The 207,500-nt window shown below is 45.4% G+C and overlaps 1 protein-coding gene across 1 annotated transcript; it reads right to left on the bottom strand.

Annotated features, from left to right (window-relative positions):
* Positions 1-29,617: 29,617 nt before the first annotated feature.
* Positions 29,618-140,522, bottom strand: LOC119463849 (galanin receptor type 1). Its single transcript, XM_037724668.1, has 5 exons — positions 139,987-140,522; positions 66,238-66,447; positions 65,178-65,328; positions 31,666-31,949; positions 29,618-30,074 (listed from the first exon to the last, which is right to left on the bottom strand). Exons 1-5 carry the CDS (start codon positions 140,520-140,522, stop codon positions 29,618-29,620), a joined length of 1,638 nt encoding a protein of 545 aa, XP_037580596.1.
* Between the last annotated feature and the right edge of the window lie 66,978 nt (positions 140,523-207,500).

Genomic DNA, 207,500 nt, shown 5'->3' with positions numbered 1-207,500 from the left:
CACATTGCGTGTTAGATTGAATGCGTCATTGGGCAAGTGGCTCGTACATTTAGCGCGCGTTCATTATTTTCTAACATTTCTTTCAAAGAAGGCTCGCGAGTAAGCTATCTTATTATTTTCATTTTGAAATGGGAACTGGTGATTCCTTGCGACGATGTTGTCTTCCTACATTTGGGCTTTGGCCAGCCTTTATCAGTCTCCACTGTCCAGATGGAAATGAACTCCTTAAGGCTTACACTGCATATGCTTATTTTTATGTTAAACGGACGTTGTGTCTGTTTAAATATGGTTAACTGACGAATTCAGAACATGCGTGGAAGTATGGTTAGATGCATTTTTGGCATGATAAATCGCAGTGTAGTGTACGATACGTGAAACAAGCTCACTAAAGAACTTTGTAAGTATTTACATTGAAGCACATGCTCTGTTCGCGTAACTGAAACTGAACAATAGTAAAATAATATGCGCTGACTATAACTCCAGGGCTTAGCGCCAGGTTTGCGAAAAAAAACGTGCTGAAATTGTGTGACCAATGGCCTTGATTCTACAGGTAATATTGATCGGAACTGCGCTTTTACAGAAACCCGTTTTTATTCATCGCATTATTTCTTGTTGATTCGGCACACCTGTGACCACTTCTACTAGATGAGCCTACTTCGTGAAATATTGAAGAGAATGCTTTAGCTCGGGAAAGAAATAAGTAGTTTATTGATTAGAAAATATAGAGAGGTCGGCCGGAAAATGGAGCTCCTGTTTAATTAGATGGGAATATAGAAATCGCTTTTCACGGCTACCGTGACATTAAACATTTCTTGCATAAGTGAAAAAGTGAACATGTAGTGACTGTAGGAAGCAGTATGTTTATTAAGGCTGAAAAAAGAATCGTGAGAATCGGAACAGTTAGATAACCTCGACTGTCAAAGTTGGAGCTGTAACTCAGTAATTGAAAACGATATCACCATTCTCTTAACTACACCTCAGAAAACATCCGTAGCATACAACTTTCATAGAATAAAGACCGCTCAGAAATTGGCTGCTAAAATTTTGGTATATACTGCGAGTATGACAAAACAATCACAAGCATTGTAAAAACATCGAATATGCTGATCACACTTGTCGACTGTATATGATATAACAGTGTAAGTTTACAGAACTAGCATATCTTTAGTGCAGAGTTACCGCTTCAAATGTGCTGGGTAACAACTGTGCTATCTATTGAATTAGGCAATGAAGCAACAAACGCTGAGAAAATACCCTTACTGGAACAAATACAAGCCTTGAGGCACATAATCCCTTTAATAAAGGGAACAGCTTCTGGAACCATACTGCTGTTAGCTTAAATTGGTAAATTCGATTGTTTCCGTACGATTTTTTAGGTAAACTAGACTATTGATTGACCTGCCGCGTATGATCAGAGGCTACGGTGTTCTTCTCTTTAGCATGTGTTCATGGGTTCGAATCCAGGCCACGGCGGTCGCATCGCGATTGAGGTAAAGATTCTGAAAAAAAAAAACTAAAGTAGCGTCATTCGTGTAAGTGTGCAGCACCTCCTCTCTCCTGCGTTTTGTAGATTGTAAATCAAGTTAGTTGAGGTGCGAAGCCCATGAAGCATGGCCCTTCGCCGGAAAGGTCGGCTTGTGCAATTATCCCGCTAGGGCACACGATAGCGGTGCGGTTCGGAGCGGTGTAGTGGGAGAGGTTCGAGAGAAGGAAAAATGCGGAAAGTTAACGTTGAGCACAACAGTGGAATGTATGTAGAAGCAAAGGGCGTGATTTTTGTGGTGCCTGAAAGTGTAAAACTATGTCAATATGTTAAATATGTTAATAAGTCAATAAACAGAAGTGCTCGCAGTGTGTTTAGAAGCATCACATAAATCCCCTCAAAAAGAAACCAATTTTTTTCAGGGTCTTTAAACGGAGTAGTTTAAGCCGATGGTGCGGTTACTTCTTCAGCATTTTAGGGTTACATCATGCCACGGAAGTGCTTCATGGAATTTTAACTCAGCAAAATGCTTATACTGGCAAAAACCACCCTCGCAAGCAAGCAGGGCAAAACCCGAGTTTTTTTGCATGCAGACGCACTAAGCGTTGACGCTTCTGAAGGCAGCGCCAGTGCCCTGGAAATGGACATCCGGGCAAACTCGGCGGCGCTGAGAAATCGCACGGTTTCAAGCGTGACGCACTATGTTTTATCACGCGAGCAATTATATGGACCGCCCTCGGCGAATGCCCGGCGTCACTCGCTTTTAACGCTATAGCGTTAGGGGCCCCGTGTAGCAGAAAATGCGTCGTCGGCTGCGGCGTTGGCGTTAAAGGACGCGAGGGACGCACGCTCATCGGAGTCTGGCGGAAATAACGCGCGTCATGCCGAACCACAATGCATTAAGCGTCTCTTCCACCTTTACCGACCATAATAGAGAGCGGCCCTACGCGCGAAAGGCCGTGGTGCGGGAGGGAGGGAGGGAGGGAGGGAGGGAGGGGAGGCGTTAGTGAACGCAAATTTAATTTCTCGAAGTGAAATCCGTCAGCAAAATCGTAAAGTACGACTTAACGACAACCTACAGGAGTGATAGCGCCATCGGATAGTAATTTGAATATACGTTAGCTCAAAAACTGTTGCTGGAGCCTGATAAGCAGCCACGGATCTTTGAATGCTATCGCCTCCCCACTCTTAAATGCGAAGCTTAAGCGTCCTCAAATTCTGATGGTGTTTGGCTGTACTTGATGTCTAGGAAGCATTAAGGGGAATGCTGAAAACCGAGCCTTTCTAAATTTTGGACTCGTGCGCACCTCGGGGCAACAGCAAACAATTAATAATATAATAAAAAAAGGTCCTAGCGCCTTCACATTTTGATATGAGATGGCTTAAATTGAAAAATCTTTTCCCAACAATGCATTTGTGCTTAAAAGTGAAGCCGACTTTAAGGGGATCAGTGTAAGCTTGGTATTTGAAAGCTGGCTTTCCCACTTTGTCTGTTGCAGTCAAGCCTACTCATAAAGAAAAATGTGATGCGAGCGGAAGCCCGATAACGCTATCGCGTTCCACTCGTAAAGGCGAAGCTTAAGCGTCCTCAAAATTTTTGCGTTGTTTCCTTGATGCGACGCAGCACGCGCACCTAGGCAACGATGGACGCCGTAGACGCAGCTCCCGCGCTAGCGAGCGCCTGTGTCATGCAGTGCTTTTTTTTCATATGTGATATCGGCAGCGCCATCGGTAAATAGACGACGCGCTCTACTCCGGCGCCATCTCGTAGCCATCGTGGCTACAGCGCCCGTCTTGCGCGGCACTACGACTCTTCTTCTCACGCTTTCGCCATAATCTCCTCATCCACTTTCCTCCTCATGGCTCCGCTGCACCCTCCTTCCTCACTTTCCCCCTCATGCTCTCTTCGCTATCACCGTTTTTCATCCCCGCTGCGCTCCGCGTTCGCTCTTTCATCCTTCGCTGTGCTCGTTCGCTCGGTTACAAGGGACGCCGAGGGACGCTGACGCCGACGCTCACCACAGGAGCTGCGCTCTAAATAAACAGCACAATGAGGACACCTGCAAGCCCCAAGAAGAAGCTTTAGATCGGAGCCAACTACAATTTGGCCCACTCAAGTTCAGATCCAACGGACAAACGCTCTCATGACAGAACCGGTAAAGCAGTTTGAATACGCTTTTTTTTGCATTTGCGAGAGCTAGGTATAGTACTGAAGCATATGTATGCAGCAGATGTTTTATCTAGGCGCTTTTCTTACTTCTCGCAAAAATGGACGAACATAGATAAGTCTTGTAAAATTCGAAGCAGAAAACTTAGGAAGCCGCAAATCTTGACCAAGAGCACATATCACAGTTCTGTAAACTGCATCTGTTAAGTAATCGCCATCGAAAAACTTGTTACATGAGTTTACAGCTGACGTAAACTTGTTACAGTGCTTACAAATATTTTTCAAAAGCCCTAATCTCAACAAGGCAAAGCTTTACTTACAAATTAGCGCTAAATTTGAGAGCTTTATATAATATACCAGATTTGTACGCTATACTGGTTCTGTTAGATGCAGCTTGCTTAAAATTGTTGGCATAAATAGAACACCTGCACCTTACAGCCACGACAACACAGCAGTTTTATTTTATTGCATGAAACATCATCAACATTGGTGCAGTGGTAGCAGAGTAAAACGATTTCTCCGTTGCCACATACTTATAGAGCTCCCGATCTGAAGCTTCCTCTTCATCAAGAATCTCACGTTTTCTATTGGCTGATGATTGCATGTGCTTGACCGGGCTTCTTTTTATGTATGTATTGGACTGTTTTGTTTCTTATAGTGATGCGTATTTCGTACGTCATTGCAGACGAATGGGCAACCAAGCACGCCCTGTCTATTAAGGCTGTCTGGCTTATCTTTTCGTCGAATGATCATCGGAACCAACATGACTGCATAATAAAAGCACGCAAGCACATCGTTAGCCTAACGATTGAGTTGCTTGTCAGGTGGCTTAGTAGCCGGTTCGAGTAAACACCGAGAGCTTTCGCGTCCTTTGGTCATAGCGCGTGGAGCTGCAACCTGTCGTGCTAGCAGCAAGGCTTTCTTGGAAGAAGGCTGTCGCCACAGGCAAATTGCAAATTCCTTCTTCAAAACACACAGATTCCGCGAAAATTCGCTCATTAGACAACCAATAAAAAATGTCAATGACGCTGACCTGTACTACGAAAGGAAAGCTTATGTGCTAGTGTCTCCAGAAAGCAATCTCCATTAGGCATATTTGAAACGTAACTTAATCCTTTTGAGTCGTCTTCGTTAGGCTCGGTCTTCAACCTCAACTTTACTCCTCGCCACATGGAGGAGAAAAAGGTTTGCCTGCAACCACCCCTGGGTATTGAACTCTTGTCGCGGCGGCAAAGTGAAGTTGGAAGTCGGACGTCTTCATCGCCGTACGATCACATAATTGTTTGGCCTCTCTCTTGCCTTTTAATAAACTGCACAAAGTGAAATAAACTATTATCTAATAAGCGAGCATTGCATCTATACCCATAATGGTAGATGCAATGAAGCAATGATAATGTAATCACCTGATATGCGTACTATAACGCTCACAGGGCCACACACTACACCGCACAATCAAGGTTGATTCTAAAACAGCCTGTTTATACTTTAGGGCGTACTTTAAAAATACACTTTTCTCTAGAAGGTTGGCAAGAACAAACACCTCAGCAATAGGTGACATTACTGTTTTGTCTTCAGCATTATGCGTCTTTTTTTTTTTGATGAGCAGACCTCTTGGTGGTGGGTTCCTAAGTATATATGTATAGAGACTTGTCCGGACTACTTCCCTCGTGTGTAATGAGCAACCATCCTATAGTTACTGGACTGTGATTTTTGTGCTGGCGCCCATAGGTAATACAATCTTTGATCGCTTTTGCTCATGCGTGTTCACTTGAGTAACGAATTTGGCAATTCGAGATAGGAGGCTCTGACGTAGCCTAGCTTCTGTATCTTATGAAACAAAAGATAATGGATACCTCTTTGGTTTAAAGTCACATTGATGGCAAACATTTTATTAAGTGGACAGCCATTTGAGCAAAATTGCATTACGAAATTATAGGTTGGGCAGTACGGTCTACCACACGCGTTTTTGCCGAATTGTGGATTCTCATGAGAAAGACATAACAAGACAAACGGTGTACCGTCCTGTTAAGTTAGCAACGTGTATCGCACTGTGTTGGAATTGATGCTGAAGTCTTTCTTCAGAGTTCGCTGATGGATATCCCAAAAGAGGATGACGTCTTTGCAGCTATAATAAAACAACAAAAATACGTACTTCATTATTTCTGCGGGGTTTCCTGCGCAACGTAGATTCTAATAGATGCATTTATGTGATAGTCCACGGTAAGCAGGACCAACGCGGACGAAGGCGCCCTTGTTAGTACCGCAAGCACAAAGTTGTTCCTGAGAAGCCTGCGGTGTACGCTCTCAAAACGTGCCGCTGTATCAGACAATTAATCAGTCAAGAGCTTGAAGAATCAGGCATATCAGCCGACCTTCTACATTTTACAACCATCGAAATGCGCCCGCCACAGCAGAAATACGAGATCGAGTCCTTTTGCTTATGTGGGGCTACCATAAGAACATTGGTCTTATCTTCACAGGTGTTCGGCAGTGCAGTGGGTCCCGCCCATAAACAGAGGAAGCCTCTCGCCATACGTAACAAACAGCGAATGGAGTCCAGTTCTTGCTGGAGGGGGATCAAACACCGTCGGTCACATACCTGCTATTTCATGAACTTCGTGCCAGATCGCCTAATCTTGCCAGGAGTCAAGTCCACTATTGCACATGGTGTCTCGCGACGTCAGCGTCACCGCGGTGTGGTAATCACTGACTTCTGGGCGCGAAATCGCTCGGCCTAGTACCCTCCTTCCAGTGCCTAAAATTCGCCCGACCCGGAGTCATCAACGGCGGGAATGCCCTGCCTTTGTAATTCCCCACAGGGCGCGCCGTATATTGCAGTCGGCGGTGTCTTCTCTCCGAAATCTCCTCTGACGACGCCTCATGGAGTTTTTTGAGAGGCGATTCTTGTGCATTAGACAAGCAGTCCTTGTGTGTCAGGTTTTATGGCTTCTGCGGTGTCTCAAATTGAGCGACGCCCCGATTTAATGAGCGTATGACAAAGAAAACAAACCATGAAAGGGCGATGTTTCTGTAGAGCGAGAGATGTCTGCCGTAACATTACGTGCCTTATTTAGAATGTGACTTAGAATTTCTCGAGTTTCCTGGAAACCTGACCTTACCGGGTTCCGTTTCACAAACACGGCCCTTGTTCAACCACTTCGCAAGAGCCCTGGCTGCCGGTGATTTCTTTTCGCTTTACCCAGCAGACAATGGTAATGAAATTGAATAGGAATATCAGGGCCTAGCTTAGGTCTAGCCATGCAGTTCTAGGCTAAGTGTGCACCAGTGAAGATTACCTGCGGTCAATACCAGATATATTGTTATCTGATTTCTTAAAACATAAAAAGAAACTTGAGCTGCCTAGGTAAGGTACCTTTTTTGAAGGATATGAATTTAGGAGAAACAAAATCTAGCTATAACGTAGCATGGCTAAATATATGCGTATGCGACAGCTAATTGGAATGATATAACAGTAATGCGTCGACCACTGCACGTTCGTGCTTCAGGGCGACCTTGCACACTCTCATTTATCAAAGTGACACTTGTACACCTCACACCTATTTGGCAATTTCATGTACACTGTGACGCGATTCTATATGCTCAGCATACCTGGAGCTTTCATTTAGATACCACCAAAGTTGGTGAAGTCTGCCTATAATGATCATCATTATGGTAATAACTAGGCCACAATCGCATGCGCAATTTTTCGGGCCAAAGTCGCTCTTCGAACCATCAGGTGCATGCGTCACGAGTCAGTTTCTCGCATTATTTCCTCGTGAGTGTTTTGAGATGCTGTGACAAACTGCTTTCGGAATCGGCCCACATTTTTTTGTCAGATGGATACCATCAAAATGTGTGTGGTGCGCCTATCATTCTATCGCAATAAAAAGAACGAGCAGTGGTTGTCCACGGGAACGTCGTTGCACTCAGCAGCAGGGTTGACCACCTACCATCGAGTGCAACAAGTGAACGTGGAAATGACGGAGCAGGCCTGATATTTCTTGTTTAAAAATATGCACCGAGCCAAGATGGACTCTGCGCGCATGGTCAGGAAACTAAGAAGCAATACGAAGGCAAAACAAGACAGGTAGTGTATAGCAACGACTATGGAAAAAATAAGCAGACGCCATCGTCGATGATTGTTAGTGTAAGGGAATCACTGTGTAAGGGCCCGAACGAACGAACGTACGAACGAGCGAGCAACAGTCCCCTCCCCCCCCCCTCCTCGCAACTCAGTAGCCCGATAGTACGCTCCCTCTTCTCCGATGTCATCTGGTAATGAACGAGTAAGCGACAGCCTACACTCGCCCTCCCTCCCGGCCCTCTCGGCAAGTCACTTGCCCGATTGCACGCGCCGTTTCCATCGCCCCGCCATGACCAATGAGCGAGCAAGATAGTCAGCGACAATGCCCCTCTACTTCTTTACGCCCCAACCCGCAACTCGGTTTCATGAGATTTCATTTGTAATGGTCCACTCCCGCCCCTCCCACTTCTTCCCCTACCCATATTCGCCACTCGGTTGCTCGAGAGTACACGCCCTTTCGCTCGGTGCGTTTGGACCTTCTCTCGCCCAAGCCCTGCCACTGTCCTCCAACCACTGCGTGCCTTCCAGGTAGACGCTTGACAGAGCAAAAAAAAAAAAAAAAAAAAGTGCCCGCCTAAAATAACATGCCAGAGTGATGAGAAATAATGAATAGTTCTAATTTCCCCGGTGAAGTTGATACGATGGTTACGCGCCGAGTATTGCATTTGTGAACGGGGAGTGAACGTTCATAAGGCACCATGGTTTCGGCTTAGTCAGCGAGAACCCCATTTCCTGATGCATGTCTAATGTTGTCACGTATAAAGACTTGAGATGGTCCAGTCCGCATTTCCTTGGGTGCAGTCACGTTCGTTTTGAGCCTTAACACGGTGCCCATGGTGGAATGTGTTACAACGTTGCATGGACATACGAAAATTTTGATATCTAAACCCCGTTCCACTTGCTGGTATTTAATGAACCAATGTTTCGAATGTCGCCGCCGAGCAGTCTTGGAAACCCTTGAACTACTGAAAACTTGCTACAGCTCATGCTTAACTCAATTGTACATGCTGTCAAAACGCACAAACGTCTCCAATCCACAGACCCGCCAGCGCCGAAAGGTAGGTTAGGGCAGGACTATGGGCAAGAACAAAAGAAAATTACGACAGTACTCTTTTCACGATGACTGTCGATGGTATTGCGAAAAACATTTGAGCAATGTAGCGAAATATGATATTCCTGAAGTCACGTTTATTTAACATGCGTAGTGGTGATTATGAGACCTTCGGTGCTTTGTCCATATGCCGCATACTCCGATATCGTCCCACTTTACTAAGGCACTCGTTTGCCAAGGTGGCGCATGAGCATGGGAGCATGACGACGACTGTATGACGCCAACGCAGCAACGAAGGAACGACGAAGAAAGATGTCGATCGAACGACATGGCGACATGACGGCATGACAACAAGGAGATGTCGTTGTTAAAATTAGGACGATAGTATTACGACAACAACGTAACGACGACAACATGAAGACACTGAGTTGACGGCGAGTATATGACGACGAGGTGTGACGAAAAACGACGATGGCACGACCAAGACGGCGGTATGTCAACGAATACATGATAGCGTTTGTGTGATAATGATCGACGCATTGGCGACGATGACATGACAACGGCGGCATAATCATGACTGAATGACGACAGCCTGATTAAAAGAGAATGGGGAACAAGGAATGACGCCGATGGATAGACTAAAGTCGTACGACGACAATGACACGACCACAATGGGACGACGATACTGAAGTGATGACAACGGCGGAGCGGCAGCGTGACGACGGTGTCATGGCGACTACTGTTTGACGACGATGGCGCGATGATGACAAAATGACGAGGGTCGGACGACAAAGCTGCCGTGACGATGACTCAACGACCATGACGGCATCCCGAGCGCGAACACATTACCTAGTGGCCGAAGCTATTAGACAACTTGGACCACTAGGCTGGCATAGAAGGCGTGACGATCACGGCACGACGAGAGTAAGATATCACGAAGCTGGAAGGACGGCACTGGAATGACCACGACGCATCACGACCAGGTGATGCGTCTCGACGGGTGACCCGGTGATGGCATACCTGATGGCCTAGGCAAGTAGACAACTTGGGCCACTGGGTCGGCGTAATAGACTAGATAGGTAGATAGATAGATGGATAGCTAGATAGATAGATAGATAGATAGATAGATAGATAGATAGATAGATAGATAGATAGATAGATAGATAGATAGATAGGCTCAAAAGTGCTGCAGTATGCACAGAATTCCATTCGCATTAAAATGCAGCAAGTTCGAATATATCCTTCCTATACCCAAACACAGGTCAATGACATCAATTGGTTCTTAAAATAAATCGGTTTTCTTTACCAAATGCTATGTTACAAATGTGAAACGCCCGTTTTGTTTTCGTTTATATTGCACCGGTTACACGCTGGAAGCAGCATTTCCATGAAGCTGAAGAAACCATCCGTTTCTTCATGACCCTTGCCTAAAAAAATCGGTTTTATTGCGCTAAAGATAGATATGAAAATATATCGGCTCGTGGTAGGTTGTCGTGTTGGTGATGCATCCTGAGCTTTCGTGCCAACTCACTGTATTCAAAATTCACTTCATCGGCGCTTTTGTTCGTTTGTGACTTAACAACCCTTTTCACTTCCCTTCACTTTTATTTCCTTAAAGACCCCTCACTGGGGCTGTTACATAAGGGTGGGGTTTAGAAATCTTGATGGTTCTATTTAGTTGCCACAAGTGTTCAATGAAGAATGTTAGTATTAAGCTTATCAGCAAAGGTCAATGAACAAGTGATTTCGGCGATGTGACGGCGCAGGCCATTCTAGTCAGTCGATGATCGACAAAAGAAAGGTGCAGAGAATGTTGTAGTATGGCTGCGTCGAAGTGTTACTTGCAAGTGGTGCTCTGTACGCAGGGATTGGCGAGGGGGGGGGGGGGGGGCAACGCATACGGTGCGTGATGAAGCGGGCTGTAATAAAACATATGAAAAAGGATTAACGAATCAATACGATGCCGGGATGATAGCGTGTTTAAGGCAGACCGTGATTTTAGTAGTGATACGCTGGTGTTTAAGAATACGATGAATGAATGAACCTTGCCACATGATTCTGAATTCTTCCGAGGGCATTGATAAGGTAGGTTTGATGTGGCGACCAGATGGGGGGTGCGTATTCAACGTTCGGACGTACGAGTGTCTTGAATGCTAGTAGTTTAACGTGATGCGGTGCATGACACAGATGCTGTTTTAGGAATCCCAGTGTTCGGTTAGCGGAAGCAGTAAGTCGCGTTACATGAGCAGTCCAGACTAAGTCGTATGAAAGGGTGACGCCGAGGTATTAAATTGTGTCCACTTTTTCTAAGGTCACTTTTAACCAAATTGGGCAGAACTTTCTCTAGTCCCGACGGCAATAAGGCCTTTAACCAACTACGCTACAATTTCTTCCACAATTTCATATTCATTCATATACAGGATGAATATTGTTACACGTGCTCATGACAGTCAAGACGATGGTACTTCTCATGGAGCGATAAAGACGACAATGATGGTGGTGTAACTGAAAGTTCGAGATGTCCCGAAGCTTGTGCTCTCTGTGCAAAGTAGGTTTACGATAGCCAAACAGGTAGGGCTGTGTAAATACTCCCCGTGACCGTATACTATGCATTCGTTGCTGAGTAAATTTTCAAATGAATTAGAAACGAGCTTCTCAACTTGTTACCCATGGATATTGGGGATACATGAAATTGTTACATCGATGCATTACATTGCATTTCTCTTGCAAGTAATTCTTACCCCTATAAATGAAGAGGCAATAGTTTCATGATAACTGTTTGTAGAATAACAAATGGTAGTAAAACGAAAAAGTGTTGTTTTTAATATACGACCACTCTAGAGAACATCTACGCAGATTAATAACAAGCCCTTGCTTTATGTACACACTCGGTCTTGGCGAAATCTGTTTTCCACATCTCCACTGTTTGGGTTAACTAAACCCTCCCAAAGCGAACAAATGCGCCTTCTTTCGAGCTTTCGCTCGAACAGCCCCGTTTGAAATGCCACCACAGCGTTTGCCATGGTTCGTCTGACATCGCCCTTAGCTATTACTCATAAAGCACTGAAATATACATGAGCTGTGCAGATTGCGGAGTTAGATTATGGCGTGCATGCTACGTTTTATTTCCGCCTTTTCAAAGCACAACAAACGTTTTTCTAAGACGTTCTCTGTAGAAGTAAACAAGAAGTGGGAAACCCATGTACAACAAAATAACCTGATGGGTTTGATACGGGAGTTGCTATTAATACTGAGGTGGTCGTGACTGATGTTTACTTAACTCTGGAACGAAAAACGCACCGAAATTTCCTTAGTAATGCAGTGCCTTTGGGAAGTGAATAATATCTCTACTATTTATTCAGGACATAAAAGCGACGCAGGAAATTTATTCAGCAGGAACTGCAGGTCATCTTTCAGTTATACAACTTGTTAGCTTCATATTGTTCACTATACCTCGGGATTGTCGATATGTTCTTGTTTCCTTATTTTAAACAATACGAAACAAACAAAAATGATCAAATAAGAACACTTCCAAAGCGGATCTAGCTTCTGCAAAATGGCCTTGCTTCGAGCGAATATGAAACGTTATCACAAGCGCAGACTTCTCTTCTGAGGGCAATCCCCTCATCGGTGGTGTACTCTCGTCAGCTCCATGTCGCTGACACGCCGGTTATAAACTTTCATGTGGTGCCGTTGACACGCACCACCAGAGGAGACATTAAACGAACTTTTCTTTTGCATTGAGATGAAGTTTAAGTTTTCCAGTGGTCCCAGTGTCATATGCGTTCCAACCAACCTAGGCCATCTTCTTTCAAAACTGCCTGGTGTTAGCTTTTGCTTATTCCGTAAAGTAATTAGAATAATGTATTCCGTGTTTAGGTAGCTTTAGCTCCAGTCCGGCTCTGAATTTTAAGTGAAGCTTCATAGGCTCACTTGTGTCGGAGTCGGAATAGGCGTACGCGGTATCATCATCAGCATTGGCTCGAGCGTCGTCGTCTTATTCTGCAGCTGGCTCGTTGGCACCCTCGGGTTGCGCTCGTGGTCGTTCTCGACACAGTGGAACAATGCAAATTAGGCAACTAACTGTTTATTGGGCGTGAGCAAAGTGAGTAGCACTCAGCTCATTGGCACCGTCGGGCACACTCGTGCATCGCTGAATTGTGATCCGTCTGCTCTGGCGATCAGACCCGTCAGCTAATGATACACGGCTCAGTGAACCTTTCAGCGTAATCGCTCATTCTCGCGTAGGTCTTTAGAATGTACTCCAGTATTCGCGTGGCTCACACAATTCGATTACACAAGGCTCGGCGACAGCATAGGCAACAGATAGTACCGTCGACAACATTCGTGAAACTTTTGATACAGAAAGGAGCGTCTCGCGCTGAACGATAACCTTTACCATCTGGTAGCCGGTGAAATGCGTTCACCGCATGAAGGTAAACAAGCATTCGTGTCGATGCATACGCTACGTTTCGTCACTGAGTGCGCAGTGTCCTGTCAGTGTTTGAGGAACCCGGATGTTGCGTTTGCAGCCTTAAAGGCTTGCTCGGACCAACTCCTCGACAACTTGCTTCCATGCAGAAAAAAAATGCCTTAGCTCTGGACTGATCGTCCTGGCTCAAAAACAATAAAAGTGCCGCATAAAAAAATCCTCTCGTTTACTATTTGCTGACGCTGTTTCAATAGGGCCTATTTTAGGCAAACAGATGAATTCTATCAATATGTTGCTCCCTGGAAAACTTTTGTTAGCGGTACAAGTATTTTTGTACAATGGCCGAACATCAGTAAATTAAGAGAGTAAGAACTAAGCACTACGTTTCCAGTCCAGTTTTCCCACAGCGAATACGTAAATTCTAAACTATTATATTTGACGTGGAAGGAGGTCGAGGACTGTGTATTAATTTGTGGTCGTCGGGAAATCAGGACTGTGTGGCGAGCTTTGTAAAATAACATTTGTGTTGTATTCGCATATTTTAAAGCGGTGCATAGCTTAGATTAAGGTTGTTGATATATTAGAGAATATTAGCCATGACGGCGAGGCGCATTAGTACGAAACCTTATCATAGTTGATTCCGTGAATGCTAAGTGAAACGACATCTGAGCTATAGTGTCGTTAGACGGAAACTCTTAAGGTGAAAGCTTCTTCTAGATCCCACTTATTAATTAAATGCTTTCGCACTTGTCATCCCTATTGAAATACATGTTAAATCTGGAAAAATTCTGTTTAGAAATTTTATGTGAAAAAGTAAGGCACTTCTAAAAAATACCAATGCTTATTTTAGAGCTAAAACCCTAAGTTTATAAGGCAACAGTGGCGCATCTAAGAAAATTATTAGTGTACTGAAATGGTGAACTTAGTAATTTCACAACTCGGGCATAAAAATCAGATAAAGCCATTATATCCCATACGTCAATGGGGGCGTCCAGAGGAAACAAAATCTGTGTTTCCTGCCTGCCTATAAGTAACATGAATAATATGTGATGGGGAGATTCGCGAGGCTTAGGTAAATGCACAAAACCTTCTACAAAACCACATATTGCTCTATATTTATTAGTTTTAAGCCAGTTTCATGCGCTGAGAATTTAGGCTGCCCCTTTCCAAGCCTGCAATGTTTTGTAAATGTTAACATCGCATTGCTATTTTACATGTACCTCCGCGTCGATTCCAATTTTCGCCTTAGCGAGCACTAATGGAAGACTCAGTTATTTCTCACGTAGGCTTATTCTGTCTGCTTTGGTGGACACTATGTAAGGACAAACTAGAAACTCTTATCGTGATTTTCTTTTTGTGTTTGAACGTGTTACTATATCAAAACAAGAATTCAGCAGGCAAGCCACACGGGTGTGTGTGGCGATATGCGTTGTTGGTTCGCCACCCTCTCTGCATGTACAGAGCTCACATGCATGTACAATGCTCATACTTGCGTTTTCAACGTTTCGGCGTATTTTTGTTTCGTACACTTCGGTCAGAGTCCACGTAACATTTAGTGACCATATTCTAAGCGATGTAGCATATAACTCAGGAGTAATTGCACATATTAAGTGTTCCACCTTAAATATATTGCACCAATATTAAGGCCTAGAGCTGTTCTTGGGCACTTTCAGAAATAAATGAAATGAAATGAAAGATTTACTGTCGCGTTTCATTCCGGGAGCACTGTACGTATTGGCATAGTTGAGCACCTCGGAATATCAATAACCGTACATGCACGAATTAGCCGACGGCAAAGTGTCACCTCAACTTGTGCACCTGCATTCATGCAAGAAATAACAAACCATATTTCAGAATAAAAAAAAGTACGGAATATATTTTCACATTCAATATTTGCGCTATTCTATTTTTTGGAAGTGATGTAATTATGTACCCATATCGTTCACATGTGATGTATTTAAAGCTTCGCTTATACTCTGTGATTCCTAACTAATGTATAATAATTAGATGTACTCCCACCCTTTATGTAATGCAATTGTAGGGCTTTTAAGGTAATAAAATGAAAATGAAAAATCGGCGCATTTGCAAGTGTGAAATCTCAAGGCAATCGCAGCAAGTGCAACATGCTTTACACGTTCTTGTGGTTGAAGTTCACAGGCTCCTGCGTCTTTCTTGAGTAGGAGGTTTTTATTGGGTGCAGTGATTGTTTTTTTTGTAGCAGGTAATATTTTGTTCGCATCGAGCATACAGCGTGATTCATTTTTTTTTCAGCTGAACACCTGAAGATGCGGAAGATAAGTAATGCGCATCTGTTATTAGCCGTGTAAGTAACACGGCCGATCGCATTATACGCGTAGCTCACAGAACAGAATCACTAATTGCCCTTTCTAATTATTCAGCTTGGCCGCATGTCGCAATTGCGAAATTGCAGTGGCACAGCCAAGTAACGTCTACTTCCCAGAGATGAGAATACTACCAGAACGTTCGGGCGATCCGTACTTAAGATGTGCTCACCAATGCATTGGTGGACCAGTTAACAGTTTCCAAAAAGCGTCCATCTGGCAGTCCTGGTCTTCTCGTGCAGGCAGTTCGACGTCTTCCAGAAACCCATTTAAAGCGGCCTAATGCAGATGTCGTAGTTATTAAAGAGGATAGCCATAATGCATTTGATTTGCCTGCAAATTAGGGGGGAGGGCAGAACAAGAAAAAAAGGTAAGAAATCCGCACAAACACAACAGTGTTCACCGTGCCTTTGTAAGCGGTCGCAGAACCTAGTCATCTTTAGAAAGTGCAGCAGTGTCTTTCTCCATGGATGATGATCGAGTACACGATCCTAACATATATTAGTCGATGAGCACATTGTCGGCCTGCTCTGTAGAGCTATATATACCTTCTAACGACTAAATGAAATACCGGTGTTACCCGGGCACATTACACCACGCTAAAATCTGATCGGGATCGAATTTTTTTGTTGCAATGAATAATGATTGCATCTACACGGTCCGACAAATCTGATCTTGTAGGGTGATCTCTAGCGCATTAGCTATCGGCTAAGGGAGGCCAACCAACTCGACGAATTTTTCCAATATGCATAAAAACTATCGTGCAGAGGCCAGCCTAAACCCTACAGGCCGAGAAGCTCGATTGTGATGCCTGTAATGCGACTGAGTAGATAGATGCGGATCTATAAAAGTTGCGATCGAAAGGGCCCATGAGACACCGAGATAAAGGGCTTGATGTTTGACTTGCGAAATAGGGCCCATCAGGGAATGGTCAGGATCCCGTTCATAGAAACAACAGACACTAGCAAAGCAATAAAGTGTGCCCGTGAAAGTCGGAGCGGAAGTTAGTGCCAACTCCAACCAGTTTTCATCGCTTCCGAACATAGTGTTATGGTATCTCCATCGCAATCGAGCAAAGGCCCGTATCCGCAACCATAAATCCGAGGGCGCCAACAACCCACCTTTTTTTCGGCGGGAATTTCGTTTGCGAATGTGAATTGTTGCCAATTTCCTCGTTTGTTCGTATTTTCTCCACGGGTCGATCGTCTGGTTGCGTTCACTTTTGTTGTTCTTAGTCTGTTTGCTAAGGCCTACGCCATAGCGCAGTACCTAGAGTGACCGTATACATGAGTATAGCCTCGCTAAATTCGTGCACTGCTGCAGAAGCTGTCGTACAGAACGCCAGCTAATAAGAAAGCCGAAACGAAAGCGCTGGTCTCAAGTGGAAGTGGTTTCATGTTGCGTTCTACATTGCCTCACCTGTTCCATCTCGAGATTGGCTGACCGAAGTGTCGTCGCATTCAGCGTAATTGTTAAAGTACGACTAACCAGAAACAATTATTTGCCAACAACTTTCCAGTTTCTTTTTTGCCGTAAAGTAGCTTTATTATTGCAGTCCGTACTGACACGCTTTTTTTTTTTTTTTGTCCCGGGATCGGTTGAGTCTGTACTGTTCTTTTTTTTTTTATCCGAGTGCACGTGCTCTGGTTAATCCTGCACCATTATTAGATTACGAACAACCTATTCGTTTCTCGTTCGTAAGACTGGCCTGCTATTGCACTCTCTAATGGATGTCCTTGTCATTGGGTGAGTGGTGACATGCTACCATTCAGCCAATTCATTGGCGGTAGCCAATAGTACCGGCTACCGCCAATTATACGCCCTGACTATTTCTCAAGTCCATTCGCTCACGAAACTGTCCTACGATTTTGCTATGCAGTGCCTCTCTTGTGGCCCCGTTTTATTTTGGCTGAAGCGCATCTCATCGAGTCATAAAACTTTATTGCGTGCTAAGAGCCTAGCACTTGCCTCGCTCGTGACACTCTTTAAAGGATAGAATCTGCACTGGCGGGCTTGTCATTAGTGTTTCTTGACTCGCAGAGGGCATGCTTTAAGCCTAAGCATCGCGATTATTAGGTACCAACAAGTTATGACTTTCTGCACTGGTAAGATCACTTCACGATTGTGTTCTGCACTGGTTTCGAGATATTGCAGTCTTTCCTGATTGCCAATATAAAAATGTCCCACCAATTATAACCGATTATTTGTTTTTATTTAATTATTTGTCAGCTCGTTTATGTACGATTAGTTACCGGTTCCGCTCTGAACTCAACGTCGTATTGCGTCGACGTCGAATCAAGTATCAGTGACTTATTCATCTTGATATCAAAGGATCAAAATAAATCTTGTTCGAAGATAAATCCCGCATGCTAGTTGGTGGTTTCGCTGATGGGGACTGTACTTTTTGTATTTTAAGCTATTTTTTATTCAATTTCGGAATTTACTTTTCTTTATATGAAGCGCAAGCCTCTTATACATTGTAGGTACAGGCTGAGGTCCTATTATTTTTCTTCTTTTATTCACTATACCAAACGTCATGTTGGCTTTCGTAACTGGCCATCGGCAATGGCCAATATTAAATCATTTTTGTGTGCCGTACCCCAGGCTCTTCCCTCTTTAAATTGGTTGAGAAAATCTCTTCCCCGCACAGCACTGCACAGATTTCATTCGAGCGAGTGTAGATGGAAGGATGTCTATGAGCGTGCCTCGGGGATTTTCTGCGTCTGCTGGTGTGTTTGTAGTGCATGCACTGATCCGCGTGTGTTGATAGCAGCGCACGTCATCGCGTGCGAGCCGGTTTTCTTTTTGCTCAAGGGGGCGTCAGTGTTCCTCGACGCGGAGGAGAGCGAGTTGTTTTGTTTGCTCGTGCTTAGAAATCAGAACACCTAACTTTACGGCCTCTCCCCAGATCCTCGGACTAAATCCTCCGCATGCGATGGAGCGGCGAAGCTGCGGAAACGACAAGGCGTCGCAACTGTACCGAAACGGAACAGACACCCGAGGAGGCGAACTCTTTCAGAAAGGTCTTTTCACGGACTTCGCGTTTCTGTTCGGCAAAGAAGTTGGCGTCTTCATCCAGGTCCTTGGTAAAGCTCGGGGCGCGATAAGGACAAGACGGGCAAAGCTCGAACCCTTTCACGCGAAGACTGACACTACAGGCTCTTCCGGCATCACGCTTTCCTCCAAAGAGCAAAAGAAGAAAAATTCGTCGGCCGTTCTACTCCGTGAAGATGGTTAACCAGCGAAGCCGGAATGCGTGGCCCCGGTGTTTATCATTGGGTTAATCCCGAAGGTTCATTGAAGTATTTCTCAATTATGAGGTTACGCGCATGTTCGGCTGCGACGGAGAGAACGACGTCACTGACGCTATGCCCCCAGTCGGCCGTTGTCGCTTACGTTCGGTGTCTCGAGTTTGCTCGGCGGCGTGGTTTGCAGCATTCGCCCGCCATTGATGTTTGCGATTCTTTCGAAATTAACTGGCTTCAAATTTAAATCTGTCCGTTACGCAATACAACGAATGGCTCATACCCCTTAAGCAATGGCTCCTCCTTGAATGGCTCATACCCCCGTAAACGCGGCCATCCCATTACGACCACAGAAGAGAAGTGAAATTCTACGCTGGAATGATGAGCGGCAACGCAGCCAGTTGTGGAAGACGACGACGACGACGAACGCGGGAGCAATGGCACAATCGCAAGCCGAGGGGGACCAATGAGCCAGCTGCGGAAGAAGGCGACGACACTCGAGCCATTGCTGATGATGATAGTTTTCTGTACACAGGCGATTTGGCCTATCCATATACGATTTCGCCTTGGCATATAAAGCTTCGCTTTAAAAAATTTCTTGTAAACATGAGCCATCATTCTTCTTAACTCGGCGTGAGTTACCAAAATTCTCCCTCCCTATTTGATACACTTCGACTGTAGTAATCTTAGCTGAACCATTGGACATTAAGTGGGAGATTAGAGACTGTACAGCAAAACACCATCAGAGTAAACCATCGTGTATTTGGGCACATGTCTGTAGTCTTGAGCGAATGGTATAGTAGCCCCAATCAAATGCTACGGCACACAGATTTGCTTTGCACACTAGCAAACTTGGGCTCACATTACGAAGATTTTTGTTCTCAAGTGCTTTGTTTGATTGGCCAGTAGTCGTCACTAATTATGAGTGATTGAACGCCTTTACTAACTTCCTGATATATGTTCACTATCGCAATCGGCTGTGCTGTTACGAACAGTTGTAGAATAATATTGTTTTATGGCTGTAAATTTCTGCCCCTATTCGGCCATCAATTAATATAAAGCAAACGCTTAAAAAACATGAATTACACTACATGAATGAAAGCGCCATTATTCGCGCAAGATAATAATGCACAATCTATACGCTCCTATTATTCTTCCACGTGGCTGTTCAGTTCAAAATTGTTCCACTGGCTAAGTGGGAGTTACGTAGAACTAATGTCCTTGACCGTTAGGTCTTTGTTCGGTCACGCTTCTTGGCACTGTTGCTTTAGCATTCTGAATGCAGTTCCAGGTAAGTTTCACTAAGTAAAGGTAGCATCTTAATCTTGTACACAGGTTCTACCATATAAGTAACATACTTGCGAGAATGTTCAACTTACTTAGTGGAACCATAGCCTCATATATTTTTCAATGCCAGCCCAGGGAAGCCACAACCGGGGGTCATTATAAGAGGGCGTCACTTTCCCATTAGTTGGTCAGAGTTTATGGGGGCATGGTTAGGGTCGTGTCAAATATCTTTTCTGGCACTTGATGCAACCTGATGAAAAAGATAATAGGGCTAATCGGGCACGTAGCGGAAGCTGCGCCTAGCTAAAGTTGTCCGTGCTGTACCAACAGCAGACATACAATGACGGAATAGCGTGCAACCACAGTGGACCAATGGCTCCCATACTTTGCGGGGCGGCCAAGCAGACATAGAAAAATGTAGAAGGCTATGATGGAACTTACTTATAAGAAGGTAATGAGGATCCACTTAGTTGAACTTCTGTATGCTTCTGTTCATACATTGCATACACTGTGGAGGCTACGCAAGTATTGCGGCCATAGATGTCTCATTTTGCGCGGTTTGAAGCGCAATTCTCGATCAGCAACGTTTCTTACCAAATAACTACGTCATATATTCAAGCTGCTTCTGGGCGGAAGTTTGCGTCTTCACACAATAGTTTGGCATACTTTTGCTTCTAGTAGGTGGCTAACTATGTTTTGGCCACGACGTAAGCGATGTGCCGACGCTGCTGGACGCAGGAACATGCTACTCCACTCGTATTGTGGTAAATAGGTTTAGATCAGCGACGCCTTTTATTTAATAAATACGTCATGTATTGCAATGTAGAATGGGTAGATATAGTTTAGTTCAAATTACACGACGAGTACCTATGTTTCTTTAATGTGTGACGCACAACCTTTTCATCGCGCATGCTAGCAGTGAGAAAAGCCTTAGTATATCCTTGCCTCCTTTGTATGAACGAAGTACAGAAAGAGCTTAAACTGTTCTAATTACGAAAGTTATGCGGAACGAGACTAAGGGCGTTTAATGTAGGTAGAGCACCATAAGCGAGGGCAGTCGGAGAGACGGCGACACACGATCTATAGTCACCGACTAGGTTTCCTCTGCTTTGGCACCCATTATTATTGGTGTCATAAACAATCAGTAATCTTCTCTACGCCATATATGGCCTGCTCCATAGGCTTATCAGTCGTAAGTTCAAGAATATAAACCGACGTTTGTTTTCCAGCCCATACCTTCTTCTCACTTTCTCGTAACGTTACGTCTATCACTTTTCTATTCCTGCACAGCAATTATGAGCTGTATACAATGTGCTGAACACAGAGAGACCTTCATTTCCCTGTAGACATTAAAAAAATTCGCTTACTGCTGGCTTTTGTTTTTGCTCAAATTTCACTCCAAAATTGGTATTGTTCCCTGCATTGTTGAATATAGCACTCGGTGCAGTTGATGGTGCCTGTAGTGTAAAAAAAAAAAAATCGAATTTGCCTTCATATGCCCCCGCCCCTTCACCCTCTCATGAGTGATTGTCAAAATGGTGGCTATAGCGTTGACTTGACACTTCTAGCATTTACAGAACGTCAGAGCACAGCTTTCAATATCCGTTATCAATATACTCTCGGGGGGCAATTTGTGGACATCAAGAAAGGCGAAAAGGAAATTCGAATTCGTTCAAATTGTGTGAAGTGTTATGTTGAACGGTTCGGACCATAAGTGTGATCTTTACACCACACCTTAGCAAGATCAAAGGAGAGGTATGCACGAAGTATAGATATTTAAGTTTTTTTTTCAGGGAAACATTATATGGCTGTAGCTCCGTCAGTCACGAATTGTGATTGAGTCTTCTTAAGGCAAACAAATGTATATACTTGTCTAGAAAAACGGCGCAAACGTGGCACAAGTTTGTGACCTGCAGCATGAATACTGAGGTCCCCTCGAGGCCACTCTTCATAATTACAAAATGTACTCGATTTCGGCAACCTCTTACGCATATCTTGTGTGCTATACCGTGAAAAGAACTGAAATGTTTTCCACAAGCAAAAGCACAAGTTGTTACTGAGGTGAGAGCTTTACTATGCAAGAAAGAACGCAAATTACGTCGAGTGCTACAGAGCAAATCCTCCAACTTTTCATGAAAAATGGTAGTGCACCACTTAAGTTACCTTTGTCTTGCATTACTATTTGTAGGAAAGGGACATGCCTTTTTCTGCTTAGCTGTGTTATGTTTAGCTTGACCGTCATGTTCATTTATTTTTCTTGTCGTCACTAGTGAGAACTTTGAATATTATGTCGCCTCTCCATATAGAAAGAAAGTGACTGGCAAGGGTAGGTGTGGGATCGTTCATGCGTACACAGGCTATGTGTGGCCGCGCCGAGGCTTTTGACTTCAGGGTCACGGCGCTCGGATCCATGGAGATTAGTAGAGGCTGCGCAGAAGGAGGTGCAGTAACTACAAAAATAAAATCTAGTACCGTGTGTACGATGCAGTGAGCAGGAGCCCACTAGTGGACGCGTGTTCTTCAATAACACCAGGCAGAGCACGGCGCAGTCACAGAAGTTTGAAAAGAAGCAGCACCTGTGAGGCTAAAAATTAGCCTAAACGTGTCCCTATGACAGGATTTTGCTTGGAAAAGTATTTGTGTTTATCGGTGGATTGTAACTTCAGTGGTCCGGAAAAGACAACAAACACTGCTTTCGGGCTAGATGGTACGAACTCAGGGCTATTGGCCGTAGGGAATAGCATCAGCTGGAAGCTGTAGTGTTGTGTGTATAGATAATTTTGTGACCCGACCGGACTGGCCGGAATTCTATCAATTTCATAATTATTCTACAGTACTAGGCGATGAGCAAGCCGATATTAAAGCGAAATTTGAACACACCAAGAGCGTCTGTATACGTATGGGTTTTCACGAACTGATGTTACCACCCTTTCACATTTGGTGGCGATGGCCTTGGGCAAGATGGGGTGGATCCCAATCGTCGCCACGACCACTGCGTAGACTGGACACAGGTGTGAGATTTAAGTTTCGTCTTAGGATTCGACTACGTTAGATGACACTGATACGTCGACTGATACTTGGTGTGCCATATATACACGGGAATACATGAAAAAAAAATGGGCATGAAGATAACCATGACTGTTGCGCCTGTTTTACTGCAGAGACTGTTCACCATAGGCTCTGCATGACGTCACAGTACGCGACCGAGTGCACCAATTTTCTGGCAACTGTGGTTTCTCTAGACTCCCGGCCTCTTCATGAGGAAACATTAATCGTAGCCCAAGAAGGTGCTAAGAATGGGCTACGAGTGCTAGATTACATATATTGACAGCTAGTAATTGCTTTCTTTTTACACACCTAGTCATCCGCCATGATTATACACCAGTATTAGTACTGTTTTTGTTGTCATTTTTGTTAGCTATTTAAAAAGTTATCTGGAATTCTCTTTTTATTGCGACAGCAATTATATGGACACTCCAAAGCAGATTTCTGCCGTCGGCGTCGCCGTCGCCGTCGCCATGAGGTTCCGTATGACGTCAATGGAGATGAAATCGTCGCCGCGCGCCGCCGAACGCTGTATGTGCGAGTGAAAGGGGGCGAGGGACGCGCGCTTTCACGGGGAGTGAACGCAAGGCGTAGAACAAACGCGTGTTCTGCGCCGCGCTCCCTGAAATGCTGCAGAATTAAGCGTCTCTTTCCTCCTTTACAATCACCATATATGTAGAGCAAACGCGACTTCTTCAGACACGCGAAAGCCCGTGGGGGGGGGGGGGGGGGGGGGGGAGAGGGAAGGGAGGCGACGTTTAGCTGCGGCACAAAATGCCTATTTATATAAAAACGTTGTGAGGCGAGAAGGTGGCAAAGACTTCCGACGCTGCTCGACGAGTGTCCCGTTCTGATCTCGTAGAAAACCTCCGAGCCGCCCCCAGAGGCTCCTGCAACAGTCAAAAACGCCGCGCGCGTTTTCTGCGAACGCGGACAAAACGCCGACGGCGTCGACAACAGTTCTGTGTGTTGCCGGTGCTGCTGCATGTCCAAGTTTGTACAGCTGATAAAACTACTATCCTTATTCCCTATAGCTCTCTACAAATTTGCTATCGCAATTGATGCTTCGCCTTTCGGGTGAAACTGCGACAACTTTTTTGAGCAATTCATAATTTTTTCTTGTGTTCTCATTAAAAAAGGAAGGATGATCCATCTGTTTAATTGGGTGCACATTATCGCACTTTGGCCGACCTTTTTTTGGGGGGAGGAGGGGGGGGAGGAGGGGGGGGCTTTAATATTTTTTTGTGTTTTTGATGCGTAGCTTATAGAAAAGTGACGTTGCATACCGTTCATATTTTTCCTCTTTGCGAAGTACACCGGATATACTTGTTTTGATTGTTTTTATTTTGTTAATAAACGACCATTTTTTTTCACGCGTGTTGTCACTTCTCCGGTCTTATAGACAATGCTGTTTCTTCACAATGTCATACAGGGAGTCTTCAGCCAGGCTCCCAGATGCCCTTGACACCACGCCATCTACATTACAATGTCAGCCAGCTGATGTGCCTGTGAGTTATGCCTCTATGCAACACCCCTGATGAGATATACCCCGATAAATGTAATGTACTACGTTTTAATTATTTCAGGATTCGTAATCATTCGGTGGCACGCCGTTAGGACAACCATATGAGCCTTGACTACCTGTTCTCCCACTGCAATTAATGACCACTACACATTTGATTGAAGGGTTTTCAAACAGTAATGTAAGCGTCATTTTGTATAAAACAGCACGTTTTATTATTTCAACAGAAAATAATCTCTGATAACTCTTAAACAACAGCATAAAAAGTTTATACAGAACCGTTTTCGCATGCTTTAACGAGCACATATGAAGATACGTGACATTGAATTACGGAAAACACACTATACGTGTACAATAAAAGACACTTCACAATGTGGTATGGAAATATTTCTCCTGGGTCACACTGGGAATCATTTGACTGAACGGGAAGTTGTGTTTTAATTTATCGTAATCTTGTGTTTAACAACCAGACTCCCGCGCGCCTGCATATTTAGAGCAAGATCACTTATTTTTCACCCTAGTCGTGGTCTGTAGGTACACCCTACGCGGTGACTGCGGGTTAATCAAGAGTCAATAAACGACCTCAATGCTATGACCATGCCATGACAAACGAACGGCATGGTCTAGAGGCAAACATGTGAGACAGAAGGCTAAGCGCTATCTCCTCACTTGTTATACCAGTACCGCCAGTTCCCACTGCCCCCGACAAAGGATGTATAATACCTGCAGTGGTGCAAGTTCTTGTTTATAGCACGTGAACTATCAGCACTGAAACACCCGTGCAAAATCGCGTTTTATGTAATATCTCTTTGTCTATCACACAGTGTCGGTTTTATCAAGTATGCTATATTAAGATTTTCAACCACATGGGATGTTCCTGACGCAACTTGGGCGCCTCTTTGCGACCTTGGGGCGTCTGTCTTACGTAGCGGGACAAGTGTCCGCAATCGACGCGGACGTCTGAAACTTGTTGTTACGATCAACGCAAGTACACTATGCTTCCCAGCTTAACCATAGAGTTACAGTGTTGTTATTATTCCGCATAAAAGGAACCGTCTGACGCTAAGAGACGACCTGCTGAAACTTGTTACACGTATCTCCTATGTGGTTAATTACCGCTTCATAGCCATATGAAACATTGCTAAAACCGGTGTAGGCAGGATGTCTCATCCCATAACAAAGATAACATGTGCACAGAAGCGCGTTAACATGTTTTGTACATATTCGTTCGCCATTTAGACTCTCCACAATGAGTGGTCGATATTCTACCTGAATAATATCTCTAAAGTTTCCGGCTTGATTACTTCATTATTGAGCAGTTTTTGCTTGTAATTCTCCAGATGGTCTTGTTCGTTCGCAAAACAGGGAGCTTGAAAAACTAGCACCTGTATACAAAGTCAGCGAAGCTCAGAAAGTGGTGTGGTTCACAATGCTGGTTAGTGACATTTTGTCATGTTAAAATTGAAGTTGTCAATGATCTTCAGCGAATTCCCTCTACAACACTGGCTGCTTATTTTTTTAGAAATTCCACTTTATTAATATCTAAGATTCACAAAAGAGAATGTACTTTGGGATTGTGTAGGTATTTTTGTATTATAGTGTTTCCCAGAGAGTTACGCATAATGTTCTGTCACAAACTATTGGCAGAAGAGTATGTAGAAGATTTGGGCGTATAGATTTCACTTCACCGAGCCTCACACGTCGGTGGCCGATCACTTCAATACATTGTGCGCAATAGAAAAGAAAACATTTGAAAGCTGTTCAAATAACGACTGCCGTAAACAACTAAACATGATTCTCAATGTTTGCTACTTTTGTTAAAGTTCGTGTGAATAAAAGCCTCTCTTGCAACACTTTTTTATCCCAGTGGGGTACCAAGAAATCAAGGAATTAACAAAAACCTTGTGTTCCCTTTCATATTGGGAAACATGTGCATGTGGTTCACGTAAGATGTATAACAGTACATGGTCGTCTTTACTGTTTTGTTGACCTACCATCTATCCGATAAATCCACTACACCTGCGACATTGTTAACCCCCACATAAGCCAATTCATTGAAGAAAGGCAAAATTTTCAAACACCCTTCATGTGTTTCTACCAAATTCTTTGTAGAATTCGCATCATGCCCTAAATGGCAAGTGACTTGCCGTATGTTGAACACCCTTCTCTAATTTACGCTTTGCCTTCAACAGCACTGCGCTTACTATAACAATCAAAGTAATTTTTGTACACAGTGGTTTATACGCAGTGTTCTTCATGCTAACTTTGTAAGAATAGACAAAGAGCTACAATGTAAGCACAAAGCGCATGCTGATAACTTCCTTTGCAGTCGTACGTATATTGTAGAATATTAAACCTAATTTGGGAGCTCTTGTAATAAGTGATATTAAAACTTCAGCATGCCTAGTGTCTCAAATGATATAGTTCATTGGAATAGAGAGGAAACTAACGGAAAAGTTTAACTGTACTGGTAACTTGAGTTAAGCATGGGACCGACAGTCACTCGCGCCAAGTGATTGCCAATAGTACATTCGTTTTTATGCGTTCGCTGTGATGCACACATCCTCTAGATATAATCAAAGGCACACAAAAGGGGCAAAAAGTGTAGAACATATCGTAAACACGTATATTGAAATGTATGGTGGCCCATACAGATGGTCGCTCAGCTCATTTTTAGATCACCGCCATCAAGAAATAGAACAGCCACCTATACATTCAGGCACGCAGTATTCAATATATTCAACACAATATCATTCAGCACCTTATATTCATAGTACAGCAATACTGCCAGTCACCCTTATCACTAAGACGCTTCATAAACGAGGCCTTGAGCAGTGCTTGCAGGGAGAACATAGTTTTTTTTTACCACACTGTTTTTGATGGTGCTTATAAACAGGCGTTGCACAGTTGCCATGTACAGCTATGTTCGGATGGTTCAAAACATTGCCCTTCCAGCTACCACCGCAGCTTATCGCGCCAAACAAACCAGCGTCCAGGAGACAATGGCGTTGTTGTTCTTTAAGGACTCTTACAGTTGCTTTGTAAGGCTATCTCGTCTGATTATATCACAAGGACGGAATCATTTTTTACTTTCTTTTGAATGAACTAACTAGGCGCACAACCCTTCTTAGCGTAATGAATTTTTCCATATTCACATTATGCCGTGAACTTCGGCATGTTCTCGGTGACTTCTTAACAGACACTGCTTAGTTACTTCAGCTTACTATTTTTGACCCTTGCAATACATGCCTGCATCAAACCAATACTCCTCCTCAAATAGTTTGTAAGAAACCGCTTTCTCAGAACTAGATTGTGTTCTTGAGAGGAGGGCGTTTTTTCTAAGAAACCGCAGTCACTTTGTTTCTCCCAGTTCTAGTGTATATTCTCCAGCACTATTACCTTTGTATTTCTGTGTTCTACAACACTGAACAAAAACTTCGATCGCGGTAATTTTCGGGTTTAGGCTCCTTGACGCTTTTATGTACCCTGCAACGAAGAAAGAATTGTTCCTTGGAAGATACACTTTGTGCTGTCTGACAGTACTTCTACAGAACACGATATCGGTCTCTTCTTCCCATATGGCCAAGCTCTTACTCCCGTTTTCATGCCGGTTAGCATGCCCCCAAACATTAACTTCTGAACAAGCTCCCTTCTTTTGGTCTAGACTATTTCTCGCTTTTGAAGCAAAGCGCCTCTCCCTTTTTGAAGGAAGCTTGAAAGAAGCTCCGGCCACTTGCAATCATAACTCCATCTCAGACCTCCATTTCCATCGAAAATGAGTTTTTAACTACAACCTTAAAGACGACTTCACTGTGCACAATATTTCCAGCTCTATCAGCAGAGCACTACTCTATGTGCCATGTAAGTTGCAAAATATCCGTGTTGATCGCTTCTATAAGCTTTTCGCCTACTTTACCATCCCTATGCAGACCAGCACGGCAGTTATCATATGCAAGCCGGCAAAAGCCTGTCTCCCATTCGAGAGGTTCCCTTTATATACAGGCTTTGATGATGTCCAGCCCAAAGGTGAGCTCACGAGGTTCGCGGGCTCTCCAGTGTCGGGGCACAAATTCTAAAGTTAAGTAGTAAAGAAAATTACTGCTTTCACAGGCATCATAGCCTTTGGTTTCGGTATCACCACCGTACGTAACACAAGGCTGAACGAAGCACGCAACGCCACACCCAACCCCGTGAAGTCTCATGAACACACATCGAAGGAGCGTAGTATTTGCACATTTAAATTATAGTGTCGTTGTACATACACTATTATTTTCAATGCACACTTCGCTCCCTTAGGTAATACTTGTCAACACATTGTTTTGAGGACATCGCCGTCAAAGGCTGCCGATGACCTGACCTTCCTAAAGTATTGCTGCCAGCTAGAGACAGGGCAGTCGCGCGCAATTTCACGTTCGCCGTGTATAGTTCTTGCAAAACACACGGTATCATGTAACAGAGGTGCCAGTAGCCTGACAAGGGTAGCGATATGGGCTTGCTGCGGCTGTGTGTCCACCCTGCCTTCTTTTTTGTCCTCTTGTTTCTCTGCTTTTAACTTCCCTTCAGTCAATATCCTGATGCCAGGTTGCACCATGCATGACCCAGCAATAACTACTCACTCGTAAACACACCTCCTTGGACATCACAGCTACTCAGAAGGGTATCTGAACACACTTTGATCACTCAACTTTCGAAGCGATGATGGTTTAAAAACCTGTTCCACAGCCTGAATACTTCATCTTCTTTCAGCAGTGCATATTCGCCTGCTAATATATCGTCTTTGTACACTGTTCTAACGCATGCAACAAGATTCGGCGACTTGTATGTCGGGACCCCAAACTCGGCCTTCAGGTTCGCTGACTTTTGCCACAGTCGACAGATCTCTCCAGGGAGGCCCTCGAGCAAGCCCTTCTCGGGGACTAAGGTCTAGATGTCTTAAGGCCGCTGGATGAATTCCGAGCATCACTGGGTGATGCCTCGTCGCTTGGATATCACTCCCGGTTCGAAATCTGGCACTCTCCTGGCAACGGAGGGCAGGCTTCCGTTCTCGGAACAGCAGCCGTTGTGTCGAGTCAGCACCGAGTCGCTGAGGGCCCGGCGATGCTGCTCGGGGAGAGTGTCGTCCTTGGCATCCTTGGCATCCTTGGCAGATATGGCAGCCGCGAGGGAAAAAGGTCCGGTATCCATGATGGTGGCCGCACCTCTCGTGTTGCCGCTGCTGCTGGCGAGTCTAGCCTGCTTCGCGTTCCTCAACGCCGCCGCCGCCGCCACTCGATGCTGCGGGTGAGCCCCCGGGAGTGCCGAGTGGGGCAGGCTGTCGCTCTGCGACCCACTGGACGCAGTCGACAACAGGCTGGTGCCGTTCGCCAGCCGATGGAGGCGAAGCCGGAACGACGATGAATAGGCGGGAACCACAGGCCTGCGAGCATGACCGGAAGAAAAAAAAAGGAAAAGAGTATAGCAAAGAAAAACAAGTTGTTCTCGCACCGATACACCGATAGGAAAGGTGATAACAAAGAGTGACAAACAGGCGGGCGCCTAAATGACAGCCACGATAACGTACACGGACTCTCAATACAAGACGGAGGGCCAACATAGCCCCTTATGCAACTTCGTGTGGTACAAGATCCAATTTTCAGCCGAGCGAAATTCGTACGCAATAATCATCATGCGAAGAGCAAAAAAAAAAGCGATATTTTCTAAGCGTACGCAGTTCGCAGGAAATGCCCCACGCCCCTGCAATCTGCTTGACAAGGAGTCAAAGTGCTTAGTTTGTCGTCTGAGCAGGTGACAAAATGGTGGGCTTTGGCTATCAATATCATTCTTTGTAGGTTGCTATTTCCTACCACGCTTTGCCAAAATGGACGGCCTCTACATCCTCATCGCGTGCAAATGAATGTTTCATTTCAAACAAAAGTGGTTAATGAGTCCCGTGTCCCATATTTTTGTCATATTGCAAAATGTTCTTACTAATGATGTACCAACAGGTTCAGTTTTCAACCCTTCAACCAAAGCCAAGACAAACGATGCAGCTGCTAAATTCTACTCGTGTTTTTCACAGCCTCAGCTACTAACAGCACCTCAAGCGACAACCTCTTTGAACTGCCAAGCTTCATTTTTTCTTTAACTTTTCCCTTCCTTCAACTTTTTTCGTTAGCAGGGAAGCTTCCTTTCTGTGTAAGCCATATGGATTTCTTTTGTAGCCCTGTGGTCGGGCGGTGACGGCGGAGAAATAAGGCTGTGTAACAATAGCGGAAATAAAGAAATGCTCACAGAACCTGTTCAAGCTTCATGTATGCATTCACTAATGCATGCGCGTGTCCATGTGCGTTTGTGTATGTCGTTTTTCATTCGCTGCATGGGCTTTCGGGTGTGCGTGTTTCTAAATGCTTGTAGCACACTCAGTGCCGGTTTTGCCGGGGAGCGCTTTGAAGGCAAGAACCGAGTAAGGCACACAGTTAAACGCACAGGAGTGCTCCCGTGTGTTTGTTGATGTGCCCCACTTTGTCCTCGCTTAGCAAGACGCCTGCTCTTTTTTTAGACTTATAGAGTTTTGCGTGTTCAAGAACAACTCGGAGTTAAGGGCACGATTCTTGGTAAACATCAGAGCTGCGGAGGTTAGACGCATATCTGCTTGATGAACTACCGGGTTAAGGGTACATCTTCATGATCAACCCGGTATTACTTGCACATGCACCGGATAAACTACAAAGCTATTGAGATTAGGTGGGCATGTGCCTGATTCAATGCACACATTCGATGTGCTTGATCCACTTAAATGTTAGGTGCAGGTGTGGCGCCGTGCCGAGACTCATGATGCTTAGACTTTAGTAATGCATTAGGTTCCGCTACAAATGTCACGAAATGAGAACGTATTGCAAATTTGAATGAACGAATCAGACACTGTTATTGGCTAACGCATAACTACTGTTTGCGAGCTACAGATTGTTCTCTAAACAGATGATAGAAAACTGCGCGCAAGCGAACAATGGGCGGTGCAGCTCACTGGCCTTGCGGTGGGCGGCCACCTGGTTCCTGACTGGCAGCTTCCGATGCAGGCAACCGGATACAAGATGCGCCGGAAGCCGCCGCGGAAGCGCCTGCTCATGGCCGCGTAGATGAATGGGTTGACACAAGAGTTGATGAAAGCAAGCAGGTTGATGCTGAGCATGGTAAAGAAGTAGTTCTGCTTCTCCAGGTAGTTGGTGCCAAACTGGGTCCACATTGACACCAGGAAGTATGGCGTCCAGGACAGGGCGAACGCCGCGGCCACGACCATCACCATCTTGGCGACCTGCGAGGACAAGAAATTCGGTGTGTTGAAGTTTAATGATAGCACGCAATATTTGCTGGGCCATTATCATCAGCCTCATTTGATGTCCACTTCCGGCAGAAGTCCTCTCCCAGCAGTCTCCAATAAACCCTAGCTTGCGCAAACTGGCACCACTTTACGTTTGCGAATTTTCTAATTTCACCACACCACCAATTATTCTGCTGTCACCAACACATTCTGTAACTATAATATACCAACGACTACCTGCCCTTGGCAGCACATAGGTTGCCCAGGTTCATTTTTTTCTCTTAGTGTCTACTAGAACATCGACTACCCTGTCATATCCACGCCGCTGTTTTCCTGCGTCTTCAAGTTACGCCTGCAAAATTTCGGTAGATCACTCGTTGCGTGGTCCTTAACCTCTTCACAATACTGAAGCCAAAGCTTCAACGGCGACTCAACAGTTTTCACCTTGAGAGCTAGAGGTCAAACCACAAGAGAGCGTTAAGGCGCGTTTATAGTCCATCGGCAAGCGGGCGAGCGTCATCAGACGGAGGACGCGTCGGAGCGCATTGGCCGCGCGTCCGGTTACGTTGGCGGCGCCAGTACGTCAAATCATCGGTCGAACTATAGCCTCTGTTGTTCTTGCCAATGTGACATAACGTGTGCGCGCGTTCACGCTACGTCGGATTAATTTACGCCTTTACGGAGCCCTGAAAGGAGACATTGCCGCCGTTGCCCGAGTAGAGTTGGGCCCGGCTGCGAGTTGCAACCAAGTCTCACTACTTTACTGATCACCGCAGTGTCTTCATAGGCATAAAAAAAGATGAATAAACACTGTATTCATTGAAAACACGTCTGTATATCATTGCGAAACCATACCTCGGCTACAGCTCGACAATGGGCCTAGCCAGGGCAGTGAAGCTTTCGCTATCAACCAGGGTTAACAGAAGCTAAACCACAGCAAATTTTTTTTGTTAAGCTCCAATTTTCTTCCTTAAATTACAGCATCGGTACACTGCAATGATTGTGCGCTTTTTTTCAAGGATAGCAGGAATATATTGTTTTATACAACACGATAATCAACATGCCTTCCGACTTTTAGCATACAGCATACTAAACTTTCGCTAAACGGTCTCCTACGGGTAGTTCTCGAAACCAAACAGCATTCCCTGGTACTCATGCTCTCACACCGAGATGCTCTTTCTTTTCTCGTTCTTCAGGCCGCGGGAACTGCATAGCCAGAAGCATTCGCTCATTTCTTTTCAATGAAATTTTATGTGCCCCTGTTCTCGACGAGTTTTTGGCTTTTACTTGATATTTATTACAATACGCATTCGTTGTTGCTGATGCTCGAATGCTTTTGAATGTTCATTGTTTTCAGTCATTCGTGAGGTATTGTGTCAATGAACAAAATAACAAGTGAGCACGCAGTAAACTGATTTTTGGGATAGAAAACACTTAATATGCTAAAATGCACTACTCAATCCGCCGTGGTGATTTAATACAAAGTGTTTTGCGGTCAAGGGTGGTCATTGCATTATTCATCGTATATTGTCTGCTCATGCAGTCTTTACAATATAACGTCAAACTGCTCTGCATGCCCGCTACTACGCTGTCACGGGCTCAGAGAAGTTTGGGGAGCTTCCCCCAACGGGAATAAGCTACATGCGCCATTAAGTAGCATCAGTGAGCATATTATCTAAAAAAATGTGATGTTTACCATAACATAGTACTGTAACTAAGCGTTATTAGTGCTGTTTCGTATCAGTTCTTTCTAAAAATCACATATTGTGAGCACAGCTTGCAGGCAAATTTATCGCATTGATGTTTTGATTCTTAAGCCTGCCTTTTTGTTTTATTGCAGCCTTTTAGCGTTTGATTATTGTATTGAATACTGGCCCAAACTCAACTAAAGTTCATCGGAAAATGGCAGCTTGAAGTGATCAACTGTAGCGAAAAAAAAATACCGCTGCAGCCAACGTTTCGACTAGGGTATTCCTCTGCGACGGGGTTTGTGTTATCATTACGGTGCTTCTTACTATGTTTTGTATTGGCGTTCTCATCCCTCACCTGCTTAATGTGCAGTTGGCGCATTTGCAAATAAATTCTTACGCGAAAGCCAGCGAAGAAGCGGCGTAGTGTTGAAGCGAGTGACTCGAAACACGATAGGGCACGATGGGGCATGAATTTAACATGTTTCGAACGACGATGTAGGCGGTAGTCAAGGAGAAGGGTGAATACGCACCGCGTTTCGAAGATACGTGCAAGGTAGGATGCTTCAGGCATCTTTCAATCGAAGCACAAGTTTCTCATAGCCGACTACAACACTGTGAAGCAACAACCATCCTATTTGTGCTCTGCTGAGCGCAAATGACGAAGTTTCGCTGGGCTGACGCTTGAACGAGCTTACGCTATTAGTTCGCGAAGCGCACACTAGATAGGTCGTCCCGGAGTGCCTTAAGCAAAAGAAATAGGTCAGGAATTTACTTGAGATAATAAGCGGAAATATTGGGGATTGGGGGTGAACACTGATAAGCGACACGCAACTACGCAAAGAATGCGTCGAACGTTTTCTACGATCAGCGCGGTGAATCGAGCGTAAACATGACGGCGCCCTGGCAATGTGCCCCGACAGTACCAGAGTTGACTTTAAAAAAAAGTTGAACCCGAGCTTGTAAGTGTGAACACAGGACAACGTTCGTGCTGTCTCCTTCCTATCTTGTCCGTGTTTTTAGCGCTGTTTTCTTCGACGGACCAGAGTTGAGAGTTTGCTTACATTTTTATTTATAGTACGACACCAACCAACGTTTTGTATCCGCCTGACACAGTCTCGGGCTTATAAAGTTGAGATAGCCGCATAACGTAAAACGTGAGTGAGCAAGTGTTTAGCTGAGCGAACAGTGCATAATTCATAACTCAGCGCACGTAATCAAATTATTTGACGCAGAACTCACTGCGTTGATATTTGAAAACTGAAAACTGATAACTACGCCGAAATTTTCGGGGAAATAAGCAAGCAAATTAACTATGCGGTTTAAAGTACACTGCATGGTGCTTCCTGTAGCATTCATAAATGTGATTTTGAGCAAAATGATGTATTACACATTGCAAGTTGCTCAACGCCAATTTTCTGTGGATGCATGTGTTGATTGGCCTTTGTAGACCCCAGCAGCGCAGCCTGTTGACACCAGCATGTTATCAAAGCAGCCGCCTTTGTCATCTGAAGTGCGACTACTTTGCGACAAAAGCAACGCCGTCTTGATCGGTTAAAGCATGGGCCCGTTGTGGCCTTCAAAACACTAGCACACACGGGTGGAATCCCAGAGTCTCTGTGAGGAGAAAATTTTTTCCTTGCCATTCACACAATGGCTGGCTCATACAGCACGGCAGTGCCTATTGCCTTTGAAATTCATCACACACTGCACTATTTCCAAGGTATCTGTGGATGGAGCGAAAATACGCACTCTTTATCAAGCGTCCCAGCTTCGTAATAGTCCAACAGATGTATCTTTCAAAGTGCACGATGCATGTGCGAGATACATGGTGCTTCTTAGTTGGAGCGCAGTTACATAATTACAAAGATGTACATTTAAGCATCTCCGTTGGATGATCACTCCTCCAGGAGACAACACGTTTTCTTTTTCTTTAGGTTACAATCTGAAACCGTTCTTCTCACAGCGTGGTTGAAGAAATGCGGTTATTTTGTGCCATGGTTTACAAACTGCAATTTGCATCCACGTGCGGAAATAGTGGATCTCCGTTTAGCACATGTATAAATGCCGTATTCTTCTAGGACATGGTCCAGAAAACGCTTCAGTAAGATTTAGATATTACATCGTAAACATACCATTTTCTATCTTTTAGAAGTTCATGTGACCCATCGTATTACGTGTTTATGTGAGTAGTCCTGAACAGCCTTTGGCGCCGTAGAATGGGGGACAGGCATGCTGAAACATCGAAAAAGACACCATCGTTCTTTCGAAAATCTGCTATTTGTTCGCAGTGTGTACGCGTATGCAGCTCGAAAACTACGGGCGAATTTGATATCTTTATCCGAGGCCCGCATTTTCTAGGATTTCTTTTGGATGCATCTATTTAGCTTTGCCTTCAAGTTTTTAAGGCTGTGTTCTTTCTAGAGTGTTTTACTCCCATGTAATATTAAAAAAATAGGATGAAAGAGCAGCGGTTAGTGTAGCCTGTTGTCCGCTGCACGTTTCTATTCGATTCTATTCCAATTTTATTGGCACCGCTCAGTCCAATTTTAAAGCGAAGCTTGCAACATGTACGTGGAATCTTCATAGCTTTTTCTTCGTTCTGTGGCGAAGGTTATGCCGAAAGTCAGTGGGTCGCCTGTATCGAAGATATCGACTCACATTTCCTAATTCATTTAATATGTTATTGCAGCAGAAGCTAAATGGACACTTCAGGGAAATTTTCGCCGTCACCATGGTGTTCCGGATATACATGTATTAGTATAGGAATATTTCAATAAGTAGCACAAATCAGAATGTCCAGTGGCGGGGATCGAACAAAGGACATCTAGCCCTGAACTTCTAACCTTTAAGCCAGAGACGCTTGCCACAGCAGCCGGAATAAAACATCTTTAAGAATTTCTCGCATGCAAGGAATCTTTCGTAGCTGTCAGGGCGATGTAACTTCTGCCCAGCTGGAGTTGCCTTGCGCGCTGCCTCGCGTCAATATAAAGAACCCGCGCAAGCTGTCACACAGTTCGAGGAGTTGTTGCCCATTCAACAAATTGATCATACCCACTATGGCTAATTGGCCTAGAAATGCGTGATAGGTGGAGACGTTGTTGTTATGTGTGTTACGTGTGTTACATTGATGTTACGTGTGTTCAAAACTAATACGGAGCCTACTGTGGCGTCTCGAATAGCCCCAGTGTTGCGAGAGAGGTTAAACATGAATCAGTCAATCGGCTTATTGACGATGACAGCTGTCGGGATGCCAGACATAGCCAATGGGTTTGAAAAAGAATTTTTTGAGAAATAAACACACAAACTAACTATCTGGTTGCAAATACACTACATGGTGCATCGTGTAATATTCGTAAGTGGGATGTTGAGCAAGATGTTGTATTACTAAAGGTTCCCAACGCCAAATCGCTGTGGATGCACGTGCTAATTTGCCTTAGTAGATCTAAGCAGCATAGCCTCTTCATTATAACATAACTCCGGTCGAACATGCGCAGAAGGTCGATGGGCCAAGATAGAACACTAAAACATATTCTGAATTTTTGTAATCACCTCCCTCAACACGTTGTTCTTATAACTAACTCCACCCGTTTTCGAAATAGACTAACCTATTATGGCGACAGCAATTACATGGACACTCAAGGCGAATTTCTGCCGTCTGCGTCGCCGTGAGGTTCTGTATAAAGTCGATGGGCGACAAAATCGTCGCCGCGCGCCGTGTGCTGTATGTGCGAGTCAAACCGTGTGAGGGTGAGCCGGTGATCGCGGCTCAATCTCGCCCACGAAAGGGAGGAAAGCGGAAAGGAAGTGCGCCGTCTTCCTGTCGCGCGCAAGACTCCGGGAGGAGGGTGGCGCGTTCTACTCCGGGCGACCTGGGAGGCCAGGGCGTCCGCGCGCGTCCGCCCGGGCCACTGTATCCTAAAAGCCATCTGCTACGGGGTCAGCGTCCACCGCGCGCTGTGCTTTCGCAGCTTAGTTCGCGTTGATGCGAGAGGCGGAACGAAGGTCATTTGGCTCGCTGCTGCGACAATGCTCCCTCACTTTAGCGTTTTGACAGCGAGTTTCTGCGGTCACCGAGTGAGATGTGTTTAGGTTTGCTTGTGCGAGCGTGACACCACTGCTTGTTAATTTAGTTAGTTTGCCTATGTTTATAGCTTATACGACCGCTAAAAATTACTATCGTTACTTCGTATAGCTTTCCACTAATTTTCTGTCGCAATCGATGCTTCGCCTGTCGGGCAAACCTGAGACTTTTTTTTCTCTTTGTGCGGAGTAATTTATGCTTTTTTTTTCATTTTCTACTTGCGTTCTTGTGCTCAACTATTTCAGTAATTTTTATATTTGTTTAGTTGTTTTCAACTACATTCCCTTATCTTGTTCTTGCATTTCGCCCACGCCTGCTCCCCTATGTAATGTGGTTAATCCCTACGGGTAATAATAAATGATGTGAAATAAAATAATGGGGAACAAAAAATAAGCCCCTGAGTGCTGAAATTCATATACGCAGTCCGATTTCGGAAGAACGGAAAACTCGTCACACACACTTTCAAGGCAAACTCTCAATCCCAACATGACGATTTATGTATATATAGTACGTTTTCAGTTATACGTAGTCAAAATGTCAAAATTCTTAATGGTTCAAAATTTAGATATTGCATTTTGAACTCACACGTTCTGGTTCATTGAAGGTGCACTTGTTCATCTGGTGCATGATTAGTCAAGTTGAAGGACAGCAATACAATAGCACTATTCACCGCTTTACTTGCGCCGGAAGAAATCGGCCTTTTGAGAAAATTGTGACGGCAACAAGAAAGCAGTACTTCAAAAGCTTCCGCTGAATTAGAGCTAATATAAACACTTGTCTGTGATGAAATTAAACTGCGGACCACTCATGACATTTTCAAAACTTCTGTCAAAGTAGCTCTCAGGGACCTTCCGCCACGACAAACATTTCAATTTCTGTCACAATTCTTGCTATAGTGTTGTCCTTTTTCTCACAAGCGTAAACAACGCGATCTCAGGTCCTTAAACGGACCTCAGTATTTTGAAAAGTATTGGAACACAATCGGTTCGAAAAGGCTTTAAAACTATATTGTGGTGTTTGTGTTTCTACCTCAAACAATATTAAGCCACTCAACGCCACATTCCATTCTGAATCAGCCACTTTAAACAATGAGGACAGATCAAGGTACAAAGCGAGCGTTTCGAGAACCGGGAGTATGTAATTTTTTTCTATTTGTTACAATATTGGGAATGTTGGCAAAAATATGTTGTCTTCTCCAGAACGGTAAATTGTAATAAGGTTGATAAAATAGTCAGAAATATTGTGAGCCATTAGAGTTAATTGCTAGCACAAGCGAGGCAGCCATTTGCCATAATAATAAAAACACTACCCAGAAAAAAAGGAAAATCTAGCAGTTTCGTATTGTCTGCATTACGGCCTATAGAGACAGTCACTTGCAAATTGAAAAGAAAGATATATGAATAATTTACCGGAACTTTGGCAATTCCACATGATACCCATCGTGAGGCATCATCAGTCAAGTGTTTACACGCAATAGTAAAATCACAATAACCTGACGCAGAAAGAATAACACTTTGTAACCTTGCTGGACACTGTCTTCCTTCAAAATGGCAAATATAATAAGTGTTTAATGCGCTATGCATGAGATAATGAAAATCAAATGTTACATAATAGAATGTTCGTTTCAAACGGCCTTGCAAAGGCATTGAAAGTTATAGTTTTCTCTCCGAGACAAGCGATACTAGAAAAATTGCTTCGTCAATAAATGTTTATGGTTACGTTCTAAAAATAATTGTATTGCTATAGTTGGCGCTTTACTTTGAGGGAATAATTTTTTTTGCGGTTTAAGGATAAAGTCCACGTAAGTAAAAAGTCACCGTTTCGCCCGAAAGGCGAAGCATCGATTTCGTCAGAAATTAGTAGACAGGTATACGAATAAGGATAGTAGTTTTATCGGCAGTACAAACTCGCAAACATTCGCTTACTAACTAAATTAACAAGCATGGTGTAAACGCGCACAGGCAAACATGAACACGCCACACTCGATGACCGCGGAGACTCACTCTCAAAACTCTCGCATGCAGAAGCGCCGCATCAGCAGCGAGCGAATTGACCTTCGTGCTGCCTCTCGCTTCAACGCAAACTGAGCGGCGAGAACGCAGCACGCCACAGAGGTATGAGTAGTTGCCGCACCTAGGCTCTGCCCACAACGCAAATCGCTTTCAAGGTAGGGTGCACGAGGCCGCGCAATACGCAGTTGCTGCCAGAGTACAACGCCACCCCCTCCCTCCCCCCGGTGGCTTGCGGGTGACAAAAGATGACGCGTTTTCTCATGCTTTCCTCTCTTGCGTGCGCGAGATTGAGCCGCGATCGTCAGCTCCCCTCGCACGCTTTCACTCGCACAACAGGATACGGTGCGTCGGTGACGGTGTTATCGCCCTTGGACTTTACACGGAACCTCACGGCGACGGCAGAAATGCACCTGGAGTGTCGATATAATTCCTATCGTAATAAAAAATGCCGACAGATCCCACGCCCTGTGGGAATCGATGTTATGCGAAGCAGTGTGCGGGGAGCCTACCAAGTTAACGAAACGACCATGAGAGCACCAAGACGTAGGCGGCTCTTTCATGACCTACATGACACGCATGCCACGACATATATGTCATGAGTCCCCGGGAGTCCCTTTAGCAACGCCTAGGAGACCTTAAAGCGGAAGCCTTAGTCATGCTCATGACTATGACTTCAACCATTGACCTTTAGCCTTTTCCTTCCCTTGGTACCACATCCAAACCCATTCCACTGGTTTTTGAGTGTTAACTTTTTTTTTTGCTGAGTGATCGTCATCTTTGCATGAGTCATCCACATGACTATGACTTCTACCATTATCCTTTAGTGTTTCCTTCACTTAGTACCCACGTCACAACCCATTTCAGTGGTTCTTGAGTGTTAATCTTTATTTGCAGAGTCATTTTCATTTTTGCTGAGTCATGCACATGACGATGACTTCTGCCACTATCCTTTAGTGTTTCCTTCACTTAGTACCCACGTCAGAACCCATTTGAGTGGTTTTTCAGTGGTAATCTTTTTTCGCTGAGTTATTGTCATTTTATGCGGCTGTTTTATGACCTACATGACACGCATGTCATGACCTGTCATTTATCTTCGTCATACACTGCTGTCATACTGTGCCAGTTTTGGCAAATGTCAAGTTTACGATATGATCATGGGAGCACCAAGACGTAGGCGGCTAGATAGATAGATAAATAGATAGATAGATAGATAGATAGATAGATAGATAGATAGATAGATAGATAGATAGATAGATAGATAGATAGATAGATAGATAGATAGATAGATAGATAGATAGATAGAAAGTGGCAAATGTTCGCCAAGAAATGCTTCGCATTTAAAAATTCAGAGCCCTTCCACAACTGTGAAGATGGACATCAGTGAAGCTTTGACAATGGTGGGTCTGCTCTAGAGAATATTCCCCCTACGATGAGAATGGGTGTATCGTCGTTGGGCATCACCCAAACGAACATATATATCACGAACGTTTCGGTTGAGAAGCTCGCGTTGGAACCTGGCCGTCGCACCGGGGATGTTGGCGCTAGCATTGCTGAGGCGTGCACCACCGTTGTCGGGTTCCTGGAGGGCAAAAACACGCTGATGGTTGGCCTCAACATCGCCTTCTCGGTGTAGGCGGCTCTTCACTGAAGTTTGGCCTCAACATCGCGCTCTCTCAACTCGGAGTGTGCGGCTCTTCGTTGACGATTCGCCTGAGGCTCGGAAACCCTCCCGCTAGAATCGTCATGTCGACAACGAGCCCTTTCCCGAGCGCGTTCGCGGCGGCGTCGCTCAAACGCGTTATGACACGTCGACAGTTGCTCATACATGGCTCACACTCCCATAAGCTCACACTCCCACCCCACTCCCCCGGCCCATTACAGCCACAGAAGACAAGTGAAATTTTACGCTGGAATGATTAGCGGCAACGCAGCGAACTGTGGAAGGAGACGACGACGACGCACGCGGGAGCAGTGGCACGAGCGCAAGCCGAGAACGAGCACGAGCACAAACTGAGGGCGACGATGACGTACGTGGGAGCAGTGGCACGAGCGCGTGCCGAGCACGAGCCCGCGCGCTAAACGAAGGGCGCCAATGAGCCAGCTGTGGAAGAAGACGACGGCGCTGGAGCCAGTGTTGATGATGATAGTTTTTTTTACACGCGCACACGATCCGGGGAAACTAGCTCTTAACAGCTTTGCTGTGAACTTCATGACACAATGGTACAACCAGTTTGAATAAAAAATGTCACAGTTTCGCCCTAAGGGCGAAGCAATGAATGCGATAGCAACACAGCAATGTCATACGAAGTAAGGTGAGCGGCTTTGGTAGCAATATGAATTGTAGTAAACATGCGCTGAATAAGTAAGCAGGTGTGCTGCGGCGTAAGTAGACCGACATGAAGAGATACTCGATGACCACAAGAAGGCGCGTGTGAAACGGTGGTGTTGATAAGAAGCGCTTCCCGTGGGCAGCGCGCGTGCGGAGGGACACACCTGTAGCGCTGCACTGCCGATCCGGGCAGCATTACATGTGTAGCGTGCGTTGGAAAATGTGGCCCGACTATTACTAACTGAATGAACAGGTAAGCAGCAGTGGTTTCCGTACGAAGCTCCACCGGACGGCATCAGCTGAAAGGATTACAAGCATGTGTCATTTTCGTATGTAGACATTACAGGAATACTGGGTGTAGAGGCGAAACGTGCGAAAGTGGTGAATGGGCGGCATTGGGAACGAAAGCAATTCGCTTCTACATACATGGCGTAGAAAATATCCAACTCATTCCAATACCATAAAATATGAAAACATCCGATTTCCAAGCATTCCCGGGCCTTATTCCCTGCACTTTAACAGCACAAATACACAGGCGACTGCGCGTTTCCAAAGGAACTTGCATCAGCCGACGGGATGGTACGCTGCATGCAGAGACGGCCACAGCAGAAGCTCCCAGCTAGATGATGCTAGGCACTCTCAGAATGCCATCTACTCGAACTCATGACAAATGCGTGGGTGCACAGCCTGTTTTCAGTCGTTCAGAAGAAGTAATTTATCAGTTACAAGTTCCTGGTTCTTGAGCTCCTCGGCGTTATCTTTTGAGCGTTCTGCCTGCGCAAGCAACACACTATCCTGTTATCACTCTTGGCATTCACTCGTCGCGTTTCTGACAAGTGCGTGAGTATTGAAAGAATGTATATGTGGTTGCGAGGCCATAAAAAGTGCCACAAACTTGCCCCACTAAGGTTCATTACTTGCCGAACTAACTTTGTCACTGCTGCCGAGCTGGTTCTCGCTAAGTGCGTCACAGCGTGCTGTGCGGCCAGCGTGCCCGAAAAGTACCCCAAGAAGTAGCGAAATTGCTTTCAGTAATGTTGGGCGTCAGGGAAAGCGCCACAAACTAGTCCTAGTGTAATGTGCAGTACACGCGAAACTAAGTGCGCACCACTACCGAGCTGGTCCTCGCTAACTGCGTCACAGAGCCCTGTGCGGCCAGCGTTCCTCAAGAGTACTGAAATAAATTACAATAATGTTGGGGCCCATAGAACGCATCCGAAACATGTCCCAGTACGATCCATGAACTCAAATTAACTGCCTCGGGATGGCCGAGTTCTTTTTCGCTAAGTGCGCCACGAGTCTCAGTTCCGTGCCGTGAGCCTAAATGTGTCACAGACTGTCAAAAGAGATTTCTCACCTTGCCGTAGTCCATCATTGCAATGGTACCGTGTCGATGTGCAGAAGCAACGCAAGAATAAGTCGAGAGCCCAAGAAACCAGGCTACATTAATTGAGAAAAAAGGCCGGTAGATCCCACGTACTGTGGGAATCGATGTTATGCGAAGCAGTGTGCGGGGAGCCTACCACGTTAACGAAATGACCATGAGAGCACCAAGACGTAGGCGGCTCCTTCATGAACAATATGACACACATGTGATGAGATTCATGTCATGAGTCTTCAGGAGTCCATTTAGCTACACCTAAGAGACCTTAAGGCGAAAGCCTTAGTGATGCTCATTACTATGACTTCGACCATCAACCTTTAGTTTCTTCCGTCACATAGTGCCACATCTGAGCCCATTCTATTGGTTGTTGAGTGTTAATCTCTTTTCCCCGAGTAATTTTCATTTTTGCTGACTCATGCTCATGACTATGACTTCTACCACCATCCTTGAGTGTTTTCTTCACTTAGTACCCACGTCCGAGGCTATTTCAGGGGTTTTTGAGTGTTAATCTTTTTTCGCTGAATCATTGTTATTTTTGCTCAGTCATGGCCATGACTATTACTTCAACCATCGTCTTTTAGTGTTTCGTTCACTTAATACCCATGTCAGAACCAATTTCAGTGGCTTTTGAGTGCTAATATATTTTCGCTTAGTCATTGTTATTTTTGCTCGGTAATGGTCATGACTTTGACTTCTATCATCATCCTTTTAGTGTTTTCTTCACTTAGTACACACGTCAGAGCCCATTTCAGTGGGTTTAACTTTTAATCTTTTCGCTTCGTCATTGTCATGGCCTACATGACATGCATGTTATGACATTTATGTCATGACCTATCACTTATGTTCCTCGTACACTCCTGTCATACTATGCCAATTTTGGTACCTACCAAGTTAACGAAACTACCATGACAGCACCAAGACGTAGACAGCTGTTTCATGGCCTACATGACATGCATGTCATGACATTCATGTCACGACATATAATTTATGTTCCTCGTATACTCTTTTCATAGTATGCGAATTTTGGTACGTACCAAGTTTACGAAACGCCCATAAGAGCACAAAGATATAGGCGGCTAGATTGATTGATAGATAGATAGATAGATAGATAGATAGATAGATAGATAGATAGATAGATAGATAGATAGATAGATGGATAGATAGATACTGTCAAAGTAGCAAATGTCCGCCAAGAAATGCTTCGCATTTAAAACTTTATTTCGACAGAAGACGTTACAAACACCGAGTCACAATGATGGCACAATTGCCCTAGGACAACATTTACAAAGTACGGAGCACTGCATACATGGCACGTTTTCGTAGAATTGTCCGAGTCCTCAGGCACATACAAACTAATTCTCGCACTATATAAAATGATGTTGAATATAGGCTCAAGGGAAGTTTTTTAGACAAAATATTCTTGAAAATACATATTTCGGTTGCAAGAAGTCCTTGTGCGGACTGTCAATGGAGCGTAGTGTTTGCGGGCGCTGTTAACATACGACTCTCCGAAAATCCACCATGCTGCTCTGGTTTGTCAGCAAGCTTTTTCTACATTCCAGTAAGTATTAAGAGAAACTGTAGCATGAATATCTACCGAAAAAAATCTTTTTTAGCTTCCTTCATGTTGTTTAAGCAAACATCTCACAAATAAAGAAACATATGCCTGAAATTAGGTTGTTACTATCTTTGCTCTTGATGAATAGCGCGAAATGTTGACGAGGTTTATTAGAGGTGAGCTTTCTTTTTCAAGGAGGAAAAAATGGCCGCGTATCTGCGTGCTTCGCTGCAAATGTCGTCGAAAGACGATAGTCTTCTGCCGGCCGTACTACATGAGTGCTGGTCTGATCCGCGGCCACCCGTGATGCTGTTCTCGTACCATTACCGTCCTGGCATGATAAATGCAATGGAGGTTTGTTTGAACAGATTTCATTTTACCGCATTATCACTGCTGGCATGCCATGTGTTCGTACCTCCACGATATGTCAACAGTGTTTCGGTCGCGTGTGGTATACTGTATAGCATGATAGTTTGCAAAGAAGAACCATTTGTGAGACATGAATGTATTTTATTGCGTGGAAGGGTCAATGGCTGTGCGCATGTACTACTGGTGCGCCGAAGTAGACGCCTTCCCGTCTCCGGTGACGCCAGGGTGTGAGGCACGATCACGTTCCACAGTGGCACTGGTACCACTAGCACACTGAGTGTCACCATGACATCCCTCGTCGTCCGACGCATTGGCAACCAAGCAGAGCAGAGGTCTGTGTACGCTGAAGTAGGAGGCGTACTTCAGTACTTCCACGTTCTTTAGCCCGCGTTGGAAGACGTGGTCGAGAGCCGTTCCAAACCGGGTTGTAGGCACTTCGCTTTCGCTTGCCAAGCTCCTTGCGCTAGCCGCTGGGCTCGTTGCTCGGACGTTTCCTGGGCACGCTTGAGACGACGAGCGTCGGCACGCCGGCGCTTCTCCGCTGCAATTAGGTCGTCGGTCTTTTCCCTGCGTTGTCTGGGCATGTCTTGTAGAGTGGGTTGTATTTCATCAAGCGGCCATTTATGTTTTGCCCTGCCTCAGACAGCGCTTCCTTTATGTTGAATCGGCCGCATCTGGCTGGCATTGATAAAATTAGAGGAGGCGCTGCGTGAGACATGGACGCCATCTGGCAATACATCGGGAAACATGAGCTTGTGCTGAGGGTTTCCTTCTCCATGGCAGAGGGCGCTCGTCGGCGCGCAGTCGGGGCAACACGAGCTTGTGCAGAGGGTTCCCTCCCTTCGTGGCAGACGTCGTTCGTCAGCGCGCATAGCATGGCATTTTCAGCGCAGCTTAAGAAACTAGGGTCTTTAGAGTTACGTATCTATGTATTTTCTATTAAAGGATCACACCTCCTAATACTTACCTAGTTATTGTTGCGCCTCAGATATGCGTAATATTTACTTTTTGATTGATAACGTTCACAAGTATGAACAGCCGTACCAGTTTAAGTAGTGTGGGCGGTAAGCAAGTGGTCCAACTTTGTCCGGGTGGCTGAATCGGGTGACAGACAGACAAACAGAAAGACAGACAGACAGACAGACAGACCAAATTTTCAGCGTTTAAGTTCCCCAAGAAAGACTATCGTCTTTAAAAAGGCCAGTAGATCGCACGCACTGTGGGAATCAATGTTATGCGAAGCAGCCTACCAAGTTAACGAATCGACCATGAGAGCACCGAGACGTAGGCGGCTCCTTCATTAACTATATGACACACATGTGATGACATTCATGTCGAGAGTCTTCAGGAGTCCATTTAGCTATACCTAAGAGACCTTAAGGCGAAAGCCTTAGTCATGCTCAAGAATATGACTTCGACCATCAACCTTTAGTGTTTCCTTCACTTAGTACCCGCATCCGAAACTATTTCAGTGGTTTTTGAGTGTTAATCTTTTTCGCTGAGTCATTTTCATTTATTCTGAGTCATGCTCATGACTATGATTTCTAGCAGCATCATTGTGTGTTTTCTTCCCTTAGGGCCCACGTCCGAACCGATTCCAGTGGTTTTTGAGCATAAATCTTTTTTTGCTGAGTCATTGTCATTTTGCTGAGTCATGCTCATGACTATGACTTCTACCAGTATCCTTTAGTGTTTGCTTGCCTTAGTACTCGCGTCCGAACCCATTCCAGTGTTTTTTGAGTGCTATACTTTTTTTGCTGAGTCATTGTCATTTTTGCTGGGTCATGCTCATGACTATGATTTCTACCATCGTCCTTTAGTGTTCCCTTCACTTAGTACCCACGTCCGAACCCATTCCAGTGGTTTTTGAGTGTTAATCTTTTTTCGCTGAGTCATTGTTATTTTTGCTGAGTCATGCTCATGACTATTACTTCTACCAGCATCCTGTAGTACTTCCTTCACGTAGTACCAAGGTCCGAACCCATTTCAGTGGTTTTTGAGTGTTAATCTTTTTCGCTGAGTCATTGTCACTTATGCTGAGTCATGCTCATGACAATGATTTCTAGCAGCATCCTTTAGTGTTTGCTTCCCTTAGTACCCACGTCTGAACCCATTACAGTGTTTTTGAGTCCTATACTTCTTTCGCTGAGTCATTTTCATTTTTGGTGAGTTATGTTCATGACTATGATTTCTACCATCGTCGTTTAGTGTTCCCTTCACTTAGTGCCCATGTCCTAACCCATTCCAGTGGTTTTTGAGTGGTAATATTATTTTGCTGAGTCATTGTCATTTTTGCTGAGTCATGATCATGGCTATTACTTCTCCCAGCATCCTGTAGTGTTTCCTTCACTTAGTACCCACGTAAGAACCCATTTCAGTGGCTTTTGAGCGTTAATCTATTTTCGCTGAGTCATTGTCATTTTCGCTCGGTAATGGTAATGACCATGACTTCTATCATCATCCTCTAGAGTTTTCTTCACTTAGTACGCACGTCAGAGCCCATTTCAGTGGGCTTAACTTTTAATCTTTTCGCTTGGTCATTATCATGACCTACATGACATGCATGATATGACATTTATGTCATGACCTATCACTTATGTTCGTCGTACAATCCTGTCATACTATGCCAATTTTGGTACCTACCAAGTCAACGAAACTACCATGAGAGCACCAAGACGTAGGCGGCTGTTTCATGACCTACACGACACGCATGTCATGACATTCATGTCACGACATATAATTTATGTTCCTCGTATACTCTTTTCATAGTATGCCAATTTTGGTACATACCAACTTTACGAAACGCCCATGAGAGCACAAAGATGTAGGCGGCTAGATAGATAGATAGATAGATAGATAGATAGATAGATAGATAGATAGATAGATAGATAGATAGATAGATAGATAGATACTGTCAAAGTAGCAAATGTGAGCCAAGAAATGCTTCGCATTTAAAAAGTCGCAGTTTCACCTGAAAGGCGAAGCATCAATTGCGATAGCAAATTTGTAGAGAGCTATACGGAGTAATGATATTAGCTTTATCAGCTGTATAAACTTGGACATGCAGCAGCACCGGCAACACGCAGAACTGTTGTCGACGCCGTCGGCGTTTTGCCTGCGTTCGCTCAAAATGCGTGCGGCGTTGCTGACTGTTGCCGGAGCCTCTGATATAAATAGGCACTTGGTGCCGCAGCTAAACGTCGCCTCCCTTCCCTCCCCCTCCCTCCCCCACGGCCTCTCGCGCGTCGGAAGAAGGTGCGTTTGCTCTACATATATGGTGATTGTAATGGTGGAAAGAGACGCCTATTTCTGCAGCCCTTAAGGGAGCACGGCGCAGAACGCGCGTTTGTTCTCCGCCGTGCGTTCATTCCCCGTGAAAGCGCGCGCCCCTCGCGCCCTTTCACTCGCACATACAGCGTTCACGCGCGGCTGGTTGTTGGCGCTGAGCCGTGCTCCCTCAAGGGCTGCAGAAGATAGCGCCAACCTTTCCCTTTCCCTCAAGAACCACTTATCATCATCATCATCGGCTGGATTGTTGGCCTATAATGTAGTGCTTTGAAGTCGATGTCTGCAAATTAATTTGCGCCACGCGCTCCTCAATGGTCCGTTATCGGAGGTACACGCTACGAAGAAACGTCGCCAGTTACAGCATCACACCTTAGCGACGGGAACCATCTTGCGCAGCGGTGTAAGGGACCTTCTCCGACGCGCGCACCGGCCGAGCACAGCAGTGCAGCCGCGATATATAAGTGGTTCTTGAGGGAAAGGGAAAGGGTTGGCTGCAGAAGATAGCGCCAACCTTTCCCTTTCCCTCAAGAACCACTTATATATCGCGGCTGCGAAAGAGCGAGAGAGTTCGCAAGGGTGTCTGCGCAGACGCAAGTGCGTCTGCGAGAAAAGTTCACTTTCCCCGCGTTCGCAGCGAGCAGGCGTCGTAGCCTGCTCGCTGCGACGCCTGCTCGCAGCGTCGCAGCGAGCAGGCGTCTCTTAAAGGCGCAACACTTTTCTCATAATACAAAATTTTTATTCCCACAAATATTTGATGAGTATTTTTTATATAAGCACATGCATGGTTGTTATTGCTGTTGTGAAAGTAAATAAATAGTTATTCAATGGCGCTAAATCAGGCAGAACGATGCATACCCTGGTGGTAAACCATGCTTCAATCTCAAAGTCATACAAACTTTATGGAATGTATTATGCATTATATGAAACACAACAGAAATAAAATTAATTTTTGCACGAAAATGTTTTAATACAGCTTCGTTTACTGCGCCGCATGCAAACGCCACCAGTTTCAAGACAGAAGTCAATCCGAAGCCTGTACTTCCCATCATTCCCATGTAGGTTGAGGCGACGTTCAGGAGAACCCCCGTAGACACTAGCGCCACTTTTCCCTCTAGGTTTTTTTATTTAGAAACTCTATGGTTGGCGCTATCTTCTGCAGCCAACCTTTCCCTTTCCCTCAAGAACCACTTATATATCGCGGCTGGACTGCTGTGCTCGGCCGGTGCGCGCGTCGGAGAAGGTCCCTTACACCGCTGCGCAAGATGGTTCCCGTCGCTAAGGTGTCATGCTGTAACTGGCGACGTTTCTTCGTAGCGTGTACCTCCGATAACGGACCATTGAGGAGCGCGTGGCGCAAATTAATTTGCAGACATCGACTTCAAAGCACTACATTATAGGCCAACTACACGTCCTATGGAGCTATATAAAAAAAAGTAGGTGAGGTTTAAGTCTAGTAAACTTAGTTATCACGAGCGAAAGGTCTATTTGGCTTGTTTTTCAAAGATTATATGTACAGCATTTCACTAATGCACGCTTCCGCGCTTTGTACGCTTCTCTATAAAGTGCTATTTTGTCGTCCGTTTGCTTCGGAGTTGCAGCAGCCAACTTTGCCTTTGCTTGAGCACGACCGCTGGATAAAAAAAAAGGTGCGGCCTGCCGCGTGCATCGAAAACGGTGTGATCCGCCGCGGCGCCACACGCCGGGGGCTGTTGTCTGGCATCGGCATAGCAAATGCGTCAGGAACGCGCTTGGAGCGCCGTCACGCTTGCAAGCCGACGCGTTCCATCCCCGTCAGCTAGCGCCGTTCGACCCAGCCAAGCGGCCGACAATGCAACTACGGCCGTTCGCTCGCATAGCAACGCGCCCGACGCGGCAGGCCGTACCCTTTTTTTTATCCAGCGGCCGTGGCTTGAGATTTCGCAGCTGCCGTCTACCTATATCTACTAGATGATTCGATTCAGCCTGTCGCTTGCGCTGAAGCGCACGCACAGACGGCGCCGCCGGCGCGCCATCCATGGCGAGACTGAGTGACCAAGCGCCGGCGAAGCCGCCATTAAACCCTTGCCTTGTCACGTAGCACCACAGCGGCGAAGATCCGAGCAAGCGCAGCTGCGACGCCTCTCCGCAGCGGATCAAGTCGTGTGACGTCACACCTGCCACACTTCCGCTCTTGCGGCTCGCGCTCCGGCAGCTCAAGGTCATTGTGGCGCTACGATTGACCTTGCAAGACATGGCGTAGTAGAGCTTTCGCTCTAAAATAAGGACCAATCCCGAATTCAGTGCAATCTAACATAGTGTCACAATGCGCTCGCTTGCGCGGAGTGTGTAGATAAATAGCTGGTACGTCAAGGTATTGCGATATTGGGTGCATAACAATAAGCGGCGATTTTTCGTAACATTTTCAGTCTTCTGTCTTTGAAATGAGGAAGCGGCGTGCGCAGAGTGCCCTCGAGGTGACACACGTACATTATGCCGATATTTTATTCTTTGCACCTTTCACGCTATCTTTGTTCACTGATTGCCGCCGTCGAGCGAACTCAGGCCAGCGCAAAACTCTAGGCTTCCTCTATAGCACCCTAGATCTTTCTTTAACACACGAAGCTGTTTAAGCCAGCCGTAATTTGCGGTGCGTAGCAAGACACTACCAAGAAAAAATAGAAAATAAACTTTCTTGCCGAGGCGGGCTTCAAGCCCACGTACCCCCGGTCCCAAGACGAGCGTCGTAACCACAAGGCTATACAGCCACGCCTGCAGAGCGTGCATTGATGCGAACCATATGATTGCGCTCGAGCGTCGTCGTCTTCGTGCACAGCTGGCGCGTTCATGCGCTCGTGCTCTGTGAGGCGAAGAGGTTTTGCGCGCTATGAGAGTGAGAGAGAGACGCATTCATGGAGCGCGTCTCTTGGAACGCGGTGTCGGTGTTGCAAGCTGCTCTATGCAACGCGCAGTGAAGGCCGTCCGAGACGCGCGAAAAGAAATTGTCATCATCAGGAGTAATAAGATGAAAAGTTCTTGCGCACTTCCGGAAAATGCTGGGCTATGATCGTCCAGCTTCGCTGTTCCAAGCATGCGCGGCCGAGTGCAATTTGTCGTCGTAGTCTTAACTTTGTGAGCTAAATGGATAGATCATAGGCAAAATACATGACACACGTTTGCATTGGCAGCCGTGCCTCTGTCGCGGCAAACGACGAACAAATTACACTGATAAAAATGTTCGACCGAAGTGCGTAAAGCCTTACAAAAAAAAAAAAAATGTGAAGAGCGGTCGATTTGGTCCGCGCAGTGATTTGATTGCACGTCTCAAATGACGGAAGCGTCACTCAAGTAGGCCCACAATACAGCCTTTACAGCCACTCTTTTCGTTAGTTTAAACCATCAATGAAGTCGCACATTCAGATAGAACAAAAAGATTGTGGTGCGTTTTCATAGCACGCATAAAATAACAGAAACCACGGTAGGGTTTCGCTATATATAGCCCATTACAATGTCAGCTCCATCTCGTCCACTCATTTCTCTGGAAACCATTGGCACTCCCCTTGATAATGCACGTGCTGACATAGGCTTACGCGATGACTAAACGCATATGCGCGGAGTGGCTATACTGCAACGCTTGCACACACACCACACACACACACACACCACACGCACACGCACACGCACACGCACACACACACGCACGCACGCACGCACGCACGCACACGCACGCACACGCCCGCACACACACACACACACCAACACACACACACACCCACACACACACCCCACGCACACGCCCACGCACACACACCACGCACGCACGCACGCACGCACGCACCACGCACGCAACACAACACACAACAACACCACCACACAACACACACACAACACACAGCACGCCACGCACACACACACACACACACCACACACACACGCACGCCACAAACACACACCAGCACGCACGCACGCACGCACGCACACGCACGCACACACAACACCACACACACCACACACACACACACACACACACACACCACGCACCACACACACGCCACACACACACACACGCACGCACGCCCCAACACACACAACCACACCACACACACACGCACGCACACCCACACACACAACACACACCGTACACACACACACCCAACCACACACACACGCACACGCACCACACACACACGCACGCACGCACGCACGCACGCACCACGCACGCACACACACCCACACACCACACCACACACACACACACACACCAAACCACACACCACGCACGCACGCACACACACACACACAACACACACACCGCACGCACAAACACACACGCACGCACGCAACGCACGCACGCACACGCACGCACACACCCACACACACACACACACACACACACACACACACACACAACACGCACACACACACGCACACGCACACACACACACGCACGCCACGCACGCCACGCACCGCCACACGCACGCACACACACACACACACACCACACACAACACACCCACACACCCACACAAACACACGCACACGCACACGCACACGCACAACCACACACACACACACACACACACACACACACACACACACACACACACACGCACGCACGCACACACACACACACACACCACACACACGCACGCACGCACGCACACGCACACCACAACACACACGCACGCAACGCACATGCGCGCGATCTTCCATAACTCTTTTATAACTTTACGCGACAGCTCACGAATACGTAATAACTCGACACCCACATTACGCAATCGTGCCCGCGAGGCGCTTGCAACACTCTGTAGAGAAAGGGCGCATAAACTATACGAGCGATGCTGGAAGACGAAACGGATAGTGCGCTTACAGAGAGCCAGTGATCTTCAGCGAGAATGCTTAGTAATGCAAGCACACAGAGCAAAAAAAAGTGCTCGAAGTTGCTTAGTACGCCGAAGCACCTTTGTAACACAAGCGTTCTCGTCTTCTTGATGCAACGCTAACATAAAAAAAAATCAATTTGATGGGTTTTCCGTGCCAGAACCACGATTTGATTACGCGACACGCCGTAGTGAGGGACTCCGGAATAATTTAGACCACCTAGAATCTTTAACGTGCATCCACTGCTCAGTACAGGAGCATTTTTTTTTTTGTATTTCACCCTGATCGAAATGCGGTCGCCGCGGCCGGGACTCGATCCCGCGCCCACGGGCTTAGTTGCGCAATGACACAGCCACTACGCCACCACAGTGTGTGCAACGCTAACACAAGGACCCCCATAACGCTAGGAAAGTGTTCAAAGCAAGACTTTCGTGTTCCCGAGTGGTGCAGCAGCTGCTGCAATAACCGTATTTATTTACTCATTCGCATATCGTACCTTCGTTTTCTTGTAGCTTGTTTGCTTTATATGTTTTCCCAGGCAACGACACTTCTACAAGATCAAGTAACTCATGTTCGGGCCATAGTTTCATTATACATATATGAAGATCTAGTGCCGACATGCAAAATTTGTACAGCTCTAGGCAGCTATACATGACGCCACAAAATAATTAATTAGCTACTCACCAGTATTACTTCCTTCATTGAGTATGTTAGGCTTTAATTGAAAGAACAATAATCGCAGTAGAGACTGCGTTTAACTCAGAAAGAGGTGAAGTTGGAATGGCAGCGGTAACCATCTATATAACAGTGGCAGCAAGAACACCGCTTAAATAGCGTTACCCGCCCTGGTTGCTTAGTGGTTATGGTGTTGGGCTGCTGAGCACGAGGTCGCAGGATCGAATCCCGGCCACGGCGGCAGTGTTTTGATGGCGGCGAAACGCGTAAACACCCGTGTACTTAGATTTACGTGCACGTTAAAAAACCTCAGGTGGTCCAAGTTATACCGGAGTCCTCCACTACGGCGTGCCTCATAATCAGATCGTGGTTATGCCACGTAAAACCCCATAATTTATTTTTAATAGCGTTAGTTAGGATTTGCACGACCTGCCTCGTTTTTAGGAAGTATGTCACCTATTTTTTTTTTCAAGGAGTCACGTTTCGTGCCAGAACTGAGTACCCCGTGTAAGCGCATTTATTAACCAAGAAAAAAAAACGCGTCACAGCCGGTGTAATAGAGATTAAAAAATTATGGGGTTTTACTTGCCACAACCATGATCTGATTATGAGGCACACCGCACTGGGGGACACCGGAAATTTGGACCACCTGGGGTTCTTTAACGTGCAGCTAAACATAAGTACACGATTAAGTATTTCTGCGTGGGATTCTGAGGACGTTTGTGTTATTATTATTACGCAAGACTAAAAAAAAAAAAACAGTCTCACGCATGAGCGCGGCACACAGCCAGTCGGCGCGCTTTTTGTCGGTCTTTTCTGACTTTGCATTTGCGTCCAGAATGGCGCAATAGATATGCGCAATACGCACTCTCCAGCTGATTTTACATCATTAATGCGTGGATGCATATATGCACATTTGGTCCGTAAAAGTGGTGTTATAAATTTGATAACTCAGTCGGTTTGGTGCCTATCAACCAATATATTACATATATATCCTCGTGACTGCCCTTGTAGAACACATTGCACATTGCCTTCTACATTTATTTTATAAATTCCATCGGAAGTGATTACGCAAACGATTCATTCTGGGTATGAAGTACGGTGCATGTGTAAATGTAAAGAAGTGGTTTACTCAAGTACTTGTCATCTGCTTTCGAGGAATTTGACACCCAATCAACCGAGACCTTTGTGTCGTCCCAGACGGCCGAAAGCAGCCTTGAGTTGTGTTTCGAAATCACTGAGATTACGTAAAAATACCGGAAGTGGCAGCAACATGGCAATGTACTACACGTTGTTCCAGATTCGTGTCTGCGTTTAAGCAATTAAATGCAGTTGTTACCGTAGCAAACATGATGAGCTGATGGAAATAGAGATTTTTTTCACGTACGTGAAGACGCAGCTTTTTGCATCTAACAGTGGTATTCAAATTTAAAATTGTTTTTTTTTTCAAGTTCAAACATTCCAGTACACAATGAAAACCATATTGAAGAGCGATTATATCCAATGTCGGCGTTCAAGCCTGAGAAATATATATATATATATATATATATATATATATATACCCACACAAGCACAAGCACATCTGCGCGCGCAAGATAACTTGTGTACTCCTGCGCACAAAACGAAACACACAAACATTCCTTGCGTGCTCGTACTACTAGCAAAATATCACTGAATGAATTGATTTCGTCCACCGATGGTCACGTGGCAGTTATAAAAGCTTCCAATGTGTTCAACGAGCAAAGGGGGGTAGCTCATGCTCTGAGATTACGAGAACGAATCGGAGTTGGGTAGGTGATGCAGTGCGTAGAGTAGATAACTGGTGGCCTATCAGAGTACTGTCTCAAAGTCGCGTGTCAAGGTTCCGAACAGAAGGGAAGTGCTGTCATGAATGGCAGAGAAGTAGGTGGTACGATGAAAACGGAAAATTTGCCGGTATAGGATGCAGTCAGCTTATTCAAGACAGAGACAATTCGATATCACTCGTAGATGCATTCTTGAACTGGAGTATGCATCAGATAGGTGGTAAAAGTCCCGATTAGTTGATCTTGGTTTATTCGGAGTTTATTTATTAATGTGTTGTACTTTCAGACTTCCATAACGCATTTCTTTCTTTGTTTCTACTTCTAGTGATTTTCGACAAAAAAGTTTTTTATTACAACACATGTTCTTCGTGCATTATTATAAATGCTCCTCGTGTTAATCTCTTGAAATGCATCCAGGATAAGAAAAATGTAGACATACAGCTAAGTTCGAACAAGTGCAATCGCATACGCCGGTGTGAAATATGGCTCTATGTAAGGCTGCACAGCGTGGATAAATATTTTACGACCAACGAGCTTGTTTTCTCGTCGGAATACATAAACTTTTAGGGCCTCGTAAAGCCCGTTTCGACAGATCTCGTCGCTACACGAGAGATGGATGGATCCTATGAGCGCCCCTTTGAAATAGGGCGGTGGGTTGCGCCACCAAGCTCTGTTCCTTGTTTTGCCTAATCTCCGACGTATATTTGCTGGTTCTATTTGTTTGTGTGATGTGTCTGTGTTGTTGCGGGTATTTGTTTTAATACTGCGCAGAATTTCATATTTCTAAGTTCGTATTACTGCCTCTCTGCTGCGAACACTCTCTAGAGGGTTGAGAACCTATATTTACACAGGTTTAGAAGTGAGAGCACTTGCATTTTCGAGAGATCTTATCTTTTGCACACGGCACTTAGAAACTCTTGACGAGGCGCCGCTGTGGCCCAGTGGCTGCCGCCCTGTGCTGCTGAACACGAGGCCACGGGTTCAACCCAGGCCACTGCGGCCGCGTTCTAATATGGATGGAATGCAAAGGGCTTGCGTACTGCGTTTATCGTGCACATTATTGTTATCGTGCCCAGGAGGTGAAAAGTAACACAGCGTCCTCCACTACGGAGTCGCTCATAATCCACAGTTCAATTCCTGGGCGTTCAATCCCGGGATCTGAACTCTAATAGCGAGCCTAGTTGCATACACATTATTTGGAAACCAATATCGCACCGTGCTTTTTAGTTGCGTTTTCTTATCCATAATATTACCAGCTATAAACAGAAGCGATTCCAGAAAGTGAGGTAAATGTTTGCAGTAAAATTGCGCCCCATGACAATTTACTTTTTTTTTAGCATAGGATACTAAAAAGAACGGTGCTGCGCGCTTCTTTGTGGCTATTGTTAAAAATCAAATGATTTTGAGCTCTGTGGTCACTCTTTGCTTGCGCTGGACAATCACTACGCCTTAAGCATGAATCGAAAAAGCGAGTTATATAAAGAAAAATACAGAAATGGACCCAAAAGTTATAGGGTAGGCTGTATCGGAGAAGAAGCCACCGTAGGGTTCGGTAAATGCGTTGTGCGTACTGCCGAGGGTGAATGGGCAATAGGCACCCTGAAGTGCAGTTTGCATGTGACCTCTGTGCCATCTGCAAGTGAAACTCGGTCGTAGCTACAGGAAATTTGTCAATAGGCACCTTGAGCTGAAGCTTTTCAGAATGGTCAGCAGCGCCAGAACACACGGCCTAACAAACGGTGGAAGCAAAACGGCAGAGGCATTCGCCGTCACCCTTTCGGTCGCTTATCACGACGCACTTCAGTCTGAGTTGTGAAAATGTCCAAGTGTGCATATTTTGCATATGACTCCACATGTTTTCGATCGATATCAGAAGCGCGAAAAATTGGGAGCTTGACAGTGAACCGTTGCCTGTACTTTTTGTGGGTAGCAAGGAATCGAGGGTCAGCGAGAGAATTCGAAGCAATTGGTTTAGAGCCACTTTTCAGACGCCATTGCCTCGCGTGAACCCTGATTAGTCCAAGCAAATTCGCTCCATTGCCCTAAAGCTAGCCGTAAGGCAGCTTTGCCTCAGCGTGACAGTACCAACGGCGGTGCACCCTTTACAGGGGCATAATGCAATGCGAATAAATTTTACTATACTGGCGTGAATTACGTCCATACCGCGGACTTTACCTACTCTGAGACTATTTTCGCTTTAGCAATTATATGGACACTTCAACCGGATTTCTGCCGTCGGCGTCGCCGTCGCCGTGAGGTTCCGTATAGATAAAATCTTCGCCGCGCGCCGTACGCCCGAGCGGAAGCGTGTGGGGACGCGCGTTATCACGGAGAGCGAACGCACTCAATCTCCCACGCGCAAGCAAGGAAGCGGGAAGCCAGCGCCGGAGGAAGCAGGGGGGGGGGGGAGGGCACTTCTACTCTGCCAACAACCGCGCTCGTCGCTCGCCCGCACCATCTCTTATCTCTCCCACGCGCAAGCAAGGAAGCGGGAAGCCAGCGCCAGAGGGAGCAGGGGGGGGGGTGGAGGGCACTTCTACTCTGCCAACCGCGCTCGTCGCTCGCCCGCACCGTCTCTTATCTCTCCCACGCGCAAGCAAGGAAGTGGGAAGCCAGCGCCAGAGGGAGCGGGGGGGGGCGCACTTCTACTCTGCCAACAACCGCACTCGTCGCTCGCCCGCACCGTCTCTTATCTCCACACGGCTCTGACCTTTATGCACTGTGCATTCGCCGCTCATTTTCTGTTGAAGCGATAGACCGCACGTACCTTCGCCCGCTGCAGCGTATGCGCTTGCTGCCAGCGTTTTGACAGTCGTTGTCTGCAGCCATTCAGTGTGATCTATTCATGTTTGTGCGCGCTCACACCACACTTGTTCATTCAGTTAGCAATAGTCGGGCCACATTTTCCAACGCACGCTACACATGTAATGCTGCCCGGAGCGGCAGTGCAGCGCTACAGGTGTGTCCCTTCGCACGCGCTGCCCACGGGAAGCGCTTCTCATCAACACCACCGTTTCACACGCGCCTTTTCGTGGTCATCGAGTCTCTCTTCATGTCGGTCTACTTACGCCGCAGCACACCTGCTTACTTAACCAACTCATGTTTACTACAACTCATATTGCTACCATTTTTCGTTGATACCTACATTTTGATATCTCTTGTGACTGGCTGCGACATTTAGTAGGCACGAAAGGGCCTTTTTTTCTTGCAAGTGGTTACAAGTTATCCAGATTCAAGATACGACCAACCCGTGTGAAGTCAGTTAAGAAGACATTGTCTTCAAAATGGGTTACAAAGGAAAAAAAGCACATAAATTTTTTGCCGCGTCATAGACCAGTCCGGCTCGTAGTAGAGGTTAACTAGGTTCTCTCAAATTGAGAGAGAGAGAGAGAGAGAGTGCGGCGGAGCTACAATTTCTCCTACTGTCTTTGAACTCACTGCATAAATTTTGGGGACAGGTCTCACTCATACATACATACATACATACATACATACATACATACATACATACATACATACATACATACATACATACATACATACATACATACATACATACATACATGCATACATACATACATACATACATACATACATACATACATACATACATACACACCGACACATGTGTGCCTAAAATATAGATTCCACTCGTAGCCTGGAATTTAAGTGTAACGAATGTTAAATATGAGCCCCAAAACGCTAAGCATACTGTATTAAAAACCAGTTGCAGTACTTCATATGCGCTCATTACACTCGAAAAAGTGGAACTCATGAGATGGCGTTAGCAATACTGCCTTCATTAGCAAGGTCGCCAAAAATATACAAAACTGACAGAAAGCATTTGCCAACTGTGCTCTTCAAAACAAGACACCTTACTTTCACAACTAATGCAGATGCCTCGCTTATCGTGCATAACTAGTTAGCTTCATAATTACGCCGACTAACGTGAACTGGCGCCAGTCATGTTTTTTCATGCGAGATAGTTTCAATACTTGCTCAAGGAAGCGGCGTTCCATATCTGCTTTATTATACGTATTGCCAATCTCTGCTGTGCACGCTGCGCGAACTTTCTTGCGCCTATTATGACACTTCACTAGCAACGAAATTTAATGTATTCTTTCTCCCAGTATCTAGGTAACCATCTATATAAAGTGTATTCGAAGCTCCAGTGTCACTTCCCTGTAATATGTCTCCGGACGCTAAGCTGTATAGGATTATCCACGCGATTGCCTTTTTGCTTGAGCCAAGATTATAAGGGATTTGTTCGGTACGCTTTTGAGAAATGGAAATAGCAGTGCTAATTAAGAGCCGGTCACACTAAGTCGGTTCGACTTCTCCCACTCAAAACTTAAAAGACAGACAGAGGGGGGGAAACGCAGCATATGTTTTCCACGTTAGATAAAATGCAGAATAAATTCCAGGCTTTGAACGTACGCTCCCCATAAACACACACAAAAAAGCACCCGAGCCAATGATGGAATGCCGCTGATGCCTTTGAAATTTTAACTCAAGGAAGCAAAATGCAAACTTTAACGAGAAAGGATTTTCAAAAAGTCAAAACAAAACGTGCGTAACTGAAGTCGTACCATGCAGCATTTTTCAATTCGCTTACTTCAAGCATTTTTTTCGTAGCAGAAGGCAATCTTGAAACAGCGTCTGCAGAACGCTGAGGAAACACGTGCTTGTTCACGGACGCTTCAGCAGAGAAACACGGGTAATAAATTCATCGAGCGCATTCCCCGTGCTCATTCGGGGTATTACAAACGGTAAAGCCAATCAATTTTATCTGCGAACGTACACGAATGGGCCACGCAAAGCCGTATGGAAGCTGGCTTTGTATTACTTATGCAGGCCAGCATTATCAGCCGCCTCACCACCAGATTAATCACGTCCGCTGCAAGTTAAATGCATTTGTGACTCCCAGCTTTATTCTGAATATTCATCGACGTCCTAGAGATATACCTGTGATGATATGGCACAAGTCATTATCATTTCATTTGAGCACCGATAGATATATGAAAATGGACTCGAAATAAAGTTGAAGCATTTAAGATTCCGAAAAATTATACAAATAGCATAGGTTTATTTCCGATGCTTCTCGAACATAAAATCAGAAGACTTCTAAAATGTGCTGGTTTGGAAAGGATACATTTAAACGTCGACTAAAGTTTGTCTTAAGATGTTTAATCCACCGTCGTCTGGAATATGGTGACGTCAAGAAAAAAATATTCTGACGCCAAATAAGAATGTGGCACGACAAGAGCCCATGACATGGGGGTGACACATAATTTGGAACAAAGGTACGAACCTATTTATTTTTTTGATCAGTGGTCATCGTGACGATGGGCACGCACACATATTCTCGTATAACCTCTGTTATTAAATGCATCCGTCACGTAAGGCAATGAATGGTTCATACCCCCTTGAGCAATGGCTCATACCCCGAAAACGCGACCTCCCCATTACGACGACAAAAGACAAATGAAATTCTACGCTAGAATCGTGAGCGGCAATGGAGCCAGCTGCAGAAGTAGACGACGACGCTTGAGTAATTGCTGATGATAATTTTTTTGTTGATGGACAAGAAAAATGCACAGCACCCCAGCCATAAACAGCTTCGCTGTAGAATTCCTTCGCCGATGTGTACGAATCTGAAAACTTACATATCATAAACAGTGACACTGTATGGGCGAGTGCTCACAACCTTCAGAAGTACAAGATGGTCTATTTGCTGGCTCACAGCCTGGATCAAACGCAGCACCAGTTGCTACTGCGTTCAAGCATGGTAATGCATGACAGCTTCCACGGCAACACGATCACGTCGGCTTTCAAGGCCTCAGCCATAGAAACCCATCGCTGAACTCGGACGTGGGACTTTGTTAACGGGACGGGGAAAATGGAAACTACGGATAACTGGTTTAAAAAATACGCGCATACAGTTGTATACTAGCACAAGATTTATGCGAGGGAAGAACTTAAATTTTCCAATCATTGATCATTACGTCTCGAAGCAAATGCGGTATTCCCGTCACATTTTACGTTTTACATTTACGTTTGATATGAGCCATGCTAACGCAAAGAAACAGTACCGTAAATATCTTGCCCAGCTTCGCTGTAATAATCAATTAGCGCTATGGGTAGCAGGTAGAGGCTTTGTACGAACGGATGTAGCTGATGTATTATGACGTCACGACGCCTTCACCTCCAGGGTGCTCAAAGTGAAACTTTTCCTTAAAAGCAGCAGTAACTTATTTAGTGTGCTCTGCGGCTAGTCATTAGTTTTTTTTTATTTTCGTAGGTAGAGAATGCTCATATATTCGGCCTAATCTTATGCTACGAAATAAAGGTAAAAAATGTTATGTAAGTACAGCTTTAGGTCATAAGAAGCTTCACTTCTGGAAATCCAGCTACCAGTGAATGATTTCAAATCAGCGCGTGCTTTCCCTCTATCTCTCTCCCAGAATTTCCCTAGTGTTCTCATGTCCTTTTTTAAATGTATCAGTATTTCTATGGTTACCCAATGAGAAAACTTCCGCGGGTCCGTCCTTCGCTTAAGACGATCGCTTTCAAAATAAAGCCATCAGCAATGTTTTCGCCAGCTGTTGAAGAAGACGACGACAAACTTGTGAGCCGTGGCACGAGCGCGCCTCTGCGACCACGTGACGTGTCCAATGAGGCACGCACTAAGCAAACCTTTAGTAAGCTAGAACTGTGAAGCAGCCGTGGCTTCGAATCGGAACGTCATCGGGGCACCTGGGGCCGCCACCTGCAGTAGTTTGCTTGCTTGATCAGTTCACGTGCGCCGCCTTCTGCAGCAGTTCGTGTGGCCGCAGGGTTGTCGCATTTACCGTAACGGCGCCAATACGACCGCAACCACTGGCAGTGCTAGGATTACCAGCAGTGTTCAGTGTGAGCACTCAACACCACGTCGCTACTACGACATGCTCACGCATCATTCCGATAACTCCCTGAGGGGATTCTACGTAACTGTTTAGCTATTTCTCAAGCTTCTTAATTGTCATATGTGTTGCTGCTTCATAGATCAGGGCTGATAGGATGCGCGGGTAGCATGCATTTCTCTTCAAGGATAGCGAAAGCAAGAAATCAAAGACAGATCATACAGCAGATAAAATTGTTGTCTGCACTCTGTGTGGGTAGCAGGGAATCAAGGCTCAGCGAGAGAATTGAAGCCACGAGTTCAAAATAATTTTTGTTGCTGTGCCAGAATTCATTTTGGCCTCCAACAAGAATGCCACGGTGCATACGCGCATAGAAAAGTGTAGTAAAACTCAACAAGTCTACTTTAGTGATAACAAAACGTACGTTTTGATAACAAACGTACGTAGGTTTCAGTAGACCCAAATTATAATAACTGTCATGGGAATAGCGTTGTCTGAACTGTTTGTGGGCAGCAGAGAACCAAGGGTCAGAGATAGAATTAAAGCAATGACTTAAAGATAGGTCTTGTTTCTATGCCGCATTTCATTTTGTTCGAAGGTGCCACGATGCATATGCGCCATTAAGAATATACGAAAACTCTACTCGGCCTGCTCTACAGGTAACAAGGCGTGCGTTTTGATAACCACCATGCGTAGGTTTGAGTAGAACCGTATCAACCGTGTCACAGAAAATCCAATATCGGTGTTGGCGCCGGCGTCAGCGGAGGGGTCCTTGAGCTAAAAATTTCCATGCAATTTTAGGTATATGTATATGCCATGCCTTGCTATGTGACATGCGGTATATGCGGGTTATTTTGCCACATCATTCTATCACTAAGGTTGCTGATACCTTGTCTTAGATTCTTTACAAAGTTATTCCTCGGAATTTTGAGAATGACAGTGCACAAACAGATGTCATGAAGCTAAACACCGACAGCCCATGTCTTTCATGTTAGATCTTCTCAGACTGATATATTAAAAGCGTGAAAAACACCAGAAACCTGAAAATGATGTAACGTCTTTGGGCGCGGCTGTTCACTACCTCTTGGAACGGCCTACGCAAGAGGACGTGTTTCTGACAAAATGCTTGTCTTCGTGCACAGCGTTCGCCGCCAGCGTTTCCCAGTAAACATTACCCCTACATATGCTGCAGTTGCCGGGATGCGTGAGAAGCACTCAGGAGTCTTTGAATGCGAGGAGGAAAGCGGAGTGGAAGGTGCGGCTAGCGCAACCAGGAGGCGGAAAGTGGAGGAGGTTATGGCAAAAGGGTGAGGGGAAAAGCGGAGTGCCGGCGGTGATCACACCAGGCAAGCAGCCAGCGCAGAAACAAAGTGCTGGCGTGGGCGATGGACTCACTGCGCATGCGCTACATCGCCTGCGGCGCCACCGCCGCTAGAGATGGCGCCTTCTAGGGTTCACGCCATGGGGGAACGAAAATATAGGAGGGAGCATACCGGAACGCGATTGTCGCCGACTGTGGTGGCCCAACACGTGATGAAAACGTCAGAGCACGGAGGATACGTCAGAGCGAGCGGTAAGTTTTAGTACTCCCAGTTGATTTTTTTTTTTTGCCGTACACATTCGAAACTAATTGAAACTCTTCAAATCATGGAGGAAAGAAACAAAACATGCTTCAAATGAACAAAAACAAAACCAAGAAAAAAAACAAAGAAAAATCTTGTCTTTCCTGCATGTGAGCAACTGCCGGCGAGTGCGCACCGAATGAAAACTACTGGTATCCAAACGTCTCGGCAAATCTTGATTCTCCGTGCTCTCCACGCAAGAGGTCACGTTTTGGGCCACCACTGCTGGCTACACGAAGCGTTCGCTTGTTAAGGCTGGCTGCGTGACATAATGCTCCCTCCTATATTTTTATTCCTCCATGGGTCAAGCTTTCTTTCTGAACAATAAGCTATGCAGCCATTGGAAATGCTGTTCTGCCACTGCAGCTAAACAAGCTGCCCGAGCCAGAGGCTCAATGCCTCCACCCTGTCGTTCAGAATCAAATTCTTTGCCATAATTTATCGCGAATTCAAAACACCTAAAATTCTGCGCTCAAAATTCGTAGTAGGGAGTATCGTAATCGTCGGTGAATGTTTTGCAACACCTACTGTTAGGGACCTTTGCCATGCACACAGATCTTAAGTCCTAGCTTTCCCCCTTGGTTTCCAGGAAATAACACTATCACCCATTCAGGCAATATCAATCAGTGGATCAAAGCAGAGGCGTCACCTTTCTGCGATTGGCCTCCTGTCGGCGCAGGCTTCCTTGCCTGGTGAGAGCAATGCCCTTGAGCAGACAGCGAGCGATGCGGGCGCACGTCCAGCCTATGAACGCCAGTGGCAGCAGGTACATCAGCACGAACAGGCTCGTGTAGTAGCCCCTGCATTGTGGTCGAGGCGACCGTTCATTTAAATGGACAGTTTCATTTAAACCTGAGTGTCTTCGCGTTTTCGTGGTTGTGGTGTCCGCGTTCGGGCGGGTTTGCCTTGGAAGATTGAACCTAACACGGGGGGTCACGCGGCGCACTTTCTATCGCGATACAGCCCGATCCGGATCAAGTTTCTTCGCGTGATTGGCTCCTTTGCGCAAGCTGCATGAGGGAACCAATCGCAGTCGAGAATTTCTATGCGGATCGGCCTTCATCACGATCGAAAGTCGTTGTGTGACACCGGTGTGGTATCTCATTGGCCTGGAAACACTTAAATTTTGTAAAATTGCAGGAATATTTTTTTGCATGGGAACTGCAAAACTTTGGGCTCTTTATGGTTTTCTTAATTGTACCTTCTATTATCCGCAACATTTCGCACATAATTATTATCCTAGAGGAGAGGAGTAGCCAGCACAATCTGCAGCCGCCAACAACTGTTTATATACAGTTATAAATGATTGCCCAATCATGGCACAAATTAGAATTTTTATATCAGCTACCTATTTACGTGCACTTTATAGAGTAGTATTGCATAACAAGGTTTTTCGCACTACAGGTTTTTGGCGTTCAGGCATTTATTTTGCGTTGTTGCACTTGGAAAACCGAGAAGGGGACTCGCGCGAAGTGTTTCATTCGTGGTTCTAAATTCACCCGCGGTTGTGGATCTCCTCTCAAGTGAAAGCAAATGGCCGACGAGTTCGCGTGCTAGCCGGGCCTCCAATAAAAGTTATTTCACTCACTCACTCACAGTAGATTACGACGTGGCGATCGTAAACAGTTCCGCGTTAGTGTTACCACTTTGGCACGAGATGCTTCAGTTTGCTGTAAATTGGTAGCGCAGGTGGTGCCAGCCACGCTCACCTCCTAAAGCTTGGCTCGAGCGTGATGAGGCAGCTTCGCCTCGAGATGCTGCCGTATTGTGACCACAGAGTGTCGGACTCTGCTCTCGCCGGCTGCAGGAACGGCGACGCCAGCAGACACGGGGCTGCCCAGACTCCCAGCAAGATACGCTTGGCGCGGGCCTTGCTCTGCTGGGCTCGAGATACGAGAGGATGCACGATGGCCAGATACCTGCGCATCATGCCAGGAACAGATCTCACCGATACGAACCATCCATGTGGTGAGAGAACGGGCTATTGCGCGAATCTTATGAACACTCAATCACTCAGACGTTAACACACACATTTATTGCAATTGTATTTTTTTGCGTGTACCCACCGACCATCCTTGTATGGAAGCAAACAGCTGGCCTTTCGAGTCAAGGAGTGAAGTGAGAGAAGATCAAGGAGAGATAGGGAAAATGCTAGACTGCAATACATGCACGTAGTAAAAATGTACGGACACTTAAATAACAGTAACAACTTACAGTTGTTAGTGGGTGAAATCGCCACCCCTTTTCAAAGGGGATACATACATACATACATACATACATACATACATACATACATACATACACACATACATACATACATACATACATACATACATACATACATACATACATACATACATACATACATACATACATACATACATACATACATACATACATACATACATACTGTAATATGTATTTTTCTACTTCGAACTCTTTTTCTCAAAAAAGAAGCTCACAAAAGCTACTCGAATCACGCCTATACAGAACAATGATCTGCTTAGCCGACAGAATCTGCAATAAATTGATACCAAATAAAAGGTTAAATAACCTGCTTACATTAATTACCTTCCGAGTTAGACACTTTAGGGCACATTTTTGTGTAGTACATGTAGTTAGGTTATGTAGTGAATGGATTGCTTTCATTTTTTTGTTGCAAGTAATGTGCGCTTGGGCAAATATTCTGTAGAGACGCGATGCAGGTAACTTTCCTGTGTTTTATTGCGATAGCAATTATATGGACACTTCAACGGGATTTTTGCCGTCGGCGTCGTCGTCGCCGTCGCCGTCAGGTTCCGTATAGATTCCAAGGGCGATAAAATCGTCGCCGCGCGCCATACGAGTAAAAGCGCGCGGGGGACGCGCGCTATCACGGAGAGCCAACGCACGGCGGAAAGCAAGCGCGATTGTCGCCCAAAAGGCCGTGGGGGTATGGGGGGAGAGAGGCGGGGCGACGCTGTGCTACGGCATCAAATGCTTATTTTGCAACCCAGCGCAAGGAGAAGTGGCAACGCAATCTCCCACGCGAAAGCAAAAAAAAAAAAAAAAGCGCGGAGGCAGCGCGGGAGGGACGGGGGGTACAGCTTCAACTCTGCCAACAAATACGCTTGCACTGGCTGTGGTGCCGTCGCCCGCACCGTCTCTTTATCTCCACCACGGCCGGGCTCGACTGGCGCGCGCACTCGCTTCGTAAGAAGCGAGCGAGCGCGCGCGCCAGTCGAGCCCGGCCGTGTCTCCACACGGCTCTGACCTTTATCCGCTGTCCATTCTCCGCTCAGTTTCCGTTGAAGCGATAGACCGCACGATTCTTCGCCCGCTGCAGCGGCCGCGCCAGCGTTTTGACAGTCGTTGTCTGCGGTCATTCAGTGTGATCTATTCATGTTTGCTTGTGCGCGATGACACCACGCTTGTCAATTCAGTTAGAAAGCGAATGTGTCCAAGTTTATGCGGCTGATAAAACTACTCTACTATCCCTACTCCGAATAGCTCTCTACCAATTTGCTATCGCAATTGATGCTTCGCCTTTCGGGCGAAACTGCGACATTTTTTTTAATGTTCGAAGTAAAAAAAAAAAAAGACGCACTGTAGTAAATCCACACTTGCATAATACCAGTGGCGTATCCGGGGGAGGGGGGAAGGGCAGACAGGGCACGTTCCCATTCAACCAAAATGTTTGCGCCAATATGCAGTCTCCCCCTTCCCCCCCCACCCCCCCACCCCCCGTCTTTTTGGGGCCTAAGGGTTGCCTCCACCCGGAAAATTTGTAGCTGCACGAAAAAAAAAATACTTTTTTAAGGTAGCTGAGTGCTGGTTGTGGGTTAAGCGTCCATCGTCGAAAGTATTTTTTGCTCGTTTGTCATGACGTCCCCAAACATGCCATCAATCTTTAAAACTAGTTTACCCTTGCGCATTACATCTTTTTTTCTGCACACGATTGGAAATCTCCGTCTCCCGCTGCTAAAAAAAAGAGCGGAAATGTCCATGATTAATGTTGATCAAGTCTGCTGACCAGTTAGTATGAATTCTCATACGTTATTAATACTAAACTAAACGTAAGCTAATAAGTTTGCAAGTGAAAGAAGCATCAGGCATGTACCTCCGACAAAGGATATAAAATCAGCAAGACAGGCGCAACTACACATTTACTTTAATTTCTGCTAAGGATACTTTGGCTTCGCACACAAAATTGCCCTCGTTAGAAATATATTCGCATAGCTTTCTGTGGAGGTTTCAATGCCTTTACGCGCGAAAGTCTCCTCGCTCAACATGTAATTATTTGACTTTCTGTCGACATACTGTTGCTTAAGTTGCCCACGCAAATGTCCTCGTTTAATAAACGTTGCGTACATGCATGGAGGCGCCCATGCGAACGCATCCATGCAAGCATGTGGATTATATGCTTCTGAAAGACTTTCTCACTCGTGACGTTTTCTATTTTCTTACACTGAACCCTAGAGGACGCGTCGTGTCTTCTTTAGGTTCTTTAACTAAAACTTACTTGTATCTGCGAATCAGCCAACTGAGCAGGTACTCTTTCAATGGCCTTTTTAATGGCTCTGGTTGTCTGTCCCAGAAACGCTTCTGAGCCTATGTTGTATTTCTTGAATCAGACAAAAACAAATCTGTGTTGAATCCTATCTTTCTTTTCTTCCGCGAGAACGCAGCGAAATAAAAACAAAACAAGCAATAAACATATTTACTATGCGTCTTATGCGAATGAACTTAACGACTCGTTTGTGGAAAACGAATTCAGTCACGCCTGCAATGTACCAGATTGAGTAAGGTTCTGATAATCATCACTTTCTAAGCATAAAAGCTACTGGAAAATGACACTAGAAGCGAAACATAGTGAAACAAGTTATCATAGGATTCGCGCGGGAAATATTGCCGAGAACGTCTCATGGAAATTATGTTTGAATAAATGCGAACGTCTGGTGGGAGATTACTGATTCATGGAATACCTCTCTCGGGTAATAACATTAGGCTGCTATATTTCTACGTGTGTGTGCGTCGCTTTAAATTTCGCAATTTATTTCTAGATTCTCCGACATATTCTCAAGTCCAATTCATTTCCGACACCCTTAAACGGGTCCGAACATTTCGCTCGTGATCAACCCAACAACCCACTCATGCAGACATTGAAGAATATGGCATTTGAAATCAGGGAAAGCAACCTTTAAACTCCTTGAACAGAACGACGGATTAGATTTGAAAGAACGTTCAATCTCAGAGGGTTTTGCTGCAACAAAAGTGTTCTCAGGTTTCAGAGTATCAATCGGGTTACTTTCAAAGAGCGAGGTTGTATAGATAGCCGCCCATGCGGTATCAGTATTGAGGTATTGATCTGTCGTCACCGCGATTTTGTCACTTCGATGAGTGCGTCCGTGTAGAGAGTGACTTAGTGTCCCCACTTTCTTCATCGAAACTGAAAGCCCAACTTTTCGCGACAGTGCACACACGTATAAAAGAAGTCGCGCTGCTCTCCTGTCTTCGATCCACATCACCGAGCGCTACTACAACTCGCATAGCTCAATAGCTTGCAGCTGAGAGACATGTGTGTGACAGGAGGCGACAAAGAGTGGCGGAGAGTAAGAAATAACAATGTTTCCTCCATGCTTAAAATATTTACAGCCCAGAGCAAACCATTTCCTCGTCCGACAGCGTCAGTGCCTGATCGAGAATCGTGGAACACATCAAACATGTCGAAATTTAAATCTGCTATTGCTTAACCAAAACTTTCTAGCACGGATTCCAAGAATCTAGATGGGACACATAAAAATATGTTACATCAGCCGTCGACTGATGAGTAGGCTTTCGGTTACCAGTTTATGATTTATGGTTTAGGTGAGAGAAAACTTGCAATGCTGCTTGTAGCTCCGTTGGCTACAGGCCGTCTTGGCGAAACGTCATATTGATTGATCAGTTTGATTTCCATTCTAAAGAAAGGGGCGAGCTCTGGGAGACGCTGTAATAATGTAGAGTCCTCCAGAATAATACGAATTCCTTTAGCTTTTTTTAAACATGCTCGGAAACCTCAACGCAGGAGAGCTCTTGTATACCAATACAAAGCAAATGTAGTCACCACGTCGTTTATCGAACGTTCTACTCTTGCTCATACGGAGAATGTCTTCTCATTTAGTCACCGCGCCAAGTATGCATAGTAATTTTAACGCATAGTCACTTACCCGTAAATGATACTTCGCATCGATATCTTTGATTCAAGAAAATTTTCGTTTTCGAGGTCCATGCACCAAGGTTATAATCTAGTAATGCTGTCCAGAACAAATTCCGGAACTTTATTCCGAAGCTGTAGAAGCAGGGAGTATGTTAAGACGTCATAATAACTATGTTTCATTTGTTCGTGAAGTGCATGTGGCTTACTTAGTCAATGGCCGGGGATAATAAAGTAGTGGCCTGTATTGAAGGCTACGTTCGACTTGTGTAACAAAGATGATCAAGCCAACATCAAACAAGTCGACTGCTCGAAATACGTTCGCTGACCTGTAATTTTAGCCTCCGCAATAGGATTCCAGGAGCAATATACGAAACACGCGTGAGATTCGAAGCCTCAATTCTTGAAGCTCTTCTTGGCTGAGATCAAAGAGAGCTAGAAGAGACACTCGAGCAAACGTCGCACTCTCTCTCTCTCTCTGTCATGTTGTGATAACAGAGCCCTTTGATGTAAGGCATCTACAAGTGTTATGTCCCTTGGGATTGGCTCTGTCGCCGTAAAGTACACAACCCCGATATCGAGGCTTCAAGGTTAACCGCACCGTGAACTGGAGATCATTGCAATTCGAGGGATCGTAGCTGTGAGGTAAGTTATAGGATGGAATGGTACATCACGTTTAAGCAACATATCGTTTCGTGCATTCATCGGGTACTTGGAGCTCGATGCAGGCCTCCATCTATAACGCATAACTAAATCGCTCATGCTACGTTCTGACTGCATTGTGCTTCATTACTTAATTTTACCAACTGGAAAATGAAAAATCGCTTTGCCTAACTGTAATTTGTTCGCAAGTGGAGGTAATTTACTTGTGATGTCCTCTATGTTTACAGCCTGTGCGTCGACATTCGTGGAGACCGTTCTTGCTTAAGATCAAAGAATATTTGAATTGACGTTTTTCTTTTTTTTTTGCTTTTATAGTCGCGCAACGTTGCTCGCATGGTGCTCGGAAACAAGTATTTTGAATTTAGTGAAAAAGTGTTGTACTTTTTGAAAAGAGAGTTTGCCTCAGGAATTACCTAATTAATCCTAAAATGTCTGTTTCCCCTTTTACAAGATTTGATGCTATTTACCTTATTAATTTATTTCCATACTCCCATGAAACCAGGCTGTTGTACGAAGGAAAGGGGAATAAAGGTATTCTTAAGTAGGGTACAAAGCAATCGCTTAATTAACAATTAACAAATGGCCTGATGAATAAAAGGTTCGAGGCACTTTTTGTCTGTCATAGCGGGGATGGAGCTGAATAGGCGGCTCCATCGATGCTAGTTGTCAGGCTGAAGAAATATCTTCAAGCGGTAGTTCGGCAAGACGCCCCAAAAACATTAAATTTATTATCCAAACGCAATGATACGTTGGAAGATAAGCTATAAGAAAATTTTTAGAAAGGCATCATTGTGATTATTATTCATACTGTTTTTCTTCATGGTAAGAACCACGAGACTAATATGTCCGCGAAAGGATGCACGCCTCTTCCATCAATCCCCAGTTGTAATGCAACTATCACTCTTAGCCTACTTCCCCCATTTTGACGTGCTGTCTCCTATCTATCCCCTAAAACGTCACTCGCACTCGCAAATAAAAAAGAATATGCATATCCCACTGATAAAAGTGAGAACACGGGCTGCTCTAGCTGACATAAAAAATGACTCGCCATCCTGGCAAGAAGAAAGTGGATCTCCAGCGAAGCTGTAGCAAAACCACCACTACAACTGCTGAGGGGGGTATGCAATGCTTTGTTATAGGTTCAGATGCTTGTTTTGAGGTTGTTCTTTATTGAAACGTATGGTGTTCTGTGTGTTGTATGGGTGATTGCAATTAATGTATGCACTGTTCGCTCCAATTTGCTGAGCACTTGTAGCCTCAGCGTTACGGGGGTATCAGCCATTGCATTTTATTTTTGCTTGCTTGCGGGCATTTGACTCATTGCATACGGGGGTGTATATGAGCCAGTGCATTCTTGCTTGCTCACGGGGGTATAAGCCATTGCTGATGACGATAGATGATTGTTGTGAGCTTGTTATTTATTGAAACGTACGCTGTTCTGTACGTTGTATACGCGATTCTAATGAATATATGCATGGTTCGCTTCAGTTTGCTGAGTGCTTGTAGCCTCTGAATTATGAGAGGGAAGAGCCATTGCATTTTTGCTTGATTAGGGGGGTATGAGCCATTGCTGATGATGATAATTTTTGTTCACAGACAGGACGCGAGAAATGCCGACCACAGAAAGGCTAACAGCTTCGCTGTAATAAAAATTATAACCTTAGGTCTGAAACAGATCTCAATGCAATCGTGACGTAGTTCGTTCGAAGTCAGATATGCAATATCCTGAGCATTCAGTACCAGCGGGATAAACTAGTTGCGATTAAGAGGCTGAACTTAGTAAAGCTTTCTTTGTGAAATCCAGTAAGCCGAAGCAATAAAGATCTGAGAGCGTCCCTTACAGATACGGTGTGTCGTGTTGCGTCCTCAAAACGGCAAGGGCATTTTTGGGGTGTTTTTCACGAAGCGACCGCATCACCAGCGCCCACATAGACGACGGAGCCCGGCGCTAACAAGTGACAGGAAACAAACAAGCTCCCTTCGAGGTGACAGGAACGACCGCATTCTGTGGAAGCGATAACGACTGTCAAGTCCAGGCTCCTCAAATTGCTACAAGCTAACCATTGCGAAGTTGCTACAAGAAGCCAACTTCGACGACTTCCGTGCAAACCGTTTGGGTCCCTGTCTCCCGATTTTCTCGTCATTGCATCGTAGGCGGGTTCGTAGGTTGGAAATCAGAGGCGGAGTCCGGTGGAATGGTGCGAAATAAAGGGTGGCATTTTTCTTACAGTTTGACCACTCCAATTGGCCTACACAAGGTCATCAAGTTCTCTCATCTAGTTACCTAGAGAAAACGACTGCCTAAAAGCGGACATTTTTAGTGAAGCAGAGTGTGTGCTCAGACATGTAATGTGTTCAGACATATAATGTACTCCGACATGGAGTGTGCTTCATATCCGTGGAGCCATTTGCGAGTTGTAAATATGTAAATAATACCAATTCGTCTCCTTCAACCTCCCGCCCTCATCTCCTCACCAACAAGCAACTCATGGTGATCAAGGCGGACGACGGCATGGGCCCGCTCAGTCAGATTAGTGCGACACCTGGATATAGCACAGGCTAGCTAACATCTTTTAAGTGCTCCGGCGGCGTTGCTAAGCGACCCTCTTAGTGACGCCCAACTCCGAACCACGAACCCCCGAACCACATCACAGCAGTCCATTCACAGTGCTTGAATGCTAGCAGTATTAACGTCGAGAGCGGTCGAGACATGGGTTCTGTGGGAATCTTTCTCTCTTGCGTCAATTCATACCAGTGTTTACATGATTGAAGGTACTTTCTTTTTTTTCACTGTAGTAGAAAAATTCCCGCGGCAAAAAGCTGCCTTGAATGAGCTTGACGTGGCTCGCGGCCTGTTTACAAAATTACAGCAGGGAATAGAAAATTCCATGCAGTTTTCACGTACATCATAAATCGGCACGCAGTAGACACGCAGCATTCGAATTGATAGAAATGGGACGAACTTGTCAAATAATGGTTTTTACATAACTTTTCTAACATTAAAATAAAGCATAGGGCTACAACACACTGCGAAACGAAAACAACACTATAGCAAGAACAGAAAAAAAAGCAAAGAACACTAAAATACGGAACAGTTATAGCAAAGTGCAGTCAACCGCAAAAGTTTACGGGAAGCAGAATCACTGAAAGTGGTGAATATTCGAGTTGTTTGTGACTATAGCCAGTAAAACATTTCAACAGTACGTTCACAAAAATGAAATTAATAAAGAAATAAAAACTTGACTCGCATTTGAGCACACCACAAGTTCAGAAAAGTTGCTGCAATACAGTCTTTTTGTTTAGATTCATATTTTCTGTGAACCAGTTCTTTGTGTTAAGTATGTTAGGAACCAATAAAAGCAACATTTGGGATACATGCGTTGTATGAAGTCGAGGTAGCTTCCATTTCTCGTTAAGACTAATGTTTGTATTAGTGCGCGTGAGGACGTTACCGATGAAAGTTCAACTATAAACGTAGCTCGATGTAGCCTGAAACTATTCAGCACACGGCCTAGGCTCAGGCCTCAATCCGCTGGTCTAAATAAAGTTGTTTCACTTACACACTCACGAAGTATTGTAAAGGTATGTAACTGATGGATTGGATATATTTTATATTTTATAAACTGTGGTTTGATATGAGCTAGGTTCTTGGAGAAGAAGCTATTCGTATAGCTCTTTTTTTGTAGAAGAAACAGTTGGTTTAGGGACATATCTATACACAAACGATGCTTATTTTATATTTGAATGTGCAAAACATATCGAGAACGATCTACATAACCAATAGGAAATACATCTTGCGGAAAATTCTTCAGCACTAGGAGGAAGACAAAGTAGAAAATTGGAAGTGTACTTGAATCCAAGACACTTATGGCTTCATTGAGAAGTTGTACCGACCGCGCTAGTATATGTGAGCCATTGATCCTGCATTTAATTTGGTTAAAATCACACTTGTGACACCACTCAAGCCCGAGAACTTGCATCGGTCAGCCTCCGCTACACGTGCGGTCAAAAGAAATCTAGTCGCGTGCCACACATCTTTGTCATTTCCTGTTCCTGCTCTAAGCCAACATGTTTTGAGGCAACAACAACAAATGACGCTTGCTGCGTGCTTAGTGTTGTCCAAAGACATCTTGCTACAAGGTTCGTACTCAACATCAGAACTCAGCAAAAAAATAAATATTCTGATAAGTTGCCTCTTGGCAACATTGGCCAATGAAGGGTTAATAATTAGATGAGCCCATCTCGCAATTGTTCATTAAGTTTTGCGGTTCAGCGGTGTCAAAACTGATGCAAATTTTATTTTGTTTATGTTTAAAAAATGTGTTGAGCAACGTAGTGATACTGCCATGTCGTTCCTTACAGGGTAGCCCGTTTGTGATGTCAAGTCTGAACTCCTGTCATGCTAACTTCAAGAAGCATGATATAATACACGAAAAGGTGCACGGTATGTGTCACCGTAAAAGTTGTAATGCGTCAGACACACCAAAAATGACAAAATTACCAGAGTCGTTGACACGCGCTAGGGGCGTGATGTGGTTCCCTGTTATTGGTGAACCAGCTAGTCATATGTGCGTAATAAACACTTGTGGCAGACGCATAATATGCCCAATTATATGGTGCATTCCAAGTAGTCAGAATCAGTGCATCATCAAGTCGCAATAGTTCTCGGATGACCAGTGATAGGAGGCAGCGAATTGGTGTGGGTCTCTATGAATAATTGTCAAATGCCCTGTTGTCAAAATCCTATATTTAAAACTACACGGTCGCTCATGCAGAGCCTCGGGACCTTTAACTTCCTTTTCTTTCTTTCTGTCCTTTTTTCTGTTGTCTGATGCTCTTGAGTTTCTGGCAAGGCCTCTGTCTCTAATATACAGCGATTGCTGGTCTCAGCTCTTTCAACGCTCTGTCATGGCAAACAGTTTCGGGGCAGCGCTCTTTCAGTGTCAATATGTGACGTCGATGTCGTCGTCAAGGTGATTGATCGCTGTTCGGGCGTTTCTTATCGTGCCCACATTCTTGTTCGCGCATGGTCCCGCCAAGAACTCACTACCCCTTTATGCACCGTCTTTGTATGTAATTGCGTGCAGCCTCGCAAAAGTTAAAGCATCCACGGTGGCTCAGAGCTCTAAAGCACTGTTATTCGAATGGTGGTGGGGAACCGGAAATCATGGTCACTTTGAATAGTGGAAGTACCAGCGCTTTTGTTCTGGCAACCGTTAAAAACTTGAAACTGCTAGAGTTTGTTGTGTCTATCCATCTGTCCAACGCAACGGTTGCGCGGGTTGCTATGTCCTTCGTCACTTCGTCACTATGTCGCTGTCATCGTTAGGCGACCACTTTCTGCTCGTTATATGCACACAACAAGACGCGCCGTTCGGCTAGTTGGCTAATAATGTGGAATGGAATGAATTAAAAGTACTAAAAACATGGGCACGACAGACAACAACATAAGCATCCACTAACAAATGAGGTGGTTCAGAAAAAATGTGAGAGGAGTATAGTCATGTTCAGCCCACGTGCGAAAACAAACGACAACAGGGCTGCTTCTCTTCTTTCGCCGTGATCACAAATGTGTGGGACCCATGGGGGCCGTCTCCAGCGCGCTTCTGTGACTCCCGGCGCAACCGTTTGGAAAAGGGCACCGCCGCACGTGCAGGACGTCGCCAACACACCGACACCAGCTTGAGGTGCAGCTGCGTCCCTCGAACGCATAGTAAGCAGAGAGCCACTCAATCGACTGGGGGCCTGGTGGAGCTCTTGGTGGGCAGCGCTCAATCTTCCTGCGAGACTGAGTTCCATTAGCATGACAGCTAATTGCCAGTGCAAGCGGCGGTGACGTCGAAGAATTTTATTCTGATATATGGGGGCCGACATCGTTCCCCGGACGCATCACTCAAACGACCCGCTGCTCTCGATATGACACGCTTGCTGAGAGTGGTCTACCCTGGTTAGGTGACAATCTTCTGCTGACTTCCCTCTGGTTGCCTGCGCACCTGAAGGTCGCTGGCCGGTATTCTTGCTGTATTATATACGTCATGTATAAAAAAAAGCACATTACTGCAAGTACTTCTGTGAATGTTAACTTTTTTGTGTGTCACTTCAAAAGTAATCATTTACCGTTTCAACGTTGTGACATTCCTGCTCTTGCTGTATTTTTTTTTGCATCTTGCCACAAGCATGTGTAATAAATATGTTGCCATGTTCTGTCTGTTGTTCCCGGGGAGGTGGGAACATTGAAGCTGCGTTTATCCTGACATACACACTCTTATGCACATTAGTGTACTTATGGGGTCAATAAACTGCTATCTATCTATCTATCTATCTATCTATCTATCTATCTATCTATCTATCTATCTATCTATCTATCTATCTATCTATCTATCTATTACTATCTGTCGATCTATCTATCTGTCTATCTAGCTTAGTAGGCGGCTGCACCTTCCAGCTACCTGCGGCGCGTACTTTTCAGGCCGAGGTCAGGAAGGGGACCAGGTGTGTTTCCGGGAAGCCAGTCGCTTTAGAAACTTTAGGCTCTAAGAAACCCTTGGGGATTTGGACGCAGATTGGTTCGGTGTACCAGTGCGCAAGGTTTTGGCTACCGGCGGGGGCGCCGTACTGTCACTTGGCCACCACGGTCCAGTACCGTCGCCTTCGCAGAGTGAGGGGCAGTGTGGGGACCACCTCCGTGACCAGTGACATCGAAGCTAGTGATGGAAGCATAAGAGGACGACGAATGTGCGAGCGGTGCTTGGCTCGACACTGCCACGCCACCTAGCAGACCAGACGATCGTCTGGTTGACCTTCACACTTTCCTTTATATACGAAATGAAGTCTGTTTACAAGAGCAGTACCAGATAATGCAGCTCTGCAGAAGCGTACGCCTCCCCTCATACAATTCAGGCCCGGTATTATGTTGCAACTCAAATTATTATCCGCTAAACACAATACAAACTAAACAAGAAGATAGCGGGCTTTTTTAACGAATTTTGTAAGGTTTTATTGCAATAACAAGGGGCAGGCTTACGCTTTCGATTTCCGCTGCTTGGATTCAGCCTAGTTTTTCCCGAACTGAAACGCTGAACATTGGTGCAGTTTACTTCTAGAACCTGAATATGACAAAAATTAAGATGGTCCGTGGCATACTCTGTCACATTAGCTTACTCTTTGTTGAGGGAAAGAAAACATTGGCGCTTGTTTTTTTTGGTAGCTCGCGCTTGTCGACTGCGGCTGCACTCCCTATCCCTTTCACAACATTGCACGGTACATGTCAGATGACCCAATGCATCGACTGAAGTGAAGCGGATCTACCTCAGTAGTGTAAACGATGGCGATAAAGAAAACAAAGCTTTGAAAGAGCCAAGGAGCACTATACTCCCTGCCGTATTGATTTTTACCTCTCTTCCTTCACCCCGTTATTCTTCCCTCATCTATGGACAGAATGTTCTCGTTGGTAAGATCAACGAGGTCTATTGAAGGCCCCGCCCGACAATTCACTCCATCATGGACGCTGCTAACCTCCTCATCTTACTTTCATAGCTTCTTTGTGAAGGGGCAGTGCCTCATATGAGAACGCATTTTGTTCTTTTTGTGCGGACCTTTTCTGGCGTCGCTTTTGTTCGTGGGCAGACGGCAGACAAACAAGTCGAATGATAGTTTTCTGGTACAAGAGAGATAGATAAAAAGTAAATAAAGGAAAAAAGCAAAAAAAAATGCTCGAACCTCGATCATATTACACACTCTATACAGGCTGTTGGCCTTGGAAGCATAAAAAAATTATCACCATGCCCGCGGACTGTATTAGTTCGTTCATGGCTTTTATGACTATCATGGCTTGACGCAAACGGTACCGCGATGGCAATAGAGATGGGTTGTCTCATACTATTATCATAAAGGCTCACGCCTGCACCATACAAGCGAAGCTTAACAATGGTGTTCGAAAGCGTAATTTGTTGGGCGTGTAACTATGAAAGGGTGAAATGGACATGAAAGCAAATGGTCCAAGTCTGCTAGCTCAACGGTATTGAATCTGACGGGTGCTGCAACGGCAGACTACTAACCTCGTTCGACATAGGTTCGCCGAAGTAGCTGAACCGCATTTCAAAAATATTCCCACATAAGTTTCCGTATATAAGTGGTACATCTTAATCTCGTACCAGATAAGTTCCATGGACTAAGTGGGACATATTTGCGAAATTGTTCCGCTTAGTGGATATTATATGGAGCGAGAAAACGAGTGCGTGAACGCCGTATGCGCATAGAGCAGGAGCGAGGCACTGAGCGTGCATATTTTACAACATAGAAGATTGAAGTTTTGCGGCTGCTGAAGTCAACACAGAAAAAAAAAACATGTTCTTTCGCACTGATCATCCGAGGGAACACCAGTGTTGTTTTTCAAGTACTTGACTGCATTTACCGCTGGTCATTTGGAATACATTCCTACTAGAGATTGAGGCAATGTTACTTCACTTAGAAATGAATTTGCCACAACTGATACCACGTGTCAAAAATGCTGGTTTTTGTGGGTTGGGCCACACATTTCCTGTGCTTTAGATGACCATTTTAAAGTATCAGACTTGTCGCACATTGGGCTTTTTTAGGTGAAGATAATTTGTGAGTCAGGACATCTTTCTTGGCGTCGTTGGCACCTGCTTCTGATCGTATTTCAGCGATTCTCTCTCTCGTCAGGTGTTGCATCCACCTTATTTCTCATAACCCATTCGTAGAAGCACCGACATTGAGCGATTGTTGGGGATGTGTGAAAGCGCCCATAGCTTCGCACCACACTAACAACATCGTCTAAACAAGTGATCCACTGTACACTGCAAATGATTTAAACGGTAGCTTGGATATGCATTGCGCTGCCCGTTGACTACTGAAGCTTGATTCACCCGACGGATAAAATTCCGCGAATGAGCGTGACGTGGTTGAGCCACACTGAATGGCGCCGCCCGGATATTATCTGCCGCATCTTTACGTGCGACGTGACAGGGTGACACTGACCAAATCTTTGTCAACGGAGTTTCGTCCATCGTGTGAGTCCGTGTTATAAGGGCATCGAGCCAGAAATACGGGTGTGCATCTCTGAGATAATGACTATATATTACAGCAACAAAGTAAATATCACAAGTTTCTGTGGATTTTCGTGATGGACTGAAATGTGGTTAGGTGAAGCAGTGACATTATAAAATTCGCACCTACTTACAGAATATAGTTAGGCCAGAATTACGCTAATTGGTGTGTTATAGGAGAGAGAGAGAGAGAAGTTTAATGATGGAAATGCAGAGAGGTCGGCCTGAGGTAAATTCCTCTAGCCAGCTACTCGGCGTTGGGGAAGGGGAAGAGGGAAAGAAAGAGGGAAAAAAGAGGCGCATGATGGGTGACGATGACGAGAGAAGGAGGATGTAAAACATATGGCAAGCAATTTGGCATGCTCAAAGCCTACAGTCCAGGCCCGTACTTTTTAAAAAGTTCAGTAGCGGCTGGATGGCCTTGAAACTCGAATGTGTTATAGGAGCTTTTCGCTGTAACTGCCGCTAAAACTGATCATGGCGAGATGGTGACTGTAATTATGCTTCTCACCGTAAGAGAGCATTGACAGTCACATACGATTGGGCCAATATGCATTATCGTTTTGTCACAAGTTGGCATGCATCAGTTAGAAAGATTGTTCTCTTATCCAAAGAGAAAATGCCTAGAAAAAACTGCGTTTGCTATAAGTCATACTTCATCCTTGCGAAGAACGTTCAGCTTTCAAAATATCGAAAAAGGTTGTTGAGATTTTCTCGTTAAACTTTTTTTTATATTCAGGCACAGACTAATATTTGTATGGTGGTTACCTCACACAGAAAAGTACCTACCAGTCGAAACTTGTTTGAATGAGCTTGTATTACTGGCTGTGTGATATATTTGACATATTGACACGTGTACTTGTTTATCTTTCACCGGTGACCGACTTTCACCGGCTAACAAATGTTGAACGCTGACTCTAGGTGCAGGACGCGCCTGCATGTATCGGCAGTTTCTCGAACGTTATCGATGCTTCTATCCGCTGTCTGTTGTAATTGACGCTTATGTAATCTGATTGTATGAGCGACCCGAATGGTCTAGTACTTTCTAGAAGACGCGCGGGCACCAGGGATTACTCTGGAACCTTCGATTACTCATGTATAAAAGCCGACGCGTTTCGCCGCTGATCAGATTTTCGATGACCGCCGACTGTGTTCACCGCTATCGTTTTGCTTCGTGTGTAACCTGTTTTGTGGGCGCAAGTTCGCCCAGTAAAAAGTTAGTTTCGTCATTCACAGTTTTGGGACTGTTTTCTTCACCTTCTTCTTCACGTGACAATATACTAAAATGATCAGTGACATCTTTTCTGCCTTCCTATTTTCCCCCCTATTAGAACCGTCATCATCCTTGCTACATGGCTGCTATATATTTGTCCTATATCGCGAGCAGCTGCATATTTGCAAAGATTAAATTGCTCAACGACTCCCGTTGCCTGATACAAGCATTAGGGCTGCCTTCAAGCCACATCAAGCAGCCTTTCTGTGCTGCGTCCTTTATCACCGCTTGTGCTGTGTGACTGAAATGAAGCTCGGTTTCAACACGGCTGAAACTACAACCTCCGAAATCAAGAACCACGCAAAATTTCTCTATGCTAGAGCAACGCGCATCACTGTGCATAGGTGGAACGCAAGTTCCTCGATACGAATAATCGCGGACTTGCGTTTTGTGGCTTCAAACTAGAGTCACCGTCAGAAACACTGCCTCTTGTTCGGAATCGCCTTAACTTAGCTTCGAGGAACGCTTTGCATTTCTGCAGCAACCTTAGCTCCAATCGATCGTCCAACCGTGCTTGCCCTCCTTTGTGTCACTGATAGAGCAGGCTACGACAGGAGTTCATAAAAAATTAAGAAGAACGCTGCCTTTGTAAACAAGCTATTGCTACCGAAAATAGCATTGAGCCGGCAGAAGTAGATAGCATTGACCGGGCAGGAGTAAGTCGTATAGCATCGGAGCGTTTTAAACACCAAACAAGTCAGCCTACATGGAATAGTCGTTTCCATCAGCGAAAAGGACAACTTACTGAAAGCATTAGGGAAAGAAGAAGCAGCGGGGCATGAGCAGGAAAGGCTCTTAGCGACGGCGTCTCTGGAAATCCGGTGCTGCGCGGTGCCTGTTGGCTGATTTGTTTACATGCCTCCAAGTCATCCTTGAATGCGCATCCTCGGTGCATTACCGCTTAGTGTCCGCTGGCACTAACGCCCGCCATTGCAATCTGTTTATCTCGGGCATTTTTGTTGCGTGAATACAACATCAACGCAACAGCCACCGCTTCACGGAGTTTGCCCCAAGCACAAGGTTCCCTGTGAAAGTTACTTGAGCGAAATACCGCGAGGAAGTAGTTCTACCTTCATAGGAATGATGGATGGTGCAAGGGTTCTTCTATGTTTTAGGCGGGCTTTTATTAAAAGCATATGCTGCAGCGTTTTTGATCGTTATGTGCAGCTCAGCAGTGTTGCGTGTTAGTTGCACCGCTTTTCGTTAGCGCAGTCGTATGTTTTATGGGAAAAATTGCTTCATTTTACGTGTAACTCGAACGGAATAAATAAATCGCGACACGCCGAAGCATGCCCTACGGTTAAATTCATATGATTGTTGGGTGGTGAAGATCACCACGGGTGACCATTTTAGATATCTTAACCAGCTTTTTTTCTTTTTGCTAATGTTCAAATAATGTTATCATGACAAAAATTAGAGGGTAAAACAGGCACATCTTTGCATTGCATACTGAACAGACAATATTAGGTTAAATATTAAACCTGAGGTCGCTCGAAGCCAGAGATACAAAGTTTAGACAAATCCAATAAATGCTCATCATTGAAAAACTGATTGAAGTGTTTTATTGACGGCGCTCACAGACCACTGGCACCAGATTTCCCCCTAATAATTTTTAGCTTGAAACAATATAGCATGGTGCGAAAATCCACACCCGGTGATGGTTTCTTCTGAATAGCAGCAACAAATATTGAAAGCTATGCTTGTTTCTAACTGCATGGGCCCGAAGTAATTTCAGAGCCAGAAACACGTGATACACGCTGCGTTATGTACACCACATATTGAGCGAACTATAGAATTTCCTTCTAAAATGACTTCCCTCAAATGTTTCTTTTTTTTTCATGCTGTCAAGTTGATGCTTCTAAATTGCGAAGCATATATTGTTTTCTAAACACAGCAAGGCAACACCGCAGGCAAGGTATCCGCTCACGTGCGAAAGTATTGCGAATCATTGCACTAATGACGATATATGTTGTTTGAATGTGATTCACTTGTAAAGTGACCGCGCTCTTTGAAGCCCCAGGAAGATAAATTAGAGAAATCCTGGAACCATTCACATGATTCCTCTGCTGGCTGAACTGACATACCTGCAGCTCCAGCAAGCACTAGCGTCAAAATTTCCTCTCTGTATTTCTTTTGTCCAAAACGTTTGGAGCCAGCATGTCGCATAGTTTGTCGGATGTAGCATCAATTGAGTCAGCCGTCATATAGAGCTTTGCAAGCGTCGAACAAGCGAGGTGCCTGCGACGTGGTCAATATGGAGCGGTAACCGCGGCTGTAAACAGCGCGCAAACTGAGCTCTTGTTACGTGCCATGTTAGAACGCACGTTTGGTGCTTAGCCAAGCAAAGTAGAGCGAGTTGAAGAAATTATCCGTGGGGAACAATGTGCGTGCATTTGACATCTTTGTGCACCCTTAACCAACGTAAAACTATGCAAAACGGGCAGATGCGCGACGTATGGTTCAGGACAAACCGTCCTTGTTCATCGTTCAAAAGCGTCAGTGTTTTCAGATGCTTCTAAAAAAGCAGCGAACTGAGAGAAATGTGAAACGCTAGCTTCTTTCTTTGCTACATTCTTGAAGTTTGAAGTTGTAATGTAATAGAATGGTGAATTCGAGCTGTCTTCGGCATCCTAGAGCCTGTGCCACAGTTCGCTCGCCACCAGTATTGCCATGAAATCCTGGCACAAAATGAAATTTGAATGACTCTGCAGCTGTCAAACTGACGTGTGTGGAAGCCACTCAGACCTTACGCTGACGCTGGGATTCTGACTAATTATCACTGTCTTTTATATGTACATAAAAATTTCCCCATGTCTGTGTCTCAATGTCAATTACTTGACTCAATGTCAATTAGAATATCGGCTATCCCCGTTTGCTCTCTGATCCAGACAGCTCTCTTCCTGTCTCTTATTGTTAGGCCTATCTTTACGCCTAAGGTATCTTCTTTCTGGGGTTTTACGTGCCGAAACCAGTTCTGATTATGAGGCACGCCGCAGTGGAGGGCTCCGGATTAATTTTTACTTCCTGGTGTTCTTTAATGTGCACTACAACGCAAGCCTAACGTTAACAGACAGGAAGAGAGCGGTGAGGATCAGAGAACAAACGGGGATAGCCGATATTCTAGTTGACATTAAGCGTAAAAAATGGAGCTGGGCCGGCCATGTAATGCGTAGGAATGGATAACCGGTGGACCATTAGAGTTACAGAATGGATACCAAGAGAAGGGAAGCGCAGTCAACGATGGCAGAAAACTAGGTGGGGTGATGAAGTTAGGAAATTTGCAGGTGCAAGTTGGAATCAGCTTGCGCAAGACAGGGGTAATTTGAGATCACAGGGAGAGGCCTTCGTCCTGCAGTGGCGATAAATATATGCTGATGGTGATGATGATGATGACAACGGAAGCACACGGGCGTTTTAGCATTTCGCCTCAACCGAAATGCGGCCGCCGCGGCCAGGATTCGATCCCACGACCTCGTGCTCAGCAGCGCAACGCCTTGGCTAACATAGCCACCGCGGCGGGTGGCTCATATGTGAGTCAATATTAAAACCCATAAGACATCTTATGTTAGTCAATACTAAAACCCATCGAAATAAGTCTCGTCTTGCCGGTTACAACAAACCAAGCCTACCATGTTTCTGCTCAGCAAGATGAGATCTTGAAATATAAAACTATGCATAGTCCGCTCTCATATATTTATAACTTTATAGCCCACGCACTATATCCGAAAAATACGATCAATGTGTGCCCAGAAAAAAAGAAAATTGAGCTGAGGATTGTAGAGGGCTAAATAGACCGATGAACGAAGATACCAGTAATTCCTGAAGAAAAAAGATAGTGGTTATTATGTAGAAAAGGAGAAGAAGGGGATAATGATGATGATGATATGATGATGATGATGACGAAAAGAATTCAATGTTATTCATTAGGATCATTACGCTGACGATGATGACGTCGAATATAATGAGTATGGCGGTGATAGCACCGCGGAGTCCCTGACGTTGACGAGGACGACGATGATTGTGATGAAACTGCACGATAGGCGAAAGGGTCCCGTCGGGAAATATGCGAACCCACAGAATCGTTGAATGTTATTTTACTCGCCTTTGTTTTTTTCTACTTCGTCATGTTTTCGTTTAGTTTTATGTAACTATGTAACGGGCAAACAAAAACCCATGACGACCACATGGCGCCGGTGGCGCCCCTACGGGTCACACTCGCAGCTCAAATGCCAGATAAAATAAGTCGGTCACGGCGTGAAAACTGCAATTTGTGAGAATAAAGAAAAAAAAAACTGGTTTGGAAGTGGCACATATCGGCATGCAAAAAATCAAGTACCAAAAATAAAAGACAGATGTGAGAGTGGACAGACATTATATAACGATGGCAGTTTCACTCGACCTAGTTTGGCCACTTCGAAACGCTGCATTTGCATAAGCCACTTGCCTCTATAGTACATTTTTTTCGAAAATTGAAAAAAAAGGAAACGAACACACTGAGCAAATACGCTGCTTAATTTATTTTTTGTTCAATATTTTTTGCAGTACCTACACGTATTTAATTCTCATTGTAACCTCGTTTCCTCGCTGTTTGACCATTAGGAGTTCAAGCATCCGGAAGCAGGCCTTCCGCTAGGCACATTAAGCCACCAGACTCTCTCGTGGACGTTATTTTAGGGTTGTGCTTGTGTGTGTGTTTGTATGCGCGATGAAGCTGGTCGTCATTGATGCGGCCATCATGGAAAGCACGGCTGGAGTTGCAACTTCTGACGGCTAACGTGCGCCCGAGGGTGCCACTCCGGGAAATCACCGGCTCGGGGACCACCGAGATAAAAGACATTAAGGGTACACGTCGTCACGCACTTGATGTTTTGCATTGCCCCGGTGACAGCTTTCACCCAGTTGATGTTGTTATCAATCTCGCTTCACTGAGGCATGCTCGCTGCGTCAGATTACGTAACCTCTTTTCGTCACGAACGCTGTGCGAAAACTAATACGCCTCATGAGGAATTGTTCTTCGTTAAGTTAGTGTGGTCTACTGAACGCACCTTCAATCCCTTCTGGATTAAATCTCTTTATAGAAGTGTAAATTTTTAATTACATCAGTAATGACCTCCGGCCGTGGTCACCCTGTTTCTTTGAGAAACGGCAATAGCGAGGTTGGCATCCACAAATTTCAGCCCGTCCCGAACCTGGTTCTAGCTAAGAAGGTCGGTGGCTGATTCGACATGTTGGAGTCTGCCCTAGCTGAGAACTTCATTATCATTCACGGAGACCGAATGAAAACCATCAGCATTGGCCAGCGCACGCAAGCACATAACATACAACATAAATATAGACACGTTCATTGTCCGCTCAACTCAAAGCAGTCTATACACCACGCTGCGGTATGCACATAGCTGTTCAGCTGGAACGCATCGCTCACGTCAGCAGAGGAAGCCAGAACGCTGCCCTAGCACCATCAGACTAAATTAATTAATTAAATTATGAGGTTTTACGTGCCAAAACCACGCTATGATTATGAGGCACGCCGTAGTGGGGGACTCCGGAAATTTGGACCACCTGGGGTTCTTTAACGTGCACCTAAATTTAAGTACACGGGTGTTTTCGAATTTCGCCCCCATCGAAATGCGGCAGCCGTGGCCGGGATTCGATCCCGCGACGTCTTGTTCAGCAGCCCAACACCATAGCCACTGAGCAACCACGGCGGGTTGGCACCATCAGACCAACGCCGCTCTAAGTGACCGCTCTAAATGGCCGTCGCCGCTCTAAATCAGACCCGACTTAGCGAAGCATCACGACGCTGACACTTTGCCGCGTAGCTTTTGACGCCAAACGCACTTACCGACTCTGGAGGATTTTCGAACCATCCAGGTGCGCGCCGCGCATGCGCAGTCGATAGCAGGACAGCACGGTAGCTCCAACGCCAAGGGCCACGGCGCAAATGCGCCTAAGACATTCGTGTAATGGCTGTCGCAATAAAAGTCCGAAGAATTTTTTTTTCAACTGCAGTAGCATTACGAGTGTCAGAATGGGAATAAAATGTATGTGTGTGAGATGTTGGAAGCCGGTCACGGGGTAGAGGAGGTATAGAGAGAATATTGGAGATCTTAAGCTTAGAAGAGTCTATACATGTATATATATAGTGCAACTGACGCTGGTTGGCTCCGCACCACCGTCAGACGCACTTTCACTCCTCGAAGAGACAGAAAGTGTGTCACGTGAGCTGCTGAACAACACTTTGCAATGCTCTTAACATGGTTTAAACACAATTCGTAATGCTGACCAATCGCACTCAGATTTACCGCTGATTTGCCAAAGAATATTTTTACTGTCCTGCTACCAGTGCATTGTCACTATCATGCACTAAATATCATTTCCTCAATAAATAAAATTTGGAACAGAATGTTACCTCGATACCTTAACCAAGGTACTCAGTCATCAGGTAACAAAGCGTGTAGGTGTGTAGTGTGGAATACACGAGACTTCAAGTCATCGATCTAACGAGGCATCAAAAGAGCGTGTCATCCTGCGAGGCACAGTCAAGGTCCTGTTTCAAGCTACGCCAGCTGCGTTCGTTTCGGTATACGGGCAATCGATACGTCTCGGCTGAGGCTTTTGACTGCACTTCGTGGCTTCTTGCATGGTATGACGGATGACAGGAGAGCAGCGTTAGGTGTAACCTAGTTGGGAAACACGGCGTTCCCTTTTTTTAGCATCGATCAATATGTCTTTTTTACCTGTCCGGTGAAAGGCGAGAAGATTATACGTTCTGCGGTGTCTACATTGCGAAATACCACTTTTCAAGCCAAAGCTTGGCTCCTATACTCTCAGCTATACCGTGGCTTGCAAAGCGTAATTTTGGTAGCTATTTATAAAATATTGACGGTAACTATCAAGGCACCTTACTGAGTTACTGCCTGTGTTGTAAACAGTCATATGCAGCACGGAATTTACGAAAAAAAATATATTTTCTTCCGACTGCTTCTTTCAGCCTGGATATACCAGGTGTTTGAGCGAACACTTTAAAAATTGTTTTTAATTGCCTGTGGCTGACAGCACAATTCTACTTCATAAACTGGCCTACTCGAAGAGGCGGACATTACTTGCACAAAAATATGAAATGCATAATTGACTGGCTAATAAAAATTCGCTAATTAAGATTTTCGCTGATTACCTTATGGCCCGGCCCATATTGCAATTTACAAATTCTAGAAGTGCAGTTCGCAAGGCGGATCCACTTGGGACGAATTCTCGAAATGACACATGTTTCGAGATAATAATTCCCTAACTTTGCGTAAAAATGCATTGGCGTTCCAGTTACTTCTGTGCTTCAATGCATGGAACGATGTTTTGTTTTAAGAAAGTAAGTTGAACACCAATACAATTATCCTCAGAGTTCGGGAATTAATATCTCACAACTTGTGTCACCCTGCAATTAGTTCCAAGTGGATCCGCCATTCGAACTCCACGTCTATAATTTGTAAATTGCAATATGGGTCACAAGGCAAATTGTTCAGACCATCATTAGCAAAATTTTATTCATTTGTTGATTATGCATTTCCAATTTGTTGTGCAATAACGTGCGCTTCTTTGAGTAGACCAATTTATGAAATAGAATTGTGCTATCTGCCTCAGGCAACCTTTAAAAATTTTTGAAAGTGGTTGCTGAAACACCTGGTATAGGCATGTCCCAGCTATCATGCATCACGTTTTTTTTTTTTTTTTAAAGAAGGCGGATGATTCATGCGCGAAGATAACCAAGTGCTTATTGTTCACAGTCGAGTAGGGTAGCCACCAGTAGTATTTTCGTTGATGTCACTCACTTTATTAAATATTTTCAATTATCTAATGTTTTAATTACTGCCCTGAATATGGTGCAACTTCGCTCCTCGATGAGTCGGGACGTGTGTCGAGTTGGCTCTTGCAGTGTGGTGAACGTGGGTTAAATCGTAGATCTGGGACCTGAAAGAGGTCCGACGTAATGCTAACGCCGTTTTGTCGCACTTGCCCCTAAGTTGCGGTTGAATTTTTATGCTCTAAGTGAGATTATATAAAGTAGAAAGTTTGTTTTCATTACATGTTATCCCTTCCTATATGCGCATCAATCTTTCAGCCGTCTCTTTCTAGTCTCCGCAGACAGTTTCATTTGCGTTTACCCAACTATCAAGAAAGATCCAACACCTCGGCCAGGCCCAATGTTTCCCCATCAATGGCCGATTGAGAATCTTACATCCTGACGTAATATCTAACCTCCACAGCAATGTGGATGAGAGCGCCGCCTATCGACTTATGTGGTCATTACACTTCAGTGACGCTTCATGGAGAACCCTTAGCTGAAATTTTTCAATCAGGCACCCTCGGCATCTGTTCGAAAGCACCGGAATGAAGTTCTGGTTAACAAGCAACTCATCGACATAGGAGCCACTAATAAGCGTTACAGTAACGTGTAGTGTTCAGCTGAAAAGTGACGTTGGACTCCACGCCATTCAGTCCAGGGCAGATCTTAGAGTCGAAGCCCGTTCTTGATTACGCAGTTTACACGTTTACACAAGCTCCGCACCAGCGCTCCTGCTTCCTCTCCCCCTTTCCATGTTTGCATTCAAAGACCCACGAACCCATGCGCACTCTCAAACAAACAAACAAAATGACTCGCCATCCCGGCCCTACGAAAGTCGATGTCCAGCGAAGCTGTGGAAAAACACAACTACAACAGCTGAGAGGGGTATTTATAAATACGTAATCGTTATAGGGCCAATGAAGCGAAAAATCCGGCGTTAACATCCGATGGCACCAAATCCCATGTGACTAAGTGGTAACGTCAGGTTTGACAAGATGATGAAACGTGATTACTTCGTAACCTCAAACGTCACGTGATGACGTCATCACACCAAAGGCCGTGTGGTGACATCATCACGTCAAACGTTACGTTACGTGATAACGGCATGGTCACGATGACGTCACCAAGTCAAACGTGACGTCACGCGATGACGTCTTCGTCAAGTGATGATGTCACCTGATTAGGTCATGCGATGCCTCTTGGAAGAAGCAGCAAACTGTGCGCGTCACGCTTATTTGCACTGTCTACGCCATGGGCCCACATTTTTGTGTGAGCTCCGAAAGATCCCGACCACCCAGAGGCTAACAGCTGCGCTGTAAAACATACTCGCACACAGAACCAGAAACACATGCGCGCATGAACACAGTATAGCACACATTACACTACACCAGCCTTTATTTCCGCTATTTATTTATTTATTTATTTCCATATTTTACTGCAAGGCATTGATGCAAGGCACTGCAGAAAGGAAGCTATTCGTAATGTCGGGCATTATGCTGCGATGAAAGAAGTCTTACGAAGACGTGTCCCCCCAAAAATTACGCTTTCTTTCTAAAAAAAAACAGAATCCTCCGAGTAGCGGAGGCTGCTGTTTATGCTTTTGCATATTTCAACACGACCTCAGCGTGCCTGCACTTATTGATGTCACTTTAGTGATGCTTGTCAGCCATACGCGTTCTTCCTCGACGTGCAATTACCTGCAACAAAGCCGCAATTTGTCGCCCCGTCACTGTCGAAGTTGTTCGCTCTCGCGAGTTGCAGCCCACCATCAGTAGCCCGTCGCCTTCGTAAATTGTACGTTCAGCAAGTGAAAAGAAAAGAAAGCTTACCTAAAGACACGTGGTCTTGCGTCACAACTTCCCACGTAAAGATCGGTGCTACTACGTATTGTGCGTGCGAAATAACGAACTCCTAACAATGGCTTTCGCGAACAGAACAGACGATGCCAATATGCTCGGTTGAAGGAAACGAGTTCCGAGGAAAAATAAGAACGGCAGTTTGCAAGTCTTATTCTTCGCAGAAACCCACTAACGAGCAAACCAGGTGCGCACTCACCTCTAAACGCCCAAGGTGGCATGTGCCGTGCTTACCTGATTAAAGTACAAAGCTCTTGTGCAAGAGCCGCGGCACGCTGGAGCGAATTGAATTACAGCGCAATGGCACGCTCACTCTTAAGGCGCAGTTAGCGACCCGCGCACCCCAGCAACAATACTGCTCGACCGACGGAAAGCTTACCGAGCTTTTTTTGTAGATGATTCAAGAAAGCCATGTAGGCAAGTGTGAGGCGCGTATCAGTGGTCGGCTTCGTGGCTAGTGTTTTATAGAAAATCTAAATAGAAACGATTCTGTAAACGTTGCTTTCACCATGAGGGCCAAACTTCCAAGTAACGAGGGCCAAACTTCCATTCCTTAGATTTTACGAAGAAGCTGCAGGGCCGTTACGTCAGTATGAAGTCACAAAGTTTAGTCTGTTTTTTTTTCTATTTTTCTTTATTCGAGCCAAGTGGTGGGCTCAGTTGAAGCTCTCAAAACTGCCTAGGTTGAGTATTCGGCTCACTTAGAATACAGTATAGCCCACCGGTCCCTTCCAACTTCACCGGTAAAATATTTTACTAGGCCTAAGCAGATGCGTGACGTCATGGCGTGCTGCTTCATGGCGTCAAAGCGCGCTGCTGGGGTATGTTAATGCAACGTCGCCACTCGTCGTTCGTTGTCGCGTCGTATCAGCCTTACCAAGGCTCCTGTCGGGATTTAAGAGCAGTTGCAGAAGGTTGCATTACTAAAACAGGTAATCCTTTCTTTGTTTCCCTTTAGTGTCAGACAATCGAATTAACAACTTGTGGGCGACTAACGTGAAACCGTGCCTCTTCGGGCGCTTCAACGAATCCAGGTATGCAACCGTGAGCCACATACTGCGTCTTCTTCAGTCTTTCAAGTTAGAGAAACCTGTACGTCTGCGTTCGTAGAATTACGTGTGCTTTGTCTTATTTGTTTTTGTTTTCTGAAAAGCTAGACGCATCTGACGCTGCGATTTATTCCGTAATCTCTGTTTACCCTCTAAAGACTTGATTTCATGCTTGTCTTTAGAGTGTAAACAGGGATTACGGAATAAATTGCAGCTCTAAAGACTTGATTTCATGCTTGGGCCACAACGGTCGCATTTAGACGGGGGCGAAATGCGAAAACACCGGTGTACTAGATTTAGGTGCACTGTTAAAGAACCCCAGGTGGTCCAAATTTCCGGAGTCCCCCACTACGGCGTGCCTCATAATCAGAACTGGTTTTGGCACGTAAAACCCCATAATTTAATTTTTTTAATTTTTTGATTTCATGCTTGCTTCGCCCTTCGTGCTCATTTGTTACGTGAATTTCTACCACGTAGTATCTACGTTGTGTTCTTCGATACCTCCTGGGAGTTGCCGTAAGGAGTTGGCAGAAGTGCAACACTTATGTTTCTCTCTTTATCATCGTTCTTTTATTTTTCCATATCTCTTGTCGCAGGTGGTTGCATGTAAAGAGCGATGTCTCAATTCAAAGCCGATTTCAGTAGACGAGGGCAGCGTTCTCGGGATCGCTTTTAGCTGCAAAATTGTCACGCAAACTTGTCAGAGTGCGTTTTTTTTTGTGTGTCTGTCTTCCAATCTGTGTGCGTGCTTGTATGTGTACGTGTGTTCTCGTATGTATTGTGTGTAAGTTTGTGTTATTGAGTGTGTGTTTGGTGTGCGTGCTTTGTGCATCTGTGTGTATGTTTTGGGGTTTTATAGTGTGTGGCAGAGTTTGTGTTGGTTGCTGTTTTGTTCGCGCGTCTTTGTGCGTATGTGTGTGTTTGTACGTGTGTGCTTGCATGCGTGCGTTTGCATGTTTGTGTATTGGTGTGTTTGTGTGCTTGAGCATGTTATACATCGGTATGTGCGCGCTTTTGTATATGCGATAAAGAGAGAAAGAATCAAATACCCCCCCCCCCCCCCCTTAATTTGCAACTGCTGCTCACACCCGCCGCGGTTGCTTAGTGGCTAAGATGTTGGGCTGCTAAGCACGAGGTCGCGCGATTTTGGATTTGGATTTCGCCCCCATCGAAATCCAAGAACGGCCGTGTGTTGTCAAAATTAAGGGGGTCAAACTAATACGACCAGGCGGTCAAAATTAATACGGAGTCTCCGACGACGGCATGCCTCACAATAAAATCGTGGTTTTGACACGTAAAATCTCTAAATCTAATTTTTAACTGCTGCTCAGAGTTTAAACTGCAAAGGAAATGCAGGGTGTTTCACTTAGCTTGGGCCAAACTTTAAAAATATGCAAGTACTACGTAGCTGGACTGAACCAAGGTAATGTTGTGTGCCGTCGATTATAGATACTCAGATTATTATTTGCATCGAAAAGTAAGATATACTTGAAATGGATGAAAAAACAACTGGCCGCAGGTGGCGAACAATCCCACGTCTTCGCATTACGCCATTGAGCTACCGCGGCGCTATATATATACAGGGTGTTTCAGCGAACACTTTCAATAATTCTTAAAGGTTGCCTGTAGCAGATAGCACAATTCTAGTTCATGATCTGGTCTACTCGAGGAGGCGGACACTACTTGCACAAGAAATTGAAATGCATAATTGAATAATTAACATAAGTTCAGTCATTAAGTTTTTAACTAATTACTTGATGGCCCATATTGCAATTAACAAATTGTAGCCGTGGAGGGGAACGAATTCTCGGGTGACACCAGTTTCGAGATATTAATTCCCGAACTTTGCGGAGAAATGCATTGGCGTATCAGTTAGGTTCTTAACAAAACGTTGCTTTTTGCATTGAAGCACAAAATTAACTGGGACGCCAATGCGTTTCTCCTCAAAGTTCGGGAATTAATATCTCGAAACTGGTGTCATCCTGAGAATTAAGTCTAAGTGGATCCGCCCTGCGAACTCCACGGCTGCAATTTGTAACGCTTGCAGTTTCTTTCTCTCTATCTGAACGGAATCTACAAAAGCTGTGTCGTGTGCAGATGAATGCAGACATGTGTCTGCAGGAAGTATCGAGGGTGACTGAGTGATTTATTGCGATGACACTGGAAACGTTGGCAAGATCTGTGTCGCCGACTTCTCACCAAACAATATATTGACCTGCGTGAATTGAATGAAGTTCCTAGCCTTCGTTGGGCAAGAACATCGCGGTGTAGAACATTACGGGTCACATTTGACGCCATGCTTCTCACACTCTGTCTTCGGGAAATTGCTCGATACATTTCTCTTCTTTTCCCCCTAATTCTCTCGCTTTCTATCTATATATCATCTAGATATTTCTTTTATGGTTCTTCGGCGCTCATTATTGAAAAGACTCGTGCGTTCCTACCCGCTCTCCGCGCATAGTTCCGTCCAGACGACAGGCGCTTACGTCACGTGCCATCTGGGTAACTGACATATTTCCCATACGTGACATCGACCCATACCTTCCCGTCATCCACTAAGACGGTAGAGTGGGCACAAATAGCGTTTCGCGGTGCTTCTCTTGACGGATGAGAAACGCTAGAATGACAGTTCCGCTATGGCCATGACAGAGCCAGTGGAACGTCCAACGGCTCTGTGTATAGAAATGAAAATGATATTGAACAGTTTCATACGGCTCTTTCTGCGAATGTAGCTACGTTTACTGCGTTTTCTGGTCCCGGTTCTACTTTGCCGCACCGTCCGTCCAGACAAGGTCAATTCCAGCAAGTAGGGACAAGAATATTAATTTCCATAGACGTTCCTTGATATACGAGGACAAATAGAGATTACAGATTTCCTGGAAACTCGGGACGGAACTTGGGGCGCGATTAGAGCCACGGAGGCCCAGTAGAAATTGACATGAATCTCGTTCCGATGACATTACTCGCATCGGGAAGTGTGGCTTGCGTGTCTTGCACGTAAAGAACACTTGCAAGCTATACATTTTTTCGCTTATTGCCTGCTTTAAGCCGTGTAAATTAAGGGACTGGATCAACGTCATCACTGCCTTTTTGCGCTTCAGGGGTTGGAATTCAGTTTTCTTGAAATTATTCTCAATTGCGTTGCTATATAGCCTTTTTTATGTATAACATTTTTTGTCAGCTTGTAGCGCAGTCAAGCCATTGCCCTTGAGAAAAGCGGTTGCATTCTAGAATAGCGGATGAGTTGTTGCAGTACTCAAATCCTGCGCCGCAAACTATCCACCCCGTCAAATGTGGTCAAAACCCTCACTCAATCTTTGGACTAGATAGATAGATAGATAGATAGATAGATAGATAGATAGATAGATAGATAGATAGATAGATAGATAGATAGATAGATAGATAGATAGATAGATAGATAGATAGATAGATAGATAGATAGATAGATAGATAGATAGATAGATAGATAGATAGATAGATAGATAGATAGATAGATAGATAGATAGATAGATCCACCCGTTTGAACACTGGACTGAAAATGTCATCGTCGTGGTAACATTGATCACCTGACAGAGACATAGGTACGTACGATTGCACAAAACGCAGTCGCTGATGACAACACAACCAATGTTTCTCTCGCTAGCACTCGTTAAGTACCTGTCTAGAACCGAACAATAGGCATGGCGTAAGCACGGCGTCTAACAGCGGCGTCTAATCATGGCGTGGTCGTCACCATCGTCTTCGTGCTATATGGTCAAACACACTGCTCGCGTCAGACTTAGATGCTTGCGTTACACCAACACGTTTGTCTGCTGGTAACGCTTTGGGTAACTCAATATGATGCTGATTACCCATCTACGTACAAGTGAAGTGCTTCGCATAACATCGATTCGCTCACTACGTGGGACGCGTATAAATTTTCTTCCCCGACAAACAACCCACAGGTATAATGTATTTTATGCTCTTGTAATATAAATTTTGTTAAACCTGTTTCAGTTGTGTTGAATATATATTCGTGTATGTAAGTCCCGCGTGTAACTTCCGCATGTGTGCGCTACCCAACGCCTGCGCTCCGGCCGTCAATATCTGCGTCTCACAGGAAGACGTTGACTTGTTTGCACTGGGTATTCGAGAAGGACCCAGCGCCTTTCAACGCAAACATGACGGTCCGGCGGCGAGCTTATTGAAGTCTCGCTATATTTGGAGCATGTCGGCAACATTCTCGTCAATGCATGGCTGCTATATGTCTATAGCAGATACACACTTCGCAGAACTATTGAATGGGCACTTGTATAGCACGATGTTGATGAATACGCAATTTTGCTTATTTAACGATGAAGCATGTAGTCTCACATACTATATTCCCACATGCCAATAGGATCTAGAGAATCTGTCTTATAATCGATCTCATTCAACGAGAAATGGTGGGTAAGACAAAAAAAAAAGAACACAGACGATTTTGCTCTCGTTCATGTCTAGCCGCTTTCCCACGCAGGAAAAGTTTCCACAGAATACGTGCCCGCTGACGTCACATTGCCAAATGAATGCGAGGGATTTCCCTGCGCGGCGATTGAACCGAATGTAGCGGGTCCGAAACCCCGAGGGTTCCCTAATATGAATGAGCGTTGGCGTACAGAGCACGCAAGCACTATCCGAGGGATTCTTGTTGCCTCAGTGTTTTGCACAATCGTCCATCTGTATCTGTGTATCTCTTTCATCTGTAGCTGGAAACGGTCGAGGAATCGCGAGAAGAAACAAGTTCTGAGAGAGGTACGGGGGTGATCGCACTAGTCGCATGGTGATAGCGTCGGGACAGTTTGAGACAGAATGCAATGAACGCCCCCAATCGATGTATACGCCGGGTACGGGATTCCTAATTGCCGTTGCTGCGTTTCCTGTATGCGCGCCCGCTCGCACGCACACACACGCACGCACACACACACACACACACACACACACACACACACACACACACACACACACACACACACACACACACACACACACACACACACACACACACACACACACACACACACACACACACACACACACACACACACACACACACACACACACACACACACACACACACACACACACACACACACGCACGCACGCACGCACGCACGCACGCACGCACGCACGCACGCACGCACGCACACACACACACACACACACACACACACACACACACACACACACACACACACACACACAAGCGCTTGCACGTGCGCGCTCGCTCACTCACTCGCACGCACGCATAGTGACGACGCCGTCTCGCCTCAACATCCAACCCTATCGCCAAACCATGCAAGACGGCAGAAGACGCTGCTTCGCAGCCTTCGTCTCGCACTCAAGAGTTTCTTCCGCGGCTCAGATTTCCCGATTTTACTTCCTTTCTCGCTAACGTCAGCCTCGCTTGTCGTCTGCTGCCCATCCTTCAAAACTGGGGGGAAAACAACCCAGGAAAGGATCAACTGACAGCCAGTGCAGTGGTCATTAGGACATCAGCAGTCCGCAGAGGAGCGCACAATGAAGGCTCATTGTTCCATAAAGATGAAGGCCAGCGTCTTGTCTGTCCCGCAGCCTGGTGGTGTAGTCCGGCAAACCGGAATCCTATCCTAGAGTGGACGGTTCTGGGTAAGCTCCATTAGAGCTTGGAATTGGGATAAAAAAGAAAAAAACTGTCTCTCCGCTCTTTCGTGTGCATCCTTCGCGCGCAATTCTCTGTACACTCGTCTGCTTAACCACTGTCTTGCGTGGTTGTTCAGTAGGCACACCCACACAAAGCAAACAAAGGTAGCGGACACGAATTTACATACGAGTGTTTGTTCTGTATAAAGAAAAATGTTTGCACCTAGCGCAATGGGACTGAACGTTAAAAGTTTTTGTCAGCAAAAATTGCCAAGTAAATAGAGAGTTTACGATATTAGCAAACACACGTCTGAATCCAACTGCAAGCCAACTTAGCTGATCAGTCAGGATTATAATACACAAAATATTTCGCCCTGTGGCCTACAACTACACCTGCTATAATATGACACGTGTATGAGGTTACTCTTTTAGGTCATCGTCGTCGTCGTCGTCATCATCATCATCATCATCATCAGCCTATATTTATGTCCACTTCAGTACGAAGGCCTCACTCCGTGATCTCCTATCACCCTCTGTCTAGCGCTAGCTGATTCCAACTTCGGTAAGAGAGCTAAAAACGAAAAGGCAGAGAGGTCAACCGAGGTTGCGCCGGGTTGTTTTTAACGAACTTTTCTTCAAATGGTATTGAACATAGGGAGCGATTCGGCTTAAGTAAACGTATGCAGATGTAGCTGATTGAAAGTAAACATTAATAAACATCTTGCTATTAATAAGCATTATAGGCTGACGGCATCCTCTTCGCCCACGAGCGCAACTCGAAGGCAACGCAGTGTAACACAGCGTCTCAACGTGTTAGAACGCGAGAAATTGGTACGCGTGATGCTGCTGCCAGACGTTTCAAAAAGCGACTTTGGCAGGAGAGAAGCATTCGTGTGATCGTGGCCTGTTGGTTAGACCAGAGGTGTCCAAACTACGCCCAGCGGGCTGGATCAGGCCCGCGGTGGACACCCGACTGGCCCGCACCCGGTGGCAGTCCTTGCGAACAGGGCCGGTTGGCAGACTGTTTGTCATCGCAAATAATTTCTTTCCCGCAAAGTCCCGGCTGCGCTTCCACCGAAGAGCGTGGCTACCCTACAAATTCATCGCTCAAGGAGTATGCGACGTTTCGATTGGTCGGTCCCGACCACTGCGTCAGAAGACATGCCGAATCTTTCTCGACTTGAACCAGTCAGACGGGACCCGCAGAGCTTTGGCCAGGTTTACGTGCGCGAAAATACCGCATGTAAATAGCTGTGCAGTATAAACAGCACGTTAAGGACCGCACAAAGAGCGATGGAACGAAAAATGTTAGGCCTAACGCTAAGAGACCGGAAGAGAGCGGTGTAAATCAAAGAGCAAACGGGGATAGCCGATATTCTAATGGACATTAAGAGAGAAAAATGGAGCTGGGCAGGCCATGTAATGCGTAGGATGGATAACAGGTGGACCATTAGGGTTACAGAATGGATACCAAGAGAAGGGAAGCACCGTCTAGGAAAGCAGAAAACTAGGTGGGGGGATGAAGTTAGGAAACTTGAGGCGCAAGTTGGAATCACCTAGCGCAAGACAGGGTAATTGGAGATCGCAGGGAGAGGCCTTCGTCCTGCAGTGGACATAAATATAGGCTGATGACGATGATGATGATAAACTTCTATTCTTCAGTCTATAGCATGCTTAGCGCGGTAACACAGGAAGAAACCTTTAAAGAACTAGATAAGACTGTGCTTGCGTACAGCTTGTAGTCAGGCAAACTAAAATGTCACAATTGATAGAAAAATATTAGCGTAGCGCACTGGAGGCGTAATGCTAAAGAGACAGCGGAGCTGATGGACGCCTAATTAGTCCTGGCTTTTCGGCTAGGCTAAGCACTACCATGTCATCCACATCATTTGTCGGAATTTATTGATTATTTATCTCTTAGCTATTGTTTCGCCATCGACTGGCTACCGCAAGGTATTGGCCACGTATTTGGGCCAGGCTAAGCACTACCAAGTCATCCCCAGCATTTCCCGGAATTTATTGGTTGATTATCGATTAGGTTATCGATGACTGACTAAGCTTAAGTAGTCCGAACCATGCTTACCTAGACTTAGCCAGGTTCAGCATCGCTAGTTCCCAGGGTGTATGCCATTGCGCTTGGACCCTTTCTGCACTACCGCCAGGATCGGCCCACATTTACAGCTTTTCTTCTTCTTTCTGGGGTTTTACGTGCCAAAACCAGTTCTGATTATAAGGCACGCCGTAGTGGAGGGCTCTAGATTAATTTTGACCACGTGGGGTTCTTTAACGTGCACTACAACGCAAGGACACGGGCGTTTTTGCATTTCGCCTCCATCGACTATGCGGCCGCCGCGGCCGGCATTCGAGCCCGCGATCTCGTGCTCCGCAGCCTTAGCTGACTGAGCCACCGCGGCGGGTATTTACTGCTTTTAAGCGAAGCTTTATATGCACAGGTGTTTCGGTGGTGGTGGTGGTGGTGTCACGCTGAAAAGTGGGCCGATCCTATCGATAGTGCAGAAAGGGTCCAAGCTCAATGGCACATACCAGGGACAAGAAAGAGAGAAAGGAAGAAAGACTGAGAGAAAGAGAAAGAAAGAGAGGAAGAGATAAAGAAGAGAGAAAGAAAGAAAGAAAAAGAAAAAGAGAAAAGAGAGAGAGAGACATAAATAGAGAGACCAAGAGAGAGAGAGAGAAAGAAAGAGAGGTAGAGAGAGAGCGCGACATGTCGTAAACTTTACGTTACCCTGACGAAGGCAAGATACACGCACGACAAGCTTCGCTTACCCCCATTTTCTCGACAAGGGAAGGACTGGTGATTTTTGCGATCGACGATCACGGCTTTACGGATAGCTTAAACAGCTTCGCAGTTAAAAATATTAAGAAGAATTAAGCAAAAAGCCAATCAATAGCTCACGCACACAAGCCTATTCCTAAACGACGACAGAGGAGAAGAGACTGGCTTCGTGCTTCTGCTAAGCTTCGACCGATTGCTATGCTCTGAGAGGCCCGGTCCTCCCGGAACGCCGAACCAAGGAGCTTATGATGGCGCGTGCCAAACAACGCGGTGGTTCTGGGGAATGCGCAGCGCAATCCGTGGTGATGTATGACAAGACGCTGAGAGAGCGCCTTTCATGTCGAACGCGTCTCCGTGGAGGGATTATTGTCGCGATCGGGCGTGGCGGCAGCATAGCCGGCCGCCAGGAGTCTTTCTTTATATCTACATACGTGACTGCCAGTCCGCAAGTGCGTTGGGATGTTACGTGTGTACACAATTGACAGCGGCCTCACCAAGTGCGGGATCGCGACCTATGCGCTAGGACAGCAAGGATATCAAAAACAGTTGTGAAGCAAACCGGTCTTTAATACGTCGTGAACCACCCGTCGTGAACGACTCATCGTGAACTCCGCACTGAGAATTCTGAATCCCGAACTCTCGCGAGCTTTGATACAATGTGGCGCTGAATTCGAATTGTTTGTTGTTATTTTTCGTATTTGATCATGTCCAGCGAGCAAGAAGTAACATGAAGAAAATTCGACACTGTGGTGAGACTTCGGAGTACCTTATTTCCTATCACTTGGAATCCCTTGCATTTAAACATCCGATTTTGTTGTGACGCAGAGCTATTTATTTCTTCTCTTCTCCTTTATTCGTTGCACGCAGTAAAACGCAGTGCAGGTTTGTCTCACAGTTTGTCTCTTATTCCTTACCCTGAAGAAGTAAGAGTGGAGGACTAGTCAACGTGTAAGACGGGAACATTGGTGGGTACCAATTAGGTACAAACATGACGACACGACAACAGACGACACAAAAAAAAAAACTGTATCAAATACACTTTCATAACTTGCAATGTGAAACTCTCGTGCCAGATATTTCAGTGCGCAGCAGGTTATTTGAGTTAGTACGCCATTTTCAACCGCGCAGTGTTATTCTACGGCTTTTGACCTATTCCAACGTTCCGGCCTCAAATTTCCAGTGATGATCAAGTTTTTCTTGGCCTTAAAGTACAAAATATTTTGAGTGGAGTACACTTTCGTAAGAATTCTCGTGACATTTCTCTAGACGACATTGACCTCACGCTCTCTAAAAAAAAGGGGGAACGAAACAAATGTCGTACTGAATCATCCACCATGTGGAAGTGGGATCCTACCGACTAAGTGGTGGGAAGAAAGATGTGTTTACAATATTCGAAGATGCAAGGAAGAACCGGGAAGACAAATGGATCTCTCTCGCTTCAACCGTGAACCTTATTAGAGCATTCGCCATTCAGCAGCCGTGAAATCCCAACCCACGCTCCTCCATTAAGACATAAAAAAGTTGCAAAAGAAACTTAGCATAAATGACCGCGATGGTATGGATGGACCTTTCCACAAACGGGTCGGCATAGAGTCGGCTTTCACCCGAAAACAATAAACCAACATACACACAAAAAAAAGCACTGTCACCCCCAAATCTATTGCGACGCAGGCATGGAGCAAGATTTTGTTTAGCCGTTTAACCGTGCGTAACCTAAAGCAGGAACTTGTCTTGGCTTCTTCTTTTTCTTTTTTGTGTTCTTCCGAGCCACTCCAAGGTATTTCAAGCCTCCTGATCTCTTGCCGAAGGAATGGAGTGCTTTTCTTCCATGACACTTTTCCTCGACACTGCGTACCTTTAAATTCCTAAGAAAGCTGAGAAACATTGCCTTAGTTTGCTTTGCTGTAGCGACCCCAATCCTAACTGGACGCATTACGTCACCGTCTCTTTCCAATCTGCCCTGTTGTGCAACAAAACAAATTAAAAATAAGTAAACAAATAAATAGGGCATTGCAGTGAGGGAAAGATGGATACAAGGAATGATTTTGGCACTATTTCTCCAACCGAGTATCTTTCTCTGAAAAACTCGTCGTGCTTCAACCATTAAAAGACTAAATTATCGTGTCTATGTGAGTGCTAGTGTGTGCGCGTACGTGTTTACGTTAATGCGTGCACGTGTGCACGCGCGCGCGCGCGCGCGCGTGTGTGTGTGTGTGTGTGTGTGTGTGTGTGTGTGTGTGTGTGTGTGTGTGTGTGTGTGTGTGTGTGTGTGTGTGTGTGTGTGTGTGTGTGTGTGTGTGTGTGTGTGTGTGTGTGTGTGTGTGTGTGTGTGTGTGCGTGTGTGCGTGCGTGCGTGCGTGCGTGCGTGTGTGTGTGTGTGTGTGTGTGTGTGTGTGTGTGTGTGTGTGTGTGTGTGTGTGTGTGTGTGTGTGTGTGTGTGTGTGTGTGTGTGTGTGTGTGTGTGTGTGTGTGTGTGTGCGGGCGTGCGTGCGTGCGGGCGTGCCACGCCTGTCGCGAGGCTAACCAATCCGCATACAATTCCTCTGTCTCAAACTCACTAATGGCACGTTCGAGTCGCCGCTTTCTAGCGCTCTAGAGCGCTCTCGCGGTGCGGTTTGCATTCGACGGGTCAAAATCGGACGCTCGAAACACATTTGTCTGGTTTATTCAAAGAACCGCGCTGAATGCAGTACTGGGCGCAGTACGTTGAGAGCGCATCTCATGCTCCAGCTTGGAGCGCGACCGAGATCCGACAGATAAACGTAACCATGTGGCTCGTCCGATTGCTCTGGGAGCAGCTGAACCACTTAAGGCTCAGCTGGCGCGTGTTTTCTCTGGATGCAATATCGAGCCCCCTCGATACTGCATCCAGAGAAAAGCCGCATTGCGACAAACCGGGTTGGAGCACGGTAGGAGCCAGTCGAATGTACCATTAGCAGGCGGATGTGTATGAGTGTACGACTTACAATTGGGACAGTAGCGCAGGACGAGACGAGGACAAGGAAACAGGACCGGCGCCGCTCTTGTTTTGCGATACTAGCCACACAATAAATCATTACGAACTTTCCAGGTTATGAGATCTATCGTGATAGAGTTATGCCAATGCATGTGTTTTGAGTGCGTGTGTCTGTCGGTGTGTTCGCAGGTCCGTAGGCGTGTGTGTCGGTCCCGCCCAAACAATACGCGAACAGACGGAGCACGGGGTACTGAGTATCCATACGAATTCTTTCTTTTCGCCGGGGATGCAGGTCTAAGCGCGTCAACTTTCATTCCTTTCACATTTTACGTCCCTTGTTATTTGCCGCTTTTCCCAGAACTTACGTTTTTTTGTTCTGCCATTTCATTAACTACTGTATGAGTTTAGCAAGCTCTTGCATGGACTATTTTTTATACTTTCATCCATTAATGAGAAAACAGAAACTCGAGGCGTCTGGTTTGTCAGCTTACCTTTGTCTTAAGGCTGAGTAGGGAACGTTTGTCCGTTAGTGGCAATGAAATGTAAAGTGTCGAATGCTTGCCGCTTCGTTGAATCAGTAGATAATACTGTTGCCCGTACCAGCTCTCTCCTCCTTAGATTTTTCGCCCAAGAATTGCAACTGAGTGATGTCATTATTAAAGCAGAGGGATTCAATCGTTTTTAGAAGACGCAAAATACTGCCAGAACTACAGCGTAGAATCTCAGAGGCCTGGTTCCTAATTTCATTTCCTTGTTATACACGCTCTGCGCTTCAGAGACTCCAAAGTGCCATTTAATGGAGGGTTCTGAAGGTACTCAGGTTAATTCTTTCGTACGTATAGTGGCCTAGTGAAGCGCTTTCACCCTCTTTATGCGAGACAACTTTGCACGCCTGTAGCTTTCCTCCAAGCTAAGTTGGTGGTTCTATTGTTGTGATACGCACCCGAACAAGCGATTTTAGAATGAACTGCTAAAAGAACTGTGAACGGGGAAAAACTGAAACTGAAACTGAACTGAATTTTGAGTGGCATATTGAAGGCATCAGGCTATACTTGCATAAACTACAGGGCAGAAAGCATGTTCTATGCGTTGTCATTATTATTGGGATCAGTTGTTTGGTTCGACGTTGAGAGCTTTAGAGAGACGGCATTGTGGCGGTAAAGTGTGTTGATTTGCACCTAGCAGATGACGCCACAGCCCTAAATATTGATCTACGCTCTGGTTAAATCAGCCTTTCGCTAGTCTCATTTCACGCTTGAGGAGAAAGCATAACCGATGTTTCACAGTTAGTATTGAGATGGCTTGTTTGTTCCGAAAATGGTATAGCTCTAGAGAGACGGTCCCGAGGCGGGAAAGTGTGCAGATTTCCACCTATCAGATGGCGCGCTAGCATTTTGCGCTCATTAACACTGCGTAATGCAGTAGTGCAACCATCTGCTAGATGTAAATTGCCACACATTGCTGCGTCAGTGCCAGTTGTTAAGGTCCGACTGCGTCAAAGAAAGATAAAAATTTAGCCAGATAACTGCCACCATAGAATAAAAAAAAAGCCGGCTTTGTCGCTCGCTTCCTAAGTCCGTTATCACGGTGAGTCCTAACTAGTTTAGATCACGTAAGTTTATTCTGTCAGTTCAGCTTAACTTAGTACTTAGTACTTGGTAACTTACATTTTTATTTTTTTAACACCTTGAGCTGGAATATTGCGGCATGTTTGTTCACTGCACCTATGATAAAGGCTAACCTAACCAAGACGACAGATCAAAGTTGCTACGATTTCTCTCTGTTGCTTTTCATTTACTGTTACCTGAAGAGAAAATTTCCAAATCTATTCCTTCTTTGATATTGACGATAAAAAATATTGAAAATTAAAGAGAAGGACTCATGAAAGCCGACGCAACTCTTAAGATTCTGAGACAAATTTTGTTATAGCACTTCCTAAGAACCAGACCACTTGGGGTGCGCAATCTCATTGCGAGTGTCCCAGTCATGTCGGCTGTTGCTAGGGCCATTCGTTAGGCAATGTGATTTCTCGAGAGCGCCGACGGACTTACCAAATAAGAAAAGAAATATATAGAGCGTTACTACTCCAACCCTCCGATACAACATGGCTGCACAGAAGGCAACACGATCTACCGCTGAAAGCCAGGGAAAGGTTATTGAAAGAGAGTTAGCAGGGATGTTAAGAGTAGGCTTAGTTCGGGAAATCTTATCTCAATACACCAGAACTGAGAAATGATCTTCTTCGGCAACTAATGCCTCGAATGCGATTAAGTTGTACAAAAAAAGATGAAGTCTACCAGATGCAGGAACCAGACGTGTGCTTAGGCCATTGAGTTCTAAACGAAATTTCTTCAATATCCCCGAATTTGAAGAAACTGATGTATCAAGCATCAAATATCAAGTTCACAACTTTGTAAGTCAGCAATAAAAACTTATTTCGCAATTCTGTCAACCGCATATATTGAAACGTCTATGGAGGCTAAATTTTATGTACCATATAACACACTAAATTATATCAGTAAACGGCGAGTCGGACTTTTGCAAAACCTTCGTAAGCATCGGTAGTATTTCATGTACACTTTGAAATTTCATATATCATTTTTCTACTTCAAATGCAGTTTAAAGAACCGCGATATCAGTTTTTCGCTACGCAGTTAGAGATTTGTAAACTTTGTAGTTTTAAATATTTTAGAATTTCAGCAATTTCTTTAAAAAACTTCATGCCATAGATCAAAAGTTTTTATTTCCCATACTTTTGAATGCTTCGTAATTGTTCTTTTTTAAATAATAATAATTACTATAGATAATATCGGACCAGCCAAATTTATGGCGCCACAGATAATTGATGACCTTTTCAAGTAAGGTTCTCTAATTAATGATTACCGGATTCAATGAATGGCTTGTTATATTTAATTGGAAGCTCACTGCATCGTAAACCCTGCCAATTTGCTCAAGTACTGTTTTTGTGAAACCAGTTTCGAGAAATATACCCTCAAAATATGCGTCCAAATGCCCTCATGGCTGTTTCCAATAACACTTCTATCCGCCCTGCAAAAAAAAAAAAAAAAAAAATGACTCACAGAACTGAAACTTGTAGCAGGATGTCTGGTAAATTAGTGAGCTTTACCATCTGGCTAGCTTCATTACTGCAATTACAATGTGTGCCCAGATACTGATAACAAGGGAGGTTTTTCCCAATTTAGGGTTCTTTAATGAATTGGCGTTTAACGCGATCTTCTAGCTTCCACCACCGTGAAAGAGGTGTTGAGAAAAATAATTTCGGCGGAACCCTTCTCACGATGAATGTTGACCTGAATACGATTAACAATGAAGCAATGCAGCAACACACTGTAACGTCACCGCCGAAACGTGTCATCTATCAGACGTGTACAGAGCCGGGGTATATTCCCCCTCGTTTAATGGATGGATGGATGGATGGATGGTATGAGCGTCCCATTTGAAACAGGGTGGTGGGTTGCGCCACCAAGCTCTGAACACGCTGTGCCACCTGGTGGATCCGCCAGGAAGTCCGCGCGTGGCGCATGTGTTAACGTATACTAAGACAAAATTGTCCGGCGCGCGGTTTTGATTCTGCCCAGTGACCCAACTTGGTGCCAAAGATGTTCATTGAAGAGCCACACATACGCAGTGTCACATGGTAAGCGACCCAAGTTCGTCCACTGGTTGGTGTCCAACTCTGCTCCCTCAGCGCAGAAGCTCGATGCTCTACCCATTAGGCCATACACTACACAGTGACCCAAATTGATGTGGCGCTTTTCGGGGGTTGTAATACGGTAGGTAGCTACATTGCTCTAAGTCCAATCGCATTAACACTGACTTTCATTTTTAGATGGTTTCTGCAGAATTTTTTTTTTCTAATTTCTACTTCATACGTGACAGGGTTTAGGTTTACCTTTTCTTCGATGATCTACCCATGGAGGTTCTGCTGCGCATGCACGAAGTTTTATATTTATTGGAAGCACTTCCTTGTTACCCGCCATCGTGGCTTACTGACTGTGGTGTTGCTCTGCTAATCACGAGGTTGCGAATTCGCCTCCCGGCTGCGGAGGCCGCATTTCGATGAGCGTGAAGCGCAGAAATGCTCGTGTGCCGTTCATTGAGAGCAAGTTGAAGAATTCCAGGTCGACCAAATATAGGCTAATAATGAGATCGAAGTTATGATGCGTAAAACTTCAGAATGTAATTTTTTTTTTCATTTTTCTTTGTCCAGATATTCAGCATATGTACATTTATTTCGCACTTGTAAAGATGTAGTTGTGAGTCTGTGTTAGTACCCGTTAGCTCTTTTTCTTTGTTCTCGTGCATTTAAGCGCTGATCTTTCAACTTGTATTTGTTTATTTATGTAGAACAGCTTCGTTTGTTTATGACAGCACTAAATGTACTAGCCAGATATTCCGCCGCCATTATGAAATTACAGACAGATAGATAGATAGATAGATAGATAGATAGATAGATAGATAGATAGATAGATAGATAGATAGATAGATAGATAGATAGATAGATAGATAGATAGATAGATAGATAGATAGATAGATAGATAGATAGCCCCTGGAAAGTGCGAAATACTTTCAGAATGGTAATTCCATTAAAAAATTAAATTATGCGGTTTTACGTGGCAAACTCAGGGTATGATTATGAGGCTTGCCGTAGTGGGGGACTCCGGTTTTTGACCAGCTGGGATTTTTTAACGTTCACCCAATACAGGGCACACAGGCGTCTTTTGCATGGGTATAGATAGATAGATTAGACAATATTGAGTATGAGGTCGATTGGAGAGTGTGGAAACTCCAATGCACTTTTATATATATATATATATATATATACGTGTGTGTGTGTGTGTGTGTGTGTGTGTGTGTGTGTGTGTGTGTGTGTGTGTGTGTGTGTGTGTGTGTGTGATTAAAATAAAAAAGAGACCAAATCGCACATGCCGACTTAAGGTTTAGGCGGGAGGTAGGACACAGAGCATCACAATAATATTTCAACACATGCGCACCGCACACAAACAAAAACCGAGTAAAGCGTAAGAAAAATTGCAATAAAGTTGTAACTGTAAGGACGAACATACAAAATCAGCACTTCGAATCAAGGTTGCACGAATACACAAATTCCGCATGGCTAACATAATATGCCGATGAAACTCGCGAGCGCGATTCAAAATGCTCGATAATTCTGCAGCAATGATGCGTTTTGACGTTGCACTTTGTGACACGGCGATGGACGCGAAATTTGCATTTCAGCGCACGACAGAAGACGCCGCCTGACATCGTTGCAGGAATTCATTATGTTTCCATTTATCTTATACATATGGGAATCTCTACCTGTTCTAAACGAAAAGCATATTGAGCTGGTGCACATTGAGCATATTGAGCTTACGTTTCCCGTCAAAATGAAATTTTTGCCCCTAAACGTGACATTCCGAAAATATTCGCCGTTCGTGAAACGCGAGAAATACCGTTGGTTTCGTTTCCTTTTGTGTGTGCGCGCGTCGAAATGCAGGCAGCGTCACTGAACACCGCAAAGAAAGTTGAATGCGCACAACTGAAGTATATTTATACAGCGTCTTTCATTTTTGTATTTATTATTATTGTTACCATTGTTGTTCTGCTCGCCGTTTTCTTGGCAATTCTTTGGTTGAATTAGTGCATTTTACCACGGTGTTCTGTTTCCACATTCCTTTACCCGAATCGAACGCATTGCAGAAGCAAATTAATATTACTGTATTTCTTATTCGCTACTGAACGGCAATACTGGAATATCCTGTTGATATGACGAGTTCCATGAAGGTACAATAGCTTTCTAAGAGTTCTATGGCTATTCAAACAAACAGGACATCGACAACGCACTATTCGCATCAACAGGACTCAGTAATTGCATAAGAATAGACGACTGGCTTGTCATGTACTACATTTAACCAAATAAACTTTTAAGCTGTATCTTTAGAGCTTACATGTGAACTCTGCAGTCGAATCTAGCCAGTTTCAAGTATCGATGTTTGTTTCTACTCGGCAATAATTGCTCGGTGAAGGTTTACGTATGAAGCTTGCCCTGAAGTCGAAACATGACAGAGGTACACGGGAACTTGGTGAACTGATGAGTTTCTTGCTAAATGCATTCGGCCAACACGTAATGATAGGCAGCAACCACCAATTGTGTTCGAGCAGTAACACATGACAAGGAAGAAGTTTGGTACACAAATCGCTTTCTTTTAAGACCACGGTGAGAGGAGCGCGACCGGTGCAATGTCTCCGCCTGCGATGATATCACACAGCTAATGTGAAGCTCATGAAATGTGCACGTATGCTTTATATATGATCGGTTATCATACCAGTTATCAGCTGCCTTGGCGCCTGCTTGTTATAAGCTGAGTGAACAAGTTCTAAACAAAGCCCTAGGTGGCTTGGGGTGAGATCCAGTTACCCTTTTCTGCCTGGCGTTGATCCCAAATTGCTGGAAATCTTTCCGCACGGTATTTTTACAGCGAAGCTGTTAAGGGCTAACCTTTCGATCGTCGCGTCCGGCAATAGAAAAAAATGTCACAGTTTCGCCCTAAGGGCGAAGCAATGAATGCGATAGCAACACAGCAATGTCATACGAAGTAAGGTGAGCGGCTTTGGTAGCAACAACACGCAGAACTGTTGTCGACGCCATCGGCGTTTTGCCCGCGTTCGCTCAAAATGCGTGCGGCGTTGGTGACTGTTGCCGGAGCCTCTGATATAAATAGGCACTGCGTGCCGCAGCTAAACGTCGCCTCCCTTCCCTCCCCCTCCCCCACGGCCTCTCGCTCGTTGGAAGAAGGCGCGTTTGCTCTACATACATGGTGATTGTGAAGGAGAACAGAGACGCCTACTTCTGCAGCCCTTAAGCGAGCACGGCGCAGAACGCGCGTTTGTTCTCCGCCGTGCGTTCACTCCCCATGAAAGACGCGCCCCTCGCGCCCTTTCACTCGCACATACAGCGTTTTTCTGGCGCCAACCTTGGCGCTGAGCCGTGCTCCCTCAAGGGCTGCAGAAGATAGCGCCAACCTTTCCCTTTCCCTCAAGAACCACTTACCTGGCGCCAACCTTTCCCTTTCCCTCAAGAACCACTTACCATCTGGCGCTGAGCCGTGCTCCCTCAAGGGCTGCAGAAGATAGCGCCAACCTTTCCCTTTCCCTCATGAACCACTTATCACTTATCATCGGCGACGATTTCTTCTCCAAATGACGTCATACGGAACCTCACGGCGACGGCGACGGCGACGGCAACGGCGACGGCAGAAATCTGCTTTTGAGTGTCCATATAATTGCTATCGCAATAAAAACTCTCATTGGCCGCATGCTGTATGTGCGAGTGAAAGCACGCGAGGGCGAGGGACGCTCGCTTTCACGGGGAGCGAACGGACGGCGGAGAGCAAACGCGGCTTCCGAGTGGAAGAAAAGTGGTGGGCGAGGAGGGCATCGAGGCACCCTAGACTGTGCGTGTGCGTGCCCGCTCTCCCACTGCGGCGCATGCGCGCAGCCCTGCCGCCTGTGCCGTCGACTCTGTTTCGGCTCTCGCCCGCCTCTTCCCCAACAGTGTCGACAACGGCATTTAGCCGTTCCGTCACGTAGCCAGCGTTTTGACAGCAGTTTTGTGCGGTCACACAAACAACGCGCACAAGTGTTGTCAACGGCGGCGGCGTTTTGCCCGCGTTCGCACCGAACGCGCGTGGAGTTAGTGACGCGCTTATAAAGGACGTGCCAACCTTTGCCCTACACCCTATGGCGGTGTACTGTAGCGACCATAAGGCAATGGTCCCTGTGGTCACTAAATAAATGAAAACCACCGCATCGTATATATTTCTCATTCTTTAATAGTTCAAATAACCAACTACACCATCACATCTTAATAGTAATAATTGGAAATACATAATTCCCACCATAGTACAGCTTCACTGGTCTTCCATCTCCACCCCAGTGGAAGGGCTGACAGTTTTTTTTTTCTTTTAGTCCAATATGCTAATCATCTGTCTATTTCTCGCACCTAAATTACGAAAAAATAAATTTTCGGGTATTTATATGTCTCGTCCTTAAAGGGACAAAAACGTCAAGAGCGCGGTTGTAGTTACCAGTGCAGTTTTACGGCGTTGCCATGGCCCCAGAATGTTCTGCTACGAAAGATGCCTATCGTGCAAACCAGACAATATGGCGTTAAACGTGTGACGTTCTGTACGGTAATCGCGGAAAAAAATATGCGAGATCCTAATTTTACGATAAAGCCTGTGAGCTCAACTACGAATCTCAAGTATTTAAACTGACATAATATCCCAAATGAAGCAAGAACTTTACGAAATGTCGCTCGTGATCTTTCATTACAAAGGAAGCTCACAAGATTGAGCGAGCCTCTTCTTGAAAGAAACTTGCGAAAATATCGAGCAGAAATTGACTAAGGCGTTGGCAAGCTTTGCTGTTTTCGAAGAAAACTGTTCATGGTGTTTAGAAATAAAAATAAATTCACACGTATGGCCTTCCCTTACAAAGCACCCTAAAACCATTGCGTTCTTGTCCAGTTCCATGTAGTGGATAAACCAGATTATTTGAAAAAGAAGCAGGCAACCAAAAACAAGATGGCGGTCTTCACTGTGGGAGAATGTTGCTGTCGCTGTAACTCAGTTCAGAGCTGAACGAATCGCTGATGTCTGCTGTATTGTTTCTTTTTCTTCTATTTTTTTTTTTGGTTAGCCACGGGGCTTTAAGCGAAAAATGATCGCCTGCAGCTCACTTAACTAACAAACATCTAAACAGCTAAACCTTGGCGTCGATGCATTAGGCCTTTAAGTTTGCACAGTAGTTAGTAGAACTCTTCCGGCGGTAAGTGCAACTTATATAGTTCTCGACAGTATCTCGTTGCCACCATAATACGAAGTGGACAGTGATAAATTATGACAGACTTGCGGCGATGCAGTACGCAAGCAGAAGCAGAATGCGGGGAACAAAGGAAACTAGAGCGAAAACTGACCTAATGAAAAGAAATTAAAAAAAAATGTGTTGGTCCGAGCTATGAAATAGGAGGACGCTCTTCCGCAATTTCTTTCAGAGACGCTAGCGGAATCTCAGCTTGAAAAAGAAGGGTCTGGATTCCGGCGAACCAATTTCCGGGAGCAGTTTATGTCTTTGTCTATGTCTTTCTAGAAGACCTCTGTCTTTCTGAAAGCCGACGTTAATTTTGTTGCCTTTTCTGGGGAGATTTGATCTACCTGTGTCTTGGATCAAAGAAGATGGCTGAGAAAGGTCCTTGCTATTCTTTGTGTTTTCTTTTTGCACATCAAGTGTTACAGCTGTCTACCTGTCAGTCCGTCCATTCAATTAGCCGGTTATCTGTGCCGTAACGTTTGATACCACCTACCATGTGGTATATACCGAAGCTGGCGTCAAATAGGTAAACTGAAGTGCGGCACATACAGAGGAGTTGGACAAACCCACGGGCCCATATTTTTAGACTACGGTATCTTCGGGATCCACTTACGAAAACGGCGAGACGGCCGTTACTGGAAACTGGGTTGAACTTGCCAAGAACGGGCTCGAATTTAAAACGAGACAAGGACAGAAAGAACGCTCTGTCTGCCTTCTCCTCATTTTTGTTCTTGCTTTTTTTTTTCGCCGTGCACAACCGCCAAGACCCTTTTCGAAAGCTTTCTGCAGCGCTTATATCTCTGTTACATCTACAGTCTAAGCGGAATTCTTCCTGTCCGTCTGTCCCCGCCGGTCTGTCACAGCGCCGCCAATCTGTCGCCCGTCTCTTGCTTGTAGTCTCGACTGCCCCACATTTATTTAGGTGTCCTTCCCTACTGACCTTCAAACGTAATTCCTTGATCAATCCTATTGCTTCCCAATTTATCGCTAGATGAATACTCTGACCATCTAGCGGTACAGGCTCAATATGTCCTCCACCATTTTCACACGCAATACACGAGTCTCTGCACTCGAAACATTTCTTGTATAAGTATAGTTGTAGTACATAACGCCCCGACCCGACTTTCAACAGCGAATCACTGAATTAACACAAAGCATTTTCATTCCGAATCTATTTTGTTTGTTGTTTGATATTGTTTCATAGCCAGCTGTCTCTCCATTTTTACTATCCTGCTCGAATTGTTACTAAACTGTCACGCTGCCTGTCACGCTGGCTGTCAGTTGCCTGTCAAGGCAACCGGGGCGCACAGCTGATTTTTTTTTTTTCGTTGCGACGTGGGAATACAGAATCCGTTCGAGAAGTGGCACAAGATTCTCTGTCGAGGCTCCGGGATTTTTTGAAAAGGCCTTTTTTGGGGCGACAGCCGAGAAAAAGACGAATGCCGAAGCAGACTGAGTGCTCTTTCGCGACATGGGGAATTTTGCACTTCTGAGTAAGCCGCCTCCGAATGTCGCTGTCACGTTCAGCGTAATGCTCCATAATGGACGATCAATTACCTCGTTGTCTCGGCCCCGGTTCACAAAATGATCCGCGCTGACAGCCACGTTTGAGAACATGCATCGAGCCGGCAACCTCGCAAGACAAGAACACGCTCAGTACCTCCATGCAGCTACAGAAGCGGACCACGTTAGGTCATCGTGATTGGCGTGGTACATCGAAACTTTGTCCGCGTTTATGCAAAGTTTGTGTCCAGCTGTTCTATCACTATTACTTTAAGGGCGCAGGGGAGCTGTGTCGTAGCGCAGGGAAAGCAGTTGCACACCGCAAATGATAGGGTAGGGGCCAAAGCAATCGCGGTCAAATTTATTTGAATATTACCATGATCTTAGTGTCTGTACGGCCAAACACCAATTCGTTGTAGAGGTGGATTCAATTTTACTTTGAATCCGTGATCGCCTCGGTGTGCCAAAAAATTTGTTTATGCTTGATGCGTGCGCAGAGTGGCGCGCGGTGTTTCCGGCGGCTCTCCTGCCTGTTTTTTTCCTATTTTTTTTATTTTAATTAAAAAATTCTTCAACTAAACCTCGTAAAGCTTAGGGTCGAGAGATTCTCTTTTTTTTCTTGACTTAGGACGCAGCGCCGAGCATTGTAACCATACGTACGTTGTGGACTCGCCCAGGCGCACGACGCATTCAGGAGCCCTTGCTCAGACGGCACGGCCTGCGCTGTGACCGGCATCTTAACTTCAGCAAGTGGATTCAAAATGGCTGTAATTGCAGAGCCTTGCTGGACTTCCTGCTCGATGCGGGGTTGCATTCATATTTTCAAAGACGTTCTCAGTAAGAACGCGTAAAGGTTGACCTCTGGGTGATTCGAATTTACAGGTGCCTTTATAACGCTTCCCATTACTGCGCTGTCTTCTGTTTGACGCATGGGCATTAGGAGAGTAAAAGTGGAAAAAAATGTGCATGTGTGGGAAATGTGATCGCGTTGTAGAAATAGAGAGGAGATAGGAAAGCTTAGGAGAGCGTATATATATATATATATGCGAGAAGAAAGGGAACTGAACTCGGGGCCCGATTGTTATTAATCATTTGCTGGCTTCTTATGACTCACGGGGGTCCGGGGCACTCACGGAAGTCCGGGGCAGATAACCATCAGTTGCAGTAAATAATATATAGTGCAGCTGATGGTTATCTGCCCCGGACCCCCGTGAGTGCCACTTCGCCCCTCGAAGAAGGTGAACGTGTGCCGAGTGAGCTCCTGAACAACACTTTGCAATGCGGTAAGCGCCGTTTCAATTGTAACCTTAAATTAGTGTGACGTAATGCTGACGCATTTCCCTCGCAGTTACCGCTAAATCGCCATTAATTTTTCTTTCTCTTTGAATTTAATTTTCTGTTCCTACTGCAATGCGCTATTCATTAACGTTGCTCTTACTTTCGATTTGTAATCTATCGTCTTGTTCTTTCTTCCCTCTTTCGTTCCTTTCTTCGTATCTTCTAATTCTATGTTTCCATCACTTCTTTCCTGAAGAAAAGGCTGGTGTTGAATCTTTTTCGGTGGCAGTTGCCGGTCTGATTCCTCACTGACTAGAAGGAAACATTGTAGATAGGAGTGAAAAATAGATAGGAGTGAAAAATAGATAGGCACATCTTAGATGAGTGAGACTCATCGCATATTGCTCGTAGTCCGATTGAGTTTATCAGACTTTTCAGGTGAAATTAGTTGGTTAGCTAGTAACGTTTTATGTGGCAAACATTTTAATATTCGTTTGAGGGCACAAGTCGTGCTTAAGAAGCGGACAGCTCATTAAGAAACGCCAGTAGATATTCTTTCCATGTCGTTATCTTATACGCGAGCTTTTTTTTGTTATTAGCTCTGCAGAACACGCATTAATTATGAAAAAAAAGATAGAAAAACACCACTGCGTACCTGCAAGTTTAGAATTCAGCACTGTGAATTGTTTTCTAATCAATGAAGCCAGAATGCGCACTGCGAACCGACGAGTGCGCTTGCATTACTGTTCATCGCTACTTAATTTCTTACATATCAGACCGTGTGACACTTTCAGGGGCGAATTCATAAAGCCTTTACTTGTTTTTTTCAAAAATGGTCTTTTCCGTTGGCTATAATTTCCCCTTATAAGCGATTCTAGCGTAAAACGTTTTTGTGAATACGGGCCTCGACCTTCACACTGAAGGTGCTGACGTAGGCTAGACGCCACCGATAACCGATCGCTTTATCGTTTTTACATCACTATGTGAGATCCATACCCATCAAATAAAAATGCATGCATCGTGTTCGCATTTGCACAACATTTCACTGCAACGCTTACGTCAACTTTCCCAGCTTCGCTTAACATTGATGCCAGTAAATGCGTCGGAAGTGCACTATTTGTTTTTTTTTTTCAAAGTTTGACCTTTTTATTTGAGAATCAATGACAGTGGGAAAGGCCTCGTTCACTTCTGTCAAAATGATTCTGTTATAGCCTCGATCAGATGAACGCGGGAAAGCAGTGTCATAAAACGGGTTTCAGGAACATACGAGCTCCAACTCGAAGCATAAAGCAGCCCGTGAAACATTTTATGTTCGTTCTTCGGAATGTTCCGATGGTACAAATGCTACAACGTTCGTGGTGTTCTACTGTGGCGAAAGTCCACTGCGAGAAAACGGGAATACTTTCCAATATATAAACTTTTTTATCGTTCAATACTCGCACGTATAGCACGCGCTAAGTTTTTTTTACTGCTTGGTCGGTTTTATAGCGTAAGGCTATCTATAAGACTATATATGAGGGTTCCGTCGGCGTCAAAAACTTGCCGCAATTTCCACATGAAGTTTTCTCAATTTTGTTCGAATGTGCGTCAACTTTAGGCAGTATGACGTGTTCTGGATTTAAGTAATAAAGACACTTCGTGTCTGAAACCGATTAAATACGAATGTCACAATACTAATTCTAAACGAGAAAAGTTTTTATTTTTTTTATTTTCCTGAGGGAAGGAATCTTAAATAGCAAAAGGTGATCTTTTATGCGCCTGCTGAAATTGCTGGTTAGCAAGATGAATGAAACCATTGTTGTGTGCCAAATACTACATAACATGAAAAAGAACAAAATTGCCATTTAATTTTTTAAAATAATATTTGATTCACAGGTTCTACTCTTTCTCATAATTTGTTGGGCGTAACCTTTTGTTAGGTTAACTGACACACGTAACGTCGTAACTTCCAAAACGAGGGACATTTTTTTTTTACTCATTTATATGTTCGACCCTTGCATTTTGACCCTCGCCGAAGCTATATAAAAGTGCACCCCACAGTAAAAATTTTGTTTTCAGTATATTTCGGCTTACGCCGCAATATCGTTGTGTTTCATTTCCAGCCATCTATTTCTCTCAGGTAATCGACCTCCTGCCCCTGATTTTATTACTGCGGCACCATCACCATTGGCGCAATACACGAGCATTCGAAACTCCGAAGAATTCGAATGCATTTCCGAGAGTGTACACCAGTTGCAGTCAGTGCCTATGGCTTTTTGTCTCTAAAAGCGAGAGAGGGCACGGGTTCAATTCATGAGATCGAGCTGTATGCTTGTTGTCTGCCATGGCAAAATAAGGAATAAAAAGAAATGCCATGCGCTAAATTTATCTGAATAGCATCGTGAGTTCTCCAGATGCACCTAATTACAACGTAATGCAACACTCATCCTAATACTTACAATTTTTTTTTTGTAGCGTTAGCTACACTGTTCTAGCCAAACCCGTTTCGCGCGGCACATCAAGAGCCGTGCTGCGCATGCGCAAGGATCAGTGATGTCACACGGCTTGCGCACCGGAGCCACCGGAGCCGGCACCTCTCGCGCACTCCGCCGCCGCCGCGCGCGACTCACCGCCGCCGGTCTGCGCATTCCAGAGGAGTGACGTCGTAGCCGTGGTAGACGCACTGGCGCCGGCGCGCGCTCGCTGTGCGGTCGCCGTCTGACACTGCGCTGGAGCCGCTGCGCTTCTGACTGGCGTTTGCCAGTGTGGTATAGCCATGGAGAAGGAGAGCGCAAATGCTGCTCAACAGCGCAGAAGAACTGAGAGCAACGTGACGTTGAGCAAAAATAAATATACATGTGCCACATAATACGTATACCGCGTGTGTGTCATTGGAGCAGCAGTCAGCATGAAAATCAAGCTAATCCTTGACAATCTAGACAACCAGGAAAGCTAAGAATAATCAGCTGAACCTTTGCTAACGCTACGTATATCCTGGCATAGCCGAGCTAAGCCACTGCAACTTTTTTTATTCGCACGCCTGAACTCGTTTTACTCGGTAACTTATAACCTAGAACGCCGTCATACATATTTGTTTTCAAACTGCCTTCTGTTTGCGCAAAGAAGCTATCTTCGAGACAGTTTGAAACGGTCACGTTAACTTTGAACGCAAGAATCAAGGGTTAGCAATTTTTATATTTTTTTAAAGAAAGGGACATATTTCTAACGGCTGTTTTATCCCGCAGTGCAGAAGGAAGGACAACTTAGTCGCTTCTCGGTCAGGTGTCTATAAACACACCGAGAAAAATGTGAGCGGCTTCTCACCGCAATCCACGTGGGAAGTTTCACGTGTGAATCACAGATAGTATACGGCTGTCAATAGTGCAGTGAGGACACAGCGGCTTAACAAGCTCCGCCTCACCAAAACCATGCTGTCCTGACAAAGCAACGGATTGATTCACACAATACGTAAGAAGAACCAGACCGCTGTTTTTAGAGCGCCTATTTCACCTGACTTTACAACTGTGTGTTTCATAAAGCAATCACTGCGGCCTGCCTTTTTTCCGGTGCTGCGGTGTTGTTACACTTCCAGCGTGAATTATTTCTACGTCAAACGGAGAAGCTAAAGACATTTAAAGGCGCCAACATGCAGCACGCCAACAGGGAAGGCCCCAAGAACCGTCAAATAAAGCACAATTGTAAAGTCAGGTCACGTAAGAAAGTTAACCGGAAACGGTGATTTCGCAAGCAGGCGATTCCGGCTCTTCCAGCATTCTAATACAGCTGATGCAAGCTGTTATCGCTCAGTGCAATATTTCAAATTTTTTCAAGAGAAAATGCATATACGTACACACCCACCCATCCGCCTACAAGCCCCTATATGATATGTATATATATATATATATATATATATATATATATATATCATAACGAGCCAACAAACAATGACAACATAGGGGAAATTACTTGCACTTACTAATTGAATTAAAGAAACGATAAATTACTCGAAATGAAAATGGATGAAAAATGTCGCAGTTTCGCCCGAAAGGCGAAGCATCGATTGCGATAGCAAATTAGTAGAGAGCTATTCGGAGTAGGGATAGTAGCTTTATCGGCTGCACAAACTTGGACACATTGGCTTACTAACTGAATTAACAATCGTGGTGTCAGCGCGCACAAGCAAACATGGATAGATCACACCGAATGACCGCAGCCAAAGACTGTCAAAACGCTGGCAGCAAGCGCAGGTTCGCGCGGTCTATCGCTTCAACGGAAACTGAGCGGCGAATGCACAGCGCATACAAAGGTCAGAGCCGTGTGGAGATAGGAGACGGTGCGGGCGACCGGCACCGCCGGGCAAAGGAGAAGTTGGCAGAGGAAAAGCTGCCCTCCCCCTCCCCCCCTCTTCCCGTTTCTTGCTTTCGCGTGGGAGATTGAGTGGCAAGATACGCCTTTGGTGTCGGAGCACAGCGCCGCCCCGCCTCCCTCCCTCCCATACCCCCACCGCTTTTCGCGCGACGGTCGCGTTTGCTTTCCACCGTGCGTTCGCTCTCCGTGATAGCGCGCGGGGGAGTTCGCCCTCTGTGATAGCGCGCGTCCCCCGCGCGCTTTCGCTCGCGCATACGGCGCGCGGCAACGATTTTATCGCCCTTGGAATCTATACGGAACCTCACGGCGACGGCGACGGCGACGCCGGCGGCAGAAATCCGGTTGAAGTGTCCATATAATTGCTATCACAATAAACACAACTGGCCGCAGGTGGGGAACGATCCCACGTCTTCGCATTACGCGTGCGATGCCCTAACCATTGAGCTACCGCGGAGCCGTTTTCCCATCCACTTTCTGGGGTATTTATGTTTTACAACTAGACCTAACCCTGGGAGTGTTAGCCAGTGCCGCCACTCACAAACCATGGCGGCGGATGTAGAACATCCTTTCTGCCGCAGGCGCCACGAGCACGTGATCTTTTTTGGGTGATGGGAACTGGTCAATAAACCCACATATGCTACCTGACCGCATCAATGTTGCCGGATTCGAGCCCTCGTTATGTAATGAACGAGAAGAAAGTGAACCGAGAGGCCCGATTATTATAATCATATGATATGATTAATAAAAATCGGGCCCCTCGGTTCCCTTTCTTCTCGTTATATATATATATATATATATATATATATATATATATATATATATATATATATAAATATGTCGTGTCTCCATGTGCATTTTCAGGCATCTACTAACGCTTTTATTCTGCAGTTCAGGAATCGTTAATGTACACCAGATATACAATTATACATTAGGCAGGAAATTCAAATTAGAAACTCGTAAGAACATAACAAATTTGCGCATTCTGTCCAATTAAGAATTAGGCATTTAAGTTATCCCACGCGCCATGGAGAAAATTGGGAGGTAGACAAAGTACGATTAAGCTCCGGAAAAGAGCGCTTGTCTTACACTCTTCCCACCCTTCTAAATATCACCTTAACAATTTGGACTTGTTTAATTGTTTTCGTCAGGATATTCGCAAGTTATATACAGTGATGTATAGCTCCAATATTTGTACTACTTAGCACTTGTTTTTATTACACAGCTTGTCTTATTTATCAACTTGATAATCGTACCGAATTGTTCCATTTGGTTGTATGTAGAAGTTTGTGACAAGTTGATTTCTATAAGGTTTTTTTTCTTGTATTTTTAGTGTACTCATTCTATAAATTTGTAATTTGATAGCATTTCATATGTTCGTTTTTCCAAGAAACTGTTTAACATTTAATGCTTTCTGCAGATTGTAATAACTGCTTACACTCTTCTGTATAAAATTTACGTTTGCATTCCTTAGAGTGTGCCCAATTGTACTACGCTGTCTGTTAAGTGTGAAGTTTCCTTTTATTTACGGTAGTGCTGTTACCGCTCCAAAAAATTTCTATGGTGTTGCGAACTGTTTTGAAAACTGTTTTGAAAAAAGCTGTTTTGAAAAACAGCTTTTTGTCGCAGTCCTTCTTTCTGTATCTTGACAGAATGAAAAAAAAACTTGATTGATTGGTATATACAACGGCTCCTAGGTTGCTGCAGGACGATCAGAGACGCGGATGTTGTCATTTTGGCTGTTGGCTTGGCCTTGATCTTCCTGGAAGCCTCCAGCAGAAATCCCTGCTCTGGCGGTAATTTTTGCTTCCTGTGGCTAGTTCGATGGTCCTTGGAAACGCTGACGATGTCTTCACGGCTTGGGCTTGCAAAAGGTTTCTGTTACACAACGAACCGCCTTCACCTGGGGACGTTTTCTGCGACGATCACTTTCGGCGGTAACATCGCCTCGGCGACAGTATCGTCGTCGAGCGCGCGCTGATTGGCTGATTGAATTCTTTATATCTGTGTGTTTTCGCACAAACATAGGTAGGACATTAGGCAAAATAATAAGATGGCGCAACCCACCACCCCACTTTATAAAAGGGACCCTCATAGCATGCATGCATGCATCCATCCATCCATCCATCCATGAGCAAAATCGGACGGCATGATTGGCTGGTTGAACACAACGTCACGCGAAGGCGATAGTATCGCCGAGGCGGTCGTAGCAGAATACGTCCCCTGATGTCACGTTACAGTAACTGTGAAGAAAACAATAGCAAAAACTTCGTATTGCGAAACGAACTCTTTACCGGGCGAACCTGTGCCCAGAAGAACAGGATACACTCAAAGCACAACGATAGCGGAGAGCACAGTCGGCGATCGTCGGAATATGATCTCTGGATTAAGCGTGTTGGCTTTTATACGTGACTCGTCAAACGTTCCAGCGTCATAGCTGGCGCCCTCTTGCCTTCCAGAAAGTACTGCACAATTCGTGTCACGCATACGGTCTGATTACCGAAAGTTTGGCGAGAGCATACACAATAGATAGAATCAACGATAAGATTCGAGTAAGTTCCAAATCGTGCGTCTTGCGCGGAGCAATAACCCTAAATTGGCGGGCGAAATACAGCTCTCGGAAAAAGAATAAATAAGTACACTTGTGAAGAGTGCAGGAACCGATAATTCGCATACGAGTGGTATAACTACTATAAGACTGCTCTTAACCATATTCTTTATTTGTCTCTGACCCCCTTGAGAAGCCGGGGAAAAATAACGGTAATAGGTGGGCATGTGTGAACGTCGAAATGGCCATCAGAATGGCAAAACCGATATTTTAGCAGCGGGAACGCACAAGAGTAGGCAATTCTAAGGGACACCAGTCATTTTTAGACTGCGATTAGGAATCTATTGGCAGAAATCTGCCTGTCAGTTTTTGTTTAGGCTAGTAGTCATTCTTCCCTACGATATCGTCAAGTAGAAACAACAACAATATAATTGTATTCGCGAAATGAGGCCATAATTGGGGCCGAAACTGTATCTGTTACATTTATACAACGTTTTACATCAAGGGCGTTGGATATGAAAATAACGCTGGTGAATTATGATAACACGCCCAAACAAACAAAAAAGAAGCAAAGAAAAATATAGCGATGGAGCACGTTCAAGCACACATCCGTATGTTACGTTTTTCCTCTGCAAATACCGGCTGGTCTTCGCTTTGCGCACCTTCTGACCGTTCCCGCTCAACGAGGACTCTGAAAAACGGTAAACGCGATATTCCATTACCGATCCCGCGTTCCTCATGTCGGCGAGGCTTGAGAGTGTTAGCCTTGTTGTCTCTTTGCTTAGCGGTGAAACGAGGACGTTGGAATATCAGTAAATAAAGGCAGCCAACGAAATTGCTGAGAGTCGCCGGCGTTGCCGATTCTGTGGAGACATGCACACGTTTTCCTGGTGCGCAGCCGGGCGGGATTTTCTCTGGATTTGCTGCACAATCCTACCTCACGAAATCCGTGCAGCGTAGTCAAAGGCATGGATCTTGTTAGTCGTTGGAAAAGAAGAGGTTCTTCGTTGTATCGTTGGGACGACTGTGCGCCGCTTATTTCCCCGTGAGGCGTTGTATATATATATATATATATATATATATATATATATATATACATACAGGGTGTCTCAGCGAACACTTTCAACATTTATTTAAGGTTGCCTGTGGCAGATAGCCCAATTGTAGTTAATGAGCTGGTCTACTCGAAGCGGAGGACATCACTTGCACAAAAAATTGAAATGCATAATCGACTAATTAAGAAAAATTCCCTAATTAAGTTTTCAAATAATTACCTGATGGCCCATATTGCAATTTACAAATTGTAGCCATGGAGTTCGCGAGGCTGATCCACTTAGAATTAATTTTCGGGTTGACACCAGTTTCGAGATATTAATTCCCGAACTTTGGGGAGAAATGCATTGGCGTTCCAGTTAATTTTGAGCTTCAATGCATGAAGTGACGTTTTGTTAAGAACCTAACTGGAACGCCAATGCATTTCTCCGCAAAGTTCTGGAATTAATATCTTGAAACTGGTGTTATCCCGAGAATTCGTTCCAAGTGGATCCGCCTTGCGAACTCCACGGCTACAATTTGTAAATTGCAATATGGGCAACCAGGCAATTAGTTAAAAACTTAAGTAGTTAATTTCTGTTAATTATTTGATTATGCATTTCAATTTTTTGTGCAAGTAATGTCCGCCTCTTCGAGTAGACCAGCTCATCAACTAGAATTGTGCTATCTGCCACAGGCAACCTTTAAGAATTTTTGAAAGTGTTCGCTGAAACACCCTGTATATATGAAAGTGGACAACCAGAGAACTTACCGCCGGTGGGAGCCGAACCGAGAACCACACACACACACACACACACACACATATATATATATATATATATATGTGTGTGTGTGTGTGTGTGTGTGTGTGTGTGTGTGTGTGTGTGTGTGTGTGTGTGTGTGTGTGTGTGTGTGTGTGTGTGTGCGTGTGTGTGTGTATTTGCCTTTCCTGTGTTATTTTCTATAGTTCAATTTCAACCAGGTGTAATGTCCCTGATGCTTTCCTTGGCTTCAATAGCTGTTGGCTTTAAGGTGTCATGAGCAACAGAAATCAACCATCGGGGAGGGCACATCTGGTTGACATTGAACTATAGAAAAAAAAAGAACAAGAAAGTGGACGAAAAGACGACCGCGGGAGCCTCACAGTAAATAAGAGGCGCACAGTTGTCCCAACTGTAAGTAAAGAAGAAGCTCTTGTTAACGGCTCTACTTTTTTTTTTTCAATTACTAATATCGTCCGCGGCTTTGACTACGCTGCACGGACTTTGTGAAGTAGGAGTGTGAAGCAAATCCCGAGAAAATCCGCGACCGCGACTCTCGGCTATTTCGTTGGCTGCCTTTATTTACAGATTTTCCAACGTCCTCGTCTCACCGCTTAGCCAGGAGACAAGACTAACCCTCGCAAGCGTCGCCGAGATGGGGATCGTGGAGTCGGTAATGGAATATCGCGTTTACCGTTTTTCAGAGTCCTCGTTGAGCGGTAACGGTCAGAAGGTGCGCAAAGTGAAGACCAGCCGGTATTTGCAGAGGAAAAACGTAACATACGGATGTGTGCTTGAACGTGCTCCATCACTATATTTTTCTTTCCTTCTTTTTTGTTTGTTTGGGCGTGTCCACAGTCATACGGTGTGCAAAGCCACGACCAGCCGATATTTGCACAAGGAAAAAAAAAGCAACGAAGTGACTTTGTCCACGATACGCTCTGGACGCAGTAAGAAACAAAGAAATGCAATGGCAATATATTGTTATTTTTCCGTAAATGTTGATGAGAAAGTGTGTTTGAACGTGCTCCATCGCTATATTTTTTTCTGGGCTTGTTTTCATAATTTCTCAGCGTTATTTGCTTACCCAACCCCTTTATGTTATATGGTGTAGAAATGTAACAGATATACCGCTCCCGTTTCAACCCCCATTATGGCCTCACTTCTTAAATGTGATTCTGCAGTCGTCGTTTCTACTTGAGGAAATTCTAGAGAGGAATGACTACGGACTATACAGAAATTGACAGGAAGATTTCCGCCAACAGATTCCCAATCACAGTCTAAAAATGTCTGGTGTCCATTACTAATTGCATATTTTTGAACAATTCCGCTGCCGAAATACCGGTTTTCGCATTCCGATGGTCATTTCGGAGTTCACGTATGCCCAACTGTTTGCGTTATTTCCCCCCTGCTTTTCAAGGGGATCAATTACGAAAAAAAAAGAGACAGTAAGAGCAGTCTTATAGCAGTACTACCACGCATATGTGAATTACTTGTTCTTGGAGTCTTGACAACATTGTGAGGGAGCACATTAAACAATCCCAAGAGCAGCTGAATAGCTGGCACTTAAAGCGTCCCTTGTAGCGCCTTAAGTTCCACAAGGGGAGCTTGTGGCACTTGGGGCGCCCACTGATATCTCCGGGATTTCGCGCAAAAAAAAAATGGATTGGGCATGGCGGTGGCGACGGAAGGAGACCACCGACGACGAGCGGGCTGCGTACGCCAAGCGTGCTGCCCACCTGGACCGCGAGGCGGGAAGAAATTCAAACCGTCCATGTGGCCCCGATCCCGCAAACTTGGAATGTTTCACCGGAGCAACGGTCAATCACCACATACACAGCTTCGCTGGTCATTCACCTTCACAGAGTGGAATGGCACTGAATGTGTTCTGCCAAAATTTCGTTCCTGGCACTATGTATGAGAGAGCATGTATTTGCCTACCCCTACCAACTCTGCGGAATCACAGTCTCTGTCTTTTGTGTGCGATACCCCATGGATAGCCCTACAATGCTAGCTGCACGGCGCGTTGCAAGGGATCTGTATGAGTTAGTTCGTCGTTAAAGTTATTTTCGATGATATGGGTCAAGTGCGAGTTCAAAACTTGTGCGCACTTACAAGCATGCACTCGGTGGCAACCCATTTATTTTCCTGTAGATTTCCTTCTTGTGATCTGGGTTGCCTGTAAGACTGATTGGTGTAGATAGCAAAAAAAGTTGCAGTTTCGTCAGAAAGCGAAGAAGAATTTAAAATGAACACAAATAGATGCGGCGGTGCATAGCCTCGCGTTTTCCCAGCTTCGAACAGGATAAGCCAATTGTGGGAACAACCGATATGGAAAAAACTGAATGAAAAAGATAAGCAAATGTCGCGCGCAATCTCCAAAAACAAAACGGAACAAAGCATCGGCGCGCATCTGTACTAGACGTGTCCCGCTAGCAAAAACTTCTGTTTCGTCATGAGTACGCTGGGGTTCGGACCAACGTTCGCTGATTCTTTGACAATACAGACGTGCGTACAATACGAATGAGACATGAAGTGCTATCGAGTTAAGAATAGACCATGTTTGTTTAAAGTAAGACGTCTCTTAGCACTGAACGAAGAGAACAGGGCAAAGTTCTTAAACAAACCTTTAGCTCTTCCATCAACAGGAAGCGGGGAGTATTGAGAGTGGTCGGAGGGTGGGGAGAAGGGGGCCATTTCTGCACAATGGTGGGCGCGTGTAGCCTTAAGGTTCCAAACAGCATGCAGTAGCGTGACGTACATTGGCCTGCTTGGTGTTCTGATCCCTACAAAAAATTATTTTGCCAGCTTATTCACTGTCTAAGGGCCATAACTGCGTTGTGAGAACCCCAAGTTACTGAAATCCTCGATGCGAAAATCCAGTTGTCCTCGATTGCCCAAGACAAAGCGGGTAGACGAGGGAGGTAGGTGAAACCAAGCCCGTTCGTCCAGTCGGGACGAGATTGGATCCTAGGAACGTAGCGTGCGGCTTTTCCTTAAAACATTGGTTCCCTTTGCGTGTAAGAGGCGGACGAATGCGCAATTCTGGTTTCTCTAGGAGCCATATCACGTAACCTTAATGCAGGTTTACTAATGGTAAGGTTCATTAATTTCTTCTCACGTAATAACTATGAGCCAGTTAGTTTTATTAGCAGTCGGAACAAATGACTTTCTTGCTGTCACTTGTATCCTTGCGCTTTTAGAGCAGCGGCATTGTGAAACGTGGCTTTCTTTATGTTTCATGCTCTGACACAACGCACGTTTGTGCCATTCTGATTCTTTTTGTCGTTAAACAATCTATCTGTTCTTGCTATAGTGCTTATTTTCGAATTCATGCTCTCCACTGAGCACTGCCTAAACTTTTTTTTTCCAAACAAAGGAAATTATCAGCAATTCTAGACTGAGAAGCACACTAACCGTACCTCGGGAGATAAGTTACATGTATTCAACATACACATTAGTGAATGGTTCCTATGAAGCAGGACCCCCTTTTTATCACCATCTCTATCTGTGTGGTGCTTTATTTTTATTTATCTTTCTGTCTCCCTTTACCCTTTCCCCAGTGCAGGGTAGCAAATTGGATAGCTATATTCGGTTAACCGCACTTTCTTTTGCATCTCGTTTATATATATATATATATATATATATATATATATATATATATATATATATATATATATATCTTTAGGTAAATGAGGCTGATTGATAGATTGAATCAGTGATTGATTGAGAAACTGATTGACTAAATAAATGTAAACTACAATAATTATTTGAATGAATTTTTTTTATGTATGACTGCTTGATTGACTATTTAACGGTTGATTGATTGAAATGGTAAATTTATTAGAACACGAGGAATCAGACGCGATGTTCTAAGATGAAACGTAAATTGTTCGTTTCGTGCCCAGACGTGAGGTGTATAAGGTAAAACGCAAGCAAAACGTGCGGTGCTGTCACGCCAAGACTAGCCGATTGTTTTTGATACATTTAGAAGGCACGAGGCTTTTAGCCGGTAATTCGCAGCCCAACGGCACACGATTCCAATGTCGTCGCCATTAGGCATGAATAATCGCGATACATCGCCCTCACCCGCACAACTCGGGAGGTCGAAAAAGCGCTGCTGAAGAGATAAAGTTGATTTCTTTTGGCACGACACTCCCCGCCTTTCGCTGTAAATAAAGACAGAATCTGCGCACATTTATCTCGTAAGCTAAAATGAGCGGGACATTTACCGCTCACGACAGGAGCCAGAAAGGTAATTTCAAAATCTATAATGCCTACTCGCGCTCTATTTATCACAAAACGCAGCAAACTGACCGTCGTCCTAAAGTGCTCGCCAGAGTACCTACATTCAAGCTGCTCAGTCAGGTGTGAAAATGTCTTGCAATGTTCTTGCAAGATTGGAAGGCTATCTGCTCGAAGCAATAACGTGTCCCTTTTTGAAAAGTTGTGCTGCTGTATCCAAGCTGTTCTTTTGCTTTTAGTCTTATGGAGAGGTCAAGACGCACAAGGGCCGGGAGCTGTAGAATTCATTTAGAAGGCTTGGAGAAGGGTCTCACGGGTGCCGAGAGTACCTAGCGTCGAAGCGATCCGTCTGCATTTTTCGTTCTTATATTTTCCTTTTTTTACTGCGCAAAGTACTTTGGAGCTTGGAATCTTGAATATTTCTGGAATGTCACGCTCAAACATCTCAGCAATGATTATCAAGAAAGCAAATATTTTATTTTAAACTGATTTCAACCAAGTACCCTACGGCTGTGATACGAACGCTCTACCAGGACTGCGCAGCCATATTCTTTTATTTCATGATATTTATTAGGAGAAGGAAAGTACGCGTAGATCAAGTAACGAAGTGTGCGCCGTTCTCTAGCACACATTATGTCACTCAGTACAAGACCAACACTTCACTGCCGCTACGGAATACGGTGAGTGCCCAACTTGATTTCTGTGTCTGAGTGGAAACTCGAATATCATCTGTCCAGGTTTGCTGTCTAATGTACGCTGCTCTCTTCCTCTCTGTTAAAGTTAAGCCTATAATTTACCACGCTCGTTCGCGTGGTCAGCAACTTCTTCCGAAGCCACTTTGTTATCCTCCAAGTCTCACCTCATAAGTTGGCGCCGGTAGAGTGCACTATTTATAGACTTTTCCAGCAGTCCGTCTGTAACTTTCTTATACACACCACTGATGTCCACCTATAGCTGGAAGATCATCATGATCACGTGATTTTCTGGACTTCCGTTCTCGAATCCGAGTTCTCGATTAACGACGACTCGGCCTTCAATAGCACATCGATTTTCCCCAGAGGCATTTCGAATTGATCCCCATACGCTTCCGACCCGCAGTGGGAAGTATCCGATGTTGCTCCAAGTATGTCTTACGAAGAAGATTTTCCACTGTGTGCCGTAGTAAAGATATTGTACCCCTACAATACCCATGAATCCATTTTCTTATCGGAATGAATTTTTTTCTATCATTTAGTTGTCATTCGTTGCTCGTGTTTTCCTGGAGATCGTTTAAGCTAGCAACTGTCAGTTTTGAAATATGCCCAGGAAGTAGACGACATAGCGATATCTATTGTTGCCCTTACTGCAAGACTATCCGTAAAGGCCTCTATTTCTGGACATTCCTATTGCGGAGCCATTCTTTAGGGTTTTGCATTTTAAGCCTGTGTTCAGTGCAAAACCCTGGCGGGAAACCAATTCAATCTTCCTTCAGCCCAGCGTAACCGGCAGGCTGCGTATTTGGATTGCCGTGTTTTGGGTTTCTCAGTCAGTTGGTGTGTATGGGTATGGATCGCATCGCATCGGTTGCTTTTCTGACATTATTTCATATGTGGCCAAGACATATTTTTCAATAAGAAGATGTATGTCTTGGCCACATCTAATTTCGTTGTGAAAAATGATGTTTTCGAGCAGACCACCCGAGCAGGGTACACGTTGTCATGGTCAAATTATGACTGATAGCGAGTCCATGAGGATTTATAGAGTTACTACATCAGTGTCGACCCACTTTTTTGCCCGAGCTTTTGATAGATCACAGTGATCAATTACATCAAGTTCGTGTACAAGTACAGTCCACTGACGTCAATGGTATTATCAGCGCGTGCAGTACACACTGACTCAGCTTCCAGGTATCTGCGGCGGCTCACAATATTTTGTGGTCATCACGATGTATTACGTCATACAGGACTTTTTGCTGGGATCAACAATTCATTGAAACATACAACATGCAATTTCCTACTGAATTTACCAGGGCGAATTCAAGCTCTGCAACATTTTCGGTGCCAAGATCAAGTTATATGAAGCGCCCTCTCTAATATTTCGAGAAAGTTTTTGCAACGCCTTTTCGTTTGAGCGGGAAATATTTGCAAAGATGAATGGTTTGGTAAAAGGTTACACAAATAACCTGCAAAGTGCGTGAACGAGAGGAAGGCGAATCTGTACCAAACAGCGCCAATAGATAATGATGCCAAGGAAAGCAGTGGAAATGTTATTTGTAGTTTTTTTAATTAAATGTATTTAAATTTATTGTTATTTGTAGTTTTTTAATTAAAAGTATTTAAGGAGAGGTGGGTGCCTATATGTGGCGCCGGCTACTCCGCTTATCTTGCATGATAGTTGTCCTCGGAATGTTGTCAAAACTCACAAAACTCCATGGACTAATAACCACATGTACGAGCATTCACGTACAAAGTCGTAACTGAAATATAAATAAATGTTCGCGCTACAGAAGAGTTCACATAACATAAATACTCACAAAACTGAAGTCTTCACAAACAGCACATGAGCTCACAAAGCATAAATGTTCTCAAAACCAAGTTCACAAAGAAGATGTCGGGCACTTGCGAATTAGGTCCCTCTTGAATGCCGTGCTCTAAATACAACAGTCTTGTGCGCAGACAAAAATGCCACATGAACACGAAGACACAGTAAACATGTAATCAAGAGTGCCTGTTAATAATAACAATGCCAGCAATAACTAAAATCTGACTTAGTATTCTTGTGATATCTTTTATTCATCCAAAAATAGTACCAAGGCGCGCGCAGCGATGTTTTATAGTTTTTCTGTCGGCCATGAACCAAAAATTTTTCCTATGGATAGTGGTCGTCTATCCAAGCCATGTAGTTTTTCTGAAAGCTTCTTACGGGGAGCATCATGTTTTTACAGTGTAGAAGAAGGTGTTCTATGTCTTCTTCAGCCTCTCCACGTGAGCATGTAGCACAATTAGTTTTTCTTATCCTGTACAGGAAGCTTTTAGTATAGGCAGTGCCTAGCCGAAGCCTATGTACTGTTGTTTCAAGTGATCGGTTAATGCTAAACGGAATATTGAATTCTATTCCAGGATCAATATTATATAATCGAGAGTTCTGCGCATCATTTATGAACCAAGTTTCCTTGGACAATTTACCGCAGAGTTTGTTCAATAAACAACGCGCATCACTCGTTGCTAGAGGAACTAGTGATAATTCATTCTTTTGATGAGCTGCACGTGCCATTTGATTTTTTTTTTCGCTATGGCGTATGTCTTCTGTATTTCGTATGTCAATGTGCTGTTTGTTTTTCTTAAGCTGATTTCATTTAGGCTCAGCAACGAGGCTTGCGAATCGCTCAGAACTACCCAGCGAAGAAGTCCTGAATGCTGACATATGTAACGTAAAGCAGAAAGTATTGCGTAAAGTTCTGCCATTGTGGGCGTTGTAAAGTGGCAAAGCTTATAAGATCTTTTCTCTTGGTATGCAGGTATGTAAAACGTTGATGTAGAGCTTTGTTTCCAGCATGATCCATCGGTATATACGTGAATGCGATCTTCGTAGTTAGTGTAAAGATCTGATAAAGTTAATTGCTTTATCGCAACTACGGGCATATCACATTTGTAGTTTTGATTGAAAGGTAGAAGTAATGAGCTGAAGGGAAGTGAATGCAGAGAAAAAGCTACTTGAAACCGGTGGGAGCCGAACTCACAACCTCCGCATTACGCATGCGTTGCATTACCAATTAATTGTGCTACGGCGGCAGCTCTTCCCACGTCTCCATTCTCGGGTATTTATGCATGTGTACAGGATTTATCCCAGGGAGTGTTACCCAGCGCCAATCATGACCTGATGGCGGATATGGAAACATGGTTTGGATGGATGGCGTCATGTGGCACGTGAGCATTTTCAGGAGCAAGCAGTTGGCCAATAAACTCTTGTGTGCTATCTGAAGGCACCAAAACTGCCACGGTTGAGTTTTTCGCCATGGAACTAACTAGAAGAAGGGGGAAACAGAGAGGCTCTATTTTTTGGTAGTCACCGTCATATGAAGCGAACAATAAATGAAGTCAAGCATAGCGTAGGGTAAATTATGTGCGTAGAAAACATTGAACGAAATGCCTGGTGTGCGAAATATTGAACACAATGTCTGGCGCTTCAGAGAAGCCCACAGATAAATGTTGAGGACAGTATAACTGAGATACATGTGCCCATGAATATGGGAAGCTTAGCGATGAGCGCTAACACAGTCAATAATGATCAAATCTGGGTTAAGTACTACATTGCTTACGCCAGGCATCAAGTTCTTTTTGGTAGAGCACGAGGTTGCAGCAATTTATTAGTCTGTGCAGGTAAATTGCAAAACACAAAAAAATACCAATGTCAGTTTGTAAGACATAACCAGAGAAATTATCTTGGTCTCTAAGAGAAGTCGTTTGGTGTATATGTATATATATATATATATATATATATATATATATATATATTATATTAGAGGGATGCTTTCCTTGCTTTTACGTATTCAGAGTATGTCCTAAAGCACTAAGCTCAGGAACTTGAGCTGAGCAGTGATAACGTTCTGCCCGGAGAACAAGTTGCGCGTGATGACCATCGTGCTCGCCGGAGATAGCTTTTGAGAGGATTTGTCCGCGCAACAAACGTACTCAAACGCGTAACACGTGCTGAACTCCTGCATCTGGCCTTTCTTATTTTTTCTTCCTTTTTGGCTTTTGATAAGGAGAAAAGATTGTTTCGTTAAGCCGTACTCGTTTTGGAACTTACACTACACTCTTGTAGCACTCTTAAAGACGATTATAATTCAAGTTAAATTTGTGCTATTGGCTCAACTTTTCCGTTCCACATACCACTGTTTGAGAGTTTGGTGGTCGCCTGTAGTTGCCACTAGCGAAACTGCGAAATGCGCTTGCTTCACGAGCGAATGTCGAAAAAAAATTTGCGACAATCGGCCTAAATATACCTACTACTGAGCTACAACCTTCACGTGCACGGAAACACTACCAATGTTCTCACTAGACCGAGGCCTGAAGCTATCGCGTCGTTCTGCAAGGCGTACACAGCATATGTAATTAGGTATGTAATTAGCATATGTAACTCGAGCGAAGACTAACATAAACTCACTGTCTTCAACGCGTGACCGGCGTTTATGTCTTCGCCTCGTTAAAGCGATTCTTCGCCCATCACGCGGCAAACAGGATTCAACTAAAGTGCATCGCCAGTTGGGTGGCGCTCACGTTCTCGACAAGTGCCGAAGCATTGACATTGCAAGTGAACTATACAGCACTTCGTGCACATCCGATAAAGGTATATCGCTTCACTCGAAACGGACAAAGCAAAATGAGGGATTAAAAACAAAAGCAAGCCAATAATATTTAAACTAGAATCATACCAATGCAGTTGAATTCGAATAGTCTCTCTATAGCCAACACGGAAAACTTACTGACCAATGCTCTCGTAAAATTACTGCTTGATGAACCATAACGAACTACACATAGGAAAAAATATCGTAGTTTCACCCGAAAGGCGAAGCATCAATTGCGATAGCAAATTATAAACGTCGCCTCCCCTCTCTCCCTCCCGTCTCCCCATGGCCTTTCGCGCGGCGGAAGAAGTTGCGTTTGCTCTCCGCCATGCGTTCGCTCCCCGTGAAAGCGCGCGTCCCTCGCGCGCTTTCACTCGCACATACAGCACACGGCGCGTGGCGACGATTTCATCGACGTTGGACTCTATACGGAACCTAACGGCAACGGCGACGTCAACGCCGACGGCAGAAATCCGCCTGGAGCGTCCATATAATTGCTATCGCAATAAAATTGAACGCGAATGCCAGCCACGCTTGAAGAACGTGCATTTATGCGAACCATATGATTGCATTCGAGCGTCGTCGTCTTCGTCCACAACTGGCGCATTCGCACGCTCGTGTTCTGCGAGGTGAAGAAGAGGTTTTGTGCCCAATGAAATCGATAGAGAGAGAGACGCATTCACGTAGTGGGTCTGCTGGAACGCGGTGTTGGTGTTGCAAGCTGCGCTATGCAATGCGCAGTGACGGCAGTAAGTCCGAGACAAGCGAAAAGAAATTCCCATCATCATGAGTAATAAGATGAAATTTAAACGCTGTTTCAAACTTTGCGCGGCCGAGTGCTAGGTTAAGCGTCTTTTATGTTTAATTTTTCATACTTTCATGTTCCAATGAACTTGTGCAGATCTACCCACGCTAGTGCCTCGACAAAGTCTATTATTCGTGAGACTAAGAAATTGTTGAAATCGCAGGCCAGTAATGCTGCCTTCTATGCGTGTAGTTCGGAATAAATCAATCTTCGTGGCTTCTTTTTTTTCTCGCTGGAAAGAATCCGTATATAACGAATGCATGATAAAAGCTCGTTTAGGTTAATTCTTTGGTAGTAAGGGTCTAACCAGATATATCGAACTAAGTTTAGTACGTAAATCTAATCATTACAACGATGTTTGACGGCAAAATGTAAACTTCAACTCTGTTAAGCAAGATGTCTACTTCCCACTCAAAGTAAGACTAATTAGGTTTGAATAGTTTTAGGTCCGTTTTATTGATCAGTACCGCCATGCGCCAGCAATGAACTCAAGAGTAAGATAAAGACTAGCTAGCTAAACCAAGCGAGAAGTTTAAACCGTAGTTAGAAAGAAGCTGGTGGGCGGCTTACCTCGCTGACCAGTCCGCAAATTGTGTTCGATAATGTTAACGTCAGGTTTAACTTAGGGAAATCGAGAGTTGAGCTTTCTGTTCCTTGCCTAATTACACAAGGTGCAAAAGAAAATATCCCTTGCGAGACAATGGTTCTATCTCAAATAAATTTTCATAGTTTGAAAAAAAGAGAATGTAGAATATGTTTTACACTAATGAGACTGGCGCTAACACGACGTAGGAGTATGTCTACGTCACGCGCAAAAAAAAGAGAATCACCTTAAACATTGCAAATTCGGCAGTAAGTAATTGCAAATATTGCTTCATTATGGTTTCACAGGCAAAAGACTGATTTTCCTAACTAATCGCTGCCTGTAGATGCAGGCACGCAGTACGTTTTCACCGAACAGCTGAGACACAGGAATCGATGGCTTTTATATTTGCTCTTTAATTACCTACATCGTTGTTGTGATCATGATGGTGCTATGGCTGCGATGTGACTTTTGTTATTTGCATGAAATAAAAAATAAGTCTAGTCAAAGCTATGACGGCTACACTTTATTACAGATAGGATACATTATGCGCAATTACACTTAAAATCACATAAACTATTGCATAATGGGGTTCGCACCCTGCAATGCCTAAAAGATAGCTTTAGCTTTTTACCCGTATCCACCAGTGCCCCTGATGCTAAAATGAAATAATTAATTGAGAACAGAAAAAAATCACGCAGCAATTCCACTGGAGTTGTCTAAGTTTGCGTAAGCATTGTGCCACTTTCTCAGCTCACGCAGAGCGGTGTCATTATCAATCTTATCAAACTTGATCCGACCAGCGTATATACTTATCTAGTTTTATCGCTCTTTATTAACATTATCGGACTACATCCGACCCTTATCAACCCTTATCGTTTGTCATCACCTCTATCGGACCCGATCCGACCATTATCAACCCTTATCAGTCGTTATCAACCCGCGAAAGTGATTGTCCAGTGAAGCTGTTGCAGAACCACCACTACAACTGTTGTGGGAGGTATGCAATGCTTTCTCGATGGTTCGGACGCTTGTTTTGAGCTTGTTGTGTATTGAAACATGTGCTCTTCTGTGTGTTGTATTGATGATTTTATTGAATGTATGCACTGCTCGCGTCACTTTGCTTTTCACTTGTAGACTCAGCCTAATGGGGGTTTGAGGCATCGCCTTTCTTGCTCTCTTACGGGGGTAGCCAATGCTTTTGTCTTACGTGACAGACAGGTTTCTCGTTGGGTAGGCATAGAAATGCTTATGCATTGAAACTTATCATTATAACATAATAGCAATGTCCAACTAGCTACTTGAGCGGTAACCTATATATACAACTTCAAGCAAGGTCATAGAGATCATTTTCTTTGCCTTAAGAGTGTACTTGAAGAAATGATGCGCTTCATAAAAGCAACTGTTTAATTTGTCGATGTTTCTGTCAGAGACCGACTTCCTTCATGAGCGTAAGTGACACTGGCTAACACTTCCAGGGTTATATCTTGTACAAATACATAAATACCCATAAATGTGGACGAGAGAACAGTCGTCGATGCAGCACAATTGGTCGAGGGACCGATTGAACGACGCATGCGTATAGCGGATGTGGTGGGTGCGTCTCCCATTACAACTTGTTTGTTCGTCCACTTTCATTGCCCTTTAGCTCACCACTACTACACATTAATTAAAAACTACATATATTTTCGCTATGCTTCCCTTAGTTTCTTAAGTTTATGTCTATACAGGGTGTCCCTACTATCATGCACCAAGATTGACAGATATGGAAATGCCTCGTAGCTGGACAGAACCAAGGTAATGTAGTTTGCCATCGTTTGAAGATAGTCAGATCATTTTTTGCATTCCGCCTAGTTATATACTTAGTCTTAATTGATTAATCAACTTCTCAAATATTGTAATTAGATGAAAAGTGTAAATGAGAAAATTGTACAGCAACATCAAAAACTCCCAATACGACTTCTTGTTACTCAATACGTGCTACATAAAAGTATTTTTCCGAGTGTGAAAAGAGATCGCGAATACACGCAAAATTTGCCGCACGGCTGGCCGCTCGAAGCGCTTTGCATGCAGAGACTGGACTGGACTGGACAAACTTTATTTGGGTCCTGCAGGACGCGCTTAGGGCGTAGTGGGCGTCTCCCACGTAGGGACCGACACAATTTTCTTTTATATACTATATAAGTGGTTATTTATTTATTTATTTATTTATTTATTTATTTATTTATATAAAGGTACCTTACAGGTTGCACGAGGAGCATTGATTAAAGGGGGCATCACTGCAAGGCAGTTGTACACGTGAATACCTAGACACGAGTAAATCGTCATTATGAAACAGGGTTACAAATGACGAAGATGGGGTAGCGTATAAAACATCGGATACATGTTACCACGCACATTGCTTGTGTAAGAAAAAGTGGAGTTCTAAGCATGAAAGAGAAGGAAAAAAGCGATACTAACAATACTTGTGGCTCCATCTCGCGCGAGCCAGGGAGGAAGCGCGCCAAGTTCCATCGCGCGCGAGGCAATAAGGGGGGGGGCGGGGGGGGCGTTCTACTCCGGCGTCGGCTGCGTATGACGCGGCCGCGCGGGCCCTATCTTGCAAGCGATGTGCAATGGGGACAGAGTCAGCCGAGTGCTAATAACTTCGTGTGCGCTGTGTTCTCTCGCCGCTTAGTTCGCGCTGAAGCGAGAGGCAGCAGGAAGGTTCATTCGCTCGTTGCTGCCGCTGCGCTTGCTCACGCCAGCGTTTTGAAAGCGAGTGTCCGCGGTCATCGAGTGAGATGTGTTCATGCTTGTCGGAGCGCGAACGACACCAAGCTTGTTCATTTTGTTAGTAAGCGAATGTTTTACAAGTTTATACGGTTGATAAAACTGCTATCCTTAATTCTTATAGCTGTCTAATAATTTGCTATCCTAATCGATGCTTCACCTTTCCGTCGAAATTGTGATTTTTAATGTAATCTTTAGATTCAAACTTTTCGAATATTACTTGCAATTTGCGAGATTATAATTTATCCTCATTGAAGTGTTTCCAAATAAAACTGTGTATATTGTCGAGCAATGTAATGCGCTTGTTAGGTATCTTTTATGATCTATCAAGCAGCTTACTCTTCTATGATTTCTCATCGGTCGCTATAGTACGTTTAATAGTTCTCGCTGTTGTCTTGTAATTTAGTAGAAAATTATAGGCTCCCTGGTGTAACAATTTTATCAACTTAAGTACAAAATGCATCCGCATTAACTATATGCGCTAAATAACTGAAACAATCTTTTATTGTCCACCAGTGTATCTCAAGCGTAACAAGTAAGCCTAATCTATCTCAACAAGAATAGGCCCACATAGACTTTAGCATTGAATAGTCGACTCAGCAGCCAGTTTTTCGAACCATTATTTTCTCTGACCGACCCTGCTCGAAATTGTCGGACAGAATGCATGGGAAACAGAGTGGTGTACATGACAATTTATCCCGTTCGGGCTTGGTTAACTTGACTAAAAAAAGTTTGAACAGACCCCGATGAATATCTCAGTTAAAAACGTGATGTAGGCGTCACTTGCTTTTCCTTGGGCAGGAAGCTGGTGGTCACCATCTAAATGCTTCATGTAAACCTAATGGTCCATCGAATCGGGAACCAATTGCGAGATTGATATCAGAATGCACCATAAATCTGCAATCAAGAATAAAAAACATTGCTCATCCCAGCACACCTTGTAGAACATAGAGACGGGAGTGAGCAACAACCACCGTCATTTTATCTGTATGAAAATAAGCACTCACTGACGGCGTGCATGGTGTTTCCAAGAAAACATTATTAGAGGGAATTCTGGCACGGTGATTATTCAGCTGTCGTGGGAATCGGGGTTAGAACATAAATTTTTCTGCTCTTCTTGCTTGAGGCTTCAAATGTTTTTGTGACGTTATATATTGTTTCAGCTTTTCAGCTTGCTAAACTTACAAGCAATTTTTTTAACTAAGCAAGGCAATTATTTTTTGCACACCCATGTAATCAATGCAGTTTGTTGTACCTCTGACTGAAAATTTTGTTGAAAAATACTTGAGTTTTCAAGTTCACGCAGCCGTTTGAAGCCAGGAAGGCGAAGTTTGCGGAAAATCCGTCTACTAACCTTCATTTCCTTGCAGGCTGCACTGTCTCACCGGCAGCTTCCACAGAAAATAGCACCAAAATTCCGAAGGGTATGTCATATACGCAACTCTATGTCGACGTTTTGACCCAAATCTCAGCAGTATTGGTTGGAGCGGGACCACCAATGCTATTGTGATTCTATTTGAGGCAGTTGGTGCTCGCAGTGCTCTAACTCTTGATAAGTACACGAAGTGGAAATATTTTGTTCCAGTATCGGAACGGCTGAATGGCGTTTATTACAGCAAATTATAGGCTGTTTTGTCTCCTCGTAACAGCTTAAAATGTTGCAAATTTGGGCCTGGGAAAATACGTGAAATAATGCTAAAAACATGTTACCTATATTCTGCGACATCCGAAAATATGCATGCCTGTGGCGGCTGCACTGTAGACGAATCTGTACGTTTGGTATGCATGTTTTGAACCTCTTATTGGTGAGCTGAAAGAGTTGGGAACCTGGTGAGCCTATTTTTACAGCTTTGAGGGCTTTAAAACATGCACCAATACCACCCACTCCACTCATGCTTCGAGTTGTGACCGCTACATTCTCATTCTGTTCTGGGCTGCCGCAAAGCTGCGACTAATCTCAGAATCATTCCCACTCCGGTATTGTAATTTTCTGATCAGGATTCTATAGAGAAAAACAAATAGGAATTGCCAGAAGAGCACCAGCTCGGACAGGTCACTCACCTCTCCAGGCAGGTGGCGACTAGCGTCAGCACGGACGCGAACACCACAACAGTTTGCGAGTAGAGCAGAGTCGTGCACAGCCAGTCTGTCATCAGCGACCATGAGGCCGGACCGGCCAGTTCCATCAGCTTGACCGGGAGCACGAACGCGCCGACGGCCAAGTCACAGGCCGCGAGGTTCACCATGTAGTAGTTGACGGCCGTGTGCATCTTACGGTCCGATAGCACCGTGTAACACACCATCGAGTTGCCAACCAGCGATAGCACCATCACTATCAGATAAAGGAGGACGAAAGCGCTGCACACTCCTGGCAGCTGCGTAAGGTCCGGGTAAGGAACGCCCGGATAGACCAGGAGCGGGTCCTGGTGGTCGACGTCGCCGACGGTCGCGTTGAAGGGGGCCTTGGGGAACGCCGATGGCGACGAGGACATGGACGACGACGCGGCGCCGTCGTCGACTACGGCCGCTAGACGGGAGGACGCATTCCACAGGCCGCCCGCGCAGCAGTCGTCGATACCAGTGGGAACGGGAGTCATTGGATTCAGTATCAATGACACGGCAGTTTTAGACGGAAGAGCACGCCCACGATTGGGGAACGTTTCAGGAGGCGATCGATCTACCTGGTAGGCGAGAGGGTCATGTGGCTCATTCGTTTGACGTAGTCGAACACAGTCATGACGTCAATTAATAGCCACGAAAGACACATGGCGGGAGGAAGCTGAACGCGCAGCTTTTGGGATGGGCGATCATTTAGGAGATGATTGGGATGGTACCAGTCGGTGAAGTAGTCACGGCATTCACGTGTGCGAAGTCTCATAGAGAGTCCTGAAGCCGAAGCGAAGTCGAGGAGCACGCAAGTCGCAGGAAGCAGCGCGAGGACCAGAAGCTTTTCCCGAGGTGATCAGACTAGTACCTATCCGAAAGGTAGTAATGGTACTCAATCACGACGCAGTGACTCACTTGCCATGAGAAAATGGAGTCATATGACTCGCACACTCACAGCCGGACGGGTGAGACGCAGGTGGAGAGGAAGTGATGAAATGTCTTTTTTTTTTACATTCCCTTAGAACCGGTACCAGTCAACGGGGTTGTCACGACACTTACACACTGCCACAATGAGCATAAGAAATTATGGTGATGAAAGCTGAGGACATTCGGCGCGAGTCCACGTGTACAGCGCCGGCGGTAACTGCAGTTCTGGGATCCCCAAGAATTTGTGTGCCAAAAATGCGGACGCACAACGAGAAGGAAGGGGCAATATTCACGATGCAGTACGGCTACCACAGGTCCATAATATAGAGCAGCACTGAAAAAAAAGTAAACTAGGCATACACACACGGTGCAAAATGCAAATCGATGCGGTACCAGTAGGCAAGAGCGTTGCGGGACGCGCACAAAATGAGTCGACTTACGGACTGACCGTGAACATGCACGGACAAATGACTGCGCCAGTGCCAGCGGGCGTTGGCATCATGGGAAACGGACAGGAAATAATTGGGACCCGCTGATAAGAGGCGCGGACGGATGTTCACAAAATATCCTTACGACCGATGTCAATCGGCACGGCAGTCACCAAAACACGCACGTACACTGACAACTGTTAGTCACGATTGTCATCAAAGATGGGGTCAGCGACCGCTGAGCGCCGGCGGAGATTTCCGCACCGAAACCATCAGCTGATGTGAGCACGAGCGACAACGCTTCCCTACTGGCGTCGGGAGACGGGGTACAGCTGACTCCTGCGCCGTCCCGCTTCCCGGAGGAAACTGGGAGCGCACGCGTGCGCGCTTCTCCACACCGGCTTCCTCTCCCTCACCACTTTACTTCCCTCCTCCATCCCTGGGAGTTTTGCTGGGAGAGAAGGCGAAAAAGTTCGCGGGGCGCAAGCGCGACTTCCCCATTTTCTTCCCTCGCTGCCTCTCTTCCTACGCTCTCTTCGGGAGAAGGAGAAATCAATTTTCTCCCTTTTTCTTTCCCGAGGGAAGAACTCTCCCTCTTTTCGCTTGGTCACCTGTTGAGAAAAGGGTTCCCCAAGCAAAAGTTAAACTTTCCCCATTTTTCGATGTTACTGACATCTGTCTTTTCCTTATTCGCACTCGTTTAATAAGAGATTATACGCTCAAACATTATACAAATACATGCGTTTTGTTATCTGCTTGTAGTTACTAAACAGTTTCATTTGTTAACAAGAGTACACCTACGATAACCCTTAAAACTGTGCCGGGGTCCTGTCTGCGGAATGCTTAAAAACTGGTTAAATACACGCAAGCAAAAAATACTGATTGATTGACTAACTGGTTAATTGATAGATAGCTATCAAGCTTGCCAGCTAGATTGATTGATTGAGTGATTTATTTGATTAATTGACTGACTGATCCGTGGAGACATGGTGTGCGCTTTTTGTCCTTCGTTCGATATCATAATGTAAAGGATGGACACTTGCATTGCGAGAAATAAGAGTTTCAATCGCGCTTCCTGTTCCGTGGGTCGAACAGGTTCCGGGGTGAAAACACTTGCGCTTTCTAGGAAGACAGTTCACCGCACCTGGCAACAAAGGCAATTAAGTTCTGCAGTGACTCGGAAGCACAACTAATAAGTGCAAAAAGAGAATTTTTTACATGTGAAATAGTGGGCAGACCTAGCAAGCCTCTCACACCGTATAGCTAAATCTCCCAAAAATTGGACAGGCCAATATTCGTTAGCGCCAACAGCTTGTTGAAAAGCCTGAATCTAAACGTCGGCTCCAGGCTTGCATTTCCTTGTTCGCTCCATGTAGATCGATTACAATATCCTTGTGATCCATTTGTCCCTTTGTATCGTTTAGACAAACACGAGAGAGGTGATCACTTCTCCAGTGCGTATCATGTCTGCATCATGCAGACATGATACGCACTTCAAAAAGAATAAAGACTTCCAAGCAAGCCAGCAAAGAAATATCGCAGGATTCGAGTAACTACAATACCGCCATAATGAGCAACCGAACTGTGGGAACCTTATTTTTGTAGGTACACTGATAGTGACAACTTATTGATCGATTACCTATAGAGCGCAGGGAATCCAGTCTTTCTGGATCACAGGCACAATGGGTGTGGCGTCATACGCCACTACGCAGAGGCATTGCAACTAGATGAGCGCACGGATACCGCTGCCGAACCTGCCGAGCCTTAGCAGCAAAAGTTCAATACACTCGATTCACCTATAATTCTCTACTGAGCTACTGATCGATATAGCCGGTGCTTCATTCGCCCATCGAATAATGAGCACATGAGATCGCCTGTTGCTGTTTCCAAAACGCGCCGCGTTGACACAACTGCAATCACGTGGGTAGTGCCATCTAGGAGCCGCAGGGCGAGACGGGAAGTGCGGCGCCCGTTTGGACGATTGGAGGACCGGGGAAGCGCTTTCTCCCGAACCCTTCGCAACGCTCTCCACCATCTAACTTCCGTGCAGTGGAGCACTGGGCTGCAGGCTCGCCGCCAGATAATCCGGATACAGAGCCGCGTCCGTGTCTGAGAACGATGACGGAGATTCGCTTCGTGTTCCCATAATCCGTACCTGATCCATTCATCTCAGTCGGAGCCGTCAGCCGGATGAGCTAGAGCGGCTGACAAGAGCTTTCCGTGGCAAACAAAGCCAGTTCTCGGTCGCGGGCCTCGCGGCTGCTTCGTCTAGCAGGGCGCGCCTCATCCGCTGCACTGCACACAATTGGTGGAGACTGAGTTTAAGCGCTCCCAGACGTCTCGAGCAATTCGCGGAGGCAAGTGGTAGAATGATTTATGTGTCCAGGGTGTTGCACGCTAAGCTCTTTGTCTCGAATATAAAACACTGCTTTCTGTTATCGTCTTTTTTCTGTCTTTCCTCTTCATGGGGTGTTCGCTCATGCTCTACGAATACGCGGTAGCCCACCGTAGACTATCGCTTTTCATTAGCCACGTTAAGTTAAAGGGCAGTTGGGAGAAAACACTACAAGTGTTCCTTTAAAAGTCTATTTGCAATAATTTCGCGGCCCATGAAACGTGGTTTGATTAGGAGAGGAAATGAAAACCAATGGTTCATTGTTTGAATGTCATACGGTAACTCCTGCGCCTAAACGTCATGAGTTTCCAAGTTACTTTTCCTTTCTTTGTTGCTTATATTGGGTCGCTATGGCACTGTAAATGGTCTCGGTGCTAGTTAAGTTAAATTTTTGGTTTGTAGTTATACCAACGATGGGAATAACTCAACGGTTCAAGACTTCCCATATCACTACGTCTACAGGTGCGGAGCTCGCGGCTCTCCGCAGTGCGCTCCATGTGATAAATACAGAGAGTCCTGAAAAATGGGCAGTCTTCTGCGATTCAAGGCCAGCCTTACAATGTGTACAGTCCTTCTCTTCTTCTCCGACAGAGAACTCACTATCAGCTGACGTGCGAAATCGTAGAACTTACCCATCACTTGAGGGGAAAAGGCCGTGATAAGTATTTTCAGTGGATACCAGGCCACTGCGGTATCATTGGAAATGATGACGAAAATAAGGCAGCTCGGACATCAACCGAAGAAGACCGCCGCCTCCCCATTCCTCTCTCAGGAACCGACGTTGCGAGCCAGCTTCGCATTCTAGCACGCACACTCTCGTTAGCTGAGTGGAATATACTGCACATACAAGGCGCACCAGACTGCACAGACTAAACCCTTCGTTGCAACTCGGACCTCCGGCCGGAGTACAACGACGCGAGGCATCGCTTCTGTGTCTGTAGTGGTTGGGATTTGCCTTTACGAAAGCTTATTCAGCATTAACTGGAATGGCTGACAGTCCTGCATGTGATGCCTGCGCAGGCGAGCCGAACATTGACCACTTATTGTGCCTCTGTCCTGAATTTGAAGCAGAAAGACAACCTATGATCAACGCATTCAGGAAACCAGATGATCGTCCTCTGAGTGAACAGACTATACTATAACACCGTCCCCACCGATCATTGGCTCAGAAGGAAGTGAAGGCACTTTCGTGCTTTCTGAGAGCGTCTGGTTCGTACGAGAGCCTTTGACTCTGTGGTACGGTCAGAGCACGTCTCCGAACCCCCCCCCCCCCGACTCTCACTCTCTCTCTCCCTTATTTCTCTTCCCCTTCTCCCTTCACCCAGCGTAGGGTAGCCAACCGGACTCTTGACAGGTGAACATCCCTGCCTTCCTTATATCACCTATCTCTCTCTCGGTAGTTGGCAGTGGGCTGCCAGATCACCGACGACGACGAATTAAGACGGTTAGGGAGGCACCAGTATGGCCAAGTAACGATAGTCTCGGTGTATCTCGTGACATTACAGCTTTATTTTGGAATACAATGTAGTCCATCTTGTACGATGTAGGTAGAACCTAGGTTCACTTCTGTTGATGCTGCGATTGGCGATGGTGCTTCTTCAAGTTTTGGGCAATTCTGACTTTAAATAGACAACCAGGAATAAACAACCTATACGTGCGTGTTGCAAAAAGAAGAAGAAAGAAAGCAAGAAAAGCCCGGAGAGACTGGGCACATTATAATGGAATGCCAAAATATTCATCCGGCGAGACCCACAAGGAGTATCCACCTTGCAGAAGCGGTGCGATTCAAAGATGGTGGAAATATTTGTTGGTCAGCAGACGAGACAAGCAAGAGACGATGAGAGTATTGGTGGAGGTTTTATGGAGTGTATAGGTTTTTTATACTAAGTTGAGGTCGAGATCCGACAGGCAAAAGGCTAAATGGTACTAAAACCGAAAGAAATCAACCATGCTAGGGGACTATTTGTCCGCCGCGGCCGTTTCAAACGGGGCGGACGGAGACACACACACACACGCGCGCGCGCGCGCACGCACACGTACGCACGCACGCACACGTGCGCACGCATCAAGGACATTCCAAAGCCAGGAAAAGGCGGAATGATGATTCCTCACGAACTCGCCCAGCGTTCCACATTGCTGAAAATGATGACAGTGACAGGAAATGTTACGCTTCCGGTTTTTTTCTGGAAACTGGAATTTAAAACGTCCTCACAGACTTCGTTAACGGCCCTGGTCACTTCCATTGAGCAGCGAGAATTTGTCAGAGGAGATATTCCGCATTCTCCGAATTCTTCGACTATCACTGTCTTTTCCGCGCTACTGATAAATGTTTCACTTTTTTTTTTCGTTGCTAAACTGCTTGGTGCCGCGGCAGAGGTGTCTAAGTGATCCCAGTGGGACCGGCGTGAGAATGAAAAATGACAATGATGGCACATCGGCACAACGACTTTGCTGCGTCCATTGCAATTTGTGCTGCGGACTGCTATGAAGCTCTCGCATGGCGTCACCAGTACCGTGCACTGCAGCGAAAACGACGCATTTGCGTCAGCCAACCAGAAAGGACAACTAGGATGGGGACGTTTCTCTATTGTACGCCCTCTCATCGCCTCCGTGTGTGGCTAACTGACTGGAAGCCTCACGGAAAACGTTAATGCATTCCTAATGGTATTGCATCTAAGTTACATATTGTAAGCGGAATATTTTCTTGCACATACGTTCCACTGCTTAAATAGTCGAACTGGTGCTGAAATAGATTAAGCATGATACCTTAGCAGAGACAAGATGCTCCACCTGCCGACACTAAAGGACATTCGTTTGATATAGGCTCCACGCAGTAAATGTAATATTCTGTTATGCACCGCCTAATATATACAGGACGATAGTAAGCGTATATCGCGAAATGAGCGAGTTTTCTTTCTCCTTCTCTCGGAGAATTGAAACGATCGGCTGACACCAGCCATAACCTCCTCTGCACTGCACGGAATTGGCGATACTGCCTTGCGCTTGCAGCAAATACTTCGACGTTCGCAGTCGTCATTTATTTCAACGTTGCGCGAGGCATTTAGGAAGCAGTGTCGTCGATGTCACTGGTATTATATTTCTCCGTGCTTGGTGCCGGCGTGTTTTTCCGTCACCCTGGAAGCTTTCCAGCCTTCTCTTGCAGTCGACCTTTATAAACTTAAGTAAAAGAAAAACAAATAGCGTAGATAAACAAGTGATTGGAAGAGGGCTAAGGCATTTTTATTGGACGACACTTGGAAGTGCCACAATAAGGACGAAGCGCATATTTCAACGCGTGCGGCTTTGTGTTGTTGTATGTCGCCTTTTTGTTTGTTTGTTTGTTTGTTTCTTTGATGCGCTCGTGGTGGCTACTTCGATTTGTACACTATACTTTCGGGAAGTCTGGTTCGTTGGCAAAAACGGCTCTGGATGACTAGCTTTGGCTTAATGCCAAAGCAAGCTTTTACCCAACTGCAGCTGTTATAGTGCCGTATTAAACAAAGAACCTTAATTTTTCAAACTGGTAGCAATTGAACAAACGAACTAAATGTTCGACTTGTCGCTTCGGCTGGCGTCGTTTGTTGTCACATGGCCTTGTCCAAACACCAGGCTTCTGATCTGACAGGCGTAAGTTCCAATCCTCCTCCAGTCCACTATATTTTCAGGCAAGGAGTGGCGCCGTACACCATAATATATATATATATATATATATATATATATATATATATATATATAGTAACTGAATTTTTCAATGGGCCAAGCGTATTTAGGAAAATCAGAAGCACAACTTCGCGGTTATCTTAGGTTTATTATTTACCCAACAGTTTCGGTCGGTGGACCGACCTTTTTCAAGGGATACAGGAAATTCTCGCAACAGTCTTTTTTTTCTTCAGGTAGATATATATATATATATATATATATATATATATATATATATATATATGCGCATGGACGGCAATGTCTTCTGCATAAACTTCAAGGACGTTCGCAGGAAAAAAATTAGGTCTTGAGGAGTTCGTTGAGATCGCAGTTCTTGCCTCCGGAACTGCGTTCCTTAGTTTTCCTCTCGGAGAGCTTCAGGGCGGCGGACAAGCGGCGACAGAGAACGCCGACGGGGTGACGGAGACCGACGGGTATTGAAGGTTCGGAAAGCAGGAGGTGAGGCTTCGAATTGCTGAGCGGCAGAAGCGGAACGGAACGGAGAGTCGAAACCGTTGCTTGGCGCCCTCGGGGAATCCGAAGGATACCACCCGCGCCGGCGGCAAAACCGTGCTACATTCCCAGGCAGGCCGCAAGAATAACAGATAGGGCGGTTGTCTTGGGTGCGCTATGGATTGAGAACAGCGGGCTGAGACTGATGGATATATTGGCGAGGTGGGCGCACGGGCTGCTGAGGCGGCCAGTAGCTGCTTGGAGGTGCATATGTTGCAGCCACTTGCGGAGGTGAGGGAAAAGCGCTGGTAAGTCTGGATTGAATAGCTGCAGACGGAGGCCTTGGATTTGCGACAACGGCAGCGTAGGTAAGTGGAACAGGCGTAGGAGGCGGTTGATGAGCAAGTGGCACGGCGCTAGCGACTTGGTCTTGTATCACCTGACGGAGATCAGGAGACAAGGGTGACTCCGACACTTGACTGGCTGGCAGAAGAGAGACTTGGCGTGCCACTTTTTCTCGTACAAATTGCTTGATTTGGTCGAAGATTGCTGAACTGGAAGAAGTAGCACTGACACCGTCACTCAGAGCTGAAAGCGCGACGTCCGGAGCGGAAGCTCGGCTCGTAGAAAGCCGTTGTTTGCGTAGCTCTTCATAGCTCTGGCAAAGCGAGGTGAGGTCGTTGATCGTCTGAGGATTTTTGCCAAGAGCATTTGGAAGGCGTCATCGTCTATGACTTTCAATATGTTCTTAATTTTGTCATCTTCGGACATATCTGGGTTGATACGCCGGCAAATGTCAACTACATCTTCAATGTAGCAGGTAAAGCTTTCGCCCTTTTGTTGGGCACGACAGCGAAGCTGTTGTTCAGCCTGAAGTTTGCGCACAGCAGGGCGACCGAATACTTCTTGAAGTTTCGTTCTGAATGCTGTCCAGGTAGAAAAGTCAGCCTCATGGTGGCGGAACCAAATATGGGCGACCCCGGACAGGTAGAACGGTACGTAACCAAGCTTGTCAGCGTCATTCCATTTGTTGTGGGTACTCACTCGGTCGTACGATGACAGCCAGTTCTCTACGTCATGATCGTCAGTGCCATTGAATACGGGAGGATCCCGTTGGCGTGGCGCACCAGGACAGACTACCGAAGGCGGTGCCGGGGGTGGATCGGTAGGACGAGTCTCCTCAGGCATGGGAGATGTGACAGGGATTGTTCGGCTGCGGAGATCCAGGTTTGCAGCAGGTCCAGCACCTTCCACCAAATGTTACGAAGCACTTGGGGAAGTCAGCGTTCGCGACTAGCACGATAAAGCAGCGAGAGGTAGCACAGCCGATCGAGCACGACACAAGGCTTATCTCTCTCGTCGTTCTCTCTCACAGACACATCCCCACTGCTCCTTATTTCACAGTACAATATATATATACGTAGAACGCCCGCCTCGGCTGCGGGAGGCTGTGGGTTCGATTCCCACCGCCGCCGGGCACCCACTGGTTCAAAAGGGTACAAGCGTACCCCGGCCTGGCGTTCGGCTTCCTTCAGGGGGTGATACGCTTGGGAAAGGAGCCTGCGCCCTGAATTCCCGTCGAAACCAACGTGAGCACGGAATTAAGAGAAAAAAATGGAGCTGGGCAGGCCATGTAATGCGTAGGATAGATAACCGGTGGACCATTGGAGTTACAGAATGGATACCAAGAGAAGGGAAGCGCATTCGAGGACGGCAGAAAACTAGGTGGGGTGATAAAGTTAGGAAATTTGCAGACGCAAGTCGGAATCAGCTAGCGCAAGACAAGAGTAATTGGAGATCGCAGGGAGTTGCCTTAGTCGTGCAGTGGACATAAATATAGGCTGACGATAATTACAGGTTTCCAAAATGTCCAAAGCAAAGAGTTGGTCGCTGGGTTTAGAATTTTTTATTACAGTTCGAATAGCGTTTGCGATTGGACACATAAACAATTTGAGTATTCGAATGAATTTGCGCGTCGAATCGATTAAATTTTTTGAATATATCTTTCTGTTCCCGTATATAAAGGGCAATAATATTGTCCGCAATCTACGGGTACAAAAACAGCTGCAAGTGCGTGGAGTTTAGAATAATTGTCCTGCACAAAATCCGCAATTGACCCACCAATTTCTGAGCGAACACATGCAGCAGCTGACAATTCTCCTAAATAATTTCGAGAGTTTCAATTATAATGCATTGTTTCAGCCGAATACAAATTTGTCGTCGCCTATTAGGCAATCCACTTTTTAAAAGGCCGACCATGTAACGTTATTGCATCATCCCTAGGCATGTAGGTTGTACCGCACTATTACAGTTAGCACGTTTAATGAACGTAAAGTTCAACGCACATCTTTCGACGCGCTGTTCCTTTGTTTCATGAGAATTATTTTCATGGGGGACATGCTTTTACCTTTCAGTGGTTTCTGAATTACAGTTCCTTCACTTCGCCGGACGTCCAGTTGGGAACATAACTACATGCGCCAGATAATGTCAAATAAGCCGTTTACAGTGAAGTGAACTTCGCGTAACTGATCATGTATGCGCTGTTGAAAATTTTTTAAAATCGGTATTCGATTTGATATTCGAATTTAGTTGTCCCGGAATAGCCGTATTCAAGAACTCCTGTGACATGCGTATGATACAGAATGAGGTCACCAGTATAAACCTCCTGTCATAACACGTTTGCAAATGAAGACCACGTGCTTTTGCCAACATAGATATAAAACTGCGGAATAAGAAAGTAACGAGTATTTTGGAAGCAAACTATAGCAGAGCAATGAATGTTTCAAGAATACACGGTCATGAACAATAATTAGCATCCTTCATGAATTAGACTTCTAATCGTACTATAGTAACAGTATACTAATCTATCAAGCATAAGAAGACAGGAGTTTACTGGAAAATACAGGCTTCAAGTGATCCACAGAGTTCCAAATAAGGTATGTCGTTGCAGCCATCGTTTCTACGAGGAGACAAGTCTTTGTCAGGGGACGAAGAGAGGCTTCTTCCTCTTCGTTTTTTCTCTTTCTCTCTTTCTTTTTTTTTTATTTTTTTCTGTTAAGCATTACAGCCGGGAACAATCTCATACGCTGCTTGCTCTGCTCAAATACCGTACTTGTTCTGCGCTTTGCACAAAATCCACAATAGACGACTGCACATCGGTGAACGGCGACTCAGTATTCACCACGAATCCACATTTCCCGTAAGCTTGCAGTACTCAATCACTCATTTTACTGCACCAGCTGCTCGACACACGGTGGCGCTGGAATACGCCCAACCAATACTGTTCCGGTATACGAGTATGGCTCCCGTTTGCAGGTACTCAATCAACAACTATACGACTTCCAGTTATCTTTCTGATATTTGCCCACCTCTATATACGTCGTATTCTATGCATTTGTTCGCAGCACTACACTTTTCACTTTTGTATTTAAACCACCAGCCGTCAAGTTTAGCATAGCGCCAAAATGGCACCAGTAAACGCTACTTTTCTTTACCATTTTCTTCTTTTTTTTGCGCATGTGCTTCTTCGGAACTTGGCAGGCACTGTTTGCAGCCACCACTAAGTCCAAGATTGCACAACCATCACTTTATGCTGCTTCCCAATTCACCGGCAGTATCTCGTTTCCGAATAACTTATTGCACTGGGATTCGCTTTCCGCGGCCATGAAGGTCAAATAAAGAAAGAAAGCAAACAAGAAAAACAGTCGGATAGATAGAAGCGTCGGTTCCGAAGTCAATATATATCTTTGTCTCCTAACTATACCTTACTATACTAAAACCATACCGTGCTGTAGAAGCTAGAATTGATTCAAACACAAGACCCAGTTGACGCAAGGATGCTGTAGTCTTCCGCAGCGCCATCTACAATACCGTGCCGTCTGTTCCTTACTTTAATTTGCAGACGACGCTAGAAGGCACACCGATTGTCGGCGGCTGTGCGCTGATCGCTATATATGACGATTGATGGTGTGAGTAGAAACCTATCCTACCTTTTATGCTCTATTAAAACTTCAAAATACACCATTTTATTGCGGTTGTGATTGGATCAGAGCAGTTCGAGGAGTACAGATCGCTGCACTCTTTTCGGGAGCGGAAGCGTAAAAAGGAGCACTGCGAGCAGTCGGTAGCACCCTGTACAGCCGTTCCATCCATACGCTGTTCGCCGCCCGTTCTACGTATAAGAACGATTTCACAGGTGTAGTCTGATGATCGTGTGCATAACTCCTGAGGCGAATCTTGAATATTAGCATTGGTGAAACCGTTGAACTACTTTATTTCGAGCCATAGCTAATGCCTGAAAGGCCCGCTATCGCTGCTTGTCGCTAGGCTGCACCGATTTCGGGAATCAGACGCTAGAACGACAGTTTGACTTGTTCGCCGGAACCACTGTTTACGACCCCTTTTTTGCCTGACCGAATGCCGCGAAACCGTATTGCGTTCGCGGTATTTGATTCCGGCTGACGCGGTTCAGAATGGTGCCCGAATGAATACGGGCGACGAACGAGCGGCGACCGTTTTGTATACGAAGTCTGCCGCCCGACTGCACACCGCGTAAACGAAACTTCGCGTGTACGCAGAATTGGTTTCCGCCCATCGCAGTTGAGGTAAACGCCGCCGACTTGTAAATGTCCAGGAACTTGTACCGTTCACAGAAACAAAACCATGCTCCTAGGAAACTTCTGGAACGATTCTATGGAGCACCCATCGAGCAGTACAGACGTTAAGAGGAAACGTTAGCTTGGTACCAACTTTGATGTCCCTATACTCAAATACATGCGAGATGCCGAAATTCTCTCATTACTTAGTCATTGCATCCATTCGAGTAACATTCGTTTTATTTAAGAGAGAAAGAACTTTTGCAACTTTAGCAAGCAGAATTTTCTTCTGTTCTAGCGTTGACCCTTTTTTTAAAATTGACGAAAGCTAGTAGTTCAAATGACTGAAGCACAAAGTTTACTGACTCAGTACTCTGCGCCAGCAAAAACAGATATTGTAGTTCTGTAAGATGCGCCTGTTAGACCCCCTCAAACGGATAAACTTGACATACGAGCCTAACAGCTCAATAACCGGGGCAATTCGTAACAGCATGTTCCTCATTCTCCCATATAGCTGACCGCATTTGGAACTTGTAAGTGTTACACGACGCATCCGATTTAAGAAGTTGCATGTGTATTTAACTTTCAATCTAAATTGCATGGTTAGTTACAGAGTGTATATAGCGCAGCCAATGCATGTAGGGCCCGGGAAGTTGGGGTCAACTCTACAGAGAAGTTTATCTTAAGATTTCCACCAAAACGAGTGCTTTGCGCAGTACGTGTGCATAGTCGTATTAGACAAACCTAGGCATCCGCTTTCGTAAAGGCAGAAGACTCCATCACTCCGCATAGGGCAGCCTCCGTTGGTGTGTCGAAGCCTTGTTGCGGGAACTTCGTTCTGAAACAGCACACTTGCGGAAGCCATGTTGGTGGCGAAACGACCTCCACTGGCGAAAGAACCGCCGATCTGAATTCTAGCGTCACCTGCAGGGCAAAAGCACTGCGCGCGGCGGCCACCACTTGTTGCTGACGCTTAGGATAGACCCCTTGCAGATTGTCTGTTTCGTTTTATTTGCGCAGTAGTGCGAAAAAACCCACAGTATCCTACATCTAAAGTGTATACAGCAAAGTGAAAGGTATGAGTGGTGTCTGCCAACAAACGAGACAGAGAGAGTGAGGGAGAAAGAAAAAAGGCCGGGATGTGAAGCAGACGGACGTCCAGTTCGCTATCCTATCACAGGATGAAGGGAGTTAACCAAAGAAATAAAAGAAAGGAGTGTGAACACTGGTGGTGTTCATCCATAGCTTCACATGTACGCCGCTGTTGGTCACTGAGCTCTGTAGACTTGAAGAACTGCAGCAATTAGGTTGTCGCTTTTTTATATAGAGGCATATTTGTTTTCGTCATAGGGCTGCGCCGCACAGGGAACACACGAGAGGTCCGCGCAGATAAGAACGATAACGTGGCTGCGCCCGCGCACATTTCGAAAAGTCGATAGATTGATCGAGAGCTGATGGAACATATGAGAGGCCCGTGCAGATATAGATGACCACTTTGCTGTGTTCACCGGATAACCAATAGACATCCAGAACAAAGGGCTCTACAACTGTCGCCCTGAGATAAACCACTGCGCGACTCCGACTGATTAATGGGAGCTCCCGCGGAAGGATTAGAAACTTTCAATAGGAGAAATGACGGATGAAGGAGACTAACTAGCAGGGAGAATTACGCTACGCTATCAGCCTTCGCCAGCCAACTCCCCGTGAATCCTTATCGCTCGCCTTTACTCAGTCTCAAAAAAGTCGGCCCAACAAACGACCCTACGCTTGGAGAACTCGGACCAGTAGTCTTGGTCCCAAGCAGGTTTCAATAGACGCGCATTTTTTCGGATGCTTAAACACCGCGCTCCGCGCCTTTTGTCCAATATGATCGTAAAACTTGGCTCGGTGATTGCAACGTATGCATTTGTACATTTTTATGTATGAAGATGTTCCACCACTGCCTGGCCACCTAGCAAGCACTGTGTGCTTAGGGTGACCACGGAACTCACTGTGTGATAAAGAAATCCAATAAGGAGTATTGTATTATATTGTATTGTATTGTATTGTTGTCTTTGCCACAATGTGTGATTGCGGCAGCCACACGTTTATGTACCAGCCGTAATGCATTTCCTATGCACTGTTTTATTTGTAGGTACAATTTGTTGCTTGTGCGTTCAAAATCTGTTTAGACCCCTGTAAGCTTATGAATATGGGTCAAAGCCGTGTTGCCTATTTTCATGCATTGTAATTACAACAACGCGCAAGAAAGAAAGAAAGAAAGAAGGGACAGTGACCCGTTGTCTTTTCGGAAAAGCTTGCGCTGAGTACTGCACGCACGACTACGGAACACACTAAAACTTACAGTGCCGTAATCACTTGCTGGATCCACTTTTTCTCGCTCAAAGTGTTCTACACATAGCTTCCTTCTATGGTTCGTTCCTTCCTCCTCGGGCGAAAACATCTTCCTCCATTTTTAAGAACACGCAGCCGGCTCTCGTTAGTGACTGGCTTACAGGGGTCTCAGCCTTCATTACACTGCATGTAATTAGAAACCTAACGTATAGGCTCCCGGCTACAGCAGCGTCCGTAGCGTATCTCTTATCGTCTTTCCTTTCTTCATTCTCGATGTCAGTCATGCTAGCTTTTTGTTTCGTTTCGTCTGGATCTCGTTTTCGCTGCCATTTACCCGCCAAACGCGCCCCACTTTTCCTGCCAGCTACGCGCGCCCTCTAGCGGCTGGCCGGAAAGCTAATGGCTCGCGAATCGTTATTCCCTCTCGCGGATGCGACAGCTGGCGTAGGTCGAGTGCTAGCTGATTCGATCTGTTGTTTCGTATAACCGTTTTTGTAGCCCTCGTACCTTAGCAAAGCGTCCGCCATTGCGGCAGTTGTGGCGCGGCAATACCCGCTCGATTGAAGCTTAAGCTTGCCAGTGGTGTGCGAGGTAAAGCTAGCGGAGATTGCTCTCTCGAAGAAACAAGGCACTCTTCGTAGCAACTCTCGCGTCGCACTTACTCTGCTCAAGTTTCTAGTCACAGTCAATGTTGTCCATTATGGGAGGGCGCAGAGGAGAGGTGGCGTACGAACAGTGTTGAAATTAGATGTAATATAATATATGTGACAATGAGTTGCTGCAAAAAAAAAAAACGCAAACGCTCGTTCTTAGTTTATTACAGTTCTTTCTCACTCCTTTTTAATGCAGGTAGAAAAAGAACACTTTCTTTGCAATTTCTTTCAACTATTACCCACTTTTCAGTGCAGCAAGCAGCACGTACGCCCCTCCTCCCTGTCCTTCCTTCTATTAGGTTTCTTTCTTTATGTCCTTGAATTTTATTTACTGATGTACTTGTACTTGTTCACTTACGCTGCTTCTAATATACTACTATTCACTGAACTAGCCTCGGCCAGTTGTTTCCTCAGTCTGTGATGTCCCGCCCAGCTGCTTCCGGATTGAAAGTGACGTCGTCAGCCTTTAAAATTGATCCTAATTTTCTGGCTTTCTTTTTGTGCTTGTAACCAAGCTGCTGCTGCTGCCTTCCGCAAAATAAACGCACCTATTTTTTGTCTATGCATGCTTTATTTAAACAACGTAAAAATTTGGAATTCCCTTCCCCGAGAGTAATTACGTGGTGCGTATATTACTCTCTTGTCTAAAGTTAATGTGCCCCTCTATAGGGCTCGTCAACAACGATTGGGTGCAAGCAGACTGCACGTAAAGGCCGTTCACTCTACAACGAAGTTAAGCGCTGGAATTGTAGGTACTTCTGCCATGAACTAACTGTCAGAGATTTATCCTGTTGAAGGTTACCCCATCGTCGCCTGGACATTTCGCGTTGGAGGAATACCAATGCGCAATGTCCGACTTTTCATTCATTTTTCGGTACATGAAGGTCCAAAATAAATCGGGAAGTAAAAAAAAAATACTGGCTAGCGTAGGAGCCCGCTAAATAATTTACTGAAATGCGTCTTCCTCGGAACCAGTTTCGGTTTTAGTAGACGCATGAGGTGTATGCGTTATATGACGTCATGATACACTGGCTCTGTTAGTGCTATCACGTGCAAGCTCAGCCTGGGTAGATGCGACACCATCGCTTGTTTTTTAAGAGTAACGTTATCATATATGTAGCGTTATTGCTACCCGACGTAAGCGAATTTGGCTTTGAGGCATGCACATCACTACAATGTCGATGACCGCCAGTCGCAGTGGCGAGACCACGTTTTGTGTAAAATTAACCTAACCTATAAGTGTTTAACAGTTTTTGCACTTTGCTAGGCGTCGTCTGTTCACATGCGAGCAGCACGACGTAAAATTTGTACAGCTTGGAAAATAAATATCCCCACTCGTTTTAACAATTGGAGCGTAGTCCTTCTTAGAGCACATGCGATGCAGATGGATTTAGTTAGCTTGGGATGAGGTTGAAAAATTGAATGCATTTGCTTCCACTCTATTTGATTTCTATATGTGGGTGCAACGCTAGGATGATGAATATTCGAATGGTAAATGACCTGCCTCGGTAGTATAGTGGCTCTAGAGTTGGCTGCGCAGCTCGACGTCGGGGGTTCGATTCTTGCCGGGGAGGGCACCTTTAGATGTGCTCGAAATGCAAAAACGCGTTTGTACTTGGATTGAGGAGCCCGTTAGAGAATTCCATGAGGTCAAACATAATCCGGAGTCAATAGGGCCCGTTTAATATTCACATGGTGGTCTTGGCACCAAAATTCCCAGAATAAAATTTGTTTTGTTTATTAGTTACCAAACTGATGGATGCGAAAGAACACAAAACAAAAGGAAACGACTAGTGGTGATTGAAATGTCTCATTTAAGACAGAAATTAAGCATGCATTCCGTCAACACTTAGACCCTAGATGGTATGTGCCATAAAATTGGCGCAAAGCGCGAAATTCCCTCCTTGCATTGTATCCGACGAAGACCCCAGTCCGAGGAGAGTCGTTTAAGACAGTACTTTCTCATTGTTATAAGCTTCAGGCACAGTTATCTTTGTTTGGCTTAAACGTTAGCAGAACATCGAGATGTCTTCAGTGTGTTCAATACAATCACATCATCAGCATTGGTCAGAGGGTGCCATTCTTCGTCGGAAGTGATTGGTGAGAACCACATTTGAATGTAGGCCTGACACACATAAAATGAAAGGCGTGTGAACGAAAGTCGATTGGAAAGACGATAAGTTCGGCCTAAATTGTATATGTATTGATGTGCACGGAAATTGGGGGCAATAAAGAACAAGCACTGTTGCATAATCGCATGATATTTTCGCAATATCTGCTGCATTTTCTTTATCGCGTTGTCATACCTTGCATTCTTTACACACCCTTTATTTCTTTTTTTTTCCACGTCAGGTTTTTCATTCAATCGTTTTTTTTTGTTTTTTTTTTCACGCGCATGTACGTCGACATTCTTTTTAGCGTCCACTTGGGTCGACACGGCTTTAATTTTTTTTTTTACCAAGAGGCCAAATGGGCCAATCCCGGAGATTGGGCTGTCTGTGACGCAGACATAGACAGCCCAATGTGGTTATTTTAGACTACTGTGGCACTAATTAAGCCTGTACTGTTAATTTCACTTATTCTGTGACTATTTCTCTATTTTTGCCTTATTCAGATATATGATTTCGTACATGTTTAGGTTGCTACGACAATGCAAATTAACAAAATTGCCATTTTGTAAAGAAGTTACATACAGGTATTGGTATCTGGATCTTAGATACGTTAAACCCATATAAAGTCGCCAAAGAATACCATGTCGTCAAAACAGGAACACTTAGCAGGCACCACTTCTCACATTGTACTTGCGGTGGTGGGTGGCGTTATTTGAATCGTAACATGTATAAGTATAGCTCACCATAATCTAGATCATTTTATTGCTCTAACAAAAAAGGAACGGCACCTTATGCTCTAGTCATACTGCTTATTGTGCGGCCCATTGCACGTCTACTGCTTTCTATACCTCCACACATGTCATATCTGTACATTCGAATACCGCACGTTTAGGCTGTGTTTTCAGGCACTTTATCTGGGCCACTCTCTTAGTCTACGCTCACGCTAGACGTTTGCCAAGCACCTGAGCCATTGTCTTGTACTCATACTTTTGTTTTACCACTTCGAATGTCCTTCCTGACGCTCACCGTACATTTGTACTCAAGATTTCGTTCATCGAGACGTTTTTGTGCGCGACATGGAGTGGTCATGCTTGCTCTAGTGTCCGATAACCGACTGTGCACTTCTTACGTGGCTTTGCTGCCTGTGTGACTGCTCAATATACTCTTGGCGCCTTATCTACTACACTGGCTCACTGGGTGATTGTTGGTCAATAAACGCTCCCGTTCGATTAGTTAACTGTCGGCCTTGAGCCATTTTATTGGCGCGTGAACGCCTATACTTATATTGTGGCATAGCCTAAGTCGCTGTCTATAGCTTTCGTTATTTCGGTTGCGTCAGTTGTGCCACGTGTAACTAACTAGCTACCTCGTCTCGTACACCTTCCTGCATAATGTAACCAAGGTTTTTCACTTAATTTACGTGTAGCAGTAGTATATCAGAGAGATTTAGGTGAGAAACAGGAGACATGGACGTGTGTTCAAAGGGACCCAGTGATCGCCGTCTTCTTCGTGTTCGAAATAATGTATAGCTATAGGTCGAACATATCTACAGAAATTAATATGCACAGCCTTTGCCGAACGTATACAGTCTATTTCGCGTCTATATGTATACCTTGTATGTTTTTCAGCTTTCTGCAGCGGTTCTTGTGGCGCCCCTGACACTCTAGACTTCGGTATAGCAACTTATAGCATAGGCGAGGAATTCCATTAATCCGCCTGTAGTAAGCTTGGCAGTCGCAAGCGACGCAGCCCGTGTGTATTGTTTGTTCTTTCTTTTTTTGTTTTTTAAAGAAATACTGCTCATTGACGCCAAGCATTAGGGCAGTGAAGCACTATTTGGGCTTACACGTCACAAGGATACCACAATGTCCGGCAGATTCTGTGGTCATCATTGGTAATAATCATTATCGCCTTCGTTTGGAGAATTCCTCTGTTCCCCCGAAAACAAATAAAATAGGTCAGTGACCTCAAGTGCGCTGAGCGGAGGAAACAAACATGGCTAATGTAATGACTCCGGGAACAACATGATGGAATAATGCCTGCTAGATGACTAGCCTAGGCTGCGTTCGCAGAGACCACTTTCCGGCCATGCCCGCTCATGGTCGGGTCGATCAGTAATTACATTTGCAACCACAGCGGCAGGCAGCGTGGACCCTAACTCACTTTACCATTCACGCTCCCTGCAGGTCGGTGATGGTTTCCTGTTACCTTCCGCTCCTTCGTTCCCACCAGTGAGTCTGCTTGTTGACCAATTACCCTTGTGCCACTGTGAGTAATTTGTCTTGCCCCCTTGGCCTCAATCTGTTTGGCACTCTATGCATGCATCTTATAAGATGCATGCATAGCGGGCGAAGGAACACTTCAGTTTACCAGCGCGACACGAAATAGTTAGCTATTAATTTTGCCGTTATTCTTCGCAGGCATGCACCGCTGCTACATCGGCGACTGTTGAACAATGCGACCAGCACTGCAGAACATCAAGTAGTCCGGTATTGATCTTCGAAAGTCAGTGAAAGCTGTGCTTCGCGAGAAAGAGCGCAGCGCGAAGCAGCTCCGCGCCCATAGAGACGCATCAGTTGTGGCAGTCGTTTCACAGCACATTGTTGTTGTTGTCTTCAGTGTTGTTGTCATTACAAGCCCACAACAACTGTCTGTTCCTGCTCAGTGATTATGTGATTTGTGGCCTTATTACTTAATATAACTGTGTCTTTGCTTTACCGTAGGCCGTAAGCAGGAATGGGCAGTGAGATAAGATCACTCTGAATAAAAAAGCACTGAATAAAGAGCTAAAGGCTCAAATTGAGAGCAACAGTCTGGAGTTGAGTAGACAAAGGAAATTACACTTAATGCTTCCTTAGTGTTTGTGCTAGTTCATGAAGCCTTTCGACTAAATGTTTTTTATATGGCGTCCTCGTTAGGTTATCACACGAAATATTACTTGTGGTAGCAAGTACTTAGTGTTTGCCCTTCTTATATGATGCTAAGCTTATGAATTGGTTAATGTAATATTGTATGAAGCCTCTTGTGTGTCACATGTCTAATCACGCTACCAAAGGAAGTGGTAGACGACGCAAAAAGTGTGCGCCATAATCGCAGAGGCACACCATGCATTTGGGAGGACACGTGCAAGCTGCACGGCCGCGGCGCTAGATGGCGCCGAGTGTTCCTAGTACACGCCTCATACATTTCCTGTTTCGACAGTGGTTTCGACGGGATATTGATCCAATGATAAGCGCATTACCGTCGACGATAATTGTGACATGGGTTGCGCCGCCTTTTTTTCTTACAGCGAAGCTGTTATAGGCTAGGTTCAAGGAGATTGCGTCCGTAGAAAATCGGAAGTGTAGTGTACAAAAATTTGAGACACGTCGCGCCCCCTCGTGAAGCCGTATGAAAACGCCGGGTTGGCGGCGTTTTCAAACTTAGGATTGTAAATAAGTATGCAATATACCGCGGTTTTTGCCGGATCGTACGTTTGCGTCTTCAGTGCGGGACGTCGATCACCGTCACTACCACGTGAGCGCGTTAGCGCTTGTGTGCGCGCCGCGATTGGCGCAGCCGTCTTTAATAAAACGCTTTGACGTACGGTACGGTGATCGCGACTGTGTGCTTTCCCCATGCAACGCCCACGAAAGACATGGAAGCGTTCATGATAGACATGTTCGGTTGGGTGACGCCCAACGACAATACGCCCATTCTCATCGTGGGGGCAGTATTCACAACACCAGACCCACCATAGTCACAGCTTCGCTGGCTTCAACTTCACACTAGTGCAAGGGCTTTATTACGCTTTATCTTTCTAAATGTTGATGCCATCACATTCTTATACACCACAGAGCAATAAGTGCATTTATAGATCAATATTTTGTAGAAAAAGATCATATGTAAAGTCACCAAGCCGTTTGAAGCCACAAGATCGAATTCTAGGCAAATCCATGTAATAATTCTAATTCTCTCTTATATTGTCGAAATCACCATCTTGTCAGCTTTGACTGGCTCACAGTGTTGCTACGGTCTCTCTTAGTGGCCTAAAACGTCAACTTGACAAAATTCGCCGATGTGGTAGAGTTTCAGAATGCTCAGAGTGTCTTGGAGTGGCAGTCCAAGCATTTTGCAATTCCGCCATATTGTCGAATTCGCCATCATGTCAATTCTCATTGGCTCAGAAGGTTGCTACCGCCTCTCTGTCCTCTCTGATTGGCTCAAAGTGTCGCCATTACAAAATTTGACAAAATTATGGAAATTGACACTGTCTTTACAACAGCGTCCCTGGTCAACTGCCATTCATGCATTTCCCACAGACATTCGCACCCGAGCTCCCTCTAATAGTTTGTATAGAAAACTTTGTGCGTCGCTCCGTAAGGCAAGAAGACAGCCTTCGAGACTTGCGTGCAACTGGCTGTTGCAACAAAATAATTCCTCAATATCGGAGGGCGTTCAAACCCCGATGCACATGCACTTGGGACTTTTGTCACTGTTTAACGAAGGTGTTGCGCACCTATTACAAGTATTAGAGAGCCTACATGTACAATGCTTATGTAATACTTCTATACAGTGTATAAGCCACGGCTCAACACAGAGTTGTTGTTCTTGCATTTATTTTGCAGAAAGGTTATAAACTTGATATATACAATGAAAACTTCAGCGTACTAGAAGTTACAGCTTGCTTGATATTGTGAACAACATTAGGAAGAAATCGGAAGCAATATTTTTTGTAACTTCCTTGGGCAGTAACTAGCGTATGTAATGCGGTCCTATACAAAGGGTTGGGGGCCAGAGACCGCATTTTCTTCAGAATATTTTTGCCAGATAATGAGTGGCGCGAATGCGCGGTAAAAACGCGCTACGTTTTACGTTCTTACTCGAGTAGCCTTTTGTAAAATAAATTAGAATTGAAGTCACGCATTTGTACACGCCTTCGTCTCTTCTCCACGCGCAGTCTATTCCACTTTGGCAATGTGAATCAAGAATCTCTTAACCATACTTACAGAGACAGGATGTTTCGAGCCGAAAGTTTCAGTTCTTAAGCGTCAATTTTACTGATTAGCGATAATAAGGAGTTGCGATTGCGACATCAAGGTCTGGGAAGCAAGGGAGTGAAATTCCGTTTAGCCAGCGACGTCCTACTCCAGACAGTCATCAACAAAAACATGGGAACTTTGTGTCTCTGTGATGAGCACGCTTCTTGAAGCACATGCGCAAGCTAATGTCGGAGAGCAGCCCGAAGTAGACGGTGAAACGGAGATGGTGCAACATCCGCAGTGGGGCCGAGTGAACAACCGCGACTGCTAGAACATTCCTAACGCGAGAGACTGCAACTTTCGACTTTCGCTTACTAAACGCAGCCGAAACCAGATCCTGGAGCTTCTCGTCTGAAGTGAATGGCTGTCACAACATGTTTCGGCAGAGTGAATAATAAGCCTTTCTTGCGAGGCTTAGTTCACGATGGCGCGACAAAAAACAGCATCTCCATGCAGACACCAGAGGAAGTGTTTTGCCTTTCTTGGAGGGCACGACGCCATACTGGGCATTGTATGCTTCGAACTCATTGACTTTAATGCAGGCAAACATCTTTAGATCCGTCTTAAGTCATGGTTAGTTCGGGTATACGTGCGGGGAAGTGCAGGAACCAGCTTATACGGGCGGACTTTACGTGTCTGCAAGCAGTAGCTTAAACAATAGTTGAATGATAGGTAGCTTAGAGGGTATTCTCATGACGGAAACCTAACTAAGCCTACTTCTTCACACTCGCCGATTGGGATCTGGAGAGTGATTAAGAGGATTGATTTACCATATTTGGGAATTTACCGCATATTCGTTTTGGATGGGGTTCACTTAGCGAGTCGTTTTGAGCAACAAGAAAATGTTCTATTTTTATGTACCTTGTTCCTATAGCTATTCATGAAAACCTTGTTCTATTGTAATAGAAATCACACAAACGCCCGAGGCGAAAAACGCCGTCGGTACAATCATCACCGCCGTCTCGGTGCGACTCACGGAGGTTGCAAAAAAAACCTTCGGACGCGAAGGCGTCAAATGGCTCACTGAGCCAAAACGCTGGCGTCCGGCGTCTGTAGCAGCAAAATGGCCCCTAAATTCTCATTGGCAGTGACGCCACGGCACGAGCGCGCCTCGTCGGAGCTTAGTGGGTGAAAGGGCACACCTGCTACGGCAGTAGCGCGCCAGGTGTTGCGTGACGGGAGAGGGCGTCACCCAGTCGGTGACATGCGGCGTTCGCGCCGCAGGCTGCTGCTGCTTGATGGCTCGGGCAGCACGTACCGCAGGGGTACATTGCTCGAAATCGCTCAGCGCCGTTCAATTGGACGTTAATGCTCTTTTATTCGCAACCCATAAAAAGTGCTTAGGCGTCCCTCGGATTGTCCTTTTAAAACCTCCTTGGTGCTACCCCTCTCGACGGTGCATGCGCGACTCGAGCAGGCATATTAGAAGGACTCCGACATTGGGGGACGCGCGCCACCGAAGCTCGGAGGCCATGTCTCCAGAGACGCCTAGTGCGTTTTGCTGCCACAAAGACAAGGGCCGCGCTGGAACTCGAGCACAGTTAAGGGCCCAGGGTAAGACTTCCCATGAATTTTTGACCATGTTGAGGAACCGTTTTCTCAGTAAGTAAAAGAGGTATCCGCACAATGCATATATCATTTTCTTCTAAATTTTGCGCTCTTTTAGCTGTACCAGATTTATTAAATCCGACTCAAATTGGTATTTTGGTGAAATTGTTCACACTAGTAGCTGAATTCTGGCTTTATTTGCATATTTGAAGATTTGTAACAGAAAAACCATTAGGTGCATATTTTCGATTCTAGCACAGTAATTGCCTACACTTCTACAGAAGACAGGGAAATAAAATCAACTGGTTATCCTGGAAGACACGGGAAATAATGGTACCTATGTAATAAAAACATGGTTTTCAGATAACTGAGTTTAAAGTAAGAAAACACCTCAAAGCACACATTTTTTGCCACCAACACCGTTCAAGTCATATCTATAGCAGCCACGAGTTTGGTAATCATTGTCGAAGTCATTTTTTCGCTTTTCAGCCTGTCGTCTTGCTTGCCTTGTCTCTTATTGTGAGCTGTGGTGCAGCTCTCTCCGCATTGTATTGTCGGTTGTGGTCAACTTCTTTCAGCCATTTTAGTGCGCTGCGGCCAGACTTCAAAGTCCTAATGACTTCAAAATGTTGCCACACGTGATACTACTGTCATTGAACGACAGAACCGCATCCAATGTCGCAAGGAACGCAGCTAGGAACGAAATGCGTTCGAATAGACGCATTCCGAAGCACAAACGCAGAAAAAAATGTCACAGTTTCGCCCTAAGGGCGAAGCAATGAATGCGATAGCAACACAGCAATGTCATACGAAGTAAGGTGAGCGGCTTTGGTAGCAACAACACGCAGAACTGTTGTCGACGCCATCGGCGTTTTGCCCGCGTTAGCTCAAAATGCGTGCGGCGTTGGTGACTGTTGCTGGAGCCTCTGATATAAATAGGCACTTGGTGTCGCAGCTAAACGTCGCCTCCCTTCCCTCCCCCTCCCCCACGGCCTCTCGCGCGTCCGAAGAAGGCGCGTTTGCTCTACATATATGGTGATTGTAAAGGAGAAAAGAGACGCCTACTTCTGCAGCCCTTAAGCGAGCACGGCGCAGAACGCGCGTTTGTTCTCCGCCGTGCGTTCACTCCCCGTGAAAGACGCGCCCCTCGCGCCCTTTCACTCGCACATACAGCGTTCGGCGCGCGGCGACGATTTCATCTCCAAATGACGTCATACGGAACCTCACGGCGACGGCGACGGCGACGGCGACGGCGACGCCGACGGCAGAAATCTGCTTTTGAGTGTCCATATAATTGCTATCGCAATAAAAAACGTTCACAGCGTCTTTGGATTGCCTTGACTGAGGAATCAGTGGTGCAACAGTTGCGAGAGAATTTCTCATATATAGCTGACTCCAGACAAGCGTTTTCGTTTTAGTGACGGAAGTTTTTTGTTAGAAAAGTTAACGGCAAGCGCGGAGCGCGTTCGCAAAGGGGGCGTATTCACTCACTACATGCTTTCGGAAAAACAGTTTTTTTTTTTTCAGCCAGAAATAAGACTTTCTAAGAAAAGTGCGAATATGGAAAATGTGCGTAAAGAGATGCACTTCCGAAATTCCAAAGAAAAAAACTCTTAAATTTTGCCTTACCCTGTGCCCTAAGCACGGTGCTAGCGTTCTAGTGCGATCTTCCAAAGCTGGAGTGAAGTCCACGCATCGCCAGCGCTACGCTCAATCGCTTCGATGGCGGAGCCGGGGGAGCGTTCAGCATTCCGCTGTTTACCTGATCGGTGTGGTGCGCGGCATTGAAAACCTCCTTGGTGCGCAAGCACATTATAAGCACACGAGAGTTCCTGCAGAGTGGCTGCGGTAAATGGTAAAAAAGGTTCAGCTTCGCGACGCATTCCATGTTATAAATAATTCATAATTTGCAACAAAAAGTACGAGGCTTAATGGTACATAGAATGAAATGACGCTTAGCTATATCTTTCGTTTATACGTGACGCAGTATATTTTGGCCGCAAGGGCAAGGAATGAGAGAAGTCTTTCTAGCCATCGTATTTTCGCCTGCGGTACATGAAACGGTGTATCATGAACGGTTCGCTTCGGCAGGCGCAACCATTTTCCGGTGGTGGCCCGTCTAATAAAAACATGTCTTAATGCGATGAAAACGCTGCTCTCACAAAACAGCTCTCAATCCCTTAGTGAGCGCATTGAAGAACAACAGTCCCCTGACAAACGACGAAAGAACGACAAAAAAAATGCCACATTTCTTTTCTGCTTTTATCTTAGTAGCAATTTGCACTACTGGCTGTACGGAAGGTATTGTTGAACCCAGAAAAAAAAGGTCCTCCATAAGTTGATGCATCGTAAGCACTACAAACTATTGTGCATCCGCAGTTACGTACGTTCATGGAAGCATGGGCTACATCCACTGATAATACATTTAGGGGTGAAAAACTGTACTTGCTAACAAACCTGGTGTACTTTATCACTTTGTCTGATCTATTAAAACCATGGGCAAGAAGGGATCGGCACTGATATAGTAACTATATTCTTATTATGCATCAACTACTATCAATCATTATTTGACCATGAAGATGTATGCCTTCCTGAAACAAGGCAGTCGGCTCGAAAACGCCACTCTTCGAAATGAGAGCGTAGAGGGGCAAAAAAATCTAGTTGCTTTAGGATATCAGAGGAGCAACCGAACGCGAAATGCTATGTCACCAACAAATCGAGAAACCCAAGTACGTCAATCCAAATGCGCGGTTTGGCCGTACGCTCGCCTTGGTTTAGGGAAGACTAACGGAAGATAGATTTGGAGATTTATTAGGCATTTGTACTGAACGTAGGCTTAAAAATCGAAAACCCCAAAGGATGACTCCGGAATACGAATGTCAGTAAATAAAGGCCGTGGGCTTGCCTTACAGAAGTGCAGAAATAAATATTTGAGTGTCAGCTACTTCCTGGGTATACTTACTTCAAAACTGACGGTTTCCCGTTTCAACCGAATACTCTGGAAAATCCGAACTTCGGTTCAATAAAAAAAAGAAAGCAAGTAAATGATAGAAACTGTTTCATTAAAAGAGAAAAAAAAAGCATTGTAAGCACTAGGGAAACAAACCCGGGTCTCTCTATAATACAGCAATCAGCGGAAGCAGTTTTGGATACGACATATTCGAGGCAGCATCGGATTCATCCCACTGCGGGTCGAAAGCACATCCGGATCAATTCCGAATGCCACCAGATAGAATCGAAGCGGTATTGAAGGTAGAAGCGTCGTCGTAAATTGAAATCGCGGATTCGAGAGCAGAAGTCGAGAAAATCATATCAGCCTGATGACCATCCAGCTTTGGTGGACAGTGGTCTTAGATATCAGAGAGTTCCTGATTGAAAGTTGGAAAAGTGTATAATTATTGCATTCTTGGGGCACTAACACACGAGGAAGACACGAAGGACCACGTAACGAGCAATAGATAGGCAAATGACGTTAAGAGACAGGAAGACAGCGGTGTGAAATAGAGAGAAGACGCAGGCAGCTGATTTTCAAGTTGAGATGAAAAGAAAGGAAAAAAAGTTTACTAAGGGTCCCTTATGCTACAAATGTGGGGTTGAAGATGAATATGCAGAAGACAAAGATAATGTTAAATAGCCTGGCAAGGGAACAATAATTCAGGATTGTCAGTCAGCCTCTAGAGTCTGTAAAGGAGGACGATATCTAGGTCCATTACTCACAGGGTGCCCTGATCATGAGAAAGAAGTTCAGAGAAGAATAAAATTGGGCTGGAGTGCATACGGCAGGCATCGCAAAATCCTGACTAGGAAAATGAAAGTGTACAATCACTGCATTCTACCGGTGCTAACATATGGGGCAGAAACTTGGAGGTTAACAAAGAAGCTCGAGAAAAAGTTTAAAGACCGCACAAAGAGCGATGGAACAAAAAGTGTTAGGCATAACGTTAAGAGACAGGAAGAGAGTAGTGTGGATCAGACAACAAACGGGGATCGCCGATATTCTAGTTGTCATTAAACGGAAAAAATGGAGCTGGGCAGGACATGTAATGCGTAGGCTGGATAACCGGTGGACCATTAGAGTTACAGAATGGATACCAAGAGAAGGGAAGCGCAGTCAAGGACTGCAGAAAACTAGGTGCGGTGATGAAGTTAGGAAATTCGCAAGCGCAAGACAGGGTAATTGGACATCACAGGGAGAAGCTTTCGTCCTGCAGTGGACATAAATATAGGCTGATGATGATGATGATGCTACAAATAAGGTGACTCGAAGGTGAAAAGTCCAAGCGCCGGTAACTCAAAGACACGACGACCACTTTTTTTTTCTTTTGCTGAGTCATCATCACTCTGAAACCACCATTTACAGTTATTTTTGCAAGTCAACATGCATTTTTTGCAAGTCACCCTTCCTATGATTCACCAAACTCGAACCTTGACTCAGCACTATTTTTTGCTCAGTCACTCTCACTTGAACCCTCAAATCTCACATATATTCTTGCAAGTCACTCCCCCACACCATAACCCCTTGATTCACTCTTAATTCACACTTGATTCACCCTGTCACTGCATGTTTCCCATAATTCACTCTATTATTTCGGTTTTACTTCCATCACACTTGGTTTGCTCTATTACTCCAAATTTCCAATTTTCATCGCTCTTGATTCACCCTATCACCACTTGATTCCCCAATTGATCGCCTCTTATCCTAAGAGGACCATTTCGTGTTGACGACGCGGTTTTGGAATAGCCTTGAAACGGAGACCTCACCATGATACATATAAGGCTTTCGCCTTAATAATAATGATACTTTATTCTTGCAAAGTCATTGTATGGACATGTGGGCCTGCCAAAGCAATGGGTTTGGCTTCAGTGGCAGTGCCCGCCAGTTGAGGTAGTCCCAGGCCCGCATGTCGTATGAACTCATTCATACCTAGCACTACACAATCCACAATGATATACAAGGCATTCGCTGAGAACCGCAATTTTAGCAAAATATATGGCTATGTGACGTATTTTTTCTTAATTGGCTGTTCGAATTCTTTACGTGTCTGAAGTGAGAACATTTTGTCAGGTAGGCCATTAAACCCCGCAGATACATACAGGAACATCTGTCTGTCCCTGATACATCCTTTTAACACGAGTGGGAACGAAAGGCTCTCCTGAATGATGCTGACGGACAGGCTGTAAAGGCTACAGATTTGTTTAGACCAATAATAGTTTGCTACAACGGTTTGTCTATAAAGCAAAATATAGTTGGAAGGTCTATATAATTTGTAGAGTAGGGAAGCACGGTGGCCTATCAGAATAGCAAAATGGGTGTAAAAATCATAGGGCACGTTATTTCTTATTTCATGCATGCGTCTTTGTTTTGTTTTTTTATATAAGCATTGTGCAGGCACCTGGCTATCCAGCAGTCGTCGGGATTCCGTAAAGCGTTAACAGAATGATCGACGTGCTAGGGTAGATCGAGTAGTTGTGTATGTGTGTGACGCGAGCGTAAGTGCTGTGTGCGATGACATCCCCACGGCCACGTGAAGACGATCATGCGGCGGCAATGGCATAATTTCTACTGCGGTCGTTCGACACGAATTTATGCATGCTGATATTTGAGTTCTACATAGGCACCCAACGGACGTTAGCGAGAGAAACACGGATTGTGACGTGATCGGCGGCTCCGTGTATACACTCATAGTTACCTATGTGTATGTCATGTGGTTTATATTTAAACTACGATGTAGCTTGCACTCCGGCAAGGAAATGTTACACATGGTTAACTTGGGCCGATCATGATGTCAGTATAACGTCACACAGTTTATGCGTAACATTATCTGCAGCGAGGAATGTCCTGGTAGAATGGGGACTAGCAGTCTAAGAAAGTGCCCCAAAGCGTGACCTGTCACCAGGAACGAAGAGAAAGTGTCATGGTACGGACGCACCAAACGTTTGAAAGAGCTGTCTGACTTTGGAACAAGAAAGGTATGCGTGTAATCGTGGCATAATGTTTGGAGCACCAGGCTACTAAGCTCGACTGCAGCGGTTCGATTCCTCTTTTAATAACACAATAATTTTTCGTTTGTTAAACCGATGCGAGAAAGGAGCCTACATAACGATGCAAAGTCGACCAGAGCAGACTATCTCCGGCCGACCTCTCTGCCTTTCTAATAAATTATCTCTCCTCCTTCTAGAATAACGCAAAGGATGCCTCGCATTTATAAATAGCATCAAATAAACGACAATAGTGGTGGAGTCCAGCTAAAGCGTTTTTATGACAGCCATGGGGTGCTTGGCTGACACCATTTAAAACATTTTTCGTTTCCTATTTCATGTGCGTTGCCGAGGTGTTGGATCTTCATACTGCAGCGGTAGTTCCACACCGCGCTCATAAGTGCTTGGCGCCCTAAAAAAAAAAGGAAACGCAGAGGGATTACACCAACGCTAAGAGCTTCCGACACCCACAGTACTCTATCTTCGAGCCTTCCAAATAGATTCTGGAGCTCGCCTTATGCATTTTGACATGCCGTATTAATAAGAGCAAGACGACAGCTTATATACAGTGGCCCATTTCGAAAGGAACACGTTATTGCTTTGAGAAGACAGCCATCCAGTGTTGCCGGGAAGAAAACTGTACGACCTTTTCATACCTTCCTGAGCAGTTGGAATATGGCGGTTCCGACTGTACACCTTAGGAGATTATTCAGTTTGCTGCGTTCTGGGGAACAAGAAAAAACAGCTGTCGTAAGCGTTAGATGTCGCGTTCATTTTGGCTCTGGAGAAAAATGTGTGCAGGTTCTCTCTTTATTCATACCACAAGCAGTGGAGCTGCATGCCTAAACAAACCAACTTTAGCGCTAGAACGGACCTTTATGAACTCCCTAGTTAAGCACAGGGCGATGTATCGTGATTACCTTTGCTTAATGGTGCCGACATCGTAATTGTGTGCGCCGTACGGTGATTTATTCTCTGTCAGCATCGTGCTTTTAATGCGATGAGCATTTTTTAACTATTTCAAGCGTTTTGAGTCTGTCTGTCTGTCTGTCTGTCTGTCTGTCTGTCTGTCTGTCTGTCTGTCTGTCTGTCTGTCTGTCTGTCTGTCTGTCTGTCTGTCTGTCTGTCTGTCTGTCTGTCTGTCTGTCTGTCTGTCTGTCTGTCTGTCTGTCTGTCTGTCTGTCTGTCTGTCTGTCTGTCTGTCTGTCTGTCTGTCTGTCTGTCTGTCTGTCTGTCTGTCTGTCTGTCTGTCTGTCTGTCTGTCTGTCTGTCTGTCTGTCTGTCTGTCTGTCTGTCTGTCTGTCTGTCTGTCTGTCTGTCTGTCTGTCTGTCTGTCTGTCTGTCTGTCTGTCTGTCTGTCTGTCTGTCTGTCTGTCTGTCTGTCTGTCTGTCTGTCTGTCTGTCTGTCTGTCTGTCTGTCTGTCTGTCTGTCTGTCTGTCTGTCTGTCTGTCTGTCTGTCTGTCTGTCTGTCTGTCTGTCTGTCTGTCTGTCTGTCTGTCTGTCTGTCTGTCTGTCTGTCTGTCTGTCTGTCTGTCTGTCTGTCTGTCTGTCTGTCTGTCTGTCTGTCTGTCTGTCTGTCTGTCTGTCTGTCTGTCTGTCTGTCTGTCTGTCTGTCTGTCTGTCTGTCTGTCTGTCTGTCTGTCTGTCTGTCTGTCTGTCTGTCTGTCTGTCTGTCTGTCTGTCTGTCTGTCTGTCTTCTGTCTGTCTGTCTGTCTGTCTGTCTGTCTGTCTGTCTGTCTTCTGTCTGTCTGTCTGTCTGTCTGTCTGTCTGTCTGTCTGTCTGTCTGTCTGTCTGTCTGTCGTCGTCTGTCTCTGTCTGTCTGTCTGTCTGTCTGTCTGTCTGTCTGTCTGTCTGTCTTCGGTCGGTCTGTCTGTCTGTCTTCTTCGTCTTGTCTGTCTGTCCTGTCTGTCTGTCTGTCTTCGTCTGTCTGTCTGTCTGTCTTCTGTCTGTCCTTCTTCTGTCTTCCTGTCTGTCCTGTCGGGCTGTCCTGTCTGCCTGTCGTCCTGTCTGTCCCACCCCCCTTGGTCTTCTGTCTGTCTGCGGTCTGTCTGTCTGTCGTCTTCCGTCTGTCTGGCTGTCTGTGCCTTCTGTCTTCCTGTCTGTCTGTCTGTCTGTCTGGGCCCTGTCTGTCGTCTGTCTGTCGTCCTGTCTGTCTGTCTGTCCTGTACTGTCTGTCTGTCTGTTCTGTCTGTCTGTCTGTCTGTCTGTCTTTCTGTTCTTCTGTCTGTCTGTCTGTCTGTCTGTCTGTTGCTGTCTGATCTGTCTGTCTGTCTGTCTGTCTGTCTGCTGTCTGTCTGTCTGTCTGTCTGTCTGTCTGTCTGTCTGTCTGTCTGTCTGTCTGTCTGTCTGTCTGTCTGTCTGTCTGTCTGTCTGTCTGTCTGTCTGTCTGTCTGTCTGTCTGTCTGTCTGTCTGTCTGTCTGTCTGTCTGTCTGTCTGTCTGTCTGTCTATCTATCTATCTATCTATCTATCTATCTAACCATCCGCTTACGCCAACCCAGTGGCATGGCATGGCATAGCAAGAACTTTATTTTGGTCCAGAGAAACTAGGACCCGAGTGCAAAAGCCCCCAGGCTACGTCAGTGGCTCCGCCCACGTAGGCACCGGTAGGCCAAAGGCTTTCCCGATGTCGTGAGCTCTCCGGACGGCCCGGAGTTGATCATAGAGGACTTCGCTGGATATGCGCCGACTCCAGTCCTCCTCAATGTTGGGACCGAAGCCCTTCGGTTGGGGCGGAGCCAGAACATATGATGAAATATACACGGAGTGTCTCTACAACTTTTACATTCCGCGGGAAAATCCTGGTCATATTTGATAAGCGCCAAAGTGTCAAATGGCACGATACGATGCTAATGGTGGTGATGATGAGTTAATGGCATTCCCTTTGAAACGGGACGGTGACAAACAGCCACAGCTGCAACTTCCATGCAAAGGGCGCACGTATAGACGCCACGCGGCGCCCATCTCACATCGCCAGACAAGTGGCGATGTGATGATGACGATGATGGTGATTTAATGGCATCTTCCTTGAAACGCGGCCATGACATCGTCACCTAGCCAGATTGATTTTATCAGCTACAGAATATATATATATATATATATATATATATATATATATAGTAGTAACTGGATTTTTCAATGGGCCAAGCGTATTTAGGAAAGTCAGAAGCACAACTTCGCGGTTATCTTAGGTTTAATATTTTCCCAACAGTTTCGGTCGGTGGACCGACCTTTTTCAAGGGATACAGGAAAATCTTGCAACAGTCTTTCAGACTGTTGCAAGATTTTCCTGTATCCCTTGAAAAAGGTCGGTCCACCGACCGAAACTGTTGGGAAAATATTCAACCTAAGATAACCGCGAAGTTGTGCTTCTGACTTTCCTATATATATATATATATATATATATATATATTAGAACTCTTGTATACATCTCCTTGAACATCTTTTTCCTCCTCAAACCACCTGTAACTACCTCGTACCACTACCTGTGCATCTGCTACCTGGAGTTCTACCAGCCAAGCAACTGTTTTTATTGTTCTCGTAGCACCACTATGGTTACGCCACGCATAGTTAGGACTCCCGTGGAGCAGCGTGACTACGAGCTGCGGCAAAGGAAAAAAAAAAAAACGGCAATACGACCAGCAGCGGCATGCTGCGAAAATTACCATTACTCCCATAACTCTATATTACCATTATTACTCTTATTCTAAAGCAATAAAGCATTGCATAACCCCCTCAGCAGTTGTAGTGGTGGTTTTCGGACATCCACTTTCGCACGGCCGGAATCGCCAGTCAATTTTTTTTCGTTGCACTGCTCTTTACACGCTCCTTAAATTGTTCTCAAGCTGCTTTGTTAACCTCCAAGTCTCTGCCTCATATTTATCACCGGTACAATGCAATGATTGTACACTTTTCGTTTAAAAGACAGTGATAACATCTATCTATAGTGGTTTACTGCTTAGCGCACCCTAAAGGGGGTAGTGTTTTTCAAGGCATCATGTGTAGCAGCACAACATGCAGGCGAGGACAATTCAACACCTTTGACAACGTCTGTCGAGCCAAGTCAACGCTGGCCTGGTAATGCATGCTATTTTGAAAAGCCTCCGTGCTTCCTCTGGATAGTCTTCAAGTCTCGCCTATAGGTCTAATTAGAATTATGGGCAACATTAACATAAAAATTTGCTGATAAATACCTTTGCGGCTCCTTCATGCTTTTTATTTTATCATATGTGAATGATAGGAATATATGCGTAAAAATTGCACTCTTTTGTGTTTGCGCCTAGTAGATATTGAAAGTCGGGCGCCGATTCAGAGTGTTGTTTTATGTGAATGGTCCTTCTTTCGGCTGACGCACACCCAAAGTGTCCACTGCGTTTTACCGCGGACAGAGAGGTTAGGGGCTTCGTGATTGGGCTAAACGTGTTTCGTCGTTTGGAATAGTTTGAAATGATCAACATACCCCCCTCCCCCCAATAACACTTGCACAGTTGTGTAGCAAGTCCAATCTCGATTTGTAGGTAATAGTTCTACTGATATCGAAAAATGTCGAAATATATTAAGTGCGAAGCATTTCTTGACGCACATTTGCCACTTGACCATATCTATCTATCTATCTATCTAGCTACGTACGTCTTGGTGCTCTCATGGTCGTTTTATTAACTTGGTATGTACCAAAATTTGCATACTATGACAAGAGAGTGTGACGAACATAAATGATAGGTCATGACATGAATGCCACGACATGCGTGTCAGGTAGATCTTGAAACAGCCGCTTAAAATGACAAAAACTCAGCGAAACAACATTAACAATCAAAAGCCACTTAAATGGCTTTGCACGTGGGTACTAAGTGAAGGAAACACTAAAGGATGGCGCTAGAGGTCATAGTCATGACCATGACTCAGCAAAAATGACAATGACTCAGCGAAAAAGATTAAAACACAAAAACCAATGGAATGGGTTCGGATGTGGTACAAAGTGATGGAAAAGGCTAAAGGCTTAATGGTCGAAGTCATAGTCGTGAGCATGACTAAAGCTTTTGCCTTAATCATGCTCTTAGGCACAGCTAAAGGGTCTCATGACGAATCATGATATGAATTTCATGACATATGCGTGTCATGTAGGTCATGAAACAGCCGCGCACGTCTTGGTGCTCTCATGGTCGTTTCGTGAACTTGGTAGGCTCCCCGCACACTGCTTCGCATAACATCGATTCCCACAGGGCGCGGGATCTGCCGGCTTTTTTTTTATATATCAATGAAAATATATTCTGCACTGCGAGTATACCAAGCCCTCTTGAATTTGAATAAACATTAGCTTTTATATGGTAATATAGTACACAAGCTTGGCCAACATGAAAAGTATACCAGCGCAAGGTCGGTTGCTATAGCATATTCAAGGATTATATAGCTCCATAGAAAGGAAGGAGACCAACACGAACATAGCGTTCATCTTGTATGTATAATGCCCATACATGCATTCAAGTAAAATTAAGCTCTCGAGATTTACGTGCTACAGTCCAATAAGATTATAAGGCACACCGCAGAAGGGCGTCCACACGAAGCAGGGAGTGACGTAACAGCACTTTCATATGTAAAAGAAGTACCCGCCTAGCAAATGATTTCGCTTGTGTTCTAAGAGCGCTATGGAAAAGCCACGCATGATTACGACTCTCGAAGAGCAGCGTGAACACGATGAGCGGTGGACGGCAATAGCAACGTAAATTTGCAGAATAGCGTCGTGCCCAGGCTACGCAGGACCGACCTCCTTGTGCGGGACCCAGTTCAAGGCGTCGTCTCAATGGTCCATCGGGTGAGATGATACCTCAGCTTCGCCGGCCAACCACCTGCACAGCGTGGATTGGGGAACACACACACACATACACACACACACACACACACACACACACACACACACACACACATATATATATATATATATATATATATATCATACATTGGTTGTCAAATTATACTTGTGAGGCCGTCGTGATCGTTCCATCGTCATCACTACGGCTTGGTCGTTTGACTCTCGCCGCGTCGTCATTCATGGAGTCTCAGCGAATCGCTCGTCGCGATGCTACTGTCCTCACACCACTGTGATGAAATCTTCGTCATTTTCCCTTCGTCGTACCGGCGTCGCTCTCCATGTATTTTTCTTACTGGCGTCGTGATGGCGTCGTAATGTGTAGCCGAAAGAACGTAAGTCTCAGAATTACCGTCACACCGTCACACATTTTTATATTACCGCGAGTTTACTAAGAGACTGTCTCGCTACATCGCTATGATGCTAAATCGCATTATAATTGGTAGTCATCGTGACATGGGTTCAGCCGTAATTTCTTTCAAAGCGCGTCACGCTTTTGCATGTTGTCCGTAGCCTAACGTCTACGCGCCACCAGTATGGTGCAGATATAGACGCTGTCTCTAGCCTCGCTCAATCCTTCTCACTTCCTAGCTGTGGGAACATTGAGGATTTGCTTGAGAACTTTGCTGTGTCCTCTTCGTTCAATGCTAGCGGGCGTCCTTACTTTGAACAAACATGGTCTAGTCTTATATCGATAGCACTCCATTTCTCCTTCATAGTATTCGCACGTCCGTATACCTTCAAAGGATCACTGAACGTTTCTCCGAATCCCACCGCACTGTTGGCGCAACGCGAGTTCTTGCTAACGGCACATAACTGCTAAAGATGCGCGTCGACACTTCGTTCGGCTTTGTTTTCGGAGACTATACGCGTGGCGTCTGCTTGTCTTTTAGTTTTGCTTTCGCGCTTACAGTGTTCACGGAATTGGCCTCTCCTGTTTTGCTTGGAAAGATGAGAGAGTTAATACTGCCCCGTCTTTAGCGTTGAGTTTAAATGATATTTCGCTTTAGCTTAGACGAAGCTATGTAAGCTCACGTCCGGTCTGTCCCGTACCTTGCATTGCCGGGTAGAAAGAAAGAAGCGTAGCGAAAGTGTGACACATCTTTAATAAAACTGCTGCCCGGTATTTTGGCCTATCTAGGCCAAAGACTGTTCGAAAAGGAACCCCGATGGTCAGAAGGAAGTCTACAGGAAAGTAAAAATGGGTTGAAGTGCCTTTTGTAAGTACTTATATGTTTTGAGCAGCCGTTTAAACAAAACGCTCAAAAAAAAACTTTTCCTTTCTACTAAGTACTCCTGTAAAAATGCTTCAGTAAATGACGGGAAATATCTTAGCAGCGCTATTCCCAAGCATTTAACCGTCAAAATTACAGCAGGCCGTCATGTTGTAAGGCATACACCACCTCCTGCTGCACACCGCAGTCAATTGAATCGCGTTATTATGACAAGGAAAGTCTTTCTCTCTTTCTTTTTTATGTGGTAGTAATGACTCTCTGCTGTTCACCTTGTTCACAGCGATAAAAACATCTCGGCGAAATAGCACCGATGAGTTCTCAAAAATGATAAAAAAAACACCGCATATCCACGGGGTGAATGATGATGAGTGGGCGAAGCTACGGAGGGAATCATCGGTAAACCGTGAATCTTCCGTGTAATTCGCCCAGTCTCGCCGCACTAAATTGAACGATTGACTTCCACCAATGACACGCGCCATATGTGACGTCATTCCTATTTTATAACAGCGCCCTTCATTATAATTGCACCATCTGCCGCTTAAGGGGACGCTAGCACAAACGCGTTAGAAACGTGCAGTACTCTAAGGGGGAGAGGCCACAGCGTCTCACGCCGCCGTTTACACATGCCGGAACGTGCACCGCGTTTGCCGACGCCATCACATGACTGCTGAGAGAGTATAACCCCCGTATTCATAAACGCTCCTCGACTTGAACTTGACTTGCCACCGCCGTGGGCAGCGCGTTCGAAACGCGTTGAAGGCGGTGGCAAGTCAAGTTCAAGTCGAGGAGCGTTTATGAATACGGGGGTAAGGCGGAGAGGCCACAGCGTCTTACACCAGCTTCTTACACGGGCCGTAACGCGCTAGCACAAACGCGTTAGAAACGCGAAGTCTTTCGTTAATGTTGGGTATTTATTGTCATCGTGGTGCGTGTGTCCATGTGCGCTTCGTGGCGTAGTTAAAGGATGGCGTAGTACCCTGTGTGTCATGGTCTCGATCCCATACCAGACAAGTTCATGCGCTATTTTTGGCAGGAAAACCTTCTGTCCCTTTGTCAACCAAAGCTCATCCCTACCTTGTATACCATGTTGTTGTGCCTTAATATTGTTGAACAAGAAATGCTTTTAACGTTGCTAAGCTTCGACCCTCACAGTTGCGCCTCTTCTGGTGAGTCATCTTGGGAAGCGACAAGTGCGCACAATAAGATCAACCCTGTTTTCATTCGCATTTGCACAAGTTGGGACAAACAGCCATGTCTCATGTTGCAGTGTACCTCAAGAGTTGTGTTGTCTGTAAAGAGCTGTCATGTGTCTCTGATTATTATGGTGGGGAACTATATATATATATATATATATATATATATATATATATATATATATATATATATATATATATATATATATATATATATATATTTCAATACTGGCTGCTGCAGCAACTTTCGGGCAGCAATAAGTGCATTCTCCAAAGGGCTATTTTTATAAAATCAATTTGAAAGCCTTCATGGGCTTGTATTTTGGCAGCAAGATTTATCACTTCTGTAGCTTGTTAATTTACACAAGTTATCTTGTTTAGAGCAAGTGCTACAGTATTTACAAATGCATGTTGTTCACTGTAATTGAATAAAATTAATCTGTGCTTGTGGAGTGAAAAAAATATCGCTTCGTGGCGTAGTGGTTAGCGCCGCGCGTTCGGAAGCGAGGGGTCCCTGGTTCGATTCCGCGCTACGGACACAACTTTCGGAATTTTTTTTTCATAAAAGTAGACGTGGCTACCTACTACGACGACGACGACAGCTACTACTACTACTACTACTACTACTACTACTACTACAACTACAACTACTACATACTACAGAGGAGGGACAGACCCACACCCTAAGGAGCTTCGCCCCTAAAAACAAGACCTTTAAAGTGATCGTCGGCTTTTAAAGCGTTATGCTGATCCCTATCGCCGCATCAAAAAGGATTGTGGTGCCCTCCCCCCCGCCCCTCCTATCTATCTATGGCGCCCCTTTCAGTGCACAGCAAACAACGGCCCTGATTCTGCATAGTGAGTAAGGGTAAGCAAATAAATGCTGTCGCATTTATATCCTTGTCAAAAATATTTTTCTGAAAACTTGACTAACGTAGGCCTGTAAGTAACTTTCACACTAAGTTGGCGTTTCTGTCTAAGCCTCGACACTATTAGCTGTCTACGGCCGTTATCTGGTGAGCGACGTAGCGTTTATATATATATATGCTAGGCTACCGACGCCCACCAAGTCCACGTGCTGCGTCGTTGCGTTCACTTCTCGGTAACGTCTCAGCAGTTTTCTCAATAGATAAGGCGCCTTAAGATTTCGCAAGACGCACCCGCCAATTCATATGCAAAGCTTCAAACTGGTGAGATCCGACGGGCTGTTTTTTTTTTTTTTTTTTCTTTTCTCTGACTAGAACCGGAAACCTGGTCGCGTTGCCAAATCTCCGTTTTTAGGTTTAAGGAGCTTAGGAAACATCGGGTTTTTAGGAAGGAGAGGTGGCCGGGTGAGTGAGGATTGTCGATAAAAGCGCGCTTTTGTGTTGCGCAGACAATCTAGACGCTTCCCGAATGGCGTACAGGCGGTCGCAATGTATAAGCATGTGAACGTCTCCCATTTTACTGACACACAGGGTAAAAGCAACCCTGTATTAGATTCCCATGGCTATGCCATGGGAATCCATGGGTAGTCGATATACCATGTGTCGCCGCGTGAACGCACTACATTATACGAGAAGGTAAGTCCTTGTTACTGAAACCGGGAACATTTTACAACGAGAAGAGTTGACACCTAAAGTGTGTAGGACATTTTCGCGTCGAGTGAGGTTATGACTTTGCAAAGGATCAAAGTAGGAAAAAAAAAGAGTATTGCGCGGTTTCACCCGAAATGCTAGGGAATGTGATAGGCTTCGCAATTCCTGGAATAGTGGCGCTTGGTTATAACCGGCTAATATTATCTGCAACTTTATACTATGACTACACAGAATGTCGTACCCCAATCATGAGATGTCACAGAAGGGGTTCAACATGAAGTGCTATTCCTTAAAAATTTTGGAGGACACTTCGCCTTTAAGAGTGGAACATGAAAGTATTCAAATATCCCCGACTTATTCTCTCGCTTCCCGGCAACTGCAGCTCATGTAACCGTAATGTTTACCGGGAAACGCTAGTGAAGCGATCGGCTCCACCTTCAGCGAGGATAGGTGGGCTGCGTTCTTACGCAGCCCCGAACTCAACGACCAAATCCTGGCCGTCCAGAGGGCCCGCGAACGGGCCGTCAAGCTCGGTGTGGCGGTCCGTACGTGGGACTAGCCGGTTGGCGCGGGGGGTCCCCTGCGTCTTCTCTGGACCTGAATAAAGTTATTTCACTCATTCACTCACCTAAGACGGACCACAAAAGGAAGATACGACACACACTGGAGCTGCTATCTTTCTTTTGTGGTCCGTCATAGGTGTTCGCGCTGTAAGTTTAAGTTCCGAATATTGCACCAAGTAGGCCCAAATGGAGTTTTACTGAAATTTTTGGTACAAATACGACCTCTTGAGTGGGCCGATCTTCCGTTGTTGTTTCGCACTTTTAATATTTCAGTTTGAGAAGATTTGACATAAAAGGCATGCGCTATCGGTGTTTTCTTTTATGACATTTGTTTGTGTGTGGTTATTCTCAAAATTCTGAAGAATAACTTTGTCAAACATGTAAGACAAAGTGGGAAAAAGTTTAGTGGTAGAATAAGTACTTTAGTGACTTAAAGGCATGTAGGAGCTGAAATTAGAAGTTACGTTTTTTATGGTATGTTGCAGGTTGACCTCGACATTTTTGCTAAGAAAATATGTGGGCACCTTGCACTAGCGGAGGAAGAATGGAGATAACAGCGGAGCTGATGATTGACCTAGCTTCTTCCAGGTTTTACTAGGCTTGGCTTAGTGTTGCTAGGAAATGCTAAGTGCTGCTAGGGACGGTATTCCGAATCGGCTCACCGCCAACGCGCAGATTCTCGCTTGGCCGCGCGACGCGCTTCAAGATGAGCGGCTTTTCTTCAGGTGTCCGGATCTTCTTTAGTCGTCCCATGTCAAGGTTACATGTACTCGCCACAGACTCAGCGACAGTTGTGCCACCGTCGCGGTGGCTCCGAGCTTTACCTCCCCGGTGACGTTATGGCCAAGCTGCGCCTCCACACTTGCAGGTGCGTGGCGGGTGAAAACCTGCCGAGCCGCCGCCAGAGGCGCCTGCTGCAGTCACGGACTAGGGAGCCTACATGCCATTGCATGCATGTAGGCTCCCTAAACGGCGTTGCATGTAGGCTCCCTATCACGGACACCGTACGCGTTCGGTGCGAGCGCGGGGAAACGGGGAAACACGGACGGCGTCTACAGCAGCTCTGCGCGTTGCCACGGTGGCGCTGCTACAATTTCTTTCTCTCTCTCTCAAGCTCTCATTTTCTCCTTCTCTCTCCCGAGCGTAGCGCGCGCCACGCGCATGCTCACCTTCCCTCTCCTTAACGTCCCATGTCAAGGCAACATGTGTACGGCACGGAGAGGAAGCGAAGCCACACGCCGCTTCGCGAGGCGGTTGCTAGGCAACAAGCGGTGACGTCATCGCCAGGAGGATTTCTTGTTCGCACTACACGGTGCAACCAAGAGCTTAAACAGCTCGGAAGTAAAAATCAAAAAGAGTGTTTGAGAAAATCCTGCGCTTGTGTAGTTCAAACCCTGCTCAAATCCTGCGCCTAATGTAGCTTCAATCCTGCTCCAATTCTGCGCTTGTGTAGCTCAAATCCAGTGGTAATGCAGCTCTACTAACGTGCAGCCTGGGGGAAATGCGAAGCAGTGATGCGCCTGTGCTTCCCATATGTTATTCTTGTGCTATACTTGGACAAGTGAGGAGGAATTGAGCGTTTGTAGGGTGGTGGCGTCCTCTCTTGCGCTGCGCTGGTACCAGACTGGCGTTTCGGAAGCGATTTTCACGAGTTTCTGCTAATTCCCGCATATCCCTGGCATATGCGGGTATGCACCACACGCGATTTTATTATCGTTAATCGTGACGTAAGTGACGAACGTGTGACGTTATTGATGTCATGACCTATCAGTCATTGACGTCATGACCTACCGGTCATTTTAGTCATACATTCGCACCATTCCAAGCCGATTTTCGTACATACCAACTGAACGAGACGCGAGTTTTCGGCAGATCTTGTTTCTGAGCGTGACCACGACGACATGACAACACCTTAGATGCCGACAGCCCGGGCCCCTAAAGTGCTTCGCACCTAAAACGTAATCGTTATCAACAGGTGGCGACTATCTCAGTGAGCTACTAGGTGGCGTGATATGTACCGCCGGTTTCTTGGCCAATCTCCCCGTTGTGGGTATGCGCCATAATATGGAAATCATCATCATATTCAACTCGGGGTGACCATTCGGAATAGCTGGTTGGTGTTGGCACGAGAGAACTATACCTGCGTTTGTGGCCTAATCTGGAATACGAAAGTAGGTACTCCAGTTTAAACCAGGACTGACATTAAACTTTTTCGCGGTAAATTCACCTTTTTTTTGCGGTCTTCTACCTGTGAGCCTATGAGGTGAGGTAGTATCTTTATGCTCGTATGCGCTGGCTTACTTGGTTTGGTGCATTTATTTATGCGACAGATTGTAGTTTCTTCTTATTTCCTGATATTTTGCACCAAATGCTACGATCATTCATACAAGTTAATTTATTCAATGTTTCCCCAACCTAGTAGTTTGATTCTAACATTCGGAGCGTCCTTGTTTGTATGGCTTTATGTAGGAAGTGTATTTCGCTGTGCACTTTCTCTTGGTTCGATTTTCTACTCATTATCTTTGCACATCGTCGAGAAAACAACGGTATAGTGAAATATTATCAATAATATTGCCCCCTCACCTTTACCAGTCTTGGTTCTCTGGTCTGCCGGGTATGACGTAATTCAGGGAGTCCACAAGGTGTCTTTATCCTTATGTACAAAAACATGCTTCTTGAAGTTGCACAGTGAAGCGCTACCTCTGAAAACTTGGCTGCATAAAATAAAGTATTTTTGTACCTGCTGTGAATTTGTCGCGTTTGTGATTTGCCAGGAACTATAGAGCATAACTTCATAAGTTGTAAAGACGCAATATTGTTTTGGGATGTGCTTCAATGGACTCTAAGAAAGACTCTATTTTGAATCAGCGTACCATCCAATACTTGGTCGTACACCACGAAGAAGACGTACCATTTCATCTGTTTTTCATAATTGGACAACATATAGCTTATGGAAAATGAGAACAAGGTGAATCAGAGTCCCCCACTGCAGTGTGCCTCATAATCGGATCATGGTTCTGGCACGAAAAACCCCGGTAGTTCTTTTTTTTTTTGAGGGGGGGGGGGGGGGGCGCTAAGCTTTGAAACCCACTTTTGTGCGTTCATGCCTGTCAATCTTGCGGTATAATGGTCAGCGTTGCGTTCTGAGGCAGAGAACGGATAAAAGAATAGAGAATATGTGTTCTGAGACCAGGGTCGGATAGCGTGGACTTGCGAGCCTAGCTTCGCTTAAAAGCATAGAGAATATGAAGGAGGTTGGAAACGTGTGGAGATAGAAAGAAAGGGCGGAAAGTGAAAATAAAGAACACCGAAGCACTTACAGATGCGAGGAAACGACTGCCCCGGTGTTTAGCAGTGGGTTAAGAAATGTTAAAAAACTAAAATACAGGACAACAACAGCAGGCACAACTCTGCGCTCTTGTCGAGACTAATCACATTTTTGGGAACACCAAGGCGTTCACGAATTCAAAATAAATGTTAATCCTTATTGCGACACCAGGTGACCGCGGAGAGATTCTCACTAACGGCGCTGCCACGCGCGCGCTTGAGCGCGACGTAGAGAACTAACTTACGAAGAAAACATGGGGCTTTTTTTCAGTTATATGGACTACTTTCTGCCGTCGGCGTCGCCGTGATTCCGTAAATAAAATCGCCGCGCGCCGTTGCCCCAGAGGCAGCGGGGACGCGCGCTATCACGGAGAGCGAACGCACTCAATCTCCCACGAAGGAGGATTTCTGCCAACAACCGCGCTTTGTCCGCATTTTATCTCTCCCACGCAAGCAAGGAGCGGGAAGCCAGCGCCGGAAGGAGCGGGGGGGGGGGGGGGGGGCGCACTACTCACACCGCGCTCGTCGTTCGTTAAGACGTCTCTTATGTCCAGGCTCTGACCTTTATGCGCATTCGCCGCTCATACGTTGAAATCAACCTTCGCCCGCTGCCAGCGTTTTGAGTTTGGCTGCAGATATTGCTATTTATGGTTTGTGCGCGCTCACACCACGCTTGTTCATGACGGGCCACATTTTCCAACGCACGCTAATTCCCAACCTATCATCTACGCGCTGCCCAGGTACGCTTCTCATCAACACCACCGACACGCGCCTTCTCGTGGTCACTCTCTCTTCATGTCGGTCTACACCTCATAATCCAGCTTTTTACTACAATTCAATTGACCAAAGCCGCTTTTGAGGGGGGGGGGGGGGGCGCTAAGCTTTGAAACCCACTTTTGTGCGTTCATGCCTGTCAATCTTGCGGTATAATGGTCAGCGTTGCGTTCTGAGGCAGAGAACGGATAAAAGAATAGAGAATATGTTGTGTTTGGGATTTGCGAGGTTCAGTGAAGAAAATGTTAAAAAACTAAAATACAGGACAACAACAGCAGGCACAACTCTGCGCTCTTGTCGAGACTAATCAGATTTTTCGGAACACCAAGGCGTTCACGAATTCAAATAAATGTTAATCCTTATTGCGACACCAGGTGATTTTGACAAGTCTGCCGAAAGTGTTTATCAGTTCTACTATAAACGCTTTGGTGAAGGAGGATTTAATTTGATTTGCAATACTCACTCAAGAAAGAAAATAAAATCAAAAGTTAGATATTGCGGATATGTACTGTAATTCCCAACCTATCATCTAAGGTACGCTGATACTGACACCTCATAATTTTGATTCAACGCCTGGAAGCTTTAACCATAGCCTATAGTAGCGTTTTTGATACGGTGGAGCGAAGTTTAGGTTTTTGTTAGTTCAGAAACCAATTTCTAATAAAAGAATATTATTTAATTTGGACTCTACTCAAAAACCATTAAGTTTTTTTACATATATACAAATTGCAATCTCCACTGGCTAGAAATATGGATGAACAAGTTGGTTAATTTTGCGTGATGTGTTTGGGCATTACAGAAATACACACACAAGCGTCTCAGGATTACAGATTGCAACGAAAGTTCTGGGAGCGTTGTGGTTATGAGTTACAACAAAAACAGAAAATGCACAAAAAGCGAACTGCGGCGAAAAGAATGAATGCAAATGAAATAATGGAAATGAACGAATGCGTAGACATTATCAAGATGCATTCTATTATCCTTTGCCGCATGTCAGCTGGTTACCAGCTGCAAGTGCTGGTAACCAGCTACCAGCTGGTAGCTGGTAGCTGGTAAGTGGGCACTCTACTTCTGTAGAGTGCCCACTCTACAGAAGTTGAATGAAGCGTTCGGAAGATAATGCTGCTAGGGGCGCTAATCGAGATGTACTCGAGCTTTTTCTTGCTTTTTTTTAAGAAACGTTTTAAAAATTTTGTCGTGCCTAAATTGAGCACTATGTACTCTTTGATCAAATTTGTTCATTGTTTCGCGTACCATTTATCTCCTGCAGTGTGGCACATTCCTCTCGCGGGTATGTGTCGAGGTCACAACAACCACCAGCCTATCCTTTCAGGTAACCAGTGTTTTCATGGAGTGAGGCATTGATTCTCGAAATCGTCTTACCAAACTGTTCGCACGTGTTCTTCAGGTATATCATTGTTTTCCACCTTGCCTGGTTCCCACGAGAAAAAGAAGACACATTCCCACTTTGCACTCAGTTTGCTGTTCTATTGCTATTCGAATCGGCCAGTAACTTGTGGTCTTTGTATTCCTTCGCCACGTCTGCAGACGCATTTTCGTATGTTGTACTTTGGCTCAGGATTGACCTAAGCCTTATTTTTGTTCTACTTTATTCTTTGAGATTTGTCATCTCGCTCTTTCTTTCCTCTTTCCTCCCCTCCTTCTTATCTTTCATTTCTATGTTTCTGTCTCCTCTTTTCTGAAATGTAGGCAGACGTTGCGCCCCTTCCGGTGGCAGTTTCCAGTCTGCTCCTCGCTTGCCCTTTCCTGTCAAATGTATATATGTTTTCTAATCACGTAATTCTAGTAACAATAAACTCAATATTGATGTACGCGTTCGTTTGCCTAGCACTAGGTCAGCACTGTCGCACTCTAAAGGCCATAGTGACAGGTGAGCTGCACGCAAATTTGCATAAGCAGGAACAAAATCTGCCGCGCACCTCCTGTCATGGCAACTTCAGGTGCTCCACTTCTGTAGCTTCGTCGCAGTGTTGAAAGCAACGCTTATTTTGAATTGTCAGTCTATATTAAGGTTCCCCGATCAATCCACGTTCTCCAAAGTGGCAGGCAGCGCGGACCTATTTTGTGAATCCGGCTGAGAGATCAATGGGATTGGTAGTCCACGACGGAGCACTATGCAGGACCCCGGTAACATTTGTCGCCGGCTCACGGTGAGATGTAGAATGCCACTCTCACGAAAAAGTAGGCAGTCTGCTTCGGGATTCGCCCTTTTGTTGCCTGTAGCTAAAAAAAGAGCCTTTCAGGAAATCTGGGAGATCCGACAGGGCTTTCCGTGCAGCTTCTCGAACGGGTTCCGTCTTTGGATGTTGCAGCGAGAAAGCTATTAGCAATGCGCCCCGGCTTCCTTATTTTTGCCCTACGATGTCGGCAGGCATGAGTGATTCGAGCGGGATAGGACAAATGGAGGGTAAGTTAGCAAGGAATAAACGCAACAACAAAAAAATGGAAACAGAAAATAAATTTGTTTGTGTGATAATTCAGTGCTTTGCTGTTGGGAGCCAAGTCTGGGCATCGGCGAACTTTTAGGATTGAGAAAAGCTTAGGATTGAGACAACTCGGGCATAGCGCGTGAGAATGGTGCACACTACAACTAAAGTATTCCGTTAAATGTCCGAGTATCGATCTAACGATAAATTGGAAAGCAGTAGGATTGACCTAAGCCTTATTTTTTGAAAGACAGTAGAAGAGGAAATCTAAATAAAACTACGGATGAGGGCACTAGTAAAAGGTGCCTGGAAGATTGTTTGTGTAAAGCAAGGAATAATACGCAAAAAGCCTAAATGATAATGCAGTTTAGAGGATAACAATGATTAAACATTTAAACGCGACAGAAAGTGGTAAAGAACGTGCGCAGTGGTTGCGCTTAAAACATTACTAAAGAATGGCGGGAAAGAGTGAGGAGAGGACCAGTAGGACGCTCTCTCTGTTCTATCCTTATTTATTTCCGTCAGTCCTTTGAGCATTTTTAAACAAACAGCAAAGATGAACCTACTGGCCCTCGTAAATATGTCGTGGTGACAGAGCTTGGTGGCTTGAACCATCACCCCATTTCGTAGGGGATGCTCATAATGTCATGATCGTTATCATCAAGATCATTCATCACTAGAGGGGGCAGGAATGCAACCAAAACAGTCGAAGAAGCGGCGTGTGTGTCTTCGTTCATTACTTTCCGTTCGTCATATCTCAGCGCTGTTGCACTGTAATCTATAGTAACGTTTTGTGCTGTGCAATCAGCACGCTGATCACGCTTGCACGCTGATCACGCTTGCACGCTGATCACGCTTGCACGCTTGCCTTTTGTTATTGTGCATGTGGAAAGGAGACATTCTAGAAGGCGCCTTTTCTAGTGAACTCTTTGGAATTTTAAAGGGAAATGTTCTATAGCTTAATGTTCATTTCAGGAAAGATGTTAAGCGGAAGGAGCCAAACCATATACCCGTGTAATAAGCCCTACGCTGGGGCACCCGGTGATTTGGTCTGGTAAATCGAACCTCAATGTTACTTGTAGAACGCATGCTGTCCCAGGAGAAGCCAGGTGGCCTCGTGTGCAAGGTTTATGCGTGCGCGATTCTATTCTTCGCTGTTACCTTTTATCTGTATGGACGATGAAAGCAACTTCGATCGGTGAGGGGTTCGCATTGAACACGATCTCCGCGATCACGCAACCTGTAATACTTGTATATTAACGATCACGGAGGAAATGCACTGATATGAGAGCATCATACTGAGTGGCCAGAAATATCTTATATATATATAGTGTCTGCATGCGCCGCCAGCATCGTTGCTGAGCATTCTTCGTAATCATGGACAGCAAAGCAACTTCTCTTCATTTCGTCATTCTGGCTTCAAACGACCCTGCCGCATGGATCCAAGTTTGGCATTTCACATTTATTTGCTGCCCAACACTGGGCTTCACGCTAGACATTGTTTAGGACATTATGAAATCAAATCACTGCATCATTTAAAATGTGAAAAAATTGCCACCCACTAGTGAGTGTTCCTCCTTAAATGGAACCTATTCTTGGCGATACGTACTTGCAACTGTCCTTATATAATTTATGCTTTGAATAATCACGCATAAGGCTATATTCACAGTGAATCCCCCTTCCCAGAAACACATGTGGACCTAAGCACATATGCACTATTAACATGGTTCGTGTGGTTTGAACAACTGCAGCGCTGAATTGCGATCTAGTATGCTTTGGTGCCAAATGCTACTGCACGGATAACGAAAAAATTTGCTTAATGCAGCAGCTTTAGTGCTTTCTTTTGCTTCAGGAAATATTCGTGCAGGTGGAGCTGACCTTTACACGTATGGACGGCCGGCCGACCGTCCATCCTGTAGCATTTGATGTGCCAACAGTGAAGAAGAAGATTAACAAACACCTTCATTAGTCACTTTATTCTGAACACACGTAGACCAAATCAGCCAACAATAGAAATATGGGCTTTCAGAAAGACACACGGAGTATCTATTACTGCTCCCGGAAATGGGTTCGCCAGTATCTAGGAGCTTCTTTTCAAACTTGACATTCAGGAAGTTTCTCTAACTTAAATTTTGGAAGAGCGTCCTCGTAATTCATAACTGTGCATAACATGTTTTTTTTTTTCATTTCTTGTCCTTAGTTCTGTTTTCTCCCTTTTAACAGCGGAGCTGTTGTAGCTCTAGCCTACGCTGTCGGTGGGCGAATTCTACGTTTCGAGCACGGGAATCGGCAGCTGAAATGGCAGCGACAGGAGGCTAATCCGGAGCTACGCAAGAAAGGAACGCAAGTTAAGCGTACTTGGAGGAAAGCGAACCCTGATTTGTCCCAGCAAGAGGCAGAACAAAGACGCAAGCGCGAAGAGATCCCTTTGACCGACGGCGCAAGAGATTTCCTCGACCGGGAGTAAGCAGGGAATGTTAAGCAGTAAAAGGGGGGTCAAAACATCACCCATAATCACACGAAGACCACTGGAAAACAAACATAATCACAGAAACTCACAGGCAATCACAGAAACCAACAGAAACCCACAGATAATCACAGAAAATCACAGAGAAACATAAGAAAACCACAGCTCCACTGTTTCATCAGGTTTCACATTGGGTGAAACTGGGTTTACTTTTTTTTTCCTCCTTCAAGGTATTCTGACTTCTTGCGCGCCACATCGCCGCATTTCGTTAACATTCTATCACTGTCCAATTAGTATTTTGTTGCTGAGGTTATTCTCTCGAGAACTATTGCCTTTGCACTTTCCGCCAGAAGGCTTCTTGGAATCACACCGGAAATTAAAAAGCCTAATGTATCAACACCAAGGAACGCTCTCAGAGGTTTGTTAGTTTAGGCCAGATGCCGGAGATGACTTTTCCTCTAAAAACGAACGGGTAAGCACACAAAACAACCACGACAGACGTTCTGCTTGAGCCCCTTATCGACGCCGTCGCAATGAGCTCTCATCTGTTTCCTAGCAACAATGATGTGGAAATACGTTTTTTTCCTGTAAGCTTAATGGGTAGTTTTCTTGGAAAACTGCAAAGCTTCTACAACGCCTCAGTTAAGCCCTGTGGGGTATTTTAGGAAGCTTCATTCAAGAAGCGGCTCACTCAATCCTGCGTGCTTCTTTTTTTAATAAGACATCGCGAGCAATGCTTGTAAAATTTTCTTGCGTCATTTATGATATTCTGTCAGCCTCAATAGTTGTGATTCGTAGTTGAGCTCGCAAACTTTGTCATGAAGTTACGATCTCGCAAATCCTTGGCCCCAATTACCGCACTGAATGTCACAAGATTAGCGTCACATTGTCTGGTTTGGACGACAAGCACCTTTCGGAACAGAACATTCTTGGGCCATGGCGCCGCAGTGAAACTGCACTCCGAACTACAAGAACGCTATTGATGGTTTTAAGCCTTTAAAGAGGAAACATTATGAATGCTAGATAAAATCTGTCTTGTTTTTTTCTCGTCCAAAAGTTCGAAATGCAGTGAGAATAAGCATGATCGACGAAAAATATATATCTGCAGGGCTTTGTTTTTCTTTTTTGGTTGCACAAAATGTTTACAAATTGCCTGTGGCAAACAGCACAATTCTAACCCCTAATCTAAAAACTCGATGAGGCGGCCATTACTTCTAGGAGATATCAATATGCTTAATTGAATAATTAACACATTTACTATAACCTTAAAATTAATTATTTCACGGACATATTTTAATCTAGGAATTGTAGCTAGTGATTTCTCAAGCCGTATCCACCTGGAACCAATTCTCTAGACTGCACGACTTTAGAGATAACTTTCAAACTCTCCGACGAAATGCATTGATGTGCCACTTACTTGTGTGATTCAATGCATAAAACAGCTGTTTCTTCAAGAAAGTAACTGGAACGCCAATGCATTTCGTCCATTTCGGCTTAATCTCGTCCGTCCGTCCGTCCGTCCGTCCGTCCGTCTGTCTGTCTGTCTGTCTGTGTTTATCTATCTATTTATCTGTCTGTGTCTGTCTATCTATCTATCTATCTATCTATCTATCCATCTATCTATCTATCCATCTATCTATCTATCTATCTATCTATCTACCTGTCTCTCTATCTATCGTGTTACACAGCCGCCTAAGATGTTTGCCATCTTGGGCATCCGGGTATGTGATCGGCGCCATGATTCCGTCGTGGTCACTTCAGCGTCGTCATTTCCGCTTCGTCATCTGACTCTCGTCATGCCCTTCAATTCGTCATCTTGCGTGCGTGCGTACATGTGTTCTCGAGCATTTGGACTCAACGCAACCGATGCATCGCTAGGTGAATAGGATTTATCTGTACTTCGACGTAACCGAGGGAACGAGCAGAGCGAAGGATGAAACAGCGAACGCGGAGCGCAGCAGGGATGTAAGACGCGAGGAGAAAAGCGGAGGAGGAGGAGGAGGGTATGGCGAAATCGTGAGAAAAAGAAAGGGCGTAGTGCGGCGACGATTACTACAAGATGGCGCCAAAGTAGCGCGCGTCTTTTGGGAGGTCTGTCTGCGGCGGCTACTGTGCATCGCGCTCAGGCATCACCCATGCGCTGCCTCACGCGATCTCCAGATTAGCGAGGCCGCAGGGCCCACACTTTGCTCCGTTTGCAACGTGCCGCACGAGACAGACTCTCCGCGCGAGCCAATCTATCGCGAAATGAAAACACGTATAGAACTGCGCTCAAATTTTGCATTAGAGACTATCGTAATCATCGGTGACTTTTTTTATTAACACCGAACGACCCGTTACCGGTTTGGCACAATGAAATGCTGGCATGACGTCGCATTCTTTATATTGGATCGCAGAGACAGAGAGAGAGATAAATTTATTGATTGTTCTTGCAGGGGTGAAGGAAAACGGGGGGCCTGGAGAATAGCGCCACCAGTGCACCCCTTCCTCAGGCGGCCAGACCTTGAGTCTTGGCGGCGTCGTCGGCCAGCCGGACTGCCTATAGAGCTGGTCCTCCAGGCATGCTCTGAGCAGCACTGCCTCCCACTGCGTGGTGATTTTAGATGTAGGGTAGGCGCTGTGTTTAATCGTATGTGTCGATGCGGGACATGCACAGATAATGTGGTCGAGGTCGGCGGGAGCCGCCCCGCACGCTTAGGATCGTAGGCCGCTTTATGACAACCCTGCTGACTTATTACCCGATGCTTCATGGCAGCGTGGATTTTTGCAGTCTATAAGAATTGGGATGCGTCGACCAACTCGACCAGTGATGTCTGCTCAAGATTTGTTACACTCGAAGAAGAGTATTCCTACGCTTTCTATTAACACGACTGCCTACAATAATATTTATTCGACGATTATCCACTCCGTTCATGAGGTGTATCTTATTTCACAGCATTACACTTGTATGGGCAGAGCACGCAATTTTCTATCAATTGTGGTACGTAATTTTGTTCGGAATTCTTTTTATTTGTTATTATATTGGGATCTCGTTTCCTGTCACGAACAGGATTGCAGTCCTTCATACGCATACGTTCGCTCACACCGTAACCTGAAGGCAGAGAAAACCCGTGGGCACAGAGACTGAACTGAAACTATCAGTCAAATTATAGAAGGCTGAGGCTAACAACATGCAAAACAACTGCAAATCGTCTTACAGCAACGACTTTTGATAATTAAAGATATTTAGAGTTTTTCGCTATTTCATTTTGCATGGAGAACTATAGCCTCAAAAGCGTCTCGAAAAATACTCATGCTAAGCTCTGGGTAAGGGCAAGTTGCAACTAGAAAAAAATAATAGAAGTGCTCGCAATACATCAACGACAACCATGGCAGTTGTCAATGACGGACACCGAATTTTTATCCGCTAGCTTCCAATGAAATGCCATGTCGAGTATAAAAAGTTAGGCTGTTGCGTGCTTAGAGAAACATATTTTATCACGTGTTGGTAGCGCAAACATCAGTGCTCGGCCTATACAATTATAGACCGCAACAACACGTTCCACCGTTCACCCAGTTCAGATCTAGTGTCATAGATAGACACATTTAGGTTCCTAAGACTACTAACTACCTATCGTATAAATTCCTTCTTATGTCAGCAGCCGCGACAGCTATTTATGTTTGGTGAATCGACTTACGCTTACTTTAGCGCAAGTAATGAAGTTTGTACCGGTATTACCACTACATACACGCCTTTTTCAAGCGATGCGTGTTTACGCTAGCCTGCGCCGGCGATGTAACGCTAAAAAAGAGAGGTACACGATATCAACTGAGGGGGCATGCAAGCGTCCTTCAAGGAAACTTCGAGATAGACAAACGTTGACGTCTTCATCTCTGACATCTTCGGGAAAAAAAGCGTTATGCCGTTTTCAAGTTTTGTTTTATACCGACAAACAAGGGAAAGATAAAATTTTAACTCGCCGTGCGGCCAAGCCATCACTAGTATAATTTTAGGACGAGCTTGATGATGTCTTTTACCATGACGTATTAGCGAAAGCATCATTTTTTTTTCTTAAACTCCCTCAGCAATTTGGACATTATAAACGCCGTTCTTACTGTTTTAGTTTTTATTAGTTATTACAGTTAGCACGAGCTAAGTCGTAGGCTCGGTTTGAGCGGTGAATTAAATTTTATGCGTACGTGTCGAATGACCCATTGAGCAAAATGCAGCTCTACTAACGTGAAACCTGGGGATGTGCGAAGCATGCATCGATGCACCACTAATGGGCTCATACTGTCTTAAGCAATGGCTCATAACCCCGTAAACGCGACCTCCCCACTACGACGACAGAATTGAAGTGAAATTCTACGCTGAAGATGAACGCCAACTGGATGCCGACCAGTGCAGACGCGTGCACATCGAGCTCCGCATGATCTCCTTTTTCGTGTGGTTCATCCCCTGAAACCGCCCGGAAATTGTCACCTGCTTGTAGGGGAAGTGCTCCGGCATCGGTGGACACCAGTTTCACCGAATTTGGACCATTTTTCACCATTTCACGGCCTTTTGTGATTTCGCCCATGTGAAGCCTCCGCTAGCTCGAGTAGGGGAGCGGCGGCGACGCCGGGAGACGCGCGCCCGAAGACGACAACGACAACGTCGCCGTAGTTACCACGACGACTATGACCTCGACTGAAGAATCGCAGTCAGTGACTCAACAAGCCACATTGGTTTTGAGCGATGAGGTTATGGACTTTGCCGCCCAAAACCGAGACGATGAACAACCGCCCGGTAATTGCACCACGGCGTCCGCGCACGCCAACGCGCATTTTCCCGCCAAAAAGGAGACTGACCACGCAGAGGAGGGTTGGCAGATATTCCAATCGCTCAGAGCGAAGAAGAAACAGGCAAAACAGCGGAACGTACGGCAAGGAGGGGACTTCTCCGCGGACAGCAAGCTTACAGCAGGCAACCAGCCAGAACGCCGGGGTCGACCCGCGAGACGCAGGCCCCCACCCCTACCCAAGGACGATCTGAAAGTGGTCTTCCGACCTCACCAGGGACTGCCACTGAGGAATATGACCAGCCAAGCGGTTTCCGACGCAATAGTGGAGACCTGTAGAGGAAAAATCAGATGGGACCAGTTCATTCTCCGCATCCGGCCGGGTTCCAACATAGCACTAGCGTCCACCCCGGATACGACCGTCGCAATGGCGATGAGGGGCGTCACGTCTTTGAAGATCAACGGAAGACTGCACCCGGTCAATGCCTACGTCACACCAGGCGAAGGAACCAGGAAAGGTGTCATCCATGGTGTAGAGCCACACACTTCGTCTGAGACAATCAAAGAAAGCATCCGTTTTCGCACCCAGGGCGTGGAGCTGGTAGAGGCCCGGATGTTGGGAGACTCTCAGAGTGCTGTCCTTACTTTCTTCGGGGACGTGCTACCGAGATATATTTACTACAGAGGAGGTGAGAAGGAGTGTATTCCTTTTCGTAACACGGTCCAATTCTGCCGAGCATGTGGGAAAGTTGGCCACCGCACTGACGTGTGCCCGCAGCCAGATTTGTCCACGTGCCGTACCTGCGGAGTGCGCAACCCAGAAGTAACCCACAACTGTACCCCGACATGCGCAATTTGCTCTGGGGACCACGTAACTGGAGACCGCAGCTGCCCAAAACGCCTCAAGCCTGTACGATACCAGGCAGCGAAACCACCCAAGAAACCACACAAACCAGCCCATCGCTGGTTCTCCTCGGAGGACGAACAATCGGAATGGGAGTACGGACGAGGTTTGACCCGCTGTAGCCGCTCAAGAACCCGCTCGCCATCGAACAACCGCACGGATCCCGGACAACCGGAGCAGCAGCGTCGAAGGTCCACGTCGAGGCCGAGACCAACCATAGAGGAGAACACGAAGGCCAAAGCCCATCCAAGAAGCAAGTCACCCAGGGCATCCATGGCACAGAGCAAGCCACAAGCGAATCAGGTAAGCTGGGCGCAAGTCGTATCTCCCACTGCCAAACATACACCGGTTACACCACCGATCACGCAACACCCCGAGTACAAAAGGCTAGTAGATGAGAACAGACAACTCAAAACGGAATTACAGGAGGTTAAGTCTAGGATGGCACGCCTCGAGGCACTTCGTTTAAATCAATCGAATAACACTCCAGGCCCGGCGAACGCGGCCGTTGTGGAACCCACGACAACGCAGCAACCACAAACAGAGTCGATAGCGTACCTAGTACAACAGATGCAGCTTGTATTTGCCAAACTGGAGCAGATGGAACGCACCATCAGTGACATAAGTCAGCCGCAGAATCCTCGCAAGAGACCTAGTCAAAGCCCAGGTGCTCCTACCAGACAACCCAAAGAAGTCGGAACAGATTCCGAGAACACCAGTCATGGCTAGACACAGCCATAGTAAACAGACCGAACAAGTGGAAATTTGGCAGTGGAATTGCTGCTCATTGCGGAAAAAACTCGCCAATTTCACACAATTCATTGAATCGTCTCCAGTCTCTCCCGATATTATATGCGTACAGGAGGTAGGCAAACACCAGGCAAATCTGAAGGGCTATGTGTGCTATAAGAACCCGGAGTACCCCCAAATAGCGACCTTCGCAAAGAAGGATGTGGCGCTGAGCATTAGCTATGCAGGGAACGAACCCATTCAACATCACGTAATCACGGTATGGCCTCGAAAACGCGGCCGACCGAAAACGGTGATAGTCAATGTGTATAGCCCTCCCAGAGAGAAACACGACGACTTCGAGAATATACTAGTGCACGCCTCGGGCCTTCTAAAAGGAAAGGACCAACTTATATTTCTGGGAGACTTTAACGCACAGCACGCTAATTGGGGCTACAGCAAAGAGAACCCCAAAGGCATAATGCTAGCGGACCTAGTAGAAAGATGCGGCCTATACCAGCTTACACAGCCAGATCTCCCCACACGCATCGGTAATAGTGTATCAAAAGACACGTCGCCAGATCTGACATTCACAAACATCGCAAGGAACATCACATGGACGAATCTAGGAGAGAATCTTGGCAGCGACCATTATATTTTGAGTATATCGCTCAGTGCGGCCAGGATAAGGAGGGTGATCGAGAAAGCTAAAATCTCGGACTGGGTGAAATTCCGCGAAAAGCTAGACATTCACGGAGAACTGCGCGACGTCAGCACATGGACAGCAGAAATCAAAAGGGCACACGCGAGGATAACTAAGGAAATTGAAACAAACGCTGACACTCCGGCGGTCGATAGACACCTACTTCAATTGTGGGATGCCAGAAGGAGCCTCACCAAACGTTGGAAGAGACAAAAACTTAACCGAAAACTGAAAATACGTATAGCCCAGCTAGCACAGCAAGCTAATGAGTATGCGCAACGTTTGTGTGACGCCAACTGGAGACAGTTTACTGACTCGCTCAGAGGAACACTGAGCACTAAGAGGACATGGCACATTTTGCGAAGCATGATTGACCCCGGAGGCACAAAAACAGTGACGAACAGGACACTCAAGGCCCTTGAGAGCGAGTTTAAAGGTGACGATATCACGCTAACAAACATGATCAAGGAGATTTATGTCGGGCACAACCTTACCACACAGCTGCTACACACCAAATACAAAGGAATACAGCAACCCGACTTAGACGCACCCATAACCTTGGAAGAAGTATACGCGGCGGCTCAATCATTTCGGAAAAACACCGCTCCAGAAAAAGATCAGGTTAGCAATGCCATGATCAGAAACCTGAGTGACACAGCCCTAACACAAATCGTGGACTTCTTTAACGAGAAAGTCTGGAGTGAGGGCGGAGAACTCCCAACAGAATGGAAAGAGTCTAATATCACCCTAATACCCAAGCCGGGTAAACCCAGGAGTATCCATAACCTAAGACCAATTTCGCTGACGTCATGCGTGGTCAAGTTGTTTGAAAAAGTGATCTTAACCAGACTATCCAACTATATAGAAACAAAAAACCTTCTACCCAGCAACATGTTCGGCTTCAGGCCACACGTATCACCTCAGGATGTGTTCCTCCTTCTGAAGTACGACGTCCTGCACCCAATCAGAGGCTCGAGTGACCATTTTATACTGACGCTCGATATCAAGAAAGCTTTTGACACAATCTCACATGACTCGATCATGGAGGGCCTGGAGTCCATAAACTGTGGCCGCCGCATATACGCGTACGTTAGATCATTCCTGACGCACCGAACGGTGACAATAGGTTTGGGGTCGACTAGGTCCGACACTTTTGACCTCCCGAACAGAGGCACCCCGCAAGGAGCTATCCTTTCTCCTATCCTCTTCAATGTGGCCATGCGTAAGCTCGCCATTGAACTACAGGAGGACCCAGATTTAGGCATCGCTATTTACGCGGACGACATTACCCTTTGGACGCGAAGAGGGTCGTATGCGGAGAAACAAGACACACTACAAAGAGCAGTAGACAAGATACTGGCTTTCACCGACGGAGCAGGGATGAAATGTTCGCCTGAGAAGACCGAGCTGATCAGAGTCAGGGTTAAATATGCGAGAAAGAACGATGTTGTACCAATAACCATCCACCTTGATGGACGTCCCGTTAGGGAGGTGAAAACACTGCGCATTCTGGGATTGTGGGTACAACAGAACGCAGGCACAACACACACCATCCAAAAATTGAGAGGAACAACAGGGAACGTAGCCCGTATGATAAGAAGGATAGCTAACAGTAAAGATGGGCTAACTGAAGTAGAAACGATCAGACTGGTCCACGCCTTTATAATTAGCAGAGTGACGTACGCACTCCCGTACCAAGCACTAACGAACCAGGAGATGAAACAAGTTAATACAATCATAAGGAAAGCCTTCAAGGCAGCGCTTGGCATCCCCGAAAGTGCTAATAACGAGAAAGTCGAGAGACTAGGCCTCTACAACACCTTTGAGGAATACGCGAGCGCGGTCCTCATAGCTCAATGAGAGCGGCTCAGCTCAACGAACCAGGGACGTGCAGTTCTAGAAAAGCTGGGTTTCACACCGCGACCACTGTACTGCGACGAGGATACAGTGCTACTGGACAGGGACACGAGATCTCATATCACGGTGGCACCAATACCAAAGAATATGCACCCAACCTACCATGCCGGTAGAAGACGAGCACGAGCTGTAACCCTGCGGAATCGTTTTGGGAAAGGTTCAGCCGCGTACTACACAGACGCTAGCAGAGCCAGTAGAGAGACTCACACGCTAGCGGTTACCCAACAACAACGCATCATAACGGCCACAGTCGTAACTCGATCCACGTGCGCGGCCGAAGCGGCTGCAATAGCCATGGCAATTGCAGACGCGGAACACAGAAACGAGTCGGCAGTCATACTGTCCGACTCGCAGACGGCATGTCGGCTGTTTCTCAATGGGACGGTACCCAAAATGGTACGCAGAATTCTGGGACAAACCTTGAAAGAACACCATGACATTATCTGGTGTCCGGCTCACGAGGGCTTGGAAGGTAACGTGGCGGCAGACCGTATAGCTCGAGGATTCAACAACCGAGCTGCGGCCGGGCCTTGCGCGGAACTTCTTCCAAGCACTCGTGATATTCTACTACAACAACGGGAGGAACGCAGAGTCTATGGTCATCCACACAAGGCCCTTAACAGACAGCAGAGTAGGGACTGGCGGCGCATTCAAACAAACAGCTTCCCTAACCTGCATCAACTCAGTAAAATAAGCCCAACAAGATTTCTGGACGTCTGTCCATGGTGTTCCAACAAACCCACACTACAACATATCACATGGGAGTGCCTGGAAAGGCCTTCACATATTACTAGCCCTTACATAACATCACAACCACTCATGTTAAATAGGCAGTGGGAGGCATGGCTTGCGGACGAGGGAAAGGAGAGCCAAGTGGCTCTCCTGGACCAAGCCCAACGAGCCGCTCGCGCCAGTGGAGCCCTGGACTAAGGGCCCAACCACACTCGCCTAATTTTCTTTTCAAATAAAGTTTATTCCTCCTCCTCCTCCTCTACGCTGAAATTATGAGCGGCAACGCAGCCAGCTGGGCAAGACGACGATGAACGCGGGAGCGCTTGCTTACCTTGATGACGACGACAGGAGACGCCGACAGCCCGGGCGCCTTAGGTGCTTCGCACATAAAAACCATCTGCTCTCAGAGCTGCACAGGCGGCTCGTGCTCGGCACGCGCTCGTGCCACTGCTCCCGCGTTCGTCGTCGTCGTCTGCTTCCCTAGTTGGCTGGTGGCCGCTCATCATTACAGCGTAGAATTACACTTCTGCCGCCGTAATGGGGAGGCCGCGCTTACGGGAGTATATGAGCCATTACTTAACGGGGTACGAACCATTCACTGTCTTACGTAACGGACAGGTTTAATTTTGAAGAAATTTCGTGGAAATCCATCCAGAATGAACGCGCTCAGGAAAGGGCTCGTCGTCGACGTGCCGATTCTAGCGTGAGGGCTAACGAAGTCGAGGCGAAACGTCAGCGAAGAGCCGCGGACCCCCGAGTTGCGGGAGCGCGATGTTGACGCCAAACGTCAGCGTCGTCTAGCCCTGCAGGAACCCGACAACAGTGGCGCACGCCTCGGGAACGCTAGCGTCAACTTACCCGGTGCGACGGCCAGGTTTCAACGCGAGTTTCTCAACTGGAACTGCAGAGCCAGCTACAGTGCGTGTGACCGGTTGTGGTTAGAGCACGACGTGGTACTCGTGAGTGCAATTCATTCGCAGGAACACCGAAGAAACACACGACAAGCTTCGCATACCCCCATTTCCTCAAAACAGGAAGGGCTACTAACTTTTTTCGACGACAGAGCTCGTCTTTGCAGCGGTGCGCATCGCAAGCTTGCTGACCTTGCGAACGTTTTCAGCTTTGTGAATACGCTTTTTCTTGTAAGTGTTTTCCTACGTCAAAATTTGTCTGTTGGTTCGCTTTGAGAATTCCGGCCCAGATCCATAACTGTGGCAAAAACAGGTATTCCTGTCTATTAAACTACACATGTTAGGTTATATGAAGCGGATAAATGGCATATGTAACTTCAAAGTTTACAATAAAAACTTTTGATGCCTACAAAATTCCTGCAAAAGTCCAACTCTCAAACTACTGATATACCTCAGAGTGCTGCATACCACATCAAATTTAGCTGCTTTGACGTCTCAATAGGTTTGATTGACAGAATTGCGATGCCGATTTTCATTGCTTACTTACGGAGTTGTAAACTTCCCACTTGATTTTGTTCAAATTTGGCAATATTGAAGAGACTTTTCTTAAACTTCCATTGGGCCTAAACATAACTGCAGCAAACATAATCAAATTTGGAGCAGTCGTTGCCGAGCAAGACGATTTTTCTCTCCGGGTGTATTGAGAACGGATTTTCTGAAGCAAAGCCTCCTCTAGGCCTCTCTCATCTTTCTCTTTCAATGTATTTCTCTCTCTCTCTCGCTCAACCGTATACATCGTGTCTCCTGCTCTGCAGCATTTATTCCTTATTTTCTTATTGGGTACGTCTCTCGGAGTTCTCGAGAAATGACGTCGCCCAGCGAATGGCCGTAGCAACAGCCGACATGATTGGGACATTCGCAGTGAGATTACGTGCACCAAATGCTCGGCTGCTCAAGAAGCGCTGTAACAAAATTTCGCGCAGAATTCTTCGGAGTACGTAAGCTTTTACGTGTGGTTCTCTTTTATCTTTATTACCTGTTATCTTCAATATCAAGGACGGGATAGACGCGTCAAGCTTAACATTATTTTTCTCAAAGGCGCGGTGGAGAGAGATGCCAGAATAACCCAGCCTTTGTTAAAAGAAAAATAACTAATAACTGGATAAGACTATACAGAACTACTAGGTGATGCTTGTCTGGCAGAATGCACTTGCGCAATCGAAACTAGTTAGGCCTCAGCGTGAAAACAGGATTGAGAAGCAGGTGAGAAAGATGGATTTTTTTAAATTCTATGCGGACCAATACTTTCCTTGATTTGCCTTATTTTTTGTTGAAGCAGCCAGACCTAGAGTGGGAGCGGCGACACGGGAAAGTATGTCTATATATAACTAGCAGATGGAACAACAGCAGTACACATGGTTGATGCAAAATGCTGTGGCGTCAACGGCTATGTGGAAACCTACACATTATCCCGCTTCCATGCCGTCTCTCTAGGACTATAGCACCGCCGGAACAAACAACCGATCTCAATAATAACGGTGAAGCACTGCGTATGCTTTGTCCTCTGCAAGAGATGTGACTAGCCGCAGGCTGATGTCGCCAAAGCGTTGACCAATGACGTAGGCTGTGGCGCCATCTGCTAGTTGGGAACCAACACACTTTCCTGCCTCTGTGTCATCTCTTTAAAACCAAAAACGCCAGAAAACAAACGATCTCCATTATAGCGACAAAGCATTGCTTAAGCTATTTGCCCGGCAGATAAACAGAAGTATAGTCTTATACGTTCAATCTGCCATTTGAAATTGACCTATTGTTTCTTCCATCCACAGTTCTTTTAGGCTTTCATGTTGAAATGATTTGTCCGGATGCGCATCGCAATGATAGAACCACCAACTTCGCTTCGACAAAAGCTACAGGCGTACAACTTTATCTCGCACAAACAGGGTGAACGTGCGTCGCTAGGCAACCGTGAAGGAATTAGTCTGCGCACATCGAGAGCCTCTCGTTAAGTGGCACTTGGAGTGTCTCAGAAGCGCAGAGCGTTTCTGAAAAAAAAATACAATGTCGAGTCAGGCCCCTGGGATTGCTCGCCGAAGCTGCGTTCCGTCTTCTGAAGAGATTGAACCCTCCGCTTTGATAATAACATCATTCAGCTACCAATTGTAGGCCGAAAACAAGGAAGAGAGAGCTTGTGTGAGCAATTGTATTATCTACTGATTCAATGAAGCGGAAAGCATGCGACACTTTAAATTTCATTGCCGCCTTCGGACAAACTTTCCTGACCGAGTCTTAAGAGAAAAGTAAGCTGACAAATGAGTCGCCCTGAGTTTTTTTTTTTTCCTAACTAGCGGGTAAGTGCTTCAAGGAATAGCCCACCCAAGAGCTGGCTAAACTCATACAAAAGTCAATGAATTCGTGGAACAAAGGAAGCAAGGTCTTAGAAAAGCGGAATGGAATGAGACACTTAAAGACAAATGATTCTTGATAAACACAAACCTGCATCCTCGGCAGAAATAAAGAATCCGCGTGCGTTGTACCCCGCCTGTCTTCCCCATGTTCCCGTGCTAGGTGTGCGCAATCGATGTAGACGCCTACACACCTGGCATACACGTGCAGACACACACACGCACTCAAAACAGATGCATTATCGCACATGGTCACGATAGATTTGGCAACCGGTCTAGTTCGTAATAACTTATTGTGAGGACGGTATGGGTGGAAGGTAAGACGAGTGCCGGTCCTGTTTGCTCCATTTTCCTCGTCTTTCTCCTGCGCCACCGTCCGCATAATAAATTGTACCACAAGAGGCTGTGATTGTACGCACTCGCACACATGCGTACACGGGCAGAACAGGAGCCGAGGCAAAGAGTAGGAAGGAGCAGAGCCGTAGCCGCAGCGACAGTGACTCTGCTTGTTCTCTCATTGGAACGTTCTGCACGCTCCGAGAGCAGGTGCGACGGCAAAGGTGCATCACGTGACCAGATTGTTCACCTTCCCAGCATCCTTTGCGGCGAACAGGCTCGCAATGCGCGGCCGCTATAGCAATCATGGTAACGTGAATGACGTTCTCGGCTACAGCTGCAACCGAAAGCGCGCAAGTTGCGGCAAAAAAAAAGAAATTGACGATTCGTGCGAGGTACCCGCACGGCGCCGATCCACTGTCATGGAAACACAACCGAAAGAGATGGCTACGATGCGGTCGCATCGCGTGACTTTCTTCGCATTCCACTTTTCGCGTAGAATTGGATTTCAGCTTTCCTTCTCCTGTTCGCCCATTAGAAGGCAGCTACCCTTGAGTGCTCCTGTTCGCCCAATTGGATGCGCCTGAAGTCATCGAGAAAGAGCGGGATCGTATTGGGGCAGGTTTGCCTGGCGACAGGCTTGGCGTCACGCAGTACGCCCGGTAAGATTCTGAGGAATTAAAGAAAGTGAGCCACAGAGAAAAAAAACAAACGCGCACGAGCGCACACAAACTTAAGCACGCCCGCACGTATGCCCATGTGCGCAAAAACGCCCGGGCGCACACGCACCCACGTAAACCCAAATGTACTACATACGCACCTATACTTACTCACGCACGAGAATTTTGCCGTTAAATTATTGAAGCGCGGCCAGCTTCTGAACAGTATCACTTTCATTGAAAAAAAAAATATTTCCAAAATGGTCTCTTGTAGCCGTCTTTTCTTTCATACATACGCCGAATTTATTTTTCTTTATTACTTTTCTTTGCACGATAGAGCAGATGGAAGAGAGACGGTAGCGTAATGCATTGAAGTAATATTCGTGTCATTACAGCGAAGCAAAAGAGGACAAAGTTACAAAAACCTTCTTAGGAATTTCAGGTACACCGCCTAGCGGAAAGGTTCCATGGGCGACAAGCATTCCATTCCTTTGGCACAGGATCAGAAGGCTTGAATGATTTCGGAGCAACACTAAAAAAAGAAGGAATTAGTAATAATAACGATAGGAAGAAGAAAAAAAGCAGTTTTTTTCTAAGTTACCCACGGTGAAGCTGCTGAACCAAAGCTCCCTTCAATCGTGCATCCCGAGATATTTTCAGGGAAAGAATTCATTGCATTCTTCTTCTTTTTCTAGTTCGTTTAATCTCCTTTAGGGAAAGCGATTCCGCAGAAAGGCCCATCCATGCTGCGATTGTCTTTTAGACACCGATTTAAAAAAAACTGAATTTTTCTCTTCCTGGGGGAAGATGGGATGGGACCTCATGGCTGCTAAAAGGTAAAAATTCTGTAAAATTATGTAAAAATTGAATGTTTGCCCAGGAGGACCCTTTTGGCATTGCGGTGCTTCCTCAGATCCTCGCATATTCGGAACACGTATTATATTTCCACCTTTCAGTCGACAGAATCACGCTCTAACTTGCTGGTCTAGTAGATGAGTAAGAAATAATATTATTATTATTCATAGGATGTTGCCGTGTAATGTCCCGGAAACTTTTTCCAAAGTACGCTGCGTTCAAAATATCTTCTACTGCAGGCCAAGATACACCCCGGAAAGTTTGCCTATTGCGTGAAATTTAAAGTCAGGCGATTGGAATAGGTCAAAAACCGGAAGATAATGATGCGTAGTACGACGTTGGGAGGGAGGGGAGGGGGGGGGGGGGGGGGGGTGGAGGTCAGAAAGAAGAAAGACTGTCAGGCTCGGAACGGAACGGAATAGAAGAACGAAGAACGGGGGACGGAAGTTTCACACGTCGACAAAGCCTGTAACGAAAATATTGCAAATGACACAGCGCTACACGGCAAATAATTTTAAGTACCGTAAAAGTGCGTATTTCTCTTATAGCTGGCAACTTAAGCTTAATGCTGTAAAATAAAAATTACTGTACACGACAGCGAGCTGAATTTACGCCAAACTGCGATGACGGAATTCGTTATAGAAAACCGTGTAATTTAAATCACATTGGCCTCACCGAAATAGCCTGTACGAAACGTTTGAGAGCAAAAGTTATGAAACTTTATCTCACGCAAATATAGTGTCGTCTATTGTCGTGTCATGTTCCTTTGCCACAAAGCGTTGCAAAAATAAAAAAATAAAGAACTTCGTTTCACCCCACTAAGCATTCGTTCTTACCCCTTAAATTCGAAGGTATTAGCTATGGGACACCTTAAGTGTGCCAACATTTTTACTGTGTACAGCGAATAAATTATAACACAAATAAATTGCCGTGCCACAGTAAATGGTAGGTTTTAATGGAAGGGGCACTAGGCAAAATCGAATGAAGTATTGCGGGATCTCTCCAGAGTGCAAAAATTTCTCTGTGCTACTCCTTTCTGGCTGGATATGTTAAAATTTGACAACCGACAACCAACCATTCATATTTAACGCTATTTCGTATTAAAACTCGCGAGGGCTCGCGATTCGGAGTTCGCAGCGCAGAGTTCAGGATGAATCGTTCACGACGTACTAAACAACTATTTGCTTCGCGACCACCTTTGGCATCCTTGCCACTCGCACATGCGTCGCCATCTCGCAGTTCTTGAAGCCCCTGTCAACCGTATCTCAACGCGCTTGCGGACGGACAGCCTCGCGTGTCGGTTGAGAAAGACCCCCGGAGATCGGCTACGCTGCGGGCTAAGATCGCGAAATAATCCTTTCACCGAGACGCGTTCGACAGGAAAGACTCTCTCAGCATCCGGTCATACATCACTCTGGATTGCGTGGCGCCTTTCCCAGAACCACCACGCATTTCACCACGCCTCATCACAAACCCCTCCCTTCGGCGTTACGGAAACACCGGCCTGCTCAGAACATATCAACAGGGCTGTCCAGCGTAAAGCTAGTTTTCTCTCGTCTCTAGTGATTAGATGTACATGCTGTTAATGTATACGCGCGAGCTTTAGATCTATTTTCGCTAAGTTCATTTCACTATCCTTTCCGTGAAACTTTTCCACCACTTCATGCGCATGCTAAAACATCTCCTTGAACGCCGATTTGACAAATGTGGGTCCAAAACGATCCACGATAAACCAACATCAATAGCGAATCCCCAGATCCTTAAGGCGTCTAAGTTTTGTTGGCTTTTTAAACCGTTTTCGTAGTAGTGGACGAGGGTCTGCGGGGGTGCGACCTTCACTGCTGAAACCAAGGCACCGTTGCAAAACGCGCGTTGTCACGCAAGCAACGTTGACTCGTACAATGGGTTATGTGCAAATGCTTCTATCTCTGAACTAAAAACATTCGTGTGTGTGTGTTTGTGTGTGTGTTTGTGCGTGCGTGCGGGCAGGTGGGCGGGTGCTTGTGTTTGCGGGTAAGTGTTGTCTTTGAGCATGCCTAGCGAACAAGCACGCAAGGCAGTGATTAAGCAGACTAGTAAGCCGGGAATCACCGCTAAAGCGCCAGAGATACACACTCGAAAAAGCGGGAAGAGCTTTTATCCCCAGTCCCGGATGTAATGGAGCTTATACAGAACTGCCTTCTCTAGGAAAAGGATCCTGTTTGCCCGACACCGCCACCAGGATGCGTGACGGAGAGGACGCTGGCCTTCATCTTCTCGGAACAATGAGCCTTCATTTTGCGATCCGCTACTGATGGCCTAATCACCATTGCTCTAGATGCCGGTTTATCCTCGCCTGGGCTGGTTCTGCTCCAGCATAAAAAGGATGCGTATAGCAGACGACAAGCAGGCGCAAGCGACAAACAAATGTAAAATCAGGCAGTCGAAGCAGCAGCAGAAACTACAGAATGCCAGAAAAAGGCTGGGCAGCTTGTATGCGTGGGATTTCTGTGTGTGCTTGCCTTGCGTGATTGCGTCTGTGCGTATGTGTGTGTGTGTGTGTGTGTGTGTGTGTGTGGGTGCGTGTGTGTGTGCGTGTGTGCGTGCGTGCGTGCGTGCGTGGTGTGTGTGTGTGTGTGTGGTGTGTGTGTGTGTGTGTGTGTGTGTGTGTGTGTGTGTGTGTGTGTGTGTGTGTGTGTGTGTGGTGTGTGTGCAGAAAACGATACGACGTCCTGAAAAAATTGCGATTAGGAATCATGCGCCCGGCCATATTATCGGGGCGTACATCGCATTCCTCTGCCATTCAAACTCGACGCACAACTCGTCCCCTCCCGCCTTTTCCCCATTTCTTGCTTCTCCATTCCTCCGCTGTTCTTTCGACCGTTTCCAGTTGCAGGTGACAGAGAGAAAGACAGAGGCAGATGGACGATTGTGCAAAGCCCTGAGGCAGCGAGAATCTCCCGGATTGAGCTTGCGTGCTTCGCGCGCC

Source organism: Dermacentor silvarum, chromosome 9 (assembly GCF_013339745.2).
Source record: "Dermacentor silvarum isolate Dsil-2018 chromosome 9, BIME_Dsil_1.4, whole genome shotgun sequence".
NCBI classification, from domain to species: Eukaryota; Metazoa; Arthropoda; class Arachnida; order Ixodida; family Ixodidae; genus Dermacentor; species Dermacentor silvarum.
Note: the sequence above shows the minus strand (reverse complement) of the source record. Positions and strands in the feature narration are given on the sequence as shown.

Coding starts and splice junctions, on each gene's coding strand:
- LOC119463849 (XM_037724668.1), bottom strand. CDS start 140,522: ATGACTCCCGTTCCCACTGGTATCGACGACTGCTGCGCGGGCGGCCTG. Junction 31,950..65,177: donor AGGAGGCCAATCGCAGAAAG/GTGACGCCTCTG, acceptor TTGTCCTCGCAG/GTCGCCAAGATGGTGATGGT. Junction 30,075..31,665: donor AGGTGGCCGCCCACCGCAAG/GCCAGTGAGCTG, acceptor TCATGCTCGCAG/GCCTGTGGTTCCCGCCTATT.